We start from the raw sequence: 288,358 nt of genomic DNA, 5'->3' as shown, positions 1-288,358 counted from the left end.
TTCAAACAAAATCAAAATCAAATCAATACACAGTACAAAAGAGAAATCCGTGAAGTACAACATCAGTTGGCACAAGTAATACAAGAATTACATATTTCAGAGGACATCCGCGCTCCAGTACGGGAAGAGGGACATAGAAATACGGAACAGCCACAAAATAATAACACAGGACATTTCGGAAATTATGAAAGAAATTGGCAAAGCGCATTGGATTTTGAGATGGAACCGCCGAAACGAAGTAACAACGAGCGATGTGCGACTCGCCGACACGATGATTTTGACTATAAGCTGTTCATTACTACACGTAAATTCAAAACATTTAAGAATTCTGACAACGACATTCATCCACAAGCATGGCTTCATCAATTCTCTCATTGTTTTCCTCCCAACTGGTCATTGCAGCACAGATTAGAATTTATGTGTGGCTACTTAGAGAATGAACCAGCTGTAAGAATGCGATCAGTCATTCACGATTGTCACAGTGAAGGAGAATTTTATCATGCCTTCCTCTCAGCATATTGGTCTCAAGCTACACAAGACCGAGTAAAACATAGCATCATAATGATGAAACATTTCGAACAATCTGAATTTTCCAGTCTTGTGAAATATTTTGAAGATATGTTGCACAAGAGTCAGTACCTGTCAAACCCATATAGACCCTCAGAACTCATCCGCATTTGCTTAATCAAATTACCTGAACTTTTACGACATATTATTTTGGCAGGACGTTGCAAAGACGACATTGAAGCTTTTCAGGGACTCTTACAAGAATTAGAAATTGACACTGACAATCGCGGAACGCGAAAACAGGAACACAACAATTACAGGTCACATCCGTCGCAATTCCGCGATGAAAGAAATAATAACTGGATGCGACAAGGCTATTCTCACAACACAAATCGTGACCAAAACAGACACCACCCGTATGACAACCGTTGGCAGAGTAGTAATAATTACAGGGAAAGATCACCTCTCCGCAGTAATGACTATCACAGAGACAATCAGAGAAACAGACAATATGGGAACCAAAATAAATATTGTCAGGAGAGACAGAATAACTTCAGATGCAACAGTTCAGCGCGCAGTTACGATTTCGGGAGAAATTCTCCACCACATGACCGAGAAACAAGAAACTACAGGAACTACCGACATGACGACAGACGATATAATCATAACGACAGACCGGAATTTCATCAGAACTGGCGAGATTCAAACAGAGCAGGGCACTCTCGACAAGGTGAATTTGTAGAAGTTAGGTCTCCTAATCCCAATAACGGCGCACGCCAACAAAGAGACAGACAATGACTCGCACCACAGGCAGTCACGTGCGCCCGCTGGCTCAGAGACAGATAACATAAGACGCTAGCCTTGAGAAAAATTTTAGCATTCCTTACCGACGTATACAACATGATAATTGATTTGAAGTTGATACTCTGCACACTAGAGAGTAAAGGATTGCACCACATTTCACATGTAAAACCGTTTATTGAGAGATAATCTGTCTTTTTAACTTTGTCTTTGCCATATAACTTTTCACTTTACATAACTAGTATGCTTTGTCAGACTTAGAATCTGTTAATATGCAACAATGTTTGAAGTTAAATATCCAGTCAAGAACCAAGAGAACTTATTTAAACAGAAATTACGAATGCATTGTTATTGCGAACAGACGACACAGTGTTATTGTGTGTGTACATTCTTGCTTGTTAGTTGCTCGATTACGTAACGACTATAAGGCTCACATACTTAGAACATTTACCAGTACTGCTAATGAGATTTTAATGCAACATTTTGGTTTACTTGAAAATACATTCTGGATTTAAAGTACTTTCTGTGAGATACCAGATGACACAGTGGTTAGTTTATGTGACAGCTACATGATTTTATCACGACGCTACTAATGAGTGAGAATTTACAATGTTGCTTTTGCGGTTTATCTGTTTTATATCTGCACAGTTTTTCTGTATTATTCTGGAAAGTAAAACATGTTTTAGTAGTAACCTTTGTGGTATAGCTACAATGAGACAGCATTTTTCGTGGCACAACAATACGTTACATTATAGTACTTTGTTGATCACAGTAAGGTATGTAATAACTACGGTATCTATACGCAAAGCATTTCACTTTCGTTTATGATGAGGTAGGTACATTGACATCAGCAGAACATTGCTTACAGAGGACGATAACTACAACAGTTCCACAGAATTATCTTACAGCAAGACGCACATTTAGCGCTACAGGACACGCATTTGAGTGATTAATTTTGTACTTAAACCATTTATTTTTCAAGATTTTTGAATTACAAAGAAAGTTTTCTGTGATACATTTCATTCCATTGCTGTAATCTGTAACACCTGAGGGTATAATTACATTAATCCTCAGTGGGGTACACACCTACTTTGTGTACCATGTGTTTGGCAAGCACAAGGAGCCCTAGCTAATACGGTATTTGCTTATACAACTTTACACATCGGTACCATATTTCTCTAACACAGAATTACACAGCTATCTGATCATTTAACTGAGAGAGACAAACTTTTTTACTATGGCAGTGACAGATGTTTACGTAATTACACCGTTGAATAACTTCACACTTATGAAATTGTATTTTGTCTGTACTTTGTGAACTGTTCATATTTTTTCGGAACCATTGTGATACTATGAGAGCTTTGAATGATGTATTTGGTAAGGGAGCATGATTTTAAAGTACGTTTGGGGTAGATGACACTATTGAAATGAGCAGAGAATTTTTTTTGGGTTTTGACATTATTGCAGAAAGCTACGCCTTTTTTGAGATTTGGCTGAGGTTTTATGATGTTATGATGACGATGTGTATTACGCTGTTGTGGTATGTTTATGATCAATAAGCTGATGCTATATGAGGAATTTGATTATGCTACGTATTTATTATGATGAAATATTGAAGAAGTGTCGACGAATATGTATATGTGTAATAAGGTAAGGAATAATGAGTAGTGGTTAGGGACTCTGACTTGTGACAAAGTATGTTGGAAACCAAGAATCGTACTTTAAGAGTTATGAAATGTGTCTAAATGCGTGAATGTATCACAATGCCAACGAATATTTTTTGGACACTGTTATATTTATAGGATTTTGTTTCTACAGATTTGCAACGCAAATTCTCGAACTGTGAAATTTTTATATGAGACTGTCACAGTAGTGCAAACTGGTATCGTAAATATTTCTGTAAGAAAGCCAAGTGACCTTGACATAATGCGTTGTGGGCACCCAGCTGTGTCAGACGCCTGGAGAGAAAGCCATTAGTGTGTGCCTTTTCAGAGGCACAGGTAGAAAAAAAAGAGGCCATTATCCTCGCTATTGACATTTCTTTGTTGAAAGCATCGCAAATACGACACGCTCAAACTTGAAAACATATGATTACACTGTGGAACTCTTAATTTATGATATTTATTAAAATGCCTAATGAAATGATGAGAAACATTTTACATCTATTGTCTTTCTAGTTGAGAGATTGCTTATTTTATTTAATATCTAGTTTCTAGCTACACTGAAGCATTGGTTAAAATAAAATTTTATAGATGTACTAATATAAATATTTTATGCCTACAGATCCAGTAAATCATAACTTTATGATGTACTTCAGAAAAAAAAGAAGGAGCACAAAAAAGACATTTCCCTTCACAGGAATTGTATACATAATTTTCTTTTGAAGTACTTCGTAATTTCTTTTGTAGAATAAGTTGTGTGGCACCACTTTAATGACATAGATATTAAGATGTGAATAGACATTTCCCTTATCTGCATTGTTGTCTTTACTGTAATATTTTTCTGCTTGAGCTTTGTCATGCTTAGATATAATTTATTGCATTTGCTTCTGCTGTTTGCCAGGCATAGTACTACTAAATTTCACTTTACATTACTCTGTTAAGCCAGTTTTACTACTGATTTATTTTTCTTGTTTGCTGCTCATTGCGTAATATTAGTTGTAATATTGCTGCTTGCTTGGCCAATTTGAATATTTTGTCATTGCTGTTTGTGTTAATTGTTTTGTACTGCTGCATTGCCTCGTCCCTTAGTTTAGCATCTGAGCTCAGTAGATTTAAGTTAGCTTAGGAAGGGGTAGACTATATAAGAGAATGAGTTGCGATGAATTGGAAGAAATGCATTGAGAAGTTATACGAAAAAAGTACAGAAAGCAGGTATAGATAGGACCTTTTGGGAATAATGAAGAACGATGGGAGATCTCTGAGAAGTAAGGAAAGTTTTGTTTGCAAAATACTGCAGTAAAAGAAACCCTGTCCTTTCCTTGTGTTATCCCACTATGTGTTTGTGTTCCCTTGTGTATTTGTGTTTTTCCTGTCTTTATGTGTTTAGCTGATGTTGTTATGTTGCAGAATTTTTCTAATACTATGTTATTTACTTTGTAAAGATGTTTAAACATTATTTATTCTGTTTTGTTTTAATGCTCATGTGTGAAGTTGATGTTTCGAAAGTTATTCTGATCTTTTATGTATGTACTCATGTCATAATTCCTGTAACACTGATGTATATGTTATTTCGATTCATTTGTAAAGCCTGTACTACAAATGTTATCTGTATTGTTATGTTCTTTAATGATGTATTTTGTACCTCTGTAATTGTATTCTTATGTTATAAAATTGTAATTGACACCAGTTCATCATATTATTAACTTGTAAGCTTCTGTTGGTCATAGTATATGGACAATATGTGAGAAGTAGGGACTGTTAGTGTTTGCACGTGTGTTAATAATTCAGCAAGGGACTGGATAACAGCATTGCTGGTTCTAAGGACAATTCCAAAAACTGTGTGAGTGCACAAGTGGTGGTTTATGGACTTGGCTCTGAGCACTATGGGACTCAACTGCTGAGGTCATTAGTCCCCTAAACCTAACTAACCTTAGGACATCACAAACATCCATGCCCGAGGCAGGATTCGAACCTGCGACCGTAGCGGTCTTGTGGTTCCAGACTGCAGCGCCTTTAACCGCACGGCCACTACGGCCGGCAGTTAATGGACTTGCTATATTCTCCGCAAGACTCTTCGATGGTGATTGTGCACCTGCACAGTGGCAGCAGATGGCTGCTGGCCATCTCTACAAGGACTACAGTGGGTCTACACCTTTGATGACTCACCAATACCATTATTTCTACAAGGACTGCAGTGGGTCTGCACCTCTGGTGGCCCACCAATACCATAATCTCTACCAGGACTACAGTGGGTCTGCTCTGTGATGACCTACCTACCAATATTCTTCAAAACCTCGACTGACTCTGCTGTGGGTTTCCTCTGTTGTGGCCCATTACCTGTCAGCATGTGAAGAGTCAGCACTGTCTTTCCGTTGGAAGGACAACACTACTTCTTCAAGACTGCATGGAAATCCACTACTTCCATGTGCATTGTCTTTTACTGCTCAGACTTTGAAAAAAAAAACTGCAATTATACTGTGATGAATGATCAAGACTGTCTTTATGGACTGTGAGTAAATTTTAGCTTTTGACCAACATTGTATTTTATTATCTTTGTTATTGTAATTATGAAAAATTTTATGAAATCATTATTGGCCACTGCCCAAACCAATTTGTAAAATTTTTTGTGGGGAGCATGGGGGCTATGTAAGTAGGCTGTTTATGTTTTCTTATTGGCAACGCTACGTAGCGCTCTGTATGAAAATCACTGGCTGTGCTGTGTGCAGTCTGTGGCTAGTTTGCATTGTTGTCTGCCATTGTAGCGTTGGGCAGCGGCAGCTGGATGTGAACAGTGTGTAGCGTTGTGCAGTTGGAGGTGAGCCGCCAGCAGTGGTGGATGTGGGGAGAGAGATGGCGGAGTTTTGAAATTCGTAATACTGGATATCATGAAGTGCTATATATATTATGACTATTAAGGTAAATACATTGTTTGTTCTCTATCAAAATCTTTCATTTGCTAACTATGCCTATCAGTAGTTAGTGCCTTCAGTAGTTTGAATCTTTTATTTAGCTGGCAGTAGTGGCGCTCGCTGTATTGCAGTAGTTCGAGTAACGAAGATTTTTGGTGAGGTAAGTGATTTGTGAAAGGTATAGGTTAATGTTAGTCAGGGCCATTCTTTTGTAGGGATTTTTGAAAGTCAGATTGTGTTGCGCTAAAAGTATTGTGTGTCAGTTTAAGCATAGTCTTGCATAATTGTTCAAAAGGGGACGTTTTAATATGTCAGACAGAGAGATGTGGTAACAGCTTACCGAGTTCTCTACTGGGTGATGTTAGTGACGTTTTTATAGTTTGTAGTTTTTCTTTGTTGGATGGTACAAAATAATGAGGGGAGTGAGAGAATATTTGGGCGACAGAGAGACGCATATGTCCTTCAGATTGCAGCGCCTCAATGCAATTTGGAAATGCACTGCAGTGCAGTAGCAAAATCTTTGTCCTCCTTCCAATTCCCATACGTTGTGGAGGCTTCCTAATTTTCCTGTTAAAGAACACCAATGTAACTACTGTACTATCTTTTTTACTACCTCATGCTGCAGGCGAAAGCTTCGTTTGGTGCCAGCCTTGCACACTGTACATAACTGGCGGAGCGACAACATATTCCCATCCCCACTGAGTGTACGAAACACAGCCCTGTCACATGAACTCAGCTCATCATGTTTCTGCATGGGATGCAGAATGTGATAGACAAAGTGCATTCCAACTTCTGCTCAGTTCCAACCAAACTGCTGGGAGGACAAGCCAGAGACTGAGGAGCAGTTGTGAGATGCAGAGAGATTGCCTGAAACCATGCAGGAGTAGACCATAGCAGATAGGTCCCAAAAATGTGATTCGTTTTGACATATGAGAGTGCCAAAAATATGATGCAACAGTGGATGTAATCATTAAACAACATGTCCATAGGATTCAACCCAGGTGTGTGTTTGAATGGAGAGATTTGCTTTCAAATAGAAGACAGCATTTGTACCTGAAAGTGAAACAATATAGATCGCAAAAGCCAGTGCTTTTGTCATATGATTTTGTACTTTTCTTACAATTTCAATGTACCATTGTATTTTTTAAGTATTTCCTCACATAGCATACCATCTACTGTATGTGATCATTCTCAATAAACCATCATCCTTCCCTGCCTATAACTCCATCAATTTATATCTCAGTACCTTTGTTACACTGTCTGCATAGCATAGAGACCGAATTCATTACAAATACTACTTGTAAGTGTGAAAAATATCTAGCAGCAGGATGAGAGAGTTGCAAATATCAGCATAATGCAAGCAGAATCACTTTCTAAATTCAGTGAGAAGTGCAATTTTATTACTAGCTTACGCCACTGGCAATGTGTACCTGCACTTGCAGTCATGCCACCTATCACCATCTGTATTCAATGCCACGCTATTTGTGTGGAAGACAACTTTGTTCGGAAGCAATAGCATACCTCGATTCAAAAAGCTTGTATAATCTTTATCATGGATAGCATTAACGAATCTTGTGTGTACTTGTAGAACAGAGACTGCTTTTTATGTAGGATGACATAACACTGGCATACAGTTATTGGTGAAGTGTTACCCTGCTCAGGGGGTGTGTGATAGATTTGCTATGATCAGCAGGCTTACAAGGTACCCGACGGGATGTAAAGTTACTGCGGTCATTTTTCTGACATTTGCAAAGAAAATGGCAATGTCTGTCATAAGAGAGGTATGGATTTGAATTGACTTAAGCGAATGGATAGCTGTAAGGTACATGAAAGATTTAATGTGAAGAATTATGACCAGTCATAATTCAGAGCCACAGCTATCCAGAGCCACAGCTATCCAGAGGACGTATTTGTGATACTTTGATCATTGTTGAATGTCATCAGATTGAGGCTGCAATCGTAATACTTAATTGTAATTACTGTGGTAAATACTTGGCTAGTTTCCTAGGACATCATCTGGTGTGTGGAGGTAGCCAATGACTGGAACGAAATGACGATTCTGGCTTCAAGCTGTAGTGAATGGTGCATACAAAGAAAAGTTCTGGTTGGCCAGCTAGTCCACTCATGCACACAGTTGCAGGGACAACTCCTGGTGGCAGGATTCGCAGCGCGCTCTGGATAGCTGAATAATGAACTAGCCAGTTTGATGGTAGACCAGTGACAGAAGTAGATTTGTGTGTGTTTTGTGTGAGAAAATTCAATATGATGGGTGTTTGCGAGTGATAGTTATTCCCTCCATGTAGATTGATCGGTAGACTGCGTGGTGACTGTCCCTCTCTGACTTGTCAGCGTTCGGTATTTATCTACAAATTCCTATATTAAGAGCACGGTCTTATATCTCACTTTGTTTAAACAAATAATATTCTACACATTGCCTTGTCTACCAGAAATTGTTTAAACAATATTCAATACACTGCAATCGATTTTCCACCAAATTCTTTAAATTGATGAGTAAACTATATTCTATACACCACCTTGTATCCAATAAACTGTTTGAATAAACAATATACCACACATTCTACCACAAATCGTTTAATCAATATTCCAGACACTACAATCGATTTCCCGCCGAATAGCGACTCAACTGAGGCCTTTTCCAGACAATTTCCAGGTAGCGGTGGTGATGGGGAGTGGGGAGAGAGGTTGCTAAGGAATTCCCCAGAAAAGGAGGGATTAATTAATTTATATATTTAATTAATTAGTCAATTAACTTGATACGAAAGGTGAGCTTGTATTAGTGAGTGGATTTCCTAGGGGGATGGAGGAGGAGGAGGGGGAGGGGCAGGGGGAGGTTTGGGGGTTCTCAGAAGGACCAATAACATCAGGGGGGCATAAAGCAACCCTCTGAGGGTCATAAATCAATTAACAGAACAATAGGTAAAGACGATGGGAGAGGGACATTGATCCATCAAGTTTGCTCCAGAATCCCGCACTAACAAAATGCACTGATACCGGTTTTGTCCCCCTACTAGTAGCAGCTCTCTTTACTGAAATCGTATGAAAAACTAACAATTCAACCGATAACAAGTTTATAAATATTACACGAAAACTTGATGGCACTTTGCACTGCTTTTACACATCTGTTGGTGAGGCCTGGAACCTACCAGCGCTTCTTTTCGTTCAATATTCTAGCATCCGCACTACCCAAGCGAGGTTGCTCAGTTGTCAGCACACTAGACTCACATCTGGGAGGAAATCAGCTCAAATCCCCTTCCTGCCATTCACATACACGTCTCCCTTAATTTGCCAAACATACTAAGGCAAATGCTTGTGCGGTTCCTTTGAAAATGACACGACTGGTTTCATCCCCCTTCCTACATCCTCAAACCAGTTGTTCTTCTCCGCTAACGATCTATTCGTCGACTGAATATTAAACCGTCACTGTATCCCGTTTCCTAATCATGGTGTGTAATTCGCTGACAATCACTGACAATAGCATTAGCATAAAGGCAGTTAATAATAATACAAGTGGTTCCCGCTGTCAGAGATTTTGCTTGTCCTGCAGCATATTTTGTTCTAGTGTCTGTACAAACAGTTTCGAACTTTCAATAGTTTTTGTGCCTTTTGCAGAGTCGTATTTTTCCGCCGTCGCCGTACTACTTTTTTTTACCGTATAGTTTATGTAACGGACATGTTAATAAGCTGTCCCGTTTCATCAGCGTAGAACAACCGCTCGCTGGTGACGCTAAGTTGGACACAATATTATTTTATTTCTATTGCTGACGCGTATTCTGTGGAAAAAAGGAAAGTTACCACAGTACTGTAACCCAGTCATCACGTGGACTACGAAGACGAAGTGAGTGGTGGAGAACCATTAATGAGTACAAGTTGCTACAACATACCACAGGAGACTGCCAGAGATCTAATGTAATAGCAATCGAAACCAGACTTTTTAATATAGATCATGGAAAATTTGACTGACTCTCTTTATGGCCGTGAGTTAGTAAATCGATAACAGTGTCGTAATTTAAAACAGTTCTCACTGCTTTGCGTTGATATACAGTTCTGAGACAAAGTACGGTGAACGCAGCTCTCTCTGGCAAAACGTGATATGACGAATTTCAGCGCACGTTTTGTGAATTTCAGCCAAGTAATTCATCGTTTTATTTGAGCTGAAAAGGATGGGAAATGACGCATCAGCCGTACCACGCTCGCATATTGCTGTCGCGTCGCCAGCACGGTGCCAATACACCAGCCCGGAAATACGAGTATTGTGATACTAATAGTAGACGTATTTATCTCTTTTGACACAAATGTCACGGCGCGATCGTTTGCTGACCTGCTGTGAATTATGGGTTTCGTGTAACGTTCGATGCATAGCGAACAGTGACATTTGATAACATTAATCTGCTTTCCCTTTAAAATCACAGTTCCCTGGACGTACAGCAGTTCTGGCTGAGCTATAAATAGTATTTTCGATTGCTGCATAGAAAAGTGTTCCTCGCCTGTTGTGCACTTTTAGTGACGCAGAGAACCTACTGAACCAATAGGAAATACTCATGAATTCACATGAATTATCGTCTGTATTCTTCCGTAAGCAAATCAGTTCCGTGGGGAGGAAAGAATGAGCGATTAGATGGAATGTTCCCAGAGAGATGCTATCTCCCTGTTTTACCTTAACACCTGTTACCACATGTTGAAATGAGGTACATTTAAGAATTTTGAAGAAAATGTCCGTTACAGTTGCCCTTTTCTTCTTATTGAAAACCACAATCGGTTCCGGTCCCAACGCTATTATGTGGTGATATACATGGTGGTCCATCTGAAGTTTCGGATGAGATTATCTCGAAAACTATAGATCGGGTAAAAATAGTGGGTAAGACAAATTCGTAAGCTCAAAGGCGCATATCAAATGATACTACACATGACCTCATTCCCCCGCCCCTTTGGTGGGGCGGGGGCAACTTTTAAATATTAAATGGAAACATCCATTTTTTATTGCAGATTCGTATTGTCCATAAAAAAGGTATCAAGTTTTCTCTGAAACATTTTTTAAACCGTTGACAGATGGCACTGAAACTGAGAAAAAAGTAAAATTGGGGAAGAACTCTGATTTATTTAGAATTATCCGAGAGAGACGCATCAAATCGATAAAAAATGAGCACCAATTCTTTCATTATGCCAAATTAAGCTATTTTTGTACAAAATGTACAGTATCCTACTTTTAGTGTTACCCAGGAACAACTACATGGACATAGTTGAATGATGTTCCCATGGGGTGCTTCATTAGTGTGAGTCCCCTTGCCTCTCTCATTTTGGGGTGCTGCATTAGTGTGAGTCCCCTTGCCTCTCACATGTTAGGGTGCTTCATTAGTGTGAGTCCCCTTGCCTCTCAAATGTTGGAGTGCTTCATTAGTGTGTGCTACCTTGCCTCTCACAATTTGGGGTGCTTAATTAATGAAATCAGCCACGAAGAAATTGTTCAAAACTATCCCCGTTTGCTTCAATGCATAAAGTCAATCGTCTGCCACAGTTGTCCACAGTTTTGAGCAGCACATTCCTTGGTATGGCTGCACGCGCTCTTTGAATGCGTTGCTTCACATCGTTTCTAGTTGTGGGCTGTCTTTCAAGTACAATATTTTTAAATAATCCCACAAGAAAAAAATCAGATGTTACGTCTGCTGAACGTGGAGGCCATTGAATTGGTCAACCGCATTCTATCCACCGACCAGGGTACCGTAAATTTAAAACGTTCTGCACATTTTATCATAATGGGGAGCTGCTCCGTCCTGTTAGAACCACATTCGTTGCCTAGTTTCTAATTCAACATCTTCCATTAGCTCCAACAAACCATCGCGGAGAAGTTGTAAATAAGATTCTTCAGTAACATTTCGGTCAAAAAAATACGGTCCTACCAAGTAAGCGTTTAAAATTTCACGCCAGACCGTTAACGACCCTTTGTGTTGATTGTCAATGGGTCTGTGCCAGTGTGGATTGACAGGGGACCAATAATGATGATCATGACGATTTAATTCGCCATTGTTTTTGAATGTGGCTTCATCGGTCAACATAACGTATCTAAGAAAATCATTGTCACCTCTTATCATTTCCTAGGCCCATTGGCAGAAATGAACGCATATTTGCATACCTTTCGGAGTTAATGCCTGTGTCAGTGTGATATGATACGGGTGATATTTATGTGCCTACAAACTCCTCAAAACAGTAGATTTCGGTATTCCAGTTTGTCTCTCAATCGCACGACTACTAATTTCGGAATCCAGTTGAACACAGGCGAGAACGGTAAGCGCATGAGCGTCATTTTCATTGTATTCGCAATAACGAGGTGGACGGTGCATGTATCCATTTCGAGCTCGTTGAGTGCAATTTCGAATAATTTTTTCGCTGTTTAGGAAACGATTCGCATACAATTGCGCAGCTGCAGCGTAATTGTTATGGCATTCACCTAAAATTAACATCATATCAACCATCCTGTAGGAGGATAGTGAGCCATGTTTCGCTAAAGAATAATTTACTTTCGTCAGTTGATGTTTACGTTACCCAATCTGAAAGTGAAGTGACGTCTGATCGCATTGCACCGACCTTTATACTGAGCCATAGCTCGCAGTTTGGCCGCGGTAGTGCCACAGTCGGTGAGTAATGCAGTTGTGAAGAGTTCCCTAATGAGATTTTAATACCATTCCGCCTCCCTCCATCATAAACTGTGGGGGGGTAGGATAAATTTTGTAAAAAAATAGCTTAACGTAGCGTAATTAAAGAATTGGTGCATATTTTGTTTCGATTTGATGCGTCCTTATAAATAAATCGGGTTTTTTCCCAAATTTTAATTTTTCTCGATTTCAGCGCGATCTGTCAATGGTATAAAAAATATTTCGGACAAAACTTGATTACTTTTTTATGGAGAATTCGAATCTGCAATAAAAAAATGGGGGTTTCCATTTAAGATTTAAAAGTTGCCCCTCGCCCACCCAAGGGGCATCTGTGTGTAGATAGTGATTTGGGGGTTGAAATTGGTCGTGATTTTAAATAAAAGGGAGAGGACAATGACTGCGGACATTGTTTTCGGATTATTACCACATTTACGGACATGTTCCACACGCTGCGCAAGAAATTAGTACAATCAAGTAAGCGGAGATTTTATTTTGTCGAGGTAGAGGACTGAATCATAAGTTTTCAGAGTGGAAGCGAGAGGCTTTGGTCAATCGTCAAGGCTATATCAGCCCTCGTTTTCTGATACGCGCTGATAACGGTACCGAGAAGGTTGGCTGGTTGATTCGGGGGAGGGGGCCAAACAGCGTTTTCATCGGTCCCATCGGATTAGGGAAGGAAGTCGGCCGTGCCCTTTCACAGGAACCTTCCTGTCATTTATCTGAGCCGAACTAGGGAACTCACGGAAAACCTAAATCAGGATGGCCATACGCGGGTTTTGAAACGTCATCCTCCCGAATGCAAGTCTAGGGTGATAACAACTGCGCTACCTCGCCCGGCGCCGAGCAACACTGAGACTCGCTTGCAGCAAGTCAGCTGACGGCAGCCTTGGGAAAAAGCATCCATTAACGGGTACTGAGCGTGACACGGCATCTGACATCCTGATATCTGCTTAAATTAAAACCAGGTGGAAAATGGCAGCAATGCAATCAACGTTGCAACTGCACTTGATTCCACAATATCGTGGCGACGTTGCTAAGAGCCTAGTACGAAAATTTTATATATTACAGGAACGTTTGCACACAAACAAGTTTCCTTATTATGCAGACACAGTTACAATGCTAGATCTCAGTTTCGTGATCAGATGAATCAAATGACACTCGTTGAGACAGAAGTGAAACTCTCAAGATTTTGACATGAGCTATGGGCTGCTTCTCGTTTTCTACAGATATGCTTGTATTACGCTGTGTTTCAGCTTATTTTCAATACATGGTACGGTTCTTTTAGTGTCAGTAAACACAGGATGTTTTTACGGATAGTTGTTGATAATTTTCAATTACATCCCAATGACTCTTGTATTTGCTTATAATTGCCTTTAACTGACTGAATGATCCTTTATGAGCTGTGCACGTTAGTGAGTATGCACAACTGTCTCTTCCAACCAGGCACTGGCTGGTTTAGTAAAGGATTGTAAGGTTATGGTATACTGCAAATCTTCCGTTTCAACTCACATTCCGTCCGCCCTGGTAGCTGAGTGGTCAGCGCGACGGAATGTCACACCTAACGGTCCGGGTTCGATTCCCGGCTGGGTCGGAGGTTTTCTCCGCTCAGGGACAGGGTGTTGTGTTGTCCTTATCATCATCATTTCATCCACATCGAGATGCAAGTCGCCGAAGTTGCGTCAACTCGAGAGACTTGCACCAGGCGAACCGTCTACCCGACGGTAGGCCCTCGCCACATGACATTTACATTTACCTCACATTCTTATTAACTAAGAAATAATTATAACTTTTGGGTAGGTGAACGAATATTTCAATTCATCCAAACCTTAACCGAATTTCATATAGCAGTCTGATGAGGAAAAGCACCGCTACGAGGAGAAACTACTATCCAATTGCTATGTTATATACTGATGATGAAATTTTATTACAAAGTACAGAGACAGACTTACAACAGTGTGAATGTCGTCATGTGAATGTTTTACATTTCCATGTAAAAATATCTGCAACTAAAACAAAACTTAATGCCCACTACAGAAAATTCCAAGGTACATCTAAGATTGTTATCGAAATGAAGGTACCTAAGCCAGTCTCCAGTTTCATTTATTTAGGCAAAGAAAACTAACAAATCTCAACAACATATATGTGGAACTATAAACAGAACTTAAAAAGATGTAGTTAGACAAACCAGAAAACTGAAACTGTATAAAACTATGGCAGTGGTTGTCTACTTTATGGCATCGAGTCCTGGAACTGGAAGGTATAGTCAGGAGAAATAGCATTTTTAAGAACTTTGAAAGGTTGATCAAGGATAAACCATATAAAAATGACGACATTGAACCAGAATTGGGAATTTATAGTTTAAATGAGAAGACTGAAGACTGCAGGGATGAATGGAGACAGCATCTCAAGCGGATGGATGAATACGGAATTACAGTCGTTGTGAACAAGTACAATCCATCAGGAAGAAGAGGTGTAGGACGACCGTGAAAGAGATGGAGTTAATTATGTGGTTTCTTCATAATGTGGAGCCACAGTCATAATATATTTCTTTAAAGTTATTACCGCCATTAGACTGTTTTTTATTTGCAGTGTTACATCTACACGATCATGATTTCGGCTTCAAAGTGCCATTATCAAGTGTTTTAATGTTATACAGTGTCTAAGGTGGCATACTGTGGTATTTAAAATACACTATTATACACATTGTCTAACGGTCAATATTTCTGTTAAAAAAGTGTCTAATAGTGTATTTTGAAGACGACAGTATGCCATCTTAGGCACTGTATAACATTAATACACTTGATAATGGCACTTTGAAGCCGAAATCATGATTGTGTAAATGTAGCACTGCAATTTAAAATAGTCTAATGGCGGTATTAACTTTAAAGAAGTTAATTATGTGGAATCAGAACGTAAATATTGCCGTGTGCGGCTCTCGTTGGTGACGTTGGTATGTTGGCATCGTGTAATAGGGATAGTGGCGTCTCGTTTTCATCTTCTGTTTACTGGCGCCCTATGTTTGCTAGCATTGTCTGTCCGCAAGTGGCAACAGCAACGTTTATTGATATGTAATACCCGTACTATCTTAGAAAGGACGTGAAGTGTTTCCCATCTCGGGTGTGTCGGTAGTTTGGTTGGGACAGAGCAGCAGAGACGTCCAGCAGCGCGTGGACATGCCGGGAACTCTGGCGGCACGCAGGCATTGCTAGATCTAGGGCTGTAGTTGCGAGGGCCACAACTTTGTTGGCCACTGGGCCCCGGACGTTGAGTTTAGTGAACATTACACCAGTAGTGAAACCTCCAATGTTTTGTGATCACGCCGTTTGTTGCAGCTCGCAGCTTTGCCATGAGACAACAGCAACAAGTGGAGCGTGTCGAGTTGGCGGAATCCATTAGCCATATTCTACTGCCTTTTATTAGTTTTAGAACTTTGTGTTATTATTGGTGAACTGCAACCAGTGGTATTTTATTGCCTAATGGCCGCTAACCCCTGGAGGGTAGCGTATTTTGAGGCAGAGTACTTTTTCTCGTCTTGCCGATGCTGTGTGGCATGACGTGTAGTTCGACAGCCTCCTTGATTGCGGTGTGGATTGTGCTTTCTTTTGTCTACCTTGGTTGTAGTGGTTCCTTGTGCCTTTCTATGTTTAAAACACCGGAATCTCGGATTCTGAGGACGCAGTGCTATCCGTCACTTCGTCCTCGCTTGAATTATTCCGTTGTTGTACTGGTTATCAAACGTTAGGTGGATTTCGTAAGACCATTGATCGGCGTTTAAACTGTCCCTAGTTTGAGTTGCCATCCTCTTAGTTGAGCATAACTCTTGCCTGCCTTTCTCACCGCTTACGCAGCTGTAGTGAATTTTCTCAGGTCGATCCTTGGAGCATTGTCTGTGGATCACTCCGTCCCTTATTTAGTCTGATTGTGTCAATTGCCTAAAATAATATTTTGTTTAAATAATTCCTATTGCTTATGGCCTTCAGCCGACAAATAATTTGAATTCGTCTTAATAAGGCCTTATGTAGCTTGTGTTATAGTCAATTTTTTAATGATTGTTTAAAAAATTATTTTGGTATTTTTTAATGTGTAATTGTCTTCCTCATTTGTAATTCAGGCCTTCAGCCATTAATTGTTCTGACGTATTGCTCGTGGCCTTCAGCTGACGAATAATTTGAATTATTTCTTAATAAGGCCTTCAGCTGTCAGTGTAGCTTATATTTCAGTTAATTTTTTTTAAATGATTGTTTCAAAAAAATTATTTCCTTAAATAAAGTGTATGCGTCTACAGTGCAACCAGCGGTAACTGATTAGGGCCCCGTTCACACCTTTTCCTGCTGTCCCTAAGACCCACGTTTCATTGTGGAGTCGGAACGCAAAAAATTGCATAAGTCTTGTAGTGCGGAAGACGTATTCTTTTCAGGTGACAGAAAGAGCGAAATGTTACCTTTGAATATTTTGATACTAGAGAATAGAAGTTATGGATCGAATTACTAGACAGAGTTACTAGACAGACACCGAAAGTACAGAACTGTGAGTAGAAAAAAGGCAACGAAGTGGGAAAAGACCTCGTGGATCGCAGCCACAAGCAACAGAAGTAGATTCTCAAACTGCGTTACCGCAAGTGAAGTGTGATGCAGCAGAAATGAATCCACATTCTGGTAGTAGGGAGAAAGCACTGGGGTACGTACGACAGCAACAGAACACTGATGTAGGCGATATGAGGTCTCACCCCGTAACCGCCAGCTGTTTCAAATTCACTATCACCAGAATGAAGAGGGGCTCACCACGATGAACTTGCGGAAGACAAGACAAAAATTCACCTCTCACTCACGATAGGAAGAACGATAACACAACCAGCTGGAGGCTGCATGAATTTCTAGACCGACACGTGTGTGATAGGTCAATCCGAGGATTTACACTTAGCCAATTACTTTTACAGATAATTCAAAAACTAGGCAAGGCAATCAAAAGCAAGGTGGATTTGCACAAAAAAGGTGGAACAACGTCAAGTTGCACAAAAACATAGTGACGAACAACACAAAGTGCCACAAAGACAGCTGAGGTGTCGTTGGCAGTTTTGGGCCTTTACTCTGACTTGGCTGGATTGGGCACCAGTATCCAGAAAATTGTGCTAATGACATCTTGTTGTCGTTTTGCTGGTCGGGTAGAGCAGAACTGATCTTCTGCCTTTCGGTTGGGTTGCCTTCCGATTAAGAGGTTGTCGGTGTGGCTGCCTGTCTCACCTAAACATGCATTAATGTTACCTTCCCAGACCGATCCTTGGGACCTTCTGGACGCCGCTCCTTGTGTTTTACATAGTGATTTCCTTTTTAATCTTAAGTACTCTGTGTGGTCTTCAGTCGAGTTAAAGCTCATTAAAATTGCAAGGCTTTTTTCTTAGGCCATAAGCCGTAAAAAAATTGATTCTTGTTTGGTATGTGACCTTCAGCCGAGTTTCACCCTTTCAAAATCAAAATAGAAAATTCCTTGTGCCTAGGCCTTATGCCGTAAATTGGTTTCAAGTTGGTATGTGGCCTTCTGCCGAGTTTTCAGCAATCAAAAGTTGAAACTTTTTGTCTAGGCCTTAAGCCGTAAGATATATTTTCTAGTTTTTATGTGGCCTTCAGCCGACTTTTCAAGCTTACATTAAAAATTGGAACTATATTTGTATAGGCTTTAAGCAGTGAGATGGTTTGGGTTTCGTATGTATCCTGCTAGCCCAGGGATTTCACAGTGTTTGCGTTATTTTAAAGTGAATTACGACTATAGGTCCCTAACACGAAATTAAAAAGCTTAATTTGTTCTTATTCTTTAACTTTACAAGCAACCTGAGTGTAACTAGTTATGTACACGCGTAAGCATATGCAGCAAAAGTATGTCAGAGATCAGCCAGAGAATTCACTATTGCTGTGTACACAGTGACAGATAAGCCAAATCTTGTTTCTTTTTCTTTCCCACTGTTTTCGTAATACAACTTAGTTTAACTTTTGTAATTTAAGATTCCTCATCAAGGCCGTTCTCATATTATGTTATTGTTCAGAAGTTTTACTGTTGTAATTTTGAATATAAAGGTGCTGCGCTCTGAAGATAAGCCTGAAATAAGGCTTTTACACTGAACACTTTAGAGGGGATTGAAATTTATAGGCCACTAAAAAAGTTAAGCGAAACTGCTCGTAACGTGCAGACCGAGCCGCAGCACAAAAGTCAGTTATCCAGTTTTGATTCTCTATGTAGATAATAGTTAGCTCACCTAGCTGTTGCATCCCTACACAACACTGTTACTCATTGTTCTGACTTCTGTTTTCATAAGACTTGTCGTAATTTAGTTTTATTTTCAATCAACTTAATCGGATTCTTTAAAAAATCACACATCTTTATCTGGCCTGAGGTAGCATGGATACGCTATAAGCTTGCTGGTTCTAAAAAAAAAAATAATGCAATGTATCAATAAAAGATGTTCATGTTATTAGCTAGGTTTCTTCGGTGGTGTATTAACTCGTATTAAAGTTTTTAGCCGTTTCTAACAACGAATATTTTAGAAAAGAAGTTCCTAATGCCCATGTAACACCTCTCTCGACACAGATAGCATCAGTTCGGTCCGAGACTCGTGCTAGTACCACCCCGTACACACGGCTCATAATACCGACCCATCAGTACCGTTTACACTGGCGCCGTACGCACCTCTGTGATGTCTACGGCACAGTAAAACAATCACGGCTCTATTACGCTTCTCTGTCAAAGTTAAGACATGCTAATGTGTTGTTTTCGGTCAGTTCCCGTAACTACACAGGGGTCAGAAATTTTTATTGTTTTATTCGGTTTTCTATCACTTACAGCTGCGATGTGATCCTAGTCAGTTTAATCATGGACATCCGCATTTAGCGCACTGTTAGTTCAGTCTGGAAAATGAACAGCGAGATACGGCTCGTAGCATTTACTTTGCCGTGGCACGACTATTTGACAAAATAAAAAATACTCAGCTCTCATTAATATGTGGCTCTTTATGGTATGACACATCAATTTTTAAAGCCATTTTAATTCTTTAATGTTTTAATTTCTTGTGTAGATCACCTGAAGATGTATATCCAGTAATGCGAAACCGGTCGTGGCTCTTAATTAAAATATTTTAACAGACAGTGTGGAAGATTTTGTTTACCATGTAAATCTGCGACTCTCCTGCCTTTGATCTTTGTAGGCGTTGGTAGAGGAAGCTGGCTGACGTGATATATCTCGATCATTTCTTGCTGCTGTTATAAGATGGTGACTAGATGGTGACCGCTCCAGCTGTAAGCTTTTTATAAATTCTAAAATCAGTACTTCTGTTAAAATTGTGGCTCCAGAAATCAATTGTACAACTAAAACTGTGTCTAGGGAAAAAGTGTACATGGGAGTTAGATATGGTGTACGTATCAAACGGAAACTGTTTTGTAGCAAAGCTTCTGATGCGTGAAGCGCATTTTATTTAAACTTTCTCACAGACGTGGGCTGCACCCTAAAACTAACTTAAAATATTCTAAATAGCTTTTTACTAATGAATAATCAGACAAAATTTGCACTTTGTGATAAACGCCGTTCTCAGCCACAGTACATATTACTACCTAGTGTTCACGTAACTTTATGCTGTGCGAACACAGTTCATTCAGCTTCTGTTAGACCGATTCAAGTCAGAGTGCAGTCACTCATTTCTTCGAAACAGTGTCACGGCTGCCATCCACCGTACTTTTGATTTCCTCCTTTCTTCTGCTTCTTGTCTTGAAATCCTAACCAGAAAATTAATTCTAATTCTCCTCACGTTAATACATCCTCTCTTTTCTTTTATTAAGACGCCCTCATAATTTCTGAATTCTTTGTATACTTAGCGGTGAGCTACAAACTTGTCAACAAGTTCCACCAAGCACATTACTCAGTATCTGACAACACTCTTCGTTATATCTGCAGTTTCTCCACAATCGCCTCCCCTTAAACTTCTCCTCATTACAGTACCTCTTTTTTCTTCTGCTCCACACATCAGAGTCTAAGTCTTATCTCAAAATACTTCTTTTCTTGTATATTACTATCTTCTGAACAATGTACTCGGAACACAAACTCATGGTTGTGAAGAACGCGCCATCCGCCATGGAGAAAGAACTGTGCTGAGCGCGTCTACTGCACTGACAGTGGAACACCAATCTCCCGGTATTTATATTCCTGTCATACCAGATGCTCAGGGACCAGAGACCGGAGAGGGTATAACCGAACAGTCAGTCGATCAAATTACATGGTGGGGGGGGGGGTGGAGGGGTAGAGAATAATCGTCCAGCGCAACCACCTGTCATATTGAATCTTCACAAGTAACACACACGTCCGCCTCTGTCGCCGCTCACCCAGCACACTGGTCACTTTGCTATCTCCCGCTGCCGCAGGAAAGAGGGCCCTAACGGTGCATTCTTTGTACCTAGCCACCTGCTGTAGGCTTAGGTAATCCGCGACTTCCGGTCACCGACTCCGAGTGACCACCTCTGTCGCCATCAGAGGTACACTACGAGTCAACCATCAGTGGCCTGGATGTATACAGTAGCTTTACGAATTTCATCGTGACATACAAACCACTGAGTTTAAAAAATTCACTTTCCTCAATCCCAGATAGGGATTTTGTTGAAGATGTTGTTGACCTTATATTGTACCTCGAATTTCTCACGAAAAATGTAGATTTATCCCATTTATACGAGTTATTTCCGAAGACAGAAGCAATTGGGGCGTACACACTTCTTCACATTATTAAATTGTTTTTACTTGTGAAAATCCTGTAACAGTATGACATATGCTATATCTCCTATAAGTATTATCCCATCAGGTAAAAAAAAAATCTGTTGTAATCAGCTTAACATCTGTTACTCCCTGCATCACTCCCTGCTAAGATCTACCTCTGTCACGGGTTGCTTCCTCACTTTCGAACTCTCTTAAAGACAGAATGCTTCGCCACCTACGAAGTCTCGGACAGGAAAGTTATAAATATGAGGTTTATACTACATATCACTTTATAAATTGGTGATACAATCCGATTTTATTATGATGGTCATCTCGCCCTGTGTATGCGGGAGACTGAAATTTCGTTAAAAGATACCGGCGCAAAGAAAAAAACGCCTGATTAACGCTTCAACACCCGAATCGTAGCTGTGGTACTCTACCCCTCGCTTCCACCTGCCAGGCGGTGCATCATTGATACCAAATAGGTAGCTTATTTAATTAAACTAAAGATGTCACTTCTAGTGGCGAGTATTTCTTTCTTTTTACCAGTCGGATTACACTCACCAGGTAGCTCGCATGGAAATGCCTGGAGAGAAGGAACACTGCGGTACACCAGGGCGGTACATCAATAGGTAGGTTACTTAATTAAATTGAAGATGTCACATTTAGTGGCGAGTATTTTTTTTCTTTTTACCAGTCGGATTACACTCTCCTGGTAGCTCACATGGAAATGCCTGCAGAGAAGGAACACTATTGAGAACCGACATTTGAAGCTGACGACAGAAGGATTTTCTGCCACCGCCAACGTACATTTCGCATTGGTACTGCGGAGACATGACAACAGAAATTAGTGCTCATAAGGTGGCATATAGGTAGTCTTCTACCCTCGCTCTATGTGCGAGTGGAATAGGAAAGGGAATGACTAATAGCGGTACAAGGTACCCTCTGCCATACAGCGTACGATAGCTTGTGAGTTTAGCATACAGATAAATGTAAATTTATTCTACATATTAAGATGTCGTCCATCCATTTATAGGCACACAAAACTCACGGAGGAAGGTTGTGTCTTATTTATCAACAAAACAAAAGAACGAATCCGTTGCTGATTGTCTCTCAGTAAAAATCTCCATATTAACTCCTAATTTTCGTATTGCAGTCACTTCGCGAGACGATCTGAGCACTATGGGACTTAAAATCTGAGGTCATCAGTCCCATGGAACATAGAGCTACTTAAACCTAACTAACCTAAGGACATCAAAAATGGTTCAAATGGCTCTGAGCACTATGGGACTCAACTGCTGTGGTCATAAGTCCCCTAGAACTTAGAACTACTTAAACCTAACTAACCTAAGGACAGCACACAACACCCAGCCATCACGAGGCAGAGAAAATCCCTGACCCCGCCGGGAATCGAACCCGGGAACCCGGGCGTGGGAAGCGAGAACGCTACCGCACGACCACGAGATGCGGGCCTAAGGACATCACACACATTTATGCCCGAGGCAGGATTCGAACCTGCAACCGTAGCAGTCACACGGTTCCGGACTGAAGCGCTCGGTCACAGCGGCCGGCTGCCCACAGCACTTATAAGAAGCAGTGTAGAGCTCACACTTCAACTCCCCTCTCGTCGGAGTATCGCTTACCTACCGTATTCTCAGGGATCTTCCAGTCTTCAGTATATAGCATATTGATACACATCATTTCTACGAGTAAGAGATGTCGCCCGCTAAGTCACAGATCCGTGCTAATTTTCACGAAATTCCATCACTTTCCCACAGCTCTGTTCCGTTAGAAGGTTGACAGGCAGAGAGCTGTCGGAACGAGAAAAATAGCACTACAGTCTGCAGGAGGAAATTCACAACATTTGCAGAGACTACACAGACTGTAGAACGAAATTCAGAAGCATAGCACCTACAATTCATCGATAACGAATGACGGTCTGTAAATATCATTCTGTACATCTCCTAACATCCTTGATCGTGTTCCTATTTTACCATGCTATAAACATTCAGTCTCTCTCTCTCTCTCTCTCTCTCTCTCTCTCTCTCTCTCCCTCCCCCCCCCCCCCCCTCTCTCTCTCTTTCTCTCCCTCTCTCTCTCTCCTCGGAACGAGCTATAAAAACTTCGCTAAAGTCACCTGGTGAAGAACTCAATGAGATTTTATTGTCCCTTTCTGTTCCAATTTATTGGGAAACAAATGTGGTCTGCATGTTGACAACCACCACAAGTGGTGGTCTCACTAAACGTACATTTATTCGCCTACTGGAGCAGGCGACCAGTCACCGAAGTCGCATCCACAGACCTGTGTAATGTTTTATCTCTGTTGTGGTGGATGACCGATCGACTATCAGTCACAAGTAAAGTGGTTTTGTGTTGTTATTACGCAAGCAGTTTGTAACACATGGAAGCAGCTGCGTACACAGCCATTGATTTTATTTATCTACCATAACTTCGAGGTCTGTGTCACGTGCTAAGCCGACGTTAACATGTTTCGATCCATTGGCTCTCACAGAAAGCTGGACAGTGCATGGCGTAAAGTATGCTTCTCCCACAAGAAACAGATTGGTTGAAATAAAAGACAGAGGTGGTGTTCCTTATTGACAAAAATTTGAAAGGCATTGCAACATATGGAAACTGGAAGAATTTGCGGAATTTTGGAGCGTTTCCAAACGGCTGTCTAAAGGTTCTGACGGCTACATGTAATCTAAGCTTCCTCAGGTCAGTTGGTGTCTCGGTGTTCCATTTCTAAGAGACCAAGAGCATTGTTTCCTCATATTGCAGCCATGTACGCGACAATTGCTTGGGTGCCCTACATTCCCTGAAGGTGTTGCTCCCACCCACTGTCTCCATCTGAAACAAGTGGTGCCAGTCAATCATCAAGTGAAAATCAACAGCATACCAGTAGATGGATGGGACGGAAAAGACACCGCAGATTTCGGACGATGTACTGTAATAAGCACCACAGTTGACAGTGTGATCAGTTTTAGCAATTTTACCAGTTTTCCATCATTTCATTGCCAGTCAATAAACGGCAGCATGCTCCCCAATTTCTGTATCTTCACTAAACGACCCCTCCACTACTTTGGGAGTACCATACACTTGACTGCGAATGTAGATAGATGACTGTGCAGTACGTCCATTTTTGGTTAATTGTCGGACAAACGCACCAAAGTACACCAGAAGTGTCCTATACCGATGCAGTTAGATTGTCTACTTATTTCTAGCACTTTGATCGTAGTGTGGAGTTTTTATGGGAGTCACAGAGTGTACCGGCATTCTTTTATCTAGCGTAGTTTATTTATAATCAACAATTTCTACGATTTTCCTCCGTTTTCGAATTTATAAATGTAAATATTATCACACATATTAAATTATACATTAAATAATTTCCTATACATCTTAAGTTTACAGTACTGTCACTATTTTTAATGTTTCTGTATTTGTTTTGTAGGAAAAGCTATTTTTAATTGCGCGAAATCCACTTTTTAACCTCTCATTTAAATATGTAATTTCAGTGGCTCGACTTTCACAGTCCGATACAGTTCTACGAGATATATCCATAGAAACTTCATTAGTTGCAATCGCATAATGCATTGTCGAGATATTCACTTTTATCGTACAGAAATTATTTATAACATTTAACTTACAATAACTTATAAACTAATGCGGATATCGAAGGCGCGTCTTCACACTTTTCTGCTTCAAATGAATCTACTGGTTCTTCAGTGACGCATACGACTCCGTGTTAATTGATTTTGGGATAAGCTTTAAACTTGCACTGGTCGCGAAAAGCGGCCATGAGAAGCGAGCAGCCATTATGCTGGCCAAGGAAAGGGTTTTCCCGGTCACGAGATCACCATAGCGGCCGGTGGAAGTTCAGACACATTCCCATCTGTGGAGCATAGTGTGCAACTGGGCCTCCACGTGCTCTTGTCACGCTGATTTCAACTGTCAACAGGAATATGACTCGATCTTAGCCGCCACCTGTGCGTCTGCGATAGCGTGTTTGTTACTGAATAAAGTGTCTCTTCCCTTCACAATAGGCCGTCGTGCTACAATACATACAGACACCGTCCAAACAGGCCTTGAAGGCACCGACCGGCCGCCACGTCACCCTCTAGCCTTAGACATCACTGGGTGTGGATACGTACAGCTGTGTATATTTGCTTGATAGTTGTTCGGTTTGCATAGCTAGTGCGGCATGGTATGTAATTTCACACGCCAAACACCGCCGCTATGCGTTCGTCTATTTCCTCGTAAGACACATCATTTATACATAGGATAAAGTTGGTGATTGTCTTCGACTAGTCCTTCCTGCGACACTCTCGACGATTTAATTTGAAACTGACAAGAAGTAGGAGGGTACTATACCTGCTGCATTCCATGTCTCGTCAAGGATGCGTGATGGACCTCCATATGGATGGAGTTTGAAGCATTTTGTGTAAATCAACTGTGCTATCAATTGTGAATTATTGTTTTGGTGACTGGAGCCACTACCAAGAAGGTACTGGCAAGAGAGAAATGATTGTAGAACATAAAAATATGTGCTCCTGAAGCTAAACGGTTCTGGCTTAAATAGGATATAATGTTGAAGCCATGTAGTTTCTGAAATGTTAATGATGCAGACTGCAACGCTCTCAGTACCCTAATGCAGGACATATTATATGTCCAATATCCGACAGACATCCACTCTGCAAATTTTCTATATCAATCACTATGGTCACAAATTTGAAGGTGATAAAGCTAGTTCCTAGCACAACAAAGAAAACACATTCTTTGTGATACATGCAAAATACAGCTTTCTGGAGTTATATACCACACTCACATCCGATTGTGGTTCATAACTTGCTGTTCAGAACAGTGCTATAAAATGACCGTCAGCAATGGAAAACAATGTATCTTACGAAGAAATAGACGAACGCATAGCGGCGGTGTTTGGCGTGTGAAATTACATACCATGCCGCACTAGCTATGCAAACAGAACAACTATCAAGCAAATATACACACACAAAATTTGCAGTTCCTCACCAATCTCTGTGAGTGACTTAGGAAAGGAGTCTGAATTATTTTACGTAAATCACTTGTGCTAACAATTCTGAAGTATTGGTCAGTGTTTGGTGTCCGTACCAGGAAGGCAATGGAAAGAGAGAAATTTTCGTGGAACATAAAGACATTCCCAGGGCTACATAGTTTGGCATTTAAAGACTTATTAGCCGTGTGGAATGCAACGCTGTTAATATTACAATGTAAGAAATATATTTCCATGGCACGGCACACATTCTACTTGCAAGTATCTCTCCGATAAACCATGGATGCAGACTGTAAGGTCATAAAATAACTACCTTGCACACACAAAATAACATCGGTCCTTTATGAAACAAACACTACATAGGTTTACGAAGGTGTGTGATGGCAGCTGTTTATTAAGTTCAAGCCCAGTTACCGTTCATAAATTGCTAACAATTCTGAAGTATTGGTCAGTGTTTGGTGTCCGTACCAGGAAGGCAATGGAAAGAGAGAAATTTTCGTGGAACATAAAGACATTCCCAGGGCTACATAGTTTGGCATTTAAAGACTTATTAGCCGTGTGGAATGCAACGCTGTTAATATTACAATGTAAGAAATATATTTCCATGGCACGGCACACATTCTACTTGCAAGTATCTCTCCGATAAACCATGGATGCAGACTGTAAGGTCATAAAATAACTACCTTGCACACACAAAATAACATCGGTCCTTTATGAAACAAACACTACATAGGTTTACGAAGGTGTGTGATGGCAGCTGTTTATTAAGTTCAAGCCCAGTTACCGTTCATAAATTGCGATATGTTCACATAGTCCTATAAAATGATCATTGGCAGCTCAAAATGCATACGAAGTAACAGCAGCTTCTTATGAGGAAATAAACAACACGATCAGTAGCCAGAGGATATTTAACAGCCTTACCAAAGTTTGCCAGAGCCTGTAGCAACCTTCCTCTTGCACATAGAAGTCACAGTCCAATATCAGCTTATATTACTCATATGTGGGATAATATGGCCATTTCACCTTGACACCAAGTCTTTAGAATGTCTCCTCTTTCCACTCTCCTCCAGAACACTGAATTTTATTGATTTCGGTCAGTACTCGTTTCATGGTATTTTTTCTCTAATTTTATGTATTCTCCAACAATTTCTGTAATTCTGCTAGGTATCCGTGATTTTACATATTTCATCGTATTTTCCCCCATTTTACGTATTTCGCATAAATTTTTTATGATTATACCAGGTTTCCATCGAATTTTTCCGATTTTGTGTCGTTTTCGGTATTTTTTTTCCACAATTTTCCATATGTGTGTGGTCATATTGCTGACATGTTTGATTTTATACGAGGATATTTGATCGTCCTATACAGTAACTGACTAGAAAATCCTAAAACTTCCTGTCTTCCTGATGACTCACATGCATGCATTTTCGATAAGATGGTCATGAAAAGAATAGTAACTGCAACCACTGATAGATCTACACTCATGCACATAGAGACTCCACAGTCCACACATATATTAACAAGTGTGACGTCTCGTTTCCAACCACTTGTACATTATTTTCGACAGTGATACAGCCCAGCAAATAGCGAAATCCTCGTCGCGGAATGGTTCTGCAGCAGGTGTAAACACATTTAAATTCATCCTCCTAAACAGCATAATATCTTCGATACAATTTATATTGTTAATATTTGTAATAAAATTGTCTAGATTCTCCAGTAATAACAACCATCCAAAGCATCTTGCTGCACCTATCACATCCCCTTTTATGCTCTAAAGATACATGACCACCCCAATCACGCCATTTTTGTGCTAGATGTCCGATGGATGGTGGGAGACAGTTCTCCATCAGTATAATTCTTATTTATGAGACAGAACAACACATTAGTTGGACAGTATAGTGTAGTGCTGTACTTGAATGCATCCAGCTGCATATTTTATAATTGCAGTCCATTTGTACTATTTTGTATATGTGTGTATCTCTGTGGCTGTCATAGATGTCTCCCATTAATCTGACCCAGTCCTCACAGCTTCAGACATAGAATACATATCCAGAAAACATGTAGTGGATCCACCTTTGAGCCCTATCCTGGATGTAAGGGATTGTGCATACCTCTAGACACCTTTCTAGATGTAACATATGGTGGATCCACATTCGAACACTAACTCGGGTGTACTCTGGGTCATGAAGAATTCAGCGTTTGGAAATCATGGACTAGCTTAGCCTGTGACACAAGGTTCAGTACAAAGAATACACTCACCTATATGCTCTAGCCTGCGGCAATGGGTGCTAGCAAAGTGACCAGTGTGCTGGGTGAGCAGTCGCAGAAGCAGACATGTGTGTTGTGTGAGAAGATTCAATATGATGGGCGTTTGTGCTGGACGATTATTCCCCCACCCCCACCCCCTCCCCCACCCCCCATGTAAATTGATTGGTTGACTGCTTGGTGGTACTCTTTCTAGTCTCTGTGTATCTGGTACAGCTGGTGTGTGAATACCAGGAGAGTGTGTGAATAGCAGGAGACTGGTGTTAACTGTCGATGCAGTCAGTGCCTGCAGCACTGTGGTGTGGTGTGGTGAAACGGACTGCAGACAGTGGCCCTATGCAATCGCGAGTTTGTGTGACTTGTAGCATTTTTTTTTTTTTTCACCAGATACATTTGGTGGAAACGTTTAGTGGATGGGCGCTGGCATTGTCAAATGTTGTTGCATGCAAGGCCTCAAATATACACTCCTGGAAATGGAAAAAAGAACACATTGACACCGGTGTGTCAGACCCACCATACTTGCTCCGGACACTGCGAGAGGGCTGTACAAGCAATGATCACACGCACGGCACAACGGACACACCAGGAACCGCGGTGTTGGTCGTCGAATGGCGCTAGCTGCGCAGCATTTGTGCACCGCCGCCGTCAGTGTCAGCCAGTTTGCCGTGGCATACGGAGCTCCATCGCGACAGCGTGGACGTGAACCGTATGTGCAGTTGACGGACTTTGAGCGAGGGCGTATAGTGGGCATGCGGGAGGCCGGGTGGACATACCGCCGAATTGCTCAACACGTGGGGCGTGAGGTCTCCACAGTACATCGATGTTGTCGCCAGTGGTCGGCGGAAGGTGCACGTGCCCGTCAACCTGGGACCGGACCGCAGCGACGCACGGATGCACGCCAAGACCGTAGGATCCTACGCAGTGCCGTAGGGGACCGCACCGCCACTTCCCAGCAAATTAGGGACACTGTTGCTCCTGGGGTATCGGCGAGGACCATTCGCAACCGTCTCCATGAAGCTGGGCTACGGTCCCGCACACCGTTAGGCCGTCTTCCGCTCACGCCCCAACATCGTGCAGCCCGCCTCCAGTGGTGTCGCGACAGGCGTGAATGGAGGGACGAATGGAGACGTGTCGTCTTCAGCGATGAGAGTCGCTTCTGCCTTGGTGCCAATGATGGTCGTATGCGTGTTTGGCGCGGTGCAGGTGAGCGCCACAATCAGGACTGCATACGACTGAGGCACACAGGGCCAACACCCGGCATCATGGTATGGGGAGCGATCTCCTACACTGGCCGTACACCACTGGTGATCGTCGAGGGGACACTGAATAGTGCACGGTACATCCAAACCGTCATCGAACCCATCGTTCTACCATTCCTAGACCGGCAAGGGAACTTGCTGTTCCAACAGGACAATGCACATCCGCATGTATCCCGTGCCACCCAACGTGCTCTAGAAGGTGTAAGTCAACTACCCTGGCCAGCAAGATCTCCGGATCTGTCCCCCATTGAGCATATTTGGGACTGGATGAAGCGTCGTCTCACGCGGTCTGCACGTCCAGCACGAACGCTGGTCCAACTGAGGCGCCAGGTGGAAATGGCATGGCAAGCCGTTCCACAGGACTACATCCAGCATCTCTACGATCGTCTCCATGGGAGAATAGCAGCCTGCATTGCTACGAAAGGTGGATATACACTGTACTAGTGCCGACATTGTGCATGCTCTGTTGCCTGTGTCTATGTGCCTGTGGTTCTGTCAGTGTGATCATGTGATGTATCTGACCCCAGGAATGTGTCAATAAAGTTTCCCCTTCCTGGGACAATGAATTCACGGTGTTCTTATTTCAATTTCCAGGAGTGTATTTAGTGCTACGATCTGTTTGTGGCAGAAATTTCTTTACTTGCTTTGTGTAACATTTGCGTGTGATACTCAAATGCTGGAAATATGTTTTACTATGAAGAAGGATCATCGTAAAGTGGAGGAAAGTGTTTTAACTGATCTATTTGATTCCTACAAATTGTTAAACAGTTAATTTCATACAGTAGTGCAAATACACTGTTTCACTCTGTTTTTGATATGAAAATTGCATCAGCCCTCCATTTGTCCCCAGCATTAGCCAATTGGAAGGCTGTATTCTGACATGAGATGAAGTCCTCTGTCTGTGTGTTTTGAGGCTTTGGTTCTCTCTCTCTCTCTCTCTCTCTCTCTCACACACACACACACACACTCACAGACAGGAAGTAGCCTCTTGAGAGAGACAGAGATAGGAAGTGAGTATGGAATTTCCTGACCAACAGAACAGCGCCATTTGATGCATTGTCTAGCACTGCGAGATTAAAGGAGGCCAACATCAGATCTGTGGTCGGCGCTATTTGACATCATCTTCTGTAATTAGGACCTTGGATGGATTTTAATGGCATCTATGGCGGCGTCTGAACGACAGACATGCTTGTGGAATACCTCAAATGGCAGCTACTATACCACACTTTATTCCATTCATCAGTGCTTACAGTTATTATGTCATCAGAAGTGGGAATAGGGGTGCAGATGTGAGGCCTACCGAAGTGGGGGACACAGTCTGCTGCAAACTGACTAAATAATGAATATGCATCTATATGTTATTGATATGGATTTGAATTTCATATCATGAGATCTTTCCTCTCCAGATGAGCCTGAATCTTATCCCACCAATGTTTTATGGAAGGGGTGGGTAGGGCATGGGTGAGGGGTAGGGGATAGGATGTCATCTGGTAGCAGCAATGTGTACTAGATCAGTTGATCCTTTTATCTCAAGGTGAGCACAAATATGAAAATTTTCCATCAAGGTGATGCCCCCATCCTGCAGCAATATAGTTATGTTATTAATGCGTTTTTCACACTAATTAAAGAGATTGAATTCCTTAAGTAAATAGTATAAGATCTGCTATTTAATTGGCATTGACTTCAGTTTCGTGTTGTGAGGTTCTTCATCTGCAGCACAGACTGAGTCCGTTTCCCACAAATTTCCAAATGAGGAGGAAAAAGGGAGTGGGAGACGTGAGGGGGCTCTGGGATTTACCAGACTGAGACCGGCAATCAGTTTTTCGAATTAATTAAATAGATAATTAATTTTATATCAAAGGTGTGCTTATGTTGGCTGGGATATTTACCAGAAGAGTGGTGTAGGAGGAGTGGAGGGGGGGGGGGTGTTGGTGAGGGATGTCACAGGAGGATGGATTATCTAAAGAGGGCTATAAATCAACCTTCAGGGGATATTAAATCACTTAGCAGAACAATAAGTTAGGGGGACGTGGATTGGGTCATTGATCAGTTAAGTCTTCCGCTGAATGTGTGCTTGCCTCTGAATGTACTCAACCCACATTAGGAGAATGTACCAGAAACGCTGTTACCCTACTGTTTCTGTTGGACGCCGTTATTAACACTGTACAAGAATGTAGTGAGGGGATTACTCCATACGTTTTTATTAAGGCTGACATTTCCATACATTCATTACTATGCATAATGCCAATGTTACGAGGTGCATTCAAGTTCTAAGGCCTCCGATTTTTTTTCTCCGGACTGGAAAGAGATAGAAACATGCGCATTGTTTTAAATTGAGGCCGCGTTCAATGTCAATACGTCCCAGAGATGGCAGCACCGTACGGCAGATTGAATTTTACCGCCAGCGGCGAGAATGAAAACTGTTTTAAATACTTGAAATGGCGACGTTTTCCTTACTTGAACAGCGTGCAATCATTCGTTTTCTGAATTTGCGTGGTGTGAAACCAATTGAAATTCATCGACAGGTGAAGGAGACATGTTGTGATGGAGTTATGGATCTGTTGAAAGTGCGTTCGTGGGTGCGACAGTTTAATGAAGGCAGAACATCGTGTGACAACAAACCGAAACAACCTCGGGCTCGCACAAGCCGGTCTGACGACATGATCGAGAGAGTGGAGAGAATTGTTTTGGGGGATCGCCGAATGAATGTTGAACAGATCGCCTCCAGAGTTGGCATTTCTGTGGGTTCTGTGCACACAATCCTGCATGACGACCTGAAAATGCGATAAGTGTCATCCAGGTGGGTGCCACGAATACTGATGGACGACCACATGGCTGCCCGTGTGGCATGTTGCCAAGCAATGTTGATGCGCAACGACAGCATGATTGGGACTTTCTTTTCGTCGTTTTTGACAATGGGTGACACGTGGATGCCATTTTTCAATCCAGAAACAAAGCGCCAGTCAGCTCAATGGAAGCACACAGATTCACCGCCACCAAAACAATTTCGGGTAACCGCCAGTGCTGAAAAAATGATGGTGTCCATGTTCTGGGACAGCGAGGGCGTAATCCTTTCCCATTGCGTTCCAAAGGGCACTACGGTAACAGGTGCATACTACGAAAATGTTTTGAAGAACAAATTCCTTCCTGCACTGCAACAAAAACGTCCGGGAAGTGCTGCGCGTGTGCTGTTTCACCAAGACAACGCACCCGCACATCGAGCTAACGTTACGCAACAGTTTCTTCGTGATAACAACTTTGAAGTGATTCCTCATGCTCCCTACTCACCTGACCTGGCTCCGACTTTCGGCTTTTTCCAACAATGAAAGACACTCTCCGTGGCCGCACATTCACCAGCCGTGCTGCTATTGCCTCAGCGATTTTCCAGTGGTCAAAACAGACTCCTAAAGAAGCCTTCGCCGCTGCCATGGAATCATGGCGTCAGCGTTGTGAAAAATGTGTACGTCTGCAGGGCGATTACGTCGAGAAGTAACGCCAGTTTCATCGATTTCGGGTGAGTAGTTAATTAGAAAAAAAATCGGAGGCCTTAGAACTTGAATGCACCTCGTATTATTATACTCTGAGGAGACGAAAATTATGCGATGCCTCCTAAAATTGTGTTTGATCTCCTTTTGTTTGGAATAATGGTGCATCGATTCGATCGTTGGAAGTCCTGTGCAGAAATATTAAGTCTTGCTGCCTCTATAGCCGTCAATTACTGTGAAAGAGTTACCGATGCAGGACTTTATCCTGTCGCTTATGTACCATAAATGTTCGATAGGATTCATGTCTGGCCATATGGGTGGCCAAGTCATCCGCTCGAATTCTCCAGAATGTTCTTCAAGCCAGTCACGAACAATTGTGGGCTGGTGACATGGCGCATTAGCATCCAGAAAAGTTCCATCATTGTTTGGGAAAAATGGGGCCTGTGAAGTGGAAAATGATCTCCAGGTTGCCAAACAACAATTTCCAATCAATGATCATTTCACTGGAGATCATAGGACACAGTCAATTACATGCAAACGCAGACCATTGTGGAGCCTTCATCGTTTTGTACTGTGCCCTGTTGACATCTTGGGTCCATGGCTTCGTGGAGTGTGAGCCACACTCGAACCGTACCCTCAGCTCTTTCCAACTGATCAGCCACGGTTTTGCAGTCTTCTATGGGTCAACTGAAATGGTCACGAGCCCCAGGAGAGGCCCCAATGGTGATGCCGTGCTGATAGCAAATTAAACGTCCTTTGCCTGCTGCCATAGCCCATTAACGCCAAATTTGGCCGCACGTCACGGGAACTGTACTGAATGGAAGAATAAGCCGAATCCGGGAAGCTGCAACACGAGCCGTCGACGTATCATTGGAATCTACGCTACGATTCAGCCGCTACGCAGCCGGAGTTAAAACACGTTGTATCACTCTGTTTGTTTAAAGGGTCTTATAACTCAACAAATGACCGTTAGTGGAACCACCAATGTTTCACTCACACCTCACTCTCTCAGCCAAGGAAACAGCCCATTCCAACGTCCACAAAGTGTCGCTTCCTTCCTGCCATCCCTGACAAAATAATGACCTTTATTCGCCTGTGTCACTGGCGCACAATACCTACTGTCACTAAACACCGACATGCTACAGCATGGCCTCCAAGCAGCCGAACATCCAGAGAACCCAGTCCATACGATATAAACACAACTTACACCATTATGGATCCGCCACCATCTTGAAAAGTACCATGTTGATAAGTTGGATCCATGGCTTCGAGGGGTGTGTGTCACATGCCACACTCGAAACCACACCATCTCATCTGACCAGACCTCCGTTTTCCAGTCGTCTAGCGTCAAACACACGCATCTTCGATTATAACAGTTTATAAGTAGTTTCAAAATTTTCGGGATGGCCATATGGGCACAAGTGATGCTGAACGTTCTGGACGCCCTGTGGAGGTTATGACTCCAGAGATCATTGATGATATGGCGATGGATGACAGAAGAGTTAAGGTGCGTGAGATTGCTAGTGCTGTGGACATCTCGAATGAATGGGTACATAATATTTTGCATAAACATTTGGACATGAGGAAGCTATCCGCAAGATGGGTTCCGAGATTGCTCACGCTCGACCAAAAACGGAATTGTGTGAAGTGTTGCTAGGATGGTTCGCAGCTGTTCAGGAACTATCCGCAGCTCTTTAAGCGTCGTTTCGTCACTGTGGATGAAAAATGGGTTACATAAAGGAGAATCTGCACAAAAAAAGGCGAAGACCATTCCTTCGGGCAGAAAGGTTATGGCGACTATCTTTTGGGATTCGCAAGGGATAATCCTCATCGACAACCTGGAAAAGGGTAAAACTATTACAGGTGCTTATTATTCATCGTTATTGGACCAATGAAAACCGAGCTGCAAAAAAACGCCGGCGATATCCCCCCTATTCCCCAGACTTGGCTCCCTCGGACTACTATTTGTTCCCCAATTTGAAGAAATGGCTGGTGGGACAAAGTTTTTATTCAAACGAGGAGGTGATTGCAGCAACTAATAGCTATTTAGCAGATTTTGACTATTCCTATTATTCGGAAGGGATCAATAAATTAGAACAGCGTTGGACGAAGTGTACAAGTCTAAAAAGAGACTATGTCGAAAAATAAAGAAAGGGTTACCCCAAACACGCAAGTAGTTTTTATTTTTGCACGGACTTTTCAAACGCCGCTCGTACTTATCAGCTACGTTGACAGATAACTTCAACAAGGTTCATGTCAACGCTCTCTCTTTTGCAATCATTGGAATGAAAATTAGAAATTCAAAGTTAATTTGAATAAAACTGGTCAGATCAGTGTTGAAAACCTCGTTTCAGTATCGCAAGTATTTAGGATATCCAACGTGGTATCGACCCACAGCACATTCCGGAATATTTATGTCATTGCGGGACGAGCTCTTGTTTTTCCCCCACCACAGAAAGTCTCAGGCCCTGTCGTATTTCTTGTGATCCTGGCAGTATTTGGAGGTGCCACTTGGGCCAAGACTGGTGTTTGAAGCGGCAGGAGGCGGCACCCACAGGGCCGTAACTGGGCCACGGCGCACCGCCGAGGCGAGCCCCACCCCACCCCGGCTCGGCGCGGCCCAACGCGACGCGAGCAATCAAGTTCGGCGCCATTGTGCGGCCGCTCAGCGCTGTCTTGCGGTGAATGCCGGCACAACAATGCGAGACTCCGGCGCCGTAAATTCTGCCCGTCCGGCGCGGCGCCGCCCCCAGACAGGCGGACGTTGGCGCCGCGCTTTTATCTGCCACCGTCGCGCGGCAGCTTGAAGACGCAGCCTCGAGGCTTCAGTACTCCCCAGTACTACGAACGGCAGTCATATCCTTTTAAATTACGATGTGAACAGCAAAGTGACTGCCACTGTCGCACTGAAGGAGACAACGTTCGCTGTTATCCACTCTTCTGTAGCCAAATAGCTCTACTGAGTTCCCTCTGCACGAGCTAATCACTCAGTTTCACCGTTAGCTCTGATACTGTTTCATAAAATATTAATATTTTCGCACAAAATGGAGACACACGACGAATATGAGTACTAACAGTCACGGTATGGTTCAGAATAATCGTCCGCAGAGCAGTACGAGAACGGTGAACAGACGATGTGGCCAACTCGCTCTGTGATAGACTGTTGTTAAGGCAACCATCCTGTAGACAAATACGTGCCAAACAAGACGTTATTCTCACGCGCTGAGACGTGGTTGTGAATAGAACAGTGATTCAAAAAGTGTAGACCATATTTCACTATTTCTGTCTGTGATAACAAAACTGTTAGATTCTTACAAAACCGGTTTCAGTCAGCAACAGCTGTCTTCAGATCTGCAGCGAAAAAGGGGAAAACCACAAATAACTGTTGTATTATCTACATGTTAAAATACCAGAATAGGCCCTAATGAAAACGTGTGGGAAACAAAAGCTTTGAATATGACGAGGGACGGCCGAAGTGGCCGAGCGGTTCTAGGCGCTACAGTCTGGAACCGCGCCATCGCTAGGTCGCAGGTTCGAATCCTGTCTCGGGCATGGATGTGTGTGATGCCCTTAGGTTTGTTAGGTTTAAGTAGTTCTAAGTTCTAGGGGACTGATGACCTCAGAAGTTAAGTCCCATAGTACTCAGACCCAGTCCGCAGCTCGTGGTCGTGCGGTAGCGTTCTCGCTTCCCACGCCCGGGTTCCCGGGTTCAATTCCCGGCGGGGTCAGGTATTTTCTCTGCCTCGTGATGACTGGGTGTTATGTGCTGTCCTTAGGTTAGTTAGGTTTAAGTAGTTCTAAGTTTTAGGGGACTGATGACCATAGATGTTAAGTCCCATAGTGTTCAGAGCCATACTCAGACCCATTTGAACCATTTCTTTGAATATGACGAGGTACACCTGTTTTAAAAAGATGTCCTCATGGTTCAAATGGCTCTGAACACTATGGGACTTAACTTCTGAGGTCATCAGTCCCCTAGAACTTAGAACTACTTGAACCTAACTAACCTAAGAATATCACACACATCCATGCCCGAGGCAGGATTCGAACCTGCGACCGTAGTGGTCGCGCGTTTCCAGACTGTAGCGCCTAGCGCCTAGAACCGCTCGGCCACGCCAGCCGGCCATGTCCTCATGTAATGAAGCCATAGCCACATCGTAAAAAAAAAAAAAAACGAACTTACGACTCAAACGGTTTGGAGGCTACTGTGCGGCAGTTTGTTGGAACAATAGCGCTATTAACAAGATAACTCTAGCGATGCTGTGGCCTAGTATACAAAACATTTGAAAACTGTCTGATGATGCTAAGCTGATTTTGTGTTTCTTTATATTTTTCGTGTTTCATTATATTAGGACATTTTCTTAAAACAAATGTGCCTCGTCAAATTCAAAGCGCTTGTTTGTCACACGTACGTCAGTAATGCTTTTCGTTATGGCAATGTCATTGTTTTGAGATGTAAAAGATTCACTAGTTATTTGTGTGTTTTATTTTATTTTACTGCAAGTTGAAATGGTGACTGCTCACCAAAACCGGTAGTCTAAGGACCTAACAATTTTGTGATCATAGACAAAGATAAAGAAATTTGTTTTATTCGTTATTCTGCTTGTTTGTAATTATTTATTTTTCCATATATGTATTTATTTCACATAGCAAGATTAAAGCCTTCAGGACCTCTCTTTTACCTAACCAGGCATCCTTAATAACTCAATAATACAATTTGCTTAGTAAAAGAAAATAGTATAGTTATGCTAATACTAATAATGATAATTGGTGCTCATAAAGTATTCTAGTACCAGAGGCATACAATGTATATACCGTAAGCTGACAGTGGCTGTCAATTACTGATCTTCACATAGGACTCCTACAACTGCATTTGACATCCCAACCAGCCCCCCCCCCCCCCCCCCACCCCCAAAGAAACTGTAACAAATTGCACAATTTTATATTTGGTTGCAAATAAGCATTAAAATTGTAAAGAACAGCAAATAAGCATCGAACACAATTTAATAAATTGCCCCACACATTGCCTGGGACACTGTCATTTGTGCCAATATACGTACTTGCTACGATATCTACCGGATGTATACTTAGATGTTTCTAATAGTAAGGGAAATTTACTACTGTATTTCATGTAAAGTGGTGAAAATTTCGCGAAAATTAACATGAAATTGGCAATTTTCAGCGAAATAACGCGATATCATCGATTTTTACGAAATGTTGCCACAACGGCGACCTCTATGATATATCACCAAATTTATCATTTTCTCGTAGAAAAAACGTTACTGATAGTTACTGAATGCTGAAATTGCGTTTCGAGTTCTTTTCCCTTCGTGTATAGTCTTAAAACAACAGTTATTTCTCGTATAACGAACTACGATGTGACGTGAAAAATGACACAGAAATTGGAAAGAAATAACTAAACTGGCAAAAAACTAAGACAAAACTGGGAAGAAAATAAAAGCAAAATAGGTGCAAAAACACCGAATATTGCAAAGAAACAGGGAATCTGGCAATAAATTAACACCAGATTTGACAAAAAAACCTCCGATACCCGCAAAACTGGTAAATCTGGCAAAACAGTAACTCCGAATCTCGAAACTACGTAACACCAAATCGGAAAAATCAGGAACAAGGAATGTGGCGAAAAAAGTAACGCCGGATCTGGCAAAATAGAAATAACAGATAGGCAAAAAATTAACACCGAATCTGGTAAAAAAACATTGCACTGAAAATGGCAAAAACAGTGAATTTGGCAAATAGTAAGACCGAATTTGGGAAAAAATAGCAGCTAATTTGGTCCTCAATTGAAACAATCTTTTTCTGTCCCAGTGTATGGGGCAGTCTGTTTTCATTTAAACACACACACACACACACACACACACACACACACACACACACACACACAGATATCTAGATATCTGACCGTATATGCTTAGTCAGTTAGCTCTCAGGTGATATATAGGGCAATTCACTACAATTATTTTTAATGCTTATCTCTAACTGGTGATGTATAGGACAGATTTTTACAATTTCATTAGGGCTAGTTGCTACATAACTTTTCACTGAGACTGAAGTTTTGTTCTCTACACATGCACTTTAATATAATACACAAGCAACGGATGATTTGAAAAGTGACAGATAATTTTCGGTTTCTTTGAAGTGTGATACAGAGACACTACATTATGATCGTCACGTGAACTTTAACCTACAAGTTAGATCTACAATTCTGCCATATACGTTTCCTAATGTTATCCAACAAATCTTTACATGCCATGTTAGTGTCGTAAAATAATCGAGTTTTACTCGTTGACAAATGCAAGTTAATCCTTACGTTATATCAGTGGTGCCAATATTTGAGCCGTATGTATTTCATGTAATATTATAGAACACTCGAGGGTGAGTGTTCATCGGAGTTGAGGGTATCATCTGGAGTGCCCCAGGGAAGTGTGGTAGGTCCGCTGTTGTTTTCTATCTACATAAATTATCTTTTGGATAGGGTGGATAGCAATGTGCGGCTGTTTGCTGATGATGCTGTGGTGTACGGGAAGGTGTCGTCGTTGAGTGACTGTAGGAGGATACAAGATGACTTGGATAGGATTTGTGATTGGTGTAAAGAATGGCAGCTAACTCTAAATATAGATAAATGTAAATTAATGCAGATGAATAGGAAAAAGAATCCTGTAATGTTTGAATACTCTACTAGTAGTGTAGCGCTTGACACAGTCACTTCGATTAAATATTTGGGCGTAACATTGCAGAGCGATATGAAGTGGGACAAGCATGCAATGGCAGTTGTGGGGAAGGTGGATAGTCATCTTCGGTTCATTGGTAGAATTTTGGGAAGATGTGGTTCATCTGTAAAGGAGACCGCTTATAAAACGCTAATACGACCTATTCTTGAGTACTGCTCGAGCGTTTTGTATCCCTGTCAGGTAGGATTGAGGGAGGACATAGAAGCAATTCAGAGGCGGACTGCTAGATTTGTTACTGGTAGGTTTGATCATCACGCGAGTGTTACGGAAATGCTTCAGGAACTCGGGTGGGAGTCTCTAGAGGAAAGGAGGCTTTCTTTTCGTGAATCGCTACTGAGGAAATTTAGAGAACCAGCATTTGAGGCTGACTGCAGTACAATTTTACTGTTGCCTACTTACATTTCTCGGAAAGACCACAAAGATAAGATAAGAGAGATTAGGGCTCGTACAGAGGCATATAGGCAGTCATTTTTCCCTCGTTCTGTTTGAGAGTGGAACAGGGAGGGAAGATGCTAGTTGTGGTACGAGATACCCTCCGCCACGCACCGTATGGTTGATTGCTGAGTTTTTATGTAGATGTAGATGTAGTTAAGTATCAAGAGTAGTGCCGCGTGTAATTTGTACTGTTATAGAAGAAATGTTGATAAGTTTTAATAAATAATAGAGACAGTTTTATTTTAGTGGAAGTCTTGAATTATCTTTTGACATCAGCGATCTATGTGTAACATTGCCCATCATCATCTTAGATCGAGCTGTATTTCAGTCTGAAGCAATACTTGCTTATTACAATTAGTGGTCCGTGTCTCTCTTGAACTGTTACAGGAGAAATCTTTTTGTTTTGATAACGAATACAGGCAATTTAAAACGGACATTCTCTGCTTCGTGGGGGATTTAATAAAAACTATCTTGGAATGTGTCATATGAAAGGCTTGCTGATAGATTTGTTAGCACTTCTTTGGTTTACTCGGGGAACGAAAATGCATGCGCTGTATGGATTGTAGCATTTTGGGAACGCATCTCTTAGAGAGTTCGCGGTACTGAAGTCTCTGACTCGCGATGGTAGGAAGAATCGACCCTGAAATTTCTGGAAAAGAAACACTCAACACAGAAATTGTGAATCGACGATTTTCACGAAACGCCCTATCCATTGTGTGAGTAACATCATCGGATGACCCTCGCTTTCGCCGCTCAACGATTGCGTCATCAACATTCAAAGGCCTTTTTCAAAGCTCGTATACCATTACCGCACTCATGAAAGTTTCACCATACGTATTTCTCATTCGTCGGTTTGTTTCCTCTTCAATGGACCACCTCAACATGAAGATATGGAATGACACCGTGCGCCTCACAGCAGGCGGGAGACTGTTGTTCCGGTCGTGCTTACATGCTCACTCACAAATGACGAGTGCAAGATGACGTGCTAGACAAACGTACTAGAGACACAGCGTATGAGCCGGCCGAAGTGGCCGTGCGGTTAAAGGCGCTGCAGCCTGGAACCGCAAGACCGCTACGGTCGCAGGTTCGAATCCTGCCTCGGGCATGGATGTTTGTGATGTCCTTAGGTTAGTTCGGTTTAACTAGTTCTAAGTTCTAGGGGACTAATGACCTCAGCAGTTGAGTCCCATAGTGCTCAGAGCCATTTGAACCATTTTTGACACAGCGTAACACGTCTGCACAAATCTTCCTCGGATTTTCACTGATTTTAGTAACGCGACTGATCGGATCTTGAAAAGAAATAGCCCTCGTCTTTCATTATCTCTATTTATTGTGTTCAACAGAATTAAAGACAGTGTTACATCAAGCCTTTTCGTAAGTGTTCACGTTCCACTTCGGTGTAACAATTTTAGACAACTTTAGTAAACTCTTGGTAGCAACTGTATTGGTGACGTCGACTTCACACTCCTAAGAGTGGCCAGCTATCCTTTCTTTCTTTTTTTTTTAAAAAAAAGAATTCTTTATTTCCATAACAATACTGATTATACATCTCAACCCACCTCCTAACATGATTAGTGGGTCATAAAGTGATACATAAATTGGATTACAATGCAGCTTTACTATTACAGTTATGTTAGTGAGCTACAGTTTAAACTACTACAGTGTGTTAATTTTCTACAACAATGGGCAGTTTGATTTAACCTACTTCTTAGTTAACTAATCTAGAATGACTACTACCTGCAGCGTCACAGGTGTACCAGTAAAGTACAAACCTACTTAGAATAGCCAGGCTCCACGAGCTAACCCCGAGGAGCGTGCCCCTGGCACTGGGCTGGCCAAAGTTAGTATTCGCTGCAGTTTCCTAAATTAATATCCTAAATCTAAGTCCTACAAAAAACTAACTTAGCCTACGTCATATGCGGTGCTTTTGTCAAAATCGGTGGTATTGACCCCACCCCCCTTAGTCCCGTACGTGTCGGTTTCCAACTATGATGGAAGTCGGCCATTCCACGCACAGGCGGTATGGGAATGGGATCTGGTCTCAGTCGGTTGATCTATGAGTTGGTACCTATTCTTAGTCCCTCAGGTATTCTGCTAACACTTTTCGTGATGCCTCATCCGCCAGTGCATTGAAAGTGTGAAAAGTGTCTTCTTGTCTGAGTAGTTGGTATGTGTCGTTGTTCGGAAGTCTGTCTCGGAGTGTTGTCGCGACATCATTCAAGAGAGGGCACTTGAAAACCACATGGTCGGGAGTTCCCTCTGCCGCGCCACAGTCACCCTCGGGGGTTGCCCTTTTCCCAAACCGACATAAATATGTCTCCCTTGTTTGTGAGATATAATATTCCTGCATTCCACTACAATTTTCTAGCTACAGCAGGGCTTAACAGGTTTCTGATTATGAACGTGAGCACTCGCGCCTGCTCAGGTCCTGAGTGAGGGAAATGCGCACACATTATGGTCGCTACAACATAGGAAATGCGCCAACTGTGAAATACGCAGAGTCAGTTTTGACAGTGGTGCCATGAAATAGCAGCGAGAGAGCGCTGTATAACACCTACAATGTCTTCATTTCTTGGACAAGGAGATGGGGCTACAAAATTTTTGTTTGTCGTAAGAAAACGAATACTTGCAAGAATTTCAATTTCGAAAGATACTTAACATGTCAAAAACACGCAAACGGAAAACGTTAATAAGCTGAGGGCGTACAGGAAGCTTTAAAACTTGAGCCACCAACCCCTCTGAGGGATCTACGCCAAATCGCCGTTGAGGAGTGGAACAATCTAGACCAACAGTGCCTTGATGAACTTTTAGATAGTATACCATGACAAATACAGGCATGCATCAATGCAAGAGGACCTGTTACTGGGTATTAGAGATACCGGTGTGGACAACAATCTGGACCATCAGCTCTGAAGATTTAGCTGTTTGGTGGTACAACATGCAATGTGTAGTTTTCATGAGCAAAATAAAGGGTCTTCCGCCTTTACGGTCAGTTTCCCACCCCAAGGACAAGTGAATGCTTGAACTTCTGTCCGCGCTCTTTGACAAGGCCGTTGGGAGAATGATGGTGACTTCCTATGCCGGAAGTCTTCGGCCGCCAATGCAGATTATTAATCAAAACTTTAGCAGTGGCGTGTTCCCATCCCAGGACGGAGGATGTTTTGGTTACCAAACGAAGACAGGACTTCCTTTTTTTTCTTTTCTTGGTTTTCATTTTTTTTTTTTTTTGCATTTAGTTCGTTATTGTTTTGTTGTATTTGTATTGGATGTCACATGACGTCCGTTGAAGTTCATTGCTGATCCCTTCACTCAGTTTTTTTTATTACAGAGACCCGTTATCTCTCTGAATGAACACGCTGAACTACCTTGCCGGCTACTCCTTGACCATCGATTCACACTCCTCTTTCTTTTAGAAAAAACCTTGCGGCCTTTCGCTGATGGTGATTTAATGAAATTGTGGTTAATACTCGGAAGTTGCACCTGGAAACAAAACAGTTCCGCGCGATGATTTGATCAAAGTTGACAGCTACGCTTCCCACACATTTTGTGGTTTCAGACAACATTCAGAGCCAGCTTCCAAAATGTTTGTAAAGAGTTTGTTCTGTTTTCTTTAGCGCTCTATGAAAATGTACATATCACAGGCACGCGACTGACGTTCTTAGCAGCGTTGAATAAAAAGCATAATATGTAGATTTGACATGAAATTTGTTAGGTTCGACATCTACTTGTACATCTACATGATTAATCTGCAATTCACAATGATGTGCATGGCAAACGATTCGTCAAAACAACTTTAAATTAGTCCTCTACTGTTCCACTCTCGAACAAGGCACGGGAAAAAACGAACAATTAAATCATTCTGTACAAGCTCTGATTTACCTTATTTTATTATGATCATTCCTGCCTACGTAGGTGGACGCCGACAAAAAATTTTCACACTCTAATGAGAAAGGTAGTGATTGAAACTTCATGACAAGATCCGGACTCAACGAAAAACCCCTTTGTTGTAATGATTGCCTCCCCATTACATGCATCATATCCGTTATATTTCCTCCCCCATTTCGTGATAGTAAAAAGACGAGGTGTCATTCTTTGGACTTTTTCGATGTCCTCAGTCGATCCTTTCCGACTCGGATTGCACACCTAACGGCAGTGCTCCAGAAGAGGACGCACAATGGTAGTGTAGGCAGTCTCCTTACTAGACTTGTTGCATTTTCTAAGTGTTGTACCAATAAATCGAAGCATTTGGTTTGCTTTCTCCACATTATATACGTGATCGTTCTAGTTTACACTATTCGTAATCTATAACTACTTAGTTGAATTTACAGTTTTTAGATTTGTGTAATGTGTCATGTAACCGAAATTTAGCTGATCGCGTTTAGTAATAATGTGCGTGATTTCACACTCTTCGTTATTTAGTGTCAACCGCTACTTTTTTATTATACAGATATCTTGTCTGAATCGTTTTGTAAATTGTTTTGATCAACGGATGACTTTATAAGATTTTGATTACAACAACAGTCGAGATCGCAATAACAAAATGTTCAAATGTGTGTGAAATCTTATGGGACTTAACTGCTAAGGTCATCAGTCCCTAAGCTTACACACTACTTAACCTATATTATCCTAAGGACAAACACACACACCCATGCCCGAGGGAGGACTCGAACCTCCGCCGGGACCAGCCGCACAGTCCATGACTGCAGCGCCCTAGACCGCTCGGTCGCAATAATATTTGTTTATTTTTACCGGTGTCGGCTTATGTTAAAGCTATCCTCAGATTTCGTAGGCCACCTGTGGTTGGTATTGACAGTTGCCCTGTTCTTCAAGTGATACCAAGATATCATAGTGTATCAAGTAAAGAACCGAGGAGCCGCCAGTACCAGCCATAGAGCGTCTAAAAGATCTGAGGATGGCTTTAACATAAGCAGAAACCATATTAATAAACAAATGTTACTGCGATCTCAACCGTTGTTTCAATGGAAGTTAGCGCCAGATCGCTGCTCTCCAAAGACAATGTTCTCTAAATTTATGAACTTTATAAGGGTTTGCGTGTCTACAGATGGACAACGTCAGTCATATTGGGAAATAAGTGAGGATTTGTAGCGCATTGAATGGGAAAACGCCTTGATCTGCAGCTTCAAATAACTGATCTGCAATGCTACAGAGAATACGAAGAGATCCTAGATTTCTCATAGCATTTTCCGAAGAAGTCTCCACACGGATCCGCATATCCTATGAGTTGTGACGCTGGAGGACAGAGTTACAGTACTCGCTGTTCGCACGTCTATTGCTCTCTGTCTGCACGCGGAGCGCCTTTCCTGTGAAGCCTTCAGATACGCCCAGAAAGCGACTAGTAGGGTAGCAGAGTAAGTGTGGTCAGGGACGTTGCTAAGTGTTTTGAGGTCATAGGCGAGAATTGAAAGCTGACGCCCCTTCTGCGGAGCAGCCCTGTGATTAGTACACTGGACTCGCGTTCGGGATGACGACGGTTCAAAACCGCGTCCGACCACCTTGATTTAGGCTTTCCGCGAATCCCCTAAATCACTTAAGGCAAATGCCAGGATGGTTCCTTCGAAAGGGTACGGCTGATTTCCTGCTCCGACCTTTCGTAATCCGAGGTTTTGCTGCTCTCTAATGACCACGTTGTCGGTGGGGCACTGTACTCTAATCTCCTACTCCGCATTGTTTGCATTTACTGTTAACAGTTCTACATTATTACCCGCTGTGTTGACGCAGTGGTCCAAGCGACATTTGACCGAGATGTCTCTGGGTTCGAATACCAATGAGGCATGGAAGCTGTCTTTGTCTAAAGGTACTGGCTCTTTCCCTTCCCTGCAGTCGGTGACCCTAAAGTAGGGACGAGCGACTGCTTACACCCAATTGAGTCACTCATGGTGGCTATTAAACCTTAATTTAAAAAATAAAAAAAAATATTTTCGTTTTGCTCTCACTTGCGCCTGCTTTAGTTTTGGGGTAGGTAGGCGCAATGTATTTACTTTCGTCAAAGTAACTAAAGACATATTAAATATCTGTTTCGTATGATTTTGAAGACACTTAGCTGTTTCAGTTTTTCTTCTTTTTCATTTCTTCTCCTCATTTCCTCAATTTCTTTGCTGTTGATTTGAAATCACTTTTTACACCCATAGCCGCTCCTATAATTTTACCGCCTACGGCGCCGCCTAGTCTCCCTAATGGTAGAAACGGTCCTGCGTGTCGTGCGTACACAAGTGTGTTTATAGGGCGGAGATATTGTTTCATGGGACCTTCACGCAGGCGTGCCACCGTTGCTTCGGCAAATATTCCTCGGAGCTGCAGAAGCAACGAGATGATGGAACTGGAACATGCCTCGTACCTGTACTGACACGGTGCGCGACTGCGCGCCCCACGTGGGAGTGTCCGCTGAGCGATGGCGCGAGGCGCAGCGCCCATTGCGAGCTGAGTAACGAGCGCGGGGTGGTCGACCGTGCGCGGGGAAGCCCCTGGAGTAGCCAGGCCGCCGGCAGCCGGCCATTGCGCGCCTAACTGCGATAAATGGCCACGCAGGCCCACGCTGCTTTCATCAAAACAAATAGCGGCCGTGCCGTGCCGCCTATAAATAATGCACTCGCCACGCGCGCCCTCTGGACTCAGCTACGAGTAGGCCCGCGGCGCTGATGTGCGGCTCTACACGCTACAGATAAAAATTAAAACAGCATCCCGCGCGGTCTCCCGGCTCACTGGGCGCCGCAGTCCGTGGCGGCAGGTGCTTCCCCGGCAGGTGGCTGCTCGCCCGGCCTCTCTTTTTGTACTGCACAGGTCAGGGGCTGGTCGTCCGCCCTCTCTTCGAGCCGCTGGCTCTCGTTTTTGTTGTAGCGGGAACAGCGCTTTGTCAGGTGCACGCGCCCGGAAGAGGATTAGTGATTACGCAGCATCGCTCATCGTGGCGTGCCCTCTCGCTCCGTCAGCCCCGCCTCCACCAGCGCTGGAGCCTCATGGAGTATAATTGCTCCTTTTTTCTACCTGTGGTGTTCAAAACTACTACGCCGCTGTTACGTAACGGAAATTTCTAACAGTCTCAGTAGAGTGCAGTAACTTCTTCATATACACAGCGTGAGCCATTTGCGTTATGACTGTGGCCATGAAAAAAAAGTCATGGATTATGTAAAAAAAAAATTACCCAATTTATTCAAGTTGAAATTGTTTTACAAGTTTTTTTAACAGTCGTTATTGAGTCCTTCCCTGGAACGGAATTTAGTAGGGGAATACGAGCGAAAAGGGATATTTAATGTTTAACCATTTCTTGTAAAATGAAGGAGCGCAAGGAAACACTTCTTAAAGCTATAATTTTTAGTATTACCCAAAGTGCCTTACTTGACAATCATTAATTGTATGTTATTTGTCTTTTGCATTTTTTCAAAGAGAGTCTTGCATATTTCCTGTGCTGCCCCACCACTGGACAGAAAGGGCTAAGACAACATTTTGCGAAATTTTTTGTATGCATAACCGTTGAAATTATTAGGAATATTTTAATACAAAGACATAAAGTTGTTTCATGAACAATTTAGATTAAGGAATACAGAACCTTCAAAAAACAACAACCACAGAAAATTCTAGTGTCATTTTGAAAAATGTACAACTGCTTTTCATGCGTTACACAAGGTTAGCATTACTGTTATTATTGCTTCATTTAAACACATCCCTCATGCACTGCATGTCCGCTCGGGATTAGCCGAGCCGGCTAGGGCGCTGCAGTCATGGACTGTGCGGCTGGTCCTGGCGGAGGTTCGAGTCCTCCCTCGCACATGGGTGTGTGTGTGTTTGTCCTTAGGATAATTTAGGTTAAGTAGTGTGTAAGCTTAGGGACTGATGACCTTAGCAGTTAATTCCCATAGGATTTCACACACATTTGAACATTTTTTGCACCACATGTATTCAAATATAGAAAGTAGGATGGCTAATAATAAATCGTATTGCCCAATCCAGCCATCTTTACAAGGTTCTTGGTGAAATCTGTGTGGTAAGCCATTTTTTTCTGCTAACGGGCAGGCTAATAATCTGAGATGAGCTGTTCCATCATTGGAGCAAAGTGTCTCTTCTCCACTGACTGCAGGTTTTCTGCCAGGTCGTTGCCTTGTTGTGCACTGAATACATTTTAAACCTCCCATCTGGTTTGTCAACTCATTAGTTCTGATTGTTCATAACTTGAAAAACATATCTTTCCAGTGTTGATTTCGGCGCGTTAATCTCCCGTTTCAGAAGAGGAAGCGGCTGAAACTGGCATTTCCATTTATATAATACCCCACTCCTGAATATAAATCGTTCCAATGTAAGTTGACATCACCTGGCAAGGCAGCGGAGAAAAAGAAATGTATGGCTTGCAACTAATATTTAGGGAATGGCATGCACCTCAAGATTAAATGTCACGTAAAGGGCGTATATTTAAGAGTTAACAGTTTATATTGCATTTATAAGAACTTTAATAAAAATAACTGGAAACGTACAGCACAACCGTTCACTCACAAGTTGCACTCCAAACCATGTCTTGGTTGTCGCACCCTGCCTTGCATTCAAAGACAGAGCCAAAAGCCAATAAAACAGGTTTCAGTGTCTGCAGTCAAGAAAACAGCACAATCCAGCTATCCTAATATTCCTTCTGCAACGAGTTCCCCTGCTGCAGTACACTTTTCCTTGGTTGTGCTTAACTGCTTTATAACGATGTCCTTTCATAGCCAACGTCGATTTGGGGAACAACCAGAAGTCGGCTGGTGGCAAATCCGGTGAATACAGGTGCTGATCCATAACGATTATACGTTTTCTGGCCAAAACTCGCGCACAATCTTCGCTTTGTGGGCTACGGTGTTGTGGTGAACCAGGGACCTACCTCTCTTTATTCGGGTCGAATTCGAAGTATTCTCGCCCTCAAAACGATGAAGGACTCAAAAATCGTGATGTAACGTCGCTGCTCTACCGCCATTGTCCAACAAGTGTCAGACACGCACTCTTCCATTCGCGGCCAGGATGTCTGCTGTAGCTCTGCCGGCACTTTGAACTTCTACACACCTGTTGTTGGTACTTCAAGGTTAGTAACGCCGCAACTGGCCACGAGATAGTACTGCAGTTTGGAATTCCACACGAGCACTAATGGTACTAAGGCACACTGAGTACTGTATAAACCCAAAGTTCACAAACAAAATTTAGGAGGTCGTTCAGTAGTATTTTGTTAGCAGTTTAGTATAAGGCACAACTGCCCTCCAATGGCTCGTTACAGAGTCGTGTCGTGCGCCGAGAGCTCCTCATCGGATAGATCGGTCACCTAGTGCAAGTCTGTTGAGTTGACGCTTCTTCGGCGACTTGCGTGTCGACGTGAACGGTATCATGATGAAGACAACACAACACCCAGTCTGAGGGCGGAGAAAACACCCAACCCATCCGGGAATCGAATGCCGGCCCCTCGCATGACATTCTGCCGCGCTGACCTCTCAGCGATGGAGGCGGACCCTTACAGAGTAATAACATGTCGTTTGATTTCCAACCCACTTGTATCTGTGATCATCGACGCTACCCACTGATGGTCTTGCTTGAAACAAAGGTGTTCCAGCCAGTCTCGATATTTGCTGTTGACAAACGTAATTCTCGTTTTGCTCTTCGCATTTACGCTTGCAGTCAGTGCTGCCCAGTTCCTTCTCGGGTATGTTTGGCCGGCAGAGTTAGCTGTACGTTAACAGTGATACAAAACAGGATGGATAGTTTCGCTGGCGACTTACGTACGTTCTTCATGGACTCACTAAGTGGAAAGGAAGAGGTAAAGGACACCTTGTAAACATCACGAGATGCGCTTAAAACGACTATTAGCCAAACCAATATTTGGGTGCATAACCCATCGTAGTGGCATCTGATATGGACGACAGCAAACAATTGTATGTACATCGGTGTGTACTACATGAGTATCATGTACATTATTTCTCAAGTCAATACCCCTTCTTCTCAAGACACACTAACCTTTTCTTTTTTCTTTCGGGTCATCAGTCTTCTGATTGGTTTGATGTGGCTCACCACGAATTCCTCTCCATTGCCAACGGTTTGGTCTCCGAGTAGCACTTACAACCTAATTCCTCAATTATTTGCTGGAGGTATTCCAGTCTCTGTCTCTGTCTATAGTTTTTGCTCTGTACAGCTCCCGCTAGTACCATGGAAGTCATTCCCTGATGTCGCAACAGATGTCCTATCGTCCTGTGCCTTCTCCTTGTCAGTGTTTTACACATATTCCTTTCCTCTCCGATACTGTGCAGAACCTCCTCGTTCCTTACGTTATCAGTCCACACTAACTGTATAGGTGCGAATGAGATGTAGTAAACCGGTGTCTGACATTGCGCTATAACTTATTATTTGTGGAAAATTTTAACGTAAAAGAGGCTTTTAACTATCATAGGTACAAGGACATCATGCAAGTCCAGCTTCATACCCATGTTTTACGAAATTAACTTATCACGAGTAAGATACTACCTTTCATATTATTTTATTTCAAATGACATTTGTTTTAAAATATTAACTGAATAATCTGAATACAACATCGTCATTCACTGCCGGAAAAAAATTAACACACCTGGAAAGATGACGTCAGTTTTGATCTGATGACGACGTATGCCACCTGTTGAATGGTAGATGCACACAGAATGATTTTATTGTCTTCCGCCAACAGACATCGTAGTGGCATAGATACCAGAACGCCATCGTGTCTGTCCCTTAATGCTTCTTACAGCCAACTATGTGAGTCTGAAAGGAGACAAATGGTGGCCTTACGAATTTCGGGATGGCCCTTTCGGAGAATTGCCACACATATTTGACGTACCGTGTAAGTTGTGCAACGATGCTGAGGTCAGTGCTTACGTGAACATTCTCACACTCGCAGACCAGGTTCTGAAGTTCACGCAGCACAGACGCGCGCCACTATCGTCGTATTGTAAGAGCAGCACTGGCAAATCGTACAGCCACTGCAGCACAGATAAAACGTTTTGTGAGCCCAGACGCGTCAACACGAACTTTGGGAAGCAGGGGACTACGGCCACACACACCTCTATCCAGTCTTCCACTCACGCCGGAGCATGGACGTACCCGGCTCTACTGGTGCTACCAGAGGATCACTTGGAAGATGAAATAGTGCACCGTGGTCTTCAGCGATGAAAGCAGATGGTCGTTTTTTCACATAAGGCACAGGACCTCGTGAGTGATGTCCTGTAGAGTGCATTCGTCCAAGGCACAATGGCCCCATCAAAGACATTATCGTTCAGGGAGCGGTCAGCTACAACTCGAGAAGAGTTGTTCCAACAGGATAATGCTCGTCTACACACTGCCCATGAAACTTAATATGCTTTGCAAGACGTGCAGTAACTTCCCTGGCCAACACGATCTTCGTACTTGCCTGCTATCGAGCACTTGTGGGATATGATGAGACAAGAAGTGACTCTTGGAACCCGTAAAGCAACAGATCTTACAAAACTACGGGAACAGGTAGAGCAGGCAGCGAATAACATTGAAATCTCGTTTCGCAGGGTAGAGCGGATCAAGTTATACACTCCTGGAAATGGAAAAAAGAACACATTGACACCGGTGTGTCAGACCCACCATACTTGCTCCGGACACTGCGAGAGGGCTGTACAAGCAATGATCACACGCACGGCACAGCGGACACACCAGGAACCGCGGTGTTGGCCGTCGAATGGCGCTAGCTGCGCAGCATTTGTGCACCGCCGCCGTCAGTGTCAGCCAGTTTGCCGTGGCATACGGAGCTCCATCGCAGTCTTTAACACTGGTAGCATGCCGCGACAGCGTGGACGTGAACCGTATGTGCAGTTGACGGACTTTGAGCGAGGGCGTATAGTGGGCATGCGGGAGGCCGGGTGGACGTACCGCCGAATTGCTCAACACGTGGGGCGTGAGGTCTCCACAGTACATCGATGTTGTCGCCAGTGGTCGGCGGAAGATGCACGTGCCCGCCGACCTGGGACCGGACCGCAGCGACGCACGGATGCACGCCAAGACCGTAGGATCCTACGCAGTGCCGTAGGGGACCGCACCGCCACTTCCCAGCAAATTAGGGACACTGTTGCTCCTGGGGTATCGGCGAGGACCATTCGCAACCGTCTCCATGAAGCTGGGCTACGGTCCCGCACACCGTTAGGCCGTCTTCCGCTCACGCCCCAACATCGCGCAGCCCGCCTCCAGTGGTGTCGCGACAGGCGTGAATGGAGGGACGAATGGAGACGTGTCGTCTTCAGCGATGAGAGTCGCTTCTGCCTTGGTGCCAATGATGGTCGTATGCGTGTTTGGCGCCGTGCAGGTGAGCGCCACAATCAGGACTGCATACGACCGAGGCACACAGGGCCAACACCCGGCATCATGGTGTGGGGAGCGATCTCCTACACTGGCCGTACACCACTGGTGATCGTCGAGGGGACACTGAATAGTGCACGGTACATCCAACAGCCTGCTCATTCGCGCTGCTGCTGCTGCACAGGCAACTGCATTGAACGCTGCCACGATGCGTTACAGAAGATACCGTCGACGTTCTCGTCAAACAGTCTACAAAACTATCGAGAACATTGAAATGACAACTTCTGCTGCTGACAAGAAGAGCAACAAGTTGAAGAATATATCTGCCAGTGAATTACTGGAAGGACCCTGTATGTTTCGCGGTTGCAGACTGAATTTCAGTATCGATGTTAACGATACATTTACACATGGCAATGGATGGCTTACAGTAGCCATTGTAAGAGGCGGATCTGGTGTTCCTGCAGTCGGTGGCCTGGAGAGTTTCGTTGATCGTGATGTCATCGCCTTCCGCACCTACCACATTGTGCATGCTCTGTTGCCTGTGTCTATGTGCCTGTGGTTCTGTCAGTGTGATCATGTGATGTATCTGACCCCAGGAATGTGTCAATAAAGTTTCCCCTTCCTGGGACAATGAATTCACGGTGTTCTTATTTCAATTTCCAGGAGTGTAGTTGTGGAGGGGGCCGTAATCAGTTACTATTAGTTGCGCAAAACACACAAACTTTTATTTAACTAAGAACCACTTAATTACACATTGTCTTAAAGGGATCAAATTAAAACAATACAGCTGAAGGCCTAGTTAAGAAAACTTGCAACACCTACTGGACTGAAGGCCCAAAACCACACCATAAACAAGAACGGCTGAAGGCCTTAACACAAGTTATAAAAATTTCTTTAAAGAATAAACGCGACTGAAAGCCTTATTAAAAAAAAAATATTTCACGTAAATACTCGGCTGAAGGCCACACACAAGACTTTGAACAACACAGGGCTTAGGGCCTGGATAACAAGAATTCCCGATAGAACAAATTTAAAAAAAATTAGTTTTAAACAAATCAATTTTCAAGATTTTAATTTAAGACGACTGAAGGCCTTATCTTGAAAACAATTCACGTAGAAGCTCGACTGAAGGTCACACACTAGACATTGAAGATCTCAGGGCTTAAGGCCTGGATAACAAGAATTTCAGATAGAACAAACTTTCAAAATTTAGTTTTTTAAACAAATCAATCTTCAAATTTTAATTTAAGTCGACTGAAGGCCTTATTTGAAAATTAAAACAAACTAAATTAATAGACGGCTGATGGCCTCGCACAGTACATCAGACTAAAATGAAAATCACAATCTAAAACCAACAGAACAGTGGTGCTCAGAAGTGTTTCAAGGGTCGCCTGAGGAAGTAGCTGGTATAGTTCAGTAGATTGCGTTTCAGGATCGTTAGGTGAGTGGTATCTCGCTCCACCGAGGATTTTTCACTTTCTACTGTATCTTGCACCTGATTTACAGTCGTATTAAGTTCCTCGGTATGTTTTCCGTTTGCTGCCCCAAGTAAGGTCTAAGAAGATCGGTCCTACTGTGCTGATCCATCCCTTCTTTCTACATATAGCTGCCTACAGCACTACGTACGCCACTTCCATCATCTGACCTCTTAACTTGTCACACTAAAGTTTCAGCTCCTGGTATTCATTGATCTCCGTGAGAATGGCTTCTTCCTGTGCCTCCTCATGTAACTCCCTGAACATCTCCTGTAATTTGCGAATCTGTTTTGTAATTTCTCATACGTAAAAAGTTATCCTAGTGTCCAGTGACGACTAGTCAGCAGTATATCTAGTTATTTGGTAAATAGCACTGTTCAATGGTTGGGTGAGGGTTGCACTTCCCACTTCTCTGATGACCTGCAGCAGCATCATGAGCACAATAATTCCTTGGGGGTGTCCATGCTGTTGTGCCACTTAGTGGAAAGGGATGCCTAACTATTCCCTTCCCTTCTTCAAAAAGAGTGTCCACATAACAGAAAAATCGAGTGACTCACCCTAATATCTCAATAACTGCTAACGTGCAATGCAAGTATAATACTGTAAAACAAAGAAGAACAAAAAGTCATAAAGTACACTGCAAATTAGTTCCACTATCTAAGTTTGTACAGTGGTCTGCATGTAGCACGAGTACCTGATAGCAGTTCTCTTTACCGTCTTCAGTTTTTTCCTTTGGTGTAGTACTGTTACCAGGTTTTGCGGCAGAACATCTAACACATCATCGAACGCCTTTGGTCAAGTAATATGTACAATGGAAGATTTGGTAGCTGACTGCATGTTAACATTGGTTAGGTGGGTTATCTCTATAACGTGAATGTGGTCATTACACTTCGTAAAAAATTTCTTGGTTTTCCCTTATGGGATGTATGTATTAGTAACCAACAGCCACTGGCCGACTCGGTCGCTGGCCCACACTTTCATGCCTTTCCAGTGCTTTCGTATTGGCTCGTCTCGTCTCTCTCTTTGCCATAACTCACACATAATTTCAGAAAATCACTGACTCGATGCCGGATGCTAACTTCAGTTTTAGTACGTCAAAGGAATGTGGCATTTTCCTTTTGTAGAACAACTGATGGGGTTGGAGAGCAGTAGTAGTAGGGACTGTAGAATTGTATTTGCTGATGACACAGCTGAGACACGTGTGCCAATCAGCATGTTGGTTGTTGATATAGCGAATCAACATTTTCGACATTGTTTTGTGAACACATTCCATACATTCATTTCCTTGCAGATGAAATGAGCTCTTACGTCACATGTGAATACAAAGTACATGGCATAGGTGTTTCATCAACCCAGATGAGAAGTTAGAACACTGTCATTCCAAACTGAAGAATCTAGCTGTTCACTAACACCACAGCAGATGCTGCACTTTGCCATTGGGAATTGCAGTCGTACATACTGACATCGAAAAATGGTTACTGGTTGTTCATATATACTTATTACCAGCCATGATTGCAATTGAAAGGACCCAAAATATCCTCGTGACTTTTCCTTGTACACCAACAAGACTTTTTGGCTTCTCACCTGTCAGTCACTATTCAGCCACCATGAACGTCTAAATATAGTCTTGTGTCTGTTGTAACAATTCTTTCTTTAGCGACAATCCAACCACTTTGTGTGGTCTGCATTTCGTAGATCTGTTTGTACGTTTTATCCCAGGTTTGTGAGCAACTGCGTAATCAGACCCTCCCAGCTTAAAAGCCCACCGAGTTAACCCACTACAGGGATCCTTCATGTGAAACAGTGACTTTAAGAAAGCGTGATACACCACTGCTTTTTAATTTTGTGTCCATAAAGGTAACACATAGATGACCACTAACATTTCATCCTATGTGGTAGCATCATTGCTTTCCCCCCTGTTTAACCATCGAGAAGCATAGCTACAGGATTCTCTTTCCCTCTTCAGTATCCTGGAAACAAGTGAGAGCAGTATTCGCAGTGTCACAACAAAGGGTAAATTTCTTGTCAAAATCGAGAAGCACCAGTACTTGATCTTTGATCGTACATGGTCCAAGTAGTTGAGCTAGTGCAAAATTACACCTTTTACCACTTACTATAAGTTGTGCTGAACTTACGTCTATCCATTACTTTCTCTAATCTTCAGAAAAAGCTGTAATGTCTCTATTATATTACTAATATAATCCAGACGCGCCTTCCTAGATTTCAGGCCATGGAAAACACTTAGAGATCTTTGAAATGCGACCCAGATGGCATCCGGCAATATTGGAAGTGTCTGTTTTAGTTCTGTCTTCTGGTACTACATCCATCTGGCGGTACCCACTCCACAGACCCATTGTAGAGAAGTACTTTTATCTGCCTAAATTTTCAAGCATCTCTGTGATATTCGGTATTGGGTAGGTGTCGCTAGTATTTTGAATGCTGGAATATCTGTAGTCGCAAAAAAGTGATATTTTTTTTGTACCATCAGTCGTCTTTTCCGGAACCAGTATCTGTCGTGCTTAGTATGGACTACCACTAGTTTGTGCAACACCTTCTGGCAGTTGGTCGATAAATTCTTCCATGAGCAGTTGTAAATGCTTCGGTATGTGATATGGTTTATACTGGAGCATTACACCGTGTTGGTATGCGATGTTGGGTAATAGTAGTCATAGTTAATGATCCCTGTACATTAAACAAAACCTTAAACTATAACAATGATACTTAACCAAAGAAATATACAAGTAAGCGAAAACCAGGGTAAAGTTAGAAGATATACATTGCAAAAGGAATAACTCTAATTATTATCCAGAATGAGATTTTCACTCTGCAGCGGAGTGTGGGCTGATATGAAACTTCCTGGCAGATTAAAACTGTGTGCCCGACCGAGACTGGTCCCGAGTTCGAGTCTCGGTCGGGCACACAGTTTTAATCTGCCAGGAAGTTTCTAATTATTATGTCGTATCTTAGCCTATCTACATTCATTTGAATCCCATGACAACCGCGAAGTCGGCCAGGAAAACATCTGACTGGCACATCCTTGGTGCACGACAAGTCGTGCCCAGAAAGATTACAAATAGCAAACCTGACATGACGTTTCTCCACAGTTGTCTCTGTACTTGGACAGATGTTCACAGCTTTGCAGCAGAGTAATTTTCAGATTGAAAACTCTGCAACCTCCCATGTCCAACAAACTATATCATGAAACAAAAAGAGTAGCTATAAGGCAATACCAGGTAAAACTTCGTTATGAAACACAGACTGCAAGACGATTGAACCTGATTGCAGCAATGTCGACGTAACATCAAGATCAGACAACGTCGAGTGTCATGAAGACCACCTCTGTCTGTAAGTAGAGAAGATCGCAGGTGTTGAGAGGCACACTTCTTAACATCAGCTGTAATGGTCTTGGGTCAGAAAGTTACTGTACTTCGGGAATGGAAAAGAGAAGCAGTGATGTTACAAGTGTCGGAGGCCGAGCTCTGAGAGCTAGTGGATGTTTCGGTCTCACACTTACAGGTATCAGTGAAACAGATGTATCTGTAGAAGCATTTTACACACATCAAAAAAAGTTTTTCATCACCTTGATTCAGAGAGTTCCGGAAACTGTACAAAAGATTGGAATAGAGATCAACATAAAAATCATTTCCGCCCTTCTCATGTGGCTATACTGGACTGTGTACAACAATTTTACGTGTAAGGATTGGGACTTTGTACGGATGCTGATGACCGCGAAGTTGAGTGCCCCAAAAACCAAACATCATCATCATCATCATCATCATTTTTATTGCTCATGAAAACAACACATTTCATGTTGTACCATCATATAGAGACACCTGCAGAGGTGGTGGTCCAGATTGCTGTACACACCGGTACCTCTAATACCCAGTAGACCGTCCTCTTGCATTGATGCATTCATCGTGGTATTGATGTATATGTCGTGGCATGCTATCCACTTTTCCAGATTATCCCACTACTCAACGGAGATTTGGCGTAGATCCCTCAGGGTGGGTGATGGGTCATGTCATCCATAAACAGCCCCTTTCAATCTATCCCAGGCATGTTCGACAGTGTTCATGTCTGGAGAGCATGCCGGCCACTCTAATCGAGTGATGTCTTGAAGGAAGTGATTCACAAAATGTACACGATGGGAGCGCGAAATGTCGCCCATGAAGACGAATACCTCGCCAATATGCTGCAGATATGGTTGCACTATCGGTTGGAGGATGGCATTCACGTATCGTACGGCCGTTACTGCACCATCCATGTCCACCAACGTCGTACATCGGCAACACGTATGACACCCCAAAACAGCAGGCGACTTCTACCTTGCTGCACTCGCTGGACAGTGTGGCTAAGGCGTTCAGCCTGACCGGGTTGCCTCCAAATACGTTTCCGACGGTAGTATGGTTAAAGGCATATGCGACACTCAACGGTGAAGAGAACGTGACGCCAATCCTGAGCCGTTGGGCCATCTCTACCGCACATCATGGCGTCTTGGTTGTGAAGATGGACCTCGCCGTGGACGTCGGGAGATAAGTTTCTCATCAAGCAGCCTATTGTGCCCAGCTTGAATCGTAACACGTCGTTCTGTGGCTGCGCGAAAAGCGTTATTTCACATGGTGGCGTTGCTCCTCCGAGCAATAATCCGTATGTGGCCGTCATCCACTGTAGTAGTAAACCATGGGTAGTCTGAGCGACGCTTATCGTCGACAGTTCCTATCTCTCTGTACCTCCTCCGTGTCCGAACAACATCGCTTTGGTTGTCTCCAGGACGCCTGGATACTTCCCTTGTTGAGAGACCTTCCTGGCACAAAGTAATGTACGTGATCGAACCGCGGTATTGACCGTCTAGGCATGGTTCTGCTACAGACAACACTAGCTGTGTACCTCCTTCCTAGTGGAATGACTGGAACTGATCGGCTGTCGGACCGCTTCCGTCTAATAGGTCGTGCATGGCTGTTTACAGCTTTGGGCGGGTTTAGTGACATCTCTGAACAGTTAAAGGGACTGTATCTCTGATACAATATCCAAATTCAAGGTCTATCTTCAGGAGTTCTGGGAAACGGGTTGATACTAAACTTTTCTTGACGTGTGTATTAACGTGATTGCTACAATGAATATTGTCTTCTCTGACGTGCGGGAAACGGACCCTGCAGCTCGCCCAGGCGTCGGCGAGGAACGCTAGACACTGCATTCCGGTGGCTCACATAGCTAGCAGCAGGTCAGGCACACTGCCCGACGGTGAGGGGGCGGGGTGTGTGGTAGCCCAGGACAGTGAGACGGCTCTGTGGATACGATGGGCCTCAGGTCTGCCGAAAATCGATTTCTGGACGACGGTTGTCGTAAGCGCGGAAGCTGAGGTTTCTCTCAGCACATAACAGCGTACAGCGAGGGATGTATAACACATAAAACCAGCAAGCAGATGGTGGCAGCTTGCAGTCAGTCGATTTTGCCATTTACCAGAGGATGGCCCGGCAGGTTGACATTTTCTATCAGACCCGGCTGTGACGCGCCGGTAGAGGCAGCGTGGTTAAATCCAATGATCGTAGGCAGGCTGGATCTCGTAGTTGATACAAGAGGTACAGAAGATCCAACGAAGAGCAGCGCACTTCGTTACAGGATCATTTAGTAGTGGCGAAAGCGTTACGGAGATGATAGATAAACTCCAGTGGAAGACTCTGCAGGAGAGACGCTCAGTAGCTCGGTACGGACTTTTGTTGAAGTTTCGAGAACATACCTTCACCGAGGAGTCAAGCGGTATATTGATCCCTTTCACGTACATCTCGCGAAGAGACCATGAGGATAAAATCAGAGATATTAGAGCCCACTCAGAGGCATACCGACAATCCTTCTTTCCACGAACAATACGAGACTGGAATAGAAGGGAGAACCGATATAGGTACTCAAGGTACCCTCCATGACACACCGTCAGGTGGCTTGCGGAGTATGGATGTAGATGTAGATGTAGATGTAGAACAGGCAACAAGCAGCACGTCACGGTTCGTCAACAGAGCTAATCTGTTACTATCGAAGTTCTAGGGGACTGATGACCATAGATTTTAAGTCCCATAGTGCTTAGAGCCATTTGAACCATTTTTTGTTACTATCGACTCTGTAATTCCGTCGGGATCGGTGATACATGCGAAATGACCAGACACTGAGGACAAGATATCTCTAACAGGTGCCGGCTGGAGTGCCCGAGCGGTTCTAGGCGCTACAGTCTGGAACCACGCGACCGCTACGGTCGCGGGTTCGAATCCTGCCTCGGGCATGGATGTGTGTGATGTCCTTAGGTTAGTTAGGTTTAAGTAGTTCTACGTTCTAGGGGACTGATGACCTCAGAAGTCCCATAGTGCTCAGAGCCATTTGAACCATTTCTCTAACAGGTATTTAAAATTAGACATCACGTCATTGCAGCAGATTTGGCCTCGTGTAAAACCAGACGTGTCAGCAATGCTGTCTATGGTGTCTCAGTTAACGACGGTTTTCCCTGCCTCTGAATTTCTCATTAGTACTAAAAAGCCCTGCAGCGGCGAAGCTCAGATGTTGCACGTAATAACTCTGCATTGTAGAGCTTGCAGAAAGACGCCCTAGGTGCTATCGCACTGCATCTCCTGCGCTCCGTGCTACGGCTCTGCTCGCTGTGTGGCAATGAGTTACGAGTATTGTCCTGCTTTTGCAATATTGACACTCTTTGCGTTCTCTACATTACGACTGGAGTACTCGGTCCGAGTCGGACTTGGTTCTTTCACTGTCTGTGTCGAACAATTGTTGCACCTTGGAAAAGGCTTGCTGTGCAACGATGCTTTAAGCTTTTTTTTTTGTGCACGTGTTTGCATTTATTGGGGAGATACAGTTTGGCTGACGAACGAAGCGACACCAAGAAGATTCAGGCTACTGCAAACTTCATGTTAGTAACACCAAATGCAACGTTGGCTGATGAATTAATCAAAGTTAAGTCCATGCTGGTCGTCAATCTACGATGACTCGCAGGGCATTAAACGTAATGACAGCAAATATGATACTACATCTACGCGCCTATCGAAGTGTGTTCAGTACAGTGAAACAAATTCCGATTATGTTGAATGCAAATTACGTCGTTAATTTTTGGCGTAATCATTTGTATGGGTTTAGTTACTGCCTATTACAGGACCATTATAATCCTAAGAGCGAGATGACAGGAATGCGGCAGCTGGGGGCCCAGAATGGGTGAACTATGCTTTATAAATTTTTTCATACTGTTGCATCCTTGAGCCCCCGGTTCAAGATGTACCCTTGTCCGGTTAGTGGCTGACGCTACAGATCTTTATTTATGAAAATATACAGTACAATCACCAATACATTTTACATATTCACATACACCTTTTCCTTTTATCCAAATAAATACAGATTCATTAGGATTGAGTTTTCTTTTGTTACGTGTATACAATACAAGTGGAGAGGTAGAGTCATAAGCAGATTTACCAAAGTCTTTATTAGCAAGTTCAAACATATCGTAGGTACGATAGGCAATTACATCTCTATCATTAAAACTTTCAAGTCCAGGTACACTAGAAACTCCGCTACCACCTCTTACTATGGCAACGGTCAACCATCCATTTCCATGTGAGAAGATATCGTTTATGTCCAAGCTGAAATTCAGAGAACATCCAAGAAACACAGAAGGTCCATCGATGAGGACGTGGGCTGCAACTCTTCACTGGAATACGGTTCTTCTTGTCCCCAGCTGTTGTAAGTTCAATGTTTTCAATATTTTTGTAAACTGTTGTGCGACGACGACGTCGATATCTCCTGTAGGGCATGTTGGCGGCGTTCAATGCAGTTTCCTGTGCAGCAGCAAGACACAGAGTGAGCGTAGCGCGAGTGCGCGCTCGCTTATATAGTGCGTGGACTTAGCTCTCAGGAAATGAAACATTCAAGCGTGAAGTACAAAGACAGACATAAAGTTGTACTTACTACATCGAAAAGTCAAAACGTAAATAATTTTTTGTTTATTTGAAAGTACATATTGGCAGCCATGGTACATATTGAAAGACCTGCGCAACACCACCCTAGCACACAGCTAGAGGACCAAAAACCAAATGGCGTAGCCAACTAGCGAAATGGATTCCGTAATTTGTTTTTGATCTTCTAGCGGCATGCTACGTTGCTGTGGCACAGTAATCTCATTGCGTACTAGGACTGTCGAAGTGTAGAGAGACTGGGGAAGTTGATGACGTTAATGGTTAACCATTTCTAATAAACTAATTTTTTCGAGGTGGTTTTGTTTTCTTTGTGCAGATTAAGTTACAGTGTCTTGTTACGTTGTACCTAGTTGTACAAATTTGTATATTAAAAATCACTATTATTTTCCAAATTTTCACAGGTAAAATAAAAGTGACACTTTGTCTCAGTACTACTGTGGTAAGATGACAGTACTAATAAAAACAGAATACAGTTTAAAAAATTTCTTACATTCCATCATTCCGGCTGATACAGCAACCAACGTAAAGTTTGATACAAAAATGCAGTCTTGGTTGCGGAGGTTTTTATTTTCAAACTTTAATGACCCGTTTCGCCGGTGAATGGCATCTTCAGATCTATGATCTATGATCTGAAGATGCCTACCACAGGCGAAACGTGCCATGGAAATTTGAAAATAAATACCTCCGCAGCCCAGGTTGTATTTTTATCTTACGCAGTGTGGTCATCGATAGCCGGTATTGATTAATTAATTAAATACGTCCATGTTTTTCCTGAACAATATTTTACCAACCGGAAAATGCTGGTGTCGTTGCATGAAAAAGGCGAAAATGATCCTCTGTAAAAGACTCATATGGCAAAATGGGAAGCCAGCTACCTCAATTTTCATTTCGCCTTCTTCACCAAAAATTTTTGCGTACGAACACATTTGCCCTCTTTTAACACAGGAAATTCTAAATCCTTTCACCTAGTCTCTCCTGGGAGCCAAATCTTCACACTCAGCATCTCGCTCTCACTGCCATATAGGCTCTCTCCCAGTTTGTCCTTTTGCGTGCTGTTCGGGAATGAAAGGGTAGAGCAATAGCTTGAAGCTGGTTCGATGAACGCTTTGCCAGGCACTTGATTGTGAATTGCAGAATAATCACGTAGATGTAGACGTACGTGTAGTCAGACTTTCCCACTGCCAGTGAGTCCAGTCTCATTAATACTGTTACTCTCACTGCCACTGTCGTCACATACATCGTCAATTAAAAAGTTCTGGGCCCCAACTTATGTTCTCCACTACACCTACGAGTTAAAGATCGCCAGTCCTGGGCTGGTCAGTCTGAGTGAGACATTCAGTTCTGCAATGACATTTGCAGCTTCCGTACTCTTATTTGTCGTCACAATATTCTTCAGTGACCGTCTGTCAATAACACTCAACTCACTCTTCCGCTTTCGTTGTCTCTTAAATGTTGATGTTTCCCCCCCTTCCTTGTATTGTGTCCGACTTCTTGGACATGGAAGTGGCTGGTAATAATACAGTTAAATAGAAAACTTTGAATAAGTATTATTTGATTAATTACAACAGAACTTATCTTCGCTCCCCAGGCACGGCTGTAGCTAATGAAATTGCACCTTGGACTTGCGGTTCAGAATGCAGTAAATGAACTATTATTGAGTGGAGAATTGATACAAGTTCAGAGTGGCTGTACTGTTTTATTTTATTTATCGTATGGCAATACATATACAAAGATTACAAAATTAATATACGTCAACTTTTAAGCACAGCTCTCCAGCATAAAACAACAAAAACAACAACATCTATATACAGATGTCATTGTTTTATACTCATTTTATAACAAAACTCGTCGCTGTGAGGAAATCTTCGAATGACTCTTGTAGTCACGTTCAGGACATATCGGTACAAAATGAGCAACTGTATGTCGTTCCATACCACAGTCACACCATGGCATGAAGATTTGTCCCACTTGTAGAGAGTGTCTGCACATCGTATATCGCCCGTCTGGATGCGGTTCAAGATATTCCAAATAGCTCGAAGCTGGTCGAATCAAGCGGGTTTCTTCTGAATGCAAGGCAGTTTCAGGCTGCATGGGGAACAGTTTTGTTGCTGGTAGCGTTTCCATTCATCGATGGTACTGAATTCAGTTTTCATGAGAGTCTTAGCTGTAATGTAAGTGAAGGCCGAAGTGGCCGAGCGGTTCTAGGCGCTACAGTCTGGAACCGCGCGACCGCTACAGTCGCAGGTTCAAATCCTGCCTCTGGCATGGATATGTGTGATGTCCTTAGATTAGTTAGGTTTAAGTAGTTCTAAGTTGTAGGGGACTGATGACCTCAGAAGCTAAGTCCCATAGTGCTCAAAGACCAATTTTTTGTAATGTTAAGTGGAATGTCTTGATCTTCGTCTTTTATCTCCACAGGGGATATGTCATCCATTATTGGAAGTTCAGTGTTATTAGCAATCTTCTGGTATTAATGCAGTAGCGTGCTCTTCCGTATATCAGGAGGTGGAATGTGGCTCAAGATAGGTAGCCAGTATATGGCAGTAGATCGTTTCGACCCACTAACAATGCGCATGGCCTCGTTAAGTTGTACGTCGATCTTCCTTACGTGTGCGCTGTTAAATCAGACAGATGCACGTCACTCTGCTGCTGAGTGTACCAAACCGAGAGGTGACACGCGTTGAGCATTTTCTCATGTTCCCACATTTTTCCTTATCAATTCTCAATTCTTTTTACCAATTCTGGCCCTCCATTCTTTATTCACCCACAATTTCATCTTTACCCTAAGCTTTATCATTTTTAAATTCTTTAATTATTCCTGAGTCATGAGTGGCTCGCGTTGGTGCCATTGGTAGGTTGGCATCGTGTAATAGGGATAGTGGCGTCTCGTTTTCTTCTTTTGTTTATTGGCGCCACTACGTTTGCAAGCGTTGTCTGTCCGCGAGAGGCAGCAGCAGCGTTTATCGATATCTAATACAGTGGTACTGTCTTTGGAAGGATGTCAAGTGTTTTCTGGGTTGGATGTGTTTAGAGTTCGGTAGGGACGGAGCTGGAGGGAGGTCCAGCAGCGCGAGGACATGCTGGGAACGCTGGTGTCATGCAGGCATTGCCAGATCTTGGGGCTGTAGTTGTGAAGGCAACAACTTTGTTGAAACTTTCTGGCAGATTAAAACTGTGTGCCCGACCGAGACTCGAACTCGGGACCTTTGCCTTTCGCGGGCAAGTGCTGTAAAGTTTGGAAGGTAGGAGATGAGATACTGGCAAAAGTAAAGCTGTGAGTACCGGGCGTGAGTCGTGCTTCGGTAGCTCAGATGGTAGAGCACTTGCCCGCGAAAGGCAAAGGTCCCGAGTTCGAGTCTCGGTCGGGCACACAGTTTTACTCTGCCAGGAAGTTTCATATCAGCGCACACTCCGCTGCAGAGTGAAAATCTCATTCTGGAAACAACTTTGTTGTCCACCAGACCCAGGACGTTTGAGATGAGTGAACATTAAACCAATAGTGAAACCTCCACTATTTTGAGATCACGATGTTTGTTCTTGGGTTACTGCTCGCAAGGTCACTGAGATGGAGAGCAACGAGTGGAGTGTTTGGAGGTGATGAAATTAATTAGCCTTCCTCCATTTCTTATCATTAATCATTGAATTCCTTGCGTTTATTCATGAAGTTCGACCAGCTTTATTTTTTTGCCTAGTTGCTGCTAACGCCCCAGGTTAGCGTATTTTCGCCGCAGTGTACTTTTCCTCGCCTTGCCGCTTCTGTCTGGTAACGTGTGTAGTTAGACAGTCTCCTTGATTGTGGTTCGGATATTTTGTTCTTTTGGACTACCTTGGTCGTAGTGGTTCCTTCTTCTTCTGGATGTTCTAAACATCAGATTCTGAAGACGCAGTGCTGTCTGCCGGTTCCGCCTTGCCTCGATTATTCCTTCGTAGTGTTGGTTACCAGACGATAGGTAGATTTTGCAAGTGTTTTGGTCTGTGTTTAAACTGCCACTGGTTTGAGCTGCCATCCGGTTAAGTGAATACAACTCTTGGCTGCCTGTCTCGTCGGTTACGACGTAGAGCGACTTTTCTCAGGCCGGTCCTTGGAGGACTGTCTGAGGCCCAATTCTCTCTTGGCTTGATCACATGGTAATGATTGTGTTACTTAAAAAAATATCGCAAAGAAAGCAGGTGTTGACAGACGTGAAAATTACCAAACTATCAGTTTAATAAGTCACGGCTGCAAAATACTAAAGCGAATTTTTTACAGACGAATGGAAAAACTGGTAGAAGCCGACAACGGGGAAGATCAGTTTGGATTCCTTAGAAATGTTGGAACACGTGAGGCCATAATGACCTTACGACTTATCTTAGAAGAAAGATTAAGGAAAGGCAAATCTACGTTTCTAGCATTTGTAGACTTAGAGAAAGCTTTTGACAATGTTGACTTGAATACTCTCTTTCAAATTCCGAAGGTGGCTGGGGTAAAATACAGGGAGCGAAAGGCTATTTACAATTTGTACAGAAACCAGATGGCAGTTATAAGAGTCGAGGGCCAAGAAAGGGAGGCAGTAGATGGGAAGGGAGTGAGACAGGGTTGTAGCCTCTCCCCGATGTTATTCAATCTGTATATTGAGCAAGCAGTAAAGGAAACAAAAGAAAAATTCGGAGTAGGTATTAAAATCAATGGAGAAGAAATAAAAACTTTGAGGTTCGTCGATGACATTGTAATTCTATCAGGGACAGCAAAGGACTTGGAAGAACAGTTGAACGGAATGGACAGTGTCTTGAAAGGAGGATATAAGATGAACATCAACAGAAGCAAAACGAGGATAAAGGAAAGTAGTCGAATTAAATCGTGTGATGCTGAGGGTTTTAGATTAGGACATGATACACTTAAAGTAGTAAAGGAGTTTTGCTATTTGGGGAGCAAAATAACTGATGATGGTCGAAGTAGAGAGGATATAAAACGTAGACTGGTAATGGCAAGGAAAGCGTTTCTGAAGAAGAGAAATTTGTTAACATCGAGTATAGACTTAAGTATCAGGAAGTCGTTTCTGAAAGTACTTGTATGGAGTGTAGCCATGTATGGAAGTGAAACATGGACGATAAATATTTTGGACAAGAAGAGAATAGAAGCTTTCGAAATGTGTTGCTATAGAAGAATGCTGAAGATTAGATGGGTAGATCGCGTAACTAATGAGGAGGTGTTGAATAGAATTGGGGAGAAGAGGAGTTTGTGGCCCAATTTGATAAGAAGAAGGGACCGGTTGGTAGGAGATGTTCTGAGGTATCAGGGGATCACAAATTTAGCACTGGAAGGCAGTGTGGAGGGTAAAAATCGTAGATTGAGACCAAGAGATGGATACACTAAGCAGATTCAGAAGGATGTAGGTTGCAGTAAGTACTGGGAGATGATGAAGCTTGCATGGGATAGAGTAGCATTTAGAGTTGCATCAAACCAGTTTCAGGACTGAAGACCACAACAACAAACAACAACACAAAAATATTTTAGTGTCTCTTGAACAAGTTGAAGTGTTCTTAAGAATTTTTATCCAGGCCTTCAGCCGTCAAATAATTCGAATTTCTGGTCAATAAGTCCTTTAGCCGTGAGTGCAACTTGTTTAAGAATTTTTTTTATTAGACATTGTGTCTTAATAGTGAAATTTGATAATTGTTCCTTATTGTAAGGACCCATCCACACCAAATCCTGCCTTCCCTAAGTCTCATGTTTCAATTCCCTGTATTTATTCTTCACTGGGTGCCTCTACTTTGATGTCTCTTGTGTCTGGCACGTCACATAAAAGAGGTTCAGTTGGGTCTTTGCAATTTAGTAAATTAGCCAAGTAGCTTGCCCAACGCTATTCTACTTCAGCATCATTTGTGAGGATTTTTCCTTGGGTGTCTTTAACAAGTGTTTCTCTCTTTTTATATTTTTGTGTTAATTTCTTTACTTACTGTCTTGTCCTGTGATGAATACAGTACTCTTCTGCCTCTTTTATTAGTTCCCTGTGATGCTTCCGTTTCTCCTGCCTTAGTATAGTAGCTGTTTCCTTTCTTATTATGGTGTACTTGTCTCTGAGATCGTAGTCTCTCAGATTTTCTAACCAAATCTTCCTAGCCAACCTTCTTTCTTCAATTTTTCGCTGGCGCAGTTGGTTCAACGACACTTTATCGGACATTTTCCATTTATTCAATTTTTTTAGAGGCTGCTCTGTTTACTGTCTCGTTAGTTTGAGACCAGTCGTTGTTCACATCACTGGCACTTTCCAACTCATCGCAATATATCAGATACATATGTAAACTAGACAAGAGAGGCGCAAGGACAGATCCCTGTAGTAACCCATTATTGAATATTTTTGGGCAGCTAGTGTCTTCCTGTAGTTACAATGAATGTCCTTCCAGTTAACATGTTGTCAATTAGTTTTGTTGTCCGTTTAGATGGGACAAGTAGCAATAATTTATAAAGCACTCCACACCTCCAAACTGTCACATGCAGCACTTAGATCATCGAAAGCAACGGATGTTTTCTGCTTCATTTGCTACCCTGCTTCAATAAATATTGTTAAAGATAAGACTTGATCAGTGCAGCTATGTCCTGGTGGGAATCCAGTTAGCTAAATATAAAGGTTCTGAAAGATTACTGGACTAATCTGATTTTATAGGATTCTTTCAAGGAACTTATAGGTAGTGCTCAGCAGTGCAATTTGGTGATAGGCTAGTCTGGTGCCTTGCCAGACTTGAGTATTGCTATGATTTTTGATTTCTTCATTTTTTGTGGGACTGATTCATATATCATAAAGTCAGAGAAGAAAACCGCCCCCCCCCCCCCATCTTTTTGCGTAGTGACCACCAAGCGGAAGAAATTCAGGGTAGATTCCATCCATTCCCTGTACCTTTCCGGGATTTAGAATTTTAAGTGCAGAGTAGCTTTCATGTGTAGAGAAGTCGGATTGTTCATTCGTATTCTTTTGAGCAATGTAAGATTGCGTCCGGTGTATCCTGTATGGGTTTTATCGCTTGGTACTCTTGATGTGGACAGTAAATGTTATGTAATCCTATTAACTTATATATGAGTGTTGTTCCTTACTCTTTTTCCATCAAACTTCCTTAGTAATGACCATACTTTTCCATTTAAGATTTGAAAACTGTGTGACTCAACAATCTCTGTCCACCTAACTCGTCTGGCTGTACAGATATTACGAAATAGGTTATCCGCTGTTTCCGGTTTCTATGTAGTTTCATTCCAGCCTGGAATATATTGCGTCCGGTAGTCCCTAGGAATTTCCTTCTTTGCTGCACTTACCATAGCTCGGAGATGCCTCTCATAGTTCTTTTCTTTTAGTGGGATCCAACCACGACATTTTTCCAGATTTATAGCAAAAATGACCCACTTTTATTTTCTAAGTTCCATGTACGTCGGGGAAGGATGGAAAGAGTGGGATTTTTTTTTCTATTTCAGTTGCGGTTGGATTGTGCTGACTGTGGGAAGTCTTGAAATACGAACAGCAAACTTTGGAAGGGTAATTTATTTTCGTTAGTTGTTACAAAAGGTATATCGGGACCACACTCCTGCCTCCAAGCTGCTGATATGAACGTTCCTCTATCCTTTGCATCAATCACCAAATATAAGCTGTTGTCTTTGGTACAATTTACAACGGCTTCACCATTTTCATCAATTTCCTTACATTACACTGAGTACGGTGGCTATTAAAATTTCCGAGGTTCATGGCGGGCAGATGTGATGCCGGGATGACCTGTGGAGGCCAAGAGACAGTTGTGGGTTCGTGTACATTAATCACTGAGAGTTCTCCTGTTTTCAATATAACCCCGTGGATGTAATTGAGATCAGGTTCAGAGTATAGATGTGCACTCTTAATTGACAACCGTAAGTACGTTGCCATTCCGTAAGTACGGTGGGACGTTGGTCCTAGTAATTTAAAGCCAGGATTTCTTACTCTCTGATTCATTTGCTCTCCATTTTCAGTATTAGTTTCCTAAACGACAACACCAGCGATGTTGTATTTTGTTAACATCTTCTTTAAGGCTTGGCATTTTGATTAGTTTATGCCTTCAATGTTGATATCATATATATTGATAACAGGTCCAAAGTTTATCGCTGGATGGTCCTGAGAAGAACCGTAGGAGACCATGTCTTGTGACAAACTCATTTGAGCCAGCACATCTCCGAGATATTCTGGGTGCTTCTGCTTCTTAGCTTTAGATATTTGCTTTGAAGTGAATTTTCCTTAGCACCACCCAGAGGACACGTGTGATTTACGACATGTCAAGGCCGCAGACATTCATTCTCCACCTGTACTGTGTCTTCACTAGTCACTAGAAAATATAAGTTAGTAGACACTTGTTGACACAGTTCTGGTGGCGTTGGCGTGTAGGCACAATTCACAGGAGATGGAAGTCTCTTCACTTCCCAACGGTTGACACGCGTTGTATCACAGCGAGTAGGCAGTACGACGACGTCACTCCTGGAAATGGGCAGGATCCGACCTCGAACAAAACTGCATTCCCGGCCTCTGGTGACGCTTTACTCAGGGAAGAGGACTAGCGGTTGGGCCTCGGAACTACGGGAAGCACGATTTCTTCCTAGCATCTCATTGGCACCTCGTGACACCGCTTTGCTGCGCAGAGTCTCTGCGGTGGTCGATAATTCTTGCGTCGCTCTCGATACTCGACGACACCGCAACCTGTATGCGGTACAAATCTTCGATGCTGTGCTTCTTGTAACACCAAGGACTTCGGCTACCTTGGTTAAGGATGAACCGGCCATAGGAGCTGCACGAATTTGCCCACGTTCGAATTCACGTAGCTCCGACACTGTGCGAGGTGCCGGGGCTAGCAGTGTATTTAACACTAAATTCTTCTAGACTCTTCATATATAAATGATGCTGTAAGCCCCCCCCCCCCTATTCTAACTCCGACTTTTGCTGTTGCACATGGATTAAAAAGAAACGTGAACTGACTGTAATCGACCCTGCAAGTGGAGTAGAAAAGAGTTTGGCACCTGCAATAATTTAATTTGATAAATAAGTTAAATAAAGGAAAGTTTCTTTAACGTAGTGAGAAATGAAAGGTTTGCTCTACCGATTAACAGAATGAAAGTTCTGTCCAAAATAACAATTTGATTTATTATGACGAAACTCAAAATAATAAACAAAACACATGAAACATTTACAATACATCCAATTGGATCAAATTGGATACTCAAATAAATGCTGTGAAGGTGAAGTTGTCCATAAACTAGATTGTGACATGTATGACGAAGTGGTATGTGGAGCCAATTCCTTGCAACTCAAATCTTAAGAGAAACACACAGCCAACCCAACATTAATTGCTGCTACAGTAGTGAGAACTCAGACAATGAACACCCAAGACAGAAAAAAAGTTAGAAAAGACGAACAGGCGTGCGCTGCTGAGCTCTGATTATCACCCAGCAAAATTCCCTAAGCTGCCGGTGCTGCGGACATACATTACCAAGCTGTCTTCTTAACTGCAAGAACACAATCTGGCGTACCGGAAGAGATGGCTGGTTGCTTCGACGTCCCGTCGTGGTGATGATAATGTCGCGAGTATAGCCTGAAACAAATTATCCTGGTCTGGTTGTTCCAGACTAAAGACTTCCTATCAATACAAATGCGCCTCTGAGGGAGAAGAAAAGGCTCGCCACACAATCATTGACGGTACAGTGATTGATTTTAACAAGCGAAGTCGTACAGTAACTGCTCAAGACAGACAACATAGGCCGCTTGTATGCAGAACGCTCAATTGCCAACTGTACTCGGAAAGTTACGTTGAAGTCGAAACTTCAGCAACTTTGTCAAATAGTTACTATTAAATAAAAGTATATTAGACAGCCAACGGAAGGCAGGCTGTCCAGAGCAGCGAGAGCTCAGTCTTGTAACCTACTCCGACCGAAAGGCGAGAGCAGACACTCAAGAGCACCCGTACCAACCGAACACACAACATTCCCGCCCCCACGACAGTGGCCGTGGTTAAAAGTTCCAATCAGCAACTCGAAAACCGGCGGAAAATTCCACTCTATTGCCGAAGCACTACCATTCCACCAATGGAGATTCTTGGCGCCAATTTCTGCGGCGATTTTGCTACGTCACGGAGCTATGCCCTGAGCAAGCCAATCACAGTCACGATTTTGCAGAAAACGCGGGAATTTTCCCGCCAAGACTGCCTGGCAACACAAGTCATTCCCACGCCTCGCTGGTAGCCCGCCAGAAAGTGTTTTCGCTAAGTTTCTGCGAAGTAACGGAATTTCTAGCCCAGCCACTCCTTCAGGCCCCTCCGCCGCTATTATGACAATGTCGGCGTCTGGAAAGCATTCACTCGACTCCCTCACACTCGTCGGCTTAACCCTTTCAAGATCAGCAGAGCCCGCCTGTCACCGGACCACCCGGGTGACGAGAGACGCTGCGTGGGAAGTCCGCGTGTGAAGGAATAGCAGCTTTTCACCGCATGCAATTAGAGAGGAAAATCGAATTTTTCAGAGTAAGATAGAAATATGAGAGGGGGCTTCTGCCACCTCTCAACTGCATTCACAACTACATAGAGCACTATTCTGACGACGACTGGCACTTGCAATGTGATTGAGGGCATTGCACAGGAACTTCCATCGTCAAACACAACAGCGCCACCTGCAGGCGTGGCTAGAATTTGCACTTATGTTCAGGCTTGCAGTTCTCGCGACCCTGTCCGCAGCTCGTGGTCGTGCGGTAGCGCTCTCGCTTCCCACACCCGGGTTCCTGGGTTCGATTCCCGGCGGGGTCTGGGGTTTTCTCTGGCTTATGATGACTGAGTGTTGTGTGCTGTCCTTAGGTTAGTTAGGTTTAAGTAGTTCTAAGTTCTAGGGGACTGATGACCATAGATGTTAAGTCCCATAGTGCTCAGAGCCTATTGAACCAATTTTGAAGTTCTCGCGATTTTTCATATTTTCGTCCAACACCTGTTTCTTAGTCACACTGAAGTAGCGGCAGCGGTTTCACTGTGCAAGTTTTTAGTGCCTTATCTTGGGAATCTTCTGTAGTATCCTATGATGATCCTATCCAGGATTATTAACTAAGTGATAAGTCACCATATACGGCTCGTAAATTTACCCCAGTATCCCTCACCTCCAAACAAACAAACAAATGATTACGTAACTTTTTTTCGAAGTGATAATAAGAAATTTGGCCTTTCCCATGGACGTGTGCAATTTTTAGTGTTAACCCTAAATATTGAATGTTTGCGACGTTCGCCATTAACCTTGTTGTAAGTTACTACTGATTGTGGCGGTTTGATTCCTCCTTGACACGTTATATTGAACAGAATCCTCAGGAGCGTAGATCAGACTGAACGTCTGAAGGCTATTATCGGCTGCCTGCATATCAGTGCAAATCGCCGGCAGTTTACGACGTGCAGTAACTCAATTAGAGCGCGGCGTCGCGCGGCTGCCGTAATGGCGTGTGGGCGGGCAGTGCGGTGTGGAGCGGACCGCGGGCACCGCTATCTGGCAGAGATTGCTGGCGCCAACTGCGCCTCGGGGAGCCGTCCACGCTAAGAGGCCCGCCACGCCCGAGGCAGCCAGCCTCCACCCCGGGGGATGGATCCCACCCCGCCACACCCCGCCGACACGACGGCTGCACACCGAGGACGCATCACACGCGCCGACTCCGTCTCATCGCTCAACCAGAATGTGGCCGCATACGATGCAGTTGATGGCGCGCCGTAGCAACATTCCGACGTGCCATTTCATCTCATACGGAACTCGTTCTGTTGCTTCAGAACCCGTAGGACGAATAAATAAACCTATTAATCAATATGTACTTTTTTAGAAACATTTTTCGCATCCATCTACCATTCGGATTTTGAACCAGTTACTCAACATTTTTTTATTAATGGTGCCAAGTCACCTGATGTAAGAATAACACCGAAGGATAGTAAAATATCTAAGAGTATTTGTTGGAATCAACCTGTGATGGACTGACTACATAAAACTAAGTCTGCAAGGTAGTAGGGATTGTACTGGTGGAAATAAAATTCTGAGGATTGCTCCTGGGTCGTGTTTGGACAGCTCATTCACTAGAGAACTTGCAGCCAAAATCAAAGGTCCCTGATTCCAGTCTCGGTCCGGCTCACAGTTTTAATCTGACAGGAAATTTCACATCAGTGCTCACTCCACTGCCGAGTCAAGTGAAATGTGCATGGAGGAAAACACATGTTAGAACTATAGCATTTTCCTTCCAGTTTTCTGAGACTTGACACTGTCTGTTATTGCTGAGCTAGACCATTAACAGATATGTTCGACAAAACACTCATGCCTATAACGGGACAGTCATCGCGGAAACTATTTCCATTCCTTATGATAGTAATAAGAAAGGCTTTTTAAAAAATTCCAACATGTCATAGTTCCACTTCTGTACTTTAAAATCAATTCCTGTATATAATGCACATGTTTTTCACGTGTATTGTTATATCGATGATGCCTATCTGTATCTTTCATTTTAATGTAGTTCGTTGTCTGACGATAGCGTCAAGAAAATTATACACATATATATGTGCGTTCTGAAAATTAAGACCGGAAGCCGGCCGCTGGTGGCCAAGCGGTTCTGGCGCTACAGTCTGGAACCGCACGACCGGCACGGTCGCAGTTTCGAATCCTGCCTCGGGCATGGATGTGTGTGTTGTCCTTAGGTTAGTTTTAAGTAGTTCTAAGTGCTAGGGGACTTATGACCTCAGCAGTTGAGTCCCATAGTACTCAGAGCCATTTGAACCATTTTTAAGACCGGAAGTCCCGTAAAATTCCTCACAAACATTGGCGGTTCTTTCAAAATTAATAGACTGACAGGGAAAAATTTCCAGTGCCATGAAATAACTGATGTAGAGTAATGAAATTTTGTGAATACATTTGTCTAGGTAATATATTTGAGTGTTTAACATTGCAAGATCACAGGTTAATGCAAGCGCAAGGAAAGCCATTGCATACAACTAATTGAACTAATAGCAGAAGGCAGCCTGGGATCGAAGGAAGAATTCCCACCACATGTAACTCATCCATGAAATAACTGACTTACCCCATCTATCGGTATTTCAGTGTTACTCGGCAGACTGGGATAAGAGCCAGAGAAGAATAATAGAAACCAAAGAAAAGATCCAAACTACAGAGCTGCACCTTGTCACAGGTTCGCTTGTCATGATTTTGCTTAGCAAGCCTGAATTCGCTACGGGGATGTTCCCAAAACTGCAGCTGCAGACACTACGAGACAGGTATTATGCATCACAGTTCGAATTCCATTGTAGCGGCACCACAGTTTAGGGTAGGGAAAGTTAGTTTTGTGCGATATTCGGAGCTCGAGTTAGAGCCAGGTGCGGGCTGGATTGCAGTAAGTTACACATACCAGCAGCTGCGAAGGTAAATAGAGGCCACAGGGGCATAGAACTGCCGGCGAAGGCACACACAGCAGTTTGCATGGCTCAAGTAGCAGGCAGAAGGGGACCACTGGCCAACCTAAGTGTTATGCATACGTGACATGAAGCAGTGCGTTAGTGAAACAGAGGTGCACAGCTGAGTATAAATAGGTGGCGTTTTCTAACGAGATTCATTCAAGTGTTACAGCTCTCCTGAACGGCGGGATGTATCGCACCACCGGCTACACACAGAGCAGATGGGGTGCCAGCATTCCAGTCCACGGCAGGTCGTTGGTTCGACCCTCTGAGACCGACGCGGGGTCAGCAGCCAGGGCAGGCCACTGTTCGGCTAGTTACCGCGGGCTGTCGTCTCGGCTCCCTACACACACCGGAGACTTCCGAGGCGAGGTCCACAGATCCAGACGCCAGATCGCGGGCGGTCGTTGCCGCCACATACTCAGCTACACTAGCGAGTAAGAAGCAGCAGTGGGGCCAGCCTACGGCTTCTGGCGGAGCAGCGTGGAGTCAACAGGGATGGTGGCCGCCGAGTCGGCTGCTGGTGCAGCCATCCTGACGTAATCGGAATTCAGCAGCTGGCGTACAAAGCCAGCTCGACACAGCGCTTTGCGCTGGGTCGCTGGGGCGATGGCCTCATCATTGTGGGGCCCTGTGATGCAGACCGAGGTGAACCGAGCATTGTGATGGAAACAAATAAATCATTTGGAAAGTTCTCGCCGGGTTTTAACACGGCAGTTCGTGTCACCCATCCACTACATTTGGTGTCAATATGTCACATTTGGCATCTGCTACCACAACATTTGGTGTCAGAATAGCAGACGTCATCTGTCAAGTACGACGTTCGAGACCATCGCCTGCAGTACAACCGCAAGATGTGGTGAGTACTGTCAAAATTGTTCTTTTGGGTATTGGACGTTTTCTTTCTTTTTTGTTTGTGTTTTGAGTATGAAGTATCAAAAGCCACATTGTAGATGTTTTACGTGGGCATAGTATATTTTGTTTTCAGAGTAAGTGTTAGTATGTTTAGGGAATAACATTCCTTTGTGGCATTTGATTACTTTTGTATTGGTTTATCATGAAAATGATGATGACGATATGGAGCTGTAGGAAGTCAGATTATTCTTGTACTTAATCACGAAACAAAATGAATAACTGAGAACGAAAGCAACACAATGGCAGAGTGAAGAACGCAAGGGGTGTCGGAAGCAGAAGCGGTGCAGATTTTGATGTAAAAGGTAGCATAATTGATAGCGGACAATACGCAGTTCAGAAATGAATTAACGTCTAGAAGTGAGTGGGAAATCGCATCTGATGCGTCGTTGTTGCCTAGGATGCAGGAGATTGATCGAGCTGCCATGATTTGATTATTCCGGTTTGTGGCATGGCATCTGAGGTTGTGCATTCCTTTGTGGAGGACTTGAATACTTCAGCGGTGATGAATGGTTGGTCTGATGAGTAGTTTTTACACATGGCCAAGATTAGACTAACGGGTGAAGTGGAGATAGGAGAGGTGGACATGCGTTAAAATGGCAGAGGGGTCCCAAGACCCACCTAAGGGAGCTCCCATTTAATTTCAATGCTACGAATACGTATGCAGAGGCGGAATGTTCAGTGGTAGGATCCGTAAGAACTAAAACGTTTGAGATTTTGTTGGACACAGGGGCTCAAGTGTCAGTGGATACTAAGAATATAATGGGACAGAGGAAGTTAGACCCACCACGTTATAGATTGCGTTTAGTGTGGGTTATGGAGGTCATGCCTTTGGGGTCGGTGACAGTTGACTTTCGCATAGGGAAAGTCCGATTTAATGCATGCATGGAGTTGGTACCATGGGAAAGCGAGGGCTACGACATGACCCTAGGAGTAGATTTCTTGCATCAACATGATGCCAAAATTGACCTTGGACAACGAACTGTGGAGCATGGTGGTATGTTATTTTCGCTAGGGGAAACTGTTGTCAATGCAGAGCTGTCGCGATGGGCGTTCAACATAAAGAACAAACCAATTGAACCGCGTTCATTAGCATTAAAGCTTAATTCGCATGAGTGTGTGTCTAGTGGCACTGGGAAGCCGCTTTGGGTACGTGTGGAGTCGGATCTACCTGTGGGTACAGTATGTGTTATTGAACCATTGGAGGATAATGAAGATTTCGGTTCATTGGGTTGTTTAGTGAAACGTAGTGTTGTATGCGTACAGGAGGGAAACGACGGGCGAGTAGTTCCCGCGAACGTGGATAATTTTAGCGCTGTAGACACGAATTTGAGGGAAGGAGTTTTAGTAGCAAATCTGGATGTGGCAGATGACGAAGAATGGTGTTCGAGAGGTAGGCGAAGCAATCAACCACTAACTGCCGATACAACTGCATTGCGTGACAAAATTAAGCATCTGAAAGGAGGAGAAAGAGAGCATATGGAAGAATTATTGTGGGAATTTAAGGATTTATTTCAGCATAAGGTACCAATAGGGAATAAAGCACCTGTTTATCGTAAACCATACAGAATACCGAGGTATTTGCTGTAGATTGTGGAGCATTTCATTGATCAGCAGCTTGCGGACGGTATTACAGAGCATAGTAATAGTTGCTGGGGAGCGGGCATTGTCGCTGTGCCTAAAAAATCTACGGATGGAAGTAAGAAATACAGGTTCTGTTGGGACTACCGATCCCTCAATAATAAGAGAATAACGGATGTATACCCCATTCCAAACATATCGGAGACTCTGAATCAATTTGGACAGTGCCATTAATTTTCTACGGTGGATTTGACAAGTGGTTATCATCAGTTAGAGATGGCTCCAGAGGATCGTCCAAAACCTGCTTTCTCTAAACCTGGAGGCCATTACCAGTGCATTAGAATGCCATTTGGTTTGAAAAACGCTCCGGCAACGTATCAGAGGTTGCTAGACAGTGTCTTGAAGGGTTTGAAACCACCGCAGTGTCTTGTCTATTTGGATGACATTATAGTGTTTTCAGCAGTATTAACCAACATAGACAGCGGTTAACGGAAGTCATTATGAGGTTAAGAGCAGCTCGTGTGACGTTGAGCCTGGAGAAGTGTCATTTCGCATTATAAGAAGTAAAATATTTGGGTCATATTATTATTAAGGACAAGTGCAAACAGATCCGAGGTTGGTACAGGCTGTAAGGGATTTCCGGGAACCGAAAACAGTTAAGGAAGTGCAGTTATTGATCGGAATTTGCAATTTCTATCGAAAGTTCGTGAAGGGTTTTGCAGATTTAGCACAACCGTTGAGGCGATTGGTACGGAAGTGTGAAATTTGTGTGGGCAGAAGAGTGGCACAAAGCGTTTGACAAAGTGAAAGAAGTGTTAACATCAAGTCCGGTTCTTGTGTTTCCAGATTTTGAAAAGGAGTTTATGCTAGCATACGATGCATCGAATCAAGTATTTGGGTGTGTTATCAGTCAGGAAACTGATGGGAAAGAACATCCTGTAGCCTATGCGTCTGAGCAGTTGAATGCATCAGAGAATAATTTCTCAACAACAGAGAGGGGATGCTTAGCGTAATCTATGGAATCACACTTTTTAAATGTTATTTAAATGGGAGAAGATTTCGGGTAGTGCCAGATCATTCTTCGTTGATGTGGTTGTTGGGGTTGAAGGATCCGTCCACTAGACTCGTTAGATGGGCTGTGAGGCTTAGTGAATTCGACTACGAGGTGGTGCACAAGCCTGGGAAGAAGCACGGTAATGCGGTTGCGCTAAGTAGGAAGATGGCAAAAGTAGAAGTCATAGGTTATGACCTAGCAGTATGGCAAAAATTACAGGACGCGTACAACGATTGTAAATTGTATCGGACACAGCCACAGTTTAGTGTGTACGACGGTCTTCTGTACAGGAAAACGAAGTTAGGGCCAAGGCTAGTAGTGGCAGCGAAGTTGAGGGATGAGATTTTAAAGGAACCACATGATCACCTGTTATCTGTTCATGGAGGTTGTAGAGCGATGAATAGGAGAGTGGCGGAGAGGCATTGGTGGAGAGGTAGGAAAGGAGATGTGGATCAGTATGTCAAGAATTGTATACCATGTGCACAGAGAGCAGATTTGAGTCGGAAACAGATACAGCTTCAACGATTACCAGAAGCAATATGTCCATTTTCTTTTCTGGGGATTGATGTCTTAGGACCTTTTAGGCAATCACCATCGGGGAACAGATTCGTTCTGACAATAATAGACCATTTTTCGAGGTTTGTGGATATGATGGCTATGCCAAATCAACAGGCTGCAATGGTCGCGCAAGCGTTAGTAAATAACTGGATTTTGAATTTTGGTGTACCAGAGACAATAATTGCTGACCAAGGGACCAACTTCATGTCGGATTTAATGAAGAAACTATGTAAACTATTGAACGTAAAGAAGTGGAGGACGAGCGCGTTGCATCCATAGGTGAACGGAAGGACAGAACGGGTACACAGAACGATCGGGAAGATGCTGAGTTTTTATGTGGATTCTCATCACCGTCAGTGGAACGAGTATTTGAGGCATATTGTATGCGCATACGATGCAAAAGTCCATAGAAATACCGGTTTGTGTCCATATGAGGTAGTGTACGGGTGAAAAATGCCGCCACCGTTTGATTTAATTGAAGCTACGGAAAGGAAGGACTGGTGAATCTGTACGCCACTTTGGTAGAACAATTCGGTATGTTTGGAAACGGGTACAACAGGCGAATACAAAGGCTTCGGGGAGGCAGGAAGATGCAGTAAAGCGGAAAGGAAGTTAACAGCAGTATAAAGTGGGGCAATGGGTAATGCTGTCCAGCCTCTATATGCAAAAATGGAAAAAGAAGAAGTTCCTCACGAGTTATCAAGGGCATACCAAGGTGTTGAAACCACATCTCCCGTTAATGTTAAGCTTCAGCTGCCAATTAGAACGACAATACTACCCATTGGGCGGTTACGGCCATTTAAGGATTGCCCGGATGTGATTCCAGGCGTGTCACAGGATGGAAAGAGGAAGAAAGAGAGAGAGATGAGAGGTGCTAAGCGCAGAGAAAACCAGGAAGATAGAGTACAGCATGAAGTACCGAATGCTTTGCAATCTAGAAAGTACTAGAGTATTTGTCGTTTTCTTTGTTTTCATGTCATATATCAGTGGGTTTGCATAGAGTATTTAGGCATTATATTTTATATGTGTTTTAGAGTATTGTGAACTTGCTAGGGGCAGCAGTCTTTTAAAGACGGAGGAAGGGTGACTGAAAAGGGAAGCGTAGCGTCTGACGTATGTGGAGTGTTATTGGAGGTGAAATCAAACGCAGTTCTGGAGAAATAAATGCGTCGTAGTACATTTTGCTGCAAAGCCTTAATAAATATGTGTTGAACGAAGTCAGAGTCGTACGATTTCTTGTTTAAATTTTCAGTTATCGACAGTGCTGGGTCAGGAAAGTCGTGTTTATTGCAGGAGTCCAGGTAATGTAAATTTAAGGATGAAAGTAGTCACACAATCGGTGTTGAGTTTGAATCAAAAATAGTGAATGCTGGAGAAAAATGTGTGAAGCTACTAATTTGGGACACACGCACGGTGCAGTTATTTTTAGCCAGGGGGAAAGGAACAGACTGTCCGGGGTACATCGTGGAGCCAAAATTGAGCTTGCAACGGGTCGGGATGCATTGGATCTTCTCCACCTATGAGAATTTGGTAGTAGTAGTAAGTTGTTTTGAGCAAGGAGTGTTTACGGAAGCAAAACGTGAAGAGCAGGAGGGGAGCGGAATTTTAATCAATGGAACTAAGTGTAACACCTTCCACCAGCAAGCGTCAATCGCAGGAGTCACGCATTTGAATGTTATGCAGCCACAGCTGTACTGGCCAGAAACCACTTTAGAGTTTTGCCAATGCAGATTCTGACTTTGTTAAATCAAAGTCTGGAGCCAGGTCTGTTGAAATTCGTAAACCAGTTCATTATAGAGCAGGAGGGGCGCATATCAGCCGAACAGCTTGTTCGACATGTCTATCAGTATAGGGAAAGGCAAGAGCAAATAAAGATCATTTTGATAACCTGTGTGCCAAGTGTCATCGCAGCCTTAACTTTATTATGTGTTGCTTTCTTTCTGATCAGGAAGAGAGCTAATTCCAAGAGGGAACCACGGGTAGTCCAAGTCACAGTGGATTGGATAAAAAAAAATGGTTCAAATGGCTCTGAGCACTATGGGACTCAACTTCTGAGGTCATTAGTCCCCTAGAACTTAGAACTCCTTAAACCTAACTAACCTAAGGACATCACACACATCCACGCCCGAGGCAGGATTCGAACCTGCCACTTCGGCCGGCCGGATTGGATAAAGATGGCGTGAGACGAGTAGGTACGGCGCTGATCGAGCAGTGGTCGTCCATTAAGGAATTTTTACGTTTTGTTTCGTGTTATGGTTTTAAGGGACACTAGACCACATTTAACTTTTCTAATAGTAAGTAAGTATGTCGTAAGTGCCAATCCTAACAAGTTAGTTCAAGGACGACCCAGAGACCTTGTCTTTCGGAAGAGGGGAATAATGTAGCGGCACCACCGTTTAGGACAGGAAAAGTTACTTTAGTGTGATATTCGGAGCACGAGTGACAGCCAGGTGCGGGCCGGATTGCAGTAAGTTACGCATACCAGCAGTTGTGTGTGAAATCTTATGGGACTTAACTGCTAAGGTCATCAGTCCCTAACCTTACATACTACTTAACGTAAATTATCCTACGGGCAAACACACACATCCATGCCCAAAGGATGACTCGAACCTCCGCCGGGATCAGCCGCTCAGTCGATGACTGCAGCGCCGAAGACCGCTCGGCTAATCCCCCGCGGCGTACCAGCAGTTGCGAGAGCCACAGGGGCGTAGAACTGCCGAAGAAGGCAAACACAGCAGTTTTCACGGTGCAAGTCGCAGGCAGAAGGGGGCCACTGGTCGATCTAAGTGTTGTGCGTATGTGACGCTAAGCAGTGCGTTAGCGAAACAGAGGCGCGCAGCCAGGTACAAATAGGTGCCGTTTTCTAAAGAGATTCATTCAAGTGTGACAGCTCTCCTGGACACCGAGGCGTGTCGCACCACCAGCTACACGCAGAGCAGCAGATAGGGAGCCAGCATTCCAATCCGCGGCAGGTTGTTGGTTCGACCCTCTGAGGCCGATGCAGGGTCCGCATCCAGCCACGGCGGGCCACTCTTCAGCTCGCTACTGTAGGTAGTCGTCTGGGCTCCCAACACACGCCGGAGACTTCCAAGGCGCTGGCCGCAGATCTGGACTATGGATCGCGGGCGGTCGTTGCCTCAACATTGTGGGACCCTGTGACACAGACCGTGGTGAACGGAGCATTGTAATGGAAACAAATAAATCATTTGGAAATTTCTAGCTGAGTTTTAATACGGTAACTCCTGGCACCCATTTGGTGTCAAAACGCTGCATTTGGCGTCTTATACCACAACACCATGAACAGATGTGGCAACAAGAATCAGACAACATGTTACTTCCTCCCTTCTCCGAGAAATCTCATTATGGAGACCACCACGCAACGTAAAAATACGATTGGGGTTACTCATATCTTCAAGTGTCCATCACAAATGACTTATTTAGTTTTGCTACTCCAGTCGCAGGCAGAACTATGCCTTAATGTAGCCGTTACAACTGCTATGCTTGCGCATACGAGCATTAACGCCAGGTTAATACCTTCTGCATTTATTCAGAAACTATTGTGATCTCTGTTCACACTTCGAGCCAGTTTGGCACATCCACTCAGAAAAACTGTTGATACATAGTACGCTAAAATGTTCCAGGCCACCAGATTATTACTGAAGAACAACGAAGCAACTACTTACCAAAGTTCTCCTTAACACTTCACTGCGTTACAGGTCCTTATTCGACCAATCGTCGTCTTTCTAATCCATTTTACAGTTCGGTATATTATTATGGCAAGGCCAATATATACAACGTAAAATTAATCGGAAATAGGGAGTATGATGCTAGAACATATACTGGACTGGGAATCGTATCCAGGATCCCACTTCTACTAGGCAGGTGCGCTAACCACTGCGTCATCTGGGACACAAAGTTACCACAATAGCACAGACTCAGCGCACTTCATGGCCGATCCACATTTTCACCGTGCGCAACCTATCCACAGTCCCTGTCCATTTTACTCCTGTTCGTTAATATGAGATTCCCACATGTCCGAAAGTACAGACACCACACTTTCATATAATTGATACCCCTAGCTGGGAAACGGATCCACCTTCCTCAGTGTGGATGCACAAATACGTCATATCTCCTGTAAGGATCTGGGAAGCGAACGGGAGTAAATGGACATGGACTGCGAACAGGTGGCGCTCGGTGGGAATGTGGATCGGCCGTGAGGCGTGCTGAGATAGTACGCGCAGCTGCGATAACCTTATCCCGGATGGAGCAGTGGTTAACGCACTTACCTAGTAAACATGAGACCTGGGGTTCTAATCCCGGTGCGGTACAGATTTTTCACCCGTCGCCGCTGATTCCACGTTATATCCCGCAGCAGCTGACAGCCGTGGTCCTTTTCAACTTACATAAAATTTTTCAAAATTGCGAATTCTACGTGGTGTCTGTTCTTTCGGTCATGTCTGAAATAATGTACAGAATGCATTCATAAACTCTTCTTCCTGACAGTACGTAAGCTGACGCTAGTTTGGAAAGTGTTTTACTGTCCTTTCTTTATATGTGCTCGTGCTGTGTGTAGCGGTATTTCGTTATTCTGCTTTCAGTTCTCTCTGCTTTTAGTTCTTGTCGCACGTTTTGTTTTCATGTGGTCTGTTCTTGAGTAGCTTGTTGTTCTTGTTCTAAATTTCATTTCTGCACTTTGTATTTCACCCAGCGTTTTATTTCCAGGTCTCCAGTATTCACTTCTTCAAGATTTTATTAAATTTTACTCTCTTTTCTACTCTGGTCTCCTTTATAAACACATTATTAATGGTGCCACATGTATTTCCAAATGTTAATTTTACATCTGTATCTTTATTACTGCTTAAGCCAATTTTAGAACCCAGATAAAATCACGCTATCGCATCTTGACGCCAGAAAGACCTCACTGTAGTCTTGGTTTTAGTAATCTCAAAATCGTATTGTTTACAAAGGCGATTCTGATGGTTGAGCGCATGTTGGAACTCGTCTTCTTTTTCTTATAATATCAAGTCATCAGCTTCATAAAATATACAGTTTACTGTCTTTGATATCTTAATAATCTTTTGCCTCCAACTTGGGATAACCTCACTACTAAAAGTATTTATTATAATTTTCGATTTTATGTATGGGCTTCTTGTGGTATTCGCTAATTTGCTGGGGTATCCATTGCTTTCCATTATGGTCGACATGTGGATGGTTTTCACATTGTCAAATGCTTTAACCAAATCTCTAAATGCCCTGTGTGTTTGTAGGTTATATTCTCGACTTTGCATTGTCTGTAATTGATCTTCCTTTTCTAAATTGAGTATGCTTCTTACTAATTTGAATCCCCAATTTTTTCATTCTATTATTTATTATCCTTATGTATAACTTTTACGTTGAATTGAGAAGATTTATACCTTTATATTTTTGCAGTCTCTTTGGTCATCTATCTTTAACCGAGATAATAATTCTACCGGTAGCTATGACTGAGGTATTTTAGTTCTGTCCAGCATTGTTTGAATGTGTGTAACAGATTTCTACGCAGCATGATGCATCCCTATGTTAATATCTCTGTACTTATTTTAACCTTTTAAGTTGCTTTTCCATTTTTAATTTCTTTTAGGGATTCCTAGAATACTTATACTGTAATGAGATCAGCATCCTCAGGTTCACCGTCTTTTTCTTCTTCTGTCTGATATTATTATTTTCTCTGCTGGCACCATAGATCCTTGTAATATTCAGGCCGTCGATCTTTGACTGTCACATCTATTCTCACTGTGTCCTTCTTACCTTTGTTGAACCACACCTATCGCGTTTCTCCTTGGGTTGCGTGAAAAATCTTAGTTAATAAATTTTTGCTCTGTTAACATCACATGCAATATTTTAAACGACACCTAAACGATTTAATATCTGCACAATTAAAATCAACTAGTAATCAAGAAACACTAAAGACAACAGAAGCTCATTTAAATACACCATTACTTAACGACGGATAGTCTGAACGTTTAGCATAATAACCAAAGTATCTAACTAAATAAAATTATTAAAATCTTTAAAATTTAAAATTCTTGTAGGGCTTCCAGTAATTCAAAAAATCTCAGACTTACTCCGACATCTTCACTCTGGCCGCCACATAAACAAATACGAGCAGATTCTCAACTCTTACGTACGGTGTACTGTCAAAGAGCAACATTACAATAGCATTCCGTTTCGTTAATTCACGGATGCAAAATACTAAGGCGTATTCTCTACAGACTAATGGAAAAACTGGTAGAAGCTGAACTCGGCGAAGATCAGTTCGGATTCCGTAGAAATATTGGAACACAGGAGGCAATACTTACCCTACGACTTATCATAGAAGCTAGATTAAGGAAAGGCAAACCTACGTTTCTAGCATTTGTAGACTTAGAGAAAACTTTTGACAATGTTGACTAAAATACTCTCTTTCAAATTCTGAAGGTGGCAGGGGTAAAATACAGGGAGCGAAATGCTATTTACAATTTGTACAGAAACCAGATGGCAGTTATAAGAGTCGAGGAGCATGAAAGAGAAGCAGTGGTTGGGAAGGGAGTGAGACAGGGTTGTCGCCTCTCCCCGATGTTATTCAATCTGTATACTGAGCAAGCAATGAATGAAACGAAAGAATAGTTCGGAGTGGGTATTAAAAACCATGGAGAAGAAATAAAAACTTTGAGGTTCGCCGATGACATTGTAATTCTGTCAGAGACAGCAAAGGACTTGGAAGAGCAGTTGAACGGAATAGACAGTGTCATGAAAGCAGGGTATAAGATGAACATCAACAAAAGCAAAACGAGGATAATGGAATGCAGTCGAATTTAGTCGGGTGATGCTGAGGGAATTAGATTAGGAAATGAGGCACTTCAAGTAGTAAATGAGTTTTACTATTTGGGGAGCAAAATGACTGATGATGGTCGCAGAAGAGAGGATATAAAATGTAAACTGGCAATGGCAAGGAGAGCGTTTCTGAAGAAGAGAAATTTGTTAACATCGAGTATAGATTTAAGTGTCAGAAAGTCGTTTCTGAAAGTATTTGTATGTAGTGAGGCCATGTATGGAAGTGAAACATGGACGATAACTAGTTTAGACAAGAAGAGAATAGAAGCTTTCGAAATGTGCTGCTACAGAAGAATGCTGAAGATTAGATGGGTAGATCACATAACTAATGAGGAGGTATTGAATAGGATTGGGGAGAAGAGAAGTTTGTGGCACAACTTGACTAAAAGAAGGGATCGGTTGGTAGGACGTGTTCTGAGGCATCAAGGGATCACCAATTTAGTATTGGAGGGCAGCGTGGTGGGAAAAAATCGTAGAAGAAGAAAAAGAGATGAATACACTAAACAGATTCAGAAGGATGTAGGTTGCAGTAGGTACTGGGAGATGAAGAAACTTGCACAGGATAGAGTAGCATGGAGAGCTGCATCAAACAAGTCTCAGGACTGAAGACTACAACAACAACAATCATTGCAATCTAAAAATGAAGTCTGAAAATGGACTAGTATTAATGCTATACAGCAGTAACGTAAATCTCTTACTTGTATTCACTCTCGTCGGAGACAACTAGTAGTGATCATCAGAGTCAAGGGTATTTTCAGGAGTGCCGTAGGGAAGTGTGACAGGACAGCTGTTATTCTCTGCATACATGAATCGTGTGACGTGCATCGTGGGCAGCAGTTTACGCCTATTTGCTGGTGGCTCTGTGGTGCACGCGAACGTGTCGTCGTTGAGTGACGTAGGCTGGTGAAAAATGACTTCGATACAATTTCGAGTTGCCATGATGAATGGCAGCTTTCTCTAAATGTAGAAAAATCTAAGTTAATGCGGATGAGTGGAGAAAACTATCCGATAACGTTTGAATGCAGCTCTATTAGTGTGCGGCTGTTGTCGTTGTTGTTGTGATCTTCAGTCCTCAGACTGGTTTGATGCAGCTCTCCATGCTACTCTATCCTGTGCAAGCTTCTTCATCTCCCAGTACCTACTGCAACTTACATCCTTCTGAATCTGTTTAGTGTATTCATCTCTTGGTCTCCCTCTACGATTTTTACCCTCCACGCTGCCCTCCACTGCTAAATTTGTGTTCCCTTGATGCCTCAGAACATGTCCTACAGACCGATCCATTCTTCTAGTTAAAGTGTGCCACAAACGTCTCTGCTCCCCACTCCTATTCAATACCTCCTCATTAGTTATGTGATCTACCCATCTAATCTTCAGCATTCTTCTGTAGCAGCACATTTCGAAAGCTTCTATTCTCTTCTTGTCCAAACTAGTTATCATCCATGTTTCACTTCCATACATTGCTACGCTCCATACAAATACTTTCAGAAACGACTTCATGACTCTTAAATCAATACTGGATGTTAACAAATTTCTCTTCTTCAGGAACGCTTTCCTTGCCATTGTTTCAGTCTACATTTGATATCCTCTCTACCTCGACCATCATCAGTTATTTTGCTCCGCAAATAACAAAACTCCTTTACTACTTGAAGTGTCTCATTTCCTAATTTAATTCCCTCAGCATCACCCGATTTAATTCGACTACTTTCCTTTATCCTCGTTTTGCTTTTGATGATGTTCATCTTATACCCTGCTTTCAAGACACTGTCCATTCCGTTCAACTGCTCTCCCAAGTCCTTTGCTGTCTCTGACAGAATTACAATGTCATCGGCGAACCTCAAAGTTTTTTTTTCTTCTCCATCGATTTTAATACCTACTCCGAATTTTTCTTTTGTTTCCTTCACTGCTTGCTCAATATACAGATTGAATAACATCGGAGATAGGCTACAACCCAGTCTGACTCCCTTCCCAACCACTCATTCTCTTTCGTGCCCCTCGACTCTTATAACTGCCATCTGGTTTCTGTACAAATTGTAAATAGTCTTTCCCTCCCTGTATTTTACCCCTGCCACCTTCAGAATTTGAAAGAGAGTATTCCAGGCAACATTGTCAAAAGCTTTCTCTAAGTCTACTAATGCTAAAAACGTAGGTTTGCCTTTCCTTAATCTAGCTTCTAAGATAAGTCGTAGGATAAGTATTGCCTCCTGTGTTCCAATATTTCTACGGAATCCGAACTGATCTTCCCCGAGGTCAGCTTCTACCAGTTTTTCCATTAGTCTGTAGAGAATACGCGTTAGTATTTTGCATCCGTGACTTATTAAACTGATTGTTCGGTAATTGTCACATCTGTCAGCACCTGCTTTCTTTGGGATCGGAATTATTATATTCTTCTGCTGCTAGATACAGTCACATCGATTAAATATCCAGGCGTAACGTTACAATTAATATATAAAGGAAACGGTTTTATGACGCTAGTGCGACCCTTTGTTGAGTACTGATCGACTGTTTTGTATACTCACCATGATTAAATGAAGGCATCGTAGCAATTCAGAAGCGTGCTGCCAGATGTATTACGCAGTTAGTACGGAGATCGTCCGTGAATTCAAATAAGGAACCCTGGAGCGGAGGCGACGCTCATTTCTCGAGGCGCTATTGTGGCAAATTGGAGAACTGGCACAGTCCTGCATCTAAACAACAAGGAAGCGGGAAGGGAACTGCGCCTGGTTATAAATGGTAAAGCTGTCAGCCACGAAAATTTCCCAAAATATCTCGGTATTAATCTAGATCGCAGCATGACTTTCAAACAACATCTAACTGATACTGCCTAAAAGCTAAAGACGAGAAATAACCTACTCAACAGACTGGCAGGCGCCACTTGGGGTTGTGATGCTGCCACTCTACGAACTGCTGCACTGGCACTGGTGTATAACGCTGCAGAACACTGTGCCCCAGTCTGGAGCAGAAGCCCGCACGCAAAAAAAGTTGATGTACAACTGTCTGAGAACCGTCACCGGCACTCTCAGGCCATCCCCCGTCGAGTGGCTTTCGGTTCTGGCAAACATCGCTCCTGCTTCCATGCGTAGAGAGAAAGCAATCCAGGACATAGTAGAAAAAGTTGAAGCAAACCCAAGGCTAGCCATACATGCCGACATGGGAGGATCCACGAGACTCAAGTCCAGGAAACCTATCGTCTGGAGCAAAACATTGGGCACAGAGAGTCTCGATGCTGAATGGAAGAATGCATGGCAGGGTCTGAGAAGAGGCGTCGTGGAAAACCATCACCTAATCCACGACCCAACCGAAAGGGTTGAAGGCTTCAATCTCAACAGGAAACACTGGTCGGCCCTAAACAGGTTTCGCACGGGAGTTGGACGATGCAGACAGCAAACAACCAAATGGGGCTATACAGACGATCCGTGTTGCGACTGTGGCGAGGTACAAACAATGGACCATATTCTGGTTTGTAACATTCATGGTTTCAGAGACGGCTCTGAGATGTCGCTCCACAAGTTAACGGACAATACCAGGAAATGGCTCCATAATCTTAATGTTACTGTGTAATTACTTGTCTTCAATTTCTGTGATTTTTGTTCCATTGAATGTAATAATGTAGTTTCCCTGACATAATTGTAATGTAATAACTGATATAATTTGTTTCCACATTCTAAGTTCCAAACGTTTATTGTGATTTATATTAATCTTATCTGTTCTTTGTAAAATGTATCTGGCAGATCGAGCGAGAAACAAACAAGAGAACTGGCATTTGGGACCGATTGTACATCGACAGTACTACTGTCAACGCACATTTCACGTTCAGACTGCGAAGACAAGATAGATAGGACAAATTAGGGCTTTTTTTCGCTATTCGTCAGTCTTTCGATTCGTTTGAAGCATCCTGCCACGAATTCCTCTCCTGTGCCAACCTTTCCATCTCATACTAACACCTCCTCAGTTATATTCTGAATGTATCCCAATCTCTGTGTTCCTCTACAATTTTTGGCTTCTACAGCTCCCTCTTTTCGCATTCAGGTTATTCCCTGATTTCTAAGCAGATGTCCTATTATCTTATCGATTCGTCTTATCAGTATATTCCTTTCCTCACCGATTGTGCGGAGAATTTCCTCATTGCTTACTTTATCAGTTTACCTAATTTTCAGCATTCTTCTGTAGCACCACGTTCCAAGTGCTAAGATTCTCTTACGTTCTGGTTTTCTTACAGTCTGTGTCTCACTGATGTACAATGCTATGCTCCAAATGTACATTCCTAGGAATTTACGACTTATGCCTATACTAATAGACTTCTCTTGACCAGGAATACCCCTTTTGCCACTCCTGTTCTGCTTTTTATATGACGGGGTTAAAGCCGAAGTGGTGTTAGTCACGTTTTTAAAATTATTGACTTAAGTGCTGCAATACAATTTTGAAATATAGATCTGTTAAATCTAACTCATAGTTTTGTTCTTACCCCCACAGATGGCGTTAGCAGTTTCACTTGTGAATGAAACGGCCGCTTTGTTTACAGGCATTGCGATGCAAGTCTGACTTACGCCATTATTCCTCTAAGTGCTTCTAAGGTGTGCTTTCGTACTGTGTAGTTTACGTGTTTTGGTGAAGATGGATCCTCAGTTTGATGAAGACACAAGTAGTGAACCCAGTATATTGCAAAATGCAGGATCTAGTGATGATTATGATCCTTCAGAGAATGAAATGTTTGGTTCCTCAGGTAAGTTTAACTCACGTAGTCTATCATTTGGCCAATTACGTTAGTAACACATTATCATGTCTTTTAAGTTTAACAATGACTGGCCTATAAACGTAATTTCACTGAAAATAATACCAAACGTGGTGCGCGAGCTAAACGATGTAGCATAATTTCTGCAAAACAGTTCGTAAAAATAATAACAGTCTTGATACACAACCTCAAAACGTCATAGTATAACATTCGGAAGAGGAAGAAGTGGAAATAACACAACATGAATTTCCAAACCGAAGTAGAAAGAGGCTAAAAAGGGGGAGTACGAAGCAGGAAAGAAAGAAAAAAAGAAATTTGGGTCAGGCATATGAAACTAAGGAAGAGAGAAAGGTTCCTGAAAAGACGTCCTCCAACATAAATTGTAACTGGAGATTAAAATGTATGGATAAGATATCAGAAGTGGCACGCAGAAGTTCATTCCAAACATTTTGGAATTTAGGTTCTTTTTCCTGTCAGAATGCTTTTCTATGTGGGTTAATTAACCAAATAAGTCCTCAACACAGGCGTCCTAGAGATGGCTCAAGATTGTCAAAGTCAACCAGCAATCAATTTTATATTCAAGTTGATGGAACTAGTGTTAAAGTATGCAAAAAATATTTCCTTCAAACATTCCAAATATCAGATGGGCAGATAACCAGAGCTGTACAAAAGTTGAAAATGGGAGAGCAACCAGGATCGGACAAACGAGGAAGTGGGATACCCGTGAACAAAATCTCTGATGAAGGAATGGATATTGTCCGGAAGCATATTTCATCATTCCCCTCATACCAGTCTCATTATACAAGAGCTCAAAATCCAAACAGAAAATATTTATCCCCTGATCTTAATGTACGTCTTATGTATAACTTATACAGAGAATACTGCAAAGAGAAACAACCTTACCTGTTAAAGTATCCATTTATCGCAGATGTTTCAGTCATGACTTCAACTTGGACTTTCATGCTCCACGTAAAGATACCTGTGTGAAGTGTGACAAGTACAAAATACAGATGTCCACTTTAGAAGATGCAATAGAAAGAAAGAATGTGGAAGTACAATACGAACTTCATCTTCGGAATGCGGAGGCTGCTAGAACATCCATGAAATTAGATAAAGAAAAGTCACAGAAAGATAAATTGTATTATACCTTCACTTTTGACTTGCAGAAAGCTCTACAATTCCCCAAACTGACCACTTCTGTTTCCTATTATAAAAGATACATGTAGTTATACAATCTTGGCTGTTATGAGGTGTCAACTGATATTGGCTTTATGTACACATGGGATGAGGCAATGGCCTCACGTGGGTCACAAGAAATAGGTTCGTGTGTTACAAAACATATTACTACAAGAGCTTCAGCTTCAAAACATGTTGTCATGTATAATGACACTTGTACGGGGCAAAACAGGAATTTGAAATTTGCATCATGTCTCATGAAATTGCTTCACACCAGTGTTAACATCGACATTATGGACCATAAATTTATATTTAGTGGCCACTCCTATCTCCCTAATGATTCAGATTTTGGATCTATATAATCCTATGCAAGAGGTAAAACAGTTTATGTTCCTGCTGATTGGTGCTCCATAATCGCAAAATCAAGAAGAAAGGAAGCTTTTATTGTTACGCCAATGTCACGTGAAGACTTCAACTCTACGAAGAATCTTGAACAAGCTATTACAAGGAGAAAACAAGTGTCGCTAAAAAAACTGAAGAACAAACCTTTTATGCTCTATTACAAGGAGACTCTTAATGAGGATTTTCCATTCTCAGTCCTATGTATAAAGCCAGCCAAACCAGGAAGGCCAGTTTTACTTGGACGTATTGTTATGGAAAACCTATACCATAGACCAAGACCTGTAACCAAGGAAAAGAAAAGGGACATGCTAGATCTTCTACCATACATTCCACCCAGCAACCATGCTTACTTCCAGGGACTTACAACAGCTGAAACAACAGTAGATGATGCAGACCCGCTGGATGTTGTTGATACTGAACGTGACTGAACATTGTCATAGCTAAGAAAGGATATTTCGTTGTACTGCTCTTACTTATTTCTGAAATATATCATTTGTCATTAAAATACCTTTTGGTTTTATTTAAATTTACTGCAAATACAAGATTGGTTAAAGGCAAAATGGTGTAAGTCATTTGGGCCCTTCAAAAGACACATAATTTTGTATTAAACCGTTTTCAATTATGAACACATTGAAACAATGACACCTTCCTGTGATGTAAAACACAAAAATGTGGTATTGATTTCTTGTGGAATTTATTATAATGCTTTTCACAAAACCTTCTGTTTCTCAAAATGCATGAAACATGACTTACACCACTTTGGCTTTAACCCCCTCATATTCTCCTTGTTCCATACGTCGTGGACGTTTTGCACCTAGGTAGCAGAATTGCTTTATCTCATCTACTTCGCGTTCATCTTTTTTATTTTATTTACACGTCAAGTTCGGTAGGACCAAATTGAGGAGCAAATCTCCAAAGTCATCGAACGTGTCGGTACATGAAACTACAACATTAAGGTAATAACAGATAAAAATAAAGTGTTTATGAACCGAAAAAAATCATGCCATATGTTTAAATAAACGTAATCAACAATATAAGAATCACCTTAAGTTTTCAACGAACTTCTCAACAGAATAGAAACAGTGACTAATGAGGAAACACTTCAGTTTTTATTTGAAAACGCGTGTATTATTCCTAAAATTTTTTAATTCTTGTGGTAGCTTATTGAAAATGGATGCAGCAGTATACTGCACACATTTCTGCGCAAGAGTTAAGGAAGTCCGAGCCAAATGCAGGTTGGATTTGTGCCGAACATTAACTTACTGAAAGCTGCTTATTCTGGAGAATAAGTTGATATTGTTGACAAGGAACGTCGGTAAAGAATATACGTAATGAGTGGACAATGTCAAAATACAACAGGGGTCGACAAGAGGTTACAGAACTTACACCACTTATTCCCCGAACCGCCCGTTTCTAAGCCAAAAGTATCCTTTTAGAATGGGAAGAGTTACCCCAGAATATAATACCATACGACATAAGCGAATGATTATAAGCAGAGTAGACTAATTTTCGTGTCGAACTATCACTTACTTCGTATACCGTTCGAATAGTAAAAATGGCGGCATTGTCTTTGAACAAGGTCCTGTACTTGGGCTTTCCTCGAGAGTTTGCTATTTCTCTGAACATCTAGAAGTTCTAACTGTCAGTTTCACTAATCATATACCCCTTCTGTGAAATTAAGACGTCGTATTTTGTTGAATTGTGTGTGAGAAACTGTAAAAACTGTGTCTTTCTGTGATTTACCGTTAGTTTATTTTCTACAAGCCACCAACTCATATCGTGAACTGCACTATTTGAAACCGAGCCAGTGTTGCACACAACATCCTTTGCTACAAAACAGAAATATTTTACAATTACCCGTAATACTAGACGGCATACCATTTATATAAATACGGAACAGGAGTGGCCCCAACACTGATACCAGTGCCACCCGCATTTGACCGTACCCAACTCAGAACCCATATCACAAGCCATTCTCAACAATGTTAATAACGACCTTTTTCTGTGAGTTGTTAAAGTAAGAGGTGAACCAGTTGTGAGCTACTCTCCGTATACCATAATGGTGCGACTACTGGAGCAATGTTTTGTGAACAACACAATCAAATGCCTTAGTTAAATCAAAAAATAAGCCTAGCGTTCGAAACCTTTTCTTTAACCCATCTAGTACGTCAAAGAGAAAATGAGAATACAGCATTTTCAGTTGTTAAATGACATTTAAAGACGCACTGTGCATTTTATAGCAAATTATGTGACTTAAAATGATCAATTATCCTTACATACACAGCCTTTTCAATAACCTTAGGTTTAGCAAACACTTATGGCATAGAAATAGGTCTAAAATTATGTCCATTAACCCTTTCTCCCTTTTTATAAAGCGGCTTTACTACTGAGTACGTTATTCGTTCAGGAATCTGACCATTCCTAAAGGAAAATTTACATATATGGCTAAGTACAGAGCTAACATGTGCAGCACAGTACTTTAATATTCTGCTAGGCATTCCATCATATCCGTGAGAGTCCTTAGTCTTCAGTGATTTTTTTCTTGTGGTCTTCAGTCCTGAGACTGGTTTCATGCAGCTCTCCATGCTACTCTATCCTGTGCAAGCTTCTTCATCTCCCAGTACCTACTGCAACCTACATCCTTCTGAATCTGCTTGTTGTATTCATCTCTTGGTCTCCCTCTACGATTTTTACCCTCCACGCTGCCCTCCAATACTAAATTGGTGATCCCTTGATGCCTCAGAACATGTCCTACCAATCGATCCCTTCTTCTAGTCAAGTTGTGCCACAAACTCCTCATCTCCCCAATCCTATTCAATACCTCCTCATTAGTTATGTTATCTACCCATCTAATCTTCAACATTCTTCTGTAGCACCACATTTCGAACGCTTCTATTCTCTTCTTGTCTAAACTAATTATCGTCCATGTTTCACTTCCACACATGGCTACACTCCATACAAATACTTTCAAAAACGTCTTCCTGACACAAATCTATACTCGATGTTAACAAATTTCTCTTCTTCAGAAACCTTTCCTTGCCATTGCCAGTCTACATTTTATATCCTCTCTACTTCGACCATCATCAGTTATTTTGCTCCCCAAATAGCAAAACTCCTTTACTACTTTAAGTGTATCATGTCCTAATCTAAAACACTCAGCATCACCCGACTTATTTCGACTACATTCCATTACCCTCGCTTTGCTTTTGTTGATGTTCATCTTATATCCTCTTTTCAAGACACTGTCCATTCCGTTCAACTGCTCTTCCAAGTCCTTTGCTGTCTCTGACAGAATTACAATGTCATCGGCGAACCTCAAAGTTTTTATTTCTTCTCCATGGATTCTAATAGCTACTCCGAATTCTTCTTTCGTTTCCTTCATTGCTTGCTCAATATACATATTCAATAACATCGGGGAGACGCTACAACCCTGTCTCATTCCCTTCCCAACACTGCATCCCTTTCATGTCCCTCAACTCTTATAACTGCCATTTGGTTTCTATACAAATTGTAAGTAGCCTTTCGCTCCCTGTATTTTACCCCTGCCACCTTCAGAATTTGAAAGAGAGTATTTTAGTCAACATTGTCAAAAGCTTTCTCTAAGTCTACAAATGCTAGAAACGTAGGTTTCCCTTTCCTTAATCTAGCTTCTAAGATAAGTCGTAGGGTCAGTATTTCCTCACGTGTTCCAATATTTCTAAGGAATCCAAACTGATCTTCCCCGAGGTCGGCTTCTACTAGTTTTTCCATTCGTCTGTAAAGAATTCGCGTTAGTTCAGTGATTTAATTGACTCAGTCTTCCCCTTGTATGTATCACTGAGGAGTATTTCAGACATCAATCTCGGAAAGTCATTTAGTCGTTTGCCAAGAGAGTTATATGTACTTTAGAAATGCTAAATAAATAGGATGAACAACGACTGAAATACACCTTCGTTGCTACATGCCTCTCTCCTCACGTGCTGCTGTCAAGTTCTCTCTGGCTCATTACGTTTTTAACTCAATTAAGTGATGTACTCATGATTTTACATCACTACTGACTATGACGTCAGCATCGCAACAGTATGCAGTCCGCAACAGGAGGGAGACTGTGTGAGCGTTTGAAAATAAATTTGTACTCGACAAATGTTAAAAATATTCAGTTATTCTTGGCGCTGTTTGCCTTTTATTAAGCGGAAAATTTCTGTGTCTGCCTGACGAAGCAGAAGCGCACCGGTGCGTTAAAATCAAGGGAAAATTCAAGTAAATCAGTTATTTAAAAATTGGTAGACGAATCGGTGAAATATTTATATAAACAAACGTTAAATTGAAAGGATCACTGGAGTTGCTTTCATTATCTAAAATTAATTAATTTAAATTTAAACGCGTTCCAGCCGTTTCACTCGAACTAGAATTATAATTTGATGCCGAAATCTGGAAATAAAATTAGTACTCAGGAAAAAGTATAATTAATAAAGAATGTGCAGTTAACCTGACAGAATATCTAGTCTAACTCAGTGTGTATGTTAAGCAGTCTTATTCTCAATAATATAACGAGGAAAAATTATTTACTTTAAGAGCGATTTCGTTTTTCTTCCTGTATTCAACTTCTAGTGAGCCAGCTATATCTTCAGAAATTCAGTTTCCTTCATCATTGTCTGCAGTGTTCCTCTCGACTCACGGAACAGAATGAGGCTAAGTTTGAAGTTACGATCGACATAACATCAATGATTAATATTTTTTGCATACAGTCTTTGCACTAGTTTGATTCTAGTTTCCAGATCTGTGTGTTATGGTAATATCTTTACAATTCGTTCAGAAAAATTTGTGCTACAGAGAAACAGTGAACGGAAGAAATAACATGTGTAATTCGCTACAAGCACTAAAATTAAAATCAGTAGTACACACACTAAAGAAATTTGAAACTTTAAAGGCTCAAAAATAAATATATCAAATAGAAATCATTCGTTGTTGGGCCTCGCATAGAAAAAAGGAAGTAGTATAAGCCGATTACAAGATGACAATGGGGAATATTAATGCAAAAGTGTAACAAAAACTATAGAACGACTCTTTTGTGAGAAACATCGTACATCATAAAAGAAATGACAAGGGTCTTGTATTGATAGAATTTGTCGAGAAGGATAACGTCTTTACCCGTAACAGATTATTGTAGAAAAAACTAAGAGCGTGAGTTTTACTCTGTTATCCTGACGTCCTCAATTGCGGGTAATACTATATTGACGATTTCTGTTGGCTCATTCGATATACTACCGACTAAAACGGAATTGTTTGTGCCATTTGCGTTTCAAATTTATTTTTGAAGGCATCTTCAGTGACCTGTTCCTTGAACATATGTGTGTATATTCAACTATCTTTCTCCTATTAGAAATTGTACCTTGTGGTTAGAAGCACTTCTGGCAGTTTCTGATTTTCTATAAGGAAAAATCAGTTCAAATTTCTACTTACGACGTTTTTAGATCCTGTTCCACATGCGTTCTAGTTTAAGAGCTGTTCTTCTGCTTTCATTCGATTTTTTATAAGTATAGCACGTTGAAAAAGACTCATTTACTTCATAGTTGTTTTGGATGTTGTTGACAACTGCTGAACGAATTGCCAACAATCTAATGTGTATCTGCGATATCTTTGACTTGTGCGTGTGCGTGTGTGTGTGTCTGTGTGTGTGTGTGTGTGTGACAGAGAGGGAGAGAGAAAGTACATCTTTTTTTATTTGTTTTTTACTATTTCATTTCTTTTAAGAGGTTTAGCAGAGAGTCGGTTTTGACATGTCTGGTCGCTAATCATGTGTTTCTTCTCTGCAGTATCTTTCTGAATTCCTTTCCCGCTTTGGAATGCTTTCTGAATTCCTCTCCTGCTTCGAATGAGGTATGTGTTGTGGTTATTTATCCTCATCCTTCTCTGTTCTTCGATATTGGTCTGGTCATAAACTGAAATCCGGGGACCCAATCTGTGATGTAGAATGTGTCATTGTGTCTGATGCTGTTGGTTATCTGTAAGTAGTAAAAGAATACCTGGAGTCTTCCTTTATTATTCTTATATCAAAATATACATTTGGCCCTGGTTTCCTTTTAAGTGTGTGAACGGCGTTTCACTATTGCCCCAGGAGAGGAAACGATGCCATCACGTATGGTTCATGTCGTGTGGCGCAGCGGTCAGCAGCGTTTCCTGGCGTGCTGCGGGTCAGATCAAGCCCAGCTAGCAGCAGTTAACTGTTATTTATAATTTATTAAGTCAGGAAAGTCCACTATGTTTTCTTAAGTTTATGACGCTTGTACCTTCTCGTTTTTACATTCTCGAATATTCACTATAAATAAGATCACGCTCCGTCCTGATGTTCAGTAAAAATGGAAACGAGCGTATGGTATCTTTGGTCGGGAGGCCCCATTCGGGGAAGTTCGGCCGCCAAGTGCAACTATTATTTTAGTCGACGCCACATTGGGCAGCTTGAGCCGGTGACGAGGATGAAATGATGAGGAGGACAACACAACACCCAGTCCCCGAACGGAGAAAATCTCCAACGCGACCGGGAATCGAACCCGGGCCCGCTGGCATGGGAGGCGAGCACGTTACCATCCAGGTAAGCAGGCGGATCTGATGTTCAGTTATCTTGCGTCTCTACGTTGGTGTCCGTAATAAACGTTTCTTCAGTGGTAAGTGTTGTACTTCACTGAAGACTCGGCCATCTGAATCAGTTCTTGAGTCTTCCTACGACGCGACGATAATCGTGTTTCCCTCTTTCAAACAGAAGCAAAAACACTGTGTTAGTAGTGATTAGTACTCACAAGGCGAAAGAGTGAACTACAGAAAACATGGTCATCTTCTACAGTCTAAGACGTCAAGTAGCCCTGACCCACAAATGTGCGGGAACGTGTTTAAAGAGGAAGATGAATTATACTTTAAATAATCAGGTGGAGCCAAGAACTCATAATTTAAGTCTGCAAACACGTATGTAATTGGAGCATCAAAAATGACGATGACCGATGACGACGCATTCTGCATAATTCTGGGTGTTCCCGATATGTTATCTCACAGCCTGCACGTAGAGATTTCTTTCAGGTTTTGTCTCGTATCTCTGTAAAAGGTCTTCGAACGTTTTCCATAACGCATCTGCAAGTATAAAACACACGGGGAAACTTCTGAGAACTGGCCGTTCGAAGCGTGGCGAAGTACGCCACTACGAAGCTCCTGGGAAACATCACCTGCAGCCCTGAGGGAGCATTTGTTTTTGTGACGGCTTGAAGCTTGAAAGTGCTGACGAGATTAACACAAAACTTCCACAGCTTGTACTGTACTCTGGTATTTTCGAAATTTACAAATTTCTGCAGCAGATTCGTTTCTAATTGCTCTGCGGCTATTATTCATTTATTACTCGAATGGAAATACGGATGAGTACCTGCACATTTTCTACAATTAGCTTTTATCAGACACATCATGCGCCTCGGTTCAACAAATGAGGTGGTGCACGTTTCATTGCTGCCATTGCATCCTGTATACAGCTCTAAATATTACACAGACATATGGTTAAACAGCAGAGTATGACTTCATTTGAGTTCTAAATAATTCGACACAAATGCTTCTTTAATGTGATTTAATTCTGGAATACAATGTAAAATTAAAACCACCTTCTGCCGTCTATATTTTGAATGTAATTTGTTTATATGACCAGTTTCGGCGTTCCACTAAGCCAGACCTCATGATCAAAGTGCAGGAGGAATCCAACCTCATGTACAGTCGAAATAGGGGCCAGCATCATGTAACTGGTATTCTGCAGACTTCTGATTTCAACAGCGCGATACTTTCGTTCATCTAGTATTGAAATATCTGGTAAAAATAAGTAATCTGTGTACCAATTAAAAGGGAATCAATTCATCGGCAAGTCATGTTTCATGCAGAAATAGCCGAAGTGGTTAAGGCACGTGATAAGCGGAAAATCCGGTGACATGGCCCCGCAGGCGTTAATTGAGATAGATACTGGAGAAGATAACGCCCGAAGGCAAGTACCTTCAATACGTGGATGTTGTGGGGAGTACGGGCAGGCACCGTTTCTCGAATAAAAGTTTTTTTTACCACTAAAATTTTACAACTTTATTAACTTGAGTTTAAAATAGTAGCTGAACATTCGTTATCATGAACAAGATCCTCAATATAGTTTCTTAATTAAAGTTCCTGAAGCATTACTTAACCAACAGAGTCTTTAATAATAACAGATCAATGAGCAGCTCTCAGAATCAATTTACAACGCTTAAATTTCAAAATCCCATTTTAAACAAAGGAAAAAAATACAAATTGCATAATGCAAAGTAAAATAAAAGATTATAACTCCACTTGGCAATACCAAAATTTTCCTAGATATAACCATTGATCTCTAAAGGCAATAAAATATTGATCACAAAGTTTTAATTAAAACAGCAGCTTAAATGCAATAGAATGTAATTATTAACAACGTACACTTAAACCCCGTAGAATCTACGATACTCACCGAGTCACAAAATATTTTGCTTCCTTTTAAACACTTTACACCATAAACCTTCCTACATGTGATACATACTACACCCAACAAATAATTAAGCATAGATGTTGTAATTAAACGTAAACGGAAACGTAAATCTTTTCCTATCAAAATAAATAAAAAAAACACAAATCAACCCTTATGCTCTATGGTTCAAAATGGTTCAAATGGCTCTGAGCACTATGGGACTCAACTGCTGTGGTCATCAGTCCCCTAGAACTTAGAACTACTTAAACCTAACTAACCTAAGGACATCATTCACATCCATGCCCGAGGCAGGATTCGAACCTGCGACCGTAGCGGTCGTGCGGTTCCAGACTGTAGCGCCTTTAACCGCTCGGCCACTCCGGCCGGCGTGCATCGTGCTGTCTTTCAGGATCACATACGGCACGGGAAAGCTGTGGCACGATGTACAAAACGTTAATAGGGCGCAACCAACTTACTCAACTTGTATACTAGGATTATAAGTCGATATAGGTCCGGCTTGCAAATCTTAACAAGGGCGAGGGAGTAGATGCGGTACTATTAAACATTTCGACTATACCGCGCCGCACCAAACAGCAGTAGAGAAGAGGCAAATCAACAACTGTAGCAAGGCAACCTCAGAAAAGGAAATAAGAAAATATTTGGGACTTTAAATGTTTGGGAGGGCCACACCAAACCACAGAATGAAGCCCCAAACTAAATTATGAATATACTATCGGCGATTCGCTACCACAAGAAGAACAGTAAAATACCATAAAAAGTGAACTGCAATAAAAAAGATTCATAAGCGTCCGACTGAAAAGAAAGTTCACTCGTGGACACTACCAGAGCGTCGAGTTACTCGTTATAACTGTAGATAAAAGAGTTTTACACCATGGGGGCCGGGTTAGGTTCATTAATAAGACAAGCAATGATACGGTCCGCCACTTGGGTCCATCTTCGATCCAAAACTGTCATTTACTTTAAAGCAGCTAAATAGATGACAATGCCGATATCAACGCTCTCCTCTCAAATAACGCTCTAACTGGAGACTGCTGTACCGAAGCAAAGCTTACACCACTCGCAAGTCTGATATGGCTCTGAGCACTATGGGACTCAACTGCTGTGGTCATAAGTCCCCTAGAACTTAGAACTACTTAAACCTAACTAACCTAAGGACATCACACACATCCATGCCCGAGGCAGGATTCGAACCTGCGACCGTAGCGGTCGTGCGGTTCCAGACTGTAGCGCCTTTAACCGCTCGGCCACTACGGCCGGCTGCAAGTCTGATATACGCGCCACCAACGTGTACCTATTTAGAATTCTTATGTTCACCTCATACACCAAACTTGAAGGTAAACTACTGGCCATTAAAATTGCTACATCAAGAAGAAATGCAGATGCTACACGGGTATTCATTGAACAAATATATTATACTAGAACTGACATGTGATTACATTTTCACGCAATGTGAGTGCATAGCTCCTGAGAAATCAGTACCCAGAACAACCACCTCTGGCCGTAATAACGGCCTTGATACGGCTGGGCATTGAGTCAAATAGAGCTTGGATGCCGTGTACAAGTACAGCTGCCCATGCAGCTTCTACACGATACCACAGTTCATCAAGAGTAGTGACTTGCGTATTGTGACAAGACGGTTCCTCGGCCACCATTGATCAGACGTTTTGAATTGGTGAGAGATCTGAAGAATGTGCTGGCCAGGGCAGCAGTCGAACATTTTATGTACCCAGAAAGGCCCGTACAGGACTTGCAACATGCAGTCGTGCATTATCCTGAAATGTAGGGTTTCGCAGGGATCGAATAAAGGGTAGAGTCACTGGTCGTAACACATCTGAAATGTAACGTCCACTGTTAAAAGTGCCGTCAATGAAAGCAAGAGGTGACCGAGACGTGTAACCAATGGCACCCCATTCCATCACGCCAGGTGATATGCCAGTATGGCGATGACGAATACACGCTTCCAATGTGCGTTCTCCACGATGTCGCCAAACACGGATGCGACCACAATTATGCTGTAAACAGAACCTGGATTCATCCGAAAATATGACGTTTTGACGTTTGTGCACCCAGGTTCGTCGTTGAGTACAGCATCGCAGGCGCTCCTGTCTGTGATGCAGCGTCAAGGGTAACCGCAGCCATGGTCTCCGAGCTGATAGTCCATGCCACTGTAAACGCCGTCGAACTGTTCATGCAGATGGTTGTTGTCTTGCAAATGTCTCCATCTGTTGACTCAGGGATCGAGACATGGCTGCACGTTCCGTTACAACCATGTGGACAAGATGGCTGTCATCTCTACTGCTAGTGATACGAGGTCGTTGGGATCCAGCACGGCGTTTCGTATTACCCTCATGAACCCACCGATCCCATATTCTGCTAACAGTCATTGGTTCTCGACCAACGCGAGCAGCAGTGTCGCGATACGATAAACCGCAATCGCGATAGGCTACAATCCGACGATTATCAAAGTCGGAAACGTGATGGTACGCATTTCCCCTCCATACACGAGGCATCACAACAACGTTTCACCAGGCAATGCCGGTCAACTGCTGTTTGTATATGAGAAATGGGATGCAAACTTTCCTCTTGCCAGCACGTTGTAGGTGTCGCCACCAGCGCCAACCTTGTGTGAATGCTCTGAAAAGCTAATCATTTGCATATCACAGCATCTTCTTCCTGTCGTTTAAATTTCGCGTCTGTAGCACGTCATCTTCGTGGTGTAGCAATTTATATGGCCAGTAGTGTAATTCTTCCTCGGAATCCAAGGGCAGCACCAAGAAATCACTTCTCAGCCCCTGAGTGATCATACGGTGACTGCCACCAGGACAACACCGGCTCTCCACACTAGGACCTTCGAGCCCACGGCGTTCCGTCCCCAACAGGCTGCTTCCGCTGGGCCCACCGACCAAGTGGCCTTGCCCTCCGACACCGACATCGCTCCTCAAGCGTAGCCCAGAGCTCACTCCCAGCAGCCCCCTTCTTCCTCCTTCGGTCCCTCGCGGCGCGCGGGAAGCCACCTCGCCAACGATATGCGGCGACCAGAGACTACAATCCGATCTCGATACTGACAACATGGCGAGTACTGAAAAAAAAACCTTAAAAAATAAAAAGAAAGCTAGCCGTACCAGCATCCGGGTCTGGCTCAAATTTTCATATTCCACTGTTGGGTAGTAGGCATACGCTTGTACAGCTGATGTCAGGGACTACGCATTTAGCGAATTAATGTCGGATTATTTCGTACAGCTGTGGATCATCATCAGTGTCTGTTCTTTCATACGAAAAAGTACAACACGGCTAGCGTTCTGGCAACGCTGTGTTATTCTACTGACATAGACCGGCGTGTTCATCCCTCCCATATACTCAGAGTGTCCGCTCCGAACAGCCATGAAGTGAGTTTTGAGACAGCCATCGGTGAAGTTGTGTTTTTGTTGTGTGTTTCGAAATGGAAAAGGGGAACTTTGAGCCACATTACGCCATCAAGTATTGAGTTTAACTTGGAGAATTCACTACTGTGACCACTGAATAGTTGAGACAGACCCTTGTTAAGAGCACAAGCTTTTCGCTGCACTAATCATTTTTTGAAGGCTGACAACACGTTGAAAATGACTCTCGCTCAGGGAAACCTTCCACGAAACCGTCGAACCTGTGCGTGCTCTTGTGAGATCAGACCGACGTTTAACAATAAGGATGTGGGGTGACCTGTTATACTTACACACTTACACTGTTCATCGAATTTTGACCGAAGTTCTGCATAAGCGAGACTTCTGCTCCAAAATGATGCCGAGAAACCTCACAGCTGAGGAGAAGAACGTTAGAAGAAACGGGTGCGTCAATGTTCTTGAAAGGATTGCCAATGACTACGAAGGGTTCAGTCGTATGATCACAGGTGATAAATCCTGGATTTGTGAGTACGATCCCAAGACAAGGCCGCGAAGTGAGGAGTGGCGCACTGAGACATCTCCTCGAGCGCGAGAAGCTCTAGTGAGCAAATCAAAGATGAAAACAAGACTGATTCGCTTTCTTTGCAGGAAGGGTATCGTGGATAAAGAATTCGTTCCTCCAGGACAAACTGTCAACCAAGTATTTTACAAAGATTTCTCTGAAAGACTCAGGCAAGGGGTCACTCGAGAGAGATGGGAGTTGCAGACAAGTGGATGCTGCATCACGACAAGGCCCCCATTTTACAAGGCCACTCCCATCACGGAATTTTTCAACTCAAAAGTCATTCGCGTTGTTCCACAGCCCCCGTGTTCGCCTGATGCCTCCTGTGGCATGGCATGTGTGAGCAGCCCATAGTAGCTTGCCTTCCATGTATTCTTTTCCTTAAGAATTTTTATGACTAAAGCTTTATCGCATGATATTTATTTTATACGTGACATGTAAGTACTGTTTCTCTCTTTCACTGTTAGTCAGTAAAAAAAACTCCCATAATTCAGTGCTTGTGTTATAGGCCAATTTGAACGTTTAATTTCTGATGACGGCACTCACAGAAGTGACGAAACCAGGTCAAAAAACTTAAATTTAGCGACCGACGAATGTAATTGCTTTAACTTTCTTGAGTGCGGAAGTGTTTGTTGGGCGCTCCCGCCGACTAGGTGTGCAGCTATACTCATGCCAGTGTAGATGATTCGTTAACCTGTGAGTATTGAGCGCACGGCAGGAGTGGACAGGCGGAGGAAGCTGCAGTTCTAACTATTACTTGGCCCGTAATTATCCTTGGTTCTGGAGACGAATCGGGGTTCTTCTCACCGAGCAGCAGCACCAACAACAGCAGTTCAGCATTGTCGTCGGGTACGTTCTTCGTCGTCCGCACAGCTACAACATCGTGTGACTGTTAAGTGAAAAATTATGAACTTACGTAGGAAGTACACGGCAACATTTCCTTCACATAGTATGGCTAAGCTGAATAATAACCTGTAAAAGTTAAAACTTGTAGGATACCTGTGTTGTCATTGTCCTCAAACAATATTACCAAGCAGCGTCCCTTTACTTTCCATGCAATCACCGAGCGTCGTAAGAATATGAAAATCGATTAACTTTTTACTGCCAGTTTTGTGTGTTTGCTTACGATCAGTTTCAGTCTAAATTTTCTGTCTCAGTAACTGCACATTCTCGTATTGCATAACATGGGCTACTTCAAGTAAAGTAAAATTTCGCTGACAAAACTGATAACTGAAGATACAGCACAAATTAAAAGTGCGCAATTTTATCTATTCTGTATTTAGCGTAGCGGGTGACTTTTACTACCCTGGTGTATATTTTATTGTTGTTGTTTTTTTAAAATAAAATCAGTTGTTCATTTGCTTAAAGTAAATTCAATTCAATCTTTCAATAATCAAAAGTAAATTGCTTGCCTCTTTCTAAATTTTGCAGTACGCAACACTGAGAGTACTGAAAGTAATTTTTTCAAGTAACAAAGTTTCAGTTTCATTTAAGCCAATCATATATTTAACAAATAAGTTCATTTAATTTTACTTTCAAAATTTAGTGTTTCAGAATAAGTAATGCAAACTCAGTGCTTTCTGATTCATACTTTTTTAATGAATTGTTGAGCTGTTGTGCTGTGTTTCGTTGCCATGCATCGATTATTTGCTGAAATTTCCTTGCCAATGTCTTTCTTAAGATTCTTAAGATTCATTGCCCCAGCTAGCTGGTGGCCGTTTAATTATCCCCTTTTTAGCTAATCAGGGTTTTCTTTGTGTTATCGGTGGTTATTGTATTAAATATTGCGTGGTACCCTTTTTCCCTACTGTAAGGTTCTTGAGCGATTGCACTGCACTCCACCCATTTCAAATTTATCATCAGTGTTTAGCTTAAATTTAGAATAGTTTCTTTCTTCAGAAGAGTCTGCTGTACACTTTCCTCCCACTAAACGGCGTTATTTACCATCAGTAACGATAGCATTAGTTAGTGTAAAATCTGATTCGGCATACGCGATCATGCTCTCTTATATCGTAATCCAGCACGCCGATTAGGAAGGGGGAGGTTACAAAGACCCTGAGAGCAGTGGGACACCAACCTGACTGTCGCCTGCCTTACAGCCCACTAACCAGGAATAGTGGCCTGGGATGCCATATCTTTTCATGGCATGACCCCTATTGCACAGTTGAACGTCGACTATTTTCTGCGTCCCTTTCTTCGCCTTTCTTGGAAGGCCACCCTGGGCTTATGTTTCATCAAGATGATGTCAACCCGCACGTAACGATAGTGTCTACAAATTGTCTAAGTGCTCGCCAAACCATATCTTCGCCAGCAAGTTCACTGGATCGCTTCCCAGTTGACAAAATATGGGTCCTGCAACGTCAACGGGGCTTATGCGATCTAATGATCTAATTTGACAGATATTGACACGATATCCCTCAGGAGGCATGCAACAACTCGGTCAATCACTACCATCCCGCAATTACAGCTTGCATAAGGGCCAGAGAGGGACCAACACATTACTGACTTATTCAGTTTGTGAAGCTTTTCTCTTGAATAAACCATCCAATTTCATGAAATTGTAATTATTTCTTTGCCCTTACATGTACACGATATCTGCCGGTTTCATCACATTCGGACAGTTCCTTCGTGGCGCGTCGGTTTTATTGACGAAGACTGGATGTGTGTGAAGATCCTGGAGTGTAGCCTTGTACGAAATTGAAAACTGTTCAGTGGACTGTACATACTAGGAGAGAATAAGAGAATAGAAGCTTTCGAAGTGTTGTGCTAAAAACAATGCTGAAAATTAGGTACGTGGTTCCAATCACTTGTGAAGAGTTACTGAATCGAACTGGGAAGCAAATGAAATTATGACACGATTCAACCAAAAGGTGGCATCTGTAACTAGTAAACTTGGTAATAGAGAGGCTGTAGTGGTTAAAAACAGTAGGAGGCCAAGGATATTCAAGAAACTGATCAGGTTGAGATAGCCGTGAGGTGCAGTAGTTGGCGCCACACCAGTCTTCGGACTCAATACCACAGCAACAACGTTTGGTTCCCAGCTAAATAATTTCTTGAGATAGGTGTTTAAATGTCCTATAACTTCTCATCCTCCTCATATCTGTAGCGAAAGTGTAATATGCACTTACATGTAGGGGAACTCGGGGCGGAACGGGTTACTAAATGTTTAACAATGTCTATAAAATAAGGGAACACAAGGAAACACTTCTTAAAGTTATAATAAAAAAAACATCTTGTAGTGTAACATAATAAGGCAACGGCCTTGCCACAGTGGATACACCGGTTCCCGTGAGATCACCGAAGTTAAGCGCTGTCGGGCGTGGCCGGCGCTTGGATGGGTCACCATCCCGCCGCCACGTGCTGTTGCCATTTTTCGGGGTGCACTCAGCCTCGTGATGCCAATTGAGGAGCTACTCGACCGAATAGTAGCGGCTCCGGTCAAAGAAAACCGTCATAACGACCGGGAGAGCGGTGTGCTGACCCCATGCCCCTCCTATCCGCATCCTCACCTGAGGATGATACGGCGGTCGGATGGTCCCGATGGGTCGCTTGCGGCCTGTAGACGGAGTTAGTTTTTAGTTTAGTGTAACATAATGTACCTTATTTTAAAATCACATAAAACAATACATTTTGCATATTTTACAATTTTTCAAAGAAAGTCTTGCATATTTCCCGTTCCGCCCCACCCACGGGGAAGAATGGGATAAGGTAATTTTTTCTTAAATTATTGCATAAACGTTGAATTTGAATTACGAATATCGTATTAAACTATGACAAAATGTTGTATAAAAGGCAATTCAGACTAGGGAATGTGTAATTTAAACAACCGAAAAGTCATTCTTCAAAATAAGAGAATATTTTAAAGTCATTCTGAAAAATGTACAATGCTTAATAACCACCAAACCACTAACTACTAGTCCTTTCGACGATAGTCACAAATCAGTATTTCCGCTTCATCTTCACTGAATTCTGTGCCCACTTGAAACACCTCTGTCATGCGACCCAGCCCTCATTACAAAAGGAGTAGAAGTCCCCACAGTAGAGACACTCAGCATCCTCTCTCTCTGATTCTCTCTTCTCCATCATCTTCTTCCTTTTATTTTTCTTAAGGTCTTTGATGTCCTCTGTTTTGGTATTTTTTGGGTGTACAGTTTGATATTTTTGCCTTAAGTTGCATTGCACCTGACGTCTCTGTCCTGACATAGTTTATATTCGTGCACCCTCCTCTTTTCTGTAGGCCTACTTTACGTGCGACAGCTTTCTGCAGTTCCTTGTTATAAGGAGAATCTGTTAATACGACGGTTTTTCCTTTTCGTCTTGTAGTCCGCTGAGTATTTTGACAGATTAGTGGGATTGGAAGGACAGCCTCGAGTGATATCTGGAAAGCTGAGTTGTTCGGCGAACATAGCTGGTTGGGAGAGTTAAACTGTGATACTGCTACTTTGTTGAATCCCATTGCTCGAGCACCAGAGGTGTTTTCTGGCTTGCGAATAGACAGTGTAAGATTCCTCGTAATAAATCCTTTAACCCAGTCTTGTCCAGTTAGATAAGTGTGTTTGTCAAGTCTGTGTGGTAAGCCATTTCTTTTGGCTAGTTGATAGGCTAGTGATCTGAGATCTTTCACTGTTTGACCAAAAAGTCTGCTTTCCATTGACTTGAGATATGTTACCAGCTCATGTTCTTGTTATGATGTGAACACCTTTTTAAATTTCCCATCTGATTTGTCAATTATGTAGTCAGGATTATTCGTAGCTTTAGGTACATATCTTTCAAATGTTGATTTCGGTACGCTGAACTGCTTAGATGCTTTTCAAAATCCCATTTGGGAAGATGAAACGGCTGAAACTGCCATTTCCATCACCTTTACGTCCCGTTGCTGTCTATCAGTCTTTTTCATGTACGTTAGGATCATCTGGAACAGCAAGGAGGAATGAATAAAGAATACAGTTTGCTTTCTACTTGAATCAAAATACGACGGACACTATCCCATTCTGCCCCGTCCCGTTCCGCCCCATGAGCACTTTTGAGTTAACAGCTTTTATGGAGTGTAATAATTGACGTACTAAAGTAACTGACGTAACTAAAGTATAACGAATGCCATGCACTTTAATGGACTGTGTCAGTTTAGGGTACACAATTAACAATTAACAGCTTACCTGGCGTTGAGATTCACCAAACGTTAGAACAACGCAAGCGGTAACGTGACGGGCAACAATTCAATTAGATCTCGCACTTCAAACTAAATGAAATTGGCTGCTCTAACTTCCCTTCCATTCGGAGAAATAGTTACATGCCCATACAACAGGTTGCAGCACTGTGTAGTCTAGAAAAGAGCAATTTCCCATTGTGCCCCGCTATCCCGTTCTGCCCCGAGTTTCCCTACCAGTCTTCAATAATGACTTTACTCTTTACTTCTACCTGATGGTTCCAGACCATTCAGATATAAGCTCCAAATCGATGTTCTGCCCTCACCTTTCCTTTCATTTCCAGGCATTACACCGTTATTTATGATTCTCACCACTGTGGCATGCGAGGTCAACAGCAGCTCGTATACGAGATTTCGGAGGGAGTGGGCCAGTTTTTACACGTCCAGCTCTACCATTATTCGTTATGAATGGGATGGGAGTTGACAGATTTTCAGAACGTACCAAGATGGGTTTCTGGGTTTCGGCATGCTCTCGTCGCTTCGCACCCCCCCCCCCCCCCCCCCAAGCACCATTTCCAGTAGCAGCACATCCTCTCGCGACCTGTACCGTGGAGCCGGACAGCGCGCTAGCCCAGAGCGCGTGCGGCGTGCTTAATAATAATCAGGAGGACGTGATTTACTGACTGCAGGGCCAGGTGGATCGCTGAGTGGTATTTACGGCGGTGGCGGTGGCCGGCTGCCGGCCACTGAATGACAGCCGCCCAGATGAGAATATACTGCCTCGGCGGCGCTTGCAGAGAGCGCACCTCTGCTTTGCGCGCCACTAAATCTCGGGAGCTGCCAACGGGTTCGTTACGCGCAAACGCATAAAGTGCTAAACGCGAACTTTCACCGTCAATCATTAACAGCCTAATGTGAGGGTTTCAGGATATGTCATGCGGATAATTTTTATTTCAACGTATTGCCTGCGACACGGTCTGTTTTCGGTAGTCATTAGGAATGTGCCACATGCGACATCGAATTTTTCAAGATTATTTATATCGAGCTGAAAAGAACTGGAGCAAATTGGCTGCTCACTTGTAATATAATTAACAACAGTTCTCGACTCATTTATTAAACACTAGCCGACAAACCCAACACTGTCCGGGTATTAATTTTGCCAATTTCCTATTAGAAACTAAACTTTATATGTCCTCCTGCCGTAGAAACGGTGTGGGATAATTCCGTGCACTTTCTGTACACTGGGAGCAGCTGCTTCGTGTGCGTGCAACGTGATTTTGTAAACGTCTTTATGGGAACATAGCTCTTCATAGCTCTATACGCAGCTGTTCGTGTTTCACAGTTGAAAGCTGTCAAAAGCGCTGCCAAGTGTTAAGTTGACTAGACTGTGGGGGTGGCGTATTAGTGACGAATAAATATGTTAAAACATGACGCATGATGCAAGATTTTTTCAGGTCCCTTAGTGTTCATGACGTCTCGTCTCTTGGCTATGTGTCGTGCAATGGTATACTCGTGTAGATACATTCAACGGCGTAAGTGAGTACCGTCTCCAAAACATATTGCCGATATATCTCACAGAAAAAAAGTAATAAATTTAAACGTCATGCTCAATGCGGCAGTCTTACTCGCATGTCAGTGTTTATGACGCCATATCTCCCGAACTATATGTGGTAACACTATATACTTCGTAGGTGCATTTAGAGGTGTATGTGGATATTGTTTGCGAAATTTATTGCGAGTGGAGTTGGTAGCAAAGAAGTAATACATTTACACGTAATGTAAGCTGCGGCAGCTTTTCAGGCAGCTCATTGTTTATGATGTCAAATTTCTTCTACTATGACGGCTAGGTGTTTCTTATCCCCACAGCGATTGTTGCCCTTTAGTAAGGGATACGTGCGCCACGTTTGGTTGAAATCGGTCCAGTGGTTTATGAGCAGATGTGTAACACAGATACCCGTTTGCAAACATAGATACATCCATCTTTGTAATATTTATGGATTACGAGTGTTAGACATAAATATAAAATTGTTTACTCAAAACTGGGAGGACAACTTTCTAGAAATCTAATTATGTAACTTTTCATTAATAATATGAGATGAAGAAGTGTCATGATGATCTCTCCGTTGGAAAAAGATTCCGGAATAGTCGACCGTTAGGATCTCCGGGAGGGGACTGCCAAGGAGGAGGTTAACATGAGAAAAAAAAATTAATAATAAAAGGAAAGATAACGTACAATGAGTAGGGACGTGGAATGCCAGAAGCTTGATCGTGGTAGGGAGACTAGAAAATCTGAAAAGGGAAATGCAAAGGCTCAATGTAGATATAGTAGGTGTCAGTGAAGTGAAGTGTAAAGAAGAAAAAGATTTCTGGACAGATGAGTATAGGGTAATATCAACAGCAGCAGAAAATGGTATAACGGGAGTAGGTCTCGTTATGAATAGGAAGGTAGGGAGAGAGTGTATTACTGTGAATAGTTGAGTGATAGGATTGTTCTTATCAGAATCGACAGCAAACCAACAAGTAATAACAACAGCAGCAGAAAATGGTATAACGGGGGTAGGATTCGTTATGAATAGGAAGGTAGGGCAGAGAGTGTGTTCCTGTGAACAGTTCAGTGATCTTATCAGAACCAACAGGAAACCAACACCGAAAACGATAGTTCAGGTGTATATGCCGACGTCGCAAGCTGAAGATGAAGAGATAGAGAAAGTATATGACGATATTGAAAGGGTAATACAGTACGAGAAGGGAGATGAAAATCTAACGGGCATGGGAGATAGGAATGCAGTTGTAGGGGAAAGAGTAGAAGAAAATATTACAGGAGAATATGGGCTTGGGACAAGGAATGAGAGAGGAGAAAGAGTGATTGACTTCTGTAACAAGTTTCAGCTAGTAATAGCGAATACTCTGTTGAAGAATCAGAAGAGGAGGAGGTACGCAGGAGCAGATATAGACTCAGATCAAAATATAGTGGTGATGAAGAGTAGGCTGAAGTTTAAGACATTAGTCCAGAAGAACCAATACGCAAAGAAGTGGGATACAGAAGTACTAAGGAATGACGAGATACGTTTGAGGTTCTCTAAGGCTTTAGATACACCACTAAGCAGTAACTCAGTAGTCAGTACAGTTGAAGAGGAATGGACTTCCCTAAAATGAGCAATCACGGACTTTGGAAAGAAAAACATAGGTACAAAGAAGGTAAGTGCGAAGAAACCATGGGTAACAGAAGAAATACTTCATTTGATCGATGAAAGGAGGAAGTACAAAAATGTTCCGGGAAACTCAGAAATACAGAAATACAAGTCGCTAAGGTATGAAGTAAACAGGAAATTCAGTTAAGCTAATATGAAACGGCTGCATGAAAAACGTGAAGAAATCGAAAAGAAAATGATTGTAAAAAGCACAGACTCAGCATACAGGAGAGTCAAGACAAACTTCGGTGACATTAAAAGCAAGTGTGGTAACATTAAGAGTACAACGGGAATTCCACTGCTAAATGCAGAAGAGAGAGCTTATAGGAGGAAAGAATACATTGAAAGCCCATATGACGGGGAAGATTAGTATCGTGTGACAGAAGAGGAAATAGGAGTCGATTTAGAACAGACAGGGGACCCAGTATTAGAATGAGAATTTGAAAGAGCCATTGGGGACTTAGGATCAAATAAGGCAGAAGGGACAGATAACAATCCATCAGAATTTCTAAAGTCATTGGGGGAATTAGCGACAAAACGACTACTCACGTTGGTGTGTAGAATATGTGAGTCTGGCGACATACCATTTGATTTTCGGAAAAATATCATCCACACAATTACGAAGACTACAATAGTTGAAAAGTGCGAGAATTATCGCACAATCAACTTGCAGCTCATGCATCCAAGTTGCTGGCAAGCATAATATACAGAAGAATGGAAAATATAATTGAGGATGTGTTGGATAACTATCAGTTTGCGTTTACAAAAGGTAAAGGCACGAGAGAGGCCATTCTGACGTGTCAGTTGACAATGGAAGCAAGACATATTCATAGGATTTGTCGACCTGGAAAAAGCCTTCGACAATGCAAAATGGTGCAAGATGTTCGAAATTCTGAGAAAGGAGTAAGCTATAGAGAGAGACGGGTAATATACAATATGTACAACAGGCGAGAGGGAATAGTAATAGTGGGCTACCAAGAACGAAGTGCTCAGATTGAGAATAAATCGAAGAAAGAAAAAGGTAATGAGAAATAGTAGAAATGAGAACAGCGAGAAACTTAACATCAGGATTAATGGTCATGAAGTAGATCAAGTTAAGGAATTCTGCAACCTTAGCAGTAAAATAACCAATGACGGACAGAGGATGGAGAGCGTCAAAAGCAGACTAGCAATGGCAAAAAGAGCATTCATGAGCAAGAGAATGCTACTAGTATCAAACATAGGCCTTAATTAAGGAAGAAATTTCTCAGTCCGTACGTCTGGAGTACACACTTGTATGGTAGTGAAACATGGACTGTGGGAAAACCGGAACAAAAGAGAATCGAAGTATTTGAGATGTGGTGCTACAGACGAATGTAGAAAATTAGGTGGACTGATAAGGTAGGATTGAGGAGGTTCTGCGCAGAATCAGAGAGGAAAGGAATATGTGGAAAACACAGGAGAAGGGACAGGACGGTAGGACATCTGTTAAGACATGAGGGAATTACTTCCATGGTACTAGAGGGAACTTTAGAGGGCAAAAACCGCAGAGAAAGATAGAGATTTGAATAAATCCACCAAATAACGACAAGGGTTGCAAGTGCTACTTTAAGATGAAGACGTTGGCACAGATGAGGAATTCGTGGGGAGCCACATCAAACCAGTCAGGAAACTGATGACCACACGAAATTGTTTTTTTAATAGTAGCTGACGGTTTCCAATTCAGTGCCTTCTGTTTTATGAACACTGGTCAGATAAAATTATAATGCTGCACCTAAAAATCTTGCTGTCGGTGACCGAAACACATCATAATAATCATGAGCAGCAGCAGCCGCAGTAAATATAAATGTACCATTATTGTGCACATGTCAATTACTCCACTTGTAAACTAGCCTTCTACTAGCAGTGGTATAGTTATTGTTAAAACTTAGCCTGATAGGATGATTACCGTCGCTTGTCATGTCCTACTCCTCCTGCAAGCTACCCTCCGTAATAATGGTGTAACAAATTTGTATGGTCCACGACATTACAGGCCCCTGCGAGTTATTGCCGGGTATTAATAATTTCTAGCGGGAGGGTTTAACCAACCGGTAAAAATTTGAACGCACCGGATAACGCAATATTTTTTAGAACAACTACAGAAGGCAACTATGCAGGGCTTATTAGGCAGCATAGAGCATTCATTTACTTTCATGAACCAGCGTTCGACTGTGGTACTGATTTCACCTATTCTTTATGGTGAAGGGAGGAAATAATCAGTCGAGGGTATAGATTAATTGATATTAATTCAATAGCGATGGCATTTTAACAACTAGCCGTGTACCGGTTGGACTACACATCATCACATGAGGTCTCTCTAGTTAACATGAATCACTTTCGAGCCGGCCGAAGTGGCCGTGCGGTTAAAGGCGCTGCAGTCTGGAACCGCAAGACCGCTACGGTCGCAGGTTCGAATCCTGCCTCGGGCATGGATGTTTGTGATGTCCTTAGGTTAGTTAGGTTTAACTAGTTCTAAGTTCTAGGGGACTAATGACCTCAGCAGTTGAGTCCCATAGTGCTCAGAGCCATTTGAACCATTTGAATCACTTTCGGCATGTAATTATGGTAAGGGAGAGGGGAGCACAGACTTGGTTTCAATGTAATTTTACGCAGGCATACAATTATACCTAAACCCATGCTTATTTCATTTAATTGCTATAGGTCAGGTAGAAAAAGTTCAGCAAAGACACTACAAGCGAACTCAGTCAGGGCGGAATAGTATCTGCCTAAATATTCAATTTTCATTAAAACGTAAGCTGAAGAGGGGGTACCAAGTAGTGCACTTGACTATGACTGCCAATTCTGGTTTAATCTTGCTTCCACATACAATTCCACGTTACTGTGCTTTGGGCAAGAACATTTACTATCATATGGCGGGAAAATTTTGCAAGTCTTTATCCGATCAATGGGCATTAAAATTTTAACCTTTCCTAGATACAAGAGTTTAAACCGTGTATTTTATGTAACGCACTTCATTGTAGGCGAATCAAATGGTTATGGGGGGGACAAGAAACATTAACTATCACATCAATACTATTCCACAGACGTGGCCAAGTTGCGGTAGCCAATAGAAAAGCAAAAAATACGGTCACACAAGATTATTCCTTCCATATCTTACACTCTTTCACTACCGTATTGCTATTCACTCGTCTACTATTCATTTTCAGACCGAAAGTGAACTTTATCAATGTGGCGGTTGCTCCAACGGAACACGTGGCGGGAAAGCAAGTACACAAAGAAAACATATAAAAAATTAGAAAATAATATCTCACTAATACAGTCCAGGTTGCATAAGGGAAAGGATGCAGGGATACGTGGCACACATGAAACAAAAAAATCAATAAATAAATGAAGGATCATCACTTGGTCCATTCTCTCGTGCTTGTTGCCCACCGATTTATTTCTGCAGAGTAAAAACGCTCGCACCATCACTACTCCTGTACCGGAATTGACTGAGTAAAATATGGAACGGGAGAACAAGTTCCATTTTACACTGATGCAAGTACATGATGGACCGAAACATCCAAAAAATCTGAACTTCAGAAACTGCTATAGTTGTATTATTCTTTTGCTGTAATCCATTACTTACTTGTACACTGTGTCTGAAATGCATTATAGTCGAATAAAATTAAATATACAAGTATCGTATTTGAACTGTATGTAAATACCGAATTTAGCAAGCTGGTGTTTCATCAGGGAACGTGGTAAAATATTTTCCACTCTCTCTGTCTGACATCTGTTAACGTTTGGATGATGTACGTTAAGACCGGTTACAGCAGAAAGATGCAAGTGGCTTTCGGTCAAGAGTACACATCCTCTAAGACTATGCAATGAAAGATTTTTCTGTGTAGGCTGCACTTGGTGGAAAGTAACTTTCTCAGAGTCCATAATGGCATAAACGCCAGGCCTCTTTCCACTCTTGGCATTCAGGAAGGAAGCGTTCTTGTTAGTATCGAAAGTCAGGTACGCATATCATAGTTTAAGAGGTTTTAACCAAACAGCCACTGTAGTGTAACTTATAGCATTCGCTGTTAAGTCTACATGGTATTACTACGTTGTCCATGAGGTAGCAGCTGTCTGGCATGTTGTGGTATATTCCGAACTATCTGTTCGCCGAAGTTAGAGTATTTGAAGTAACAGAAATATGTCCAACCATTCTCAATATTACAACAGCGGAGGATTTTTCTCCATCTAGTGTAACAACAGTTGACGAAACTAAAGTTCAGACCATCGAAGATTATAACACGACTAGAGATTTTGGTCCAGCAGAGGAAACCCAGCCCGGAACTTCCACAGAGACTCTATGAGTCAATGGCACGACAGTGGAGACACATGTGCGCATGTCTGACAGGAGAAATCCTCTCCACATCACCGGCAAATAAATCTCTTGACCCATATAAAGCATGCTCTTATCCACTTGATCCACCTGTACATCTGCCTTATTGGTCAGAAAAAAAAAAAGAATTCGCCAGGTTCGATTAGGAATTGCACACTGTGGGTACCGTACAAACTCCTGGTAATCAAGAGTACCGAAAATTTTTGCCTGTTACTTAAAATGATACTGGCAAGATATCAGTCCATGCGATTGCATGATTTTCGAAATTGTTTTAATTTCTTTTAAATAAATGCGACATAAAATAATGCAGGAGGCAGGCGACCATTACTAAAATAATCAGTAGTTATGCAGTCAGGCTGACTGGGTCGCAATGATAAACGTGAAACATCGAGCCAGGAATGTCTTTATTGCTCACACGACGTGTTTCGGAATTCATGCATCATCAGATATCCAGAAGCGATTACTGCACGTAGATATGGCATTCCAAGTTGGATGTCAAACAAACATTCGTAGACATCACTCCTGGATATCCGAAACGCGTCATATAACTTCAGGTTTGAAATAGGATAACAAATGACAATATAAATAATTACACATCAATAGTTTTCGAATTTTTCCTTCCTTGCACCGTGAAACTTTACTTCTTGCGTCAACACTCTAGGCCATACACACCCTATACTTTTTCAAGAGTGAGTTCGCGAGTATCAAAATATGTGACCTAAATGGCCGCAGTTAGTGGCTGCATTGACTCATAAGGGTCACATTTTATATCGCCGAGGAAATGTAGGCCTTAGTATTTGAATGAAATTTCAACTTGAAACGTCTACCCGTTTCTAAGAGAAAGGCATCTTAATAGACGGAAGAAAGACACGCTGTCAGATAAGAAATGACAAAAAAATTCCTTTTCGTGTGATATAATTATAAATTCACAGTTTTCGGATTTTTTCCTTTTACTGTGATTTGCAACCTCCCTTTTTGCCGAATTCCGTGATTCTAGGCCAACAGGAAGTTCTCTAAATGTTTTGATGAGTGAATTTATGAGTATTAAAATATGTGACATAAATGACCATATCTCTTTATTGCGTTGACAAACACGCTACAATTTTTTGTGCCGTCAAAGGACCTTAGACCTCAGTATGTGACCTAAATTTCAACATGATACCTTTACTGATTCCTGAGAAAGAGGACGGACGAAGAAACGATCGCATAAGGCTTCCGATTTTACCAGTTGAGGTACAGAACCCTGAAAATGCTTTAATATCCACAGGAGCTTAAATATCTTTCAACTGCGTGCTTTGACCCGGATCTCCCTTATTTGTAAACATGTTTGGGTGGAATATTCAGGCAGCCCTTATCACGTTGCTTTGCCTAAATACGATACGTCAGCGAAAGGTTACTGTAGAAATTTCGTATCTCCTGTTTCTTCTAGTGCGTCGCCGAGCCAGGCGTGTCCCATGTGTGAGTTAAACACGTGAATTATTTACCTGAAAACGAAGTTCCCAGCTGCATGAAAGGTAATGAGTTTGTTTCGCTTTGTTCGTTCAGCTGGGAATTCATCATCTGCGTTCCCTCCCCCCCCCCCCCTCCCCCTGCGTCCTCGCCACACCAGTCACCTACCTACCCACTCGTCCACGTTCCAATCGGCATCGCTGATGTAATAAATTAATCATATAATTATTCATCAACTAAATCCTCTAAATAGATTTTCGCTTAATTACTTGATTAGAACTAACTGAGATACAATTTTCTGTCCCATTAAATCCCTTTTATCGATTGGTTTCGGCCGCACAGTATTGCAACAAGCTGATACAGAATGTTACCCTCTAGTGAAAGGATAGTAAGTCGTGGACGTACTCTTTTCCACAAGTATCATTACTTAACTAGGTTGCCCCCCGAGAGAAACCAGTATTCTCCAGCAGCTTTCGTGAATCCTGCGTTGCAGGGAGCGCTCAATAACATAAATACCCCTTCTCTGCGATCTTTCTTTTGATCTGTCCGAAAGGCACTGTCAAGGCTGTGAGAATCTTATACTGTCCCATTTCGACCGAGTGCTGTGTCTCTCTCTGGTACAATCTATCCTCATCAATGTCTGATATAGTTTCTTGAAATATTCCAGAGAGCATTCGCTACTTTTGCAGGCGTGTAATACTCACTGTGGTGCACTTTCGAAACAACTTTTATTGCAGCCATATCTACTGTGATGGAAAAATACTGGAATTTTGAAAAGCACCTCTCCTAACTGCACCACAACATTGCCATCTGCAACTTCTTTCAGTGACTTTGTACTGCTAAGTTAATACTGGATGTAGAGAATGAAAAACATAATAAGGCAAGTAGTAGAAATTTTGTGGTGCAGTAACTCAGCTGCATATCGAGCAACCAGTAATTATTAGGCTCGAAAATATTACGTAATTTATTGGTGTTTTTTTATAATGAATAACGTATTCAGTGTCCCCATATACTTTGTCTGTCTCTTTGCCTTCTGCTTGTGACGTCCGCATGTGTATCTAAACTATTAATGCTAGCTCTAGTTTGGTGTCGACTCTAATGGCAATAATTAAATCTCTGAAACTTTACTTTCAAAGTAACTGACTCTGCATTATATACCTACTCATGAGGAACGATACACCCGACTCACCATGTTTCGTTGTTGTTGAGATTATTCAGTGTTCACGCGACCAGAAATATTAATCTTCTTTCCATTTCACGTACCACGGGTATGTCAAGGTTGAGCCTTTGCATTTGACTTTTCAGATTTTCTAACTTTCCAACCACATTTCAGTTCTAACATTTCACGCTCCGATTCGTAGGATGTTAGCAGTTCATTGGCTGATACTACTCCGACATTTTTCCCACTGGAATGATTATTATGATTCTTATAAAATGCCAGGGCGCACGTGCTGCGTGTACACATTATGTGTCTTAAGTGAAGTTTTACCTATTGGTTTTTGCATCATGTCATTGACCGTAATCGACTTTTCCGCCTTTTAGTATCGGATGCCCCGAACTTCTGTCCGCTCTTGCGTCATCTTTGATAAGACAGAGAGCGGGTGAATCCGTCTACAGGAAGTCTTAGACAGGAATTGCTCACAACAGTTTTTTTAGTATTTGAGCAGTGATTAGGACCATGTCAGGGTACCTGCATGTTTTTCCACTGAAACGCCAAAGGCGCTGGTCTAGGCGTGCGTGTTGAAATACATATATACACGAAAAAGAGCAGAATACGGCGCTGCGGTCGGCAAATACCTATATAAGACAAAAAGTGTCTCGCGCAGTTGTTAGATCGGTTACTGCTCCACCTGCATCCATTCATGTCCATTTTGGACAGACATGGTCAATTGCAGCTGGACAATACGACACCCCGCACATCTAGAATTGCTACAGAGTGGCTTCCTAAGCATTTCCGCTGGCCACCAAACTCCCCAGACATTAACATTATTGAGCATATGTGAGAGGCCTTGCAACGGGCTGCTCAGAAGAGATTTCCATTCACTTGCACGCTTACGAATTGATGGACAGCCCTGCAGGATTGATAGTGTCAATTCCTTCCAGCACTAATTCAGACAGCCGGCCGAAGTGGCCGTGCGGTTCTAGGCGCTGCAGTCTGGAACCGCGAGACCGCTACGGTCGCAGGTTCGAATCCTGCCTCGGGCATGGATGTGTGTGATGTCCTTAGGTTAGTTAGATTTAACTAGTTCTAAGTTCTAGGGGACTAATGACCTCAGAAGTTGAGTCCCATAGTGCTCAGAGCCAGCCACTAATTCAGACATTAGTCGAGTCCATACCACGTCGTATGCGGCATTTCTGCGTGCAGGATATTTTGCAGGAGTATCAGTTTCTTTGGCTGTTCAGTGAATTACCAGTCAAAGACATTACACGTGAACCAAGATTACATCTTACAGGCGGTAATAATTGTGAAAAAACTTTAATTTTCTTAACAAATTGTTATTCCGTGTCCTGGGGATGTGCTTAGATGGACGTTGGTTCATCTAAGCACGTCCCCAGGACATAGAATAACAGTTTTTCATATCTCTTTCCTAATTCGTGGAAGCTGATCAGTGACATCACAACTAGCGTCATCCCAAATACGGCATTGTCACCGAGGGCTTCTGCTCACGGCTCGCCTACTCTCATAAAATTCGATGGCGGAGCCGCTCGCAGTAGGGGCTGGACAACACAACGGTGCCCAAAAGAGTGCTCAAATGAAGACTATCAGTCCGACCTCAAAGATAAATTCCCAGGGGTGGTATACTGATAAATACGCCCTCATGCGACACGGAATGAAATACCTGCGGGACAGAACACTACACCGCTAGTGCCTATACAGAAGGGCGTTTCATGCGAGGATGGAATCAGGAGGTTCGTCACCATTCACCGTTCTCCCAAGGCTCTCTGCTTAATGTTCTCCACATACTGCTCACCTTATGTAGTCGTACATAGCAGTCCAGCAGGCACCGCATGCACAACGTACGGGGATGAGACGAAACCTGCTGAAGCAGCGCCAGCAGCCGTTGTGTTGAGCGTCGTGCCTGCGACGAAGACACATTTCGTCGCCTGGGCCAATAACAAAACGCTACGAAAGAGATATTCATAACAAGGTCAGGCTGTTTCACAGACGCTACCAGACTCTCCTAAAAACAAACGTAAAGAAGAGAGTTCGTTTCAGAACAAGACAGAGTATGAGGGGGTCACAACAAGACATCTTAGTATCTGATCATTGGAGCAGCTCCCAAAAAATGTTAAAATACTGACTCTGAACAAACCCGACCTCTTATTGTAAAAATCACTTCTGAAGTGCACTATTTGTTGTCAAACATTTCAATTTCCTCTAGTGCATCAATCAAACTTACTTTGCTAGCTGTATATGTTTTTATTGTGGTCTTCAGTCCTGAGACTGGTTTGATGCAGCTCTCCATGCTACTCTATCCTCTGCAAGCTTCTTCATCTCCCAGTACTTACTGCAAACTGCATCCTTCTGAATCTGCTTAATATATTCATCTCTTGGTCTTCCTATACGATTTTTACCCTCCACGCTGCCCTCCAATGCTATATTTGTGATCCCTTGATGCCTCAGAACATGTCCTACCAACCGGTCCCTTCTTCTTGTCAAGTTGTGCCACAAACTCCTCTTCTCCCCTATTCTATTCAATACCTCCTCATTAGTTAGGTGATCTACCCATATAATCTTCAGCATTCATCTGTAGCATCACATTTCGAAAGCTTCTATTCTCTTCCTGTCCAAACTATTTATTGTCCATGTTTCACTTCCATACATGGCTACATTCCATACAAATACTTTCAGAAACGACTTCCTGACACTTAAATCTATACTCGATGTTAACAAATCTCTCTTCTTCAGAAACGCTTTCCTTGCCATTGCCAGTCTACATTTTATATCCTCTCTACTTCGACCATCATCAGTTATTTTGCTCCCCAAATAGCAAAACTCATTTACCACTTTAAGTGTCTCATTTCCTAATCTAATTCCCTCAGCATCACCCAACCTAATTCGACTACATTCCATTATCCTCGTTTTGCTTTTGTTGAAGTTCATCTTATATCCTCCTTTCAAGACACTGTCCATTTCGTTCAACTGCTCTTCCAAGTCCTTTGCTGTCTCTGACAGAATTACAATGTCATCGGTGAACCTCAAAGTTTTTATTTCTTCTCCATGGATTTTAATACCTACTCCGAATTTTTCTTTTGTTTCCTTTACTGCTTGCTCAATATACAGATTGAATAACATCGGGGAGAGGCTACAACCCTGTCTCACTCCTTCCCAACCACTGCTTCCCTTTCATGCCCTTCGACTCTTATAACTGCCATCTGGTTTCTGTACAAATTGTAAATAGCCTTTCGCTCCCTGTATTTCACCCCTGTCACCTTTAGAATTTGAAAGAGAGTATTCCAGTCAACATTGTCAAAAACGTTCTCTTAGTCTACAAATGCTAGAAACGTAGGTTTGCCTTTCCTTAATCTTTCTTCTAAGATAAAGCGTAAGGTGAGTATTGCCTCACGTGTTCCAACATTTCTACGGAATCCAAACTGATCTTCCCCGAGGTCGAGTTTTTCCATTCGTCTATAAAGAATTTGTGTTAGTATTTTGCAGCTGTGACTTATTAAACTGATAGTATATAGCCAATTAATTTTCTTTTCTATGATTCATGTGCAGTGTTTATTTTCAGCAATGTGTGTGTACTAATCGGTCGTTTATTTCGAGAATGTGTGTGCTCTTTAAAATGTGTTTAGGCAATTGTCCTGTCTGGCCTATGTACGAGGAGCATTCAATAAGTAATGTAATGCATTTTATCTGAGAGCAGATTCGTTTTGATTGGAATTCTAGTGCAACATATTATGCCTCACCCTTTTAGCTACGAAACCCTAATTCTCAACGTAATCTCCGTTCAGTACGACCACCCTACGCCACCACACTCGAAAAGACTGCACGCCCACACGACATCAGTATATTGGCCGACATCGGAGCCAACGTCCAGCTTCCCGTGGAGAGCATCCTTCATTGAAACAACAAGATGGAAGTCGAACGCTGCGACATCCAGGCTATAGGGTGGATGAGGGACAGCAGTCCAATGAAGTTTCGTGAAACTCCTCTCGCGTGCGGAGACCAAACTGCTCAGTTCATCGGTCCCTAGACTTACACACTACTTAAACTAACTAATGCTAAGAGCAACACACACACCCATGCCCGAGGGAGGACTGGAACCTCCGATAGAAGAGGCCACGCAATCCGTGACATGGCGCCTCGAACCTCGCGGCCACTCCGCGCGGCCTGCAGACTTGTATCAGGCCTTGCGTTGACAGGGAGAAGCGGAAATTTGTTTGCATTATTGTAGGGACAAACATGCTGAAGTCACTTCTTCAGTTACCTAATGGTAGCACAATACACTTCAAAGGTAATCATTGCATCATGCGGAAGGACATCAACCAGAACAGCTTCAGAAGAACGACGCCATGACTGTACAGGCTGGGAGGGGTGTGGCTTTTTCTTTTCTTCAGAGGAGAGTTGTTGTGACGCCACTGCGTGGACTGCCGTTTTGTTTCCGGTTCGAAGTGATGCACCCATGTTTCATCGCATGTGACGAAAAGTTAACACGATGTCTCTTAATGCGCAAGTAATTCCGCACAGATAGTCCTCAGTTGCTCTTTATGACCTTCTGTAAGGTGGCGAGTAACACAGGGGGCACACATCTTTGAGTACCCCAACAGGTGGACGAATGTGTCAGCACTACCAACAAGTACGACCAGTTGATCAGCGAGGTCTGTGATGCGTCGATCACCTGCGATGAGAGTGTCCGCACGTTACGATATTGCAAGTGTCATAGCTGTGCGGCCCACCGGCACACGGGAGTTCCGAAGGGTTTGGGCGACCGCGTTGCGACGATGACAGACCTACCACGCGTTTTTTCACTGCCAGATCTTCGTCGACAATATGCAAGCATGTGAAAATCTGCGATGTTCTGGTTTTCCACGAAAAGAAACTCAATGACAGCTCTTCGCTTGGAACTTACCTTCATTGCATACGACTGTTTTGGGATTACGTATAGTGCCGCCACGTAACGGTGTCACACTACGACGTCGCACAACACATTCCGCATTTTTTCAAGCTAAATTGGCCAGCAAAAGAAATGTGATGCGTTACTTATTGAGCGCCCCTGGTAAGAGGGGTCACAACTACTACAGTTCGCTCAGTTCAGTAATTGGCCTGCCTGGGTACTAGTTTATGCTGGAGATGAGACCTTAAAGTAATGTCAGTTTGAAAACCAATTTTGACTTCGAACGTTCTTCTATTTTTTTTCCATGACTTGCCGTTATACACTACTGGCCATTAAAATTGCTACACCAGGAAGAAATGCAGATGATAAACGGATATACTTTGGACAAATATATTATACTAGGACTGACATGTGATTACATTTTCAAACAATTTGGGTGCACAGATCCTGAGAAATCAGTACCCAGAACAACCACCTCTGGCCGTATAAAGGTCTTGATACGCCTGGGCATTGAGTCAAACAGAGCTTGGATGGCGTGTACAGGTACAGCTGCCCATGCAGCTTCAACACGATACCACAGTTCATCAAGAGTAGTGACTGGCGTATTCTGACGAGACAGTTGCTGGGCCACCATTGACCAGACGTTTTCAATTGCTGAGAGATCTGCAGAATCTGCTGGCCAGGGCAGCAGTCGAATATTTTCTGTATTCAGAAAGGCCCGTACAGGACTTGCAACATGCAGTCGTGCATTATCCTTCTGAAATGTAGGGTTTCGCAGGGATCGAATGAAGGGTAGAGTCACGGGTCGTAACACATCTGAAATGTAATGTCCGCTGTTAAAAGTGCCGTCAATGCAAGCAAGAGGTGACCGAGACGTGTAACCAATGGCACCCCATTCCATCACGCCAGGTGATACGCCAGTATGGCGATGACAAATACACGCTTCCAATGTGCGTTCACCACGATGTCGCCAAACACGGATTCGACCACTATTATGCTGTAAACAGAACCTGGATTCATCCGAAAAAATTACGTTTTGCCATTCGTGCACCCAGGTTCGTCGTTGAGTACAGCATCGCAGGCGCTCCTGTCTGTGATGCAGCGTCAAGGGTAACCGTAGCCATGGTCTCCGAGCTGATAGTCCATGCTGCTGCAAACGTCGTCGAACTGTTCGTCCAGATGGTTGTTGTCTTGCAAACGTCCCCATCTGTTGATTCAGGGATCGAGACGTGGCTGCACGATCCGTTACAGCCAGGCGGATAAGATTGCCTGTCATCTCGACTGCTAGTGATACGAGGCCGTTGGGATCCAGCACGGCATTCCGTATTACCCTCCTGAACCCACCGAATCCATGTTCTGCTAACAGTCATTGGATCTCGACCAACGCAAGCAGCAATGTCGCGATACGATAAACCGCAATCGCGATAGGCTACAATCCGACCTTTATCAAAGTCGGAAACGAGATGGTACGCATTTCTCCTCCTTACACGAGGCATCACAACAACGTTTCACTAGGCAACGCCGGTCAACTGCTGTTTGTGTATGAGAAATCGGTTGGAAAGCCAGCCGGATAGGCCGAGCGGTTCTAGGCGCTACAGTCTGGAACCGCGCGATCCCTACGGTCGCATGTTCGAATCCTGCCTCGGGCATGGATATGTGTGATGTCCTTAGGTTGGTTAGGTTTAAATAGTTCTAAGTTCTAGAGAACTGATGAAGTTAAGTCCCACAGTGCTCAGAGCCATTTGAACTACACTCCTGGAAATGGAAAAAAGAACACATTGACACCGGTGTGTCAGACCCACCATACTTGCTCCGGACACTGCGAGAGGGCTGTACAAGCAATGATCACACGCACGGCACAGCGGACACACCAGGAACCGCGGTGTTGGCCGTCGAATGGCGCTAGCTGCGCAGCATTTGTGCACCGCCGCCGTCAGTGTCAGCCAGTTTGCCGTGGCATACGGAGCTCCATCGCAGTCTTTAACACTGGTAGCATGCCGCGACAGCGTGGACGTGAACCGTATGTGCAGTTGACGGACTTTGAGCGAGGGCGTATAGTGGGCATGCGGGAGGCCGGGTGGACGTACCGCCGAATTGCTCAACACGTGGGGCGTGAGGTCTCCACAGTACATCGATGTTATCGCCAGTGGTCGGCGGAAGGTGCACGTGCCCGTCGACCTGGGACCGGACCGCAGCGACGCACGGATGCACGCCAAGACCGTAGGATCCTACGCAGTGCCGTAGGGGACCGCACCGCCACTTCCCAGAAAATTAGGGACACTGTTGCTCCTGGGGTATCGGCGAGGACCATTCGCAACCGTCTCCATGAAGCTGGGCTACGGTCCCGCACACCGTTAGGCCGTCTTCCGCTCACGCCCCAACATCGTGCAGCCCGCCTCCAGTGGTGTCGCGACAGGCGTGAATGGAGGGACGAATGGAGACGTGTCGTCTTCAGCGATGAGAGTCGCTTCTGCCTTGGTGCCAATGATGGTCGTATGCGTGTTTGGCGCCGTGCAGGTGAGCGCCACAATCAGGACTGCATACGACCGAGGCACACAGGGCCAACACCCGGCATCATGGTGTGGGGAGCGATCTCCTACACTGGCCGTACACCACTGGTGATCGTCGAGGGGACACTGAATAGTGCACGGTACATCCAAACCGTCATCGAACCCATCGTTCTACCATTCCTAGACCGGCAAAAGAACTTGCTGTTCCAACAGGACAATGCACGTCCGCATGTATCCCGTGCCACCCAACGTGCTCTAGAAGGTGTAAGTCAACTACCCTGGCCAGCAAGATCTCCGGATCTGTCCCCCATTGAGCATGTTTGGGACTGGATGAAGCGTCGTCTCACGCGGTCTGCACGTCCAGCACGAACGCTGGTCCAACTGAGGCGCCAGGTGGAAATGGCATGGCAAGCCGTTCCACAGGACTACATCCAGCATCTCTACGATCGTCTCCATGGGAGAATAGCAGCCTGCATTGCTGCGAAAGGTGGATATACACTGTACTAGTGCCGACATTGTGCATGCTCTGTTGCCTGTGTCTATGTGCCTGTGGTTCTGTCAGTGTGATCATGTGATGTATCTGACCCCAGGAATGTGTCAATAAAGTTTCCCCTTCCTGGGACAATGAATTCACGGTGTTCTTATTTCAATTTCCAGGAGTGTATTTTTCGGTTGGAATCTTTGCTTATGTCAGCACATTGTAGGTGTCACCACCGGCACCAACCTTGTGTGAATGCTCTGAAAAGCTAATCATTTGCGTATCACAGCACCTTCTTCCTGTCGATTAAACTTCGCGTCTGTAGCACGTCATGTTCGTGGTGTAGCAATTTTAATGTCCAGTAGTGTATGTAATAGCAATATAATTCTGGTCCCAATTCGTAATTGTAAGACTGCTACTCCCAGATATGGTGTCAATGTATTGTTAGGTTAATAGAGATCTGGTTTGACTCTGCTGGTCATCGAGTGTGAGTATCGGCAGGACGCGACCAGCACCCTGTCGCTTGCGTGTGTGTGCGGGCAGAGCCGCGGCACGTGACCTCCGCGTGCGCGCGTGCGCCGGACAGCGGCGGCTGCTAGCGGCTGGTAATAAATTTCAATTATGTGGCCGCGCCGGCATCAGACAGAGCGAAACGCAATGCGAGCCGCCCGCATAAATGAATCCAACGGCCGGACGGACGCCGCTAACGCTGGCTGGCCGTGTCACGAACGGCTGCTCAAACGCGCGCGCGCATTCTATGCCCGCCGGATCGCGTTTGATTTATGGGGTTTTACATGTGTCGCAGCAGAAGCTTTGCCGCGTCACCTGCTTTACACAGATCACGCATTGTGCTAAATGCAAATCTTGATTTGTGAGCTCTGCGTTGGTCAAGGGGGGGGGGGGGGTGTGTGGAACGAAAAAAAAGACCTCTCTATTCCCTGTTCAAATATTGTTAGGAATTCCCATAAATTCAGCTGTTTATAATTATCACAAACAAAACGAATGCAACTTTTCTGTCATAGCGACAGCGGTGACAAATACTAAAATACCGCCTGTTGTTTCAGAGTACGGCTTAATCTGTCGCGCGGCTGCCCGTTTGCACAAAGGGATTCCGCGTACACAGCATTTCAATCATTCGTTCTATGTTATCCACTGGCTGTGCAAAAAATTAATAAAACCTGTTCATCGCTAAACAGTACGAATGATGCAAACAACAATGTGAAGCGGAAAAAAATTATGCGGTATTCTCTTTACGGTGATAAAAAGTCGAAAACTACATGGTACTGTACATCAAACTCTACCACCAGAAACATGAATTGCGTCGGCCTATATTAATGAAATTCAATTACTTTTAGCTTACATTGTGGTTCTGATTTTATGAGCCAGTCCGATTATTTCATTTGAAAAATGTAAACGGGGAGAAGTGCAAAAATCCTAGCACCATAATTAAAGTTTTTACACGTTAGTCGTATGGAATCGTAGCACAGTGTAGCACTACCTACCCAAGTAAATCATACATTACATTCAACAGAAGCACAGACTACTGCTTTTGTAAAACAAACGTCAAATGACTGAAAAATTATCAACAATATAAAAGTTACAGATATCATCGCATTCAACCACAAATTAATTTAGTAATTCCTGTTATCTGTTGTCAGTAATGTAGAGTAGCAACTGCCACAACCGCCCTTATTTCTTGACGCTGTGAAACTATGAATCAAACCTGGTACGACTCCACACGCTAATCGTTAACTCAGGGATAGATATAAACAAGTAAAAATATTAAATGGATATGATAAGTGAATCACGAGACATGCTAGCCTGGTCGACATAGCTGAAAGGTGTTCTGACTCACAGGCCCTGAAGCAGATCGTAGTCATGTTTCTGCAGCCCATAAACATATGGGGTGACTCGAAAGTTCTTTAACATTTGAGAATAACTGACTCACAGGAATAATGTAGCTAGAGGGGTAAAACTAGAAACACGTGCCTCAAATGACATGGGATCATATTGAAACCAAAGAAAAGAGTGCAAAAAATGGCCAGGGTCAGCAACTGGAGAGCAACACGTCAGCGACGCCGCTTGGAAATGGCGTATAAAATGAGTTGTAGTGGTGGAGAGAGTCAGATGTGCCAGCAATCACGGCATTTCGAATTTCGACTTTATCAGGAAAGGCAGTGTTAGCGGAGTTTTGCTATCAGAATGGAGACCACGCTACTGCAGCCTCACGCAGAGTATTTGAACAAGCGTCACTGTGAATAAAAGGTCACGAGGCCTGAAGCCATGAGCTGTTTAGACGATATGCCCCATAGTGGCCGCACAGACACAAGCGCTGCTGCTTATCGGACGCGTGAAAAATTCAGCGGGTTCATATCCGCATCGTGAAATCGGCGTTCGTGGAGTCGCAAGTCGCAACGGCACTTCACACACTACTGTTTGGAGAGCACTAAGACGGCGTCCATTGCTAGCCTTACAAAATCCAGCGTCGTCATGGACTGTTAGCCACCAATGTTGCGACTCGGAGAGCGTTTGCGTTATGGACACTTTTCGAGCCGTCGTTCATCTCGATAACGGCATTTGTAGAGACGACCATCGACGCACTGTAACAAAAATGTGATTCACCCGAAGAGCCGACAGGTTTCCATTGATCGATGGTCGAATCCCGATGGTTCCGTGCCCAGTGCAATCGTAACTGACGAGCTCGTTGAGTCGACATGAGAACACGTAGAGTGGTCTGCTGCGGAGCTCCTCTTCAACAACATACGATGAAAGGTGAGTTCCAAACACTTGTGTGTGCACCGTCATTTTGCTCTTTCGGCAGAGACGCCACAGATCACCATCTATCCTACTTTTCAGAGCAGACAAGTCTCCAATCCTAAGTTCTGTGAAGAGTCGTCGCCATCCAGTCATTTAGCGACTACTGATAGTTTCAGTGTCTTTCTACCACTTTCCACAGATGCACAGGACAATAGCACGTGGACATTCGATCATCTTCAACGTTTTCGAGATACTCGTCAAGTGCCCGTAATGCCATCAAGTAGCATCCTAACGTCGCGTTGGGCAGAGGTCATAACGTTCCGGTTTATCAGTGTATATAATAGTGGACGCTTTAAAGATTCAGCAGTATGGACGTGTCTTGTGTGACAAATCGGCACAGTTGTTTACCACTTTGTGTATGCATTTATAACGTTCCTTACTGGTTAGTCTGTCATCTATGTGAAGTGCTCCTCGATTATCATCTGTCACGCCATTTGGTTAAGTAAATATGTCACGTGCCATTAGCAATAATATAAGCTTTCTGTAATTGCCTATTATGTGTGTTACAGGTTTACGATAGGCTACAGGGACGATTATTATTATAATTACCAGAGTGAGTTCATTTCTTTTTGATGCAGTACCGAACTTTACCTTGGGGTGGTTTTTGTTTGCTTCTCACGGATCTGGCTACGTTCTCCTTTTCAGTGTGATCTACGAGCCTGTGTGCCTGTCTTTGTTCAACTCAGTGTTGTTGTTTAATCAATTCTTGCAGAACTATGGTATTGAGCCATTTATTGAAAGTCACTAAAAGTGTAATTATTAACAAATGTGAACTGCTAAAAGTTGCTGGTAATAGGTAATTCTTAAGGTTATTGCGGAAAGTGTTTTGGTTTGCGCCATTTCTGTTTAAGTGTGTAGAACTCGTAAATTAAATTTTTCAGTACTGATGTGCAACGATTGCCGTCTGCATTTAAGATTGGATCTTATGTACGCTCCCCAGAACCTTTCAGTTCGTATGGTCACTATTCTTTGATAGGGCTGGGGGAGGGATGCAGCCCTATTTCATGCTTCGAGAACTGAAAGACTGGGTTCATGTCTTACCAGACTCGAGGCGCATGGAACTGCATGGAACAATGTAAATTGCAAAAATCTGTCAATCACATACTATGACATATTGCTATTCATTCATTTCTAATGTAAGCCTGAGTGATCGTTGGAATAAATATTGAAGGTTATAGTATGCTGAAGCTGCCTTTTACTGGGGAAACAACTTTCAGTGTAAACCTGATTACGTTCTCTGTTTTCATGCAACTAGCGAATAACTAAAAGCAAAGAAAATGTATTTCAACGTCTGTAATGTGTGTATAAATTATGCTTTTTCTTTTTTGCTCTTACATGGACGAAAAAATTGTTAGCTATATAATACCTTTATGTAAATACTTGGCCTTTTTTATGATGACATTGATCTCTGGGTTAATCAAATGGATCAAATGGCTCTGAGCACTATGGGACTTTCCTTCTGAGGTCATCAGTTCCCTGGAACTTAGAACTACTTAAACGTAACTAACCTAAGGACATCACACACATCCATGCCCGAGGCAGGATTCGAACCTGCGACCGTAGCGGTCTGGCGGTTCCAGACTGTAGCGCCTAGAATCGCTCGGCCACCCGGCCGGCCTGGGTTAATCCATGAAGCTATATTACACTGAGACTAGTAGACTGTTTAACTTGGCATTCTATTGTTTTGGTGTTGTTAACACCTAAGGGCAAATAAAAATTGGCTCTTGTTCAAATTAAATAACATTTTAATACAATCGCGTAGGCTTCCATGGCCAGAGTGGGTCGACATAAAAGATTTCTAAATACCGTACCGCGCCAAGTCATAATGAAAAGACTACTGGAGAAACAAACGTTTCTGCTACACTTCACAGCTAAAGCACATCAGTCGACCCAGAAGGAGGTCACCGTAGCCGTGACCGAAACGTTGGTTTCTCCAGTACAGCTTTTTACATTATGAGACGGTTTGATACTCAGAAAACGTATGTTAAATAAAATGTTATTTAACATGTGCCAGCATTTACTGCTCCAAACCCAACCACAGACCTGTCGCCTCAGTGATAGGAGAGCTTGACTGTGGCTGAGTGTGTGGTTCTGAAGCTGTGGGGGTGACAAGAAAAAAAATTGGCATATACTACATGTCCTCCATGGTCTCTGGTCCAAAGTATTAGCAGATTATCCATTGACAGTAATGAATAGGTGATCCAAGTGTTGTGGCTGTCAGTATGCCTGTAAGACAAACCTAAGGTATTACATCTGTTGGTATGGGATTAATTTGGTAGTTGGATTTCAGAGGTGCTTGGGGTAAGGCAGAACCTGAGTGAATTATTGGAACAGATCGTATCGCCTTGATGCCTTTACGATCTCGATGGGAGACACGTTTATTAATTGCAGAGAAACACTAAACCACAAATTCAGCATAGTGAATTGTAGATGGTGGTGAGAACCTTGTGTCTGAATATGCTGGACTGTAAGGTAATTGACAATATATTGGACGGAATGAAACTGGAAGACCAGTCGCAGTTATTATTCTACAGTAAACTGCGAATATTTTTGGAATTTCACTGGTTGGTTGCGAGCATAGAGAGTGTGCCGTGCAGTGGTGGGAGAAGAGGGTCTTCTGCTGAAGGAGTATTCACAGTTAAGGATAAGGGGACGGAAGCTAATAAGGATCAAGTGAGAGCATGTTTCAGGTGTAACAAAATGGGGCACTTAATCACTTAATTCGTGATTTCCCAGTGTTGCTTGTCAGGGGGGGGGGGAGGGTGAGAAGTGACGCCTTGTTAGCGCATGTTTCATGTTTGTGTGTGAATTTTAATGGGCTTCTAAAGTGGTGGCATAAAGCGAAAGGTGTCGCACATTGCCAATTATCATTTGTATGTGTGACCATGAACCACAAACCGGTGTCAGTTCTATTAGACTCTGGTTGCAATGTCTCGTTGATTAGTGATGTCGAAACAGTTTATGTGGCAACTTTAGTAAATTATCTCGGTAAAAAATGCGAATGTGAAGTGTCAGGTGGTAAATGGTAGGCCGTTGCCAGTGACGAGTAGGGTGTAATATTGCTAGGAATTGCTCAGTTTTCAGGGCCTGTAGATTTCATTCTCATGCCTGGACTTGCTATGGATGTTCTACTGGGGTATGATCTTTTGGGGCAAACAGGATGTGTGTTGAAGTATGTAAATAAAGACTTCATATTTAAGTTCAGGCAGGGGGAGAAGTTCACCTTGTGAGTGTGAGAGCAAGCATGGTGTTTGTTCCATATTGGCTAAGCAGTGAGTGTTATATACATCACATATGGGCTAAGCAATCAGTGTTTCATACCTCACATCTGACAGAAGAGCAGATTAGGAGATTGTTAGATGTGTTGGGCTCTTGGGACAATATCTCAAAGTCCTCACTGAGTGGTTGTGAGTGACTATACCCTCGTTTACACCCTATAACCTATAGTTCATCCCACCGAAAATGATAGAGCAGCGAAAAATTGTGTATCGGCAGGGATAATTAGGGACATTCATGTTGCAGGCTTTCAAAAAAAAAAAAAAAATGATGGTGGCCCTCAACTACATACCCTCAGACTCAGAGTTGCAATATTAAAAGTTTTGGCTGGTTTCGTTGTCTAGGGGCAGGGATACGTAGTTGCTGCATTACAAGCCAAATACTGCTGAGTCTACAGTACACAATACGAATATACACATGAATCGAATGGTCAAGGTTCCTATCACTAGGCAATTGCGAATTTTGAATGTAACATATAAATTTATAAATCAAAGATTGCAATTTAATAAATTCTGGCGGTATTATTCTTAACGACTTTAAATTATGAGTACGGTAGAAGAAGTAACTTTAAGAATGCCGTTTCAAAAAATGGTTCAAATGGCTCTGACCACTATGGATCTTAACATCTTAGGTCATCAGTCCCCTAGAACTTAGAACTACTTAAACCTAACTAACCTAAGGACATCACACACATCCATGCCAGAGGCAGGATTCGAACCTGCGACCGTAGCAGTCTCGCGGTTCCGGACTGCAAGAATGCCGTTTATTATTGCAAAACACTTATTGGTGTCGATGGTCCAACACTTAAATAAAATATAATTTGAATAACAGAGAAACAATATATTTCTACTTCACGTAATTAGTTATGAGCAACAACGTAGCTCGCGAGAAGTTCCTTTCTAAGCGCACACTGCGTCTTCACTGCAGAAGCCACGGAAACTCACGAGTGCACAAGTCGACACTACGAAGAATTTCTATCTCCCGCGACCACGGGCAAACTGCTCAACACACTTTTCCTACGAACGTCCATCGCGCCTTCCCTTCCAGCACTCCTCTTTGTCCTGTCAGACCCGATGCTCCAGCCCCACTTATATCCAGTCTCTCCATTGACTTCGGTAGGAGCCTACCGCAGCAACGAGCGCTGTGTTGGCTAGAGCTCTCCCGCCATGTCTCCAAGCCAATGCACACTCACAAACATATTGAAACATATACAAAATACTGTATTTACATTTAAGTAACTCGAAATTAAATAAATATTCCTACGGCTAGACCATAAACACGCTCTAACACACATTATTAAATACATAAACATATTAAATAAACATATATCAATGGAATAGAAACAAAAGTAGGCCAGTAGCCTAATGCCTCTGTGCTTTCTAAACACAGTAAATATTTGACCAATTTCTTCAAAGACATAGCGAATACATGTATTTATATGCATGCTACTACCGTTTTTTCGTGTAACTGTGGAGTACTTATGGCCTCACGCGATCAATAGTAACGGGCCACTTTGACCGCCAATAACTCATGTACTATTCAAGTTACATGCCTGTAATTCATAACAATTTAGGTTTACACTAATATACACTCCTGGAAATTGAAATAAGAACACCGTGAATTCATTGTCCCAGGAAGGGGAAACTTTATTGACACATTCCTGGGGTCAGATACATCACATGATCACACTGACAGAACCACAGGCACATAGACACAGGCAACAGAGAATGCACAATGTCGGCACTAGTACAGTGTATATCCACCTTTCGCAGCAATGCAGGCTGCTATTCTCCCATGGAGACGATCGTAGAGATGCTGGATGTAGTCCTGTGGAACGGCTTGCCATGCCATTTCCACCTGGCGTCTCAGTTGGACCAGCGTTCGTGCTGGACGTGCAGACCACGTGAGACGACGCTTCATCCAGTCCCAAACATGCTCAATGGGGGACAGATCCGGAGATCTTGCTGGCCAGGGTAGTTGACTTACACCTTCTAGAGCACGTTGGGTGGCACGGGATACATGCGGACGTGCATTGTCCTGTTGGAACAGCAAGTTCCCTTGCCGGTCTAGGAATGGTAGAACGATGGGTTCGATGACGGTTTGGATGTACCATGCACTATTCAGTGTCCCCTCGACGATCACCAGTGGTGTACGGCCAGTGTAGGGGATCGCTCCCCACACCATGATGCCGGGTGTTGGCCCTGTGTGCCTCGGTCGTATGCAGTCCTGATTGTGGCGCTCACCTGCACGGCGCCAAACACGCATACGACCATCATTGGCACCAAGGCAGAAGCGACTCTCATCGCTGAAGACGACACGTCTCCATTCGTCCCTCCATTCACGCCTGTCGCGACACCACTGGAGGCGGGCTGCACGATGTTGGGGCGTGAGCGGAAGACGGCCTAACGGTGTGCGGGACCGTAGCCCAGCTTCATGGAGACGGTTGCGAATGGTTCAAAAATGGCTCTGAGCACTATGGGACTCAACTGCTGAGGTCATTAGTCCCCTAGAACTTAGAACTAGTTAAACCTAACGACATCACAAACATCCATGCCCGAGGCAGGATTCGAACCTGCGACCGTAGCGGTCTTGCGGTTCCAGACTGCAGCGCCTTTAACCGCACGGCCACTTCGGCCGGCTGTTGCGAATGGTCCTCGCCGATACCCCAGGAGCAACAGTGTCCCTAATTTGCTGGGAAGTGGCGGTGCGGTCCCCTACGGCACTGCGTAGGATCCTACGGTCTTGGCGTGCATCCGTGCGTCGCTGCGGTCCGGTCCCAGGTCGACGGGCACGTGCACCTTCCGCCGACCACTGGCGACAACATCGATGTACTGTGGAGACCTCACGCCCCACGTGTTGAGCAATTCGGCGGTACGTCCACCCGGCCTCCCGCATGCCCACTATACGCCCTCGCTCAAAGTCTGTCAACTGCACATACGGTTCACGTCCACGCTGTCGCGGCATGCTACCAGTGTTAAAGACCGCGATGGAGCTCCGTATGCCACGGCAAACTGGCTGACACTGACGGCGGCGGTGCACAAATGCTGCGCAGCTAGCGCCATTCGACGGCCAACACCACGGTTCCTGGTGTGTCCGCTGTGCCGTGCGTGTGATCATTGCTTGTACAGCCCTCTCGCAGTGTCCGGAGCAAGTATGGTGGGTCTGACACACCGGTGTCAATGTGTTCTTTTTTCCATTTCCAGGAGTGTATTTCTAAAGACGCGTCGATCTACAAAATCGGATGAACTGTTTCGATTTTTGAAATCCGTTGTTGGGTGTTACTTGTATAATTTATAGTCGGATACAAAACTTTAAACTAATAAGGATATTGACCATCAGAATCGTCCTGCAAATAACGGTAACGTACATGTTTCTTTGTAAAGTATCATGATTCCTCTGGCTATTATTAATTTCTACATGAATTGTGAAACGTCTGCCATTATGGCTTCACAAAGTCCGCCATCTTTGGCACTCCTGGCATAGAAATATCCTTCATCGACACAAAGCACAGTCCTCGACACAGCATCAACATGGAATTCCCAGCCATGTGGTCGGCCTGGACCACACCTGGGACTAGCCCTCTTGCTCCGGCTAATGTTCGGCACCACGCAGTTGCTCATGAGCAACTGTTTGCCGAGTGGCTTCTGCGGCCACGCCAACTCCGAACTTAGAATATTTTCAGGGCGCCACAACTCAACTGTTACATTAATGTTTTTTATTACTGTATATGTAAAACAGTACATTTTTTAATTACATTTAACATCACGAGAATAACAGTGACGTATACATTTGCTACTTGATCTGCGGATTATTTGCTTTGGAGGTTGGAAAATAATTTTTGGAAATTTTTCAGGAAAGGGGTGTTAGCTAACTCCGTTTTTTCATTAAGGATTGAGTACGGGGTGCTGTTTTTGTGTGTATGTATTTCTATTTCTTCTAATACATTCATAGTGGCTCCGTTTTCTGCTAGATGTAAAATTTTTAAGTTGTTCTCAATGTTTCTCACTGAATCTCATAGCCTGCACCAAACTTGGTTGTGACACAGCAAAACTAGACACACGTGAGAAAAATGCACTTTCATACAAGACAAATAAACTGATAATGAAACAACTACAAACAAATAACACCCGCAAAAACACTGAACTTAAAGATTTGAAAAATATTAATAGCAAACTGTCTGAAAGTAAAGCATTCATAGTAAAAGCTGACAAAGGAAATTCTTTAATCGTAATGCATGAAAGAGAATACATAGAGAAAACCTTGCAATTTTTCCATAGCAACAATATTACTAAAATAAAGTCAGATCCTACAATAAAATTCCAAACTCGATTGCGAAAGCTACTACAAAACTGTAACTTTTAACTGGACAAATATGAAATACGTAACTGCATAGCAATGAATCCCTGAGCACCAAAACAGCGTGCACAGCCACAGCTTCATAATGAAAATTGTCCCATTCATCCGACTGTTAACTCAAGCAACAGCCCTGCATACTTCATGAGCCATAAACTAAAAGACCTCATTACCAAATACTATACATTTGAAAATAACTACACCATACATAACACATGTGAACTCATAAGCTTAATTAAGGACATCCACATCCCACTAACAGCATCACTAGACATAATCAACCTACACACAAACATTCATGTGAAAGAGACTATTAAAATTATAAGAAACAATCTGCTTGAATATAAGAAAATTAGTATTGCAGAGATCTGTGAACTCATATAAATACTTTCACTTATTCTAGGGCACAATTACTTTGGCTTCAACAACAAATTGTACCAACAACATTTGGTTTGGCAATGGGAAGTAGCTTATCTAGGATATTGGCTGACATTTATATCAACCATATAGAACAAAACTTCTTCTCAACCAACTAGCACATCTCGAACAAAATAACCTACTACAGAAGATATGTTGATGATACAATCTTGCTTTTTGATGGTACAAACAATGAAATAGATACATTAGCAGCGGATCTAATATTAAATTCACAGTTGAACATGAAACTAACAAAAGCATTAACTTTCTTTACCTGAATATTTGCAATAGTAACAATAAACATCAATTTAGTATTTACAGAAAACGTACCACCACAGATGTCAGTATTGAGAACTCATCTTGCCACCCCCGCCAACAAAAAATTGCATATTTCAGATCAATGCTACAACGAATTAAAAAAATTCCGATGAGTGACACAGACCAACAAAATGAAATCAATATAATTAAAACAGTTGCTCATAATAATAGATATAAACCCATAATAATAGAAAAACTCCACACCAAAATGCAGACAAAAACCACAGATGCCCTTCACAGCAGTCACTTCAAGCCAAATCAGTGTGCCACAGAAGACAAACCTAAATATGCTACTCTCCCATACTTAGGGCCACTATCATACCAAATAGCAAACTTATTTAAAAACAAAAATATCACAATCAGCTTTTCCACAAATAATAAATTACAGTAAAAAGTAATCCATGATGTAAATACCTCCAAGAGTCCCTACCGTAAATCAGGAATATACAAAGTCAAATGCGATACATGCCCAAAATTCTACATTGGACAGACAGGCAGAAGTTTTGAAATTAGATACAAATAACACATTGATGCTTTATGGCTTGGTAATCTGAACAAATCTGCATTTGCAGCCCATATTGCTCAAGAAAACTATTCAGTGAGAAACATTGAGAACAACTTAAAAATTTTACATCTAGCGGAAAAAGGAGCCACTATGAATATATTAGAAGAAATAGAAATACACACACACAAAAGCAGCACCCCGGTCTTAATCCTTAATGAACAAACAGAGTTAGCTAACACCCCTTACCTGAAAAATTTCCAAAAATTATTTTCCAACCTCCAAAGCAAATAATATTAGTACACCTATCTGGAGATCAAGTAGCAAATTTATACGTCACTGTTATTCTCGCGATGTTAAATGTAATTAAAAAATGTACTATTTTACATATACAGTAATAAAAAAACATTAATGTAACAGTATCAACTCAAAAAAAAATCAATGTCTCTGTAGTTTAGTAAAAGGCATTTCAGTTGCAGGAATATATGATCCTACCCAAACATTGGACATCTTCAAATGTTACAATGTATCATAGCATCTTTGATACTCATATGTTTGCAGTCTCTTTGAATGTATCAAACGTTCTCGCTTCCCACGCCCGGGTTCCCGGGTTCGATTCCCGGCGGGGTCAGGGATTTTCTCTGCCTCTTGATGACTGGGTGTTGTGTGCTGTCCTTAGGTTAGTTAGGCTTAAGTAGTTCTAAGTTCTAGGGGACTGATGACCATAGCTGTTAAGTCCCATAGTGCTCAGAGCCGCTTGATTTTTTTTTTTTGAATGTATCAAAACATGTGGTGCGTGGTAGAAATCTTCTCAGTGACAAATTTAAAGTGTTCAGTGAGAAAAATTTACGTGTGCAACAATAAGAATGCAGTGGGAATGTATTCACATCTGTTTGACGAATGTTATGAAAACATCACTGCAAACCGACGTTTCACGTATGTCACATGCAACGAAGATATGTACGCAACCATCTGTGTGTGGCGTGCTTATAAATATGTATTATTTATATTTTAGGACAATTAATGTGTAAAAAACACACCACATGTCATAAGGAAAGCGTGTAAACCGTCTGAAGATGAATCACAATGATTCAAAACAGGTAACGATACCCTTTGAATAAAGGAACTGAAAATAAATTTGTGGCTGTTTGCTGTCCCAACACCATAAACATTTGTCTTCAAATAACAGTCACGGTCTCCAATCATATCATCATATGACAAAATTGCATTCACATGTTTCCAAAACCTAGGGATAAAAAAGAAATTGCTAAATCTATTGGGATGGTAAGTTTCTTTCGAAAGTTTATAGCTAATTTTGCGCAGTCAGCCGCTCCTCTTAACAACTTTTGGCGTAAAGGGGAAAACTTTCACTATGGAGACCAAACAAGCGCCATTCGATGCCGTGAAGATTCATGTGTATTCTTGTAACAGAGACCTATTCGTATTTCATATTTTCCAAACTAGGGAGAATTATTGTGTACGCCGTCCAGGCAAGAATACGAACGAATTATTGATCTAACCTCTAGTATGGAAGATGACAAGATGAGCAAATACACTTTTCAGACTCCTGTCTGAGACACCGCAAGAGAAGCCTAGCGCTATGACATATTACCACGAGTTGCTGATTTTTTCTTCCCTTCTCTCCAGCTCCAATAACAACAGGGCAGCAATCACATCTGTTCTTTTCTGTCTTCTTCTATAATCCCTGTCTTCTACTGCTTACTCTAGTACTGCGAAAGTCATGTGTAGTGTGTCTTCACATAATCCTTTCCTCGTCACTCCGCGTGAGTGCTTTATTAATTAATTAATCTTGTCTGTGCTTTTACTTTTCTGTATACTTCTGTAACACAAGGAAAATTTTCCACTTTTGCCAGAGTCCATCATGGACTTTAATGCAATGCTGTGCTCCTGACCTACATGTACATCCATATCATCTACATTTAAATCACACTCCGCGAGTCACCTAATGTTGAGTGGTACTGATCCCCCCCCCCCCCCCCTCCCCCTCTGAAACCTTTTCCACTCGCGAATGGCGAGTGGGAAGAATTATTGTCGGAAAGTCTCTGTATTCACAGTAATTTCTCGAGTTTCCTCTTTGTGATCATTACACGAGATATGTGTGGGAAGAAGTAATATGTTGTCCGACCGTTCACGGAATTTGTTGTCTCAAAATTTCAATAGTAAACCTCTACGTGATGCACAATACCTCTCTTGTAACGTCTAGCAATGGAGTTCGTTGTGCATTTCGGTAATGCTCTCGCGTTAACTAAACGATCCTGTCACGAAACGCCCCGCTCTTCCTTCGGATTTTTCCGTCTCTTCTGACAGTCCAACCTTGTAAGGATTCCATATTGATGAAAAATAAGGATCAGTGGAACAAGAGACTTATAAGCCATTTCCTTCGTCGATGTGTTACATTTCCTTAAGACTCTTCTTATGACTCTGTCTGGCCTCTGCTTTCCCTACTATTCGTTTTACACTGATGAGTCAGAACATTACGACCACTGCCCACAGTGATCCTGATGGTTTTGCGGGCACATGACTCAGTAAGAAAAGAGTCCAAGCGTAAGAGAGACAAACAGCCAGTAATTAGAGTGAAGATACTGGCTGAAAACCTGAATCCATTGATATAGGCTGTTTCGACATAGGACACATCGTTGTGGTGCTGCATCTGGTAACGAGAATCGCTGAAATGGAGAAACTGGTCTGCTCTTTGCGTACTGCTGTCAAGCCCACCTATGGAAAGTGGATGGGGGAACTACGTCTCATCACAAAACGCGGAGGTCGGAGTATCCCCGACTGTGTAATGCAGGACAGGGAGCGATCTGCGGCAGGTCTGTCGACAGTGTACAATGCTGGTGCAGACACACGTGTTTCGGATCACACCGTTCAAAGGCTCTACATAAAAAAAAAACTCTATGTGTTCCTGTGTTGACGAAACGCTATTGTCACTTACGACTACAGTGGGCCCAGCATCACTGAGTTTCCGCCATGGATCAATATAAACATGCCGCTTGTCGAATAAATCGCATTTCTTATTACACCAAATCGATAATTGGGTCCTTACACACCGACATACAGACGAATGCCTGGTTGAAACGTACACCGCGCCACAGACGTATGCCGGTGAGAGCAGAATTATTTATACTATGACCAACATTAAGCTGGACTTCTGTGGGATCTGTGTTAGCAGTGAACTGCGTGAATATTATTGCGGACCACCTGCATCCTTTCATGGTTGAAATCTTCTCCGATGGTGCTGAAATCTTCCAGCATTATAACTCTCCGCAGTGCAAGGGCAGAATCGTGCTGCAGTGGTTTGAGAAGCATGATAGTGAATTCGCAATAATGTCTTAGCCAGCAGATGCCCCTGATATGTATCCACAACAATAGGGCGCCATCTGCGTGCCCACAAACTACCGCCCCGTAATTTGCGGGGATTTAGTGACCTGTGATAAGACATCTGGTGCGACGTTCTTCAGGAAACCTACCAAGGACTTGTAGAATCCATGACAAGCAGAATCACTGTTATACTGTGTTTAAAAAGCTGTAAGCAAGCTGTTTAGGTTTTTATGTTGGTAACGCCATGTAGCGCTCTATATGAAACTCACTGACTGTGCTGTGTACAGTCTGCGGCTGGTTTGCATTGTTGGAATTTGCTATTGTAGTGTTGGGCGGTTGGCTGTTAACAGCGCGTAGCGTTGCGCAGTTGGAGGTGAGCCGCCAGCAGTGGTGGATGTGGGGAGAGAGATGGTGGAGTTTTGAGAGCGGATGATCTGGACGTGTGTCCATCAGAGACAGTAAATTTGTAAGACTGGATGTCATGATATATATATATATATATATATATATATATATATATATATATATATATTATGACTTTTGAACACTATTAAGGTAAATACATTGTCTGTTCTTTATCAAAATCTTTCATTTGTAACTATGCCTATCAGTAGTTAGTCCCTTCAGTAGTTAGAATCTTTTATTTAGCTGGCAATAGTGGCGCTTGCTGTATTGCAGTAGTTCGAGTAACGACGATTTTTGTGAGGTAAGTGATTCATGAAAGGTATAGGTTATTTTTAGTCAGGGCCATTCTTTTGTAGGAATTATTGAAAGTCAGATTGCGTTGCGCTAAAAATATTGTGTGTCAGTTTAGTGTTGATCAGAATAAGTAAAGAGCGAAATGTCTGAGTACGTTCAGTTCTGCTCAGCTGTTTGAAAATCAAATAACGTAAGGGGTTTACCAGCGCAGTAATTCATTAATTTTTCTGAGGGTACGTTTCATTGTCGACCCTTAGCCGAGGATACCTCACTGGAATCTTCTGCTATATGAAAATCGCTGACTGTGCTGTGTGCAGTCTGTGGCTGGTTTGCATTGTCAGAATTTGCGATTGTAGTGTTGGGCAGTTGGCTGTTAACAGCGCGTAGAATTGCGCAGTTGGAGGTGAGCCACCAGCAGTGGTGGATGTGGGAAGAGAGATGGCAGAGTTTTGAGAACGGGTGATCTGGACGTGTGTCCATCAGAGACAGTAAATTTGTAAGACTGGATGTCATGAACTGATATATATATATATATATATATATATATATATATATATATATATATATATATATATATATATATATTATGACTTTTGAACACTATTAATTTAAATACATTGTTTGTTCTTTATCAAAATCTTTCATTTGTAACTATGCCTATCAGTAGTTAGTCCCTTCAGTAGTTAGAATCTTTTATTTAGCTGGCAGTAATGGCGCTCGCTGTATTGCAGTAGTTCGAGTAACGAAATTTTTGTGAGGTAAGTGATTCATGAAAGGTATAGGTTATTTTTAGTCAGGGCCATTCTTTTGTAGGGATTTTTGAAAGTCAGATTGCGTTGCGCTAGAAATATTGTGTGTCAGTTTAGTGTTGATCAGAATAAGTAAAGAGCGAAATGTCTGAGTACGTTCAGTTCTGCTCAGCTGTTTGAAAATCAAATAACGGAAGGGGTTTAGCAGCACAGTAATTTAATAATTTTTTTAAGGGGACGTTTCAAAATGGACCAATATGCTATTAAAAAATGGTCATAATGTTTCGGCTCATCGGTGCATGTCATCATCCAAGAATGTTCTTGATAGATATTTTGCGGCATATACTGTTTCAGCACTTTTTCATTAATAGGGTAGATGTACATAAGTGGCTCTTTTTTCCTATGTATGCCACATGTGTCATATTTATTTACGTTCGGGGTGAACTACCAGAGCCTGCACTACTTATCGTTCTCTTGCATATCATTCTGGAAATCTACGCCGTCGTCTGGCGTTGCTACTTTGTTATAGAAAACCGCATCATCTGCGAACAGTCTTGAAAAACATCCGACGTTTTCTACTTGGTAATTCATACACACTGTGAACGGTGACGGTAATATTTTCCTTGGCGTATACCGAAAATTACGTTTATATCTGATTTTGTTTTGTTTTTTAAGAGCAACGTGTTGAGTTCTGTGTGCAATGAAGTCTTGTTCAAAATGGTTCAAATGGCTCTGAGCACTATTTGACTTAACATCTATGGTCGTCAGTCCCCTAGAACTTAGAACTACTTAAACCTAACTAACCTAATGACATCACACAACACCCAGTCATCACGAGGCAGAGAAAATCCCTGACCCCGCCGGGAATCGAACCCGGGAACCCGGGCGCGGGAAAATGAAGTCTTGAATCAAGTCGCAAATGTGGACCGGTACTCGACAATATCGTATATTTTTCACTAAACGGCCGTGCGGGACGGTGTCAAATGCCTTTCTGAAGTCAAGGACCACGGTATAAAACTGTGCGCCATTGTCCATAGCTCCATGGATCTCATGGCGGTACAGACGAGCTTTTTCGCAAGATTTCTGCTCGCGGAATGCATACTGATTTTTATAGAGGAAACATAATTCTACAACAAATAACGTCAACAATACAGGTCTATAGTTGTGCGCGTGTGTCTTGTGGCCTGCTTGAAAACGGGAATGACAAGCAGTTTTTTTTTCAGTCGGTAGGTTTGCTTCGTTGCTCCAACGATCAACGATAAACTGCTGCTATGAGCGGAGCAATTTCTTTCGCATAATATATGTAGAATCTTGTAGATATCTCATCTGGTCCTGATTGCCTTTTCACTAATAATTTCTTTCTCAAATTAAGGTCAACTTTTTATACCAGGAAACTCATTTGAGCGAAGAATCCTCTGTTTACCTGTGTTAGTCACCGTCTTACACCTACACTTGCTACGTCCGTCAAGCGTTGTTTTACTTCCAGGTGGCACAATTTCTTCATTATGTGATACCTGTTTTTGTGTTAGGTTTATCGCCAATACCGTGCCTGGTTCTCCTCATTACTTTGGTCTTCCTTTTTAGTTTGTCTTAGTTCCTATTAAGTGGTCATTAGTCAGCACCGTTAATTAAGGCCTGTAATGGTTCGTCGCTTTCACCGAGGATAATAATGTCACCAGCCAATCTCAATATTGATATTCTTTCACCCTGAATTATAATCTTACTCACGTACTTTCTTTTATTTCTATCATGTCTTCTTCGATATATAGTTTGGGGAATAGTGGATAAAGACTGCATACTTAACCTACAATTTTGTTAAGAATGCCATTTTCATTGTTCTCCCTAGATGCTTTTACTTACTCTACGTGCTTAGTTAACAAATTTTTGTCAGATAGTTTATAACAGAGATCATCATTTAATGTTGTAAAACGCTTTATGGCCCACAAATCCCACGAATCTGCCTTGCTTCATTTATCAAGGACTATGGTAGAAATGCCTCTCCCAAGTATTTACCGTTTCTAGAGCGGAGCTGATTGTCTGACAGAGCAACCATTTTCTTTTCAGTGGATTATCCTCGTCAGCAGTTTTAGTGCATGAGCTGTTAAGTTGATTGTGTTATTATTCTCGCACATAATTCTGCGTGTGTGGCCATGATTGTCTTGCACTTAGAGCACTAGACTCAGGGCGTGCTGGTGCCGTCTTCAGTCCCCGATAGGGGTGGGGACTTTTTCTCGTTCCAGTGCCTCAAGGATGGCTCTAGATCCATTCATTCTGGAGTAAAATAAATACTGGAGGTCTTTTCACGGGGTTGTAGAAGTCGAGAGCGATGAAAAACTGCATTCTACCATCCATCATTTCGACATTCTGTTCAGGAGCTTTCGTCACAGATTTTACCTTTTAACCTATACGGGATATTAAGTTGGTCCTACCGATCTGTTTTATGTAACACGCGCCATGTCTCTATCAGAAACGGTGTGCATATAGGCGATAGCCCCATAATCGATGTAAATTCCCTCTCAGAGCTTTGGGCGACAGTCAGCAAACGGAATCATACTGCCAAAACTATAAGTGAGGATAGACCATAAGTTAAACAGAATTTCGGACCACGATATACCTTACTTCTGCTATACTTATCCAATGTTTCCAATCTTTCTTTGTTTTAATCGGCAATGCAATCATAAACTCCTTGGATACCTCTATATCTTTATTCCGTTTATAAAGTTTAATCATTCGGAAACGGTTGAGAATTGTTCACTTACGAGGTATGTTTCACCACCGGAAACTAAGAAATTAATAGAAAATACCAAAATTGGAAATGTGTAAGTAACAAATTTCCGTTGTATAAACCAATCAAAAGATTGATACACTGGGTGATCCAGCTGTCGTTTTATGTAGCACCAAATGACAGTAAACGTTGTTGGCCAGTTAGCTCTGGAGATGTGGTGTACATTCTCAAAATGTCGCAGAATAAATGGTAAACTATACAAAGATAGCCGACCGGGTTGGCCGAGCGGTTCTAGGCGCTACAGTCTGGAACCGCGCCACCGATACGGTCGCAGGTTCGAATCCTGCCTCGGGCATGGATGTGTGTGATGTCCTTAGGTTAGTTAGATTTAAGTAGTTCTAAGTTCTGGGGGACCGATGACCTCAGAAGTTAAGTCCCATAGTGCTCAGAGCCATTTGAACCATACAAGGATATCTTAGACCTAAGGTACAAATTTTGTTTATGAAACCACTTTAGCACATTAATGCGGTGAGGCATTCTTTAGTTTATATACCAAAAAGTTGTTATGTTCAAGCTTCCCGTTTTGATATATGCTGTTGACTTCGTTGTTTCTGGTGGTGAAACACACTTTACAAGGCAACGTTTATGAACCATTTACGAAATATTAAGTACTATAAACGGAATACACTTACAGAAACATCCTAAAACTGTATGATTGCACCGCTAATCACAAAAAGTGAGATTGGAGGCACTTGGATAGGTGCGGCAGAAGTAAGGTATGGCTTGGTCCAAAATTATCCTGTAACTCGAGACCAGTCTTCATGTGTACATTTTTGTAGTAAGATTTCGTTTGCAAAAAATCGCTCGAAGCTTTGAGAGGAAACTCATATCGGTTACGTGGCTATTTACTGTCTGCATGTAGTTCCTCGTATAGGCGGGTTGCCCTATGACGGATCGGTAGGAGTCGCTGAATCTCACTGTATTTGCGAGTGTACTTCCTTCATTACCGATGATGGTTACGTATTCGCAGCAACCAATCACTTTCTGCATAAGCTGTTCATTTCGCTTTGGTGGGACGTTAACAAGCTTTTTTAAATCCTCCGTTTCAACAGTGGAGTTTAAAAGGAGACACCTAACATGAAGGAGCGGTCACTACCCGTCAACGTTGCAGAGAAGACGTGAACTCCGGTGAATGAGCGTGTTGTCGCGTGACCGTGGCGTGTTGGGTACGCTGGCGACGCGTGCTAAGTCGGATGTGTGGATCCTTGCCATCGGAGGTCGTGTACTGCGTGTTCGAGCATAATTGCAAGTTACGTTCGTGGAAGGTTTAATCACTAAGTAATAATTTTGTGTAACCAGCGTCTCTTCTGCCTTGTGGCCTCCAGCGACCGGGTTTCCTGTCCCTGGCACCGGTGTAATTGAAGACAGTGATCTTTCCTCCTCCTCTCGTTACTGTCCGATGGGAGGTGTAGTTTTGGCAGTTTAATTGTTTCGCTTTACTGTCGTGGGTTATGAGTAAATTCATGCTTCTTGTTGGTTGATAATGTGGTCGCTCATTCAGGACTGTGTGGTGTAATGTTTCCTTGCACGAGGTTAGCTCTAATTCTGTCAGCAAGTTAAGTCATCTTATAACAAGTTTTCGCTGGCTAAAAGTCGGTGCAGTGACCAGCCTGAGAGTGGCAATTGTGTTTACGGGCGTATTTAAATTGGACAGTATTCTGTCTAGCCTTTAATGGTGGTGTTGGTAGCTTCACTATCTCACCGTACTTTATTAACAAAGTTCGGTATTTACTTTAGTAGCCTGTTTACTAATGTTCTTTAAATTTTTTAAAATTGTTGTATTGCTATAAATTACTTTGATTGGCGTTAGCGGCGTGTTTTAAAAGGTAGTTCATTGCCGTACTGCTAGCTTCTGCGTTTTTTTTATATTTTTTTAAAACTGTTGTATTGCTATAAATTACTTGATTGCCGTTATCGGCGTGTTTTAAAAGGTTGTTTATTGTCGTACTGCTAGCTTCTGTGTTGTTTTTTTTTAATGTTGTATTGCTATAAATTACTTGATTGACGTTGGCGGCGTGTTTAAAAGGCTGTTTATTGCCGTACTGCTAGTTTCTGTAAGATACGAATAAAACATTTGCTAAAATCTCAACTCGACAGTAAACTACGAGAAATTTGGCCCCGTTTGCCAACTTGTGGTGTGGCTTCCAGTAACCGTAACCACTGTGTGTGTCACTGCAAATATCAGGCCAGCTCAATACGAGCCATATTTTATATTTAATTTTTACTTCAGTGTGGGTAGCGGCCTGTGTTTATTTAAGGAACTGGAACTGAATTAATAATGGTGACCTGGTTATGTGACCGAGGCATGGCTACGCTCACGACAACAACGGCTCAGGTGTGCGGACGGCAGTTCTCCACGCGCTGTCGGCCACGAAGAGCGGCCAGCGCACCACGGCCCTGTCCGGGGAGTCGATATGAATCGGTGCAGCGGAAGCGAAATGGGTCGCAGTGAGAGCTCGCCATACATGCCGCTGGCAGCGGGAAATGTTGAGCGGCCACGTAGCCGACGCTCTTCACGGCAAATGAGCGGCGAAACGAACCAGCCTGCGGGCGGTGAGCAGCAAACGGCAGGCTGGGCCAGTCGACCCGTCCCCAGCGAGCGATGCGCCGCTGTACCAGAGGCTTCACCGATCGCTTTAATTTTTGGTGCCTGTTGTATTTCAGGTACGAGTCTTCATAGCGAACGGATCACACACAAATACGTAGAATGTAGAGCGTAATTTACATAACTGAAGAAACTGCAAAAAGGTGGGAATTTAAGGTGATGGGACCTGGATAAACTGAAAGTTCAAATGGCTCTGAGCACTATGGGACTTAACATCTGTGGTCATCAGTCCCCTAGAACTTAGAACTACTTAAATCTAACTAACCTAAGGACATGGCACACATCCATGTCTGAGGCAGGATTCGAATCTGCGACCGTCGCGGTCACGTGGTTCCAGCCTGAAGCGCCTAGAACCGTACGGCCACAGCGGCCGGCGATAAACTGAAAGAACCAGAGGTTGTAGAGAGATTCAGGGAGAGCATAAGGGAACAATTGATAGGAATGGGGGAAAGAAATACAGTAGAAGAAGAATGGGTAGCTCTGAGGGATGAAGTAGTGAAGGCAGCAGACGATCAAGTGAGTAAAAAGACGAGGGCCGATAGAAATCCTTGGGTAACAGAAGAAATATTGAATTTAATTGACGAAAGGAGAAAATATAAAAATTCAGTAAATAAAGCAGGCGAAAAGGAATACAAACGTCTCAAAAATGAGATCGACAGGAAGTGCAAAACTGCTAAGCAGGCATGGCTAGAGAACAAATGTAGGGATGTAGAGGCTTATCTCACTAGGGGTAAGATGGATATTGCCTACAGGAAGATTAAAGAGCCCTTTGGAGAAAAGAGAACCACTTGTATGAATATCAACAGCTCAGATGGAAACCCAGTTCTAAGCAAAGAAGGGAAAGCAGAAAGGTGGAAGGAGTATATAGAGCGTCTATACAAGGGCGATGTACTTGAGGACAATTTTATGGAAATGGAAGAGGACGTAGATGAAGATGAAATGGGAGATACGATACTGCGTGAAGAGTTTGACAGAGCACTGAAAGACCTGAGTCGAAACAAGGCCCCGGGAGTAGACAACATTCCATTAGAACTACTGACAGCCTTGGGAGAGCCAGTCATGACAAAACTCTACCATCTGGTAAGAAAGATGTATGAGACAGGCGAAATACCCTCAGACTTCAAGAAGAATATAATAATTCCAAAGAAATGAGGTGTTGACAGATGTGAAAATTACCGAACTATCAGTTTAATAAGTCACGGCTGCAAAATACTAACGCGAATTCCTTACAGACGAATGGAAAAACTGGTAGAAGTCGACCTCGGGGAAGATCAGTTTGGATTCCGTAAAAATGTTGGAACGCGTGAGGCAATACTGACCTTACGCCTCATCTTAGAAGAAAGATTAAGGAAAGGCAAACCTACTTTTCCAGCTTTAGTAGACTTGGAGAAAGCTTTTGACAATGTTGACTGGAATACGCTCTTTCAAATTCTGAAGGTGGAAGGGGTAGAATACAGAGAGCGAAAGGCTATTTACAATTTGTACAGAAACCAGATGGCAGTTATAAGAGTCGAGGGACATGAAAGGGAAGCAGTGGTTGGGAATTTGGGAATGGAGTGAGACAGGGCTGTAGCCTCTCCCCGATGTTATTCAGTCTGTATATTGAGCAAGCAGTGAAGGAAACAAAAGAAAAATTCGGAATAGGTATTAAAATCTATGGAGAAGAAATAAAAACTTTGAGGTTCACCGATGACATTGTAATTCTGTCAGAGACAGCAAAGGACTTGGAAGAACAGTTGAACGGAATGGACAGTGTCTTGAAAGGAGGGTGATAGATCAACATCAACAAAAGCAAAACGAGGATAATGGAATATAATCGAATCAAGTCGGGTGATGCTGAGGGAATTAGATTAGGAAATGAGACACTTAAAGTAGTAAAGGAATTTTGCTATTTGGGGAGCAAAATAACTGATGATGGTCGAAGTAGAAAGGATAGCAAATGTAGACTGGCAATTGCAAGTAAGGCGTTTCTGAAGAAGAGAAATTTGTTAACATCGAGTATAGATTTAAGTGTCAGGAAGTCGTTTCTGAAAATATTTGTATGCAGCGTAGCCATCTATTGAAGTGCAACATGGACGATAACTAGTTTGGACAGGAAGAGAATAGAAGCTTTCGAAATGTGGTGCTGCAAAGAAATGCTGAAGATTAGATGGGTAGATCATATAACTAATGAGGTGGTATTGAATAGGTTTGGGGAGAAGAGAAGTTTGTGGCACAATTTGACTAGAAGAAGGTATCGGTTGGTAGGACATGTTCTGAGGCATCAAGGGATCACCAGTTTAGTATTGGAGGGCAACGTGGAGAGTAAAATTCGTTGAGGGAGACCAAGAGATGAATACACTAAACAGATTCAGAAGGATGTGTGTTGCAGTAGGCACTGGGAGATGAAGAATCTTGCACAGGATAGAGTAGTATGGAGAGGTGCATCAAACCAGTCTCAGGACTGAAGACCACAACAACAACAACAAAAATCTCAATACCACGGTTGGAACTTAGATAGTGCCAATTATTTATTCACAACCGATACAAAAGTGTTATATGTTTACGCCTGTTGATGTCCTTCAAAGTAGTCACCAGCGTTGCGTAGAACCCGTTGCCACAGATGTGGAAGGCGCTACCCTTAACAGAGCCTGTTCTGCTAATGGTGCAAAAGGAGCGGCCTACTGCCTGTCGAATCTCTAGAACAGTTCTGAGACGAATGCCACAATGTGGTTCTTTCAACTTCGGAATCAAATCAAAGGCACAAGGACTTAAGTCCGGGGAGTATGGTGGATGGTACAGTACTTCCCAGTTCCATCGAGCGAACAGAGCAGCCACAGTTTGCACTGTGTGCGCCCGCGCGTTGCCGTGCAAAATGATGGGTTGGTTGCTCAGAAAGTGTCGCCGCTTCTTTCGGAAAGCTGCTCACGGGTGATGCTCAAAAACGAACAGTAATACTGTGGATTGACTGTCTGCCGTGGAGTAACGTAATGCGTTAGGATAACACCATGACAGTCGTGCGCCGGCCCAAGTGGCCGAGCTGTTCTAGGCGCTTCAGTCTGGAACCGCGTGACCGCCACGGTCGCAGGTTCGAATCATGCCTCGGGCATGGATATGTGTGACGTCCTTAGGTTAGTTAGGTTTAAGTAGTTCCAAGTTTTAGGGGTGTGGTGTGCATACTCTAAGACCCTCAGTAAGCACACCATCAGATTATTTGACTTGAAGCGCTAACGAAGTAGGCGAGTGTCAGCAATATGTCTCGTGGTCTTATCGTGGCGTGTTTATCTTCTGCCGTTAGGTCAGACGATAGAAATGCCACTTGCACGCTTAGAGTAGCAGATTGACGCTGACCAACTTTAAACAGAACTTGATTAATTTTCACACACATTTATTAAAATAATAACAAGCATGAAAATTACTTAACTTGGTTCTGGATGCTATTTACAATTGACAATCGGAAGTTCCTTTGGTATTGGTACGTTAATCTTATTCTCACATATATCTCTGATACTTGACAAAAATGTCTATACATTTCTCTTCATGGCTATGTACAGGAATATGATAATCTTATTAGGCGCAGACTGAAACTTGCCTATAGACTGGTACAGACAAATGCAGATTAATGCAGACTGATGCAGACTAATGCAGACTAATGCACAGACTGGTAGAGACAAATGCAGACTGACTAACTGGAGGTTTGTACACTCGTTATAATACCTCGCGCGTTCAGGTACCGCTGCACGAGTGTGATCCGTGAGGAGAAAAGGTTGTACATTAGCAGCAATCTCATTGGCTGCTTTACATATTAATAAGCGGATCAGCGGAAGCAGAATTTGGTCCGTCGCTATGGCAGCGCCATCTCGTAGCGCGGAGACGGACGAGCGCTGTGCCTGCGCTGTTGTGCTTAGCGGGGCGCGCTCTAGTGGGAAAGTTGTGTACGCGCTGACTACGCGGAACTATGTACACAACAAGGGTACTGATGGCCTGAGATGTTAAGTCCCATAGTGCTCAGAGCCATTTGAACGACGCTATGTATATTTTTGGTGTCTGTTCTCGCGGATATACGTTTTTTTTTATTATTATTATCTTGCAGCCACTTTGAATCAAGACACAACAGAATTAACATTAGTTATGTCGTTGGCGCAGATGAAAATTGGTGACGGATCGGTATTTGAACCCAAGCCTCGTGCTTAAGACGCAGACACAGTGGGCACCACTACTGCAAGGACTATCCTAGCATGCCTTCCGACAAGTCCAAATTCTCAGATTACACCATATATTCATTACTGTTGTAGTGTCCCTGCTCATTAACCTCATTACTCCGACATCACACCGATATGGTAATCAATCAATGCCCACTGGCAGCTAATGCCGTCAGTTCCTTTGTGTCTTGAAAAATCTGAGCGTTCGTTTGCTAAAAAGAAAGTTCTTCACCGAATACTTTGACACTTCGACAAGACGTGGAACTGAAATATGTGCGGTTTTTTTATATACCTTCGGGAGCGGCATTAATAAAATAGACTCACTGCAGAATCTGATTCCTAACTGGAAATGGAGGAAAAAAGGTCTACGTATATGTGTCTGGAAAGGTTTCGTTGATACGGCAGAAGAAGCTGACGAATGACAGTTCCTCCAGTCACGTACCCTGTGTTCCCTGTGTGCAGTGTACTTAAACAGCAGAGTGGTTCGGTATAGATGTCGGGAATAAGCTGCGATTGTGGTTATGTATTGCCAAGCAGATGGAGACGGTCGAGACGCAGCACGGGTATACCAAAACAAGTAACCTTACAGACTCCAAACACAGGGCGTTTATGTGATCATGGGTCTTCTCACACAGACGAACGTGCAAGGAGCCGGTGGATTGTGGGTGCAGTAGATTTGGAGGACTGAGCTCTACAGCAAATTGCGACAAACCCTACAACAAGCATCAGTCAAGTGTCCCGCCAACGTGGTGCAAGCCAAAACACGATTATATGTGTCCTGTGTTGCGACCGCTATTGTCATCTGCAATCCCATGGACGCCACTTTGAATATCTGCTGTGACGTTTTTGATGCAGCTCTGCACTGTGCTAAATACATGGTGCTCTCGTAGGTATGTACACACACACTTGTCCCAAAATTTCAGACCATTCGATGAAGAACCTTTGGAGATTTAAGATCTTGAACAGACGAAAATTAATTTCTTTGTGAATAGAAACGTAAATGTTCGTTTCTTCAAAATCGTATTCCTCCTAAAGTTCTTCGGCGATTTCTTTGAAATTTTGACACAACGTTGCAGTAGAATACGTGCTAGTTTCTATGTATGTAACGGTGCACCGCATAGAACATTTAGGTGAATATGTGATATTTAAAGGGGAAAAGTTGCTGTCACAAGTCGCAAAGAGTACTCGACCGATTTATTTCAAATGCTTGCACGTTAACTTAGTAAATGTTTGGACATACAAAAAATGTCTCTGAGCACTACAGGACTCAACTTCCGAGGTCGTAAGTCCCCTAGAACTTAGAACTACTTAAACCTAACCAACCTAAGGACATCACACACATCCATGCCCGAGGCAGGATTCGAACCTGCGTCCGTAGCGGTCGCGCGGTTCCAGACTGTAATGCCTAGAACCGCTCGGCCACCCAGGCCGGCTTGGACACACACTTACACGAACACACACACAGGAAAGTTGAATTTATGGCTACTTGGTTTATGATTAGAATATTACTAAAGGACAGAAGAATCATGGAAATGGAAATGGGATGAAATGGACGCGCAGAAAGTGGAAAAAAGGAGATTGGCAGAGAGAAGGGGGGAGGGGGGGGGCAAGAGGAGATGACAGTGAGAGGAGAGGATGGACATAGGAAGGGGAAAGGAGGTGATTGACAAGGAAAGAGAAGAGAGGCAAGAGGAGATGGCTCGAGAAGGGGGAGGAAAAGATGGCTAGAGAAACGTGGAAGAGGTGATGGACAGGGAGAGAGGTTTGGTAGAGAGGGGAGGGAGGAGGTGGCGAGAGAACGGAGAGGAAGAGACGGGTAGAAGAAGAGGGAAGAGGTGATGGACAGACAGAGGAGGGGAGAGAGAGGCGGGAGGAGTTGATGAGAGGTGGTGCAGGAGATAATTGACAGAGAGAGACAGTGAAGCAGGAGGCGATGGACAGTGGGGCAGGAGGAGGTGGATAGACACAGGAGGGAGAAGGAAATTAAGACTTATATACAATACCTAAATACAAACGTGTACTTTCTCTTTTCTTTCTTTTGCTTTAAATTGAGCCACAGCAACGCATGGGCAGGAACATCTATTATTTACAACAAAAAAAACATATAAATAGACATCTGGAGTATTTATGTACTCTAACAACTTTGGAATCATCAGCAGGAAGCCCTCTGGTCGGCAATCGTATGATCTTATTGGGCACTCTTCTGTGGTATGTCTGGTGGTCTATGTTCTTCGCAATCACGAATTGGGGATGGTGTACAAAAATATGCACGTCTGCCGCGTTGGGCTCTAATTCTGTTTATCAGTGTCCATGTTTCATACAATATGTCAAATACCGGTGGTTCTTGGGTCACACATGGCACATTATTATTCGTTTTTCCCGCCAGTTCTGGAGTCCAAGCGATAGTAATGTTCGACTCATCATCCACAGCGACCCTTGCTGTTATTGAGGGAGGTCCTATAGAGCGGAGTCGCTCAGGAAATGCATCATTGAAGTCTTGATGGAGTGGTAGGTTTTCTGTTATGCATTATCTTTTGTACTCGTTCGTGGGAGCATTTCAAATGGTTGAAATGGCTCTAAGCACTTATGGGACTTAACATCTGAGGTCATCAGTACCCTAGACTTAGAACTACTTAAACCTGATTAACCTAAGGCCATCACACACATCCATGCCCAAGGCACATCCATGCCCAAAGCAGGATTCGAACCTGCGACCGTAGCAGCAGCGCGGATCCGGACTGAAGCGCCTAGAACCGATCGGACACAGCAGCCGGCTGAGAGCATTCATGTGACGTAGTTGAAGGGGAGAAATGTGGCTTGGTACTGGCAGCCACTCTGTAGGTGCCAATTTGATAACGCCAGAAATTATCTTGATGGTACTATGTTTTTGGGCATCTGACTTTAGTGATTATGGGCTGTTTAGCCAATCTGTCACTTTGCGAAAATTGAAAGAAATAGCTAGCACAGTTTCTGGACAAAGGAGGGATATGTCACAGAGGAGAGATATGTCTTTTCCAGAGAGTAACCAGATTGAGTTTCTAGTAAGTAGCCCTCCACCTGAGGGCTCTGGTAATGTATCTAGGATGACAGATTGTCTCTTACGTAGCCATCTTCTTCTTTAATCATTTGGAACTTTCTGGCTTATTGAACAATGATACTTCAGGAAAGCCTGCAACTGTACCATTCGTGATTAAAAAGCGAAAACTGCACAAGTTATTGGTTTTCTTATGTTAGCACAACGCGTTTCGAGAATTTCTCATTTTCGAAGCCATTTTCGCATTTGTTTACATAAATATGTTTGGTGGTGTTTGCATATGTGGTTTTCTACCTCTCTTGTGTATTTTTGATGTTAGACTGCAATCAGAAAATCGGACAAAATCAGTCTTTGAAAGTTTCTAAACACTGATGTTAGAAATGGTATTTTCTACTACTTACAGGTATTGTGCCTCCTCCATCGTACAGAACAACACACACACGCAAATCGTCACTTACACTGTTTGTTTGCAAATAACGCCATGCAGAAGTTACAGCACTACGATTTCACAAAGAGCTATTAATGTGTTATTGGATTACATAACGCATAGACATAAGATTGTAAATTGTAAAATGTATTTTTAACACAACTGAGTACAAAATTAACAATCGTTTTCTTTTTTTCTTTTCCTAATGTGGCAGTGTACATATTCATGAAAATTGTTGCAATTATCATACGTAGGAGAAGTGTTACTCCTGCATATGATAACTGTAACAATTTTCGTGAATACGTACATTCTTCATAATGAAAAAAAGGAAAACAAAGAAATAATCGAAAATTTTTTAGTCAATAGTGGTAAAAATACGTTTTATAATTTCCAACTCTACCCTATGTAACTCAGTAGCAACTCTGTTTACTACATCTTTATGAATCCATAGTGTCGTAGTATCTCTGTAGTAAGCTTTGTAAATAAACAGTGTAAGTGATGTTTTGCGTGTCTTTGATAGTATATATAATGGAGGAGGCACAGTACCTGTAAGTAGTCAAACAAAAATACCATTTCTAACATTAGCGTTTAAAAATAGTCAAAAATTCATATTGTCCTCTTTCCGATTGCAGTCTAAGTTCAAAAAGACGCAAGAGAGGCAGAAAATCACGTATGCAAACATCACCATTCATATTCATTTAAAAAATGCACAAATGCATTTGAAAATGAGAATACGTTCTCGAAACACGTTGTGCTAAGCATAAAAAAATAAGTAACTGATGCAGTTTTTGTTATGTAAGTCATGGTCAATTACTGCATTATGAATAATCTATTCACAACGATACAATTTAAAATTCACAATGACCCTTGTATATTTTAATGCTCTGAAAGTTATTCGTATCCGTGGTGTGGTTAGAATACGGTTTTAGATTCGAAGGTAATGAGGGGTAATAGAGTAAATTAGAACCAAGTGGAAAATATCTTCTACCAAAACACTTGTCTCTTTGAGCTTCCGACGCAGCGAAGAAGAAAGTAAGAAGCAAATGTAATCGCTATTGGTGTTTTTAGCATAGCTGACGATCTCTGCGGAGCTAATACGATAACTTATCAGAAGAAGAACGTTCCAGTCTAGAGGAGGCATTTCCTACCATCGAATTAAAGGAGGCTATAGAAAGTCACGAGAAGCGTTTAAGAGCTCTTGGTAAACGTAAGCAAGAGAGGTAGGGAGAGGAGAAAGTGTACACTCCAAACCATGGAGAAAACTGGTCTCAGATACTTCTGTAGCACTCGTATTGTTGTTACAATGACGCAAATTTGTAGCAGTTGCTGTACAGAATAGTTTGGAGTTGGCTACTTTCAGTCGCAGGAAACGATGCTAAAAACTCTTGTCTCTTATATCTACGGTGGCATAATATAAGATGGAATAAACTAACAGGTCGCATTATTGTGATGTCCAGATGCATAGCTCATGACTTCGGGCACGTAGTATGACTAACGACCTGCGTCTACCGCACTGCAAATATAAAGAATCAGCTCGCTGCTGAAAGAGTATCAGTCGCAACATAGTGAACAATCGTCGCGGAAGCTGTAAAACGTTATCGATGTCCGAGATGAACGTCGAGTATACGATGCATGAAGATCAATTTTATGGTATGTGCGGAGTCGCCAATGGTTGTTTAGCGGTAGGAGAGAATTAAATTTACTAGATATACACTCCTGGAAATTGAAATAAGAACACCGTGAATTCATTGTCCCAGGAAGGGGAAACTTTATTGACACATTCCTGGGGTCAGATACATCACATGATCACACTGACAGAACCACAGGCACATAGACACAGGCAACAGAGCATGCACAATGTCGGCACTAGTACAGTGTATATCCACCTTTCGCAGCAATGCAGGCTGCTATTCTCCCATGGAGACGATCGTAGAGATGCTGGATGTAGTCCTGTGGAACGGCTTGCCATGCCATTTCCACCTGGCGCCTCAGTTGGACCAGCGTTCGTGCTGGACGTGCAGACCGCGTGAGACGACGCTTCATCCAGTCCCAAACATGCTCAATGGGGGATAGATCCGGAGATCTTGCTGGCCAGGGTAGTTGACTTACACCTTCTAGAGCACGTTGGGTGGCACGGGATACATGCGGACGTGCATTGTCCTGTTGGAACAGCAAGTTCCCTTGCCGGTCTAGGAATGGTAGAATGATGGGTTCGATGACGGTTTCAGTGTCCCCTCGACGATCACCAGTGGTGTACGGCCAGTGTAGGAGATCGATCCCCACACCATGATGCCGGGTGTTGGCCCTGTGTGCCTCGGTCGTATGCAGTCCTGATTGTGGCGCTCACCTGCACGGCGCCAAACACGCATACGACCATCATTGGCACCAAGGCAGAAGCGACTCTCATCGCTGAAGACGACACGTCACCATTCGTCCCTCCATTCACGCCTGTCGCGACGCCACTGGGGGCGGGCTGCACGATGTTGGGGCGTGAGCGGAAGACGGCCTAACGGTGTGCGGGACCGTAGCCCAGCTTCATGGAGACGGTTGCGAATGGTCCTCGCCGATACCCCAGGAGCAACAGTGTCCCTAATTTGCTGGGAAGTGGCGGTGTGGTCCCCTACGGCACTGCGTAGGATCCTACGGTCTTGGCGTGCATCCGTGCGTCGCTGCGGTCTGGTCCCAGGTCGACGGGCTCGTGCACCTTCCGCCGACCACTGGCGACAACATCGATGTACTGTGGAGACCTCACGCCCCACGTGTTGAGCAATTCGGCGGTACGTCCACCCGGCCTCCCGCATGCCCACTATACGCCCTCGCTCAAAGTCCGTCAACTGCACATACGGTTCACGTCCACGCTGTCGCGGCATGCTACCAGTGTTAAAGACTGCGATGGAGCTCCGTATGCCACGGCAAACTGGCTGACACTGACGGCGGCGGTGCACAAATGCTGCGCAGCTAGCGCCATTCGACGGCCAACACCGCGGTTCCTGGTGTGTCCGCTGTGCCGTGCGTGTGATCATTGCTTGTACAGCCCTCTCGCAGTGTCCGGAGCAAGTATGGTGGGTCTGACACACCGGTGTCAATGTGTTCTTTTTTCCATTTCCAGGAGTGTAGTTGGAATTTAGTTTTTTTACAGTGGGCGAATGGTAGCTGAACCACTTAGTCACGTTTTCTACAGGATAACGGAGGCTCCGGCAGAAAACGTCTCAAATATGAGGCTCTACAAGTCAATGAGGAGAACACTATAGCCTTGAAAATCAGAGTGATACGTTCTTGCAGACAAGTAATTCAAGCAGAACACAATCTTTACTGTGTCGTAACGAATTCATCCTCGAAAATCACTTTAAGCTTGTATCTTGAAGGTGATACAGCACAGCTCGATAATATGCCTTGTCATACGGCCGCAAACGGATGAAAGATTACTTCACTGGCCCTAAAATACGATTGTGCGCTGACCCCAATCTATAATGAAAGACATAAAAAGAAAAGTAACCAGTGGGAGGGGAAACGAAATTAAACTTCACAAGTAGAAAGACAATGAGGTGTTATTTCAGTGAATACAAAATCGAGTCTAATTTATTAAGAATTTGGCAAAAATGGCTCTGAGCACTATGGGACTCAACTGCTGTGGTCATAAGTCCCCTAGAACTTAGAACTACTTAAACCTAACTAACCTAAGGACATCACACACATCCATGCCCGAGGCAGGATTCGAACATGCGACCGTAGCAGTCGCACGGTTCCGGACTGCGCGCCTAGAACCGCGAGACCACCGCGGCCGGCAAAGAATTTGGCAGTATGAGATAACTTGTTGGTATGAAATTGTACTCACCCTGCACTGATTCGATTAGGAAGGGTGTAATAAAGCCGTTGTACCCTCTCCTTAGCCAAGATGGCTCGCCGCTGTTGTAACTGGTCCTTGATATCGTCGATGCTAGCAATCTTACGGAGTTGATGACTGATTTGGTCCCGCGCATGTTCTATCTGTGGCAGAAGCTGCTGCCAACGAGAATACCTGAACATCACGCATATGGTTCATAGAGACATGTGCTACGTTTGGACAACCATCGTCCAGTTAAAAGTGACAGCATGATATGATCGCATGAAAGGTAACACATGAAGGTGCTTCATGACGTCACAGTTTTCTCAGTCACTAATAAATCATAACTGAAATCAAACCGATGGTTCCCCACACCACTACGGAAGGAGTAAAACTGTTGTGCCTCTTCAAAATATTGCAAGAAAGCGATCTTTCGCAAGGTCCTCGCCTTATACGTCATTGATGGTCATCCTGCGTAGTTCAGAATCAAGATTTATCCCTGATCCCAACTGGACGTCATTCATCACCATTACATGAACCACGGTCACAGCTCCACTCCACGTTTTGTGCGTGGTGTTAACGAAAACCTATGTATGGAATGCTGATGCCCTACGCCGGCAGCTGTTGGCATTGGGCCAAAGATGCGGGGTGACAGACTATTGCACGGAATCCGTGGCAAGCGCAGAAGTGAAGGGGGCGAACGGAATCTTGACGACGTGTGTGCCCCCCTTCACGTTCCTATGCGCTCCAACATCGAGTTACTGACACATCCGAATGCCCCACAAGAGTGGATGTTACACCGTTAGATCCGCCGACAAAAAGAAAACTCACAACGAGGCATGTTTCAAATTCTACCAGGTGATGATAACAGTATCTCTCACAATTACGTGGCACTTTCGTATCCTTCAGTGATCACCTAACATCTGACGCCGTTCTCGCCTCTTAAATACCTCACCCTGCTAGACCTCGTAGCGACACTAAGCGCGAACTGTTCTGGTGCACTCACATGGCCGTTTCACCTTTAACAGAGAATTTCATCCAAACTGCTGACAATAATAATATATAGAATAATTAAATGTAAAATTAAGGATCTGTTGGACGATGATTAATTTGGCTTCAGGAAATGTAAAGGCAGTAGAGTGACAGTTCTAACGTAGCAGTTGATAAGAAAGACTGATGAAAAATCAAGACACTTTCATAGGATTTGTTGGCTTGGAAAAAGCGTTCGACAATATAAATTGAGCCAAAATGTTCTAAATTCTGAAAGTAGTAGGGGTAAGTTAGGAAAAGACGAGTAATATACAACATCTACAAGCAACAAGAGGGTACAGTAAGACTTTAAGACCAAGAACGAAGTGTTCGATTAAAAAGCGTGTAAGACTGCTATGTAATCTTTCGCCCCTACTGTCCAATGTTCAAACAGAGGAAGTAATGACGGAAAGAAGAAATAAGTTTAAGGGAGGGATTAATATTCAGGGCGAAATGCTATGAATGATAAGATTCACTGATGACTTTACTATCCTCAGTTAAAGTGACGAAGAATTACAGGATCTGTTGAAAGGAATAAGTAGGGATTGAGAGCAAATCGAACCAAGGAAAAAGTAATGAGAAGTTGCAGAAAAGAGAACAGCGGGAAACTTAACATCAGAATTGGGGGTCACAGAGTAGGCGAAGTAAAAGAATTCTGCTACCTAGGCAGCAATATACCCCATGGCGGAAGAAGCAACGAGGATATAAAAAGCAGAAGCAGACTAGAACTGGAAAAAAGGACATTCCTTGCGCAAGATAATCCGGTTGTACCAGACATAAGCCTTAATGTAAGGAAGAAATTTCTGAGAATGTACATTTGGAGCACATCATTATATAGTAGTAAAACGTGGACTGAGGGGAAAGCGGAACAGAGGAGAATTGAAGCATGTGAGGTGTGGCGCTGCGGCAGAATGTTGAAAATGAGGTGGACTGCCAAGGTAAGGAATGAGGAGATACCCGGCATAATAGTCGAGGAAACGAATACATCGACAACACTGACAAGGAGAAGGAACAGGATGACAGAAGATCTGAAACATGTAGATTAGTGAACATTAAAGAACAAGTTGAGATACGACTGAACACCCTGATAACTCAATTAACACGTTAAGTGGCGTGAGGGTGTATCTCATTTATAAATGTTTGCCGTGCAGAACGCCGTGTGCCAGGCCTAGCATGGCTAAGCGTGCAGCAGTTATCCTGTTAATGAACAGAGTTACGGAATGAAATTGTGGCGTGCGTACTGTAAGACCTTCGGTACACACACCATCAGATTATTTGACTTGTCGCTCTAACGAAGTAGGCGAGTGTCAGCAATATGTCTCGTGGTCTTATCGTGGCGTGTTTATCTTCTGCCGTTAGGTCAGACGATAGAAATGCCACTTGCACGCTTAGAGTAGCAGATTGACGGTGACCAACTTTAAACAGAACTTGATTAATTTTCACACACATTTATTAAAATACACTCCTGGAAATGGAAAAAAGAACACATTGACACCGGTGTGTCAGACCCACCATACTTGCTCCGGACACTGCAAGAGGGCTGTACAAGCAATGATCACACGCACGGCACAGCGGACACACCAGAAACCGCGGTGTTGGCCGTCGAATGGCGCTAGCTGCGCAGCATTTGTGCACCGCCGCCGTCAGTGTCAGCCAGTTTGCCGTGGCATACGGAGCTCCATCGCAGTCTTTAACACTGGTAGCATGCCGCGACAGCGTGGACGTGAACCGTATGTGCAGTTGACGGACTTTGAGCGAGGGCGTATAGTGGGCATGCGGGAGGCCGGGTGGACGTACCGCCGAATTGCTCAACACGTGGGGCGTGAGGTCTCCACAGTACATCGATGTTGTCGCCAGTGGTCGGCGGAAGGTGCACGAGCCCGTCGACCTGGGACCGGACCGCAGCGACGCACGGATGCACGCCAAGACCGTAGGATCCTACGCAGTGCCGTAGGGGACCGCACCGCCACTTCCCAGCAAATTAGGGACACTGTTGCTCCTGGGGTATCGGCGAGGACCATTCGCAACCGTCTCCATGAAGCTGGGCTACGGTCCCGCACACTGTTAGGCCGTCTTCCGCTCACGCCCCAACATCGTGCAGCCCGCCTCCAGCGGTGTCGCGACAGGCGTGAATGGAGGGACGAATGGAGACGTGTCGTCTTCAGCGATGAGAGTCGCTTCTGCCTTGGTGCCAATGATGGTCGTATGCGTGTTTGGCGCCGTGCAGGTGAGCGCCACAATCAGGACTGCATACGACCGAGGCACACAGGGCCAACACCCGGCATCATGGTGTGGGGAGCGATCTCCTACACTGGCCGTACACCACTGGTGATCGTCGAGGGGACACTGAATAGTGCACGGTACATCCAAACCGTCATCGAACCCATCGTTCTACCATTCCTAGACCGGCAAGGGAACTTGCTGTTCCAACAGGACAATGCACGTCCGCATGTATCCCGTGCCACCCAACGTGCTCTAGAAGGTGTAAGTCAACTACCCTGGCCAGCAAGATCTCCGGATCTGTCCCCCATTGAGCATGTTTGGGACTGGATGAAGCGTCGTCTCACGCGGTCTGCACGTCCAGCACGAACGCTGGTCCAACTGAGGCGCCAGGTGGAAATGGCATGGCAAGCCGTTCCACAGGACTACATCCAGCATCTCTACGATCGTCTCCATGGGAGAATAGCAGCCTGCATTGCTGCGAAAGGTGGATATACACTGTACTAGTGCCGACATTGTGCATGCTCTGTTGCCTGTGTCTATGTGCCTGTGGTTCTGTCAGTGTGATCATGTGATGTATCTGACCCCAGGAATGTGTCAATAAAGTTTCCCCTTCCTGGGACAATGAATTCACAGTGTTCTTATTTCAATTTCCAGGAGTGTAGTAACAAGCATAAGCCTTATGTAACTTGATTCTGGATGCTATTTACAATTGACAATCTGAAGTTCCTTTGGTATTGGTACGTTAATCCTATTCTCACATATCTCTGGTACTCGACAAAGTGTCTATACATATCTCTTCATGGCTATGAACAGGAATATGATAATCTTCTTAGGTCCAGACTGAAACTTGACTATAGACTGGTACAGACTAATGGAGACTGGTACAGACAGTTGCAGATAAATGCATACTCGTACAGACTAATGCAGACTGACTAATCAGAGGTCTGTACACTCGTTATAATACCTCATGCGTCCAGGTATCACTGCGCGAGTGTGATCCGTGAGGAGAAAAGGTTCTACGTTAGCAGCAATCTCATTGGCTGCGTTACATATTAATACGCGGATCAGTGTAAGCAGAATTTGGTCCATCTCTAAGGCAGCGCCATCTCGTAGTGCGGAGACGGACGAGCGCTGCGCCTGCGCAGTTGTGCTTACCGGGGCGCGCTTTAATGGGAAAGTTGTGTATGCACTGACTACGCGGAACTATGTACACAACGTCCCTCCCTTCTGGGGGAAGAAAAAAAGCTTTTGAAGTTTGCTTGAAAAGCCTTTTTTTTCTGCTTCCTTGCTTTCTGGGGTGCGTATATCTGTGGGTGCACACATGTTGCTCCCCGTGGCATTCGCCCGCGGTTCACTAGGAAAACCCACTCAAAACCTATGGAACAGGGAACCGGAGATTGCCCGCATCTCGTGGTCGTGCGATAGCGTTCTCGCTTCCCACGCCCGGGTTCCCGGGTTCGATTCCCGGCGGGGTCAGGGATTTTCTCTGCCTCGTGATGGCTGGGTGTTGTGTGCTGTCCTTAGGTTAGTTAGGTTTAAGTAGTTCTAAGTTCTAAGGGACTGATGACCATAGATGTTTAGTCCCATAGTGCTGAGAGCCATTTTTGAACCGGAGAAGCAAAAATTTTGTTACATAATTGCATTTCAACTTCAGTGCATTGGTCATAGCTTAACTCTAATTCTTCTTCAACGTCCATCTTCTCTGAGGATGTCGGCTGTGGACGGCTGGGGTAGAAGGCTGGCCCTGAAGGTGCTGCGTCGGCGTCGGTGGCGGTGTCTGCGTCGACGGCGGCGGCAGCGTCGGCTGCCGGTGACGGCGTCTGGAATCCTGCGAGCTGCGCGGGGTTGACATGTGCTTCTGAGTCTGCAAAATGAAACAGCCTAGGAGTTCTGCCTCCATGTGACTGCGGTCTTTGCTGCCGTAATTGATTAGTATGGCGAATAACTATGCCGCTTTGCATTCTTATTCTATACATGACATTTCCAATGCATTCTACAATGATTCCTTGTGTCTAAGTACGCTTTCCTCGACTGTAGACAGTTACGAGGACTTTGTCGTTTACGTGGAATCGTCGTCCTTTCGACGGTCGTTGATCATTTTCTGGATGCATTGTGGGTTTTAGGATAGACATCAAAGTCCTGTATTGTCGCCCATGCAGTTTTTATGCTGGTGACAGTGCCTCGTGCGGAGTAGCTCTGTATTGTGATAGAAAAATTAATGAGGAAGTCTCTTTGTTGTACTGTTGCACCAACTTTGTCATGTGTGCCTTGAACGTTCGTGCGAATCGTTCAGCGAGACCATTAGCCTCAGGGTGAAATGGTGCCATCCTGTAATGTACAATTCCGTTCATCTGACAGAATGACTGGAATTCATGTGACGTAAATTGTGTGCCGTTATCGGTCACTATGGTTTGAGGCAATCCTTCAATTGAAAAGATCTTTGACAACGCTTGAACTGTTGTCGCTGAAGAAGTTATACGCATTTGTAGTACAAAAGGGAATTTTGAATATGCATAAATGACAATTAACCGAGAAGTTCCAAGAAAAGGACCTGCATAGTCAATATGCAATCTTGACCAAGGTTCCGCCCGGGTTCCCGGGTTCGATTCCCGGCGGGGTGTCCACAGCTCGTGGTCGTGCGGTAGCGTTCTCGCTTCCCACGCCCGGGTTCCCGGGTTCGATTCCCGGCGGGGCAGGGATTTTCTCTGCCTCGTGATGACTGGGTGTTGTGTGGTGTCCTTAGGTTAGATAGGTTTAAGTAGTTCTAAGTTCTAGAGGACTGATGACCATTGATGTTAAGTCCCATAGTGCTCAGAGCCATTTTTGAACCCGACGGGGTCGGGGATTTTCTCTGCCTCGTGATGACTGGGTGTTGTGTGCTGTTCTTAGGTGAGTTAGGTTTAAGTAGTTCTAAGTTTTAGGGGACTGATGACCGTAGATGTTAAGTCCCATAGTGCTCAGAGCCATTTGAACCATTTTTTTTTTTTTTTTTTTTTTTTTTTACCAAGGTTCTGTTGCCCGTGGCCACGGAAAATATTGTCTTGGCGGAGCTGCTTGATGCATCTGACATAATTTACTGTTGGAATGCATTGTTTGAATATCTTTATCAATGTTCTTCCAGTAGCAATGTTCTCGGGTCATTCGTTTCGTGCGTACTATGCCCCAATGACATTGGTGTAACATTGTTAGCACGTAAGTCCTGAGAACTTCGGGTATAACTACTCTTGTTTTTCCCGTTTCACTGTGAACTAATATGACACCTTTGTGCACTGTGAGAGCATGTCTCATGTTCCAATAAAAATTCACTTCTGGCTGAGCTAACATGTTCTTATCGGTTGGCCATTCCGAAAGAATATACTGCTTTGATAACACTGGATCTTTGGTCACTAACTTAGTTATTAAGGTGGCATTGACGGGGAAATTTTCCACTACGTCCTCACTGATTACGTCGATCTGAAAACATACGTCCTGTGATTTGTCAAAATGTCCATCTTGATCCGCCGGTAGACGTGAAAGTACATCGGCGTTGGCATGTTTTGCCGTCGATCTATATAAGATCTCGTAGTTGTAATTAGACAGTAGCAATGCCCAACTTCGTAAACGCTGTGCTGTCTTAGTGGATACACTATTATGTGGTCCGAATATTGTCACCAATAGCTTATGGTCTGTGAGCAGAATACATTTTCGTCCGTACATGTAGTCATGAAACTTCTTCACTGCAAAGATAATTGCTAGTCCCTCTTTTTCTACTTGGCTATAGTTTCGTTGACTTGAGTTTAATGTTTTCGACGCGTATGCAATCGGTCGTTCAATTCCGTGATGTTTATGGGACATGACTGCTCCGCCGATCCCGTAATCTGACGAGTCCGCCGCAATCGTGATCAACTTTTGCGGGTCATATGTCGTAAGACATTTTGCGTCTACTAAACTTTGTTTCAGTTTGTCGAATGCGCGCTGGTATTCTTTGGACCAATTCCACGCGACTCCTTTGCGAAGCAATCTGTGCAACGGTTCGGAAATTTCAGCTGCTTTCGGTATGAATTTCCGGTAATAATTAATTTGGCCTAATAAAGCTCTTAGTTGCTTTAAGTCTTTCGGAGCTGGCAATTTCTGTATTGCTTCTATATGCTGTGGTGTCGGACTGATTCCGTTATTTGACAATATATGTCCTAAATACTGAATTTTCTTGACAAAAAATATACATTTGTCCTTGTTGCACCTGAGATTGGCCTTTCTGAGAACCTTTAACAAGTATCGTTGAAAGAGGCCTGGTGCGCTAGCGATACCAAATGGTAAGCTCTTGTATCTGTACAATCCAAATGGAGTATTTGTTACCATAAACGTTTGTGTATCTTTGTCTAAAGGGATCTACAGATATGCTTCCTTTAAATCCAGTTTGGCGAAATACACACCCACTGCTAATTTATACATCAGTTCTTCCGGTTTCGGAATCGGGTATGTATCTACAATGCACTGTGAATTGACAGTAGTCTTGAAATCTCCACAGATGCGTAATGATCCATTTGGCTTTTCTATTACAACGATTGGTGTTGCCCAGGCGCTACATGTGACTGGTTCGATAATACCATTGCATTCTAAACGGTCAATTTCTTGTTTTACGCGTTCTTTCATTGCGTAAGGGACAGTTCTAGCTTTGCAAAACTTCGGCACTGCACTCGGTGTCAGCGTAATGTGTGCCTGGTAATCAGTTACACTGCCTGTCGCGGAGGAAAAAATATCTTCGCCCTTCTGCAACACTGTTTGTAATTTTCCTTTCGGAACTTCATGTGTGACCTGTTTTGCTTCATGGATTGAGAAGCCTAATTCGTTACAGAGATCCAGACCCAGCAAGTTTGATGCCTTATGGGTGTTAACTACTGCTAAAGTAGCTGTCTTGGTAAACTGTTTGTAAGTTACTTCCGTCGTCAGTGCACCTTTGACTGGAATTTGTTCATTACTGTCGCTGTACAGTGAGCTGTCAAAATTCTGCAATTTAGGAGAACCTAGTCGTTTATGCGCGTGCAGATTTATGATAGAGATCGACGATCCTGTGTCAATCTGGAATTTGATAGTTATTTTGTTCACTAGTAATGTGACATACAAAGATTTGTTCCTGTTTTGCACAACAGCATTAACTTTATGTTTAACTTTTGAAACCTGAATATAGTCTTGCCTATTCATATCGTCACACGCATTGGAGGTATGCTTGTTAAAATTAAGCACTTTCTTATTGCTAAACTTATTTCTAGACTGTACACTTTTCTTATTACAAAAACAAATGGCTCTGAGCACTATGGGACTTAACATCCATGGTCATCAGTCCCCTAGAACTTAGAACTAATTAAACCTAACTAACCTAAGGACATCACACAACACCCAGTGATCACGAGGCAGAGAAAATCCCTGATCCCGCTGGGAATCGAACCCGGGAACTCGGGCGTGGGAAGCGAGAACGCTACCGCACGAACACGAGCTGCGGACTTTCTTATTACACACTTCTGATTTGTGCCCTTATCGTTTGCAAAAGTCACAATGTGCGTTAAGATAGTAACAATTGTCTCTGTGATGATTGATTTCACAGTTAAGACATGATTTCAACTTTAGTCTTTTAGTTTGGGTGTGTGATCCGTTCTTGGATCGCGTGAGCCTAGCCTTGCTGTCCTGTTTACGACCTTGGGTACGGGGCCGCGTTGCCCCGTTTCGCGTGCCTGTGTCGCGAACACGTCACAGCCGTCGTCTTGTGCCACACTCACAGAAGCTTGACTTTGTTCGTGTGCTCGAATGATTGGTAAGCAATCTTGCAAGGACGCATTGAGTAAACTAAGGAGCTCTTTCCTTAATTTCTCGTCTAGTGAATGCATTATGAGCATATCACGTATTAAAGAATCTGCGTAGGACTTTTTACACTTTTCGTTTTCACAAATAAATTTGCAGTTCCTAGTTAATCCTTGCAACTGAGTAATCCATTACGTGTTTTACTGCTGTGCCTTTTTCTTGCATAAGTAAAATTTATGCCTTGCAGCAGCGACATGCGTTTGCTTCTCGAAGTATTCTTCGAGAAAGTCTTTATTAACTGGAAATGACAAATTTGTCGGTTCACAAGTCGGACTCAGTTTTAAGAGAACGTTGTAGATAGCTGCGCCGCAATTTGCCAAAAAATAAGATCTTTTTTCTACATCAACTGAAATCTGGTGTGTGAGGAAGTGCTGTTCCAGGCGTGCTGCATAGTCCGGCCACGCTTCTTCCTTGCTGTTGAAACTGCGAAAGGTGGTGGCGGAAGTTTAATTTTTAGCGGAAAGCAACGCCTGTTGCGTCTGTTGTATTTGTGCCACGAGATTTACGATTTGCGCTGTGAGGTCCATGGTTATCTGAAAATTCCAAGTGCGACTAGATTACTGCATTAATGACATTTTAGCTGCAAGAGAGCTGGTTACCAGCCAAGTATGTATCTTCCAGAAGTCCACTGTAATCTATTTTATTTCAGGCTCACACGTGGTCATCCGTAATTGTGCTGAAATCATCTGTTTCCATCCCATCCTCGTCGCCAATGTGGTGTGCGTACTGTAAGACCTTCGGTACGCACACCATCAGATTATTTGACTTGTCGCTCTAACGAAGTAGGCGAGTGTCAGCAACATGTCTCGTGGTCTTATCGTGGCGTGTTTATCTTCTGCCGTTAGGTCAGACGATAGAAATGCACGCTTAGAGTAGCAGATTGACGGTGACCAACTTTAAACAGAACTTGATTAATTTCCACACACATTTATTAAAATAGTAACAAGCATAAACCTTATGTAACTTGATTCTGGATGCTATTTACAATTGACAATATGAAGTTCCTTTGGTCTTGGTACGTTAATCTTATTCTCACATATCTCTGATACTCGACAAGGTGTCTATACATTTCTCTTCATGGCTATGTCCAGGAATATGATAATCTTCTTAGATTCAGACTGAAACTTGACTACAGACTGGTACAGACTAATGGAGACTGGTACAGACAAGTGCAGATAAATGCAGACTCGTACAGACTAATGCAGACTGACTAATTGGAGGTCTGTACACTCGTTATAATACCTCACACGTTCATGTATCACTGCGCGAGTGTGAGCCGCGAGGAGAAAAGATTCTATGTTACCAGCAATCTCACTGGCTGCGTTACATATTAATACGCGGACCGGCGGAATGGCTAAAATTGTTCAAATGGCTCTGAGCACTATGGGACTCAACTGCTGTGGTCATAAGTCCCCTAGAACTTAGAACTACTTAAACCTAACTAACCTAAGGACATCACACACATCCATGCCCGAGGCAGGGTTCGAACCTGCGACCGTAGCGGTCGTGCGGTTCCGGACTGTAGCGCCTATAACCGCTCGGCCACTCCGGCCGGCTGCGGACTGGCGGAAGCAGAGTTTGGTCCGTCTCTAAGGCAGCGCCATCTCGTAGTGCGGAGACGGATGAGTGCTGTGCCTGCGCCGTTGTGCTTAGCGGGCCGTGCTCTAGTGGGAAAGTTGTGTACGCCATGACTATGCTGAACTATGTACACAACAGAAATGTATATAGAGACCTCTAACAGTGTTTGGATTATCACTGTCCCCTGGATGAAAAAATGTGTAACTGACAGGGTAATAGTGGATTACCATTGGATCCAAGGTCGAAGTGACACTCTCATTACACAACAGGCACAGATTTTTCAGCAATGCAAACTTCCTCAATACACAGTTCAAAACAATTAACATCAATATATTTTGACTAAAGTTCAGTCTTGATCACACCATTTATGTTTCAATGGTGTGATCAAGACTGAACTTTAGTCAAAATATAATAATCTATTGATCACTGTATTCCTAAAATGTTTACCAAAATGAACATCAAGTTTTACCTATTTTGTATACATTTTGGTAATTTTGGTTTTTGTATGTATTTCACTCGAACTACTTGTGTAAATTTGAACTTATGAATTCATGTGAAACATGCATATAAATATGATATCAGAAATAAAAAAAAGCGTGTAACATAGACACTTCGGTCTGTCTGTCAATTCTATTTGTACATTATATGAGTTATGTTAAATGTAGCAAGAAATGTCACGCCGCAAGAACTGACTGAAATATCATACACGACAACCTGTGTACTGTGACGTAGGATAGATTCCATAACCTGAAGTATTAACATAGACAGAGATGTAATTGAATACTAGGTATCCATATGGCTGATTAATTTCTAGATGAAAATCAAGTTGAAGATCACAAACAACTTATAACTGACAGGCACGTCCTTGATATGGAGGCATGTAATGTGATTAGGCTTAGGTTTTTGCTATTGTGTATACAACCAGGAGAACCATGTGAAACTTTCGGACATTTATAGTTCCAAATAATGACAGTATTTGGAATAACTGTAGTCGTTGGGATAAGGGTGGTTGTGGGAATGAAGAGAAAACAGCTTTACAAATGAACCCAACGACGTGAAAGATTAATCATGAATTTATAGTACATCTTTGCCTCTACATTACATTGCACATTATTTTGAACAAAATTCATTACAGACTATTACAGTATCTCGGTGTAAACGATATTTGATGTGAGAATATAATCATCGTGTACTTTTGTTTCAGTTTTTAGTTAAGGAATACAGAAATGTTTGTTGATTCAGCTACACTTCGAAAGACTTCATAGAATTGGCCATGAGTATAGTCTCAATTTGGTAAGTACAATCCTGCTCTTCGAAGCTTTTGTCCCTGTTGTTGTAGTGGTCTTCAGTCCTGAGACTGGTTTGATGCAGCTCTCCATACTACTCTATCCTGTGCAAGCTTCTTCATCTCCCAGTACCTACTGCAACCTACATCCTTCTGAATCTGCTTAGTATATTCATCTCTTGGTCTCCCCCTACGATTTTCACCCTCCACGCTGCCCTCCAATACTAAATTGGTGATCCCTTGATGCCTCAGAACATGTCCTACCAACCGATCCCTTCTTCTCGTCAAGTTGTGCCACAAACTCCTCTTCTCCCCAATCCTATTCAGTACTTCCTCATTAGTTATGTGATCTACCCATCTAATCTTCAGCATTCTTCTGTAGCACCACATTTCGAAAGCTTCTATTCTCTTCCTGTCCAAACTATTTATTGTCCATGTTTCACTTCCATACAAACAGTTTCAGAAATGACTTTCGCCCGCATCTCGTGGTCGTGCGGTAGCGTTCTCGCTTCCCACGCCCGGGTTCCCGGGTTCGATTCCCGGCGGGGTCAGGGATTTTCTCTGCCTCGTGATGGCTGGGTGTTGTGTGCTGTCGTTAGGTTAGTTAGGTTTAAGTAGTTCTAAGTTCTAGGTCACTGATGACCATAGATGTTAAGTCCCATAGTGCTCAGAGCCATTTGAACTATTTGAAATGACTTTCTGACACTTAAATCTATACTCGATGTTAATAAATTTCTCTTATTCAGAAACGCTTTCCTTGCCATTGGCAGTCTACATTTTATATCCTCTCTACTTCGACCATCATCAGTTATTTTGCTCCCCAAATAGCAAAATTCCTTTACTACTTTGTCTCATTTCCTAATCTAATTCCCTCAGCATCACCCGACTTAATTCGACTACATTCCGTTATCCTCGTTTCGCTTTTGTTGAAGTTCATCTTATATCCTCCTTTCAAGACACTGTCCATTCCGTTCAACTGCTCTTCCAAGTCCTTTGCTGTCTCTGACAGAATTACAATGTCATCGGCGAACCTCAAAGTTTTTACTTCTTCTTCATGAATTTTAATACCTACTCCGAATTTTTCTTTTGTTTCCTTCACTGCTTGCTCAATATACAGATTGAATAACATAGGGGAGAGGCTACAACCCTGCCTCACTCCTTTCCCAACCACTGCTTCCCTTTCAAGCCCCTCGACTCTTATAACTGCCATCTGGTTTCTGTACAAATTGTAAATAGCCTTTCCCTCTCTGTATTTTACCCCTTCCACCTTCAGAATTTGAAAGAGCGTATTCCAATCAACATTGCCAAAAGCTTTCTGCAAGTCAACAAGTGCTAGAAACGTAGGTTTGCCATTTCTTAATCTAGCTTCTAAGATAAGTCGTAGGGTCAGTATTGCCTCACGTGTTCCAACATTTCTAGGGAATCCAAACTGATCTTCCCCGAGGCCGGCTTCTACTAGTTTTTCCATTCGTCTGTAAAGAATCCGCGTTAGTATTTTGCAGCCGTGACTTATTAAACTGATAGTTCGCTTTTCTCCCTAAACTTGTTTATCGTGATAGCAAGTGCAGTTTTAATAGTGAAATGGCTTCTCATCAATTGAAAAGACATACTTGGATCAGATGATCTTATGTTTCTCCCTAGTGTAAAAACAGTTTCCCAGTGTCAAGAAGCTGAGCGTTAATTGTAAACTTGTCCACTTTTACAATTTTAAATAACGTCAGTACAAGGAATAAGTGTCGTCGCTGGTATCAAGGTAGTTGGCGTTACTAACAAACATTTTTGCCTTTCAGGAAAGTATATTATACGATGGGCGGAGATAAATGACTACCACACAGTGGTCACAGTTATCATACAGACTGTCAGCAAAAAGTTAATAACCCTTTAAGAAGTTTCCAGTTCTCTTAAAATTTGTTTTTGCAACAGTGTATATGGACTACATGAAATAACTAAAATCACGGAACAGAAGTATGAGCTGTTCTGAGGCACCACATATCAACCGATGCTGAAAAATACACATTAATAAGTGGTATAGCCTCCATGGGCGATGCACGCGCTGACTGTGGCAGCCAGTCGGTCCTGTTCTGGGATATGGTTGAGCCATGGCCAGCTCGCGTTCATGCCGTTTGCTCTTTGGCATTTTGTCGCCATCGAGTGACGTCTTATTTCTCCCTGAGTTACTACCATAACGAGTTGCTGACTTGCCTCCAACAGTGGCAGCAGCAGCGCTTATCGATACTAGTACTGCTGAACCATCTTTCGTGTGATCGCTATATTTCCGTGTGGTGGTGTGTGTGGCAGTCAGTTGGTTGGGACAGAGCAGCGAGGAATTCTCTGTGGCATGAGGTCAGGCCGGGACCACTGGAGTCATGCACGTGCGGTCGGATTGTGAGACTAGCTACGTGAGCTACAAAGTTCGTTGCTCATCGAACCTGGACACTGAAGTTGAGTGATTAGTTAACCTGTTATGAAACCTCAGCTGCTGTGACAACTCTTCGTTCATTGCCGGTTGTAGCTGCCTGGGCCGTTCCGGCTGGCGGCTACGTTGATGTGTTGGAGTTGGCGAAATTCTGCAGCCATCGTCCTGTATGGTCTTTAACTATTAAATTGGTTGTGACTTACCAGTGAAGTCAACCAGCGGTATTTTCTGCCCTGTGGCCGTTAACGCCCCAGTGACCTGCCCTAGTCGCTAGCGTAACTTTCCGGCAGTGTGATTTTTCTTCGCCGTGTTGATGCTGTCCGGCACGACGTGTAGTTCGACAGTCTTTTACTTGTTTGTTCTTATTTTTTCTTAAGAGTGGTTATTGTGCCTTGGCTGTTTTTAGACGCCAATTTTAAAGACTTAGTGCTGCTAGTATCTTCGTCCTCGGCTGATACTTTCCGTTGTCGTACCGTTGGTCCGGCGGAAGGGAATTGATTAGGTTGTTGGTCGGTCCTTCAGCCGTCCCTGGTGTGGGTTGCCATCCGATTATGTAACCTTACTTTGGCTGCCTCTCTGACCTCACTTTACGTTAGAGCTACTTCCTCAGGCGACCCTTGGAACGCTTCTGAGCACCACTGTTCTAACATTCTGCGTGGTGTCTGTTTGTTCTATATCGTGTCTCCCTACCACTTTCGCGCAACGACGCTCTGAGCGTGTTTTTTAGGGAATTGACTAGTTTGAACCTGGGACCTGTTGCTGGTAAGGAGACGCCAGACCACACATGACATGTAGAATTCAGAAGAGTTCAGTGAGACTAGCCATGATATAACTAAATACTTAATGATTTCAGCGTCAGCTCCACTGCACTCCCTGTAAAAGAATCTTAATACTAACTAAATTTAGTGGAAGGGGTTCAAGGCTTTCCTGTTTTTAGTTAGCTGGTAAAATAACGTCGAAAAAGCAGTTAAGTTTACCATTGGAAATTTTATTCTACTCACAAAACATCGTTTATAAATTGCACTAATGATAAAAGGAAATGTTTTAATACACGATGGTAAAAACCAACTGGGTTCAACAAAAATGTGAACGAATATTCCCTGAATGGGTTTCCAAGTTCTACAATGGATCTAAGGATGACCTATGCCATATCAAATCTATAATCTAGGTTTAAATTAAGTTTCACAAGAGAGAAAACTATCAAAATGGTCTACAAAATGGTTCAAATGGCCCTGAGCACTATGGGACTCAACTGCTGTGGTTATCAGTCCCCTAGAACTTAGAACTACTTAAACCTAACTAACCTAAGGACATCACACACATCCATGCCCGAGGCAGGATTCGAACCTGCGACCGTAGCAGTCCCATGGTTCCGGACTGCGCGCCTAGAACCGCGAGACCACCGCGGCCGGCTAAAAAATGGTCTACATTGACCCTCAATTATCTTTAATTACTTATCTAACTTATCATAAATTACAGTGGCTGATGTGGCTTCTCAATAACTATATAACAGAAAAATCATCGCGTTTCAGATTTTTACTTCAAGCGGCAAATGTGAACACCATGAGCTTTAATTGTAACAGATGAGACTTCTGCAGTTCTGAGTGAAGCTTTATTCGCTGTTATGCGGCATCACGTGTGTTCATTACCTTGTCGCTGTTCGTCAGGGGGCGGCGGGCAGCACAGCTCCGCTCGCCTCTCCGTCTCGGAAGCAACTCTTTCCTAATCTCTCCTTACTACAATTTACCGAAGTTGGTTTAAAAAAATTATCTGACTGTGTTTTCATCTGACCAATCAGGGTCTCAATGTTAACCTTAAGCTCCGCCTACAAAAATTCTGTCTATCCAATGAGAAATTTTATACTTTTCGCGGTGGGGCAATGTTTTTGAAGTTTGCAACGTAACAGAGACGCGAAAAAGGCTCACGCTAAAACTTGCAGCTGGTGTGGTCCTTTTAGCATTATCGTAAGATCTATACTGTTCTTCTGGAGGGCTCTATCTTTTAACATGGGCTGGGGAGTGGTCCTAACGTAACATAGACGCGAAAAAGTCTCACACTAAAACTTTCGGGTGGTATAGCCCTTTTTGTGTTATCGTAAGATCTATACTGCTCTTCTGGAGGGCTCTAGCTTTTAACATGGGCTGGGGGGTGGTCCTAACGTAACAGAGACGCGAAAAAGTCTCATGCTAAAAACTTGTGGGTGGTGTGGTCGTAGCGGTTAGCTGGCGTCGTGGGTGTCCGTCCCTTAACGTAGGGCCTTCTCGCTTAACATGGTTCTGCTCTCGGCTTCTGTTCTCGTTTCTCCCCTCGGAACTGCGTCTGTCTCACGGTGGGAAGGTGTGACATGCATTTAGGCATTCTTGTGTTAGTCTGTGGTATTCCATTTGCTCACTCGTTACTCTTATTACTTTGGTTAATTTAATGTCACGATTTATTCGGAGCTATGTGACATACTACTGGAATTGCTTATCATGTCAGGGTTTTCATGGAAGGTGTTGGATTTGCCTGACACCTTACACTGTTCTGTTAGTTTTAGATTTAGATACCACTCACCTAACGATCCTGAAACGCAATCTACTGAACTATACTAGAGTGATACGGGAGGTAGCTAAAGAAATCTGTAATGTGGACACAATACGCTACCGACAGCCGACAGTAACCTGACAGGCATTCAGAAACGATTGAGTACTTTAGAAGATGGCTAATACCAGACTGTTACGGATACTTGTAGACAGTGTTAATGGTGCAAGACGTCAAACTGTGTGTACACAAGTAACCATATATCACTCAGTACATGAACAGGTACAGTAAATTCGGCATCGATAATGCCTCAACAATTCGTCAAAGGATTACATCTAGCGTGGAGAAGTTTTGAAACATAAATTCAGCATTTAGTTGAAATGGAACGAAGGAATATATCACTATTTTGTAACACAGCGACCGACGAGGTACAACAGATAAGGCGAGTTTACTTATATAGATAAGATTTCCGGTAGTAAATCCTAACGAAAATTATCACTGCTCATTCATCTGTACCCGATGAACTGGGACACCTTGAGTAAATGGGTGCAGCTAGAGACCGAAGGATTATTAACCTGCCACAATGACGTGATGTCCGCCTTTAAATACCCCTGTTTGAGACACAGTGTCTAGTCATTCGATGTGGATCGCCTACAATAAATGTTTCTTAGGAGTATAAAACAGGGATTGTAAACGTTTGCGCATTTAGGGTAGTACGATTATTCAGAGATATATACGATGCCACACAATGTCGCATGGTAGTAGTGGAACCTAAACCACACTTTCTGAAAATAGGAACACACTGGATGTTCTCTGTTTGACAAAACCTTTAATTGCGAACGTGGATGGAGAACATAGAGGCATGGAAAGGGTGGAACCACAGGACAATGGCATCTTGACCAATGGCACTACTTGTCAACACCAATGTTGTACTATTCAGATAAAAGTTTGAGTATTGATGAGTTAATCAGATAAGAAAAATAACGTATTTGTACGGAACTGGTGTTGAGGCATATTCAACATTTTCGAGAACAGCATCGTCGGAATGTTATTATTATATTTCAACTGGTAGCACAGCCGTGTTTCTTATAGCAAAGTGATGCACTACTTACGCTCGAGGCGTTAAGCTGCCAGACTTTCAGACCAGTCATCACATCAGATCTCCATAGAATGGCTTGACGACATTTGTAAACAATATCTAGACTTACTTGTAACTCTTGTCATTAGATTATAGTACTTACAGATTAAAACTAGGTTTAAAAAATGATTCAAATGGCTCTGAGCACTATGGGACTTAACATCTGAGTTCATCAGTCCCCTAGAACGTAGAACTACTTAAACCTAACTAACCTAAGGACATCACACACATCTAGGCCCGAGGCAGGATTCGAACCAGCGACCGTAGCGGTCGCGCGGTTCCAGACTGAAGCGCCTAGAACCGCTCGGCCACTCCGGCCGGCCTAGATTTTAAGGGATGGAGTGGTAATGAGCAGTAAAACTCACTCTGGTGAGTTTTTAAACAATAATTGCTAAATACAAGCCTTTGTACATATAACCAACATATATGCACTAGTTATAGGGTGACGCCAATTCAGAATCTGGGGCAAGTTATTTGAAGAAGGGCGGACCGTTGTACAGAAAAGATGTTCCAAAGTGCACAAATTTTCAAAGCTATTTCTCGACACCACAAAGAACCAAGTACGAAAAAAAATGTCTCTGAGCACTATGGGACTCAACTGCTGTGGTTATCAGTCCCCTAGAACTTAGAACTACTTAAACCTAACTAACCTAAGGACATCACACACATCCATGCCCGAGGCAGGATTCGAACCTGCAACCGTAGCAGTCCCACGGTTCCGGACTGCGCGCCTAGAACCGCGAGACCATCGCGGCCGGCGAACCAAGTACGACTCAGACGGTTTGTCACAATCGAAATCTATAGCAAACTAAAAGCTCCAGTACTCAAAAGCAGGGCAACGATCGTTACTCAATGCTACATAGCAAGCAGAGCGGAAATGGTGCAGTCTCATGTCGTTCTGCATATGATGTAGTTTTGAAAACTATCGAATATAGAGTAATAACATGCAACTTCGAAGTTCCGCTGCTCCAAGGCGTTCTAGTACTGATCAGAATCGCATAGGCAGGATACGCGTCGGTGATTTCGGCAGCAGGATGTGGAAAGGAGTGCTGACACCTCTGGTTAAACGTGGTAGATAACCGCCTAACCTCCTACAGTAAAGTGGCGTCTGGCTTTAATTACCCCTGTTTCAGACATCCCGTCCTCATTGTCTGGTCATCACCGATCCCGACGGAATGACATCCTCGCTGCTTACAGGTTAACTCTACTGGCTAACCGCGGTGTGCTGCTTGCTGCCTGTTTGAATTCAACCAAGAGACTGCTGCATGACGGTTGTGGTTTCTGCCAGTACCGACAAGTCACGGTCATGACTATTAGAAGATATGGACCTACTGAGCCTTCCTCTGGCGTAGGGTCAAACTGACTGACTGTAAGGTGCCGTCTTATGCTTACTGGATGGGCGCCTGAGTGCCACCTACAAGACTGTACATGTTCCGTCTTCCTTGCCGTAGGCTGCGTATGTTGAGGATCACTAAATTATACATTGCGCATACCGTGAAAGTGTCAGGACTAGTTATAGGTACAATGGCTATTTATTTTTCGAAGTTCGATCACTTGTGAAATTTAAAACCACAGTGAAAAATCCAGTGAAGCTTTATGCAGAGCTTCTGCTCAGTGTCTCTAGTATGTCCGTCGACCGCGTCATGTCGCACTTTTCTGTTCTGGGCGGATAGCGACCACATACGTTTGTCTAGTACAGTACAGTCTCCAGTCAAGCGTGAGGTGCGTGATGTAATTTGATGTCTTCATATTCAGAGGTTACATCTTATTTAATTCAATATTTCGTTCATGCGTGAGTGCAAATTCCTTGTTCCTGACAATGGTCGGCCGCACACTGCAACCGAAATAAAGATTTTCCTGCCGCGTTTTAGATGGAAGTAGTTTGGTTACTCACCATACAGCAGAACTTGGCTCCCTCTGATTTTCATCTCTTTTCTCACATAAATCGCTGCTTATGAGAACAGAATGTTTGCATAGACAACGAGCTGCCGACCAACGAGGAGAATTGGCAGAAAGCACAGGCGGCTGCCTTCTGTGAAGATGTTATTGGAACGTTGGTACAACATTACGACAGCTGCCTAAGTGGAAGTGGGGACTATGTACAGAGGTAACTGGAAGGTGTAGTTACTTGTTGTGAATCAAGCTTTTTTGATTTTCATTGTGGTCTACATTTCGCGACCGATAGGACTTAGAAAAAAAATAGCTTCGTGCTTTGGAGGTAATCTATGTCTTTTCTAAACACACACACACACACACACACACACACAGAGAGAGAGAGAGAGAGAGAGACAGATAGAGAGAGAGACAGAGACAGAGTCAGAGACCCCTATCAACACCTATCAACTTTAGTCTTCTAGGGTTTTAGGACAGAAATGCTCCGAGCATTCAATAATATATCATGATAAGGGACTAATATGTAATTGTGAAAATGATTTAAGTAGTGGTATGTATTATCAAATGATACTTAAGTTTATGTGTCGGCTTCCCATCTGATTAGTCCACACTAGACCCATCTCAAGGTATACAATACAGCCAAAAGATTTTGGACAACTATTTTCGGTCTTATATAAGCCCAAATTATGTAACAGTTAGTATGTAGAATACCTTTATTATCAATATGATTTCAACAAATACCCATCGCTATATACTGCAGCAACAGCTTTTCCTCACTCATACTGAAGTACTGAGAATGCTTTGGAAGAAATTATCACGATCACCTACAGAAACAGAAATACATTAACTGGAATTTAAGGATTTAAATAGGGTTCTGAGTAGATAACTACAGAAATCCAATCTGATTTTCTTTCAAATCTCACGGAATAGTCACTAGTTTGTTGAGTGGAGCATTGTTTTTTTTATAACAGGATACCATATTGTCCAAAACATTTTCACGAAGAATTTAAACGTTATCTCCACACTGCGTACATTTATGAGCTGAAGGCTCCTCAAAAATAGGCTTGTACTTGCATCCAATTCTAATGAAGTTATTTGGGCTTTTTTGAGCAGAAATTGGTTATTGATCCTGAGCTGTGGGCTGATGCAGCATTAGCGGCCCAAAGGGTAGACTGTTAACATATGAGTCATACGTGTGACGTAAGTGCTACAGCGAAGAAGGTCTGGCAAGATTCGGAAACGCGAAGGAATTGCCGAAGTATGTACTGGAGAATTATACACGGTGGTTCTGTTTTCGACGTTCGCAAATTCTTAGAGACATACATACATGTATACATAACTCAATGTGATGAAATTTCTTAGTGTGTGAGTGGTTCCTTTCATTATGTGCTTATTTATACACAAAACAAAAAGTGCATTACACTGTTTTCGCTGCTGCAAGATGATGAGCAAGGTGCACTGGAACGTAATGGCGCTGATTCTTCATCGGCACGACCACCCCAAGGAAATTTCGTCAGGTGGGGAAACAAAAAGAAACATCTAATGAAAAACATGAACTAGCCGTCTAAAGATGAAACTGTCTGGTCGAAACCGGTAACGGCGCTGCTTAAATAAATAATTAGCATTGTAAAAAGTAGCTGATTGCTGTGATCTTTTGTGTGAGAGTCAACCTTTATGCTGGATACAGCCATGGGCTCAAAATGTCAGTTTTTGACAAAATAGCACTATCCGGATATTTATTTTGGACATCAGCCAGTGTCATTTCTCTTAATGACTTACATAAGTTCGTCGGACGTAGCTTGGATGATCAACAATGTTTATGAGTAACTGAATGATTTTACATAACAAGGATGCTTCCCGTGACAGCGTCAGATACACAAAACTTGTCAGCATGGTTAATATTCCAGTTGTACAGCAAGCACGTTGTGTACTATGTTCGTTTTACGGTCCACTGAAAATAACTGTTAACAGGGGAATTTGTATCCATTTAGCTAATAGCACTGCAGCACAACACACTCAGGCGATCAGTGTTCAGAAGGCATCTAACTAGTCTCCGAACGCCCATCTCACTAAAAATCTGCAGGATAATGTTTCAGCAGTTAATGAACATCTTCTGGATAATGAGACGTTATCAGTTTCATTTGTTGAACAATTCGACGTACCGATCGTCTTCAGGAGTACTCTTGTGAAAAGCAAGTAACTGAACAATGACGAAAGCCAAAGTGACCTATCCTGGGTAAAAATAAGTTGGAAGGTTAAGTATTGTTGGTGGCTTAGAAGGTAAAAGTGTTTTGTGCGGAATACTGAGTAGCTGGAGGCACGGAATTTGGAAAAGGGGCTACTAGGAGAAAAAGCTTCAGTGTGGAGAAAAAGCTTCAGTGTCGAAACCGTATTCTGCATTAGGAATGCTATTGAAGTTGTGTTGAGAGGACTTTGACCATGTGCTCATGTAGCTGGGATATTTTGTTATTGGAGGAAATGACTGGGTTGTTGAAAAGCAGGAGATAAGGCTTCACTTCCCGACAACTAAAATGTCGGTTAGTGAAAGTGGCACGGTCTCAAACTGGAACACGATGGGAATCGAAACTGGCTACGCCTTTTCGAACGGTGATTTAGGAAAATTACGGACAATCTAAATCTGGATGACCAAGTGCGAATTGGAATCCGTTATCTCGTTATATAATGGTAGGACAGGTTTTAAATTGTAAGACATTTCCAGGGGTAGATGTGGACACTGACCACAATCTATTGATTATGAACTGTAGTTTAAAACTGAAGAAACTACAAAAAGATGGCAATTTAAGAAGATGGGACTTGTATAAACTGAAAGAACCAGAGGTTGTACAGAGTTTCAGGGAGAGCATGAGGGAACAATTGACAGGAATGAGGGAAAGAAATACAGTAGAAGAAGAATGGGTAGCTTTGAGGGATGAAGTAGTGAAGGCAGCAGAGGATCAAGTACGTAACGAAGGCTAGTAGAAATCCTCGGGTAACAGAAGAAATATTGAATTTAATTGATGAAAGGAGAAAATATAAAAATGCAGTAAATGAAGCAGGCAATAAGGAATACAAACGTCTCAAAAATGAGATCGACAGGAAGTGCAAAATGGCTGAGCAGGGATGGCCAGAGGACAAATGTAAGGATTTAGAGGCTTATCTCACTACAGGTAAGATAGATACTGCCTACAGGGAAATTAGAGACCTTTGGAGAAAAGAGAACCACTTATATGAATATCAAGAGCTCAGTTGAAAACCCAGTTCTAAGCAAAGAAGGGAAGGCAGAAAGGTGGAAGGAGTATATAGAGGGTCTATACAAGGGCGATGTACTTGATGAAAAATCATGGAAAAGGAAGAGGATGAAGATGAAGATGAAATGGGAGATACGATACAGCGTGAAGAGTTTGACAGAGCACTGAAAGACCTGAGTCGAAATAAGGCCCCGGGAGTAGACAACATTCCATTAGAACTACTGACGGCCTTGGGAGAGCCAGTCCTGACAAAACTCTACCAACTGGTGAGCAAGATGTATCAGACAGGCGATACATTCCAAAGAAATGAGGTGTTGACAGATGTGAAAATTGCCGAACTATCAGTTTAATAAGTCACTGCTGCAAAATACTAACGCGAATTCTTTACAGACGAACGGAAAAACTGGTAGAAGCCGACCTCCGGGAAGATCAGTTTGGATTCCGTAGAAATATTGAAACACGTGAGGCAATATTGACCTTACGACTTATCTTAGAAGAAAGATTAAGGAAAGGCAAGCCTACGTTTCTAGCATTTGTAGAATTAGAGGAAGCTTTTGACAATGTTGACTGGAATACTCTCTTTCAAATTTTGTAGGTGTCAGGGGTAAAATACAGGGAGCGAAAGGCTATTTACAATGTGTACAGAAACCAGATAGCAGTTATAAGAGTCGAGGGGCATGAAAGGAAAGCAGTGGTTGGGAAGGGAGTTAGACAGGGTTGTAGCTTATTCCCCAATGTTATTCAATCTGTATATTGAGCAAGCAGTGAAGGAAACGAAAGAAAAATTCGGAGTAAGTATTAAAATCCATGGAGAAGAAATAAAAACTTTGAGGTTCGCCGATGAATTTGTAATCTGTCAGAGACAGCATAGGACTTGGAAGAGCAGTTGAACGGAATGGATACTGTCTTGAAAGGAGGATATAAGATCAAAAAAAGCAAAACGAGGATAATGGAGTTTTGCTATTTGGGGAGCAAGATAACTGATGATGGTCGAAGTAGAGAAGATATAAAATGTAGACTCGCTATGGCAAGAAAAGCGTTTCTAAAGAAGAGAAATTTGTTAACATCGAGTATAGATATAAGTGTCAGAAAGTCGTTTCTGAAAGTATTTGTATGTAGCGTAGCCATGTATGGAAGTGAAACATGGACGGTAAATAGTTTGGACAAGAAGAGAATAGAAGCTTTCGAAATGTGGTGCTACAGAAGAATGTTGAAGAGTAGATGGGTAGATCACATAGCTAATGTCGTGGTAATCAATAGAATTGGGGAGAAGAGGAGTTTGTGGCACAACTTGACTAGAAGAAGGGATCAGTTGGTAGGACATGTTCTGAGCCATCAAGGGATCACCAATTTAGTATTTGAGGGCACCTTGATGGGTAAAAATCGTAGAGGGAGACCAAGAGTTGAATACACTAAGCAGATTCAGAAGGATGTAGGTTGCAGTAAGTACTGGGAGATGAGGAAGCTTGCACAGGATAGAGTAGCATGGAGAGCTGCATCAAACCAGTCTCAGGACTGAAGACCACAACAACAACAACATCTCGTTTGCAAATAACGTGTCTTACCACAGTACCACTTCTCTCGGTAGAGTTATGGAAGTCAGATTTGTGTAATGAATAGGAGATGTACATCGATATTGTCAGTGTGGATGACGAAGAATGAGGCTTTGATAGCTTTCATAGGATTTCTGTAGAGGAGGCTTTGTGGATGCGATAACAGAAAGAAAGGGTGCAAGCTGTTCACAGATATGGAGGGAAGATAGAAACAGGTGACAACGGCATATTCTGGGATGGGTCAGATCAAGGCTTTGTAGGTATGGCAAATAGTAGAGAGAGGCAAACCCAGCGTTGATCTGGTTAGTGGTTTGAGTGTGTTGTGAACTTTTTTGATGGTTACTTTGTTGAAGTGTTTTTCGTATTAGCCTACAGCCGATAGTTTGCCAGAGATATTTTACTGTGTGTGAACCGAATACGGTGGTCATGTGACTAACCCTCGACTACTGCTCATGGAATAAAGAGTGATATTAAACCTGTACACAGTATGAGATCACATAAGAGGTCTGTCTGTCTCACGGTCGAGCGTCAGGGGAGCGCTGAAAAGGACTGAATTGGTAGATGAGATGCTTCAAATAGACGTTAACTACCTTGCGAAAGACTATTTCCACAATTTCAACAACCAGTCTCAAATGAGGAATCTGTAGTTCCTTACATACCGTTCGACCAGAACAAAGACAAGATTACACTAATTAAAGCAAGCAGAAGTCATTCCTCATGCCTTCTACAACTGCAAGGAAGAAGAATAAAATACAGTATGTGGTACAGTGGAAAAAAACCATGTGCCAAGCGCTTCACAGTGGCTTGCATAGTATGAATCCATATGTAGAAGACAAATACTTATTGCCTCGTTAATGTAATGCTAAAAATTAGGCATGAGAAGGTTCTGTGCAGAATCGGAGATGAAACTAATATGTGGCAGATACTGACAAGGAGAAGGGACATGATGATAGAATATTTGTTAAGACATCAAGGAATGACTCCCACGGTACTAGAGGTAGCTGTAGAGGGCAGAAACTGTAGAGGAGGGTAGAGATTTGAATACATCTAGAAAGTAATTGAGGACGCGAGCTGCAATTGTTACTCTGAGGTGAAGAGGTTCGCACATGATCAAACCAATCAGAAGACTGACGACGCAAAAGAAAGAAAAAGAAAATGTGGAAGGCATATCGTGGAGAAGCATGTTACGCCAGAAGGTAAAGTCATAAAGATTCAAGGTCTTCTGGATTGCTAGGTAAACGACTAGTAAAGTGGTGTGATCAGCGAGCAGTGGGATTGAGAGGGAGACTTGGTTTAAGGAGACTTGGTTAAGGAATATCATCGTTGGAGACAGACTCGGAATAAAATTGGAAATTTGTGGTAAGTTCCCATGGCACCAAACTGCAGAGGTCATCGGTCCCTAGGCTTACACACTACTTAATCTAACTTAAACTTACGTTAAAGACAACACACACAGGCATGCCCGAGGGTGACTCAAACCTCCGACGGGGAATACTGCTAAATGGAATAATCCATTAATGTTGTTAATGGTTAAACGTATTAAATGATGAAAAGGGACAGGTGAATGGACAGAAAGTATATAATAAAGTGTATATTTTTAACTGCAAGTGCATTTTTCTGTAGCTTGAAGAGGAGAACAGATTGCTACACTCGACTGGAGGTCACAAAATACGGTAAGCGTGGGTTGTCCGTTGCGGGAGGCGTTCACATTTTAATTTACGTTCTCCCGAACCTTGTCTTAAGAAAGGGAATGATTAGGTAAATATTCTTTAGGCACTCATTGATAGGCCGTGGTGTAATTAAAGTAGAACGATCAGTAAAGGTAATATACTCTTCCAAAACACATCTGCAACAATAATACAAAAATATTTATATTTATGGTGCTGCAGAGACGATTTCTTGAGAGTTTTCTATACTCTTCGAAAGCACTGACCTTCTGGTTAATTCCTTACCAGGGAGCCACGGAAGACCTTAACCGTCAGCCCTGACGTTGTTGGAACCTTTACTACAGATATCAACGGATTCCTAGACTTTCCTCCACGTAGAAATTACGTTCTCTGATTGATACACACGCGGCGTTGTTAAGATTTATTCCTTCTCACGGGATCATTTGTTCTCTAACAACGTAATGTCGGTTTTCAAAGAAGAGCTGCGTTCGCTTTCCCTAATATATTTCATTATTGACCTGGCAGTTTCGCTAAGGTGTATGTTTCCCCAACCACAAAGCCTGTCTGTCAAATCAAGCACTATAAATCAACGCGCTATAGAAACTTTCACTGTTCCACAGACTAATTATTGCGTTAGTCCCGTTTCTGCAAGCTATACTTCACATTATTTCTTGTGAAAACTACCATCAAAACAAATATGTCACAATGAAAATAATTCGAACGCCATAGACCGATTTTTAATGACATCAATTTTGAGCTGTTGGTGGCAAAGGCGGCTAAGGGTTTACCCATACAATGTGAATTACGAATGGATGGTTTCTAGCGTTTAATTTCTTAACTTCATAATAAACTGTGTCTAAATTTTTTCGCAGTAACTGTGATGAGCGGAGACATAACTCTTGTAATTCCTCTGAAACGAGATACCCGATCATATGGGCATCTACAACCACACCAAGTCTAAACTCTGTAGATCTCTGTATTGTTCATTCGTACAGTAACTTCATGTCTCATTTTGATACAAACTGTCGGCTGCTACGAGCTGCGTCATAATGTAGGTCCGATTTCTCTCCACTTACAGTGCCTGGTTACCTTTGTAGTAGCAAATTATGCTGACAATTTTTGTGGTAATATGTGAAATTTCAATTTCCTCCTAGACACCAATGTAAGTCAATATAATTTCTTTTCGTATAAGCAATATTGTCTATAGTGCTATAAAGATAGGAAAAATACATAAATGTCACGCGAAATAGGAAAACAGAAATATTTGTAAACTTGAACGGATGCTCCTAGAAGATTCACAATCTCGCACGCAGCTGATTTTCGTTTATCTTAATGCTGCAGCTGGCTTCGACTGTCTTCTTAAAGCTATGCGATTTTTGTTTCATATTTCATTCCATTGCTGTCCTTAAAAATTTGTAGTCCTTTTGATTCTCAGCATTAACGTAAAAATTTCAGCCATAATCGCTTTGGTTTGTTGTGTCTGGGAGGTGGGGTTTTTTTGAAATAAGAAGTACCTATTAAAATTTGGTTAGCTGCATATTTTGTAAATCCGACTAATATTTAGTTGCAGCCAAATTTAATACAGTATTATGTCAACAGAGGGCGGAGGAGCAGGCAACGGGTTCTGGCCTTTGGGATGGGAAACTGCCCCTAAAGTCGGAAGAATCAGCGATGGTCAACGGCGTATGTCTGGAGGAGCCAATGGAAACCACTGCATTGAAGATACATCCACAGGACATGTGGCTTATTATTGAAAAAGTGTCATGATTATCTCTCCATTGGCAAAATATTCCGGATTAGGCTCCCATACGGTCTCTCCGGGAGGGAACTGTCAAAGTGGAGGTGACCACGGAAAAATACGATTGGATAACCAGAGAAAAGATAACGTCCTACGAGTCGTGGCGTTGAATGTCAAAATTCTGAACGTAGTAGAGAAGATAAAAAATCTGGAAAGTGAAATGCTAAGGTTCATTCTAGAAACAGTGGGGGCAGTGAAATGAAATTGAAAGATGACGAGGATATCTGGTCAAACGAGTATGGGGTAATCTCATCAGCAGCAGAAAATAGTATAACAGGAATAGGTTTCGATATAAATATTAAGGAATGGTTGATCTCATCAATTTCAACAGCAAATCAAGACCGACAGTGACAGATAAGGTGTATATGCCGACTTCGCAAGCCGAAGTTAAGAGCCATGGTATACGAGGATACTGAACAGGTAATTCAGTACGTAAAGCAAGATGAAGATGCCGACTACGCAAGCCGAAGTTAAGAGCCATGGTATACGAGGATACTGAACAGGTAATTCAGTACGTAAAGCAAGATGAAAATCTAATAGTCATGGAGGATACAGAAATAAAAATAACTTTGGAATGAAATCAATTGGAAATGGAGGGTAGCTGAGGCTGAATGGCTGCGTGAAAAATGTGAAGAAATCGAAAAATAAATGATTGTCGGAAGGACTGACTCCGCGTGTAGAAAAGTCAAAACAATATTCGGTGAAATTAAAGATAAGGTGACAACATTAAGAACGCAATGGGTATTCCTAAATGAAGCGGAATGAGCGGATAGGTGGAAAGAGTACACTGAAGTCCTGTATGAGGGGGAATACTTGTCTGATGATGTGATAGAAGAAAATATAGGAGGCGATATAGAAGAGATAGGGCATCACGTATTAGAATCAGAATATAAAGATCTTCGGTAGACTTAAGATCAAATATAGCGGAAGGGGTGGATAACATTCCATCAGAATTTCTAAAATCGTTAAGGGAAGGGACAACAAAACGACTATTCACGTCGGTGGCGATTTATCATCTGACTTCCGTAAAAACATCATTCACACATTTCCGAAGATTGCAAGAGCTGACGAGTGGGAGAATTATCGTACAATCAGCTTAATATCATATGCATCGAAGTTGCTGACAAGAATAATGTGCAGAAGAACGGTAAAGGAAACTGGCGAAGAGTTCTCGGGCTTCCAGCCGGGTGGCAGTGTCTTCAGACTGCGACGTTTCGTCGAGTGACATACTCGTCATCTTCTGGCGAAGTGCCGAGACTTTACTCACTCACTCACTATACTGACGGGCCTGCCTTGGCCCGAGGTAGCGGAGTTTAAGCTGTTTGAGCTGTTCCTCCTGAGGTCCTCTCTGTTTGGAATGTTTTTCTTTGCGTGTTGGTCTGGCCTCTGGTTTGTGTGGATGCAGGAGCTTATCTGCCGGCTGATTCCGGCGGCTTCTTGTTCTTCTTCTTCTTCTTACTGCTTCCTGGCTGCCCGAATTCTATTTTCTTCAGGCGGGAGTCGTCCACTGGCGGCGTCTGTGTCCGGATGTACTTGACTGCTTCCTCAGTCATGTATTTCCAGTCCTCGTCCGTGAATATCGGGTGCTTGTTTATGAGCTCCAGATCTCCACGCCTGACGAGTTCCCTCCCGTGCAGCTTCTGGTTCAAGAGTTCGCACCCCCAGTGGAAAGGATAAGGTTTGTGAGGAAGGGGAGGGATGTTATCTACCGTGAAAGGGTAAGGATGATCATGATGGGGGTAGCCACCGTCTCGCAGGGAATCGGCGATCTTGGTGAGTACCTCCCTCACACAGTTCTTGTTGGGGAGGGGGAGGCACTCGAACGGCTCGTCTTCTTCTTCTCCCTTGGTCTCCATCGGCACTTCCTGTGTCGTCTGCGTTTCCGCAGAGACAGGAGTGACGACTGCTTCCAAGGAGGCCGTCTCCTTGTTGTCGGTGGTTTTCCCTGACTGTGTGACCACCTCCCTAGCATCCTGCGTTGCCGCGTCGGCCAGGGAGGCGGTCGTTGCCGCGTCTACCCACGTACAGGTGGTGGTCGATGTCGCGTCCGTCTTCGTGCAGGACGCGAGGTACAAGGCGACCCTTAGTTGAGTCACCTCCTGGCGCGTCTCTTCTAGTTCCGCTCTCAGAGCCGCTCTCAGGGCCGCTTTCTCCTCCGCCATGGCGGATTTGAGCGCTGTGATTGCGTCCTCGTTGGCTTCCCGCAGTGCTTGGCGGAAGGCGTCCACGTCGTCTTGGTGGCGCAGCCCGCTTCCCCTACTAAGGCAGGGGGGCGGGGTGACCACCTTTTCTTCTTGTTGGGCAACCTCTTCGTGTGTGGTGGCCAACTTCCGTGCTTCCACGTCTTCAGGTAACTGCAGCTGCGCGCGTTTGCGGCGTGCGAGCCACCGCAGTTTACGCACAGTGCTGCCGTACCCCTCGGTTTGGTGCAGTTGCGTGTGTCGTGCGGTTTCCCGCACTTAAAACACGCAACCACACCGTCGCATTCTTTGGCTATGTGTCCAAGCTTTTGACACTTATAGCACTGTAATTGTGCCACAGGCTTCCGCTTCTTCTTCTTGTTGCCGCAACCGTTGCTCCCGACTGCGTTTAGCAGGAGCTCCACAGCAGCAGCAATCTTGCCTCTTCCTCCATTCCTACTTCTCGGCATGGCGTTGGGCTAGTGGCGTTGGCGTTCGCGAGCGACGGTAACGATGTGAGCCGCAGCGAGTCGAGCAGCGGAGTGCTCCAGGGCTCGCGAATCTTTATATGGAACACTTTGAGGAGGTGGCACTACAAACTGATCACCGTAAACCCAGGCACTTCTTCCACTATGTGGACTTCACTTTCGTGATTTAGCAGCATGGCAGGCAGGCACTGGAGGAGTTTATGGAGCACCTAAACAGCATACATGAGAATATCACCTTCACGATGGAAGTAGAAGAGAATGGCTGTATTCCATTCCTGGACATACTGATCAGGAAGAAAGCGGATGGCACGCTGGGCCATTCAGTATATAGAAAGAAGACGCACACAGAACTGTACCTCCATGCAACCAGCTGCCACCATCCGGCGCAACGCCAGTCAGTAGTGACCACCTTGGTACATAGGGCGCGCGTCATTTGTGACAAAGAAACCCTCTCAGACGAATTACACCACCTAAGAGAGGTATTTCGGAAGAACGGGTACAGTGAAACACAGATTGGTAGCGCCTTCAAGAGGAGACAGGTTGACAAATTTCAGGAAGAGGAAGAGGAAGTTAACAAGAGAGTCGCCTTTCTTCAATATTTGGGGCCCATATCAACCAAAATCGGGATGCTACTGAGAAAATCAAACATAAATATCATCTTCCGACCACCACCGAAGACGAAAGAGCTGCTGGGCTCAGCTAAAGACCCACTCAAACTCAACACACCTGGTATGTACAGCATTGCCTGCGAATGTGGTGTACAGTACATTGGACAAACGCGTCGCTGCACCTCTAAAAGGTGCGAGGAACACACCAGGCATGTCCGACTTGGACAGATAAAGAAATCTGATATAGCTGAACATAGCATCAAAGAAAACCACACCTTTGATTTCGAGAACACCAGGGTGCTGTGCCGAGCCGGGAGCTATTGGGACAGCGTCATTAAAGAATCAATAGAAATACGGGTCCACGAGAATCTTGTGAACAGGGACGAAGGTTTGCGTCCGCAGCTCGTGGTCGTGCGGTAGCGCTCTCGCTTCCCGCGCTCGGGTTCACAGCCCGCCGGCTCCTCTGGACCCAGCCTCCCGCGGCCAGGTGGTGGGGGGCACACCCCAGGTATAAAGGGACCGGCATCCGCAAAGTCTCGGCACTTCGCCAGAAGATGACGAGTATGTCACTCGTCGAAACGTCCCAGTTTGAAGACACCGCCACCCGACTGAAGCCCGAGAACTCTTCGCCAGCTGTATACGCCGGGAAAGCATACATTCACTTTAATGGTAAAGAAAATTGATGGTGTGTTAGACGACTATCAGTTTGGTCTTAGGAAAGGTTCTTGCAGTTCTGACGTTGCAGTTGATACTGGAAGCAAGACTAAAGAGAAATCAAGACACATTCATAAGATTTGTCGACCTGGAAAAAGAGTTCAATAATGTCAAATAGTATAAGATAACTGAAGTTAGGAGAAAAATTGGAGTAAGCTATATGGAAAGATGTGTAATATACAAAGTGTTTAAGAGCCAAGAGGGAACAATAGGACTGGAAGACCAAGAACGAAGTGCCCGGATTTAAAAGTGTGTTAGACAGGTATGTAGTCTTTCTCCCCTACTGTTCAACATATACGTGGAAGAAGCTGTTTCGTCAGGATGTCTATATACAGGCTTTAGTAAGGTGAGCACTGAACATCATGAAAAACGCACAAAATATGTCAGTAAAATATTGCTGACATGGGTTTAAGAGTCTCATCACAATGTCGGAAGCTTCCATTTTCAGTATGTCAGTTCTTAAATCACCATTTTATTATTTTACTGCTATCTACGAATTGAATTGCACACTTGCATCCGCAATAGAACGCTCTTCAGATGATCTGTTCTTAACCGGAAATCTTTTCAAGTGTAACCGACGATAATCAGATACTAAACTATATCATGAAAGATGGTAACGTGAATCTCCGTTGCGCGAAACGCAGTGAATGTTCGTTTATTTGATGCCGGTCGTGCGTGTCATTACTTACCAAATCGCAGTCTGGGACAGCAGCGTAACAGTATCACTGTGTTATGTGAGCTGCGGCAATTGCCGTTATCTTGTTGGAGTGTGAACGCTCGCTGCTGAAATTGCGTTTATTGCGCTGTGATTTCAAACTGCCGTCGTTAACTACCGGTTATACGCCGCTTCAAATTAAGCATGCGATACGCAGTGGGACTTGTGAAGGAAAACAAGCAGCAACGATTCTACTCAGCGATACGAATATTTAAGCAAATTTTATGGACTATGAGAAACACAAGAGCGTTGATAGATACTTTAAGGCCGTAACTCTTAATGAATAAACTGCAGTGTTCATCAGTTACACTAAACAATCATATAGGAGACAACTGCAATATGAGGAAATAACCTGCATTGTAATACAATAATCATTTACATAGTAATCTGCAGTTATCTAGTGTGAGTGGCTTAAAAGTGTGGATGAGTAAGCTATTGTTTTGTATCCTCTCCTCGATGTTGCCTCCATATTTTTTTACAGCTGTAACTTCATGTTAAGTATTGCGAGTTGGGCATATGAGTGAAGTAAAAAACCAGAGAAGCACAGAACTAATTATTCTGTGTTGGGTACAGTTTTAACGAGCGTAAGTTTCCAACTTTCCTAGACTTCACATACAGCCAGAAACTCCTGGACTTCGCAGAAATACTCTCAAATTTTTAACTTACTGTGCTTGCTGGAAAACGTATACATGGAAACTACGGATTCCATTTAGAACATGAATCTATCCTTTAGCTGTTCATGAATTTTACTGTAAGAACAAAGGTGTTTTACAATTTGAAAGAAGAAGTTTAGGTATGTAAATTAGAAGTCTGGTTGTACTATTAAGTATGTCAGATGACGGAAAAATAACGACTTATTTTCAACTTCGTCAGCTCATGAATTGGTGGTGGAAAGTGCTACTACCTCTCTAAACATTTGTCCATCAATGACCATGCGTTCTGTGTTCCAAGTTTTAAGAGCTTTTGTGTTCTTTTGGGAATTTCACAAAATGGCTTAAGTTATGTCGTTCCATTCATACTCGAATATTTTGTTTTGTGCAATAAAATATGCTTTAGAGTACCACAGTTGTTAAAAGTATAATCACAGCATAGCGATTCCTTCGTTTCTCTTCGTAAATTTCTTGGACCACGATAATACTTCAATAGCAAATCATGAAACTTCTTCTTTAGTATTCTAGAAACAAATAAAAAACAGAAAAGAAAAGGTTTATACGAGTGTGTTATTGTAGATACGGCGTATTTCAAGTACTACAAAACTCCCTTTCAATAGGTTCTCTATGAACCACCGAGAGTAGGAATATATATTGTCACTTTCTTTTGTGAAAAGTTAATTAAGACCACTTGAAACTTCCCCTTTAGAAAAATTTATACACGACTGTGCTTAAACTGACACACAATATTTTGTTAGCGCAACGCAATCTGACTTTCAATAATCCCTACAAAAGAATGGGCCCTGACTAACATTATACTATACCTTTCACAAATCACTTACCTCACAAAAATCTTCGCTACTCAAGCTACTGCAATACAGCAAGTGCCACTACTGCCAGCTAAATAAAAGATTCAAAGTACTGTAGGCACTAACTACTGATAGGGATAGTTAGCAAATGAAAGATATTAATAGAGAACAAACAATATATTTACCTTGATATCATATATATATATATATATATACAGCAGTTCAAGACAAATTTCAAAACTCCGCCATCTCTCTCCCCACATCCACCACTGCTGGCGGCTCACCTTCAACTGAGCAACGCTACGCGCTGTTCACAACCAGCTGCCTAACCCTACAATGGCGAGTATTACAACAATGCAAAGCAGCCACAGACTGCACACAGCACAGCCAGTGATTTTCATACAGAGGTGGCGTTACCAATAAAAAAACCTAAACAGTCTACTTACATAGCCCCCATGCTCCCCACAAAAAATTTTATAAATTGGTTTGGGCAGTGGCCAATACAGATTTAAAAAACTTTTTCATACTTACAATAACAAAGAAATCAAATGCACACACTTATTGATACAATGTTGGTCAAAAGCTAAACTTTCTCACAGTCCATAAAGATAGTCCTGATCATTCATCATAATAGTAATTACAGTTTTTTTTCACAAAGTCTCATTAGTAAAAGAAATTGCACACAGAAGTAGTGGATTTCCATGCAGTCTTGAAGAAGTAGTGTTGTCCTTCCAACGGAAAGACAGTGCTGACTCGACATGCAGACAGGTAATGGGCCACAACAGAGCAAACCCACAGCGGAGTCAGTCGAAGTTTTGAAGAGTATTGGTGGGTAGGTCATCACAGAGCAGACCCACTGTAGTCCTTGTAGAGATAATGGTACTGGTGGGTCATCAAAGATGCAGACCCACTGTAGTCCTTGTAGAGATGGCCAGCAGCCATCTGTTGTGACTGTGCAGGTGCACAATCACCATTGAAGAGTCTTGCGGCTAATATAGCAAGTCCATAACCACCACTTGTGCACTCACAAAGTTTTTGGAATTGTCCTTAGAACCTGCAATGCTGTTATCCAGTCCCTTGCTGAATTATTAACACACGTGCAAACACTAACAGTCCCTACTTCTCACATATTGTCCATATACTATGACCAACAGAAATGTGTGCAGTGAAATGAATGCTTACAAGTTACTTAGTTTGATAAACTGGTGTCAATTACAATTTTATAACATGAGAATACAATTACAAAGGTACAAAATACATCATTAAAGAACATAACAATACAGAGAACATTTGTAATACAGGCTTTGCAAAAGAATCGAAATAACATATACGTCAGTGTTACAGGAGTTATGACATGAGTACATACATAAAAGATCAGAATAACTTTTGAAACATCAACTTTACACATGAGCATTAAAACAAAACAGAATAAATAATGTCTAAACATCTTTACAAATAAAATAACATATTATTAATGCAAATTATATTTGATGATAACAGTATTCCTCATCATAGTGAATCTAGCTTAGTATTAGAAGAGAAAAAAATTCTATGAAACAGTACACAGAGACAGGAAGAAAACAAATACACAAGGGTGCACAAACACATAGGGGGATAACACAAGGGAAAGGACAGGGTTCGTTTTCAGTGTAACTTTTGGTACTGCAGTATTTTGCGAACAAAACCTTTTTTGTTCTTGGAGATCTCCCTTCGTTCATCATTATTCCCAAAAAGTCCTATCTGTACCTCTTTTCTGTATTCTAACCATATTTCTTTCAAAATAAATATGGCTCATTGTACAATACTCATTTAGGCCCAAATCGTTTTCCTATAACTTTCAAAGCATTCTTTCCCTATTGTCCATAGTCAGTTTCTTATGTAGTCTACCCCCTCTTAAGCTAACTTAAATCTACTGAGCTCAGATGCTAAACTAAGGGACGAGGCAATGCAGCAGCACATAACATATTAACACAAACAGCAATGACAAAAAAATGGAAAATTGCAAAGCAAGCTACAGTAAATCTAAATTACCAAACAATGCAACATTACAACTAATATGAGCCAATGTGCAGCAACAAGAAAAATAAATCAGTAGTAAAACTAGCTTAACAGAGTAATACAAAGTTAAATTCAGTAACACTATGCCTGGCAATCAGCAGGAGCAAAGGTAATAAATTATATCTAAACATGACATAACTCATGCAGAAAAAAATATTACACTAAAAATGGCCATGTCTAATACCTATGTCACATCTTAACACTAGAGTGATGCATCACGAGAACTTACACTAGCAGATAAGTTACCAAATCGTAAAGAAATTATTTATGCAATTCCTGTGAAGGGAAATGTCTATTTGTGCTCCCTCATGTTTTTTGAAATATATCACAAAACAATTATTTACTGGATCTGTAGACAGAAAATATTTATATTAGTACATCTATAAAATTTTATTTGAACCAATGCTGCAGTGCAGCTAGAAACTAGATATCAAATGAATTAAGCAACTATGAACAAAGCAAAGCATAAGAACATCGTTCAATAGCCATGTGGCATTTCATAAGTAGTAAAAAATCTCTCATCTAGAAAGACAGTAGTCATAGTCAGGTGTGTAGACAAACTATTTCTGTCATTTCATTAGGCATTTCAGTAAATATCAGAAAGTACGATATGTTTCCAAGTAATTAGCGTGTCGTATTTGCGATGCTTTCTACAAAGGAATGTCAGAAGCGAGGTTAATGGCCTCCCTTTTTTTCTCCACCTAATGGCTTTTTCTCCAGGCGGCTGGCCCAGCTGGGTGCCCGCGACGCATTACGTGCAGGTGGTCACTTAACTTTCGTATGGAAATACAGTATTTACGACAGCAGTTTCCGCTACAGTGACAGTCTCATATAAAAAATTTCACATGTCAAGAATTAGCGTTACAAATGTGTAGAAACAAAATCTTATTGATATAACAGTGTCCAAAAAATTTTCGTCAGCATTGTGATACATTCACGCATTTACACACATTTCATAACTCTTAACAATTCTCTGCTCATTTCAATAGTGTCATCTACCTCAAACGTACTTTAAAATTATGCTCCCTTACCAATTACATCATTCAAAGCTCTCATAGTATCACAATGGTTCTGAAAAAATATGAAGAGTTCACAAAGTACATACAAAATACAGTTTCATAAGTGTGAAGTTATCCAACTGTGTAATTGCGTAAACATGTTTCACTGATGTAGTAAAAAATGTTTGTCTCTCAATTAAATGATCAGATAGCTGTGTAATTTGTGTGTTAGAGAAATATGGTACCTATGTGTAAAGATGTATAAGCAAATACCATATTAGCTAGGGCTCCTTGTGCTTGCCAAACACATGGTACACAAAGTAAGCGTGTACCCCCCTGAGGATTAATGTAATTATAACCTCAGGTGTTACAGATTACAGCAACGGAATGAAATGTATCACGGAAAACCTTTATATCATTGTACTTCAAATATCTTTAAAAAATAAATGTTTTAAGTACAAAATTAATCACTCAAATACGTGTCCTATAGCGCTAAATGTGTGTCTTGCTGTAAGATAATTCTGTGGAAGTGTCGTAATTATCGTCCTCCGAAAGCTAAGTTCTGCAGAAGTCAATGTACTTACCTGATGATAAACAAAAGTGAAATGCTTCGAGTATAGATATCTTAGTTATTACGCTTATTGTTGTGATGAAGAAAGTATTGTGCTGTAACGTATTGTTGTGCTACGGAAAAGGCTGTCTCCTTGTAGCTATACCACAAAAGTTACTACTAAAACCTGTTTTACTTTCCAGAAGAATTCAGAAAAATTGTGCAGATATAAAACAGATACACCGCAAAAGCAACATTGTAAATTGTCACTCATTAGTAGCGTCGTGATAAAAATCGTGTAGCTGTCACATAAACTAACCTCTGTGTCATCTGGTATCTCTCAGAAAGCACTTTAAATTCAGAATGTATTTTCAAATAAACCAAAATGTTGCATTAAAATCTCATTTACCAGTATGTGTCCTATGTAAGCCTGATAGTCGTTACGTATCGTGCAGCTAACAAGCAAGAATGTACAAATACATCACTGTGTCGTCTGTTCACTATAACAATGCATTCTTAATTTCTGTTTAAATAAGTTCTCTTGATTCTTGACTGGATATTTAACTTCAAAACATTGTTGCATGTTAACAGTTTCTTAAGTCTGACAAAGCTTACTAGTAATGTAAAGTGAAAAGTTATATGGCAAAGACAAAGTTAAGAAGCAGATCATCTCTCAATAAACTTTTTTACATGTGAAATGTGGTGTAAACCTTTACTCTTCCTAGTACGCAGAGTTTCAACTTCAACGCAATTATCATGTGGTATACGTCGGTAAAGAATGCTAAAATTTTTCTCAAGGCTAGCGTCTTATGTTATTTTTCTCGGAGCCAGCGGGCGCACGCGGCTGCCTGCTGTGCGAGTCATTGTCTGTCTCTTTGTTGGCGCGCGTCGTTATTGGGATTTGGAGACCTAACTTCTACAAATTCATCTCCTCGAGAGGGCCCTGCTCTGTTTGAATCACGCCAGTTCTGATGCAATTCAGGTCTGTCGTTACGATCATATCGTCTGTCGTCATGTCGGTAGATGCCATAGTTTCTTTCTTGTCAGTCATGTGGTGGAGAATTTCTCCCTGAATCGTAACTGCGCGCTGGACTGTTGCATCTGAAGTTATTCTGTCTCCCTTGATAATAATTATTTTGGTTCCCATATTGTCTGTTTCTAAGGTAATCTCTGTCATATTCATTACTACGGAAATGCGATCTTTCTCTGTAACTATTATTACTCTGCCAGTGGTTGTCATATGGGTGGTGTCTGTTTTGGTCACGATTTGCGTTGTGAGAATAGCCTTGTCGTGTCCAATTATTATTTCTGTCATTGCGGAATTGTGACGCATGTGACCTGTAATTGTTGTGCTCCTGTTCCCGCGTTCCCCGATTGTCAGTGTCAATTTCCAGTTCTTGTAACAGTCCCTGAAAAGCCTCAATGTCTTCTTTGCAACGTCCTGCTAAAATAATATGTCGTAAATGTTCAGGTAATTTGATTAAGCAAATGCGGATGAGTTCTGAGGGGCTGTATGGGTTTGACAGGTACTGATTCTTGTGCAACATGTCTTCAAAATATTTCACAAGACTGGAGAATTCAGATTGTTCGAAATGTTTCATCATTATGATGCCATGTTTTACTCGGTCTTGTGTGGCTTGAGACCAATATGCTGAGAGGAAGGCATGGTAAAATTCTCCTTCACTGTGGCAAACGTGAATGACCGATCGCATTCTTACAGCTGGTTCATTCTCTAAGTAGCCACACATAAATTCTAATCTGTGTTCTAATGACCAGTTGGGAGGAAAACAATGAGAGAATTGATGGAGCCACGCTTGTGGATGAATGTCGTTGGCAGAATTCTTAAACGTTTTGAATTTACGTGTAGTAATGAACAGCTTATAGTCAAAATCATCATGTCGGCGAGTCGCATATCGGTCATTGTTAGGTCGTGTCGACCGTTCCATCTCAAGATTCGGTGCACATTGCCAGTTTCTTTCATAACTTCCGAAATGCCCTGTGTTATTATTTTGCGTCTTTTCCGTATTTCTAAGTCCCTCTTCCCGTGTTGGGGCGCGAGTGTCCTCTGAAATACGTAATTCTTGTATTACCTGTGTCAGCTGATCTTGTACTTCGCGGATTTCTCTTTTGTACTGTGTATTGATTTGATTTTGATTTTGCTTGAATTTTCTAATTTGTTCATACTCTTCAGTGTCAGTGAAGGCTACAGGTGTTGTGTCATTCAGATCATCATCTACCTTTGTAGATAAGTTAGTGAACTGATCTGAAAGTTCTGCTACTTTATCCGATAGTGTACTTATTTCCTCAGTGTGTTTTTCTGAACCAACTTTCAGAGTATCTACTGTGTCCTTTAAGTTTTCCTGAGTTTTTGCAAGTTGCGTAACCGAATCGGTAGATGCAACTGAGTCAAATTTAGCTTGCAAGGTCTCATGATTTTCATGAACAGTAGTTTGCAGTTCTTTTATGGCTGCTTCGTGATTCTGTAGTGCATTTTCATGACGGAAAAAATAGGTTGGAAATGCTCACAAATTTGTGTTTTTACGTCATTACAGACTTTTTGATATTTCGATTCAATGTGATGTAACTCAGTAGTTAAATCCTCACGTGTTTGTTCAAGAGTTTGCTCCAATGAGTTTAACTTTTGAAGATTTTGTTCCATTGCGTCTAACTGTTGCTGTGTTTGTCTCTGGTGTTGTTCCATTGTGTCTAACTTTTCAAGCTTTTGTCCCATTTGTTGCATTAATTGTAATAACAATGCACTGGTGTCTGAAACATGTTCCTCAGTGCTTTTCGGCAGTGAATTTGCACCGGCAACATTGACATTTTGACAAGTGGAAAATGTGTCTTGACTCATTTGAGAAAACGGTGAGGACCCAAAACCTGAATCTACAATATTTGCAAAATTGTGTCCTGTCATTCCCGATTCCTGAGGCGAGCTGTTGCCGACCGATCGATCGATAATGCTTCCCTCTGCACTAATTGTTTCACTGTCCACGCCATTGTTTGACGCCCGCTCCATTTCCCTATGCACAATTACCAAATTACTACTTTGAATGTCTATTAGTTCATTACACAGTGGTGCTGGCAAGCTACGCTCGTCGTCACTATTATTTCTCAGTTTACTTTGGAGCCTAGTGTTACGTTTTTCACACGCCATTATTGTCACAATATTTCACACGACAACACAGAAAAACACAATTTGAAGACTAAAATAAGAGAACACATTAACATAACACTGAAAATAATATCTAGTTAATTGCAGCTGCGAAATACTTGGTGCAAATCTACATACATGCCACAACTGTTTTACTGTACAACAATGAAAGACTGCAACTACAAAGGAGATTTTCTCTACAATTACGCGCTAGCAATAAACAAAAGCTACACTAATTACACAAACTACAAGAAAAAAAAAATCAGAAGATTCCAGTGAGGTATCCTAGGCTAAGGGTCTACATGTGAAACTTCCCCTTTAGAAAAATTTATACACGACTGTGCTTAAACTGACTCACAATATTTTGTTAGCGCAACGCAATCTGACTTTCAATAATCCCTACAAAAGAATGGGCCCTGACTAACATTAAATTATACCTTTCACAAATCACTTACCTCACAAAAATCTTCGCTACTCAAGCTACTGCAATACAGCAAGCGCCACTACTGCCAGCTAAATAAAAGATTCAAAGTACTGAAGGCACTAACTACTGATAGGGATAGTTAGCAAATGAAAGATATTAATAGAGAACAAACAATGTATTTACCTTGATATCATCATATATATATATATATATATATATATATATATATATATATATATATATATATAGCAGTTCAAGACAAATTTCAAAACTCCGCCATCTCTCTCCCCACATCCACCACTGCTGGCGGCTCACCTCCAACTGAGCAACGCTACGCGCTGTTCACAGCCAGCTGCCTAACACTACAATGGCGAGTATTACAACAATGCAAAGCAGCCACAGACTGCACACAGCACAGCCAGTGATTTTCATACAGAGGTGGCGTTACCAATAAAGAAACCTAAACAGTCTACTTACACACTGAAAAAATTAAAATCACACTACCAGTTGTAGTGTCAACGAAAGTTTTCGGCATCAAAAGTCAGCTTTTAATCGGTAACACACCTATTTGTGTTCATTGTGAGTTATGTATAGGAAAGAGCGTTCTAAAGAAACCTGTTGTGTTGTTGGAAGTGTTTCTTCAAGGCATTTCAGATACCTTCCTATACTTGATGTAAGCTGGTGATGTATTGACAAAGCTGTAACTAACAATAGGAATGAGCATGCAAAAAAATATTTCACCCGAGTTTACTTGTGCTGCTTATCTGTCGTCTTCCACCTATCTTCTGTCTATACGTGCAACAGGTTGTCAAATGAATACGAGGCACATGGCAAAAACGTAGGTAAGCTCTTCATTTTTCGAAATTAATCGCCATCAATATTATTACATGCATCCCACTATTAGACAAAACAGATGATGGCTTCATGGAACAATGTTTGCGGTTGCCTACGAAACCATAATTGTACCCAGGTGTACACCTCTTCGTCCGAAGCAAATCAACGGCCACGAATGTTTACCATTAAGGCTCCAAAAATATAGAAATCGCGTAAGTTGAGATCGGGACTGTATCGAAGGTGTCTAAGGGGTAGGAACTTCCCAGTCAAACTTTTGAAGCGTACTCGAAACGTGTTTGGCAACAGCCTTGGCAACACATGTTGCCAAGGTTGTTTCGACTAGGCTGCAGGAGTTTCTCTGGAAAGTTATTATGCATTTGACTGTCCTTTATATATAAACTAAAGTCACCCACCGCAGTTTCTACCTGTATGTTCAGGCAATCTCAGAAATTACGTGTAGGAATTGTGACACGGTTTCCACTAATCTATTGACTAATTCAAGAGGAACGTTTGCGTACAAAGTTCATAAATATTTCGCTCAAATTATTTTGAATTAAAGTCCTCCGTCACTGTGCCATTGCCATCAAGTGTTGAACGGTCGAACCCTTTGAAATCATCGACAAATACAGGGTGTCCGTAAACTGTGTCAAAATTTTGTCGAAGCAGAAGCACTGTGCAAAATGACGTCAAATTAATGCATTTATTATCCCATGGGGAAAGGTCATGGGAAGAAAGTTTACAAATATTTGACCCGAATACTGGAAAGTTGCACCGGTCACACCAATATTCAAGGAAGGTAGTAGGAGTAATCGACTCAATTACAGGACCATATCGTTAACGTCAATATGCAGCTGGATTTTGGAACATATATTGTGTTCGAACATTATGAATTACCTCGAAGAAAACGGTCTATTGACACACAGTTGAAATGGATTTAGAAAACATCGTTCTTGTGAGACACAACTAGCTCTTTACTCGCATGAAGTAATGAGTGCTATTGACAAGGGATTTCAGATGGATTCCGCATTTCTGGATTTCCGGAAGGCTTTTGGCACTATACCACACAAGCGGCTTTTAGTGAAATTGTGTGCTTATGGAATACCGTCTCAGTTATGTGACTGGACCCGTGATTTGCTCTAGGCGCTCAGTCCGGAGCCGCGCGACTGCTACGGTCGTAGGTTCGAGTCCTGCCTCGGGCATGGATGTGTGTGATGTTCTTAGGTTGGTTAGGTTTAAGTAGTTCTAAGTTCTAGGGGACTTATGACCTCAGCAGTTGAGTCCCATAGTGCTCGGAGCCATTTTTTTGAACCGTGATTTGCTGTCAGAGAGGACACAGTTCATGGTAATTGACGGAAAGTCATTGAGTAAAACAGAAGTGATTTCTGGAATTCCTCAAGGCAGTTATATAGGCCCTTTGCTGTTCCTTATCCATATTAAAGATTTGGGAGACAATATGAGCAGCCAGACGACGCTGTCGTTGATAGACTAATAAAGTCATCAGAAGATGAAAACAAATTTCAAAAAATCAAATGGCTCTAAGCACTATGGGACTTAAGATCTGAGTTATTAGTCCCCTAGACTTAGAACCACTTAAACCTAAGAACCTAAGGACATCACACCCATCCATGCCCGAGGCAGGATTAGAACCTGCGACCGTAGCAGCCGCGTGATTCCGGACTGTAGCGCCTAGAACCGCTCGGCCACAGCGGCTGGCAAACAAATTTCAAAACGATTTAGAAAAGATATGTTAATGGTGCGAAAATAGGCAGTTGACCCTAAATAACGAAAATTATGATGTAATCCACATGAATGCTAAAAGGAATTCGTTAAACTTCGGTTACACGATAAATCAGTCAAATCTAAAGGCCGTAAATTCAACTAAATACCTAGGAGCTACAGTTAGCAACTTAAACTGGAAGGAACACATATAAAATGTTGTGGGATAGGCTAACCAAAGACTGGTTTTATTAACAGGTTTCATTTTATGGATCTTGTCATTAATTACATACTAATACCAAATGTAGTCAACACCAGGCTTGCCTAGGAATATAAGAATGCACAGATTCTGTTTTACGATCTTGTGATCGTTAAACGGAATAGTAGGGTACGTGATTTATGAGCTTGAATGCGTTATTTCTTAATTTGACAAATACGGAACATATCGTTTATCTTGAGAAGCGAATAATTTTTGCTGTAGCTATTCTTTGTGTGGTCTTCTGTGTTAAAATTGGTCTCATGCAGATCTTAATGCTAGTTTATTCTATGTCAGCCACTCCTTTTCTGCGCATGTAGTGCACAATCACTTTCCTTTATCAACAAATGGACACAGCGTGATATTATTTCATTGAATGTGACTATGGAGGAGAAATGCGACAAGTTGTACTCAGGTTGAGCGAATTGTTTACCAACAAATTTCACATCTTCGTTAATTGAAATAAAAATTATCAAGAAAACAGGGACCAATTTATTTCATACTTAAGTTACTTCAAGTATCTGAAACTAACAGAGACGGAACAAACGTCAAAACAACGTAGTTATTTAGGTAGTTAGTTACACGTTCCAAACATTATATGAAAGATTCTTTTAACAAAATGATGTGGAACGAGTCAGTTCAGAAGATATGTATACATGTTTAGTGTTAATATTAATGGACACAACAGTTTTTAGTTCTACTGATGCAACTAAATTAAGGACTGCTTTTTATTTTATTCCTTTTTTTCTTTTTCTTCAGGCTACCAGTTTTTAAATAGAAATTCGTTCGTGGAATAGAAGAAGTTGTCCCGGAGAAACGATTTTAGGTTAGATTTAAATCTTGCTTTGTTACCTGTCAGACATTTTATGTTTTTGGGCAAATGATCAAAATTTTTGTTGTTGTTTCTTTATTCTTTTTAGCCACTGGCAGCTTCAATAATGGGCATAAATATAATTTATTCCTCCAATACTATAAATGTAGACATCGCTATTCTCGTCAAACTGCGATGGATTATTTCTAACGACATTTGTTAGCGAATATATGTGCTGTGATGGTGCAGTTAAAATACCAAACTCCTTGAAGAGGCATCTACTTTGTTAGGTAACGGGCGAATTGTGACGCCCTGAAAATGTTCTAAGTTCGGAGTTGGTGTAGCCGCACGGGTCGCTCGGCCAGCCGGGGCCTGGCAGCAAACACGTGGTGCCGAACGTTAGCCGGACGAGAGGGGTAGCCCCAGCGCATGGTCCAGCCACGTGGCTGGGAATTCCTTTGTGACTCTGTATCGATGAAGGAGACACGCTGGGAGTGCCAAAGATGACGGATTTTGTGAAACTTTAATGGCAGACATTTCACAGTTCCTATAGAAATTAATAGTAGCCAGATGAATCGTGATACCTCAAAAAGAAACATGTACATTACCACTTTTTTGCACAGCGATTCTGATGGTGTAACCAGATTTTCAATATATTTATTAGTTTAAACTTTAGTATCTAACGATAAATAATACAAGTAACACCTAGCAACGTATTTCCAAATCTAAACGGTTCATACGATTTCGTCGCGCTACGTGTCTTTAGAAAGCTATTAGTGTAAACCTAAATTAGTATGAATTATAGGCATGTAACTTAAATAGTACATAAGTTATTGGGGGTCAAAATGGCCAATTACTATCGATCGCGTCAGGCCATAAGTACTCCACAGTTACACGTAGAAACGGTAGCAGTATGCTTATAAATATGTTTATTCATCTATGTCTTTGTTTATATCCGATACATACTATTCACAAAGAAATTGGTTAAATTTTTACTGTGTTTTAGAAAGCACAGAGACATTAGCCTACTGGCCTACATTTTGTTGCTATTCCTGTGATATATGTTTACTTAATTTGTTTATTTATTTAATAATGTGTGTTAGAGCGCGTTTATGGTCCAGCCGTAGGAAGATATATTTAATTTCAAGTTATTTAAATGTAAATCCAGTATTTCGTATGAGTTTCAATATGTTTGTGAGTGCATGTTGGCTTGGAGACATGGAGGCAGCGCTCTAGCCAATCATAGCGCTCATTACTAACAAGGGAACCTCTCCATCGCACCCCCCTCAGATTTAGTTATAAGTTGGCACAGGGATAGGCCTTGAAAAACTGAACACAGATCAATCGAGAAAACAGGAAGAAGTTGTGTGGAACTATGAAAAAAATAAGCAAAATATACAAACTGAGTAGTCCATGCGCAAGGTAGGCAACATCAAGGAGAGTGAAAGCTTACGAGCGCCGTGGTCCCGTGGTTAGCGTGAGCAGCTGCCGAACGAAAGGTCCTTCGTTCAAGTCTTCTCCCGAGTGAAAAGTTTAATTTTTTATTTTCAGACAATTATTAAAGTTCAGGCACTCACACATAATCAACTTCGCTCTCCAAAACTCCAGGACATGTTCAGATTTGCTTGGACATATGCAGGATTTGACGGTCCACACGGAAACATTTGAAAACATAAAAAACATGTTTCGACAGAGCACAGGGAAAACTGTGCGACTGTGAAACTGTTGCATTCATTTGTTGCAGTTAATGTGACAAACTCTTATGTTTTCATCACTTTTTTTGGGAGTGATTATCACATCCACAAGAAAACCTAAATCTGGGAAGGTAGAAGAATCTTTTTACCCATTCGCCAGGTGTGCAAGTTAGGTGGGTCGACAACATATTCCTGTCATGTGACGCACATGCCGTCACCAGTGTCGTATAGAATATATCAGACGTGTTTTCCTGTGGAGGAATCGATTCACCTATGACCTTGCGATCAAATGTTTTCGGTTCGTATTGGAGAGGCACGTCCTTTCGTCTACTAATCGCACGGTTTTGCGGTGCGGTCGCAAAACACAGACACTAAACTTATTACAGTGAACAGAGACGTCAATGAATGGACGGACAGATCGTAACTTTGCGAAAATAAAGAAAGTAAAATTTTCGCTCGTGGGAATACTCGAACCAAAGACCTCTTGTTCCGCAGCTACTCACTCTACCACGGGACCACAGCATTCCTCAGCTAACACTGTCCTTGATGTTGCCTATCTTGCGCATAGTCTACTCAGTTTGTATATTTTGCTTATTTTTTCATAGTTCCACATAACATCTTCCTGTTTTCTCGATTGATCTGTGTTCAGTTTTTCAAGGCCTATCCACTGTGTCAATTTATAGCTAAATCTGAGGGGGGTGCGATGGGGAGGTTCCCTTGTAAGAGAGACGTGTAGAGGTTGTGGAGGAGCATCATTTCCGGAGATGACACGGGGGAGTTCTGGAGGGTACGGCACAGGACACGGAAGGTGCTGGACATGACGGCGCTACGGACGGACAGTGGGTGGAAAGACTTGGACAGTGAAGCAGTTTGCGCGTGGTCGACGAGGACAGGCCTGTGCTCTTGCGTGATTTCCGTGGCTTCTGCAGTGAAGACGTAGCATGCGTTTAGAAGTGAATATCTCGCGAGCTATGTTGTTGTTTATAACTAATTACGTGAAGTAGGAATCTGTTGTTTCTCTGTTAGTCAACTTATATTTTATTTAATTGCTGGACCATCGACACCAACAAGTGTTTTGCAGAAATATACCACAATCTCAAAAGTACTTCTACTACCGTATTCATCATTTAAAGTCGTTAAGATAATATCTGCAGATTTTGTTTAATTGCAGTCCCTCATTTATAAATTTATATGTTACATTCATAATTCGCAAATGCTGAGTGATAGAAACCTTCGACCATTCGATTCATGTGTGGATTCTTATCGTATACTGTAGACTCAACAGTATTTGCCCTGTAATGCGGCAACTACGAAACCCAGCCCCTAGACAACGAAACCAGACAAAACTTCTAATATTGGAACTCTGAGTCTGAGGGTACGTAATTGAGGGCCTCACACCCTCATTCCATATCCGTCTTTGAAAGCCCGCAACTTGAAGACCGTCGGTGAACAACACATTATTCTTACTGCTCGCTTCTTCGCAGTGAATACCTTCTTCAAGCGACGAAAGTAAAGAAGATGAGAAGAAAGAAAGTCTGGTCAGCAGAAGACTTTATTTATCGACCAGTCGTTACGTATATTGTAGTACAAGTTTGTGAATCGTAATTATCAACGAACCACAAAACGTACTTCAGTAATTGTGAACTTCATTCGAAAGAAATAATCAGTATCTGTACAAAGGTTACGCCGCCAACAAACATAAAATAACTTTCCAACATATGCTTGCAGAGAAGAGACAAGGGCAAAGATTCTCCTCTGCTCAGAGGACAAGTAGTCTCAAGGCCGTTTCAAGATGCGCCCAATACTACTGAATATATTAGTACGAAACCTGAAATGCCGTCAGGCTCGTGTCATTTCCCAGGCCAAGATTACAGAATAAATGGAAGTTACAATCGCGTACGGCCCAAACCTTAAATTCATTCTTGCTTCGGGAGGATCGATAGTAGAAGAAGTCCCTCTATTTGAACATATCAGTGCTAATGTAGTCGCAGAAGCGATGTATCTATGTATCTGTCGCCAGTTCAAAATGGTTCAAATGGCTCTGAACACTATGGGACTTAACATCTGCGGTCATCAGTCCCCTAGAACTTAGAACTACTTAAACCTAACTAACCTAAGGACATCACACACATCCATGCCCGAGGCAGGATTCGAAACTGCGACCGTAGCAGTCGCGCGGTTCCTGACTGAGCGCCTAGAACCGCTGTCGCCAGTACTTGAGTTCATGCTAAGTATTAACTTTATAGCCACGTCTCAACCTGTCTGAACGCTAGTCTTCCGCCAATTTTGATGTGTCACTTAATGTGATTCTGACTCATTCGTAGCCCCCGGTGTTGTGTGTTGAGCAGTGTGTACTCTCCTGTCACATCGACAGCTAGTATGTTCTGCCTGACGGCCGTCACATGACCAACTGATCTAACACATCCACTGAGCAGCCGTTCTTTCGATGTTGCAATGTCATTGGCACTAAACTCTGCACACCTCAGGAAATAATTTAACCTGAATTTTTTTATAGTATCAAACAGGAATCATTTGAAATTTTGCACTTATGCTAAAGTGAAACTGTGAGTCAAAAGTGTTTTGCCCACACGTATTAAATGTTTTTGTATGCTACAGAATAAAACTTTTCAAATTATCTGATATTTTAAATATGAATACTAATCTTTTCTGAAGGGCGATTTGTCACACACTCCGAAATGATGTTAATTGTTGTTGGTGCCACATTTGATTCCACCTGCAATATGTCTAGAGTTCCCTTTTTCTGTTAAAACTAATAAACATATTACTTTCTTATTTCTGTTACTCTCAGAAACCAGTTTTCTTGTACAAATAAAATTAAAAGACACAAATGCCGCCTAGGATTCAAACTTCAAAATATGTAGCGCCATATACTTGTGACAGTAGCGTTGACTTGCAGCAGACACGCTAACTGGTAAGTTTCTCATCAAATCTCGCTGGTAAGATTGTTGTACTACCACAAAATAGCATAAGGTATTTCCATAAACACAAAATTGAAGTGAATGGCTGCAGAGATTCAGTTTCCGAGCTTCGGACCTCAACAATTACAACAATTTACGTCCTAGGCGCCGTGCGTTTATTGATGGTAGCATGCATTGTGCTCTATGGCTTTGCAGTGTCTCACAAACACTGCATTCAGTTTATTGCTTCCTGAATGGGACTCCAAAAGACGGCGGAGGATCAAAGCGGAACAGAGCAGTAGAGGCTTAACCGCATTGCCGACTGCTTCAAAGACAACGGATCACTGCAAAGTTCTGGAAGGGCTATGGAATGTAGTAGCTTTTGATATGCGTGTGCGCCTGTTAGAGCATGCCGTCAATTGCGTTGGTCTCTCCCATCTCTGTTATACATGCTGCATTTGTCGTAGTACACGATCTATGCAAATGCTAAAATTCCGTTCTATTATGACTTTGCTCTGTTTTACACCTCACTAATCCTAACACACAAAAATGTGTCCCAATTACTTTGACGTACTGGATGGTTAAAATAGTATTGAAAAGACATAAACCTCCATGCGTGGAAACGGAATCCAAAGAGACTGGACCATCTCCTTCTACACTACTGGCCATTAAAATTGCTACACCAAGAAGAATTGCAGATGTTAAACGGATATTCATTGGACAAATATATTATACTAGAACTGACATGTGATTACATTCTCACGCAATTTGGGTGCATAGATCCTGAGGAATCAGTATCCAGAACAACCACCTCTGGCCCTAATAACTGCCTTGATACGCCTGGGCATTGAGTCAAACAGAGCTTGGATGGCGTCTAGAGGTACAACTGCCTATGCAGCTTCAACACGATACCACAGCTCATCAAGAGTAGTGACTGGCGTATTGTGACGAGCCAGTTACTCGGTCACCATTGACCAGACGTTTTCAATTGGTGAGGGATCTGGAGAATGTGCTGCCCAGGGCAGCAGTAGAACATTTTCTGTATTCAGAAAGGCCCGTACAGGACCTGAACATGCGGTCGTGAATTATCCTGCTGAAATGTAGGGTTTCGCAGGGATCGAATGAAGGGTAGAGCCACGGGTCGTAACGCATCTGAAATTTAATGTCCACTGTTCAAAATGCCGTCAGTGCGAACAAGAGGTGACCGAGACGTGTAACCAATGGCGCCCCACACCATCACGCCAGGTGATATGCCAGTATTGCGATGACGAATACACGCTTCCAACGTGCGTTCACCGCGATGTTGCCAAACACGGATGCGACCATCATGATGCTGTAAACAGAACCTGGATTCATCCGAAAAAATGACGTTTTACCATTCGTGCACCCAGGTTCGTCGTTGAGTACAGCATCGCAGGCGCTCCTGCCTGTGATGCAGCGTCAATAGTAACTGCAGCCATGGTCTCCGAGCTAATAGTCCATGCTGCGGCAAACGACGTCGAACTGTTCGTCCAGATGGTTGTTGTCTTGCAAACGTCCGCATCTGTTGACTCAGGGATCGAGACGTGGCTGCACGATCCGTTACAGCCATGCGGATAAGATGCCTGTAATCTCGACTGCTAGTGATACGAGGCCGTTGGGATCCAGAACGGCGTTCCGTATTACCCTCCTGAACCCACCGATTCCATATTCTGCTAACAGTCATTGGATCTCGACCAACGCGAGCAGCAATGTCGCGATACGATAAACCGCAATCGCGATAGGCTACAATCCGACCTTTATCAAACTCGGAAACGTGATGGTATTCATTTCTCCTCCTTACACGAGGCATCACAACAACGTTTCACCAGGCAACGCCAGTCAACTGGTGTTTGTGTATGAGAAATCGGTTGGAAACTTTCCTCATGTCAGCACGTTGTAGGTGTCGTCACCGGCGCCAACCTTGTGTGAATGCTCTGTAAAACTGATCATTTGCATATCACAGCATTTTCTTCCTGTCGGTTAAATTTCTCGTCTGTCTTCTTCGTGGTGTAGCAGTTTTGATGGTCATTAGTGTATTAACAGCTTTTTAACGTTGGGTTTGTCCGTTCTGCGCTTCAGCCAAGGAAGAGTGTTGCCAGTCAGTAGTGTTTAAACTTAATAATCCTTCCTTAATACCATTTCGAACTTCATTTGTAATTAGGACCGGTGCCAGGAATCATGTACAGTGGCTACATTCCTGCAAAGTCTTTGTGCAACACCGCAGAAGCGACACCCATCTTCTCCTAGCCCTATTACACGACATTGTTTAATCTTGGAGAGGTGCTAATATTGTGGTCTTTGTCTCCTTGAAGACATTCGTGACTAACATCAAGTCACCACATCCAATCTCAAAGGTAACTAACGGCCACATTCGTTAAATCGTGCTTTTAAAGCAAAACTGATTTACATCCTCGTAGTGGCGCTACTAGGGTCACTCTTGCGCGACTGGCGCGGAAGTTGAATCGAACGTCATCTTTCAGCTTGAGAAACACTCCTACCATCTTTCGTTTCCGTCGAACAACTCTTTTTCTTCGGTCAGTGTACATATGAAGCCTCCTCTTTCCTAATAGTACGTAATGCATAAAATGTCAACTACGGTTCCTCAAGCGGTATAAATATAAATGAAAAGAAAACAAAAGTTATTCGTTATGCTGGAAAGCTAACTCGAAGTAGTAGGAATTATTTCTGGCTGTTGTGAAAGAGAGATGACAAAAATGGCTCTGAGCACTATGGGACTTAACATCTACGGTCATCAGTCCCCTAGAACTTTGAACTACTTAAACTTAACTGAACTAAGGACATCACGCAACAACCAGTCATCACGAGGCAGAGAAAATCCCTGACCCCGCCGGGAATCGAACCCGGGAACCCGGGCGCGGGAAGTGAGAACGCTACCGCACGAACAAGAGCTACGGACCAGAGATGACATTAGCTGAAATGATTCAAGTACCAGTTTCCATCTGATCAGAACGCTCTTCACACCACTGACTGACGCATGTGACAGAAGATGCCATGGTTCAAAAATGGTTCAAATGGCTCTGAGCACTATGGGACTTAACATCATTGGTCATCAGTCACCTAGAACTGAGAACTACTTAAACCTAACTAACCTAAGGACATCACACAACACCCAGTCATCAAGAGGCAGAGAAAATCCCTGACCCCGCCGGGAATCGAACCCGGGAACCCGGGCGCGGGAAGCGAGAACGCTACCGCACGACCACGAGCTGCGGACGAAGATGCCATGCCTGACATACTGTGACTGTCTTCAAACACCCCATGTGTCCTACACACAATGTCTGGTTACGATTAATAAACAACACTCTAGCTTTTTTCCAGGGCTTTTTAAGACTGAAGATGCAAACCGGACGCAGAGTATCGAGTCCAATTTGGGGTTATGAGATCCCTGAATGGTTTCTTTCTGAGAATGTACATTCGCAAGAAGACCGGACTCGGAACGGTCACGTGGCACCACCGAGCCAGACGCCCTCTAGCATGCATACCACTGAACCCAAACCATCGCCATTTGCGTCTTCAAACTGTTAAGCGAGAGCTCATTGGGAGCAGGGTGGAGCTGTTGTGTTTTCTGAAGAAAGCTGGTTCTGCTTGGGTGACAGTGACGGCCGTGAGTTGGTTAGAAAGAGAACAGCTGAGGGCTTGCAACTAACCTCTCTGAGTGCTAGACACGCTAGACCTACACCTGGAGCTATGGTCTGGGTGCGACATCGTGTGATAGAATGAGCACTCTAGCTGTTTTCCCACACATCCTGACTACAAAACTGTATCTCAATCTGGTGATTTGACCTGCCGTGATGCCATTCAAGAACATCATTCCAGGCGTTTTTCAACAGGATAACGCTCGCCTACAACGTTTTTGTAACCAAACATGCTACACTCGACAGAGTGTCGATATGTAGCCTTGGCCTGCTCGATCAACAGATACGTCTCCAGTCCAGCAAATAAGAGAAGTCATCGGACGATAACTCCAGAATCATCCGAAAACAGCGTTAACCGTCCCTGTATTGACCAACCAAGTGCAACAGGCATGGAACTCCATCCCAAACTGACATCCGGCAACCTGTACAATACATTACATGCACGTTTGCATGCCGGCCAGTGTGGCCGAGCGGTTCTAGGCGCTACAGTCTGGAACCGCGCGGCCGCTACGGTCGCAGTTTCGAATCCTGCCTCGGGCATGGATGTGGGTGATGTCCTTCGGTTAGTTAGGTTAAAGTAGTTCTAGGTTCTATGGGACTGATAACTTCAGAAGTCCCATAGTGCTCTGAGCCAGCCACGTTTTCATGCTTGCATTCAACAGTCTGGCCGTTAGACCGGTTATTAAAGTATCATCATGTCACAGTGGCAGCCCCGCGATTTGAAGCGCCACGTTACGAATTGCGTGGCCACTCAGGCATGGGTGTGTGTTTTGCCCTTAGCATAATTTAGTTTAAGTTAGTTTAAGTAGTGTGTACGTCTAGGGACCGATGACCTCAGCAGTTTGGTCCCTTAGAAATTCACAGTCATTTGAACACTAACAGTGGCAGTTGCTTATCTCGTGCTTGCATTAGTTGCGATCTTGCAGTGTTAATCACTTAAATACGTTACACGGACAGAAATATTCACAAATTTCGTTACTCTATATTAATTTCTTTTGATGTTGCGGTTTTGTCTTCAGTCTATCATATTTAGTGAAGAATCAAAGTAATCATACTTTCTCAAATATTGAAATGCTGTATAGAAATTAATAAGTATACTCGTTTGCACATCCTACCAAAATATTAATGCAACTAAAACTGGTTATACCAAAATAACCGCCGCGTATCGTTGGGATGAACTTCCACCCTCTGCTAATGTAGCTCCAGTACAACTGGTCTGAGTCTGTAAAATCTGTAAAGAATAGGCAAGGTGGCTCTATACAATAAAGGGACACTTGCCGCAGAACGCCGGCAAGGCATTACGTCACTGTACCCGCTGGCCGGCAGGCTGTAGACCGAAACCAGGGACACAACAGATGACGTACGTTACATTTTCGACAGCAGCACCTCTTTGGCGCATATAAATACTGACCTTGTGGCCAAATAGATTGTCCATCCGGCGTTTCATCAGTTGGCGTCCGTCACAGTGTTGGTTCAAATGGCCATGAGTACTATGGGATTTAATATCTGAATTTATCAGTCCCCTAGAACTTACAACTACTTAAACCTAACTAACCTAAGGACATCACACACATCCATGCCCGAGGCAGGATTCGAACCTGCGACCATAGTGGTCGCGCGGTTCCAGACTGAGGCGCTTAGAACCGCTCGGCCGTACCGGCCGGCCCGTCACAGTGTCTCGAGGTCTCTACCGCTCCGCCGTCATCCAGACTGTACCGTCTTTGTGGAAGTCCAGCCGCAGCATCGATGGGCTGAGGATCGACATGGGGCCTGTAAGGGGTCCGTAGGCCCTTACTATAAATTTGCACTCGGCACAGGTCGACAGGGCGAACAATCGATAGTGTCGTGTTGCGAGAGCGAGTATGGAGTTGGGTCAGTGCCATGTTGCGGGTAGAGGTGTGTGGAGGCCAGTTGTTGTAATGCAAGGCTTTAACGACAAAAAAATGGTTCAAATGGCTCTGAGCACTATGGGACTTAACATTGATGGTCATCAGTCCCCTAGAACTTAGAACTACTTAAACCTAACTGACCTAAGGACATCACACAACACCCAGCCATCACGAGGCAGAGAAAATCCCTGACCCCGCCGGGAATCGAACCCGGGAACCCGGGCGTGGGAAGCGAGAACGCTACCGCACGACCACGAGATGCGGGCGAAGCTTTAACGACAAAGGGAGTTGCCATCGCCGTGGTTAAACCCCTTTGTACTAGAAATAACACCGGGAAAGTGAAGATGTATAATTACGGAAGTGGTCAGTGACATTTCTAGTGCCGATATTTTGGTTTCGCGTCTACCGCGCCGGCATCACCTTGGATTGCAGTGTTGGATGCAGTGATGGATTAGCGTGTGACGATAATAGAAAATGAAGTAGCCTGTGCTGAGATTAGCCGTAATTAGATATGTATGACGAAGGCAGTGGCTGTCTCCTCCTTTTTGTGTTTTTGAGACGAATATAGGTTCGTGATTAGTGAAACTGTGTTGATGTTTTTCTTATTACCGGACATTTCATTATTACAGTATTGAGAAGGACGAACTGGAAAGTAACAACTTCCGTAGCAGTCAATTCCGATTGCTAGCCCCATTAGGTACACGGTCACATTAATAATAATTATTGGGCTGCTGTTCGATCAGATCAGGTCGGGATAAATAAACGGAGGTGTTACAGGCCCTCGCAGCAACTGGACGCCCGGCAGCGCAAGCTGCCTTCAACCAGACACTGGACTGCAGTCCGCACAGGATGCGCATATTCTCATCACTCGCCGTGACTGACCAGGTTCCGCATACGGGCCACCTCACTGACACCATTTACCTCAGCACTTCAGGCAACGCCGATGAGAACGGAACGGAACGGAACGCTGCCACACTGCTTGGATCGCGCTGAGCGTTGCATCGAGGCCCATGAGGCAAACAGGCCGTGGCGTGTACCGGTCTTACAAGTGTCAACAGCCGTCTCCGGTGGAGAGGAATTAACCCTCTAACGGTAAGGTGAAGTTTCCTGACATAAACGGTAACGTGGGGTTAGATCAGTTCCCATCCTCCAAATATCGATTTTTCGGGGTAAAATAAAAAATGAATAATGGAAAGAAGTTTTATTATCAATTAAACACATATTATATCGGTTATAACAAGTTTTTTTTAAATTTTTATAGTCAATAAGTAAGAATATAAAGTACTCTGGAAAAAATAGGAACTTGATTACAAAAAAATACCCTAATAGAAATGTTCTCTATAACATTATTGAAAACATACTAAAAATCAATAGATTCAGTCATCAACTAGGAACGTGAGTGCTTTAGAATTTCTAAACATATGAACTAAATGAGAAACATCTCTTACTACTTATAGAAAATAATTATAGTGTCAGCAGTTTCGAAATATAAAGTTCTCAATAATAAATGTCGCCATCCTCTGACGCAACCTCCTGTCGGAGAAACTCGTTGTATCTCTCCTCAGGAGTTCTAAGGAGTTGATGCGCCATTTTAGTAAGATACTGGAAGAGAAAACAAATATAAACATCAATATGGGGTTGAATCCTCCCCACAAAAGAAACTAGTAAGTGTGACGTAAACAGTAAGGTGGGGTCGGATCCAACCCGAGCGCGGGTAATGTAGGTTTCGGATAGAGATGGTGGCTGCAGGTCACTCACCAGACTGACGTGGCCGCCTCTTCTCGGGACGACTGGCTGTTAGGGTAGCTGGAACCACAGCGCTCTCAGAAAAGGGAGTGGGGAGTTATAAACAAAACAGACTCGCTGGGGTCAGATCCAACCCCAACCTTACCGTTAGAGGGTTAACTATTTCATTCATCTTTAATAATTCGTGACTGCGCGCTTAAACGCATGCAAGTACACGATAAAGTTGAGACGTTTAGTGGATACTGTTCCAATTACACGTTGGTTTCCCACGGGCCTTTCATGGAGCAGAGAGTGTGGTAGACAAATGGACTACTGTGATGAATTCGTTGCAGGTCCCGTATTGCTCTTAGGCCCCAAGTGGTAGTTACACACTATGACGCTTTGCCGCCGACATCAGTGAATGAACACCCACCCCCGTGGGTAGGGCGCTGATGATAGACGACAGGCTGCGTCACGTTACAATGAACAGCTGTAGTTGCTCTAAGCCAGTTGGAATAAGAAAGTGATTTTATGAATGCCGTCTGTCTTGCTGCAGCCTTTTGCTCATCCCACACACTCCGGTGGCCTTCGCTAACCAATGCAACCGACACCGACCAAGTAGGAGAGCCGAATAAAAGTTTTGATAGGTTATTGGTGTTACAAATTGCAGGTCTTTAGTTACAAGACTTCATAACTTTTTTGCAAGACTGTCTGAAATGTTGCCAATATAGGGAATTCATCTTACTTCTCATCATTTGTTGTATGCATCTCCACATACGAATAAAAACTTTATTTTCACTACTTTTTAGTTAGTGTAATTATTGTAATATTTTCCTATGTAATTCTTGTATCTTCTTTACAAATAATTTCTCTGTAAGTTGCACATCACGTGTAACTGTGTTTACGACATTTACTTGTCACCTGACGATGACATGAGAAACAGCTTGCCGGTTCGTAGCCAAATAAATATAATTTTGCAGAACATTAGGAAGTGTTTTTCATTTTTAATATTATTATCACATTCTGGGTAGCACCGATGGAAAATTTAGTCAATGTCATTAATACTTATTTGCCCCTGGAAGCATGGCAGGTGTTGATGCGTGGACGCAAAACGTTCAGTCTACACAAGCATAGTCCACAATGGTGCCGTTACTATCGTGCAGAAGACATGTTGTAGGGGTCACGGATTTTCTCTGCCTCGTGATGACTGGGTGTTGTGTGCTGTCCTTAGGTTAGTTAGGTTTAAGTATTTCTAAGTTCTAGGGGACTGATGACCATAGATGTTAAGTCCCATAGTGCTCAGAGCCATTTGACAGGTCGTAACCTTTATGGCGTGTTTGAGGGAAGACTGTTCGACAGAGAAGAAGCAACTAACAAGCTGATGTGTTCACATATTAAGATACCACATACAAAAATATCTCCACTTAAACCCGTTAAACCCTGTATAAATTAAGAGTTGAGTATCTGGGAACATTACTGGCTCCAAGCAGTGTACATAAAGATGTTCGGATACACCTGCTGACGTTGACAATAAATGAGACTTAAAATGTAAACAAGTGCAAAATCATTTCACGTTAGTGTAGACTTTTAGGGTAATAATTTAATCGCGTGAATTTGATTTTTTGCCCAGTTGGTGTGTCCTAGATTCCAGAAACACTACGCTAGCGCAGGAAGTGGCTATCGTGGCCGTATTTAAGATTGAAGTACTGTCCAGCTTACAAATTTTTCTCGTAATTACTAGCACTATTGTTAACATTATGGTCGCGTGCAGCGTACGATGTGTGAAAAATGAAAGTGCCGAGAGCTTAGTAAATAGTCAAGGTAGTACGTTATTAAATTTTGTTGGGATATAATGGTAACGCATTTGCTAAGATACATAATTTCTCTGATAACTGTTATTAAATAGAATTACAAAATCAAGCTTAGAATAAACAATGAAATGTTATACACTGGCGTAATCTCTTGGTAGCAGAAGTATATAAATCAATAAACAACTGTAATGTTATCAAAAGGTTCATTTTCAGTTTATACGACTTCTCCAGTTATATATCGCTTTTCATTGTAACAAACACTGTGGTTTATTTCCACAGTTCGTATTCTTAGTGTTTTTTGTCGTTGGACTTGTGATGTTCTGTTATCATACCAAACAATATGTATGACTTAGATACTAATAGCAATAACGATATCTGGTAGATGTAATGTAATCTAGGGTTACCTATCATTGCACCTACACAGCTCAAGATAAAAATTGTTACTCTGTAAAAATTAACCTGTTCTTCGTGTACTTGTAGAAATAAGGAATAACAACAGCCATACACTTTATAAAACATTTTAGACGCTACAGTAGCATCATATTCAGGTCCCAATTCAAGCTGAATGGAAATATTGTTACGATACAGGTATCATTACAACACTAAACAATATCTTTATTAACAGAATTACTAAATTTCGATCAGTTAAATTGTTCGTCTTTATATGTTATAATTTTGGAAAGCAACAGTCGGCACCACTGAAGCAGTAGTCCGCTGGCACTGAAAGGGCCGCTGTATGACACACGCCTAATGTAGACGCACATGTCACCTTCGGTTGCAGTGACGAAATCTGGCTGTAAAAACGGGTGGGTTAAGAATCACCGCAACATGTTGCCACCTGGTGGTGGAAATAGCAAACAACCTAAGTACACATTTACTAAACTCTATTAAGAAATAAATAAATAGATTATCTTCTGTTTACTTCTTTAAAAAGTTTACAATGCTAAAACGACTGTAAAAGTATGTATTGTGTATTGTACTCATGGCTTTAGAAGTAAGTAATAATTGTCAACGGAATTCCCACATGTTAATCTCAGCGACCTGCCCTTTTTGAGAAGAGATGGCGCTCTTACAAAGGCTGTCGAAGTAGTCTGGGGTAGTGTGAGCACAGTGCAGATGTATGGTGTTCGCGTGATGAAAATCGAGCACTGTTAAAATTAATATTTTAGAAAAGTGCAACTGAACTATGTGTTACGAATGAAGAGATTTTCTGTGACATACTGTGGAGTAAAAATCCATTTGTAATGTGGGTCATGGAGCTCTGCAAACTGCAAGATGCAGATTGCTCGCTATTGGTACAACTGAAGATCCTGCAACATTCAGAGCCCCAAATGGTAAGCTGCCACTTCAGATGTCAGTAGGATTTGTTAAAGAGGCTTGGACATAGCTCGTCATCACGTGGAATGCAACAGTTTTATTTGGTCTATGCTACAACAGATAACAATCTTATTTTGTTTACAGCGTAAAGTGGACTTGGAGCAAGGAGACTTTATTACCAAAACTTGTAAAAACCATGACGTAATTGGAACTGCAAGCTGAGTAATACAATACTTTCTATTTACTAAGGCTATGCGTATCTTGAGTGTTTATTTAGGTATTTGAAAATCAAAATCCATATATATTCAATGTTTCAAACCAAAGATTATTACGGTGATAAAAGCTGCTATTTATTAGAATACAAAATGATTCACTGATTTACACTGACAATTCGAACATAAAATATAAACCCTCTAAATTTCGTAATGGATGCTGTGTATCGTTGTTACTGTTGAGAAGAAGACACCACAAGGTAAAGGGAAACTTCTGTTTATCTTCGTCAAAACACTGTGGTGCTATGCGTACTTTGAAAGTCGACAACAGTGGCCCGTGATGATAACTGAGCTTGTGTTGATTAACGTTAGGTATATCTGATTACATACTAGAAAGCAATTTAAACTTTTTCATAATTTGACTGAAATATTTTTATAATATTAACGTCAAACATTTTACCACGACTGTAGGCAAGTGTCTTCAGTGCTTATTCGCTAAAAGTTTATTACGTTAATTCTTGAGAAAAGTACTATGCTATCTGACATAACTGCATACGTGTGACTATAGGCACATTACTGTTAGGTATTCCTTTGAATTAAAGTGTTCCATGTGGAACTAACGACCTGTAAAATCATCACCTCAAAGGCAGTTAACATTAAAATTACTAGGTTTCATCTATGACCATTTGCTGTTATCACCAGTTTACTATCATTTAAACTACTTAGTGTTCTAGATTGCAAACTTTCACAGACAAAAAAGAGTGATCAGCTGTTACATAGCTGAGCATCTACTGCACGCGACTGTCTTCCGTAATTTACGAGACAAATCATCACACACAGTAATTAACGCAAATGTTAAATCCTAATTAGGATAAAATAAATTGAACCGAAGAGGGACATCGCAATATCCAACTGTTAGTGCATTAGGACATGATTATTCACTATTTTCCTGGATTTCTATTTACGCAATGTATGCACTCCATGAGACTCGTGGATATATACGGTACCTGTCCTAATGCACAGGAGGTTGGATAACACCATCCAGACTGCAGAGGTGCTTGAAGATGACACTAATGTAGAGTCGAAACTGGTCGCGTAATTTCTACAAGTTTATGACCACCCGCAATGTCACGTCCACTTCAACTGATTCGTCATCTAAACTATTCTTCACCTAACCCAGAACAGTGCACTTCACTTCTGGTGCCAAGCTCCCAGGGCCCCTGTTTGCATTTGTAATCAGAAGGTGCGCTCACCCCGGTACTTCGAAAATTGTTGAGAACTGCTGTAAACGTTACAGTGATAACTCACTATAGTTTGTGCGTTTCAGTCACTGAAACCCTATTTCTTCATCTGTTATTTCAGCCGTCCTTCTCCCATGTGAGCCGAGAAACTGAGTTTGCAACACTCTCTCCTTCCTTGTTTAGACCCATAACACCAGAGATGCCATCACAAATACAGAAGAGCCAGAGTTTGATTTGGGCTACAGATAACTACGCATAAAGTGAATCTTTGGGTAACTTGTCGGTCCACGCTGTAAATGGATGGACGTTAGTTGGTGCACTGTAGCGGTGCCATTGAGAGTTTATTAAAGAAAGTGCCGGATTCCAGGCCTTGAGCACGTTGAAACCGCAATCTCCGTTAATTAATTAAAATTAAAGTTGTTGTGCCGCCATAAGTCGCCTGTAACTTTTTCTTTGTTTTACGTCTTTCACTAGACCAGCGCGAGCATCTTCAGAAATTACGTAGCCTAAAGCCAAATATCGCGCTGTGTATAGCGGCGCGGGCATACACAAATTAATTTATAAATTTAATTCCTTTTCAAACGTATTTCTACTGTCTACCTCGATCACCAGTCCCAAAAATGCATGGCTGACGCTGACAGGTATGAACGCGGTGCTCCGCTACAGCATATTTATTGGGCTGTAAACGTAGGATGTACCTTTGGTGTTTCATGCACCTTTCACAGACGGTACAAAGTATGTAAAGCCACACAGAATGACTGTGGCCTTCGACAGACGGCGAAATTTTTGATGAAACTTAAAATGGTTGTAGTCTTCAATGGAGGGCGAAAAATCACTTTCTGTTTGTGATTGGCATGAATCCTACGTATTTTTTTTAATTACGTCAGACTCCCCAAATATGTCAGAAAGGAAGTGGATATGAATATTTTTATGTCGTCTTTTTCATTCCGTAAGTCCGCCATCGGCTTTATCCGTAGCAACTTTCGTGTCTGCTGCAAAGAGTACCGTTGTTTTAAAATGCTACAGCAAGTACTGTAGCTTCACCCTATCAGCTCAATAGAGATATCCAGTGGAGAAACAGTGTTACAACTATGACTCGCTTGAAGTTTAATGAATCGCTCTTTGAGTCACGAAAAATTGAAGATGAACTTGACAGCGACATGTTGGCAACATTCTTTTAAGATCTCGTTTTGTTGTGTCTTAATTGCTTATGTTAAATGCTTCATCCATTTCTGTTTGCAATCCCTAATGCCGTAAAGGCTGTGAGGCATTCTACCTCTACATCTACATCTATACTTCGCATGCCACTTTACGGTGTGTGTACCTGCGTCACCTTTCCCTTTTTCCGCTCCAGTAGCGCATGTTTCGCGGGAAGAACGATTCCTGGTAAGCCTTCACGCTAGCCTTACATAGGAGGAAGTAATAAGTTGGTTGACTCTCCTAGGAAGATATGATCTCGGAACAGTAACACTAAACCACACCGTGATGCAGAAAGACACTGTTGCAGTGCCTTCAGCTGGAGTGGCCTGAGCATTTGCTCGATCCTTTCGCGCTTGCTGAATGAGTCTGTAATCATCTTTGTATCTTCTCTGTTTCCTGTATTAGTTATCTCTAGTTTGGATCCTGTAATGACCAGCAGTATTTATGTATTGGTCGAAAGGTACTATTGTAACGTACTTCCTTTATTTATGAACTACATTTCCTGTGAGTTCTTCCAATTAATCTCAGTCTGGTATCTGCTTACTCGTGATCGTTCCACGTCAGGTCGCTGTGTCCACATACTCCTAGATGTTTTATGGAACTAACTGCTTCCCGTGATTCCGCAACAATTTTATAATCATACAATGAGGATTATGTAGCTGTATTCGCAGTACCTTATATTTGTTTAAGTTGAGCGTCAATATCCACTCGCTGCACCAAACATCGATCCAATTACGGTTTTCGTGCCTTTTGATACAATTGTCTACCGTCGTGACTTCCCTGTATACAACCCCATAATCCCAGAAAAGTCTCATGGAGCCTCCGACATTATCTACTAGGTCATTTATATCTATTGCCGGAGAATGATTGGTACACCTGGAAAGACAACGTCGATTTCAATCCGACGATGGCCTGTGTCACCTGGGGGATAGTAGATGTACTAGTAAAGGTTTCACCGTCGGCCGCCAACAGACACTGTAGTGGCTTGTCTACAATTTAATAGGCAATGCTCAATGCCAGAAGGCGCATTGTGGCGCAGACGTGTGGACCAAGCAAGAAACCATGCCACGGAGACGCACTCATTCTGCCTACAGCAAATGAGCGAGTTTGAAAGGGGTCGAATTGTGATCTTCCGAGTGGCGGAATTGTCCTTTAGAGAACCCCCACACAAGATGGACGCGCTGCGTCAGTTGAGCAGCATAGCTGGTATCATTGGTCTCATGAACATTCTCACACCCATGGACGAAGTTGTGGATATCCACGCTGCACTGACGCCCGTCCAAATCGTCCCAGTGACAGGACAGACACTAGAGCTTGTGAGTCCAGACGTGTCAATACGAACTCTTGCGGAGCAGTTATTAGCAATGAGACATTGGGCACACACACCTCTAGCCCGTCTTCCATTCACGCCACAGCACAACGTTCTCGGTTCGACTGGTGCCGATAATAAAAGTCCACTTAGAAGTTGGAATGCCTCACCCTGATCTTCAGACATGAAAGCAAATTTTGCCAGCTTGCAGGTGAAGCTCGCTTGCGCGTACGACGTAGACCTGGTGAGTGCTGTCTCGTAGAGTACATACCGGGCCCACCCCAGGCTTCGGCAACTAGTGGTGTAGTGGCTAGCGTTGCTGCTCTGGACGCGGATCCAGGGTTCGATTCCGGCCGGGTTGGGGATTTTCTCTGCTCGGGAACTGGGTGTTTGTGTTGTCCTCGTCATTTCATCATCATTCGTGGAAGTGGTGACATCGGACTGTGTAAAGGTTGGGACTTTGTTCAAAAAATGTTCAAATGTATGTGAAATCCTATGGGACTTAAATGCTAAGGTCATCAGTCCCTAAACTTACACACTACTTAACCTAAATTATCCTGAGGACAAACACACACACCCATGCCTGAGGGAGGACTCGAACCTCCGCCGGGACCAGCCGCACAGTGGGACTTTGTACGGGAGCTGATAACCACGCAGTTGAGCGCCCGACAAACAAAACATCATCTTCATCGTCTTCCCACCCCAGGCTACAACTCTCGTTCACCTTTCGTATTTCTGGAACGGATGCTAACCAGCGCTCGGTATGTGCAGAACGTTGTTAGAACCTTTCTTTTTCCGTTCTTGCTACAGGAAGGAGATGTACTGTTCTCACAGGATAATGCTCTGCCACGCGATGCCCATGAATCTGTGTGTGACATCTTATGGGACTTAACTGCTAAGGTCATCAGTCCCTAAACTTGCACACTACTTAACCTAAATTATCCTAAGGACAAAGACAAGATGTCAGCAACTTCCGTGGCCAGTGCGATCTCCGGACTTGTCTCCAACAGGTCTTACAGAGCTATGTGAATAGATGCGCTGTTGCAGCATGGGTCGATACTTCGTACCTCAGAGCCACTTGTGCCACTGAGCTGTAAATGTAATCATTTCATGTACTCCATACACACTGTTGGAACAATAAGTCTTGAATGAATTGGTAGCCTCTAAAAGGGTACACTAATTTTGTTTTCCCAGCAGTGTATATTGTGAAAAGTAGTACTCATATTACACACCGCTGGGGAGCGCTAGAATTTACTTTTACGTCTGAATTGTCTGTTCAGAATTGAAGTCATAGCTTCCTTCCTATAATTACCAATTGCTAATATTGTTAAATTAATGAAGTAGAAAAGTGCGTTTTTGTGCGGGAACAGTCAGCAGCGTAATCTAAATGAGAAGGCGTAATTTCAGAGGCGGCGAATGCGCTGGCGGGGGCGCTGGAAGAGCAGCTGCTAGCGCGGGCAGCCGGGCCGACGGCTGCGGTCAGGTCGCAGGTGCCCCAAGGCGCTGATTGCCGCCGCCTAATAGGGAATCCAATCAGCCGGGGTGCCACCGCTTGCCGCGCTTCTGGCGCATCTTGCCGACTTGCAAGGCTATGCCGTCGTCATTTCCTGCCTCATTGCCGCATACGCACTCGTCGACTACTTTGTAAGAATTTTCATCTCGGGACATTATTTATTCCCCCCCCCCCTCCCCCAGTTTTCATCGTCATTACTTGTTACCTGTCTTACTCAGAACAGCACCTCTTGTTGTTTTGGTGGGGACGGTAAACGTTTGTAGTTAGGATTAACAGTACTACTTTTCTCGACAATTTCAATATTTTTACTCTCACAGTCATGTAGAATTGTATCACTGTCTACTATTGTTCCTGTTAATGAGGTGTGCCGTAGTTTGGACGTACACTCCTGGAAATGGAAAAAAGAACACATTGACACCGGTGTGTCAGACCCACCATACTTGCTCCGGACACTGCGAGAGGGCTGTACAAGCAATGATCACACGCACGGCGTAGCGGACACACCAGGAACCGCGGTGTTGGCCGTCGAATGGCGCTAGCTGCGCAGCATTTGTGCACCGCCGCCGTCAGTGTCAGCCAGTTTGCCGTGGCATACGGAGCTCCATCGCAGTCTTTAACACTGGTAGCATGCCGCGACAGCGTGGACGTGAACCGTATGTGCAGTTGACGGACTTTGAGCGAGGGCGTATAGTGGGCATGCGGGAGGCCGGGTGGACGTACCGCCGAATTGCTCAACACGTGGGGCGTGAGGTCTCCACAGTACATCGATGTTGTCGCCAGTGGTCGGCGGAAGGTGCACGTGCCCGTCGACCTGGGACCGGACCGCAGCGACGCACGGATGCACGCCAAGACCGTAGGATCCTACGCAGTGCCGTAGGGGACCGCACCGCCACTTCCCAGCAAATTAGGGACACTGTTGCTCCTGGGGTATCGGCGAGGACCATTCGCAACCGTCTCCATGAAGCTGGGCTACAGTCCCGCACACCGTTAGGCCGTCTTCCGCTCACGCCCCAACATCGTGCAGCCCGCCTCCAGTGGTGTCGCGACAGGCGTGAATGGAGGGACGAATGGAGACGTGTCGTCTTCAGCGATGAGAGTCGCTTCTGCCTTGGTGCCAATGATGGTCATATGCGTGTTTGGCACCGTGCAGGTGAGCGCCACAATCAGGACTGCATACGACCGAGGCACACAGGGCCAACACCCGGCATCATGGTGTGGGGAGCGATCTCCTACACTGGCCGTACACCACTGGTGATCGTCGAGGGGACACTGAATGGTGCACGGTACATCCAAACCGTCATCGAACCCATCGTTCTACCATTCCTAGACCGGCAAGGGAACTTGCTGTTCCAACAGGACAATGCACGTCCGCATGTATCCCGTGCCACCCAACGTGCTTTAGAAGGTGTAAGTCAACTACCCTGGCCAGCAAGATCTCCGGATCTGACCCCCATTGTGCATGTTTGGGACTGGATGAAGCGTCGTCTCACGCGGTCTGCACGTCCAGCACGAACGCTGGTCCAACTGAGGCGCCAGGTGGAAATGGCATGGCAAGCCGTTCCACAGGACTACATCCAGCATCTCTACGATCGTCTCCATGGGAGAATAGCAGCCTGCATTGCTGCGAAAGGTGGATATACACTGTACTAGTGCCGACATTGTGCATGCTCTGTTGCCTGTGTCTATGTGCCTGTGGTTCTGTCAGTGTGATCATGTGATGTATCTGACCCCAGGAATGTGTCAATAAAGTTTCCCCTTCCTGGGACAATGAATTCACGGTGTTCTTATTTCAATTTCCAGGAGTGTATTTACATGAACGGTACGACGTGTCTCTCCAATCATTACCTCACGACAATTTGCTTTCGATGGGGCAACAAATTTCATGAGCAATCTGATGACGTGGCTATGGGGAACCATGTCCGTGTAGTGATAGTGAATTTCTAGTGGGAAAAAAATTGAAGCCGTATCATTTCAGGCAGCGAAGAGGAAACAATTTTGTAGTTTTCGGTACGTTGATGATACGTTCATTATATGATCTCCTGGGAAGGACGAACTATCAGAATTTCTAAATGTTGTGGGCGATACTAATGCCAATATATACAGTTTACTATGAAAGAGAAAGAAATTTCTTTTTGGGATATGCAGGTAAGACTACGGAAAAGCCAATCAGACACCCAATTAAAAACTTCATTCAATATCCAAAACAGAAAAGAAGAGTGATCGAAACATCGGTGAACTGGTGTTAAGGAATCACTGTACTCGGCAGATGAGCTCAATCACTTAACAACTACTTTCAGAAGAAAGGCTACTCTGACAAAGAGACAGATGTAATACATAATAAGTGATCTACAGCTTCTAGTGAACAAGAGAAAGTTGTCCTCCCATTAGTAAAAATAGATGCAGATCACATCAGCACAGTGCATGAAGATATGGTATTGACACAATGATATTTAAACCATCAAGCAAGGTGTCAGTTTAAGCATTGCAAAAAAAAAAAAAAAACCTACGCCCACCTCTTGCCATAGCACTAGTATACAACATCCATTGTAGTGTCTCAAAGAGTTCTCTGGCGCTTACCTATTTCTGTCTAATGTTTCGAACAATACATAAAACTGTCTGTACGCATCAACACCCAACACGTGACCAGTATATTATTTTACTGACAATTGCTTGTCTTTTTGTGAGCAAAATAACCTCATTATAGCTTATGTACGTACTACCACTGTGGTGCTTATACACACCGTTATCACTTCAAATGTCCCCATAGAAAAATTATACAAGACTGTGCTTAAACTAACACACAATATTTTTAGCGGAACGCAATCTGACTTTCAAAAATCCCTGCAAAAGAATGGCCCTGACTAACATTAACCTATACGTTTCACAAATCACTTACCTCACAAAAATCTTCGTTACTCAAACTACTGCAATACAGCGAATGCCACTACTGCCAGCTAAATAAAAGATTCAAACTACTGAAGGCACTAACTACTGATAGGCATAGTTAGCAAATGAAAGATTTTGATAGAGAACAAACAATGTATTTACCTTAATAGTGTTCAAAAGTCGTAATATGTATAGCAGTTCATGACATCCATTCTTACAAATTTCAAAACTTCGCCATTTCTCTCCCCACATCCACCACTGCTGGCGGCTCACCTCCAACTGCGCAACGCTACCCACTGTTCACATCCAACTGCCCAACACTACAATACTCAACAACAATGCAAACCAGCTACAGCACAGCCAGTGATTTTCATAAAGAGCGCTACGTGGCGTTACCAATAAAAAAACTAAACAGTCTACTTACATAGCCCCAATGCTCCCCACAAAAAATTTTACAAATTGTTTTGGGCAGTGGCCAACACAGATTCGAAAAAATTTTCATCATTACAATAACAAATAAATCAAATGCATACACTCAATGATACAATGTTGGTCAAAAGCTAAAACTTTCTCACAGTCCATAAAGACAGTCCTGATCGTTCATCACAGTAAAATTGCAGTGTTTTTCTCAGTCTGAGCAGTAAAAGAAAATGCACATGGAAGTAGTAGTGGATTTCCATGCAGTCTTGAAGAAGTAGTGTTGTCCTTCCAACGGAAAGACATTGCTGACTCTCGACATACAGACAGGTAATGGGCCACAACAGAGCAAACCCACAGCAGAGTCATTTGAAGTTTTGAAGAATATTGGTAGGTAGGACATCACAGAGTAGACCCGCTGTAGTCCTGGTAGAGATTACGGTATTGGTGGACCACCAGAGGTGCAGACCCACTGTAGTCCTGGTAGAGATTTTGGTATTGGAGGGCCACCAGAGGTGCAGACCAACTGCAGTCCTTGTAGAAATAATGGTACTGGTGAGTCAGCAAAGGTGTAGACCCACTGTAGTCCTTGTAGAGATGGCTAGCAGCCATCCGTTGCGACTGTGCAGGTGCACAATCGCCATCGAAGAGTCTTGTTGACAATATAGCAAGTCCGTGAACCACCACTTGTGCACTCACAAAAATTTTTTTCTAATTGTCCTTAGAACCAGCAAAGCTGTTAACCAGACCCTTGCTGAATTATTAACACACATACAAACACTAACAGTCCCTACTTCTCACATATTGTCCATATACTATGACCAACAGAAACGTGTGCAGTAAAATGGAACTTATAAGTTACTTAATTTGATGAACTGGTGTCAATTACAGTTTTATAACATAAGAATACAAGAACAAAGGTACAAAATACATCGTTAAAGAACATAACAATACAGATAACATTTGTAGTAAAACAGGATTTACAAAAGAATAGAAATAGACATATACACCAGTGTTACAGGAATTATGACATAAGTAAATATATGAAAGATCAGAATAACTTTTGAAACATCAACGTGAGCATTAAAACAAAACAGAATAAATAATGTCTAAACATCTTTACGAAGAAAATAACATAGTATTTGACAACATAAATCAGACAGGAAAAACACAAATATACAAGAGTACACAAACACATAGCAGAATAACACAGGGGGAAAGGACAGGGTTTGTTTTCAGTGTAACATTTGGTACTGCAGTATTTTGCAAGCAAAACCTTTTTTTTTCTTGGAGATCTCCCTTCGTTCATCATTATTCCCAAAAAGTCCTATCTATACCTGCTTTCTGTACATTTTTCGTAAAATTTCTCAATGGATTTCTTCCAATTCATCGCAACTCATTCTCTTATAAAGTCTACCCCCTCTTGAGCTAACTTAAATCTACTGAGCTCAGATGCTTAACTAAGGGACGAGGCAATGCAGCAGCAGAGAACAATTAACACAAACAGCAATGACAAAAAAAATGGAAATTGGCAAAGCAAGCAGCAGCAAATGCAATAACTTATATCTAAACATGACAAAGCGCAAGTAGAAAAAAATATTACAGTAAAAATGGCCATGTTTAATACCTATGTCACATCTTAACACTAGAGTGATGCATCACGAGAACTTAGACTGGCAGCTAAGTTACCAAATCGTAAAAAAAAAAAAAAAAATATTTATGCAATTCCTGTGAAGGGAAATGTCTATTTATGTGCCCTCGTTTTCTTGGAAGTAGATCATAAATTTATTATTGACTGGATCTGTATGCATAAAATAACTATATTAATACATCTATTAAATTTTATTTTAACCAATGCTGCAGTGCAGCTAGAAACTAGATATTAAACAAAATGAGTAAATAAATACATAAAGAAAGCCATATGGCATTTCTCTCAACTAGCAAGACAATAGCCGTGAAATGTTTCTCACCGTTTCATTAGGCATTTTAGTAAATATCATAAATTAAGAGCTCCATAGTGTAATCATATGTTTTGAAGTTTGAGCGTGTCGTATTTGCGATACTTTCGACAAAGGAATGTCAATAGCGAGGATAATGGCCTCTCTCTCTCTCTTTTTTTCCACCTAACGGCTTTCTTTTGTCAGACGACTATCTCTCAGCTGGGCGCCAAAAACGCATTACGTCAAGGTCACATACCTTCCTTACCGAAATATTTACGACATCAGTTTCCGCTACAGTTACAGTCTCATATAAAAATTTCACAGGTAGAGAATTTGCGTTACAAATGTGTAGAAACAAAATCCTGTAAATATAACAGTGTCCAAAAAGTTTTTGTCGGCATTGTGATACATTCAAGCATTTATACACATTTCATAACTCTTAAAGTACGTTTCTTGGTTTCCAACATCCTTTTCCACAAATCAGGGTCCCTAACCACTACTCATTATTCATATACGTATTCGTCGACACTTCTTCAATATTTCATCATAATAAATACGTAGCATAAACACATTCCTCATATACAGTAGCATCATCTTATTGATCATAAACATACCTCAACAGCATAATACCCATCGTCATCGTAAAAATAACATCATAACACCTCAGTCAAATCTCAAAAACGTCGTAGCTTTCTGCAATAATTTCAAAACTTTAAAAAAAATTCTCTGCTCATTTAAATAGTGTCATCTACCTCAAATGTACTTTAAAAATCATGATTTCATACCAAATACAGAATTCAAAGCTCTCATAGTATCACAATGGTTCTGAAAAAATATGAAGAGCTCACAAAGTACATACAAAATACAATTTCATAAGTGTGAAGTTATCCAACTGTGTAATTGCGTAAACATGTTTCACTGACATAGTAAAAAATGTTTGTCTCTCAATTAAATGATCAGATAGCTGTGTAATTTGTGTGTTAGAGAAATATGGTACCGATGTGTGAAGTTGTATAAGCAAATACCATATTTGCTAGGGCTCCTTGTGTTTGCCAAACACATGGTACACAAAATAAACGTGTACCCCCATGAGGATTAATGTAATTATACCCTCAGGTGTTACAGAATACAGCAATGGAATGAGATGTATCACGGAAAAACTTTGTATCATTGTACTTCAAACATCTTTAAAAATAAATGTTTTAGGTACAAAATTAATCACTCAAATTCGTGTACTGTAGCGCTAAATGTGCGTCTTGCTGTAAGATAATTCTGTGGAAGTGTCGTAGTTATCGTCCTCCGAAAGCTAAGTTCTGTAGAAGTCAATGTACTTACCTCATGATAAACAAAAGTGAAATGCTTTACGTATAGATATCTTAGTGATTACGCTTATTGCCCTGATGAAGGAAGTACTGTACTGTAACGTATTGTTGTGCTACAGAAAAGGTTGTCTCATTGTAGCTATACCACAAAAGTTACTACTAAAACATGTTTTACTTTCCAGAAGAATTCAGAAAATCTGTGCAGATATAAAACAGAAACACCGCAAAAGCAACATTGTAAATTGTCACCCATTAGTAGTGTCGTGATAAAATCGTGTAGCTGTCACATAAACTAACCACTGTGTCATCTGGTATCTCACAGAAAGTACTTTAAATCCAGAATGTATTTTCAAGTAAACCAAAATGTTGCATTAAAATCTCATTAGCAGTACTAGTAAATGTTCTAATTATGTAAGCATGATAGTCGTTACGTAATCGTGCAACTAACAAGCAAGAATGTACAAATAACAACACTGTGTCGTCTGTTCACTATAACAATGCATTCGTAATTTCTGTTTAAAAATGTTCCCTAGGTTCTAGACTGGATAGTTAACTTCAAAACATTGTTGCATGTTAACAGTTTCTCAGTGTGACAAATTGTACCAGTAATGTGAAGTGAAATATTTTATGGCAAAGACTAGGTTAAAAGGCAGATTATCTCTAATTGGTTTTACACGTGAAATATGGTGTAAACCTTTACTCTTCCTAGTATGCAGAGTTTCCGTTTCAACGCAATTATCATTTGGTATACGTCGGCAAGGAATACTGGAATTTATCTCAAGGTTAGCTTATGTTATTTTTCTGAAGCCCAGCCGGAGCACATGGCTGCCTGCTGTGCGAGTCATTGTCTGTTTCATTGTTGGCGCGCGTCCTTATTGGGATTTGGAGACCTAACTTCTACAAATTCACCTTGTCGAGAGAGCCCTGCTCTGTTTGAATCCCACCAGTTATGATGCAATTCAGGTCTGTCGTTACGATCATATCGTCTGTCGTCATGTCGGTAGATTCCACAGTTTCTTGCTTGTCGGTCACGTGGTGGAGAATTTCTCCCTGAACCGTAACTGCGCGCTGAACTGTTGCATCTGAAGTTATTCTGTCTCCCGTGATAATAATAGTTCTGGTTGCCATATTGTCTGTTTCTATGATTGTCTCTGTCATATTCATTACTACGGAAATGCAATCTTTCTCTGTAATTATTACTACTCTGCCAACGGTTATCATACGGGTGGTGCCTGTTTTGGTCACGATTTGTGTTGTGAGAATAGCCTTTTCGTGTCAAGTTATTATTGTTTTCATCGCGGAATTGCGACGGATGTGACCTGTAATTGTTGTGTTCCTGTTTTCGCGTTCCGTGATTGTCAGTGTCAATTTCTAATTCTTCTAAGAGTCCCTGAAAACCTTCAATGTCGTCTTTGCAACGTCCTGCCAAAATAATATGTCGTAAATGTTCAGGCAATTTCATTAAGCAAATGCGGATGAATTCTGAGGGGCTGTATGGGTTTGACAGGTACTGATTCTTATGTAACATGTCTTCGAAATATTTGACAAGACTAGAAAATTCCGATTGTAAGAAATGTTTCATCATTATGATGCTATGTTTTACACGGTCTTGTGTAGCTTGAGACACATGAATTCTAATCTGTGCTCTAATGACCAGTTGGGAGGAAAACAATGAGAGAATTGATTGAGCCACGCTTGTGGATGAATGTCGTTGCCGGAATTCTTAAATTTTTTGAATTTGCGTGTAGTAATAAACAGCTTATAGTCAAAATCATCATGTCGACGAGTTGCATATCGGTCACTGTTACTTTGTTTCGGCGGTTCCATCTCAAAATTCGGTGTACCTTGCCAATTTCTTTCATAATTTCCGAAGTACCCCGTGTTATTATTTTGTGGCTGTTCCGTATTTCTATGTCCCTCTTCCCGTATTGGGACGCGAGTGTCCTCTGAAATACGTAATTCTTGTATTACCTGTGTCAGCTGATCTTGTACTTCCCGGATTTCTTTTTGGTGTTGTGTAATAATTTGATTCTGATTTTGTTTGAATTTCCTAAATTGTTCGTACTCTTCTGTGTCATTAAAGACTACCGGTGTTGCGTCATTCAGATTATCATCTACCTTCGTAGATAAATTATTTAGCTGATCCGAAAGTTCGACTACTTTCTCTGATAGTGAACTAATTTCCTCCATGTGTCTTTCTGAACCAATTTTCAGAGTATCTACTGTGTCCTTTAAGTTTTCCTGAGTTTTTGCAAGTTGCGTAACCGAATCGGTAGATGCAACTGAGTCAATTTTAGCTTGGAAGGTCATAATTTTCATGAACAATAGTTTGCAGTTCTTTTATGGCTGCTTCGTGATTCTGTAATGCATTTTCGTGCCGCGAAAAAATAGGTTGAAAATGCTCACAAATTTGTGCTTTTACGCCATTACAGACTTTTTGACATTTCGATTCAATGTTATGTTACTCAGTAGTTAAATCTTCACGTGTTTGTTCAAGTGTGGTGTCTAACTACCGAAGATTTTGTTCCATTGTGTCTAACTTTTGAAGCTTTTGCTGTGTTTGTCTCTGATTTTGTTCCATTGTGTCTAACTGTTGCTGTGTTTGTCTCTGGTGTTCTTCCATTCTGTCTAAGTTTTAAAGATTTTGTCCCATTTGTTTCTGATTTTGTTCAAGCGTTGTGTCTAACTTTTGTAGCCTTTGTCCCATTTGTTGAATTAACTGTAATAACAGTGCACTGGTATCTGAAACATGTTCCTCAGTGCTATTCGGCAGTGCATTTGAACCGGCAATATTCGCATTTTGAAAAGCAGAAAATGTGTCTTTATTTATTTGAGGCAACGGTGAGGAAGCAAAACCCGAATCTACAGTATTTGCAAGATTGTGTCCTGTCATTTCGGAATCTTGAGGCGAGCTGTTGCCGACCGATCGATCGATAATGCTTCCATGTTCACTAATTGTTTCACTGCCTACACCGTTATTTGCAGCCCGCTATGCACAGTTACCAAATTACCACTTTCAACATTAGTTAATGCATTACATGGTGGCGCTAACACACTGCTTTCGTCTTCACTGTCATTTCTCAGTTTACTTTGGAGGCTAGTATTACGTTTTTCAGACGCCATTATTGTCACAATATTTCACACGACAACACAGAAAAACACAATTTGAAGAGCAAAATAAGAAAACACATTAACATAACATTGAAAATAGTATCTCGTCAATTGCAAGCGCAGCTGCGAAATACTTGGTGCAAATCTACATGCATGCCACAACTGTTTTACTGTACAAGAATGAAAAACTACAACTACAAAGGAAATTCTCTCTACAATTACGCGCTCGCAATAAACAAAGGCTGCACTGATTGCACAAACTACAAGAAAAAATCAGAAGATTCCAGTGAGGTATCTTCGGCTAAGGGTCGACATATGAAACGTCCCCTTAGAAACATTATACATGACTGTGCTTAAACTGACACACAATATTTTTAGCGCAACGTAATCTGACTTTCAAAAATTCCTACAAAAGAATGGCCCTGACTAACATTAACCTATACGTTTCACAAATCACTTACCTCACAAAAATCTCCGTTACTCAAACTACTGCAATACAGCGAACGCCACTACTGCCAGCTAAATAAAAGATTCAAACTACTGAAGGCACTAACTACTGATAGGCATAGTTAGCAAGTGAAAGATTTTGATAGAGAACAAACAATGTATTTATCTTAATATTGTTCAAAAGTCATAATATATATATAGCAGTTCAGGACATCCAGTCTTACAAATTCCAAAACTCCGCCATTTCTCTCCCCACATCCACCAGTGCTGGCGGCTCACCTCCAACTGCGCAACGCTACGCACTGTTCACATCCAGCTGCCCAACACTACAATAGCCAACAACAATGCAAACCAGCCACAGACTGGACACAGCACAGCCAGTGATTTTCATAAAGAGCGCTACGTGGCGTTACCAATAAAAAAAACTAAACAGTCTACTTACGCACTGTTAAGTAACAGTGTGCAGCACGTAGCTTGTGAGCTAGGTGCGTTTCCTCGCCAGTGGTCATGTTTTCTACGTACAGTAGGCCTACCATAGTTCAATACTAACTAAATAATTACTTTAAAATATTAATGAATGAACATTACGAACAACTGACAGTTATCGAATAAATATTTATTTTGTCACCATAAAGCAGTAATAATCGACTGATTTTATCCCCCTCGTACCAAGTCTGAGGTAACTCCCCAATTTTCTGGTTATTTACTAACAAGACTCTTTGATACATCCCCGAAAAACTGATTATTTCTTTCTCTTTGGTGCTTTTGGTTCTGTAATTAAAACCTAAATGCATATATTAGAGAAAGAATAGAGCTAATGGAAGCAAAAAATTAGTAAATAAATAAAAAACAGTTTCTCAAGACCACAACAAAATAGGGTAATATTACCAATTTTAGGTTGAGTGAACTTTAAAATAATTAGGTAAGCAGTTGTAGTAGCCTGAATTTTTCTGTCACTTTTTTGAAACTGGGATTTTCTCAGTATTTAATTTGCATACCAGCTAATCATGGAACACTCAGAAAAAGGAACTTAACTGTGTCAATGGATAGCCCCCTGATAGCTACGTAACACTTTAGAACGATCGGTAATAGTACTGGTCGAACACTGTTTCCACTTAAATACTCACATGTACTATTCTAGACGTTATTCATTCAAAGATCGACTAATTATTACTGTAATTTCCTCAACCTATGATTCTCTTATCTGGATTACCTCATAATACGATAGTTATTGTCGATCACGATTTTTCGACAAGGCGCTGAAATTTTACCCGGAAAATTCTTTTAGCTGAAACTGACCTACAGACACAGCAGACAGTACTCAACTCACTCCAATTCCCCGTAACCATTCAGCCTCCCCATCCATATAATCGACTCCCGATTGAAACATGGACTGAGCCCTAAAAACCATTCTTACCTAGAACGTGAGCAATAGAAATAACAAACCTTTTTTTAGCATATTTAACATTAGTAAGACTTTAGATAGCAGCCGTCTGTGCTTTATCTATCGGCCAGCTTCAGCACTGAGGGCGTCCAATAACATCCTCGGTGCTTGCACAGAACTTCCTTTCTATTACACCATGTCGACAATCCTCGAGCCTCTTCCTTCCTCGTATCACTGTACAACATAACCATAAAATTAACATATCAAAATGCAATATATTTGAAAAAATTCCTCTTGCCTCTGATGATGACTCCAGTTTTACGTTATCGATAGAAGCAACAATAATTGTTATTCCACTTGAAGGCTTTCTGTAAATTGCCGCATCTATTACTCTCGTGACACAATACGGCCAATTTTTGGCCCGTTAGTTGGCAGAATGTGCATAGTAACTACGGCTTATGAGACACAGGGACTATTGCTCCCAGAAAAACATGGAGCATTTAGCACATTAATGTTATACCAAGATCAAATGACAGGACAGGGAGGACATATCAATTCAGAAGCACAAAAATAACTTCATTAGAAAAGAAGGATGACTGAAATTAGACCATTTGTAGCCTTTGTGGTAAATAAACCGAACTAGAAGCTCTATTAAACACGTCTTGGGCAGCGCCGTAATTACCCGATCATTGCGTATAACAAGTTCGGCTTGCTAAGTTTTTTTAGGTTTGATACTGGGTCTTCGCAGCCTCTGGTTATGATTCTAGTATTGGCAGACGCAACTTTGGGCACAGAAAAATGCCTTTAACTGCGGAAAGAGGTTCATAAAACAAAATTCACCAAGAACTCGTGCAGAAGTATTTAAATGACAACAGTGTCACTATTTGACTATTTTTTTACTTCCTCTTGACTACTATTGTAATTTTCTGGTGATTTAGTTCGATCCTGTGGTAGTCAGTCAAATAACAAGAGAACAATGAAAAATTACTTGAAAATGATTATGGATCCATATTTGCAGTAGCCACGTTAAAGGAAATAAAAGAAAAGTCAAATGGTGGAATTGTTATAATTTTAGTTAATATTACTTTTCTAATGGTGTATGTAATAAACACAAACGTAAAATTTAGTTGTGATGTATCGTAAGTAACTCAATCAAAACACGTGTAAATGCATAAATATAATCGTGAGTCAGAATATTATCTGTTGACGATTGCGTGAAAGAAGGCAAGAATGTGGTAGAATTGCCACCTGTCGGCTGACAATGAAATTACTGTTACGCTCATACCAAATCCGTGGTTACCAAAAGTTGTAGAATAACCAAAGATAATTTAATTAAAATTACTGGGGTACGCGTAAGATCTCCATATTGAATTAGAGATTTAGAGAGTAAAGAAATTCAAGGATTGTCCGAAGGTATGCTCTTTCGCATACGCTTATGACCTGACTGTTGGCTGACTGAAGGTATAGTGCAGCCTTTCTTTCAACTGTGGCACTAAGAGCGGGAGGGGTGGCGAGTCCGTCGCCCCAACTGCTTGTTACCTCTCCCAGCGCTCATTTTGACAGCAGGAGTAGTGGATCTGTGGCCATCATGGAGCCTCTCGAACGAACAAAATTCCCAACTGGTAGTGCGTATGAGTGGAGTTTTACAAAAAAGAGGATTCTCCAGTAATCAGTTTTCCTGCTTCATACGTGACCAACCGGTAGGCTTAAGGGAGTGGAAGGACTGGGTAATGGGTAACTGAGCATCATTCGTAACAAAACATACTTCATTAAGGCCCAAAATGCTGCTATACATTACTAAATCATGTAGGAATCACGCTCAGTTGACCAGAGTCATCGGACCTCGTTGTGCACTTACACAAATGGCGAGAGCATCGTGTACACTATACGAGGGCAGTGGCGAAGCCAATATTTCTACTCAGGTGATTCATGCGAAAAAGGTCCTGTTTAATTACGGCCATGTAACGCCGGAAATGCATATCCTCCTATTTCCATCTATTGTACTGTAAGTTTTTTCCTTATTTTGTTACCTGAATATATGACATTTCTGTGCCTTTATATATTGTAATTGTTTTACTATATATATATATATATATATATATATATATATATATATATATATATATATATATATTTATGCATTTATGTCGATGTATAACTGGTTTGTTTCGTAAATATTATTTGTATTTTTACGCTGGGTCTTGCCTAGGGAAAACTGCTATCGAACGATTACATCGATAGGTCGTGTGAAGAATCAAAGTGTGTAGGATCTTTGGTAGTGTTAACTCTGCCGCGTGGAGCGCGGGCAGGGCAGTCGGGGTCTGGCTGGAGTAGCGAGTGGGGCAGGTGTGTGGTGTGACGCTCCCGCTTGTTGCCGCGCTTTCGGGGTTTAGCAGCATGTAATTGCGCTCGACTTGCGATGATAGTTTCTGACATGGTGTCGCGGACGGGAAGCCTTAGCTGGCGCACATCAAGAGCCCGTTTCGTCTGGTGACCGTGATGAGAAGAAGGCGCGCCAACATCCAGCTTCTGCAACAGCGACGGCCGACAATGAGTGACTGTCGCCACCTCCTCGATCGACGGCTTCAAACCTTCAATCAACCAACAAGGAAGACTAAAAGCACGTAAAGTTTCAGAACTGTATGGCAGACCTCAGCTTTTCAAATTGTTCCATTTGCCTCGCAAAATTACAGCAACTCAGCATGAACCTTTGTTGCTCATTGTCCCAATTGCATTACCAAGCAGGGTCCCTTCCTTTTCCGAAATGAAACCGAGTGTCGTTGAAATTCAGACGCCAGCATTAAAGTACTATCATTGCATTTCATTACTTTAGTTTCCAAGTGCAGTTAAAGCATAGCTGGCTACAATACTTAGATTACACAAGCACAAATTAAGAGTGCGAGTTTTGTTAGCATATTTTAGCTTACCTGTGACTGCAGCTCAGCTTGGTACGTACTAAATTTTATTATTGTTAATTATTCAGAATCATTTAATTCAAGTTCAAAGTTAAATCTCTTGTTTCTAAATTGCGTAGAGTCAAGTTGCTTTTGAAATGATTGTTGAGGTAGTCCAAGACTAACCGTATTCTGCTGGATTTCGATGTGCTTCAGAAAGAAAGCTCACTATTAACTTCAGTCACTAAATTAACTTTAGATTTTCCGGTTTTATTAATTCTTTTGCTAAATTAAGTCAGAGTGTAGCGAAATTTATTACTTCTGACAAACTTTCAGTTTTCACACTACACGTGTCAACCTTCAGTTGCCACGCTTCTAGTGCTAATTATATGTGTAATAACCTTTCTTTTTCAGTTACTATAGTAATTGTCCTTAGGACTGGCGACCGTGATTTCCCCCAAATCTCAAATATCTAATTACCGCTAGTTAATTGTTGACGTAACGGCCGCACATTTACTTTCTTTATTAACTTTACCCCTTTTCAAAATTAATTTCCACCAGTTTCATTTGCATTTTTCCTTTCATTTAGATGTAACCCTTTCCTCCCTCTTTACCGACAGATTAACTTCGGTGACGATTGCTTTTCCAAAATTCCCATTAGGTACACGCGGTTTAATTTTTCACTGTCATTAAGGTCGATAAGTGAGGGGGAGGTTACAGCCACACGATGGGAACTGACATACTCTGAACGACGAGTAGTTGTTGGAGCTAGACCCATGGGACATTCCACTTCGGAAATCGTTAGGGAATTCAATATTCCAAAATCCACAGCGTTAAGAGTGTGCTGAAAGTAACAAATTTGAGGTACTACCTCGCACCACGGACAATACGGTGGCCGTCGGCGTTCATTTAACGACCGAAAGCAGCTGCATTTGCATAACCAACAGCAGAAATCAATGTCGGACGTACGACGAACGTATCCGTTACCTCAGTGCGACGAAATTTGGCATTAATGGGCTATGGCAGCAGACGACCAACACGAGTGCCTTTCCTAACAGCACGACATCGCCTGCGGCACCTTTTGTCGTAACCATATCGCTTGGAGCCTAGGCCACTGGAAAACCTTGACCTGTTCAGATGAGTCCCGATTTCAGTTGGTAAAAGCTGATGATAGTTCGAGTGTGGCGCTGACCATACGAAAGGCATGGATACAAGTTGTCAACAAGGCATTGTGCAAGCTGATGATGGCTCCATAATGGTGTGGGCCGTGTTTACATGGAATGGACAGGATCCTCTGGTCGAGCTGAACCATTCATTAACTGGAAAAGTTTATGTTCGGATACGTGGAGGCCATTTCCAGGCATTCATGGAATTCAAGTTCTCAGACATGTCAATGAGCTAAATTGTCCGAAATTGGTGTGAAGAACATTTTGGATAATTTGAGCGAATGATTTGCCCACTCACATCGCGGTATATGAATCCTATCGAACACTTATGGAATAAATGCTGTACGTGCATAAACTGCTTTACCGGCGACACTTTCGCGATTTTGGACAGCTATCGAGGCACTTTGGCTCAATATTTCTACATGGGAATTCCAGTGACTTACTGAGTTCACCACTACGTCTAGCAAAAGGAGGTGCGACACGATCTTAGGAGGTATACAATGACTTTTCGTACATGAGCATATAACAATCAACAAGAAAATCAGGTGGCTTGGTCAGTTACAATCAACCTGCTCCCTACCAACATGTCGGAAGAGAGCATTCAAACGCCGACGTCGGCCTCAGTCTAAACGCAACCACATACACACACGATAATGCAAGCACCAGCTACTTCTAAACACATGCAAAAATATCTTGAGACACACAAAAAGAGCAGATACAGTGAACAACTCTGTTTAATGATGAAACAATTGAAGAAAAAACCGATGTGTTGCCTACCAATCAAAATGTACCCCAATGTTTCAAGTAACAATGTAGAATAACATTCCTAAGCAGTATCATATATTCAAGCATTGACGAGTAGTGAGAGCAGGCGAGATACCACATAGACGTCTCACAGAAATGAAAACAACAAATAAACGGTGAACTATGTTACAACAAAGGAGTTCAAGAGTCAAGACTTGCAAAACGGAACGCTACTTCAAAAACTTTAAAGCCATATGTTTTGACAGAGCACAGACAAACTGATTAATAGTAAAACTGACGTGTTCATTTGTTGCAGCTTATGTAACAAACTCCACTTTCATTCGAACACCTATATCTGGCAAGGAGGCATTTGTCACTCACTTTCCAGACGTACAAATTAGGTGCCTCGACAAGAGATTCCTGCCATGTGACATACTTACAAATACTGTCACTAATGCCATGAATGAGACACCGGACGTGTTTACGGGTGGAGAACTCGGTTGACTTATCGCCTTGTCATCTAACGTTTGCGGCTCCCATTCGAAAGCCACTTCCTTTCGGTTGCTAAGAATTAGTTGTGCAGAATCAAATCTCATTATAGGTACTTACCTGACACCTCGCTGTCGCAAACGGACGTTACGCCAGGATACAAACGCAAATCTGCATAAAGCTAACAACGAAAAGAAAAGAAATAAGAAAAATTCGTCACGAGGAAGGTTTCAACTCCGCTCACTCGCGTAGCATGCCAACTCTGTAACCACTTAAGCACGACGCCATTTCTGTTCGCGGCTGCTCTATGTTGCAATTCTTGTTCTTAGACAGTTCACTGTTTCTATTTTGCTTTCTTTTTCACAGTCCAGTACACCTTCGTCCTCTTTTCATGTTTGATATGTGTTCAGTTTTTGACGGGCAGTCCATTGGTCTCGCTTGCCACTAAACCTGAGGGGGGTGCAATGGGGAGGTAGTCTTGTTAGCAGAAAAATTACGTGAGACGATCCATTTAAAATTTGGCGCCTAGTAATGGTTCTAATAAGCCCGCCCGGTTGGCCGTGCAGTCTAACGCACGGCTTTCCGCGTGGGAAGGAGCGCCGGTCCCCGGCACGAATCCGCCCGGCGGATTTGTGTCGAGGTCCGATGAGCCGGCCAATCTGTGGATGGTTTTTAGGCGGTTTTCCATGTACCTCGGCGAATGCGGCCTGGTTCCCCTTATTCTGCCTCAGCTACAGTATGTCGGTCATTGCTGCACAAACAAGTTCTCCACGTACACGTACACCACCATTACTCTACCACGCAAACATAGGGGTTACACTCGTCTGGTGTGAGATGTTCCCTGGGGGGGTCCACCGGGGACCGAACCGCACAATAACCCTGGGTTCGGTGTGGGGCGGCGGAGGGGTGAAGTGGACTGCGGTAGTTGTCGTGGGGTTGCGGACCACTGCGGCTGCGGTGGGGACGGAGCCTCTCCGTCGTTTCTAGGTCCTCGGTTAACATAAATAACATAATGGTTTAAATAACCCCCTTAAAACTAATTAATTACTGTGAACAGAAGTGGAACTCTTTATTAATACCTATACCCTAAGAGACAAAGCTGTACTGCTGATACAGCCAGCGGATTTCTCAGCATTAAAAAAGAACTGATTCAATGGAGAGAATGAGAACGACACATTCTAGTAAATGTACGGCAGGAGAGACTGAGCGTTGCAGCACATGAAAGCACTGAATTTCTGGACATTTCAAATTATCACAACGCTAACTGAACGGCACTTAGAGCCGTAGGCGAAGACAACACAGCATTTCCGCCAAAAGAGATGCCTGGGCGTGCTCATTTCATTACAGTTCGCAGAACGCAGTCGAGGAACGGAGGTCTTAAATCTGTTCGAAAACGCGCTCAGCCGCTATAGCCTTTTCGCAGACAGCCTACTGGTGGTAGCAAACACTTGTATGTGTTGTGACCGTCATCTCACGGCTTATGATTTACTCCTCGGTCCTTTCTTCGGTTGACTGCTCCAGCACCCACCCAGGCAGCGTGTGCATTGTCCCAGCGCTCTTCAGGTGAATATGCCCTAGTTGCTAGTCGTGGCTGACCACCTCTGCTGTCTGCTGTCATGATAAAGAGACCTCGGCGCGTGACAGGCGCACCCCCCTTGTGGCTGACACTCTTGGGAGTAAAATCTATAGAACATGGGAGCATGACCCGAGCCATCGATCGTCGCTCTGTGGCTCACTGCTGGTAACTAACTACTACAATATTGAGAGTCCAGTTACATCGTTGAATTCACGCGTGAATGATTTGTGTGGTGTCACCGCCAGACACCACACTTGCTAGGTGGTAGCTTTTAAATCGGCCGTGGTCCGTTAGTATACGTCGGACCCGCGTGTCGCCACTGTCAGTGATTGCAGACCGAGCGCCGCCACATGGCAGGTCTATAGAGACGTCCTAGCACTCGCCCCAGTTGTACAGCCGACTTTGCTAGCGATGGTTCACTGACAAATTACGCTCTCATTTTCCGAGACGATAGTTAGCATAGCCTTCAGCTACGTCATTTGCTACGACCTAGCAAGGCGCCATTATCATTTGTTATTTATCTTGGGATGCATGTACAGTCAGACCGATGTTCACCAATTATGGATTAAAGTTAAGTATTCCAGCAGCTATGTACTTTTCTTGATAGTATAATTACTTTACCTGTTCCAGACCTCACGCCAGCCTGCGTGAGCTTAAACGCGTGCCTTTCGGCTTCCTCCAAACGCCGTGAATTGGCTCCTGCCAATTCACAACAATTTGAAAATAAATGTAAGTTCATTCATTCTAATTCTCTGATGACATGGACTAGTGAGTCACTCGAAAGGAGATTTTAGGCTATTCCTATTTCTGATTATTCACCTAACACACACTTTACCATCTGGAAAGCGGAAGATTTTTTAATATTTTCCACAGTTAAGAAGACACTTGCTGCAAAACATTATCCTGCTTCTTGAGAGGCATCGTGACGAGGTCATTAAAATGATTAATTTCATAAAATCTAGGCCAGTGGACAGTCGATACCTTGTGATGAGGTGGGAGCTATACATGCATATTGTATTTTACATAGCGAGCTCGTCGACTATCTCGAGGTAAGCCACTAACCGGTAATTCAGAGCTGAAAAATTTTATAGAAATTTTTTCAAATTGCCTATGATAACGGTTTCTTTCATAGTCTATGTTCTTACACTTAACAAATCACCACTTAGGTCCATTTCTTTGCGACATTGCAGTATCACCTGAAAATTGTAATTTGAATTCAAGTATTCAAGTCTACGATATGGTCCATGATAATTGTTTGTTAAGTATGGTAAAGGGGCACTAGGGCTACAGTGTGAATGGTATCTGAGGGAAGCAGAGGAGTCATTAAAACATTTCCTCTGGACTGGAATTTAAAATCCAGCCCAGCATTCCTCAATTATAACTTAGGTTTCCTGCAGTTCGCTTAAATAACTTCACCGAAATTTGGGTATAGTTCCTTCAAAGAGACCCCACTAGTTTCTTTTTCCGTGCTTGCCAAACTGAGCTAGTATTCGACAGCTAACGCATTAAACGAAAACGGAAATTAGAGGTCTAATTTCACTTCCAATGTACGCAAAATGATTTTCGTACGATGTAAATATCTGTACGTTCGGGCTGTTATATCAGTAAGACTGAGTTCAAATTGCGCCTTCCATGATCATGATCGAGAACAATAACAACAGAATACGAAACTTCTTGCTACAAGAGTGTTGTGTAGTGAGACAAGATACGTTGGAGAAAGGGATACTGACGTGAAAGAAAAGTCGGGCAACACTCCACACCACCAAAAATCGGAAGCTTGCTCTGTGTATGAAGTATTCACGATGACAACGTTCGTCCATTTGCTATAACATTCCCTACTCATGGCCCCAGAAGAACTCTGCTCGATGGTGATGATCCAGATATGCTCTGCTCTGACTGTGTATAATGTCGGATAGTTTCTAGTCCTGAAGGTTCTAAGCCTTAAATTTTTTGTTAGTCTTTCAGTACCATATTTTCATGTCCATGGTTGTGTGCTGTATTCGCATGCTTACGTTATGGGGGCGATCAAAACGTTTCCATTCGAAGGTCGTACCCTCAAAAGTCAGTATGAAAATCAGGCAAAGTCATCTAGATCTCTGTTCCACCAAGTTAAAGATACTCCTTTGGTAGAACACCGTATGCTGCTGCGTTAAGAAGTCTGTACTAGCCTGCTGCATGTCCTCGTCCGACAGCAATCGTCGACATCTCAAGGCCTTTTTTAACCCTGGAATGCTACCCATACTTTACACTACAGAAGTAGTATCCTGGGGCTTAGTTGCACACCCTGAGAAAAAAAAAATATATTTTTTGTTTTTAATAAGTATATATTGTAAATTAACACAGAAGACTTAAAATGCATTGCTTATTATGTAAAGAACAGTAGTCGATGCAAGTAAGGAATAGATCCGCCCACAGATAGCACATATCTTCTGTTCATGCATCAAATGGATGAAATTGGTACGCATGTTGCTGTTAACCCTGGAGTTTCTCTCTTGAGACGCAGAGCTAAGACACATCTTCCTGTTGATGGTTGGTTTTCTGACAGGTGCTCGAATTTCATTGTCCAGTTTTGGCACATTACATTTTGTCTCAAAGAGCTGGCGAGACAAAGTAGGAAAATTCAGTCGGTTGATCAGTTTCGGTCTTACTAAGGGCATGCCAAGGTTTTTCAAATACGAAAGCCTGTCATTGATCACTTCCTTCTCCGATGGAGCAGGACTCTCAAAAGGATGATACTGTTGACTGCAGTGACATCTAGCAAGTTGTAGAACAAATATGATGACCAGCATCTAGATTTTCTTAATCCAGAAAATGCATGACATAGGTGGCCCAAAGTATCAACGACAGCTTTGTTCGGGTTGTAAAATTCTACGATATTTGACACTGTCTTATTTTAGTTTGAGCCATATCTTTTCTGGTTCATGATGTAAAGAATAAGCACTATCTTTTTCTTCTTCTTTGGCGAACCGTAAGACAGGAGACTAGGGTGATCGCTAAATGAAAACATAGCAGAATTATTCTCTCTGGTTTTTACTTCCAGAAATATTGGTGCAATATTTTGTATTTTTCCTCAAGGTTCCAATCACCGTTACTTTTTTGTAGTAATTCTTGTGCTGGATTCACTGCCGTAAACCAGTTATGTGTGGTTACATTTCTATACGTCCCCAGGAAAGAAGCGTTTAATTTTTCACAGTAGTATTGAGCTGCTGGGATGTTCTCTGGTCTTGATCTTTACCTGTGTATATTTCGGCTTCTAGAGCATAATTTGTTTTGGAATAACAGCACATCAAGTATTGATAATGTACTTGTCCGGTTTCGATGGAATATACGTACATCTCTAATGAACAGTGGGCCCTGAACCCTACTAGCTTATCATTGATTGTGGTGTATTCTGGGGGAACATATAATTCTTTCATTTAAAAAAAAATCTCAATCACATCTCGAAAGGCTCCAACTTACCGTTTTTCTTCGTCTCATTTGAAGTTTCTTAATCGTCAGACCTCAGACAGTTTAGTAAAAATCGAAAGCGAGCATCAGATATCGTTGACCGAAATATTATTATCCCCGAGTCGTTATCGAATAATTCCTTAGAGAGTACTCCACGGACTTCCATAACGTCTGCCAAAAACTTTGAAAGGTACATTACCAACTAATAGTTTATCTTCGTTTGAAGCGTGTGGCTCATTCTCGTTTGAGATGTGTGGATCATCCTCGTGTAAATGGTGACTCTCTTCCTCGCTAGAACCGGAAGTTCGAGACGACGTACTATGAAGGTGAAATGAAGTTGACGTATTGGGTGGTTCGTGTGCGTTTCAGTATCCTTTCTAAAATTGGGGATAATTGCAGCTTATTCATCAGGATCAAAATCCACTTCTTAAAAATTTGAACTGAAAATGATCTTATGGATTTCTGCTATGTCCACTTCCTTAGTCACTTCGAAAATCTGTTTGGAACTTATTTTTACGTCCTAAATAAGAATAGAAAGAAACGTGAAAATAAAAAAGTTAACATTAAGCAAAAGGTAAAGTTACCAAAGAGTATGTGAGAATTTAACAGCTCAGTTTCATTTAGAAGATATTTATCAGGTGATAGAAAATAGTGGAAATAATCAAACAATTCAGCTACACCAAAGAGACTGCAAGTAAAATGTAACCATACGAATCCAAGCAACCAAGACAGAATCGAGACTGGCTACCAGTCATATGAAACTTTTGTTATGGAAAAACTTGTGGCACTACTTAGAGGAAAATAGTCGATTCATATTCCCCATCTGGATTGCAGGTGTACTTCGGGTAGCTTTGCCGGTTAAGAGACCAAATGGGTGATATCCACATGGGGAGGGATCAAGATTACAGGGTTAGAGTGTCTCCCACTAGTTTGGGTAACTTCTGGGCTATGAAATTTGCGTCATGAGGACTTTCCCACAACAGTGGTTTTCGACTGACATGCAGCAAAATACACATTCTTCATTCTCCAATGGACGTCAACCAGTGTTTCTCCTTCGGAAGATAAGAAAAGAATGTCCGTCCCGTTCGGACGCGTTTGGAAATAGCGCCATATTCACGTTTCTGCATTTAATGCACGTGCGTTGGAAGGACACGACTGCCACAATAATCCTTGCGTACGCTTAGGTCCTTACATAACCGCATCGGAGTCGCGCTACATTGCTTATAAGCTGTAGCAACGCCCTAAACAGGAACGTTTTGATTCTTAGATATTAAATTAGTTACACACATGCTTTGCTCTTAAGACCTATAAGATGACAGTGAAAAGATTCTCACCGATAAGAAAGATTATGAAAAATAAAACAGAGAGTACTTATTTTGTAGAACTGTAGAGATGCATTCACTGAAGAGTCGATTTACAGATTCTGAGTAAAGAGACCCTACTTTATGTGGTACGAGTAAAAAAAAAAATGATTTCATCATTGTTCAACAAATAATACAGCAAAGTGTTTAGATGACGAAACAAGCAGAAGAGATTAATTTGTGCTCTAGCTGAGACTTGAACCCGTGTCTCGGGCTTGCGAGGCAGATGTGCTAACCATTGCACCAAGGAAGCAGTACGCTGTAGACAGCTGCACGGACAACACTAGCCCATTGCCCTTGCCACCACAAACTCCAGTTGACACCTTCAACTTATATTTCCATTCTTAAATCGATGCTATTTCTGAGGTTTTTCAGTTCTGGAATAGCACCCCAGCTTTGTACGTAATGGGGAAATGCTGCCTGTACCTCAGGCGGAGGCGATCTATTGAAGTGATGCATTTACAATTTCCTCCAGGTATATCAGTCTTCACTTTACCTTCGACAATGGTAGAAGTCAAAGAAATCAACGAAAATTGGTGTCACGGCCCGAACTTGAGCCCTTTGGACTAGTGTAGTCCTTGCAGCTCTTTTGAGCATGCTGCTATGGTGGTGTAATGATTAACATGTCTGCCTCGTAAGCACGAATTCCGAGCTCTTGTCCCGGCCATAACACAAGTTTTTATTTATTTATTCTGCTTCTCTCGTTATCGAACATAATGCTGATACTCATATTTCTCTAGGAAATTAGGAAATTATAATTCTATCACATCAATACCTACGCTGAGATACAGGCAGGATCCAAAGCTGGGATTCTATTCGAATAGTGGAGAGCGTCAGCAATAACGACGAGTTAAGAAAGGAAAAATGGGCTGAAGGTGTGAATTGAAGTTTGTATTGAGAAGGGCATTGGACTAGGGTAGTGTGTGCAGTTGTGTTGGCCGTACTGCTACAGTGAAGTACTGGTTAGCACTTCTGCATAGTAAACTAGAGTCCTAGATTTATGTCCCACGCATGGCAAAAGTTTTAATACATTTCTTCACATTCTGTTGTTGTTGTTATAGTCTTCAGTTCAGAGACTGGTTTGATGCAGCTCTCCATGCTGTGCAAGGTTCTTAATCTCTGAGTAACTACTGCAACCTACAACCTTCTGAATCTGCTTAGTGTATTCATCCCTTGGTCTTCCTCTGCGACTTTTCCCTCCAGCTTACCTACATTACTAAACTGGTGATCCATTGATGTCTGAGAACGTGTCCTACCAACCGATCCCTTCTTCTAGTCAAGCTGTGCCACAAATTCCTGTTCTTCCCAATTCCATTCAGTACCTCCTTATTAGTTACGTGATCTACCCACCTATTCTTCAGTATTCTTCTGTAGCACCACATTTCGAAAGCTTCTATTTTCTTATTGTGTAATCTGTTTATCGTCCATATTTCACTTCTATACATGGCTACACTCCTTACAAATACTTTCAAAAAGGACTTTCAGACACTTAAATCTATATTCGATGTTAACAAATTTCTCTTCTCCAGAAACGATTTCCTTGCCATTGCCAGTCTACATTTTATATTCTCTCTAATTCAACCATCATTAGTTATTTTGCTCCCATAATAGCAAAGCTCATCTACTACTTTAAGTGTCCGATTTCATAACTTGATTACCTCAGCACCACTTGATTTAATTCGAATCTTTTCCATAATCATCGTTTTGTTTTTATTTATGGTCATCTTATATCGTCCTTTCAAGACACAGTCCATTCTGTTCAACTGCACTTCCAGGTCCTTTGCTGTCTCTGACAGAATTACAGTGCCATTGGCAAACCTCAAAGTTTTTGTTTCTTCTCCATGGATGTTGATTCCTACTCCGATTTTCTTTCCTTCACTCATTGCTCAATATACAGATTGAATAACATCGGGGATAGGCTACAACCCTGTCTCACTCCCTTCCCAACCACTGCTTCCCTTTCATGTCCCTCCATTCTTATAACTGCCATCTGGTTTCTGTACAAATTGTAAATAGCCTTTCGCTCCCTGTATTTTGCCCCTGCTACCTTCAGAATTTGAAAGAGAGTATTCCAGTGAACATTGTCAAAAGCTTTCTCTAAGTCTACAAATGCTAGAAACGTAGATTGCCTTTCCTTAATCTAGCTTCTAAGATAAGTCGTAGAGTCAGTATTGCCTCACGTGTTCCAACATTTCTACGGAATCCAAACTGATCTTCCCCGAGGTCGGCTTCTACCAGTTTTTCCATTCGTCTGTAAAGAATTCGCGTTAGTATTTTGCATCCGTGACTTATTAAACTGATAGTTCGGTAATTTTCACACCTGTCAGCACCTGCTTTCTTTGGGATTGGAATTATTATATTCTTCTTGAAGTGTAAGGGTATTTCGCCTGTCTCATGCATCTTGCTCACCAGATGGCAGAGTTTTGTCAGAACTGGCTCTCCTAATGCCGTCAGTAATTCTAATGGAATGTTGTCTACTCCCGGGGCCTTGTTTCGACTCAGGTCTTTCAGTGCTCTGTCAAACTCTTCACGCAGTATCGTATCTCCCATTTCATCTTCATCTACATCCTCTTTCACTTCCATAATATTGTCCTCAAGTACATCGCCCTTGTATAGACCCTCTATATACTCCTTCCACTTCTCTGCTTTCCCTTCTTTGCTTGGAACCGGTTTTCCATTAGAGCCCTTGATATTCATACAGGTAGTTCTCTTTTCTCTAAAGGCCTCTTTAATTTTCCGTATGCTGTATCTATCTTACCCTTAGTGATATATGCTTCTACATCCTTACATTTGTCCTTTAACCATCCCTGCTTAGCCATTTTGTGGATCTCGTTTTTAAGACGTTTGTATTCCTTTGCGCCTGCTTCATTTACTACATTTTTATATTTCCTCCTTGCATCCATTAAATAAAATATCACCTCTGTTACCCAAGGATATCTACAAGCTCTCGTCTTTTTACCTACTTGATCGTCTGCTGCCTTCACTATTTCATCTCTCAAAGCGACCCATTCTTCTTCTACGGCATTTATTTCCTCCTTTCTTGTCAATAGTTCCCTAACGCTCTCTCTGAAATTTCCTACAACCTCTGGTTCTTTCGGTTTATCCGCGTCCCATCTTCTTAAAATACCACCTATTTGCTGTTTCTTAAGTTTTAATCTACAGTTCATAACCAATACATTTTGGTCATAGTCCACATCTGCCCCTGGATATGACTTAAAATTTAAAACCTGGTTCCTAAATCTCTCTCTGACCACTATATAATCTATCTGAAATCTTCCAGTGTCTCCAGGTCTCTTCCACGTATACTACCTTCTGTCATGATTCTTTAATCAAATGTTAGCTATAATTTAGTTTTGCTCTGTGCAAAATTCTACCAGGCGGATTCCGGTTTCATTCCATACCCCCGTTCCATATTCACCTACTACGTTTCCTTCTCTTCCTTTTCCTACTATCGAATTCCAGTCACCCATGACTATTAAATTTTCATCTCCCTTCACTATCTGAATAGTTTGTTTTACCGCATCATAGATTTCTTCAATCTGTTCATCATCTGCGCAGCTAGCTGGCATATAAGCTTGTACTTCTGTGGTAGGCATGGGCTGCGTATCTATCTTGGCTACAATACGGCGTTCACTGTTCTGTTCGTAGTGGCTTACCCGCGCTCCTATTTTTTTACTCATTATTAAGCCTACTCGTGCATTATCCCTATTCGATTTTTTATTTATAACCCTGCATTTACCTGACCAGAAGTCTTGTTCCCCCCCCCCCCCCTCAGAACTTCAGTAATTCGCACTGTATCTAACTTTCCCTTTTTAAATTTTCTAACCTACCTGCCGGTTAAGGGATCCGACATTCCACGCTCTGATCTTTGGATCGCCAGTGTTCTTTCTCCTGACAACGACGTCCTCCTGAGTAGTTCCCGCCTGTAGATCAGAATGGGGGACTATTTTACCTCCGGAATATTTTACCCAAGAGGACGCCATCATCATTTAATCATACAGGAAAGCTGCATGTCCTCGGGAAAAATTACGGCTGTAGTTTCCCCTTGCTTTCAGCCGTTCGCAGTACCAGCACAGCAAGGCCGTTTTGGTTAATGTTACAAGGCCAGATCAGTCAATCATCCAGACTGTTGCCCCTGCAATTACTGAAAAGGCTGCTGCCCCTCTTCAGGAACGACACGTTTGTCTGGCCTCTCAACAGAAATCCCTCCGTTGTGGTTGCACCTACGGTACGGCTATCTGTATCGTAGAGGCACGCAAGCCTCTCCACCAACGGTAAGGTCCGTGGTTCATGGGGGCTTCACATTCTATCATTATCGAAAACAAAGTTGAGACTCATATGTCTAGAGGAAATTGTAATTACACGGGATCAAAAGTATTTACAAGCAGGCATAACCATGCTACAGTGTGTAGAATCCCGCATACAAACGTATTTGCTTCTCACATCAAAGCAGTGGAATAGTGTCTTCTACACGGCATACTGTTGAGATAACTCTCTCGAAACCTTAAGACTTGTTTTAGAAATCACATATGCTCACGTACTAGTTTAACCTTAAGAGATTAGTCATTAGTTCACATAGAAATACTAACAAAACATTTCTGGACCAAAACTTATTATGTCTGAAGGTTATCAACGAAGTACTATTAACATGACTTGTAGTTAACCTCTTTGTATTACTATCGTGGAAATTGCGTTCATCATTTCTTTATCCTCAGATGCAGTATTACCCCACTTTGTCAGAATACGGGCTGCTGTAACGTACTCGTATGTTCTATCTAGTCTATGTCTCGAGATCTACAATTACTATTTTATTATTTATACTCTACTCTAGTGTGTTTCCCGAGACCTGCAATTTTTTTCCCTAACACGATTATCAGCTGAATGATAAGCATAATAGTCTGACATAGATGCACATGAAAAGCAAACACATGTAAAGGATAAAATTCTATGAACAATGGAGAAAATCTTCGAATGTAAGAAAACTATTAGACTACGCAGTATAGTCATGGTGTAATATTTTTTATGAAAAACGTGACAACCAAGTAATACATTAAGAGATAGATTCAGTTGTATGATATAAATTTTTCTTAATTACGTAGTATCAGAATTGATTCAAAAATTCGTTCACTCGTGGAATACCAAGTATGTACGTAGATGAAAGGATCTTTCGCTTTTTGCCTTTTTTTAAATAGCAGACAGACATTACCAGCAGTGAGTATCTGCATAGAAACTAAAATTGATTTTCACTCTACTTGTATCAATACCAACTTGTTAGGTGTTTTCACCTTAGTCAAAAATGGATAGGCCAAATGATAATTATCAAGGGAAAAGCTTAATCCTAACTTTGTTAAGGAAATAAGAGGTAAATCCCATTGTCCTTTGACGTCTAGGCATGTCGAAGGCTTGAAATGCAGCAAAATATTATCCTTTAATTTCTTATTTTAATTTCGTATGTCAACAAATTGAGTGCCGATTATAAATCCCCAAATACTGTTCAGTCACGTGCTCTCTAAGATCCTGAACCTAATAAGAATATTGCTTGATAAAAATCATCACGTAGAGAAATTTGTCTCTATCATGTGAGTCTTCACTACAACTAGTCCAGAAGAAAGTGCTAAAATTCTCATTTCTGGTTCTCTAATGCGTTCGGGAAATTAACTGATTTCTCTTTGGCTACTTAGCATTCGCTTACAGTGGCAAGTCGTCATACCCAAGCAGAATGAAACTCGTTTGAAACTCATTGGGCCCCAGCTGATTTCCATACTTCGTATAGTCATACATAGGAGATGATGGTATTCGTGTCACAAAGAATTGGGAAACGCAAATGGATAACGTTTTGTACAGCAAAGAGGCGATGTTGGTGGACGTGTAGGTTTTTAAACGCTTGCTGGATGATAAGTAAACAGATGATGCATTCTATTGCGACCGAGTGCCAAAAAGAGCAGATGATATCAATAATGTTCCAAACGTTCCGACATAAAATGTATATATATGTCTGGGACGGATACTGAGGGCAACAACTCTCAGGATAATCTTTATTACCCAGTTCAATTGCACAAACTGGCTGATGAGGTGACAGAATCGATCAAACGATGCACGGGTTTCACTGGCATGTACTGTATAAGTGAGACTGAAATACATGGTCGGGGACCTACTGCTGTCTTTTCGTTCGTGTAAGATAGGTAAATGTCAATGTAGAGCGTAGTAGTCAGTTTCACGTTTTATCTGGAAGCAAGGACGTGTGATAAAAATGGTCCGATCGTTGCAAAAGATGTATAATCCTGCTGATTCCAGCATATGTATAAAAATTCTGAAAAGTGACAGAGCTTTCACAGCGCACCAGGTTGCAACAGATTCTGCCAAGCTTTAGAGTAACATATTGACACATCGACAGATTTGTTACATTATAATGAAATGAGCCTTCAATAACTGAGTAGGAACTCAGCCTCACTCTTCAAATGACTGGACATACAAATTATTTACCGAAATGATTAACATTGACTGAGAATGATAAATAGCGCCTGTTCTACAGACATGAATGAATAGAGAGACCTCACTTCAAAATTTATGGGTTAGTTATAATTAATTGCCCTTCTCCGACCTTTCTCTTTCTGTCACAGTAAAACTTTCACAACCTGTTTTCCAAATGACCTCTTTTGTACTTTCCATTCACGTCCAAAGGAAACCAACGGGTGTCAGACCCTGTACTGTAATCTCACTGACACAAGCCAATTAAATGTATATAAAGTCCTACTGAGAGCTGGCGACGAGGAAACAAGTGACATGGACATTGAAAGAAGTATTAGACACGAAAGTTAATATCAAGATGGGGAGAGAAAGAAGACTATTCAAAATAAGACAACAGTGGAGACAGTTAACAGAAGATAAAGGAAAACACACATTACAGGAGAAAGTGTGAAAGTTGACACCTGTCGTAGGTTGGATATGCCAAAGAAGTAGAGTGGTTAATACTGGAAGTCGAGACATTAGAATTTATGAAATCATTTTGTATCTGTCTTTACGCTAAATCTGTTACCAGTGTGGGTGAAGAAGTGGACTTAAAACCAAGAGATATCAAATATTCAGGGCCCAATGTCAGCAGGAACAAAGCGAACTGATTTAGTATAGAAATTAAATGAATGAGGATTAACACGAAATCTTCTTAAGTCTTGGAGTGGAATGGAAACAATACAAGAGATTTTGAGTAACATTACAGTGTGTGTTTTTACGCAATAAAAAGAGATGCACAGGGAAAGCGGCAATAATGCGGAATCGCACAAGAGAAAATTGGGGCACATGTGAAGTGCAAACATGACGTCCGATTACCGAAGAGAGTATGTTTTTCCAGAACCGAAAGGAAAAATAAAGTATGCGTGCATAAATTCATATTTGAAAATTACATTAATGGCACTGTACGTAAAATTTATGTAAATTTGATTGATTCTAAGAAGTAAAAAAGTGTTTATAAAGTGGAAAAGGGAAAAAAATGGCACAGCTGAAATTAGATGAGACAAACAGAAATGATTAATTTCTTGCGAGCAAGTCATGTACAACGCTCAAAATAGCCATAAAAATGTGTCTAAAAGGATATCTCCACCCAGAGAACTTAATTTCGTTATTAGCCTTTCCTTACGTGTAGAGGATACCGTTGGCCTGACGCATAGCTGTACTTTAAGGTGTTTTCAACCTGGTGTGAGTGGTCTTAGTTTATCTTGGACGATGCTCATAACGGTTATCAATTTTTATTTCATGGAGTTTTATAGTGTCTGATGATGACTGATCATCGAAACATGTGTTGAAATAGATGTATACGTGGTCTTGAAGGACAGTGTGAGTAATGAGAACACGTAGAAACAAAATAAACGAAACATCACATAATTTATAAGCCTATGTTTGAGTGATCACAATCTATTTCATTTAAAAAAAAATTCTGGTTCCCTAACCGCTTCAAAGTTTAACGTAATTTAAAGTTTGGGCTGTTCCTGAAAGTGCTTTTACTCGGGGTGGCGTAGCTAATTGAAAACTACGGCTCACTTCAAGTTGTTCCACATCGTCGCCGCCGATGACTTTTCACCTTTCTCCATCAACTGAACAAGACGATGCAACTATCCGGAACTTCGCTGCAGAATGTTTGCTCTTCGCGTCAGAAGTTTGTGCCTGAGCATACACTGCCTGGAATTGCTGCCACTGTCGCTTTATCCGTCACCTGCAGTGTTTACTGTCAGAATACACAATAGCTCGACATGCTGGTGACATATGCGTTCTACTAAACACATTTGTTTTCTGTGTTGTGCGGTCGTGTGAATTAGTATTGACACAGCACCACGCGGTTTTCATTCTTGTAACGTTATTTTGTGGGACGGCCTTCAGCGTCGTAAAACAACGATAGTTTTATTTTCTTGTATGGCAATTAGAAATGCATAGGGATTGTGGTTATTGGGCTGTGGTTGTTGTGTGCGAACGAAAGATGATTCGGCATTTGTTCGGATACGGTCGACAGGCTTCAAGGTTCTTGTCTTAAGATGCAGCGACGTTGCGACATATCTGGTGCCACATTAAAAGCCTGGGAACTCCACTATTATTGCGTCTTTCGATGCGCAATATCCAGTCGGTATGCCTTCGTTCGCGTATCTCTCGGCAAAGAACGAAATTTGGAACTGGCTGGCTGGGGGCTACGAAGTGTTGATAACACGTCTGAGCCAGTATGGGATGCCACGTCTGTTAGGTCAATGGTCGATTTTCCTGCGTAGTCCATACAAGTGTTGAGAGTGTGGATGCTGGTCACTGGTTAAAAGATGAGGCGATCAATGGAGCCCAACAAGTAAATAGCAGGCAGGTAGGCAAAGAAGGCCAGTGTGTATTCAATCGGTATGCTTGCCGGGAAGTTCCACTTTGAACACGTTCTCAGTAGTGTGCTAGAGATAATTTGCAAGACTATAAGCCGAACAGAAGCAGTAAATCTAGCAGTGGGAGCACTCATTAAACTATATACCTTGCCACTGATGATATCTTTAAATAAGTACGGGATGGACGTCCATGGCATGATAAAATTTGTTTTATTCAGTTGCACACAGACGAACTAACATGAAAATTATCAACATAATATTCTTCTATTTATTCCACACATTTTATTAGTCTTTATCATGTCCTTGCAGCAATCGTGACACGTCTGATTTCAGATGTTTCAAGTACAGGGTGACAATTATTGAATTATATGAAATAAAATCGGCTTCTGAAAGGTTTGAGTTAGGACGTCCAAACAGCAATGCTGGCAGCGGGGCAGCCTGGGAATCAGTGTGCGCATGCGCATGGTTTGGTTTAGCGACGAAGCCCACTTTCATTTTGATGGTTCGTCAATAAGAATTTTTGGAGCATTTGAGTGGCCGAGGACCCGCATTTCGCTATCGAGAGGACTCTTCACATACAACGGGTGACTATGTTGTATGCAATGTGCAGTTACGGAATAATAGGTACGATATACCTTGATGACAGGGTGACAATCGAAAGGTACGTGAAGGTTTTGGAAGATGATTTCATCCCTGTTATCCAAAGTGACCCTGATATCGAAAAGATGTCCTTCATTCAAGGCGAAGCTCGACTCCATCGAAGCAGGAGAGCGTTTGATGTTGCGGAGGAGCACTTTGGTGACCGCATCCTGGCTCTGGGGTACCCAGAGGCCACTGGCATGGACCTCGATTGGCCGCCATATTCTCCGGATCTGAACACATGCGATTCCTTCTTGAGGGGGTATATTACAGGAGAGGTGTACAACAATAACCCCAAAAACATTGCTCAGCTGAAATGAGCCACTCAGGAGGTCATCGACAGCATCGATGTTCCGACAGTCTAGCAGGTCATAGAGATTTTCGCTATTCGTCTGCGCCATATCATCGCCAATGATGACAGGTACTTGTCATAACCTAAATCCGAATATCTACATATAAAGTAAAATGTGTGTACGCTGTAGTTTGTAACTAATTTATATATTTTTCATGTAGTTCAATAATTGTCACCTTATATGTCGCTTGTGAAATACTGTATGAAAATATTTCTGCGTGACGATATCCGTGCCACTTTGTATTCTGTTTCTGATATTTGTCAATTACGGGAAGATGATTTGATTTGATCTCTGTGAGTTATTTTCCGTGAAGGCTAGTATGGCTGGATCATAGTTAACCGTAAGATTATTAACCATCTAAATGTACATTTACACCGTCACACCCTTGATTCTATAATTCATGATTAGATGCTGTAAATGGAGAATTGAATGGAGAAGATGAGATGCACTAAATCTATTACTGTCATTAATGGTTTATGGCTTCGTAATATTCTAGTCATCAGCAGATATCAAGATGGTGGTATTCTCTGATACCTAGATGATTCTCTGCTTTGTCTTATATGTCAAGGTTAAGGATACCACTTTCCATCAAAGGAACTGCCAATGTCTATGAAAGCCGTATCTTAACATGTTGTATTCCCATTTATTTACTCTTGTCCATAACATCGCACAATAGAAACAGTAATATTATTACATAAAATAATAATCTGCAGTATTCAAACAAACTTACTTAACATAAACATAATATGTTAAAAGATAATGTCCACCAAAGTTTTCTCATGCTCAGATTACAAAATTAGTCCAGAAAATAACAGCGTGAGTATCCTTGTTATTTGCTGTAATCAAGTTATCGAAAGTGCACGGTGCATCCCACTTACTTAACATTAGCAAATTATGACCTAGAGCTTGCACCCGTGGTCTAGAGGTTGGGAGAAAGGTTTATCGTCCGTGCGTAAGCTGATGACGTTATGGTTCTTCTCCGTACCCATGATGATATACTACTGCTGAAGGAAGTTTTGGATGCCTTTTGTCATGTTAAGGGAGCGCGGGTTAATGACCAGAAATGTCGCTTACTCATTTTGCGACGATATGACGCTGTTGAAATTCCATGGGCTTTGAAGGTCACCCGATATCGATCGTTAGGTGCTATAATTGACAGTTGACCGCTAAAGATGGCTACGATAAACTGGAAGTCTGTCACGGATAAGATTCAGGGAGCAATCATTGAACACGAACGTCGCTACCTCTAATTTCTTCATAACGTCCGGGCCATGGAAACGTATTTGTTAAGTAAGGCTTATTTTATTGCACAAATCTTTACACTTCATGCGATGATGCACCGCAAGTTACAAAATTTAACGGCAGGTTTATCTGGCGCAAGTCTATATTTCGCGTGCGTTATGGGGTCATGGCGCGTCCCCATCAGCTGGGAGGCCCAGCTTCACATTAAACACGTTTTGAAACGTTATTCGTGTGTGCCGCGTGTGTAATTAAAATGATGAGGTTAAAAGTGACGCCCATTGACTGGAATAGCACTCACATAGTGCATATTGAAAAGTGCATGAAGCTTGCGTTCGAAAACATAAACGCACGAATATTTCGTCAGGCAGAACTACACAGCTCTGCAGCAAACGAATAACACAAACAAAACTAGGTCCAACTAAGAATGCTTGTAATCGGCCATCTGAAGATGGATTTGTAAAGGAAAATCCGAAACCGGTCATGGTCTGAAGATAATAAACCTTTTTAAACCATACATGTGGCTGGTAGCTGTTTTTTATATAAATTATAAATATAGCAAGTTGTCCCGTCCATATTTTTTCCAGAGTGAAGCCGGCTAGAACCGATGCAATCCTAAAAATTCATCTAGTCAAACGTTCCCATGGAGGGCGGCACGGAGTTCCCCAAACCACTCTAACGTGCACTCACTTCTCTTTCACAGAGTTATTTTCTCGTGACGAGTCACCGAGCTAGAGGAGGGGCGTCCTAGGCTACGTTTGACAAAATTTGTCTAACACAATAGAATAGCTTCGCATTGTACTGGCTGTCCGAAAGGCGCCATGCTATTGCAGACCTCATACTGTGGCAGACGTAACGCCTGCTCACACCTCTTCGTCAAAATGTGCGACCAACGGCGTTCCAGTGCCTGGCTGTAAGAGCGTCGCCGCGCCAGCTAGGAGCCATAAATACTTGTCTCCCCCTGGTGAGGCAAAACACCCCTATTCGTTATACAGCTATTCGCAGCAAGTGATTTTACTCTGAACGAAATATTCCACCAACCAAACCCAGGCATCAACCAACGTCAAGTACTTTTAAGATTAATTACTAAATTCCCAGATTAAATGGTCTCACAATAGCATCTGATAATCTGATTATGATGAAACGAAAGTAAGTTTAAATGACGTGCTACGTTTCGAAGTATCGCAACCTGAATGGCTAAAACGGAACAAAAAAAACAAAAATAATTTGAAACTACACAGATACATCTGTTTTACCGCTCATAAAGATTATTTGTTGTAGAGGTCTGAATTTTTGTCTGTAGTCGATGTCTGAGGATTAACAAATGTAAACACTACAGAAACACACGTACCTGTGACAGTTACGACCAGCCGATTCAAAAGTCGTAAATTAGGTATTCTTTGCAAAAAAAAACCTAAAAACTTGCATGAAACAATTTATAGTAAGGTGATGGAAATGTCGTGTGGCTAGGGCCTCCCGTCGGGTAGACCGTTCGCCTGGTGCAAGTCTTTCGAGTTGACGCCACTTCGGCGACCTGCGTGTCGATGGGGATGAAATGATCATGATTAGGACGACACAACACCCAGTCCCTGAGCGGAGAAAATTTCCGATCCAGCCGGGAATCGAACCCGGGCCCTTAGGATTGACAGTCTGACACTCAGCTAACGGGGCGGACTACTAAGGTGATAAAACCCATATGATAACTCTTAATATCGTGCTGAACCTGCTTCTTCCCGGCGACGTGCAGCAGCTGAGCGTGGCATGGACTCAACAAGTCGTTGCAAGTCGCCTGCAGATGTATTGAGCCGTGCTGCCTCTACAGCCGTCCATAATTGCGAAATTGTTGCCGGTGCTGGATTTTGTGGATAAACTGACCACAAATGTTCTATGGGAATGTTTTGCAAACCAGCCACAAACAATTGTGGTCCAGTGACATGACATCGTTATTTGGGAACATGAAGTCCATGAATGGCTGCAGATTGTCTCCAAGTAGCCGAAAGAAAGCAGTTCCAATCAGTGATCGATTCAGTTGGACCAGAGGACCGAGTCCATTCCACGTACACACGGCTCATACCATTATGGAACCATCACCAGCTTTTACAACGCCTTGTTGACAATTGGGGTTCATGTCTCCCTGGGCTCTATACCAACTGAAACCAGAGCTCATGTGACCAGACCATTACTTTCCAGCTATCTAGGGTCCAGCCGTTATGGTCACGAGCCGAGTAGAGGCGCTGCAGGCGATGTCGTGCTGTTAGCAAAGGCACTGCCAAAGCCCATTAACGTCTAAGTTCGCCACGCTGTCCTAACGAATACTCCAGTCGAATGTCCCTAATTGATTTCTATGATTATGTCACTCATTGAAACTTCCTGGCAGATTAAAACTGTGTGCCCGACCGAGACTCGAACTCGGGACCTTTGCCTTTCGCGGGCAAGTGCTCTACCAACTGAGCTACCGAAGCACGACTCACGCCCGGTACTCACAGCTTTACTTCTGCCAGTACCTCGTCTCCTACCATCCAAACTTTACAGAAGCTCTCCTGCGAACCTTGCAGAACTAGCACTCCTGAAAGAAAGGATATTGCGGAGACATGGCTTAGCCACAGCCTGGGGGATGTTTCCAGAATGAGATTTTCACTCTGCAGCGGAGTGTGCGCTGATATGAAACTTCCTGGCAGATTAAAACTTTGTGCCCGACCGAGACTCGAACTCGGGGCCTTTGCCTTTCGCGGGCAAGTGCTCTACCAACTGAGCTACCGAAGCACGACTCACGCCCGGTACTCACAGCTTTACTTCTGCCAGTACCTCGTCTCCTACCATTCAAACTTTACATTCTGGAAACATCCCCCAGGCTGTGGCTAAGCCATGTCTCCGCAATATCCTTTCTTTCAGGAGTGATAGTTCAGCAAGGTTCGCAGGAGAGCTTCTGTAAAGTTTGGATGGTAGGAGACGAGGTACTGGCAGAAGTAAAGTTGTGAGGACCGGACGTTAGTCGTGCTTCGGTAGCTCAGTTGGACAGTCCGGCTTTCGCCGCCGTGCAGTACGGACGTGTTGTTATTTCCGCCTGCGGAGCGCGCGCGCTCGCTGTTGTTTACATTTCAGCGGCCGTCACTTACGTGTCGCTTCCGTGCACTAGAATCATGGCGAACCGTTTTCGAAAATCAACTTTACGTTTCAACTTCTGCAACGACTACGCACGACCAAAGGCCTTGGAAGTGGAACGCTTCCTACGCGACGTTGCTAAGATCCCAGCTTCTGACATCTTGGGCATCCATTTGTCCATATTAAGCAGTACTGTGTACGTCAAAGTCGTCAATGACGCGGTATGTGAAAGAATACTTCGTGACACCAACCATGGATTACGCTTTTGCCATGCCGACGGAAATGTCGGAGCGGTCACTGTCGACCATGCCGGCTTAGGAATGCGCACCATACGAGTTTTCGAACTCCCGTTCGAGCTTCCAGCGGAAGACGTTATCGCGGCTTTCCGCCCCTATGGCACTGTACATGGCCACACTGCCGAACGCTGGGCGCAATTCCAAACGTACCCCGTTCTTAACGGTGTACGGCAGATCACCATCGACCTCCATCGCCACGTGCCATCTTACCTGCAAATTAGCGGGTGCCGCGCGGTTGTCATATACGACGGCCAACCCAAGACCTGTTCCGGGTGCGGAAAAGAAGGCCACCTCAGATCTGAGTGTCTTCAGCGACGAATCACCCAATTGCCAGCCGCTACCGTGGCACCTCCGGCTCCGGCGACGGTTTTACCGATCACCTACGCCTCGGCGCTCTCTTCTCCTCCCACCGGCCGCCGCCCATCGGACCATGCACCGGTGACCCTTCCAGCTGCTACGGATACCGCTGGGACCGACGCGTCGCGCTCAAAGCCTGACGCTACTCCGGCGCCACTACCAACAGCGACGACTTCCGACACCCACCCGCCTGAACATATGGACGCCCCTTCATTTGACGTTCCCGCGGCGGCCTTCCTCTCAGAGCGACGCGACTCCCTCCCGTCTTCCGACACGGAGGGGCGAACCCGCAAACAACGTTCACCTAAGAGGCGCAAGAGGAGGCGCCGTACGGTCTCGGAACGAGACGGATCACCACCCCCCGATGCTCCAGAGGCCGTCCGACCCGACGAGGCCTCGGAGAACCTACACGACGATACGAATGACGACAACATGACGCCGACTGTGGATACGTCGATGCCTACACTACTGGCTCGCTCAGGTGCTCCTGAACCAATGGACTCCACAGATGCGACTGTCGCCGAGACGTCCTCTGCCCCTACGACCGAAGTGGAACGTACGAGCATCACAACGACAACGCCTTCAATGGTGTGGAGTGAGGACGTCGATGAGGACCCGGACCACACGCTGGGGACAGAGTTACCCCAGACGGAAGCATCGTTACGCCGCTGATAACGCCGACGGGTGGCGTACGGCACGACTCACCGTTGCCTCGTCCCTCTTCATCCTCCGCCGGTGGATTTCCCCTCCACGGCGGGGTACGGCTCCAAACCTACCGAATAGCGACGATCAACACTAACACCATTAGCTCACCCGTGAAACTTCAACTGCTGCGAGAGATGATATGGGCGTCGGACGTCGATATCGCACTACTACAGGAAGTACACCTGGCCACACTTCCAGACGTCGCGGGATACAACACTTATCCTTCTCCTGGTGACCACCTGGGACGCGGCGTAGCTATCTACGCCAGAGAAGGCATTCCCGTGGCCGATATCACATACCTTCCATCTGCCAGAGGCATGGCCGTTACCGTCATGGGGATCCGTATCATCAACATTTACGCTCCGTCAGGCTCCACCCGCAGACGCGACAGGGCACTCTTCTATTCAGAAGACATCGCTCCTTTGTTTCTTGGACGCTGCGAGCATTACTTGCTTGGGGGTGATTTTAATTGTGTCTTGCACCCTAAAGATCAAGTGCCCCACTACAACACCTGTCAAGAACTGCGTCTTGTCGTCCGAGATCTGTTGCTCCGCGACACTTGGGAAGTTCGGCACGGCGACGCGCCTGGACATACTTACCAGACGAGTCACTCCGCGAGCCGCCTTGATAGAATTTACGTCTCTCGGGAACTCACGCCTGCAGTCCAAGGTGCAGAACTTTGGCCCCTGGCCTTTTCGGACCACTGTGCCTACATCTGCAACATTCTCTTCCCCAAGCAAGTGGTCTGGCGTAGTCGTGCACCGTGGAAGCTAAACACCTCCCATCTTCATGATCCCGAATGTCTTCAACGTGTTACCGAGACATGGGCCACCTGTGAACGTCGCTTACCTAAATACGGCACGACCTTGACCTGGTGGCTAGAATGTGCCAAACCTGCCATTCGACGTACTTTGATTCAGTATGGAAAGGAAGTTGCTATGTGGCGCCGGCACACTACCGACTATTTCTACGCCGTTCTCCGCGACCTGGACGCCCAACCGCCCACCCCCAACACCCAGAGGGAACGCAGCAGGATTAAGGCGCAAATAGTAACTTTGACACGCCGTAGACTGCAGGGGGCTATGGTGCGAACCCGACGTCAAGATTCGGCGGAACAAGAACATCCGACCATGCATCATATCGCCTCCGATAGGAAACACCGACGACGACAACTCATCACCGAGATCACCACCTGTCGCGGCCAGCACGTCACTTGCCAGGCCGAAATCGTCAGTGCCTTTGTCGACCACTACCGCACAATGTACCAGGAGGAGACTACCAACAACCACCCTGAGGAGTCTGTGTTACCACACGTAACTCGCACCCTCACCAGCGACGAAGCGGACGAGCTGATGGAGCCCATTATGCGTGACGAAATCCACGTTGCGATCAAAAAAGGTGCTCTGAATAAGTCACCTGGTGTCGACGGATTGCCGATAGAATTTTATCGCGCTTTCTTCACACTAATGGCGTCACGGTGGACAACGATGTTTAATGAACTGCTGACGATGGGGAACGCCGTACCGCCGTCCTTCGTCACGGGAATTATTATACCCATCCACAAACCGACACCAGGTGTGACGACAGCACATTACCGTCCCCTGACTCTGCTTAACGCAGACTGTAAAATTTTTACACGCCTACTGGCAACGCGAAGCCGCAAGATCCTGCCTAGCATTCTATCCCCGGAACAGACAACTCCGGGCGGCTCAGTTAATATACAAACGGCCACAGGAGAATGTCGCGATTTAATTGCACTGGCAGCGGCGTGCAGACTCCGCGCAGCAGTGGTTGCCATTGATTTTGACAGCGCATTCGACAAATTGCGGCATCTTTTTCTGTTCTCAGTGATGAACCGCATGGGTTTTCCACCAACCTTTATCGACGTGATCCGGCGCCTGTACGGCACCGCCGAATCTCTGATTCAGGTTAACGGCCGTGTGGCGGGACCAGTGGCGATCCGGCGTTCCGTACGGCAAGGTTGCCCACTTTCGACCCTACTGTATGCCATAAGCCTGGAGCCACTCATCGGGAGTCTGACGAGCCACCTTTCTGGTCTCACTTTGCGACAGCACAGTTTTCGATGTCGTGCGTATGCGGACGACCTCCTCATCTTGATCCGCTCACGGAGTGAAACGCACACGGTACTTGATTTGATATCAACGTACGGCACTGCAGCGGGCAGTAACATGAATGTGGCTAAATCCGCGGCGATGCCCATTGGACGCGGCCTCTCACACGACGACTTAGCACCTCTCCCGTGTGTACAACAACTACGATATCTTGGTATCATTTTCACCTCCACCGTGCGCCGCTCCGCTGCCATCAATTTTCGGCGTGCACTCCAAACTATCCGCACGACGGTGCGACAAAATCTTCTCCGACGACTCGATTCTTTACAACGTGTCCAATACCTCAATCAACATGTGGCGGCCAGAATGGTCCACATCGCACAGGTCCTCCCGCTGCCATCAACTATTGGACGCAGCCTCCAGGCTGCCCTCGGATACTTCCTTACGGCCGGTACGATCTTTAAGGTCCGCTACGACACGCTCACCCTTCCCCCGCGAGCAGGAGGCCTCGGCCTTGTCAATGTGCGACTCCGAGCGGCGTCCTTGTACCTGTCCACCATGCACAAGCAGTGGCACGGGGGCACCTCCCTTACGCGCAGCTTGCTGGAAATTCTTGTGCCCGCGACCATAACACCACCAGTACCAGTCGGACACATCAAGCACCATTTGACCCACATTTCTGATTTCATCGTCGACTTCAGTTATGCTCATACGCACTTACCGACCACGCGTTCTCCTCGACCTAAAGATTTTTACACCCCACTCCTTCGTTCCATATCCAGCAACAATATCGAACTGAGACATCCGTCCACGCGGTGGCCAACGGTTTGGCGTCACATCCACCAGCCTTTTCTTCCCTCCAACGTCCGGGCAACATGGTACCAAGTCGCAAATGAAAAATTCGCCACAAATCATCGCCTTCACGCCATCGGACTACAGGACTCTCCACTTTGTTCCCTTTGCCACCTCGTGGATGACGATGTCCATCAACTGACTTGTGCTGCCACCAGTGACGTCTGGAAACTTGCCCGACAGTTTGTTGCCTGTTACCTCCGCGTTCCGCCGGACTCGGTTGACCCACGGACTTTTATCCATCCTGAGAATTCTTATTTCCCCGCCTCCAAAAATCATGCGATTGTATGGGTCAAGGGGTGGACGATCACCTACATGTATAATGGTGGCGACAAATCACGCCTTGATTTCTGGCAGTACTTACAAACCGCCCACAGTGAAGTTGAACAGCGACCGTGCTACCGCGCCTTCTTCGCCAACTACCTACATGCGATCTTTACTTCACCCCCGCTCAGTTGGATGGTGCCACACGCCGACAGCACTCCCGCCCCCCCCTGCTGACATGTGAGACTCCCCGCGCTAAATTCTACATTTGTAACCCACAGTCGAGTAGGCGCATGGACACGCGCCTCCTTTCTTCAATGCACTACCCCAGACAACACTGGTCTTTCCCTCACTCCACTGTATATTGCTTCACACCTCTTAGATTACATCAGAATTATTATTCTTTTTTCCCTACACCTTGTTCATAAAAAAAAAAATTCCTCGCCTTGTACGAGTATATTGTCTTGTGTTATTTTCGCCGGAAGGATGGCATTTCTGTTGTATTTAAGTTTGTACCAATAAAGATCTTTTTTTCATTTACCCTTTTCCTGGTGAAAAAAAAATTATAAATTAAACTAAAACAAAAATAAATCAAAAAGCTACTTTGCGGGAGTGCTTCAGGGACGGGAGGGGGGACGACATCGCGGCCAGGCCTCGGGTTTCGACCCCTGCCCGCCTTGTCTCCACCTACTCATAACTGAACACTCTTTTCAAAAAAAAAAAAAAAAAAAAAAAAAAAAAAAAAAAAAAAAAAAGATGGTAGAGCACTAAAAAAAAAAAAAGTTGGTAGAGCACATGCCCGCGAAAGGCAAAGGTCCCGAGTTCGAGTCTCGGTCGGGCACACAGTTTTAATCTGGCAGGAAGTTTCATATCAGCGCACAAAAAAAAAGAAAAAAAAAAAAAAAAAAAAAAGTTGGTAGAGCACTTGCCCGCGAGAGGCAAAGGTCACGAGTTCGAGTCTCGGTCGGGCATACAGTTTTAATCTGCCAGGAAGTTTCATATCAGCGCACACTCCGCTGGCAGAGTGAAAATCTCATTCTGGATGTCACTCATTATCGCTTGTCTCTTAGCACTGACGTCTCATCTTCCTGAAATTAGGTTTCCTCGGAACACCCTTGACACTGTGGATCTAGGAATATTGAACTACCGAACGATTTCCTAAATAGAACTTTCCTTGAGTCTAGTTCCAACTACCTTCGTCGTTCATAATAATCACGACGGAAATTTTATCATATGAATCACCATAGTAGAAATGACAGCTTTGCCAATGCACTGTCCTTTTATACTTCGTGTGCGCCGTACTACTACTATCTATATAAATGCATATCGCTATCCCATAGCTTACATCACTTCAGCCTACGTTAATACATGCAGCGCTTAGAAAATCATTATCCTAAAGTAGAAGTGGCATTTTTGTCTTACAGTCCCTTATTCGACATCGAAGTGCAAATCTAAAGTTCCGTTGAAGTTATTAGACTGCAGTGGAGTGTAACAGCCCTTGGCAGAGATCTGTATAATGCACTCGCTGCGATACTTCGAAAATATCCGTATCTTGTCATTATCAAATAACTTTACAGTTCCATTCCGTTGCTTTTTCACCTCTTAACTGAAATTCCCTATTTACACCATACGTATGCCACATTTAGGAAATATGGCTTTTGAATTAATGTACGTGTCAACATACATCATTTCAAGAAATTATTTAAGTGTTTTCAATATCCCATATATGACCATTGTGCATTTGATGGTAAAAATTGTCTGTTATGCGTTATTGTCTCTTCAGGGACTTATTCCTGTATAGGCTTTCGATTCGCTGACCTTTAAATAATGATTGTACAAAAATGTAGAGTATTGCGGATAGAAGACGTTGATATGATAGAGCAGATAAATTTTCTTAAAATAAAATACTTTTAATTTGTTTCCAAGCGTAGGAGCTGTGGTAATTTGTTAGCTTTATGTCTTCTCTAACTACTCTGTTCATTAAAACAGACGCTTATTTAACGTTAGTGGGAGAAATACAGAGAAAGATTTCTCTATCGCCACTAGTTCGATGTTCATAGCAGCTGGTAGTGATTCGTGTTTATGGAAATCACAACTGCATAGAAGCATTGCCCAATGCTTAGTCTTCCACATTTTTTCGGCCTGGCAAACTTACATTCCGTACATCTCTTGTAGTTGTACTACACGTTTTTTTCCGCAGTTTCTTGCGCTGTTTTGCTGTGTCTGAGAGCAGCCTGATGTAAGCTTCTAATAATACTCCAGTTTCCTGCAATTGGCCCCAGCAGATCAGCTTGTCCAGCTGCTAGGTACTGAGGAATAACTGTTGTGAGGCGACGGAAACCGCTGTGGACGGCATACTCGTTGGCGACGCACTGTGGGAGGTGGAACCTGCTGGAGCCACGTATTGGCTGAGCGTGCTGTACAAAGGGGAGTCTGCAGTGAAATACGAGTGGGCCTACGGACAGGGGCGTGCTAGGCCGTGCTGCTCAGTATGCGGTACGCAGGCGTAACTCCGTAATGCCTCAGACTGAAGGGGTAGCGAGGGCAACTTCACGCGCCGGTCTGTGCGGGGCGTGATATTCCCCCTGTTATGTTAGCTAACTTCACCACCCCTAGCCTCACTACGATTCCGCTACACACCCTCCAGAGGAAATTGTATCTTGGAACAGGCATTAAAGCCGCTGCAAGTTTGTAAACATACTCGACGTACATTCCATACACATATAAATAAGTTCGCCGAGTGAGGGGACTTCGTGAAGTGCATTAAGACTGTATCCGCTGCGTAACAGATGGACGATGTTCTACAGTACAATTTGCAACCGGAAACTGTCTTCCTGTCCTCTTGCATATGTCTATGTCAAGGCGCCACCGACTATTTGTGGAGGAGGGACGGGACTTCATTTTCCTCAGACAACATAAGTAGCATTATATTTCACGATGAAGACCTCTGAGAACATCTGCTTGTGCACCAGAGAAATACAGGAATACGCAAGATAATAACAAGCCTATAACTAAAGACTGAAGGTCCAACTTTACGGACTTGAGGATACTGAGAAGGACCTTTTCAGGTGCGTTTCCACGTCGACTCTGACCCAGAGGTCGTTTAACACAGTTCGGTCTCGTATTGGTAGTTGCTGTTCGCTTAGTACGACCCGGGGAACGTGTGCAGGGTAACAGAGAAGTAATACCTGCGGAAATGAGTAATACTGGTAGGGAACGAATCAGTTTTACAATTATAGCACACTTTCCTAGTGCAAAATATGGCAACAAGCTCATCATTTAAATGATTTCGTAGGTTTTTTTCCATGCATAAAATGATTATAGTTAACTATGGTCAATATCTCTCTTGCTATCTCTGCCACGCGGGGTAGCCACGTGGTTTAGGGCGCCTTGTCACAGCTCGCGCGGTTCCCACGTCGGAGGTTCGAGTTCTCCCTTGACCATCCGTGTATGAGTTGTCCTTAGCGTGAGTTAGTTTAAGTAATGTGTAAGACTGGGGACCGATGGCCTAAACAGTTTGCTCCCATGCTTACCACCACCAGCCTGCTATCTCTGTTACACACACACACACACACACACACACACACACACAGCACTACACACTATACATTTAGAAATTCTTGCATGGAGTAATGGTGTAAAAGGAGTTGTCAAGCAGATACGATTTAGTTTGATTTCGTTTGTGAAACGTCCTGCTTAAGTCCGCAGGACAGAACAGGTAGTTGGAATTGTGGAAAGGGGCCAAAAGGGGGCTGTCAGTTATGCTCAAACACATGTAGCTTTATTTAGTTGTCCATACAATACAGCAAAAAATTTTGAACTTAGTTATCTGCGGAATAGGTCACACTATCTTATGCCTTAACGGCACAACCACTTAAATTTAAAAACGGCTCAAAGCCATTAACTTAAAATTAAGACTCAAAACATAATGTTTAGAAGGCAGAAGGTCTCACGTAAATAAGTCCCCACGAATTTAACACTTGAAAAACAGACAAGTTTCATTTAAAGACGGCTGAAGGCCCATGATTTAAGACTGCAGGTAAAATTAAGTAAAAGAAAAACACACACACACACACACACACACACACACACACACACACACACACACACACACACACACACAAGGCAGAAGGCCTTATCTTCAGCTAGGCTGAAGGGCCCACAAAGTCACATACTTGAAAAACAAGAACTTTAATTTTAAAACAGCTGAAGGCCGATTACTTAAAACAACTAAAATAATATTTAGTAGGCAGAAGGCCCAAAGCTTTATCTTTAAACAACATTTTACACAGGCAGATGGCCCAAACAATCTAAGATTTAGCAAGCAAGGATTTTAAATTTTAAAGCGGCTGAACGCCAGTTATTGAAAAACACAACTACAATAAATTTTCAAAAGGCAGAAGGCCCAAAGATTAATAAAAAACAATTTAAATGAGGCTTAAGGCCCAAACAATGCAAGACTTGACAAGTAAGGAACTTTCAATTTTAAAGCAGCTGAAGGCCCAAAATTTAAACCCCGATTAAAAGCAAACAAATTCAACCGATCGACTATAATCCATTAAACTACACAATCAAACACCAGTAAGAAAAGGCATTAACAGCCAGCGGCACTCAGAAGTTTCTGGGGGGGTCGGTCTGCACTTGAAATACACTCCTGGAAATGGAAAAAAGAACACATTGACACCGGTGTGTCAGACCGACCATACTTGCTCCGGACACTGCGAGAGGGCTGTACAAGCAATGATCACACGCACGGCACAGCGGACACACCAGGAACCGCGGTGTTGGCCGTCGAATGGCGCTAGCTGCGCAGCATTTGTGCACCGCCGCCGTCAGTGTCAGCCAGTTTGCCGTGGCATACGGAGCTCCATCGCAGTCTTTAACACTGGTAGCATGCCGCGACAGCGTGGACGTGAACCGTATGTGCAGTTGACGGACTTTGAGCGAGGGCGTATAGTGGGCATGCGGGAGGCCGGGTGGACGTACCGCCGAATTGCTCAACACGTGGGGCGTGAGGTCTCCACAGTACATCGATGTTGTCGCCAGTGGTCGGCGGAAGGTGCACGTGCCCGTCGACCTGGGACCGGACCGCAGCGACGCACGGATGCACGCCAAGACCGTAGGATCCTACGCAGTGCCGTAGGGGACCGCACCGCCACTTCCCAGCAAATTAGGGACACTGTTGCTCCTGGGGTATCGGCGAGGACCATTCTCAACCGTCTCCATGAAGCTGGGCTACGGTCCCGCACACCGTTAGGCCGTCTTCCGCTCACGCCCCAACATCGTGCAGCCCGCCTCCAGTGGTGTCGCGACAGGCGTGAATGGAGGGACGAATGGAAACGTGTCGTCTTCAGCGATGAGAGTCGCTTCTGCCTTGGTGCCAATGATGGTCGTATGCGTGTTTGGCGCCGTGCAGGTGAGCGCCACAATCAGGACTGCATACGACCGAGGCACACAGGGCCAACACCCGGCATCATGGTGTGGGGAGCGATCTCCTACACTGGCCGTACACCACTGGTGATCGTCGAGGGGACATTGAATAGTGCACGGTACATCCAAACCGTCATCGAACCCATCGTTCTACCATTCCTAGACCGGCAAGGGAACGTGCTGTTCCAACAGGACAATGCACGTCCGCATGTATCCCGTGCCACCCAACGTGCTCTAGAAGGTGTAAGTCAACTACCCTGGCCAGCAAGATCTCCGGATCTGTCCCCCATTGAGCATGTTTGGGACTGGATGAAGCGTCGTCTCACGCGGTCTGCACGTCCAGCACGAACGCTGGTCCAACTGAGGCGCCAGGTGGAAATGGCATGGCAAGCCGTTCCACAGGACTACATCCAGCATCTCTACGATCGTCTCCATGGGAGAATAGCAGCCTGCATTGCTGCGAAAGGTGGATATACACTGTACTAGTGCCGACATTGTGCATGCTCTGTTGCCTGTGTCTATGTGCCTGTGGTTCTGTCAGTGTGATCATGTGATGTATCTGACCCCAGGAATGTGTCAATAAAGTTTCCCCTTCCTGGGACAATGAATTCACGGTGTTCTTATTTCAATTTCCAGGAGTGTATTAACGTTCGCTTAGGGGAGAAAGGTAGTCTTCCCAACTATATCCGATCCTCCGCCAACCTAACCAAGAGACAGTCAACGGACCCACCGACGAGACGACTTGCTTTCCACCTGACCAGTGCACAAGGAACTCTAAAGCCAAAACGTAAAAGGTGTAGCCGCCCACAACCAAGTAGTCATAAACTGTCAAACATACACACACGTGTTGGACAGCGACAACACTCTGAGGAAAGGACACTGCCTGAATTTTACGTCAGCGGCCAGGGCAGGTAACAGGAACGCTAACGGCCACAAGGCCTGTGTTCAATGTATGCCGCCTTTAGCATCGGAAGATGGTCATTGTATGGCCGAAACCGGTTATGACTGTCATAAACATGTGATTTTGTCTATAAATAAACAAAAAATTTTTACAAGAGAATCAATCACGCACTCCATAGGCAAAATGTCGTTTTCTCCACGAGGCAGATAATTACGCTGGTGCACTTGGACTTTAAATAATCAAAAAACAGTTAAACTCCACCGGATGGTGGTCAAACTTCAAATGGTTCTCAGCACTATGGGACTTAACATCTGAGGTAATCAGTCCCATAGACTTAGAACTACTCAAACCTAACTAACCTAAGGACATCACACACATCAATGCCCGGGGCAGGATTCGAACCAGCAGCGCGGTTTCGGACTGAAGCCCCTAGAACCGCTCGGCCACAGCGGCCGGCGCGAAACTTCCGCCAACTCGAACACTCGCTATTGCTCACGGGAATACCCCCCAACAGCCAACCATGAAAACCAATGGCACAATATGAATAGTCTGGCTTCGGTAATTAAATCACCACTCAAGTTTGATGTCCTGGATCGGTGAGCCACTAACCCCGTAGCAATCGAAACAGCTCCCACACACTCCGACACTGTGTAGAGACTGCCAGTGGGCCCCGGCCCACTGCACCGCGCGGAGATTTCCTGGCTGATCCACACCAACCGACCGACTGCCGCACATTACACGGAGACAGCAGGCAGCAACTGTGCAATAACGAGGATGAATCACGAGTCGGCACACGCAGACAACCCATAAGCAATCGCCGGCCAACATACACGTCGTCCTACAAGACGACTGACCGACGACCAACCAAGGTGGTCCGCAGTCAAATTATATGTATCGGCAACCGTCGGGCGAGTCATGGCTGTCCGGACCTCACTGCAGACGCACCCTTACTGAACTTCTGCCGCGTCCTATGGTTGGTTCTGAGCACTATGGGACTTAACAGATATGGTCATCAGTCCCCTAGAGCTTAGAACTACTTAAACCTAACTAACCTAAGGACATCACACAACACCCAGTCATCACGAGGCAGAGAAAGCCGCGTCCTAAGTCATATACTACCAGGTCCGAACTGCACTCATGGTGCCTCCCAACTCACTGGCACATCCGAACTAACTCCGAACACACGACAACCGGGAAGTAATAGCAGTCAGCAAAGATAATACGCCAGGGCTTGTATCGATAAGAGCCGCTACTGCCGCTCACGGGCAGGCAAGGCGGCAACTCAGTGACACCAGTGATTGAAATTAACATAACGGGATGGTAGTACAGTAAAAACAGGATGTCAAACAAGATATGCCACGAACACTAAATTCTTTATATTACTGAGTAGATGATCAGAGATGTTTATGGCTGAAAGCTTCACTCTTTCTGGCTGACAAGGGGACCGTACTTACCATAACCGATTTGATTCACTTTGACAGAGTGTGTAGTACATGGTTAGGGCGTCAACTTACAGAGTCCTGCAACGCGACCCGTCTCAAAGGCGGGCGCCGCCCTGGGCTTCAGCAGTTCGTTCGAAACAAACCCGGGACGACACCTTACGGATCGGGCTGGGCAACTTGTCTGTGTAACTATGGTAGGAGTGCGGCAGGCCAGCACTCTCAGCCCTTGAAATCAGCCCGTCCCAGGGGCTGCCGGCTTTCGATCACCCTTGTATATACACTGGAGACTTTAACAACCACCACACGTATGGGCGGTACTACACCGTGGATGTCAGTGGCGAATCAGTAACTCAGTGGGCAAAAACTACTAGCTAAGCACTTGGTCTTTGATGTGAAAGACAAGGGAAGTTTCCACTCTCCTCGCTGGAATAAGGATTACAACCGAGACTTAGTATTTGTGTCCAAAGATTAGATAGACCAACCACTTAACACCACTCGTACTGATCTAACTTCCCCAAACTGCCAATCCCGTCCTGTTATGACAGAAAGTGGTTTAAGAATTCCCCTTGTAAACTCAATGCCCTTACCCAGATGGAATTTTCAACGAGCTAACTGGGATGGATTCTCAAAAGACCTTGACTCCAACTTAACTGCGAAGAACTTACAGACAACAGCAAACAACTACGATGAATTCGTTACACTAGTTATCAAAGCTGCTAAGTCAAGCCGGCCGGTGTGGCCGTGCGGTTCTAGGCGCTTCAGTCTGGAACCGCGTGACCGCTACGGTCGCAGGTTCGAATCCTGCCTCGGGCATGGATGTGTGTGATGTCCTTAGGTTAATTAGGTTTAAGTAGTTCTAAGTTCTAGGGGACTGATGACCACAGATGTTAAGTCCCATAGTTCTCAGAGGCTTTTTGCTAAGTCAAACATTCGTAGGGGTTACAGGAAGGAATATGTGCCTGACTGGAAGCAAGAAAGTGGGGCTTTATGTCAAGAATACCATAGTTCTAGTAATCAAACAGTGGGCTCACAGCTACTCCACTCTTTAAACAAGAACAGACTAGAGAAATGGGAAGTAACAATCAAAGAAATGAACTTTGCCAAGTCAAATATAAAGCATGGAGAGTCTAGAATGGGCTGACAGGCAAGCAACGGCTCAAAAAACCATATTCTAAATTGAGTCCCGACCTTATTTCCAAGCGGATCCCAGACCTCAGAAGGGCAAAGAGACACCAGAATCATACCAGAGCAGGAAAATGTAACCTCTCTAACCTCAAGCGCAGTGCCCCAAGAAACGAGCCGCTTTCCAGGCCCTTTTCCACAGTGGAAGTAGAAAGCGCTGTCAAGTAACTGAAACCCGTTAAGGCTGCTGGCCCTTACAACATCTATAATGAGTTTATTAAGAACATGGGCCCACACTGCATACGCTGGCTCACTTCGCTCTTCACTTACATACTCAAAGAGAACAAACTTAACAGACAATTCAAACTCTCGAAAGTTATAGCCACTCTCAAACCTGGCAAGCCTGAAGACAGCCCTGAAAACTATAGCACTGCTCAGTTGTACATTCAAACTTTTGGAACGAGTCCTCCTAACTAGAATAGCACCGTTCGTCTAGGCTGCTGGCCCTTCTGAACAAGCTGACTTCAGACAGGGACGCAGTTGCACCGATCAAGTTCTTGCCGTAACTACCCATACTGAAGCAGATTTTCAAGGCCATCGGAAATCAACAGCTGTCTTCATCGACCTGAAAGCCTCGTATGACACTGTCTGGACTGTTTCTACACGCTACTTCAAGTCATACCAAATCGAGAAATTGTGTGTCTAATATCCAACATGCTTAGTGAAAGGCAATTCGAAGTGTTTCTAGGCAGCTCTAAAAGCCACAAACGGAAACTAAATAATAGACTACCACAGGCATGTTTTAGCCCTATCACTATTCAATTTATACATTAATGATTTACCAACCACAATATCAACTAAATTCCTCTATGCTGAACACATCGCACTGGTAGCAGAGAGCAGTAATTTCGAAGATGGTGAACGCATTCTTACGGAAGATCTGGAGAAGATGGCAACTTTCTTTAAGACCTGGAGATTGATCCCAAGACCATCAAAAACTGAAGTCTCTTGTTTCCATCTAGCGAATCGTGCTGCGAACTACAAACCAAGAGTTCTGCTCAATGGACAAAAGTTGAGGTACAACCCTTTCGCAAAATATCTCGGAATCAGTCCAGATAGAACTCTGAGCTTCAAAGAGCCCATCACCAAGTTTTCTCATAAAGTTGCTGCAAGGAACAACATACTATATAAGCTCAGTGGCCCCACCTGGGGAACCTCTGCTGACTGTCTGCGTTTCACTGGCATCAGTCTTGTGTACTATGCTGCCGAGTACTGTGCACCTTTCTGGTTGGGAAGCGTATATGTGAAGAAGGTAGACCCAAAACTGGATGACACAATACGCTGCATTGCCGGTTCCATCAAATCAACCCCAAGCCACTGGTTACCTGTATTGAGTCACATCCCTCCACCTCACTTATGGCGGAAACAAGCTCTACAGAGGGAGTCCAAGAAAATCTCTGCATCACCCTCTCTACCACTGCGCCAGGAATTCTTGATTGCGATCAAGAAGGCCAGCAAGTGTTATTGCAAGACAACTCATCACGGATGGATTTGATCTAAATGAAAGCTGGAAGCATGAATAGTCAACAAAAACATTGGGAACAAGACCCCATCACCTTGATCCCACACAAAAGCCAAAAGGTTTTGACTTATCGAGGAACCTCTGGTGCCACACTGTACATGGTTGTTGTAGCTACTTCAGGTACAAATAGAACTGGATCAGTTCATCAATGTGTGAATGTAATGAAGACGGGTAGGCAACTGAACATCTAGTCCAATGCTGTCCATTCATACCCTGGAATTCCCGACGACTTGTTCACTCTCACACCCTGCTTAATTAGTTGGTTAAAAAACACGGACTTTATGGTTTAATCTTGTCTTATATATATATATAATGCATAAAATCACTTGTCTTATATCAACTGTATACTGTATAAAATCAACATACGATTAAATAAACACGCAAAGTGGGATATAGAAGTACTAAGGGATAACGAGAAATGCTTGAAGTTCTCTAAGGCTATAGCTACAGCAATATGGAATAGCTCAGTCGACAGTACAGTTGAAGAAGAATGGACATTGCTGATAAGGGCGATCACAGAAGGTGAAAGGAAAACATATGTACAAAGAAGGTAACTGCGAAGAAATCATAGGTAACTGTAGAAATACTTCAGTTGATCGATGAAAGAAGGATGTACAAAAATGTAAAAGGAAATTCAGGAATACAGAAATACAAGTCGCTGAGGAATAAATTAAATAGGAAGTGCAGAGAAGCTAAGACGGAATGGCTGCATGAAACACATGAAGAAACGAAAAATAAATTATTGTCGGAAGGCTGGCTCTGAGCACTATGGGACTTAACAGCTATGGTCATCAGTCCCCTAGAACTTAGAACTACTTAAACCTAACTAACCTAAGGACATCACACAACACCCAGCCATCACGAGCGTCGGAAGGACTGACTCAGCATACAGGAAATGAAAGGAACTTTCTGTGCAATAAAAAGCAATGGTGGTGATATTAAGAGTGCAAAGGAATTCAACTGTCAAATGCAGAGGAGAGAGTGGTTAGTGGATAGCTGGAAAGAGTACATTGGAGGCCTCTGACTTGGAGGATTTGTCTGATGTAATAGTAGACGAAACAGAGGTCAATTTAGAAGCGATAGAGGATCCAGTATTAGAATTAGAATTTAAGAGATCTTTGGAGGACTTATGATCAAATAAGGCAGAATGGATGTATAACATTCCATCAGAATTTATAAAATTGTTGGGGAAGTGGAAACAAACAGAGTATACACTTTGGCGTGTAGAGTCTGATGACATATCATCTGACTTTCGGAAAAATATAATCCACACAAACCCAAAGACTGAAAGAAGTCAATGGTGCGAGAATTATCGCACAATCAACCTAACAGCTCATGCATCCAAGTTGCTTACAAGAATAATATACAGAAAAATGGAAAAGAAAATAAAGCATCTGTTAGATGACAATCAGTTTCTCTTTAGGAAACGTAAAAACACCAGAGAGCCAATTCCGACGTTGCGGTTGATAACCGAAGCAAACCTAACGAAAAATCAAGGCACGTTCATGGGATTTATTGACCTGGAAAAAGCGTTCAATTATGTGAAATGGTGCAAGATGTTCGAAATTCTGAGAAAAAAAGAGTTAAGCGATAGGGAGAGAGGGGTAATATAGAATATGTTGAAAAGCCAAGAGGGAATAATAAGAGTGGACAACCAAGAACGAAGTGCTCGTATTGAAAAGAGTGTTAGACAGGGATGTAGTCTGTCGTCCCTACTGTTCAATCTGTGCATTGAAGAAGCAATGACGAAAATAAAAGAAAGGTTCAGGAGTGGAATTAAAATTCAAGGTGAAAGTTTATCAGTGATACGATTCACTGAAGACATTGCTATGTGAGTGAAAGTGTAGAAGAATTACGTGATCTGCTGAATGGAATGACAGTCAAATGAGTACAGAATATGGATTGAGGGAAAATCGAAGAAAAACAAAAGTAAGGCGAAATAGTTGAAATGAGAAAAGCAAGAAAATTAACATTGTAATTTTTCATCACGATGTAAATGAAGTTAAGGAATTCTGCTACCTAGGCAGCGAATAGCCAATGACGGGCGGAGCAAGGAGGACATCAAAAGGAGATCAGCACTGTCGAAAAGAGCACTCAAGACCAAGATATTCTGTCTAGTAGTACCAAACATCGGCCTTCCTTTGAGGAATACAGTAGCTAGTTGAGGACGTGGGTTGCAATTGTTTCCCTGAGATGAAGAAATTGGTATAGGAGAAGAATTTGTTGCGGGCTGCATCAGACTAGTCAGAAGACTGACGATAAAAATAAAAATAATTGCTTAGATGTTCTCAACACAATAACACGTTCCCTCTCTTTTCTAGATTTTCGTTATCTTTTTTCTGTGGCTGTTTTCCTCCCATACATGGGCCTAGTCATATTATTTCCCGTGAAATCTAGATCGTTATCAGAGACTATCTTTCTCTCTTACCGTATTGCGATTTTTCTGTTCTCACCCACAAATAAAACGTATTAGGTCTGAAATCTTGGCGTCTCGTTTTAGAGTTTAATCCAAGGGATCATGGGACTTTTCAGAAGCACTTGTAGAAAAACTGGCCCTCTGTATTTATCAACATATTGCTTCTTAGTTCGTTAGTGCCTTCTCTCATGTCGGCCATTTTGTTGCCTTAGCTAATGACGCTAATCGCCTCGGCCTTTTTGACGTACACGATTTAAGGTGTTTTTATTTTTATAGTCAGGATGGCGGCAGTTGTACGACATTGTGATATCTTCATCCTTCTAGAATAGATGCTTCGTAACACAGTTGCTGCAACACAAGTAGTTGCAATCGTATTGCGATGGACACAAGTAAATGAGGCGCGAGAAATTAGTAAATTCTACGAAATCGTTCACAATATTCCGTATTTAATCTCCTGCAAAGATACTTTGTCTTATTGTGTGTGAAACAGAGGTCATGGTATAAGAGACTTTCATGATTCTCTCACTATGTGGTAGATGAGTGCAGAAACTGTAAGTGCCTCGAAAAGAAAGGTAAGTATATCAAGAAACCAGGAAATAAAAGAAAATCTAATGGCTGGCGTGTACAGGAACATAGAGCCAGATCTAAATCTCAGATGTCTAGTTTGGTCAGTGTTGAAGCCTGTAGCAGATAGAGATGGCAGCAGTGTTAACTACACTTGTTGTATGGAATGCAATGAACTTTACTTCCATGCTTAGGGGTCATCTCGTATTTCGCATATTTCACGCTATTCGTGTATGTCCATCAAGCAAGTAGCGTGTGTTGATCAAAAACTCCTTCCCAAAATCTGCACAGGGGATGATTATTGGTAAATGCCTGCCTATGTGTGTACGAGATATCAGTCCTTATGAAACTATTGGAGATGAAGAATTTTTCGATCTGTCTCGGAGATTAGTCGATACTGCAGCGACTTACGGAAAACTGTCCGCAAAACCTGTTATGCCTTACCTCGCAACTGTCTCACGGCACACCACAGAAAGAGTGAAAAACGTTAGAAAGGAAATTATGCCTGGAGTAACTTATTATGTGGACGGAGGTGAATGCTCAACGACAAGAATATGCTGATAAGTTGCACAAAGAGGATTCATTAGCTGACAGATCCTCATTTTGTTAACTGAGACCTATAATCACGCATATTGTTTAGATCCACACTATCACTGCTCTTTGTGGATATTCTAAACTAACATTTGCTTATCATATGCTAAACGAAGTGCTGAGAAATTCGTTTAATGCGCTGTATATGTCATCCAATTTCCGGCAGTTTAATTTTGTTCCGACTGCAGTGAAGGAACTTGTGACATTTCCGAAGCAAAGTGGCCTTGTTTATAGCCTAGAGAGAACACTGGAGCAGTCGAATGATACTCGGAGGAACACACGACTGACTTCGCTTTCATCGGTCAAAAGGCATTGTTCAGTATTTTGTAAAAAGCTCCCTGAGAAATGAGAAACAGAGCGAATAGAAACATTGACATCACATCGATAGACGAACTGATTTCTGTTCTAACGGTGTTTATGCTGTTGTGTTTTCATATTAAACTGGTATTCATTAGCGCATAAAGCAAGGATTTTTCGTACATCCTTTCAAGAAGACCTCAAAAGAACTGAAATGGAAAAATCACCTGCACTGCACTAAATGAAGTTCCTGAAACACGAGAAAAAGGCACCTCGCACTAGATCCTTTCGTGTGGGCACCATTTTGCCATCTGAAAACGATGTCTGAATCTCAAAGGCGTGACGTTATCGGAAAGGTAAAGCATACAATTCGGTATCGATTACATCGATAATTTCGATTGATGCTCTCTCGTGAAGCACAGACTACCAAATAAATTTATATTCGGCCGCAGAAAAGACGATCACCTCAGTTGTATTCTCACGTAAATAATAGCTAAATATTCGCGAACTGCTCGTCAGACTGTCCAGGTAGAACCTGAGAGCAACTTTGACGAAGTCCTCAAATACTGGAAAATAATTCAAATAATTTTAGAACAGAACATTTGTCTGTTTTTTTTTTCCAGTAGGACGTTTACATTCTGATGATTTGCCAAACGGTATATTAACAGACTTTGCTATACCACCACAAGCAAAGTACAGATGTTTGCTTTGTGGGCAGGTATTGACGACAACCCGACTCCCACAGATTAGATAGGTACTTAAATCAGAATTCTACGTATTCGAGAATATAGCTCATGACTAGAACGAAAACGGACAAATGCTTCCGACTCTCCAGAAGATAGCCAAAAACATTTTGTGTGTACAGTCATGCATCTTCGCATCAGAGAGAAATTTTAGTTCTCTAAGTTTTAGTCTAAGTTCAAGACGGTAATTTCTGGACCTGGACAATGTTGATGCTGTTCTCTTTCTTTATAGCAACTCCAATATCAGCGAAAATGAATGAAGGAGTATGTTGTAATTGGTTTTCACACTCACGTTTTATTGTTCTGTGTAAATCGGTCGTCGATTATTTTAGCTGTTCGTCTTGTAGTTTTCATTTATGCAAACTGCTCCCAAATTAGAGTTGAATTATTGCAGCCAAAATAATGAATATCTTTCTTTGTGGATTATTATTGCGTTGTAGACATTATATTGGCAGAGTTATTGCATCGCATGTTATCACGTTTTGATGTTAGTTCAGAAACAATCGTTTAGCACGAAAAGGCTTACTTTAAATAGTCCGTTGACATGAAGTAGTACTGTGAACAAATTGTAATGACATACTCAGTTTCTCTTTAGCACGAAACAAAATTGTTTGACATGACAGTAATCAACTTCTTAGTAAAATTAGATACTCAGCACGTACTTCATGTATTCGCATCAACACGCAGAAGAAGTTTCGTTCTTATTTTTCAAAATGGTTCAAATGGCTCTGAGCACTATGCGACTTAACTTCTAAGGTCATCAGTCGCCTAGAACTTAGAACTAATTAAACCTAACTAACCTAAGGACATCACACACATCCATGCCCGAGGCAGGATTCGAACCTGTGACCGTAGCGGTCGCTCGGTTCCAGACTGTAGCGCCTAGAACCGCACGGCTACTCCGGCCGGCGTTCTTATTTTTATTTATTATTGTAGACATTGCTGCTTTGGGCAAGTTCATGTAATGACAGTGTCAGTACATGTCTTTATAGCAGTCACTTTTCAAATTCGTTTCTGGCTGTGGCGGAAACTAATTCACGTGCCTGATGGGGCAGAAATCTATGCGGATACTATCCGTCATTATGCTTGTAATGAAGATAATCAAAGAGTAAACAAACGTATATAACGAGATGTATTGTAAGTTCATGTGTACATTTCAGCAGAAAATAGCATTTCAAAAATTGCTTCCAATATATCGTCGAGTATTTATTTCGTGCCGCGCGGGATTAGCCGAGCGGTCTGTGGCGCTGCAGTCAATGACTTTGCGGCTGGTCATGGCGGAGGTTCGAGTCCTCCCTCGGGCATGTGTGTGTGTGTTTGTCCTTAGGATAATTTGGGATAAGTAGTGTGTAAACTTAGGGACTGACGACCTTAGCAGTTATGTCCCGCCTTCCGGAGTGGCCGAGCGGTTCTAGGCGCTTCAGTCTGGAACCGCGTGACCGATACGGTCACAGGTTCGAATCCTGCCTCGGACATGGATTTGTGTGATGTCCTTAGGTTAGTTAGGGTTAAGTAGTTTTAAGTTCTAGGGGACTGATGACCTTAGATGTTAAGTCCCATAGTGCTCAAAGCCATTTGAACCAAGTTAAGTCCCATAAGATTTCACACACATTTGAACATTTATTTCGCATGCAAAGTGAATTTCTTTTAGCAAAGAAAAATATTTGAGCCCACCAGTTTCGTGTTAAACGCTTTTCACGGTATGTAGAGAAATCCCGCAGTCGAGACGTGGTAACAACACGCCTAGAGAGTTAGAGCTCGGTACGCAGCGCGGGATGTATATCTAACAGGCGGCCCAGTCCACCCAATGCGGTGGGCTGCGGCGGACTGAGCAGCCCGGTGCTGCGGGCCGGCAGTGCGGCCGCGTCAACTGAAGAGGTGAGCTCGCGTGCAGGGCCGGTCAAGCCCGTGGGCCGGCAGCGCGACGCGGCGGACCGCCGTGCGGGACTCTGTCAACGTATGTAAAGAGGAAGGAGCAACTCTCAATCTTTCTCGAGAAAATCGAGTTTAAAATATATATATATTTTGTGCGGTCACTACCAGGCAACTAATCCGTAACAAAGTACTCAAGTACTTGGTTTCATAAGCGTAAGGTCTACGGATCTAATGTCGTTGCTGGTACTTCTTTCTTTATTTCCACGTAACTCTAACATGACTGTCTAAATTATCAGTATTTAATGATCGATTTATTATTTATATAATATTTGTCCTGAAAAATAGTGAAACAAAATATTTTTGTAAGGACATTGAAAATAAAAGACCATCTTGAATCAAATCAGTATGGCCTTTCATTGACATTATTGTAGGTACATTTCTGAAACTACTGAGTACTGCAAGGATCAGCATGACACCGGCATGTGAAAAAATAATTTTGTGGCATACAGCACACGTAAATAACGCCGAGTTTTGGCATGAGTATACTTTTTTTAATATATTTACAGCAAAAGGAATTTGATTTATGCTCATAAATGGTTCTCTGTCATCATATAATTTCGCGTCGTACCACGCATGTCCGACCATATCACTGAATATTGGTGCAGAGAATTGCTGGTGTACGACTGTTTGAATATTTTGCAGTCTTCTTTTGAAGCAACCTGTCGATTGTGTTCGATGATGTATGAGCAATTTTGTACTCGTTTTACAAAGTTTTACACCTGCCTGTAAAAATAAACGTCGTAAGGCTGCACCAACGGAGTACGTATTAGAGGAATTACTTTAATACTGCACTCTGGCAGAACCACACTATCTTGCAAAATTTCGTGGTACAAAACTCGGCTCCTTTGCCCTCCCCATGAATCGAGGAGCACGTATAGCTTCAAGACGTCAACTAAATATTTCCTGCAAAGTACTGTTGTGAGTTTGCCGGACTTTGACGATTTTTCAAATGTTACCATAACGTCTTTGTATTTGCGTGTGTACTCATCAGCTGATTTTTGCACCCTTGGTCCAAATGAGCTAGTGGTCTTTTGTAAGCAAACGAAGACCGCTGGTAGTAATTTTCCAGATAAAGTGTCAGCATATTGTGTAGTGTACGAATGTGTCACCTTGTGCATGTCCTTTCGCTGCACAACAAGCACCTTTTCTCCGCGTTAGGTGAGAGTTCGACATAAGCTGATTGATACTGGTACTCTAGAACAAACATTTATAAACTAACATCGTGTGGTCTGTACGAATAGTACTGTAATTGATTTAAATAAATCGGGCACTCTTCTGTGTAATATCTGTTGCATCAATGTTAATAACAGTGTCCTTGTCGCATTTTGGCATGAGCGTTCGAGTCTGCATTCGGAAATTTGCTGCTATATCGAGGACGTGCTGCAGTGAAGCGTTTTCCCTCTCGGATACTAATCTGGTGAGTTTTCTCTGACGAATCCCATGCCTTCGTTTGAAGAGCACGAGCCACGGATCACTGGCGTTAATGTTTTATATTAGTAACTTGGCAGAGGACATTAATAGCATCTTCATAATCTTTACAGAACACGGAAATAATTACAATGTAGTACTATGTGAAAAAGATCTTGTTAGATTTGGACTTGGGGTAAGGGGTGGCACCTTTGACAAGTAACCCAAACGTCCTAGATCACGGGTACAAACCTGACAAATGCTTAAATTTAAAATTAAAAACATTACCTATGGTGAACAAAGAGTCCTGGTGTAAGGAATCACCCTCTTTCTACCAACAACCTTGTGAAAGAGGTCGGAGGATTGAGTGGAGTTTCAGGGCAACTTCTTGCGTTTGGGGTGGAAAAAGGCATCTAAATAGCGAAGAAAGAGCAATCATCAGCGACATGAGAATACCGAAGGCAATGGAAACCACTGTA

This window comes from Schistocerca nitens, chromosome 1 (assembly GCF_023898315.1).
Source record: "Schistocerca nitens isolate TAMUIC-IGC-003100 chromosome 1, iqSchNite1.1, whole genome shotgun sequence".
Taxonomy (NCBI): domain Eukaryota; kingdom Metazoa; phylum Arthropoda; class Insecta; order Orthoptera; family Acrididae; genus Schistocerca; species Schistocerca nitens.
Note: the sequence above shows the minus strand (reverse complement) of the source record.